Below are 225,199 nucleotides of genomic sequence, written 5' to 3'. Positions count from 1 at the left end.
TTCCTGGCCTCAGGAGTCACAGAATGTCATTTCTGCCATCCATATTCTATTAGTTGATGCAGTCAAAAAGTTCTTCTCACGTGAGGGGATATAAAGTCCACCCCATAATAGGGAAGTGGCAAATTATGTGGAAAGACTGAGTGTCTGGAAATATTGTTGTAGCCATTAAAAAAAAAATGAGATTTGCTACACTGACCATTTGATGAAAATCTACCCTCCACCTTTTAAAAATGTGTTATATTACAATAAATGTTCCATTATTTGAGATGACCTGAGTGAGTATTCTTTGCAAACATAACACATGAGATCATCAGAGGAAACTCTCTACCTGCAGTTGGGCTACAGTCATGGGATCATTGAGCAGGTCCGACCAGGAGGAAGGTTATGTGTGCTCCCTAAGGCAGTGGTCCCCAACATTTTTGGCACCAGGGACCATTTTCATGGAAGACATTTTTTCCATGGACTGAGGGGAGAGAGGATGGTTTGGGGATGATTCAAGCACAATTACATTTATTGTGCACTTTATTTCTATTATTATTACATTGTAATATATAATGAAATAATTATACAACTCACCATAGGTTGGGGACCCCTGCCCTAAGGAACTTACAGTGACAATAAGTGAGGAAAGAGGTTCTTCCCCAGTATTTGTTCTCTCTGTCTTCCATAGTAATAGAACCCTTTAGCAGAGCATAGGGTTTTCCATAGCAAAGATTATTTTACCCTATTCTCCTTTACAGCCTGGTGTGGAAGCAAATGGCAGCTTCTAGGGATCTTTCTTTGGAATCAGCAGACTAGTTAATTTAGCCCATTGCTTTCTTCCTTCCTTCATGCTACTGCCTGGAAGGCAAATGTAATAACTAGAGCTTCAGTAGCCATCTTGGATCCACACTCTTACTATCTAGGGATAATGGAAGTTGGAAGGAGCCAGGATCATTGAGGACTTGGTAGAGTATACTCACTATTTCACCCATGGACTTTTTAAAAATTTCTATGTGATAGATATATTAAATCCTTTCTTGTTTAAGCCCCTATTTTCTCAAGTCTCTGTTCCTTGCTGTTCTAGCTATATCCTAATTAATAAAAACAAATATAGTGGCCTTTGGCTATAGTCTTTGTGGACTATCTTGCCCTATTTTGAGCTTATTGCAGATCATTACTCCCCACTCTTTTTTTTTTTTTTGAAGTAAAATAAAACATTTTATTTTGAGAATTTATACATTTGGAGTAGGCAGCCCTGATACAAAGTGAAAAAGGATTTTTATTCTATTTTATTATTTATTTTTTAAATTTCAGAATATTACGGGGGTACAAATGTTTTGATTACATGGATTGCTTTTGTACTGCTTGAGTCAAAGTTGTAAGTGTGCCCATCACCCAGATAGTGCACATTGTACCCGTTAGGTATGATTCCACCCATCCCCGTGTCCCCTCTCCTACCTGCACGATTTCCATTGAGTTTCATTTCTCCTTTTTCTTAAAGAAACTCTTTATATTACATTGTGGTCAGAGTGCTTGCAATCTGAAATTGCTGGCATAGGATGCCCTGTACTGTAACATTCCCAGATTTCTGGACGTGGACATGATTCAAGAGAAGTGAGATGAACCCCCTTAAAAGGCAATTGGGACCCTTTGTTCTACAAGCACTGCTGGCGTTAGAGTTACAAACTATTTTCAGCATTTCTGGGTTCACATTATCACCCTCCTCTAAGAGTTTATGAGGGAGCAGTTGCCAAGAGCAAGCCAGAATCATGCACAGGGGAACATGAAAAAGTGTTGAGTGAGAGTCTATGCCCAGCCTTAAGTGTGGGTTCTACATTACCCAAATTTTGCCAAAATGTGGGATGAAAACTCTGTGCTGTGTGACAGTGCCAAAGCAAATAGACTAACAAATTATATTGTGTTAGGGGACGTTGTGAGAAATGCCTGCCTTGGGGTTATGAGCTGTTTTCATGAATTTTTTAAAATTAAAATTGAGTCATTATTCATCACTACCCATGCTTTTTGTCTTGAGTAGTGCTATGGTTTGGTTTGTCCTCACCAAAACTCATGCTGAAATTTGATCCCCAATGTAGTAGTGTTGATTTTTTTAACCTCTTTTTACTAAAATCTGAAATTAATTAGCAGTGTCTTTTCTCTTGGACCAGTAAGAAATAATGTACCCTCTCGTACTTCAGAAAGTTCGTTTGATGAACAAGGCAGGGAATGATCAATAAAGTGCACTAAATTTTCAAAAATATTTTGAAAAAATTATTTAACTAAACTAAGAATTAGGGAAAACATTTTAGCTAGAAGTAGAACAACTCTAAAAGATGGAACAGTTTTACTCTGATAGCAGCTCATTATTTAACTAAACAAAAATTCTGAAAATATTCGATTCACATATGTTCCTCCATTTGGATCTACTATCTAGACTTGTAGTTCTATGACAAATTTAGGGTTCTTCTGGAGAGTCTAAGCAGTATCCTTCAGCTTCCCTATCCATTTTCTTAGGCATGTTGTACATAACAGAAGCCAACTCAAACTAGCTTAAGCAAAAATTAAAAGACATGAGGGTGGATATTTGTTATAAGGATCCCATGGGGTCTCACAGCACAGAAACTAAAGACAAGGAAACAGTCAGTGCCCAGGAAGGGACTGGGAGGGGAAACTAGAATATTCTCAGAAACTCTCCTTTACTCATTTGTGTTTTCCTCTGTTGATCTTGTTTCACTCATATTACTACCAGCAGGCCTCTCTCCTTAGCACACTGGGCAAGTGGAATAAGATGACCACATCAGAGTTTTCATATTTTAAGTTATAGGTCCATTTTTTACATTATTAAAAAAAGAGTTTTTGCCATATATTTAAGATTCAGGAATAAATTTTGAATTTTCCACCTTGATGTCATTAAGATGAAAACATATCGTGTAAATAAATTTACATGATTATATACAATGCAACATCAAGAACAGCTTAGTAAATTTACTTGTGAATATTATATCCCAACTAATACAATTTTTGAAACGATTTTCACACTATTACTTTAGGACTTAGGTAATAATCTGGAAGATGTTCCAAGCATTTGAAACAACTAAATGACAAAGGATCCTTAATGTCTGTAAAGAGAGAAGTAAAATGTTAAATCCATTGACAATAGAAGAATTTTTTTTCCTCCAAGTGAACAGTGACTTTCCTGTTAACAATCTATGAATATGTATTCACTTGGAAAATCTTTTTAACCTTTGTCTTAATGGCAAGCAATAAAATTCTTAAAAACAAATGTTCAGGATAAAGGAGGAACTCTTACATCGGATCTTATTTTTCCCTAGCTCACAGGGACTTGGACATCCCTCTTCAACAATGTACGCAATATTTGCTTGTGTGTGGTAGAAGGTCTGGAAGTTTGCATGAGACACTGCTAACAGGATTGCCTCTGGGGTCAGAGGAGAGGGGAGACTTACTTTTTCCTAGATACCGGCTTATATGGCTTTGTTTTTACTGTGCATCACTTACTTTCAAAATTCTTTAAATAGCCCAACTCTAATAAAAAGACATGTAATGAATGATTGTGAACTGGGCCCTTTTACTATAAAGGGCAGTACTGGGACTATGGTGGAACTTAAATGGAGCCTGAAGATTAACTGGTAGGATATATCAGAATTAATTTGTGGCTTTCCCATTTTTGTAGTACTCCAAAATGTTCCACTGTCATGGTTAGTTCTTATGCATACAGGGTAGAGGATATAATAAAACATCATCTGTGATCATTGGATGGGATTTTCATTCACCAGGGAATCAGTGTAATCAGAGGTACTTGGGAAAGCAGAGACAATGTGAAAAAAATACCAAATTCAAGAACTATTGTGTGGCAATTGAGGCGGGTCAATGCTGGAGTGCCAGGGCCTGCAGTAGCCCACACTCTAAGCCCAGCCCCATTATCAGGAGTGATTACTGAATGCGTAAGTCAGACATGCAGGGATAGAAGATTGCAAGTTGAAACCCCAAGAGCTTCAGATTTGTAAAACAATGGAAAGAGATGAGATAAGCAGAGACGAACATACGATTTCTATTATTCTTGACTTCTCAGATTAAATGTACTGTTTCCAATTAATTGTGACAGTTGACTTTTGTCTCCTTTTTATATATTTGGGGCTTCTAAAAATAACCTCATTAAGCAACATTGCCACATATTTAAATAACCAGGGTGGCCAAAGAACAAAACAAGGGACTATAGTGGTGTTTCTTTGGGATGTGTCTTGCAAGTATTTACCAAATAATTGGTAGGCTGGGTGCAGTGGCTCACACCTGTAATCCCAGTGCTTTGGGGAGGCTAAGGTGGGAGGATCACTTGAGGCCAGGAGTACTAGACCAGCCTGGGAAACATAGTGAGACCTCATCTCTACAAAAAAAATTTTAAAAATTATCTGGGTATGGTGGCGTGTGCCAGTAGTCTCAGCTACTCAGTGAGGCCAGGTGGAGGGATCGCTTGAACCCAGGAGTTCAAGGTTGCAGTGAGCTGTGATCGTGCCACTGCATTCCAGCTGGGCAACACTGAGACCCTGTCTCTAATAACAAAAACAATTAGTATCATTCTTCACTCAAGTGACATCCACACTGCATATAAATGGCATGTAATATTCCTTAGTCACTATGTGAAACTGTTATGAATACCACACTAGATAAGAAGTACTTCCGGAGCATGAATTAGAACACAAAAAGAAGCAAGAAAATGGATACCAAGCACTACTAGAAAACAGTACTGCATTATGCCAAAACCTACTGCATTCCTGATGTGAAGAAAGATTTAACAAGTGTCTTTTCTCCCAGGTAAGGGCTCTACCATCAAATTCCCACAAGTTCTAAACATGTCTACACAGATGGTAGCTCTCTCCCCCAAGTGACAGAGGTATCCGTGTATCCTTTAATACGTTTATTTTTTGCATGTGTCTATTATATAGGATGCTAAGTATCAGGCCCAGGGAGCCCCTATCGCCTGGGCATAGGGGCCATACTACCAGTGGCTCCCATTGGCAAAACCCAACAAGAAGCAGTTACGAGGAGCTCTGGTCAGCAAAGATCAGCCTCACAGGCACAAGGCAGGGAAGGGAAGGTGGATAATGGATGAAAGTGGAAGGTGGGGGAATAGGGGAATGTGGACAAACAGAGAATGACCTATTTACCCTTAGAGCTGGTCCATGGGCCTGTGCAAATTGTCATATATGTCATCTCTGGAACTGTGCTAAAGGTCACTGACCTCATCCTATTTCATGTTTCCATAGCAACCCACCTCTCATTATAAGACAGTTCAGCATTTAGGTTATAGGTTGTGGGTTCTGTGCACTTCCATTCACTCTCAAAGATTTAGACTTTTATTTCTAAAGAGTTAACACAAGGGGGCAACCAAAGCCCTCACCTTGAGGTTGAGGGTTGAATGGTTTTTATTATTCTTCTTTTACCATATAATAAAATCATAAATTGCAACCTTTGGGATATGAAAATGAAAACCTTTTCGTGGGCACAGGAGTATGTTGATTTAAGAAACAGTGGTGACCCAGTTCAATCTTGCAGATTTGCCAAATTGGTTTGAGAATTTCTCAAGTCTTCTGGAAGTGTGCCTCACCCAACTGGAAGTATTTTCTCTATCTTATATAGGTGGAGGGCAGAGAAAACAATATTGCTTCACTAGCCTACTGTCAAACAAAGATTCTTTTCTACTCAAGTGGTGTTCATTCTCTGAAGGGGAAAAAAATTAATATTTATTGAGTGTCTAGCAAGTGATTTGGGGGAATTTATTTTTATTGAGTGTCTACCAAGTAAATTAATATTTATTGAGCGTCTACAAAGTATCTCCTGGGAGAGAGCAATAAAGTCATTTAGCTAAGCTGGAGGGTCACAAAGACTCAGTCATCATTTGGGGTTGATTGGCGACCTGCTGGCTAATGAGCAATTGGACAATCCAACATCAAAGAGAAATGAGGGATGTAACAGACCAAGCAGAAAGATGCGGAGATGAGCCATCATGCAACTCCAGAGACAGACAGACAGTGGCTGTTAGGTTGTATTTCCTGCAATCAAGCTCTGTGAGGTTCCCTGGTATCCTTACACAAATTCACCTTTTCTTGAATTAGCTTAGGGAAATTTCTTCTGTTCCTTCCTGCTCAGTGTTTTCTGAGACAGTCAAATGGTGTCAGTTTTTAACAACTCTGGTGATAATTTTACCCATGATATGGGATGTGGGTTTATTAAAAACACTATATTTGCACAAGAAAATTGTGTAAGTCTTTTAGGAACAGATAAAGCTTTTCATTTAACTGAATTTTCAGTTAACCTCTGTGGGTTCTGTACAACTAATCTAATGTCCTATAGTTTTCAGATGCTAATATAATAGTGAATAAAGCTGAAGAGTTAAATACCTACCTCTTTCCACTTTGGGGCAATTACAAATAGTATTGCTATAAAAATTCTTGATGTACCTATGGTGGGCATAAACAACCATTTCTGCTAGCTACATACCAAGAGAAGATGTGCTGGGTCACTAGAGATCATATATCAGCTACCTCCCTTGAGATCATGGGGAATGAGGGAAGCAATCCCTTTTGAGTACAAAGGACAAGCTGTGAGCTTCACAAGTCTTGTTGGATTCTTGAGAGACGCACGTGGTTACCCAAAGACAGAATTTAGACTGATTTCTTTTTTAATTTTTTTTTTTTTTTTTTTTTTTTTTTGAGACAGAGTCTCGCTTTGTTGCCTGGGCTAGAGTGCCGTGGTATCAGCCTAGCTCACAGCAACCTCCACCTCCTGGGCTCAAGCGATCCTCCTCCCTCAGCCTCCTGAGTAGCTGGGACTACAGGTGCACGCCACCACACCCAGCTAATTTTTCTATTTTTAGTACAGATGGGGTCTCACTCTTGCTCGGGCTGGTCTTGAACTCCTGACCTCAAGCGATCCTCTCGCTTCAGCCTCCCAGAGTGCTGGGATTACAGGCATGAGTCACGATGCCCAGCCCCCTTTTTAATTTTTAATTTGTAAAGCAAATTGACCAGGAAAAGAGGTTCTGTAATCCCAGAACTGAGCTCTGTATAGAACAAGCTAAGCCACATTCTATTAATTTCACTGTATATCACAACATCCGGATTCACTATAGGCAGGTCTCACTAAATTTACTTTGTCTGCTTGGAAAGTTTAGATCTGGGTGGCTGGCTCCCAACGTTTCTTTCATTGTTAGTATTAGGCATTGCTCTGGAAACCAGAAACTATTTTTCATAATTTGTACCTCTCCTGAGATTTTGGGTCAAAGATCATAAACTGGGAGTTGGCAACACATAGTGGTAATACTATCTCCATTAGGATTACCATGGGATTAGGAAGAAACTATGCTTCTTGTTGGGTTGTTTTTTTGTGCTTAATTCTATTTTAACAACCAAGTGTGCATTAGGCAGGATAAACTGTTCACTAAATATCTCTGGAGGCACTGACATTTTTTTCTATCTGAATATTTTCCTTCTGTATATCTTTCAGTCTGCCCGAAAGACATCAAAGCAGCTGTGTAAGAGAACATAGGCCACCAATTTTAATAACTCTGAAAAACAAGTAGGGTAAGCATTTTTCTTCCCATTTCACCAGTGGGGAAACTTGAGGTTGGAGAAATTATGCAATTTTCCCCAGATCATACAAATAGTTCAAGCGTAAGTGGTATTAAAAGTTACACCACCTTTCTCTGTCCACTAAACCACTGTGAAATGCTCCAAAACAGCATTCCAGCATACTGGGTCCAGATGATCTCACCAAGCTTGGCCATTTGGTCCAAATCAACCATACTCACTTTACGATATTTATTAAGTTTTAACCATGTGCAAAGACCCATTTTAATAATCAGTCAATATGAGTAAAACCATCAAACTTGTCATGTTCATGGACACAGTGATATTCCATTTCTTGCACTGATCTTGGCTTCAGTGGGTGATAGTTATCTTTCTAGGTATAGTGAAGTCCAATCTTATAAATCAGCAGCACTTTCTTCAAAAATCTTTTAGAAAAAAATATTCCTCAAAAGTCCTTTAAAAAAGTTATCTTTAGATAACTCCAGAAACATGCCGCATTGGAGAATGACGCACCCAGTAAGTGCTGCTTGGCCAGTTCTTCCTTCAGCAATTTCTGTTCCTTTTTTGTTTTTGTTTTTGTTTGAGTACTAGTTAAAGAAGTGGCTGGTTTCAGACTATCTTTTATGAAATGTATACTAGATTCATATTATAGTTGGCAAGATGCTCACATCATGGGAAGGAAGACAGAGCCAAGACTGGCAAAGGGAAGAACCACTCACACCTGCCATCCCTGATGGAGAGCAGAATGGTGGGCAGAGCCCCCCAAGCAATTTACACTGTTACTGTCCTCTTGCTCAGTGCCCATGTGCTGCAGCCCTGCTGTGTTCAACCTCTCCCCAAAACTTAGGCCACTGCTGTTTTTCCTATTTACACATTCTAGTGAGATGTCTTAGTCAACACTCTTTGCCTGTAAGTACCAGAAGCCAACTCAAGGCAGTGTAGATAAGAAGAAGGAATTATAAAGACATGAAGGCATCTGGCCAAACTGGAAGATAAACATGAACATTCATTCATTCTCTTCCCAGCATACACTTCCCTTACCAATAACTCCAGGTTTTTCTGTGGGAATCTGTGTGGATCTGGGGGTATTGACTCCAGCTCTAGCTCTAGAGATGAAACATGTGACCTAGACTCATCTAGTCAACACAATCCACCCCATTCTACCTGCCCCCCCACCTCCCACCACAGTGGTTGATGCAGAGACAGGCATGTGATTTATGTCAGTCCAATCAGGATGACTCATGGGACTTTAGTGGGAATTCTGGATCTCTTTCCTTCTGGATGATAGAAAAGTCAGCATATAGCTCTGAGGGCTTGTGGCAGTCATGTTGACCTTGGCACAGTAGACAGATGCAAAATGTCAGGTCCTTCGAGAGGTATCTTTGATCCACTTGATCAAGCCTCGCTTGAAATGACATTCCTCTGTCTTTTTAGTCATGCAAGCCAAGAAACACAAGCACTTTCTCTTCTCCTTCTTTCTCTCTCTCTCTCCCTTCATCTCCTCCCTCCTCCCTTCTCTTTCGCTTCCTCCCTCTCCCTCTCTTCTTTGTCCTCTCCTTTCCTTTTACTCTTAAGAACAGGTTCACTGAACATGTAGCCAAACATGGTTCCCAAAAATGATTGATAGTTCATAAAACCACCTCACTTTAAGTGAACAGCCCATGTTGAATTAGAAATGTCTATGATCACATTTCTAGAAGCAGGAGTTTCACTGGTCCCACCCACACTAGCCCAGAGGGAAGACTGGAGAGATTGGAGAGGCAGAAGGGGACACAAGCTCCACTGCTGATCTACCACGTCAGTTACACAGAGGGAAGCTGGATAGATCCCAGGTCAAATTTGTATCCTGATTAACCGGGTGAGTCAAGGACCTCAAGAACAAAATAAACTGAAGGTGATGAAATCTTTTTAGGTTGTCAGCAGATAAATTCTCTCATTACTTGGCTTTTCTTTAACAGAAATGAAAAGAAACAATGTCCTTTTGGAGAGGTGTATGCGGTGCAAGATTTCACCAAATAAACCAAAGGCAATTCCTAGAAGCCTTTTGAAAAGAAAATACTAAAATTCCTACGACCACAAGAGATGAAAGATGGATGGCAGGAAGCAGATGGTGAAAAGAAGAAGCAAAGAGTAGCATTTGTGCTTGGAGACTTCTGTTCAGATGGGTTGCTAAAAATAATTACCTGTTGATTTAGGAAAACTCTGGTTTTTAAAATTACAATTCTTTCACAATTAAACTGCTGTGAATTTCTTTAAGTCTGGTACACATAAAAAAGCTTCTGGTTCAAGACTCAGTATTATGATTGTTCTGTTGTGGTGGCAGACACGGTTCAGGAATGTTCTGTGCTTAGCTGAGCTCATTCTTCTAGTTCAGAAATGTTTCATATTCTTCTTCATTTCAGGTCTCCTTGGGGACAAGAGAGCTTTGAACTTTAGAAGATTTTACTTGGTCTTGTTTCAAGAAGGAATTCTTAATGAGCAGATTTTTTTCCATAGAACCAAAAGACTGCATTTGGAAAGATATTTTAAAATTTTGGAGTAGTCAGGATTCTTTCAAATTGACAGAAACCCAATCAAAACTAGCTTTAGCACAAAAGGGAATTTACTCACATATCTGAGAAGTCTAAGTGTGGGTATGCTTCAGGCATGAATCTATATTTTAAGTTATCACTACACATTAGCAAACATCAAAATTTCATGTGTTCTAAACACATACACCCACGTTTATAGTAGCACTATGCATAATAGCCAAAAGGTGGAAACAGCTGTAGATACATCAACAGACAAATGGATGAACCAATTGTGGTATATCCATAAAATGGAATATTATTTGGCCATAAGAAGAAATGAAGTACTGATACATGCCACAACATGGATGAACCTCAAAAACATGCTAAGTGAAATAAGCCAGATACAAAAAGACAAATACTGAATGATTCTATTTATATAAAATATCCAGAATAGGTGAAGTCATAGAAACAGAACACAGATTTCTAGGCTGTGGGGAATAACTGGTTAATAGGTATGGGATTTCCTTTTGAGGTAATGAAGATGTTTTGGAATTAGAAATGGTGGTTGCACAGCATTGTGAAAGGACTAAATGATACTAAATTATTCACTTTATAATGGTTAATTTTATGTTATGCGAATCCCTCCTCAATGAATATGAAAAGGAAAGGAAAAGAAAATCTTTTAAAAAAGATTTTAGGTGTTCTTCCCTTAAAAACAAATACATTTTTGGCCAGGTGCAATGGCTCATACCTGTAATACTATCACTCTGGGAGGCCAAGGAGGGAGGATCACTTGAGGTCAGGATTTCGAGACCGGCCTGAGCAAAATAGCAAGACCCTGTCTCTATAAAAAATAGAAAAATTAGCCAGGCGTACTGGCACAAGCCTGTAGTCCCGGCTACTCAGGAGTCTGAGGCAGGAGGATTACTGGAGCCCAGGAATTTGAGGTTGCAGTGAACTATGATCATGCCACTGCCCATTATGTAAAAAAAGAACAGATTTTAAAACTTAAAAAAAACTATACTACAAACTGTGGTCATAATTATACATAATTATGGTAGTGTTCTTATGATTAGTTCACCTTTTTTTTAAATTTTGAAATAAAATTACTCTCAGTAAGGTTGCAAGAATATAAAAAACTTCCATATGGCCTTCACCCATATTCCCCAATTGTTAAAATTTTATCACATTCACTTGATTGCTCTTTCTTTCGTTCTTTCCTTTCTTTTTCTGTCACTTTCTCTCTCTTTCCCTATGTGTATGTGTATACATATATATACACATATCTACTATGTGTAAATGTTTATATATATTCATATTATTCTTTAATTTTTAAGGAGGTCTGCAACTCCGATATTCTATAATTCTTTGAATAATTGTGGAAACTGAGGCAGAGGAGCAAGCAAAATATAAATTATGCTATGGTTTGAATATGTCCCCTCCAAAATTCAGATGTTGCCAATGTGCTAGTATTAAAGTCGGGGCCTTTAAGAGGTGAGAAGGTTGTGGCAAGGGAGGAAGTTCTCGAACAATTTTGTAAGTGATGGTTGCTGCCCAGATGAGTGCAGGAAACAGAGGACATAATGGCCCTAGTCCAGCTCCTTAAGTCTGAGGGCTGCTCGTCAACGCACCAACCCCATCTGCCCACTTTCTGGTTCTTCTTTGTACTGTGTTTGCTGTCTTCTGCTTTTGAAGATGACACTACCAGTAATGCGCCCCAGCTGGGAGTACAGGTGCCACTGATAAGACCACTGGGGCCCAGACTTCTTCCCACACTGGGAACATATGGTGTTTCCTCTTTGTTTGGGGGCTGCGGTTGCCACTCAAAGTCTAGTGTTTGGTGCATTTGGTTTTTACACTTGGGGGATGGCTCATTAACAGTCATCTCATTTCTCATCCTCCCATGTGCAAGAGCCTCTCTAAGACACAGTAAATAATTTTCCACCACAATATGTTCTGCGGGACTCTCAATTGTGTGGAAATATATTCCAGCTTCATTCACACTAATGCTGTTTATGCAATTTATTCCATAAATGTGCACATATTTTCAGCTATTTTTAAGGCAAGACAGTGAGTCTAGAGGTGTTTTATCTTTTTATCTGCAGAATACATTGAAAAGGTCATTTTCAAAGAGTTATTTTAAAAATAAACGCAACTGTATATGGAATAAAATGAAGAGCTTGATAATGTCACTTCATCATGAGATTAGTTATTACAACTTTTATGCATGTAAATGTGTATCGATGACTTGAGTTTAAACCATCTCAGCCAATCAAAACTCAGCAATGTCTCAAACACAGGCAAATCACACAGAAAGGTTTGTGTTTACCAGGCATTGAAAAGGTGTAACTTTCTTAATTTTAGCTCCCCTAGAAGCAGACTCTGAAACAGGAATCTGAGTGCCAGTAGCCTATTTGCAATGAGATCCCAGGAGACACATATAGATCTGTATACATACAACTGCCAACTTGACATCTTTTTACAATGTCAAAAGGGATGAAGAGATTAGTAGGAACAGAGAGAGCAAGATGATCATGGTGGCTGTAAAAAGGTCATAGAAGTCAGAGGCTGGGATACCAAAGCTTGTGTCACCCCTCTTGCAATTTTACCAAGGGAAGACCCTTATCCTGGAAATGGCTCCATGAAAAATGGACCCCAGATCTTTAAATGTTCCTGTGACTGCCTCTGTTCCACTCAACCAGCCCCCCTTCATCTAATGTACTCCTCACATTTCATGCAATTGTGTGGATATTTTTTCCTTTTGACTTGAGAGTTGATTTTCCTCTTCTTTTATTACATAGCTCAGTGTTTATGAAAAGGCTTTTGGGAATTAATGCAAGACCAACGTAATTTAAAGATCTCAGAGCCAAAAGACTTTGGAAGAAAGAGTTTCAGGCCTTCAAAGGATAGATGGCAGCCAATGGCTTGAACTATTGAGATTTTCTTGGGCAGGAAAACTTTAGAATACTGGAATAAGACTTTTTTCCTCTCTCTCTCCCTCCCTGCCTACAAACTGTTACATAGGTCAAATATTGAAATGGAGGAGATTTTAAATTTGATCTCCAAATCTACAATTGATATCCAAAACTTTAGAGGAAGGAAAAACAAAAACATTTGAAAAGTGAAATTGTACATTTGTGGTGTTGGAAAGAGCATGGGATTGGAAGCCAAGAAACTTGGGCTTCTGGTCCCAACTCTGCCACTAAAAGTAGCTGTATGACCTTGAACAAAAAAACTGACGGTTTCTTGGCCTCTTCTATAAAAGGAAGAGGTCTGGGCATGGTAGTCTTTAAGTCTCCCTACCTTACCCGCCCCCAGAAAACACACTCCACCACTACCTTCTTCTTTTTTTAAAGTTGTAAAGCAGTTATGTTCCAGTTCTCCATCATCCCTTTAAGTTTACGCAGTGGAGTTGGTTTGTTTCCTATCCCTGAGTGAAAACTTGGGCAGCTGGAACGATTTTTCTGATAGCTTGAATGATTTCAGCTTCGGAGTCTAACTTTCCTCTTAATGCTAAGATTCTATTATTCACATAATTGCCAGTAACGATAGCTCACACATTTGCAGAATTATGTTGAAGTCAGCAGTGTGCTTCCATATATAGTAACTCATTTGAGCCCCGCCAATGTTAACAGGCCCAGTGAGATAGGGAAGTCAGATAGTAATAGTTTTACCATTTTGTTTCTTGGAAAAGAAGTTTAAAGACATTTAGTTACACAGTATATCTGGGTTCTTCCAGTTGCAAGTTCTTCCTGGAAACACAACTCAAAACTTGCACAATAAAAAATGAGAGCTTATTAGCTTATGCAATCGTAAAGCCTAGAATAGTTCTTCAGGTTCAAGTGGATCAAGGAGCTGGGTGAAGGATGTAAGAATGAACATCTTGGTACTATTTTTGTGATGTTTTTGAAAGCCAGAAATTATTTCAAAATGAAAAGCTAAAAACATTTTTTCAAATTGAATAAAGTACAGGTTTAGAGTGGCCTTTTGTTAAGGCATGAATTAGAATTTCCACTGTCATGATATTTTATCAATACAGAGAGCACATGGGTCTCCAAAGCTTCCTTGGCAACCCATTCATTAGCAAAACTCAGAATTTACAGTTCTGCCCTGGAAGATGCCAGGCTAAAGGCAAATCTATTTCTTTTATGATGTCTTATTAAGGATGTCTGACTTGGTCTTGGAAGAATGCAAAAAATGTTTTGGTTTGGGAGTAAGACAGATGTCAATCCAGAAAATTTTAAAAGCAGGCAATTGTTCAACTAAGACTTTCAATCTCCAATTGTGGAGCAAAAGGATTTGACAGAGAAATGCCGAGGAGACTCATCTGAGGGGGTTGTTCTGGCACTCACGGGTGAGTTGCAAGCCAGCATTTGGAATGGGTGAGTCTGGAAAGTAGATTTGGTGGGAAAAGAGGATGATTCACTCACCAATAATAACAGTGATAAATACTGCTGACAAGGAACTTTTAATTAGCAAATGGAAAATAAGCTCAAAACACACATGCTGAGTCCCTTGGAAGTGAAGTCAGAACAAATTCTTTTCAAAAATGGGAACATTTGTAGTAGCTCCTGGCCCTGGAATCCATTGATCTTAGGGGTTTTTTTTTTTTTTTTTTCAATGTGGAAGATTGTTCTCTTTCAGAGAAAAATCTAATTTTTAATACTTTCCAGCGAGTTAACATGAAGATTATTCTGAAATGTATCAGAGAAGCACTGCAAAGTACATTTATTTCTTTCTCCTAGTACAAAGAAGTATCTTAAGTTTTATTTTTCAGAATCATTAACTATAATTTTGATTCATATTCTACAATTGGAAAAAGAGACCAGGACCAAATTCTGGGAAGTGGGCTCAATCAAAAGCCTTAATTTGGAAACTTATTTGGAGGTTTCCTGTTCCTGAATGAGGCATTGCCTGGGATGGAGGGGATGTCATTCTTGGGGCATTCAGGGAGGAAAGTGTTAAAGTTCTGTGCGTGAAGCCTTGGATTGCTACATCACAAGTGAGGCGTCCTTTGTTAAACAGGATCGTTTCTGATTACTTTTTTCTACCTTCTGACAGCAAATTCCCTAAAATCTCCTCTTCTATTTCTTTTGTTCTTTCCTTTCTTTCTTTCTTTCTTTTTCTTTTTTTTTTTTTTTTCTTTTTTTGGCTGCTTCTTTTGACCCTTTACTTCTCAGGTCCATAATTGGAGGCTTCTTTCCCCTCACCTGCAGAGTTTCATTTTGCATGATTCTGGGGAATAAGATGTTGGGAAAAGGAAAAAACCATGACAGGCAACAAGCATTAAAAATCTTCCTCCCCTTGAGGCTTTCTGGGTCTTCCGACTCCAACTTCAGGTCCCATTCAGAGTTTGGTGGAGACATAAAAAATCATTATCATTTGATCGCTCCATTGTGGGGGGTTAATGCTATTTCCATCCTGGTCCCACCTTCTGATTAAGTTGAAGCCCCACCTACCAACTTCCTCGATCCTTCTTTTATACCCCAGAGGGTCTGGGGTTGGTTGGATTATTGTTCCCGATCCTTCAGTGCCTATAACAGGATTTATATATTGATGCTCTTTGCCAAGTGGCTTTCTGTTACCTCTCAGCAAAATAGACAGGAACTTCTGGTTTCTGGTCTGGCACATAAGGAGCTTGGCAGTCACCACTCTGTCCTAACAAAAAGTAAAAAACTGAAAAAACTGAAAATCAACAACTTTTCTTAGATCTGTCAGAAAAGTAAGGTCACAGGGCAAACTGCTGCCCCCAAAACCAGAGTGATAGGTGAATACAGAGAATCACAACTTTCTGGAACAGAAACCTTCACTGGCACCAGCAGTAGGGTTGGAAAACCTGAACTGTAATTGATGAACTGCTGAAGTCTCCATGTAGACAACTCTGAAAACTAAACTTCAGGGGGACCCTGTCATGGGAAGGGAACCCACGCTTTTGGTGAGTTTAATCTCCCGGAGCTCTACCAGGTCCTCACAGTGAATAATGGAGAAAAATCCCCTTGCACTTCCAGCAGGGGGAGGGGAAAAGAAACTATTTTTAAATATACCAGAGCATTCTGTTCTTCCTAAAAACGCCTGGTCTCAAGAGATATTATTTTACCAGATCCTAACTTTGGGTTTTATCGAGCCTAACCTACCTGAGAGAAGAGAAATACCCAGGTCCAGCTAGCTCTAGCCATCCTTTCCCACCTAAGGTGGGTACTGAGAAGATCACCACCCAGGGGCACAGGCTCACGAGGCTGAGACCCAATCACAGGACTACAGTCTGAGTCCCTCCCCCAGCAAATCACCACCCCACTCCCACATACAAATAAAGGTCTATTTGTCATAGTTCCTCATAACCAGTGCATCATATTCACATTTCAACAAAAAATTACAAGGCATACTAAAAACAAACAAACAAACAAACAAACAAACGAGTTTGAAGAGACTGACCAACATCAGAACCACAGTCTGATATAGCAGGAATGTTGGAATTATCGGACTAGGTTTTGTTTGTTAGTTTTTTTGATTGGTTGGGTTTTTTTGAGACAGGTTCTTGCTCTGTTGCCCTGGATAGAGTGCAGTGGCATCATCATAGGTCACTGCAACCTCAAACTCCCAGGCTCAAGTGATCCTCCTGCCTCAGCAAGAGATGAGATCTTGCCCTTTCTCAGACTGGTCTCCAACTCCTGGCCTCAAGTGATCCTCTTATCTTAGCCTCCCAAAGTGCTAGAATTACAGGTGTGAGCCACTGTATCTGGCCCAGACTGGGAGATTTTATTTCATTTATTTTTATTTTTATTTTATTTATTTATTTATTTATTTAGAGACAGTCTCACTCTGTTGCCCAGGCTGAAGTGCTGTGGCATCAGCCTAGATCACAGCAACCTCAAACTCCTGGGCTCAAGCAATCCTCCTGCCTCAGCCCCTGGAGTAGCTGGGACTACAGCCATGCGCCACCATGCTTGGCTAATTTTTTCTATATACATTTTTAGTTGTCCATATAATTTCTTTCTATTTTTAGTAGAGACGGGGTCTTGCTCTTGCTCAGGCTGGTCTCGAACTCCTGAGCTCAAACAATCCACCCGCCTTGGCCTCCCAAAGTGCTAGGATTATAGGCGTGAGCCACCATGCCTGGCCAGTAATTTTTTAAAAAAATAAAATAAGTTCTCAAAAATAGTGTTATTTAAACCATAGGTGCTCATTCCTTCAGTGAGAGTTTTTCCATTTTGTTTAATTAATATTATTTTAGTGAATCATCATCTGGATAGATAACAATGTTAGGGAGGGAGAAATAAACAGGGGCAGCACAAAGGATTTTTAGGTCAATGAAAATACTATCTATAATACTGTAATGATGGAAGCATATTATACATTTGTCAAAACCCCTAGAATTATAAAATAAAGAGTGAATGCTAAAGTAAACTATGGATTTTAGTTTATGATAATGTATCAATGTTGGTTCATCGATTGTACCACGCAAATACAAATAAAAATATTATAATAGGGAAGACTACGTGCAGAGGGAAATGGGGTATATGGGAGTGCTCCTACTTTCCGATCAATTTATAATTTCCAATTTTCTGTAAACTTAAAATTTTTCTAAAAAGTAAAGTCTACTTAAAAAAATAGGCCTGGCATGTTGGCTCACACCAGTAATCTTAGCACTTTGGGTGGCTGAAGCAGGAGGATCTCTTGAGCCCAGGAGTTTGAGGTTGCAGTGAGCGATGATGATGCCACTGCACTCTAGCCTGGGCAACAGAGCAAGACACTGTCTAAATAAATAAATAGGTATAAAACCCATCTCTACCTATTCACTTCTTAAACATATGGCATATAGGAAACCAGTTCAATCAATCAAGAAATCATTATTAATCAGGTTGCAGAGACAACGGGCAAAAGCTAACGAAGATAAGGTACACAAAATATTCCAAGGAGGGGCAGTGGGTCGATTCATGCCACTGGCCGTTATTGTTTCTTCCATATGCCAAGGCAGAGGGGCTTGGAAGAACTCTTCTGATCAGCATATGACAGAGTGAATTTGGAATTTTGAAAGGACTTGGAAATCAGAATCCAACGTCCTGGAGTCCTGATTCCACCAGGTGAGGGATCATAAGTCAAGGAGCTTACCCTCTCTGAGTGTCTGTTTCCTCATGTAAAAAGTAGACATAATAAATTGGATGTGAAAAGGTTTTAAACCCTGAACACAGAGAGAAGTTGTTATTACATTCTGAATATACATGGCTGTACCTATCTCCTCAGTGAGGAAAAAAATAGGAAAACTTTATGGAAAGATTGATTGCTAGTGGCTGTTTCTGGCAAGAGATGAACATTGCAATAAGAACCAAAAAAAAAAAAAAAAATACAAGGCTTGGGCTTCTTGGGGTTTTTGGCTCAGCCCTCAGCTAATCACAACTCCAAATGTTGTCCAGTAAAACAACACAATCACATTTAGTTAGGCTCTTTTGCGATGTTATGGAACATGCATCAGAAAGAGCGGTCCTGGGGTGTGATGCACCTGGGACTCCCAAGAATGCAGCGAGGCTCAGCCAGGAGAGGTCGCTGAGGCGCTCTAGTCATGTAAAGGGAGTAGTTATGTGAACCAAGTGTTTCTGCTTGGCTGGACATCAGAAAAACAGCCCAGCTAGTAGGAGGTGAAGGTAGTGTGCCTGCAAACTTCGACTTATCCTGAGTGCCTTCTCATCGGAAGCACTGCCAGGCTCTTCTAAGACAGAGACTGGCTGTGTTCACTGGTTTTGTCTTCTCGACTGCATCTTTCCAAAACAAATCCTCTTATGTAATTACTTCAATGAATGAGTCTGTCATTACAGATGGACAGACAGACTCCTATTTAAAGCCAGCAATCCCCTTCCCTATACGCCAGTGGTCCCAAAGTGTGGTCCTCAAACCAGCAGCATCAGCATTACCTGGGAACGTATTAGAAATGCAGACTCTCAGGTTCCATTCCAGACCCACTGAATCAGAAACTCTGGGGGTGGGGGCCGAGAAATCTATGTTTTTACAGGCCTTCTAGGGGATTCTGAGTCACACCAGAGCTCAGGAACCACTGCCCTATACCATCTGCTTTGGCCTATTCAAGAGCATTGCTCCAGCAATTCTTCCCTTTGCTCCAGCATCATCAGTCTCCCCTTCTCCATTTGATCATTCCCATCAGCACATTTATTCATGCTGTTATTTTTCCCATTGTAAAACAAACACTCTCTTGTCTTCATTTCTATTGCCATAGCTTCATTCTTTGCTTTTCTTTAATATGGATAAACAAAACTCCTCAAAAGATCTATGTTTTCCTCCCAGTCTCCTTTAAACTTACTCAAATTAGGCTTTGCCACTTTAACTCCAATAAACTGCTCCAGTCAAGGTTAACCAATGACCTTCACGCTGCCAAATCTAATGGGCAATTCTCAGTCTTTATCTAACTTGATCACTTTCTCTTCCTGGGAAAACTTCCTCACTTGGGTTTCAGGGCTCTGCACTCTACTGGTTTTCCTCCTACTCCACTAACTTCTCTTTCTCAATCTTCCCTGTGAGTTGTTCTCATATCCTTGGCCTCTTAGTGCTGAATGCCACAGAACTGAGTTTTGACCACTTCTCTTTTATATCTGCACCCTCTCCCCTAGGTGATCTCATTTTTATTCTCATGACTTTAAATATGAACTAATTGTTTCTGACTCTCATATATTTCCAACCCAGAAATGTCTCCTGAACTCTAGACTCGTATATCCCATGCTTAGTTGTTATTCCACTTGGATGTCTATTAAATGTATCAAAGTTAACATGTCCCAACTTGACCTTCTGATCTTTGTCCGCCCCACAAAGAAACTTCTATCCATAGTCTTCTACAATTCAATGACTGAAATGCCATCCTTGCAGTTGCTAAGGCTGAAAAGCTTGGAGTCATCTTTTATCCTTTGCTTTCTAACATAATACATGTCCAGTCTAACAGGAAATCCTGTTGGTTCTACCTTCAAAACTTAACAAGAATCTGATCATTTCTTACCATTGCCACCACCCTGGCTCCAGCTGCCATCATCTCTCACCTAGATGACTAAACTGCCTCATGCATGGTGCTCTGCACTCTCTATTGATCCTCTACAGTCGATTCTCAGCAAGTAGGACAATCCATTTAAACATAATAGGGTTATGTCACATGTAATGTCTCCCTATTTCATTCAGAGTCAAAGTCAAATTCCTCCCCCTCAATTGCTTCTCTGTTTCATTTCCTAACCCTCTGCCCCTTGCTCCTGTTTCAGCTACACTGACCTTGCTACTTCCAGAAACCTCCAGGCTTACTTTTGACTCATGCCATTGAACTGGTTGCTTCCTCTGTCTGAAATGACTGGGTCTGTCAACTTCTTCAAATCTTTTCTCAAATGTCTCTTCTTAAAATGAGGCTTACCTTGTCCATCTGATGTAAGTTGCAGCACCCCTACTTCATCTTGCATATCCTGTTCTTTCTTTCTCTTTGCACTTACCATCTTCAACCTACTATATTGTTTACCTGTCTAGTTTATTGCCTAACTCCCTGAGCCAATAAGTTTCACAAGGGTGGAGATCTTTGTTACGGATGAATCTCCAGCAACTAGAGCAGTTCCTGGCACATGGTCGGCGGCACTCAATAAATATTGGTTAATGTTCAATTGAATGAATAAATGAATAAATTAGGGTGTGAGTAAATGCATATGGAATTATTTGGGGCCTTGGTGATACTGATGTCATCAGTCTATGTCTTTGATCTTAATACATCTTGTCTAGAGGAGTTGGTAAATTTCCTCTAGTTGTCATAAACCCATCTGTGTTTCATTTTTTATTGCTATCATCACTGAACATAATATCTCCAAAGTCTCAAACTAAACAGAATATAAAAATGGAAGGGGAAACAGAAAAAGAAGCTGGACACCCTGAAGTGTAAACTGCAAGGGGAACTAACACTTCTAAGCTTGAAAATATTCACTAGTGTTGGTGTCAGTTTTGTACTGAGGCCAGAAGAAAGCAATGGCACTTGAAACATGATTACAGTGGCACTCAAATGTAGACGACACTGGTGATGGCCAAAAAGAGGGGCAGGACATTTCAAATACAGGTAGCGGTGTCAAAACTGAGGGCTTAACAAATGAATTATGTCCGTGACACGTGAAAAGTTCTTGTAGTTTTGTCAGATGCAGCAGCAATGAGCCTGGAAAGCAGATGGCATATCAGTTTCCTGTTGTTGCTGGAAAAAATTACCACAAATTTAGTGGCTTAAAACAATACAAATTTATTATTTTACAAATCTGTAGTATAAAATGGGTCTCACTGGGCTAAAATCAAGGTGTTGGTGGGGCTGTGTCCCATTCTGAAGGCTCTAGGGGAGAATCTGTTTTCTTGCCTTTTCTAGCTTCTAGAGGCTGCCTTCACTCCGGGGCTCATAGCCCCTTCCATCTTCAAAGTTAGCAGTGGCCATTCAAGCCTTTCTCACATCCCATTACCTCTGATTCTCTCTTCCACATTTAAGGATGCTTTGGATTACATGTGCCCATTTGGGTGATCTAGGATAATCTATTTTAAGATCATCAGATTAGCAACCTTAATTCCATCTGCAACTTTAAAATGTAAAATAACATAGTCACAGGTTCCATGGATTAGAACACAGGTATCTTTGGGGGACTACTATTCTGATATTATAATTCAGATACAATTATAATATCTGAATCATAACAGGTTTCTTTTTTTTTTTTTTTTTTTAGAATAGGTTATAGAAAAAAGAGGACCAGCCTGGATAGCCTCCCTTTATCTGTTTCTCACTGACAATTCAAAGTGCTGAGCACCCAGGGGCTGTGCAAAAAATATAACCTAACTGATTGGAACTGGGCAGTGTCCATTACTGACAATCGGTATTTATTGATTAAACAATCAAAAAGTAGAGTGGGAATAGCGGTGCTTTTACTGGAAGCTTCCCATATGAATGTTTAGAATCTGCTTGGGGCAAATCAAACTACTTCCTACCAACAATTTCCTATTTGTCATTATGTTTTATATTTGTAAGCCTTAGACACAAGTAATAGAAATCAGAAGAAAATGATATTAGTAATCAAATAATGGTGTTTAATAGTTTCTCAAAGAATGTTATTGACTTAGGTAAATCTACGGATATTTTTCTACAGGCCTATTTTCGGTTGGTATAGATGATTTACATAACTTTCAAATCAATCTTTATTAGGTTTTCCTCTTTCCTGGCTTCCTTGACTGTTGGTTAATAATGTCTGAATAAACACCAAAATGCATGAGAGAATTCATGCATTTGTAATGGATAAATACCGTCTCCTTGACTCTTGAACTGGCTCTGACACAAGACAACATGGGTCCTGGGTCAGAAGACTCTTGTCATTTCCACTTTTCTAGAGATCAGCATTTCCCCATACCTAAACCATGCCCAGCACAAAGTAGGCTTTCAACAAATACTGTTGACTGATAGATTGGGTTAAACATCTATAAGATGAATGTATTGGAGCAGAGAAACTTCGTCTCAGGTCTTATGTGGGGTTCTTCGGAAGCAGGCCCTGAGATGAATATTTGTGTGCAAGTAATATGTTAAGGAAGGACTTTTGGGAGAAACACAAGGGAGAAACAGGAAAGAGGAAGAAGCCAACCAAGCAAGAGAGCAATTTCAGGTAGAACCCCAGCCTCCGCTTGATCCTATAGGGATGCTCTAGATCTAAATTATACCTCAGAGTTTGTACCTTCTTAAGCGGAGGGAGCTGGCTTAAGTACTATATTTCAGTACTAGTCACTTGCTGGCCAATGGCCATCCTAGGGGGATATGAATTCCCAGGGAATTCCAGCTCTCAGCAAAGTGGGCAAAGTGGCTTCACCAGCCCAAGAGATGGCCTCCAAAGGGAGTCCCAGGTGCACAGGTGCTGGCTGTAAAAACACAGAAGCCAAAGGAGAGGCACAGAAATGTCCAAGGGAGCCAAGGGTATCTAGGTGGATCCCCAACAGTGTTCACCATAGTTTCTTCCAGCTCTATAATTATAGAAATATTGCTGTAAAGTAACAATGTATCAGTATTTGCATAAGCAAAAATTCACATTTTGACAATTCTGAAAGAGACACCCCATGTACTTGAGATAAATTTTTCTTTAATGAATATGGCTTTACTCCCAGGAAATAAATTTTTCCAGTGGTAAGTATGGCTCTGAATGACCAAGTCACATATAATTTATGCTTTTTAAAAATTCTATTTGGTTATTTCTAGGAATATTTTGAACTCTTCTAGTCCAATTCTATAAATATAATAGAATACAATTTTTTATTTGTAGAATTGAACTAGAAAAATGCAGTTGGCCACACAGTAGATCCAAATGTCCTCCTGATCAGTTATGGTATTAATTTGGTTTAATATTGATGTTTTGGACATTATTCATGTCATAGTTAAAAAAAACCATAAAAATAAAACTTGAAACATATGTCCTCTGGTTGATTTCTGAACAAATATCTCAACAATTAAAGAAAAAGTTATGGAAGATAAAATAAACTGAAGAGGCCCATCTCTTCATGATTTTGGAATCACTGAGGGCAGAATGAATGGTCCCTTGGAAAATTAAGACATTTCACATATAAAGCTTTAAATTTATCTGGTTTCCACTAAAGGCAGGTCAAAAAGGCACTTAAAAGCAATGCAAAGTGTTGGTTTTAGATCATTTTAATGCTGAAACACACATTTAAGCCATTTACACAAGATAAACTAACAATTACTTGGCCAACAGCCTTCCCATTATGATGTTAAAAGAGCAGCCAGGGAAACCATGAGTTGTGTGGGATGTAATTTGAGCCTGTTCTTTGGACTAGCAAAATTTGTGAATGACCAACATGTTCCTGTTTAGGACCAGCTTGTTTCTGTAGGCTTATTGGGTTTCTGTGTGTCAAAACTACTGTTAGAGCTCTTAGTCTTTGTCTAACAGCTCAATGTCTCATTGAGATATAATGCAAATGTTATCTTTTCTACAAGGCCTTCCTTGGTCTTATTTAATAATGTTTCCCTAACACACAGATATGGTCTGTGACATTACTCTGCATTATTTTCCTTATAACATTCATCACTAACAAAAAGTATCTTGCCCACTTATGCTTTTACTTATTTACTGTGGGTCTCCTCTAGGGTCACCACCATTATTTAGGGAGGCCCTTGACTCACAGTCCAACCCATTTCCTTCCCCATCCCTGACTGCATCCTCCACCATGAAGGGTCCTCATACATGCCTGGGGACAACCAGCTTGCCCACCAAATCTGCACCCAGCACACCATCATACCTAAGAAGGCTGAGGCATGGCACAGGAGAAAGAGAGCTGGTTGCAATTTGCTTTGAAATTCATTTTTGAAAACAGATACGTTTATGGCTGAATAGAGAAATGACAAAGTGGGTAGATGTGTGATAAAGCAAGTACAGTTAAATGTAAATGGTAGAATCTAGGTGGTAGGTATATAGGTGCCTTTTTTTCCTCAAGTTTTCTGTATGTTTGAAAATTTTCATCATATAAAGTCAAAAGAAACACAAAAATAATGGAACTGCTTTGGAAGTCAGCATCTATGATTGGATCTCAACTCTGCTACTCACCAACCATGTAACCTTGGGCAGATCCCAAATGCTGTGAGAATGTTTCCTTATACTAAAAATAGTTTGACTATGTATTAGCCAGGATAGAAACCCGTCTCAAACTAGGTGAGAGAGAGAGACAGAGAGAGAGAGAGAAGTATTGATTAGCACACATAGCTGGGAGGGAGGGGGCTTCAAACCAGGCCATTTGAAATTTCTCCCCATCTCTTGGCTCTACTTCTCTTCGTGTGTTGGCCTTGGTTTTTTCCAACTTCAGATGGACTTTCTTCATGCAACAGGCAAAGAGAATAGCCATAGATATTACCTCTTTACAATTTAGTGGCCCCACATATAGAAATAAAAATCCTCTTTCCATAAATCCTTGTATAATATTTCAGGGAATAATTTGGATTGGCCTGGCATGAGTCATGAGCCCACACTTACAGCCCAGGTATAGTATGTGATTAGCTAGGCCTGGATGGTATGCTCACACCTGGGCTGCCTGGGCACTATAACTAGATGACCCAGCAAAGCCACATAATATGGGGGTGGGGGTCTGTCCCCAAGGTCCAAGAGACTATTGCTACCAGGAAAAAAAAGGAAGAGATGTTAGAGAGAGACGAGCAAACAGATGCCTATCACAGCCTGGGCTCTCTAAGGAATCTTTTAGTGCTAGTATTTTATAAGTGCTGATCAGACTGCCATGTACATAACAGATGCTCAGAAAATATTTGTTGAATGAAATAATATGTATATAAGCCATAAAATGATAAATTAAATGTTAGTAATAAGAAAGTTCTTTTGAAATCAGCTAACTCCTCTATTTTATATAAAAAAAAAATGGAAAATGAAGCCCAAGGAGGTTAAATGATATTCCCAAGAACATTATGGTCACTTCTACAACTCAGTCATCCTGATCTCCCACACTGCCTCTCCATCTCTCTGTAAAACATTCTTATTTCAAATAGATTTCTTTTGTCCCTAACTCTCAATAGATTAACCATCAGCTAATACTACCCCAAGTATGGTGACAGAAGAAAATAGAAGCTAAAAATTACAAAGAAAAAGAAAAGAAGGAAAAAAATCTACCTTTGTTTAATTGTTATTCTAATGAGTTAAACCCTGGATTCAGCACAGTCAGGCTCTCCTACTAGAAAAGAAGGCAGATCTATTGGCTGCCCCCACCGTCAGACTTGCTGATAAAAGTGTGTTTATACAGCTGGATCTGTCCAGAAGGAGCCAGGGTTGAAAACATTCGGTGAGCAGACTGAAGGCAGGCGACAGCTGGGAGCATCTGTTTCCCATTAGAGACACTAGGCTATGATACTGCTGTCTTCAGCACTGGGTGCAGATTCCCCGGGGGAGATGCAGTGTGTTCCCAGGTCTCAAGGTGCTGACAGGCAGTTCACCTGCTAACACATCCATGGGTTAGGTGGCTCCAGTAGGAGATTAGACGTCAAGCTCAGAATTCAGATTGGGTGGGTGAAGTTATTTATGTTCAGCTCCTAAAGCATGCTTTAATTCTGTAGTAAAAACTATCAGAAAGAAAAGCTCATTCATTTCCCTCTACTCAGCACAGAGGACTGCTGGAAGCCAAGATGGAAGCCGGGTGTTCTTCAGGCCCAGTGGATGCCTTACCAGTATCTAATCAGGGTGTTTTGGAAGAGGCTGTGGTAAATAGATGGCTCCCCACTGCCATGGCTTGGCATTGGAAAATCCAATCTACAATGAAGATTTTGAAGATGATAATCTCTATGGCCAGTCTATAGAGGATGATTATTCTATCTGGCCATTAACAGCCACTCAGTTTATTTACTCATGATATAACAAACCTTCTGTAGCTGACTCTGTAGAAGATTATGATTATGAAGATCTGAAAGAATCTTCCAATTCTCTTTGGAACCATCAGCTAAGTGGAATTGATCAAGCTCATCTTTATTCATGCCTCAATCATATGAGAGAGGGGCTTGGAGATGCTGTGCCCAATGAAATATTGATTGAAACAGTTCTGAAGAACAAATTTGATGTGCAGAAGGCTTTGTCAGTGGTTTTTGGGACAAGATAACATGCAGAATTTGAAGGACAAGAGTAAGGGTACCATATTTATAGGAAAGATAGAAAAAGGAAAATAGTAGGTTTCCAGTCATCTTGAAGTGAATCTGAAATTGTGCCAAAAGTTGTATCTGGAAAGAAGCAAGCTATGGGATTTGAAGTGCCCTGAGTAACTTCTGAAGAAAATGGTTGTGGTTTCCACACACCTCAAAAACGGCCACCTAGTGAAGAAGCATTGCTTCTTCTGACATTCTCAAGACCATTTCTAAATCAGCACTTCCACTCCACACCATTCAAACAGAAGAGCAGAGTTTAGCACTAATACCAGCAAAACATCCTGGCAAGCTGAAGCAGCAAAGAGATGTGAAAGCAGAACTGGAGAAGCTACAAGGAGGGAAGCAGCTACTTAACTTAGTGATCATTGGCAATGCCCTTTGTTTCTCTGGATTGACATTCACCTCTGATTTAGCCTGCCAAATGTCTGATGGAAGGATAGGGAGTAGCTTGTATAATTGAAAGAAAAACTAAAGAAGCAGGCTCTGGAAAAAGGCAAGCACTGAAACAGCAATAGGGAAACTGGTAGCCTTGGCTGGATGAATACCAGCTGCTTTTACCTTTTGCATTATTCTTGTCAAGGTTCAAATTCCAGGCATGGAGCACCTTTGGCTTAGCATGGGTCACCTGCCCACCTCTTGACCAGGCAAAAGTGGAGCACCCGGACTGACAGTTCCACTAACACTCTATGCAAGGGGTGACGGGCAGTTGCCAGAGTGAAGTGGGGTACTATTACCAGAATAAGAAGAAATTCATGCTGGACAGGCAAAACAACAGCTGTCTACAATGGGTTTGCTTGAAGGGTTGTTGCAGTCCATCTATCACTGAAATTTTCTTTTGTCCAAGTGGTAGGAAAAATTCTGAGATGGTCCTCAGGATTTCTACCCCTGGTGTACCTACCTTGCATAATCCTTGGAAACTGAACATGATAGTTATCATCCCTGAAACTTAGCTAATAATCAATGACTTTGTGTTCATCAAAGGGGAGATTATCCTGGGGTGCCTGACTTAATCAGGCGAGTCCTTTAGACCAGCAGTCCCCAACCTTTTGGGCACCAAGGACCGGTTTCAAGGAAGACAATTTTTCCATGGTGAGGGCGGTGGGGAGGGGTAAGGGAGGTGGAGCTCAGGTGGTGTTGAGGTGGGGAGAGGCTATAAATACAGAGGAAGCTCTTTTACCTGCTGCTCACCTCCCGCTGTGTGTTCCAGTTCCTAAATTCCACGGAAGACAATTTTTCTAAGAATGGTGGATGGGGGAAGCAGAGACTGAGGGGGGGGGGGCAGAGCTCTGGGGCTCACTTCCTAACAGCCCATGGACCAGTACAGGCTGTGGCCTGGAGGTTGGGGACCACAGTTGTAGAAGATAGAAAAGTCAGAGAGGACTGCTCATACTGACCTTGAAGAATATGAAAGCTGCCAGGAGTTCTATAGCTTCAAGTACCTGAATTCTGCCAACCAAGCTCTAAATGAGCTTGAACAATGACTCTGAGCATCTGATGAGATGGCAAGCCTGGCTGACACCTTGATTGCAGTTTTCTGAGACCTGAGCAGAAACCAGGACAGAAACCCACAGAAACTGAGATATTAAATTTGTGTTATTTTAAGTAGGTAAGTTTGTTATAACTTATTACACAACAAATGAAAACTATTAATAATATACTTTGCTATCATTATGCAACATTTCTGACAAATGTATTAAAGTAATAGCATTTTCCAGGAATAGCAAACAGAGGGAGGCTCCCAGGGAACCACAACAGAGGGGGCTTAGGGCACAAGAATCACCAAGCAGCAGCCATTATTATTTGAGATAAGGGAAGCAGTTCCTCAGCTGTTTGCTGTTTGGGATTTGGGAGAGGTGGGAATAGGAAGAGAAAGGCAACCAGATTTTTTCTGAAGGAGATTTATTAGTAGAAACCTTTCATAGTTAACATGTTGAGTGAATTGATTAGATAGAAAACTGTTCATTCTTAAGATTTCAAAAGACCTTAGAGCTATTGCACCCCATGCAGCTTAGAAATTTGAAAAATGGGGTCTGAAGGCAGGTTAGATAGAACTTTGTTACTTTTACTTCAACGGCATTAAGCCACTAGAGGATGGCAAGTGTGTCTGGGTAGGGTATCCAAGATAAAGGTTTGCAGAGTAGCACTGGAAGGTGATTATCATAATGTGGCTACATTTTGGGAACATAGTAGTTAACATTGTCCAAGAAATGGAGGGGAGCATGTCTGTGTATTTTGGAAACCTTAACATCTTTTCTTTTATTCTTGCCTGTTTCAGTCAATGTTGCTGTGTAAAGAACCACTCCAAATTTAATGGCATAAAAGAACAACCATTTTATTATGCTCATGGATTCTGCGGGTGAGGAACTGAGAAAGGGAACAGTGGGGATGGTTTGTGTCTGTTCCCCAATGCCTGAGTCAAATTTTCTGGCACCACATAACAGGGCTCCCCTTTTCTCCTGCTTCCAATAACATCTTCCTTAGCTCTCTTTAAGCCCACATTGGCAGCATCCTCAAAGCTGTTTAGGCTTCTTCACCTAGTCCTAAAAGCCAATGCCATGTGTTTTACTTTTATTATGTTATGTTTTGTTATAACATTCATCCCACTTCCAGGTAACAAAATCTGTTCCAGATACTATTGTTATGTGATAAATTGTTACTGTTACTATGTAATAACCTTCCCCTCCTCAATCCTCCTTCAGAAGTGTCAGTGGTAGAAAAATAACAACAACAAAAAAAGCCCCAAGTTACCTAATAAAACCACACAGGCTACATTTATAATAACTGTATCAGTAGTTTTCTACCTTTTTGGTCTCAGGACACTGTTATAATCCTAAAACTTCTAGAGAGCCCTCCGAAGCTTTTGTTTATGTGGTTATATCTATTAATATTTACTACATTAAAATTTAAACTTGAAAAAATAGCGATAATAAATCACTGCATACTAATATAAATAACACATTTTAATGAAGAATAAATAACATTTTTCAAAAGCAAAAGCAAAAATATGTGGTAAGAAGAGTGTTATCTTTTGCTTACTGAGCGCGGGATGATGAGAGATAGGAACGGCGCCTGCGCAGCTCAGAAGGAAGCCTCAGGTGGAGTCCGCGCGGCACCTCAGAGGCCAAACGAACTGCTTGGGAGCAGAGGGCGGAGTCAGAGCACTGCGTGGGCGTCTGCTTCCGGACACGTGGTACGTGGGCAACCAATGGGAAGACTAAAGTCAATCTCGCTTCCTCACCCTGGCAACGGGCGGGTGACTACTTCCGGTGCAGTGAGGGCTCGGGGCTGACGCGGGTGAGTGTCCCTCTTTCTCACGCTGTCGGCGCCGCCGCCGCCGCTGCCGCGCCGCTGCCTCTCTGTGGGCCGCGTACGCTCCCTGGGACGTCTTCTCCGGGGCCGAGAGGGGGCGACACGCAGGACGCCCCCTGCCCACGGCGGGGCTAAAGGAGGGGGCCTGTGATGTTCCTCATATGCTGGTCTTGGTCGCGCGTGGGGGCCGCGCCAGCCCCTTTACCAGCCTGATCTCCGGCTTTGCGGCCTCATGGCTTCTCCGGGGACAGGGTTGAGGACTGTCCGTGTATGGGGTGTTCTCGCAGTCCTTCACCCACCTTGCAGTCGCGCGCTGGAGTGTCTCGGAGTTCCGCGCAGACCCGAGAGTGTGCGTCCTGGTGCTGGGTGGCGGGTTAGGGTCATGGTCAGGGTAGCCCCGTAGTGTGATAGAGGCCTGGTTAGGGTCCCGTGGGACGTTAGTATTCACTACTCAGGCGGCGGCGCCAGAGGAGGAAGGGACAGTGAAGATGGAACAGCTGGAGAGGAGGGTGGAAAGCAGGAGCTGGAGGTGCCCTGGAAATAGAGGGCATCGTGTTTCCGGAAGGAGGGAGTTCAACTTGATGTGTTTCTGTAGGGGAGGGGAAGGGAAGGTATTTTGGGGACTATGTGACAGATGGTTGAATAATAAGCTTAGGAATTTTTATTAATATACTTGGGAGTTTAATCTATCTTTTCGTTTGTTATGAATAAAGCCTTTTCCCACCACTTGCAAAAAGCAGTGCTTATTAAAGAATATCTGAAAAATGTAGAAATATTTAAAAAGAGATCACCTATACTTCCTCCAACCCAGCATTTTGATCTTTCGAGTCTTTATGCATTTTAACCTATTTATAGTCATAGTGTGTATGTAAAATATGGTTATAACTAAAAAGCACAGTTTGTGTACATTTCATCCATTACATGGACAGATTGTTGTTTTTTTCTTATTGAGATTCACAAACCATAACATCTTTTTACATTGTAAATCTCTGGTTTTTCATATATTTACAAAGTTGTGCACCTATCACCACTATCTAATTCCAGAACATTTTCATCACCCCTTGCTTACCACCCCCGCCCCCAAGAAATCCTGTACCCATTACAGTCACTCTTCATTAGATTATCCCTTCTTGCCCATACAGGCCTTGCTGTTACTCATCTACTTCCTGTGCCTACGGATTTTCTTGTTCTGGACATTTCACGTAAAGGGGGTTGGTCATATAATATATGGCCTTTTGTGTCTGGCCTCTTTTAGTTAGCATGATGTTTTCGAAGTCTGTGTATCAGTATTTCTTTTTCATGGATGAGTAATGTTCCATCGTGTGAATATACAACATTTTGTTTATCATCAGTTGGTGTACATTTGCATTTACACTTTTTGACTATTTTGAATAATTCTATAAACATCTGTGCAAGTTTTTGTGCGGACGTATGTTTTTAGTTCTTTTGGGTATATACCTAGAAGTGTAATTGCTGGATCATACAGTAACTTTTTGAAGAAGTGCCAGATGTTTTCCAAATTGGCTGTACCATTTTACATTCCCACCAGCAGGTTATGAGGGTTCTGATTTCTCCATATCCTTGTAACACTTATCTGTCTTTTCGATTAAAGCCATCTTAGTGCTTACAAAGTGGTAGCTCAGAGTAGTTTTGATTTGCATTTCCCTGATGGCTAACAATGTTGAGCATCTTTTCATGTGCTTATCGGACGTTTGTATATCTTTGGAGAAATATCTCTTGAATTCCTTTGCCTATTTTTAAATTGAGTTGTCTTATATAAAGTGTGAGTTTTTATATTCTAGATATGAATGTCTCTTATTAGATATATGATTTGTAAAATTCCATTTTCTCTCATTTTATTGGTTGTCTTTTTACCTTCTTGAATGGTGTCCTTTGAGTAATAAAAATTTAAAACTCTGATGAAGTCCAATTTATCTGTTTTTTTCTATGCTTGTGCTTTGGTGACATATCTAAGAAACCATTACCAAAGCCAAGGTTACAAAATCCTATGTTTCCTTCTAAGAGTTTTATAGTTTTAGTTCTTACATTTAAGTCTTTGATCTACTTAGTTTTTGTGTATGGTGTGAGGTAGCAGTCCAACATCATTCTTTTGCATGTGGATATCCAGTTTTTCCAGCACTATTTGTTGAAAAGACTGTCCTTTTCCCACTGAATGGTATTGGCATCCTTGTTGAAAATCAGTTGTCCTCATAGATGTATAGGTCATTGTTTTCTTAACCATTTCTCTGTGTTGAACATTTCAGTCACTTGCAGATTTTTGTTATTCTGAATTATCCTGTGTTAAACACGGCATAAAACTTCTTCTCTGTGTGATGTTATTTTTGTAGACAGTGTTCTCAGAAGTGGAATTACTGGGTCAAAGATGAATTTAAGTATGTTTTGGAGCTCATTTAATGAGGCATTAAACCTTCACTGTCCTGATTTTAAAAGAAACAGCAGAGTTCTTTGTTCATGAGTTGCAGTAGCTTAAGGGCTAGATTTCTGTCAACGCCTTTTGCTGTAACATGAATGACTCCCATGACTTCCTCCTTCCACTGCTTCTGAAAGACTGAGCAAACCTAGAGTGAAAACATCAACACCACACCAACAGGAAATGTAGTTTTCTAAATGGTTTAAAGAAAAAAAAAATAGTGTCATCACATACAGTAGGAAAATAAAGCAGTCTGTGAGAGATGATGTCAAAATTTAGACCTTAAATTAGTGCCCTGAAAGTCCCTGCAGTAAAAACAATATTCTGAGCCTCTCTCCTGGCCTTGATTATCAAATTAATTTACATTCATTTTGGTCTAAAAATGATGAATTTAAATCATTTCTTTTTAGTAGATAGTGCCAAGTAAAAAAAATCAAATACAAAAGGTCATTAGAAAATCCAGTTTCCCTTTCATCTTTGCCCCCATCTTCCTGTTATCCTTAGAGGAATCCATGGTACTGTTAACTTGTGTCTATATAGACTAGTTCATGCATAGAGTATCTCTGGAAAGATAGTATGTATATAGAAAATTACACACTTTAAGGCTCTTGATACTGACAAATTCCTTTTCAAAATGGTTACATCAGTTTATAGTGCTAGTACAGTGCTAGCTAGAAAAATTTCACGTTTGTATTTCTCTGAATATTCTTTCCTTAATATTGGACATCTAGTTTATATTTCCTTTTTTATATGTATTGCCTGCTCATGTCTTTTGGCATGGTGTTTGTTTTGGTTGGAGTTGCCCTTTATGAGCTTTATTTTGGCAGCCTTTTTTAGATGGTTGTTTTATGATAGCTTGGAATTGGTGAGAAAAGTTAAAATACTTTTTGTAGCATGCTAAGAGAGAGATTATGGGCAGAGCAAGGGTTGAGGAAAAGGAAGTTAAATGCTTGAGGGAGAAATCTATGGGATTTGGAAACTTGGGGGCTGTTCAAAATGACTCCAAGGTGAGTTAGAAAAGGGTAGCACTATTAAGAAAAAGGAGTAATGAGGAAAGAACTAGATTTTGGGGGAAAGGTGAGCTTGTTTTAGGTAGACTAAGAGTAAGGAGGATCCAGATTGAGCTGTCCAAAAACCTTGTGGCTAGAGCTCAAGACAGAAGATAAAGAGTTAGGAATCATCTAATTTGCTGAGAGAATAGTTTTGAGAAGTTAGCAGTAGATGAAGTTGCCAAAGAAGACATCTGAGAATGGAGTTAAGGGGCCATGAAGGGATTGGAGAGTAAATTGGCATGTTTGCCAAGGAGAGGAGGTGATTGAGCTGCGGTCCCCAATGCTCAGGCTGCAGACTGGTACTGGTCCTTGGCCTGTTAGGAACTGGCGGCACAGCAGGAGGTGAGCAGTGGCATTATCTGTTATTTACAGCCCCTCTACATTGCTTACATCACCAAATAAGCTCCGCCTCCTGTCACATCAGCGGGGCATTAGGTTCTCATAGGAGCATGAACCCTACTGTAAACTGCACATGCACATCTGAGGGATCTAGGTTGAGCGCCCCTTATGAGAATCGAATGCCTGATGATCTGAGGTGGAGCTGAGGCAGTGATGCTAGCCCTGGGGAACAGCTGCAAATACAGATTATCATTAGCAAAGAGGTTTGACTGTACAATAAATGTAATGCCCTCCAGTCATCCCGAAACCGTCCCCTCCGCATCCCCCATCTGTGGAAAGATTGTTTTCCATGAAACTGGTCTCTGGGGCCAAAAAGGTAAGTTGGGGACTGTTGATCTAGAGAATCAAAAAGTTGCAAGCAGATTAAGAAAAGACCATTGGGTTTAGTAACTTGGAAAAGATACAAGTTATGGGAAGCAAGAAGTTTTTTCAAAAACAGCTTTATTAAAATATAATTCATGTATCAGACAATTTACCCATTTTAAGTGTTCAAGTCAGTGGTATTTATTATGTTCAGAGTTTAGCAACCATCACCACAATCAATTTTACAACATTTTTAGTACCACAAAAAATACTCTGCCCCTGTTAGCAGTCATTCCCCATTCTTCTCCCACTTCCTCAACCCCTGTCTCTCCAGCCCTAAGCAACAACTAATCTACTGTCTGTCTCTGTAGACTTGCCTCGTCTGGACATTTTGTATAAATGGAATCATAAAATACGTGGCCTTTTGTGTCTGGCTTTTTTCATTGTTTCCAGTGTTCTTTCATGCCCTAGTATGTAATAGTACTTCATTTCTTTTTATGGCTGAATGATGTTCCACTGTACAAATATACCCCATTTTGTTTATCTATTATCAGTTGATGAACATTTGGGTTGTTTTTGGCTATTATGAATAACGTTGCCATGAACATCTGTGTGCACGTTTTTGTGTGTACATACCTGGGAGTGGAATTGCTAGGTCATATGATAACTGTATTTAACTTTTTGAACAATTATTTCAGAGGATGGACAACTTGCCAGGGTCCATCCTAATAATTTCAATATCCTTCCTAGTACGAAATTACAAAATGTCTATAATTCAAATGTCTTATTCAGAAATAAGACATCATATAAATCATCTATAGAATTGTTTTTTGTTGTGTAAAGCTATTACATGCCTATGCATCTCCTTTCATTGGAAACCTTTTGTATTGAGTGTTACCTCAAAGCTTAGCTGAAGTATTAGACATTTTTCTTGTGGATCAGTGTATTGGTGTAAGTATACTTCATTAATTTCAAATACTGATTTGTAATAATTACAACTGTGATAAAAAACACCACAGAGATATTTAATGCTAGTCTGTGGTCATGACTTATTTTTCTCCCTAGTCTTAACTTTAAAGATCAAATACTGTGATTTCTCCCCCCCGCCCCCACCCTCCAAAAAAAATATTTTGTGCATCCCAGAAGTTCAAGATCCAGAAAAACAAAAAAAGACCCATTGAGTCAATATTGTTGATTTCTGTGTATTTCTTCCTTAGGGAGAGTGAATGTTTAGAAGCTTCAGAGTATGGCATTTTCTTTCCTCTTACTGCAGTTTTTATGTGGGATCTCATAGGCTGGCCCTATTTTGGATCTTGGGCTTAGCTCATTACCTAGTGTTCCCATAAATAAATAAATGTACACAAAAAAATTTTTGAGAGTAGTTCATTCAGATGGTTCAAATGCAAAAGGTACAAAACAGTGAACAGTGACATTTCCATCCCACGTTTGTTGTTAGTCATCCAGATCTCCTCTGGTAACCACTATTATACTATTTTTTGGTTCGTCCTTCCAGACTTATAGTTTGCACATATATATATATATATGAAAAAAAAAACTCTATTCCTCCCCCTCCCCTAAATATAATACTGCATATACTTCTGTCCCATGCCTTTTTAAAGAAAATTAATTTTAATTATTTCCATGCCTTTTTTATTTACCAGATATCTTTGAGACTATTCCATATTTGTATATCAGATTTCCTCATTCTTTCCAATGGCTACTTTTATTTTTATCCACTTCTGTTAAGACTATTCTTGGTCTGTATTTTAATTTTGATTGATTTTGCCAAATCGTCCTTGTTGAGTGGCTGCCACTAGGAATTTATGAGGGCTCCTGTTTCTCTTACTCTTTTTTTTTTTCTTTTTTCTTTTTTGAGACAGAGTCTTACTTTGTTGCCCGGGCTAGAGTGCGGTGGCATCACCCTAGCTCACAGCAACCTCAAACTCCTGGGCTCAAGCGATTCTTCTGCCTCAGCCTCCTGAGTAGCTGGGATTACAGGCATGCGCCACCATGGCTGGCTAATTTTTTCTATATATTTTTAGTTGTCCAGCTACTTTCTTTTCATTTTTAGTAGAGATGGGGTCTCGCTCTTGCTCAGGCTGGTCTTGAACTCTCGAGCTCAAACAATCCGCTTCCTTGGCCTCCCAGAGTGCTAGGATTACAGGCATGAGCCACCACGCCCAGCCCTCTCTTACTCTTAAAACATGTTATCTTTTTGATGTTTGCTAATCTAAGTTAAAAAAATGGTATTTGAGTGTAGTTTTATTTCTATTTTTTTTTTTAGTGAGGTTTAGCATTTTTTATATGTTTAAACCATTATATAATTTTTCTCTAAACTGAGATTTGTCCATTTGCCCTTTTTTGTTTTGTCTTTGTCATTTGTTGGAATTCTTTATTTTTTAGGCAGGTCATGAGTTTAATGAGTACTGAGTTAAACAAAAACTGATGTTGGAGTAGAAGTTGCTGCTTTTCTAATTAAATTACAATCATTTCAGTAACCATTGGGAGTTGGAGACCAGAGTTGTATATTGGATAGTCAGTCCATCTACTTCAGTCCAACAGAACTTTGGGGCCAGCATTTTTGGAAGGGTTTGTTGAGATTATATGGTTTGCTAAATAAGTATATTTCAGACAGTCTCTGAGTGAAGATTGCTCAAGAAATAGAATATTAATTCATCTTCTACATTTTCTTTCTTTTTAAACAACTTTGAGAAGAAATGTTTTCAAATCTCTCATATTAAAAGACTTACTATTATCAAATCTTATAAAATATTGTTTATAATTTATTTTCTTAATCATTATAAAATATGAATGTTATATATTTATGATAAAAGACATCAGATGATAGTGAATCAAGAGTACCTTGAAGTTTAATAATCTATACTGCTTAGATGTGTTTTCGTATTAACACAGGTCTTCATTTTTCCAGAACCTGAGTTTTTACTCAGTCTGTATTTGTGCTCTTAGACTAGTGGGCCCAAGCTCATTTCATGGCTGGGACAGAATATGATGGCATGATACAGACATAATGGCATGTAAAGGCTGGCAGATGCATCACTAAATGCCACTTTGTCCACTGACATATGACTAAATCATACCCTAAGAGAGATAGTGTGAGAAATAACCAAAATAAAATTAAGGTAATTGAAGCCGATTCTTGTGAAGTCATTGGAAGAAAAACATGGTTTTTTCAATACCACAAAACAAAAACAAAGCTAGTCATTTAAATTTACTGTTGTTTAATAAACATCAGCTCTTTTGTAATAAAAATTTTCCCCCATATTCATGAATCTATGTAAATATTTTAACACAACTGTATGTATAGATACATATATGTTATTGATTTTAAAGTATTTGTCTTATAAATGAAGTGTGTACTATAATAAAAATTAAATGAACTATTTTTATCCAAGCATTAAGGGAAGTTAAAAATACCATATATCAGTGCTTCTTAGGAATAGCCCTGGTGTAAAGGACTATTAAAAATTTTCAATCCATTGCCAACCAATATTAGTGAAAATATGCATATAAAACAACTAATATATTAATAAAATAATAATCTCTTGGGGACTGGTAGTAAACACTGGAATATAGACCATGCTTTAAGTAGCACTGCTTTTTTGGATTTAGCAGATAGATCACTTCATTTTTCTATTTATGTTAAATATTGGAACAGGAAGACTTGCTCCCCTTCCTCTCCCTTTCTCAATTTAGTACAAGGTGCAGATTTTTGCCTAACGATGTGGATCTGGGCATTTAAGTAGTTTTAACCACTTCACTGTTGGATTTTCTTTAAATCTCTGTGCTGATTTTTAAATGATCCATTTTTCCCTTATCTGAAATATGTTCTGCTGTCGTTATTGTGATCAAGCCAAGATTGCTAGAAGCTTGTGAATTGGTAATAAATAGTGAGAAAATTTGTTGACATTTGTGTTTTACAGTTGGGCTGTGGAGCATTAAACTGATTATTAGTATTTGGTTTGGAGGGAGTAGAAGGTGTTATTTAAGTTGTATTGTGGATTACTTTAACGTAGATAGAAGAAAGATAAAATATCTTTGTACTCAATATGAGATCTTTCTACAACAGTTCTTTTGTTTATATGACTTCAAGCAAGTACTATCAGTGGACAGAGATTTAAATTCTAATTTTTTTGTATTACCCAGTTAAATAACTTTAAAACTTTAATTACTTTAACAATAACTTTAAAACCTTCTTTGTATTACACAATTAAATAACTTTTAAGAATAGGAATTTTGAAAGTTATCTTTGCATGAATTTGTTACATAATGTGTGTGTTGATGGAAAGAAATATATATCATTTTTGCCTGTTTTCCTCTAGGGTAATTCCTCTCCTACAGTTACTTTTGGATGGAAGTATGCCCTTTTCCCAATAGAAGATGGTAATCTTGGAGAATGACCATGGAGAAGGGGATGAGTTCTGGAGAAGGGCTGCCTTCCAGATCATCTCAGGTTTCGGCTGTTAAAATAACAGTCAAAGATTTGGAAACAAAGCAGTCTCATAAAGAGAAACGAGGGGGCTTTGTGCTGGTGCATGCAGGTAAGCCCTTCCTGGGTGAGTTGGAAGATGACAATAATGTTGATTTTTTTTTTTCCTGCCTTGAAGTACACTGAGAATTGCATTTCATATCTGGAGGAGGCAAACTGCTGGAAAGGAGTCAGAACCAAAGAGATTGTTTGACTTTAATAGAGTGAGGACCTTCTTTACTCCCCAGTTGGAAGATCTCATAATGATAGTTCTTCCTGTGTCTTCTTCACTCCTCTACCCTATTACTTACATTTACCCCATGTAATAGATACATTTAGGTTAGGTAGTGTGAAAAATGAAATAAAGTAGTTTTAAACACATTAACTGCCCTGTGAGTTGTATTTAACTCATGATAGTTTTGAGCCCGGGGCCTTATGAAACATATGTAACTGCAGTTGGTTTATGAAAATCTTACTTGTTGTCATTCTTAATGGTACAATTAATATTGACAATTTAATTGCATATAAATCACACACAGAAATCAACAAAAAATAACAAATTTTTCATTAAATTAGAAAGGATCATTTTGTTTTCAAAATTTTTATTCTATTTTTGTAATAAAACACTGTGGCCCCAAGGAAAAATTTTTTTTTTCCTAGTGTGGCAGTCAATGTATTAAAGTCTGGGTTTTGTAAATAATGCTGCCAACAAATTTTATTGACCCCCATAATAGACTGTGAGCATCTTAGAGCATAATTATACAATCTCAGGACTGGTTTGCCTTCTTAATGTTATAAATGAGGAACCTTAAGACCAGAGAGATTAAATGACTTAAGTGACTTCAGCCACATTGCTAGTTGGTGCTAAAATCCATAAGTCATATCACCCGTGTTTCCCAACATTACTAACAAAGTTATGAAGAAGCCTGTGATATTGTTAGGTTATTTTCACTGGAAACTTTTCTGAGTAATATCCAAGTTGGTTAAATTCCTTTCTTTCCTGGATTTTGTGAGATTCACAAATACAAAAGTTAATGGTGACTGGATACTTAAATTTCCTTGGTATTTTCAAATAGTCACAATATTTTCAGGAATAATCTTTGAAAGATTGGGGCCTCTGAGATCTAAGACAACAGACCTGGGATCATCTATTCTTCAGAAACCTTGAAGAGAAATATTGGCACAGGCTTTATGTACATTCGGAGTTCTCTTGAGAAACAGAATTAGGATTTGGGTATATTATAGATTCTGGTTTCGTAGACATCTCTGCTACCCTGGGTCCTTGTACCATAGTTTTGTGAACCAGTCCTTGAGGAAAGGTGGATTAGGTTTGTGTCAGAGTCTGCAGACCCTCAGGAGGAGTCCTGAGGCCTCAAAATGTAATTCTTAACCTTCCTTACATTGGACTCCTGTGGTGCTTTTTGAGGATTGGAATAGGTGGTTCCGTACTCTGTTAAAGATCTTTGATGAGAGGCCTAATTATCAAGAGAGTTTAAAGGTTCTTGTCTGTGTTTCCTTCTTGTTTAGATTATTCTCAAGTCCCTAACTAAGCAAGTACGAATCCTCTTAGGGAAACAAATTTATTCAGAGCCATTTTCTTGAGGAAGTTCCTGGGTATTTGATTAAAAGACAGGGATCACCAAGAATTCTCATAGACAGTCATGAATGTGCTATCACTGAGGTTTCAGAGACATGCTGAGCTACATTCCAAGGGGTCAGAAGTTGTGACGTGTGTGGGTGGGAGTCTTGGGCTGTAAGACCCCTCAACTTGAAGTGTTATTCAGAAGCTACGGAGCTTTCTGAAATTATTTTTAAGAATTCTGAATTTTGACCAGCAATTTCCCAAATGGCTGGAGCTTTCGAAAGGTCAACAGAGAGGAACTTGAAGGGACCCTGTCCCTGATACTTCCTGGGTTATCAACGCCAGACCAAAGAACTGACTTTGGAGAGAGGTTTTTAAAAGGAGGAAGAGAAGTGACCATGGTGAAGCCTCTTTGGGGACATGACCTATTTGTAGGGCCTTTGGCAGGAAAAGAGCTTTTTGAAAAGGAGATAAGGCGTAGTATTAGAAAGGCTTCTGGTGGAGAAAGAAGCTATTAGATTTTTAAAACTCACGCAGTTAGGGCAATAGTTTTATTTTCATTAGGACAGCATCAGTTTATGTGGATTATTTATGTAATATAGGTAAGTTCTCTGATATTTTACTAACAATTGGTTTTTATGTTTGTACTATAGGTGCAGGTTATCATTCTGAATCCAAAGCCAAGGAATATAAACATGTATGCAAACGAGCTTGTCAGAAGGTATGAACAGAATGTGTATGATCTAAGCATTTCAGTTTTGAATATAAGGCAACTTTACCTTGAAATTCAAAATTTTAAGGTTTCCTTTATAGACAGTCTTCGGTTTGGATCACAAAATTATTTTGCTCATTTTTCTACGGTCTTGTTTTGTGTTTTTAATTCTCCAAATGATGCTTTGCTCTTTCCCCTCCTTCCCTAGATGAAAGTCTGTATTTTTGGAATTGTGGGCACATAATGATATCTCTTTTAATCTTTGCAAAGGCATTGAACTCTACAGAAGGGGTAGAGAAAACAGCTTAAAGGCATCTAGTGTGTCTTTCCATGAAGGGAAGAAAAAAAATAAAAAATTAAAATGGATGCTATTCTTAGATTATCCTGTACTTTTTCTTCTGTTTTTCATCACGTACTTTGTATTGTAGCAAATTCGTTGTCATTCCTGAGTTTAGCTTTGCCCTTATACTCAGTTGTGTTTTTTTCCCCATTGGTTTTTGAGGTTTTGCTAAATTGCTGAATATTTAATGTGGGGGCAGGAATGGACTCAGAAGAAATATTGTTTGTTTTTATTTTGATCCTGACTATATATGCTTGTAGGCAAACCTTCCATTACTTTTAATAGAAATAGAATGTTAATCGGATATTATGTATCAAGTAAATATGGGTCTCTCTCGGCTCTTTTTATATTTACATATCATTTAAAAGAAAGATTATACTTTATCAGAGATCCAAGCTTTTTCTTGAGAATGAAATCCCATAAATAAATGTGAATATTTTGTTATAGAGATTTTGTTGTTTTTTTGAAATTCATAATAATAAAACTTAAAGTTTCCTAAACTATTTTTCAGTTTTTCTTATTTTTCAAAGTTTGAAATTTTTTCATTGTCTGAAAAGAAGTTTTACTCTTATATAGTTGTATAACAAATCTAATACATTTGGACTGTATAATTAGCCTCCTTAATTTATACAATGAATGAGCTTCTTTAAAGTTTAATGAGAAATATAGTTCTTAATTTTTGAGCTTTCGCTTTGCTGACTAAATTAGAACTTTAATAGTTCATCCCACTAGAAACCAGTTTCCCTTTCTTTCTTTCGTCTCTTAATTTATTCCCAACAAGGCAAGATGAACTTTTACTCTCTGTAGTTAATGTTGCAAAAGAATATACTTTGTCTCCATATCAAATACATTATAGTCTCAAAAATGCTTTTGTCAAATATATGCTTCCATCTGAGGATTCTGACTGACGTACCTCTGTGACTGAGAGCCACTGTTGTTTTTTAGGTATGGATATAGAGTGTAGTGTGGGAGGAGAAATTATTAGCTTAGTTTGAGATTCAATTATCTTTTAAAATATGAATTGTTAGGCTATTTGAATCAAGCTGTATTCATATAATTTCTTTTTTTTTTTTTTTTTTTTTTGAGACTGAGTCTCACTCTGTTGCCCGGGCTAGAGTGAGTGCCGTGGCGTCAGCCTAGCTCACAGCAACCTCAAACTCCTGGGCTTAAGCGATCCTACTGCCTCAGCCTCCCGAGTAGCTGGGACTACAGGCATGAGCCACCATGCCCGGCTAATTTTTTTGTATATATATATTTTAGTTGTCCATATAATTTCTTTCTATTTTTTAGTAGAGACGGTATCTCACTCTTGCTCAGGCTGGTCTCGAACTCCTGACCTCGAGCGATCCACCCGCCTCGGCCTCCCAGAGTGCTAGGATTACAGGCGTGAGCCACCGCGCCCGGCCTCATATAATTTCTGTGACTATTTTGAATTGCCCCATGATGAATAAAGCTTAGTCAATTTCCTGCACTTTGTATTTAATGGCTAGATTTTATCCATTGTCTTAATTTGAATAATATTAAGTGAGCTATATAAAAAATAGCCTGAGTATAAACATTTGTTTTAAATCTAAGTAGTTTGTGTCTTGAATTATGGAATGGAACTGGTGATCAATTTTTATTAACCTGAATGTCTCCTACCCTTCTTTAAAGCTTTGGAAAATGAGTATGTTTGAGAAGTTGTGGCTTTACAATGAATAATCTGTCCCCTTGGTTTCATAGGCAATTGAAAAGCTACAGGCTGGTTCTCTTGCGACAGATGCAGTGACTGCAGCACTGGTGGAACTTGAGGTATTTCTTTGCTCTATGTTTTATTTAAAATATTTGTGAGTTTATACTTAATTCTTTTAAATGACATGGAACTTTTTATTTAGTCATCCATAAATCATATCACCCGTGTTTTTCAACACTACTAACAAAGTTATGAAGAAGCCTGTGATATTGTTAGGTTGTTTTCATTGGAAATTTTTCTGAGTAATATCCAAGTTGGTTAAATTTCTTTCTTTCCTGGATTTTGTGAGATTCACAAATACAAAAGTTAATGGTGACTGGATACTTAAATTTCGTCAGTATTTTCAAATAGTCACAATATTTTCAGGAATATTCTTTATTTGTTTTTGTAAATACCAACTTGAACCAGAATTTTCAGGAAAATTCTTAAAGTTAACTCCAAAAAGTGATTATATATACTGTTTAAGAAACAAAAAAAATCCAACTTTCTAGAAGTGTCTAAAGTGGAAGGGGAAGTTTCCTCACGAACTTAACAGTTAGATGCGTACCACATAGGTATGTACTGTGGCATGTGCCTTGTTCCAATGTGATGTTAGGTTTTCCCTAGTTTACTGTGGTCATTGAAGAATGTAGTGGGGAAGCTCTCAAGTTTGCTATAATTTTTTGTACTTCAGAGTGAAGGTCTCTCAGTTCTCTTAATCTGAATCCTTGAGGAGTTTGTACAGGAGATATTGAGGCCTTCAGAAGACTTACTTGCTGGTCAAACTTTGAGAAGATAGATTTGTGTCAGCCAGTTGAGTGGATTACTGTGAACAAATATTTCTCTGGTTGAGAAGACTACTAAAGGAATCAAGTAAGACATGAAGCTAAAACAGTGATGAGTTTGAGGAAGAAGATGATAGTTAGAGTTGACGTTTGCAAGTTGACTTGATTGTGTCCCTTGTGTTTAGGCTCTCATTCCAGGGCACCTACCCTGTCATGCTTTTCCCTGTGAAAATTGCCCAGGAGTTTACCAAAAGTCCTAGCCATGTTTTCTGTATAGTCTCTTGCTTAATTGTGGAGCTGAGCTTTTAATCATGCTTTGTAGATTTTAATCTCTTCTGATAATGCCTTTAGCGTGGTCCTCATGTAGTCAAGGAAGGTGAACATATATGTTGAGTACCCATATCTATTGTAGTTTGGTCCCCTGAGGCACCTGACATGGGGCTGTGTAATGTTCTCCCATTATGACTGATACATTTTATACCAGCTCTACCAGTCAGTCATGTGTCCCTGGGTATGTCATAGCCTGACTCAGTTCCCCATTTATAATATGAGGATAATAAGTCCTATTTCATAGAGTTGTGAATATTAACTGAGTAAATAATAATATATGACAATCACTTAGAGCAGTATGTGGCACATAGTAAGAACCCCACAACTGTTAGCAATTATTACTGTTATAAGGTGCCTTGGAAATAATATGTATGAGATGAATATTTATGGTAACTATTAATGACAAGTGTTACAGTGTCAAAGACAAGTTAATTATATGTTATGGATAAAGGGAGAAAAATGACACAAGAAAGAAGACTGACGTAGTTACCACCAAATCTTAGCTTTACTCACAACACACACAAAGAGGGCCTTATTTTACTTAATTCAGTAGTTGGCTGAAAATTACTGTCCTTTATGCAGAAGATGATATCCCGAGATTATTGGTGCATGGAGTCAGTGTGGGTCTGGGGACAGAAGGATAATGAGTAGCTGGGGAGTATACTAAAATGGCAACTGTGAATACAAACTTGAGTAAAATTTTTTCTTTTCATCTTAGAATAACTTGAATTTTGTTAAGTCACATTTATATTGTGTTGACTATTTCATTCCACTTTTTTCCAGTGTTGAATCTTACTTTTAAATGATATACTTATTTATATTTAAAAATGACTAAAAATACATTTTGAAATAATGAGTTACTCATGAATAAGTGAGGTTTATAGTTTTGAATGATAGTCTGTGTTTTTTGAGAGTGTGGATATAAATTAAAAAATACTTTCTCTATTTTATTTTTTATTTTATTTATTTTTTTAGAAACAGGATTTTGCTCTGTCTTGCAGGCTGGCATGCAGTGGTGTTATTATAGCTCACTGCAGCCTCGAACTCCAGGGCTCAAGTGATCATCCTGCCTCAGCCTCTTGAGTAGCTGGGACTACAGGCGTGCACCATTGTGCTAGGCTAATTTTTTATATTTTTTGTAGAGATGAGGATCTTGCTATGTTGCCTGGGTTGGTCTTGAACTTATGGCTTCAAGTGATCCTCCTGCCTTGGCCTCCCGGCATTATGGGCCTGAACCACCATGCCTGGCCTATTATGTTTGATTGGACTAAGTCATATGGATAATGGTAGCATAGGATATTGCCCCAAGCAACTTTAGTGCACCTCATACTCTCCAACCTTTAATTATTAAATTTGGGGAAGGATTTCAATTACTTATCTTTAAAAATTCATTTTTATATCCAGTCTTTGATTGAAATATATGTCAGCAGGCTACATTATTTAAAGGCTAAGGCTACACTAACTGGAAGAATTTTTCTGAATCTTAAGAATTTTGTTGGAAATTATGCTTATACTGCCCCCTGCAGTTTCTGTCACTTGCATAATTATGATTCATCACCTTAAGACAGAACAGATTTTCAGATGAAGAGTTCAGTTGAAGCAGTATTTTATTAATGATAGTTTGGGTCCATGGAAAGATAGGAGAAAATTGGATTCTAGTATTTTCTATACTTAATAAAATATAAATAACAATATTGAGTCTTTTCAGTCTACAGAAAGTGCTGAGAAAAATTACTGAGAGCCTGATTTATACTGTGTTATGTTTGAGAGTAGCCACTTACCTTTAATTTTGGTCAATCTGTTCAATTGAGTTAAATCGTGTCCTAATTATTGAATAAGTATGGACAGTCATCATATCTTTCCCTTTTGACTTTGGGGTATACTTTTTAAGAAAGCTGTTTTTCAAAGTTGCCTGTTATGTTATTACTTAGGCAGATGCTAAAATTAGTGTGAATTCCTTGAATACTAACTGTGAATTGAAATGACTGAAATGGTTTAAGTCTTTATTGGCTCTAAGCGGTATCTGGTTTTGTATTTAAAAAAAAATGTGATAATTTGTACTTTGCAAAATAGTGAAAAGTACATTGATCTCAACTCAATGCAGTGGAGTGGGAAGAGGCAAGGTGAAGGAAAGGAAGTTTTCATATGTCTATCTGTCACACACACACTAAAGGACGTATGCAGGCCACCTAGACATATCATTTTTGAGTTTTTCTTAGAAACCGATGATCTTGTGTGGTTTCATTTTTCCTGTCCAACACTACAGACATGTGGAGTTGTCCTAAGACTACCATTTCTGGACACCAGAGGGGGTGTTTTTGTCATTTGAATAAAGGGGGTCGGGTGCAAAAGTTCCTTCCTATTAAACTGACCAGCTTCTCCCTTTAGGGTTTTGGGAGGGAAGGTGGCTGCTCCTGTATGAGAGGTGTTCTGCAATGTGGAAATGAAAACGATATGACTCCAAGGAGCATTTTGTTTATCTTCAAAATGTGGGGAAAGAAATGGAAAGGTCAGTTTATAGATCATATTTTAATGATTTATCGTCAAATTACTTTGGCCCCATTGTTTCATACAACTTTTTTGAAATTATCCTTATAACTGATGAGAAAGTGAATTATATTCATCCGGTAGTACAAGTGTGGTTTTACTCACAGCAGAGTAGATTAATATTATGAAACAATTTGGTTTTTATATCTGGGACTATACATTTGGAAGACAGTTGCTTTCCTGGCTGGTTTTGAAATAGTTTTGGTTCAGGTAGTGAGTGGATTCAAAATTCTAGATCGTAATTTTGTACATTTCACATGGTATAGCTTCTGACGTGAATTTATTTTTTGAGGAAATTGGGTATAAATCTGGGTGAGTCATCATGCCGCCATTTTCTTAGGATTGGTCTTAAAGTAGAAAGTATTTCATGGATCCTGGTGAGAAATGAACTATTCATAAAATACTTACTGAAGCTCTCTTTGCACATTGGTATTTTTCTAAGAAAGTACTAAGACTTGGTTTAAAAAGGCCTAATGAGGAATAATAGATGAAATATGAATGAAAGACTTTTGGGAGATTATTTGTAGTTTTCTGTGAGAAAACTAATGAATGTAGTAGAGAGTTTGAAGATCTTGTTGTAACCTTTGAGAAATTTTGGTCAATTCATTTCTAAAACTGGTCATTTTGGTAGGTAGAGTACTGTGTGTATGAATAGTGATAGGAATAGCTTTTAAATTTCATATAGTGAAAGGCAAATTACACAGACTTCTTTGTTAAAAATGTTTTGCTGAACTTACGTTATCCTATGTGGACTATGTGGTTCTTTTGTTCACTTGATTCATCTTTTCAGGTTTGCTGTGGTCAGGGGAGATGCTAATTTTTGGTTTTCAACTCATTTATTGTCCAAATGCTTTAGTGTTTATAGAACAGATTATATTGGGGACAAATTTTTATATCATTCTGTCAAAAACAATCCATTGTTTTTTGAATCTCTATATAATCCAAATATTGCTTGCTTATAAACTCTAGGTCCTTTAAGGAGTAACTTCTTATCCAGATGGCTGATATTTTGGGGTATAAGAGAAAGAAAGTAGGTATTTGCATTATTATATATAATATTGTTATACATTTGTCTGTATTTCTACATCCTCTTATACCCAGAGGCAGCTCTGCATGTATTTCTTTAAAGCAGGGATCTCCAGAATTTTGATTACTGTTGAATAGTATGTTGTAGGTGGACCCTAGCCCAGGCTTCTGGACTGCAGGATTAGGCGATATTCCCTTCCCTGGGCTTTATATTTCTAGCTAGAATTGTCTGTGTGCCTCAGGGGGATAGAGAAAACACCTAAGGCCTGCCAGTCTTTGAAATGCTTAGTGGTCATGGAGATGGTGTGGCTTGCTACTGGCATATTGGGAAGGGCTGATATATTTCCCCTTTGTCTCACCAAACTTATAGCAAGTTTGCTTGTGGGATTTCTCTGTGATCAAATGCTTAACCACACCCTGTTCTCTACCCTATTTCAGTCATTTGGTTTTTATTGGAAAAAAGGAAGGGGCATCTGCTTTAAGGTCATTTGTGTTTATTTGGGAGGTTAAAATTATTTAAATAAATGAGCATCTCCATTCTCCTGCAAACTTTTTGTTTTGCAGAAATTTTTTCATAAACAAAGTGGTCCCTTGTTCCTTCCTCCCCTCGCCTCCCCTCCCCCCCCATAGGGCTGACCACATTGGAAAGACAGCTTGATGCATTTAGCTCATGCATACTTAAGTGCTCATTAACTATAATGTGGCTGGTGAGTCTAATTTTAGACCTGCCACCCTTGAAAGTCTCATTTTTCTCTTCCATTGATAATATATTTTATTTGCTATAGTGGAAGGGTATGTTTTTATGTATGTGAAATAGCAGATTTACCTTTTTTCCTTTGTACTAGTACTTACATGTTTTCATTGCATGAAATTTGAGTTTTGAATTTAGACGCTCTTTTTCTTTTTTTTAACTTGGTATCATTGATTATTTCAAAGCCTCTATTTTGCCTGTGTGTTTAGCAGTGTTTCCAGTGGTGCTTCAGTATTTCTGTGTATTCCAGCTGTTTATGGAGTCTTTATGTTTCTCTGCATTTTTTGTTTTATTTTTTGAGGTGTACACACACAGTTACACTTCATGGAGTTGCATCCAGCCAAGTATCCATGTTCTTCTTGTGAAGAGGCAGAGAAAATCACCTCTCCCAAGAATTTCTACCTTCTGAACAAGGGAAATGTGTCCTGAAGAGCTGTACACAGATGGGAGGCAACTTGTTTGCTTGTTCTGCTGCTAGAGCATTGATTTAATTAGAAGACAGGCTGTGGGTGGCCATGTGCAGACAAAGAAGCACCAGACAGAACCCAGTTAGCCTGGGACAGTAAAAGTAAGTTACGCTCTTTTTAAAACACTTTTTTGAGTACTGATGCTGATTCTTGCCTTTCGTACTAAGGGGCAACCTGTAACTTACTGTTTGTGTTCACACATTAGGTACATCTAAGACCCTAGAAATAAAATATACTCTCTAGCACAAGGTAGTTGCTTACTGGAAAAGCAGTGATTCTTTTTTTTTTTTCTTTTCTTTTTTTCTTTTTTTTAGAATAAAAAGAAAATGGAATCAATTATTACATTCTAGACTACATTATATCAGAATCCTGTATTAGCTTTGACCAAGTTAAAACACTTACATATAGAGCTTGTCATGTTTTATTTTGTACTGATGGGAGCATGAAGAATTATTTCACCTTTTCTGGCCATTTCTTTCTTTCTTTTTTTTTTTTTTTTTGTGGTTCTCAATTTTTCTTTTTCTTTTTTTCTGGCCATTTCTTGATGAGCTATGTGGACCTTATCAGATATATTCATCTTGGCTGAATCTGGTAGGAGATATGGTGCAAGGTCAGACTTCCTAAGGAGAGGATAGCTTTATGTGTGAGCCCTTATTTTTCTCTGGGAGTTGTTACTCCCAAGAATATACTACATTTTGGAATTAAGTTTTGAGCTACTTAAAGCTACATATGGCAATATGGTAGAGTTGGTGGTAATTCTGTGTTTTGACTATGTGGAAGCAATTTAGACTTTTGGACTTTTGAGTGTAACATGTCTTATAGTCCTATGTTAATAGGGTTATTAAAAGGTATTTAATTAGATTCATTGGTCTTAGGGTTTATAGTGTTGTGATTTTTTAAATCATTCTCCGTGTGTATATATTTATATGTGTTTGGATCTGTATCATTTGGGGCATCAGTTTTATAATCCAACATCTCTTTTTGTTTTTGCTAATGAAGGAGCTAGGCCAAGAAGAGTTTTTCTGTTTTTAGCAGAATCACAGCTGATATGATAATGTTCAATTTAAAAGACTGTCTTTTTTGTTTTTAGTAGCCATTTATCTATAAATATTTATTAAATACAATTTTTTAACTTCATGCTTTAAGAAATATCAAAACTTGTGAACATCCAACCAGGCTAAAATGAAAAAGATTGGTAACAGTGTTAAGGATGGTAAACAACTGCAATGCTCATACCTTGCTGGCAGGAGTATAAACTGGCAGTATTTACTAAAGCTAAACATACCCTGTGACCCAGCAACTGCACTCCTGGGTATATACCCAACAGAAATGAGTAGAATGTTCTTTCTTAGCAGCATTATTCTTAATAGCCCCAATTTGGAAATAATTCAAATGTCCATGAATAATAGAATGGATGAAAAAATTCTGGTATATTTATGCAAATACTACAGAGCAATGAAAATGAATTTCTGCTACACAGAGCAACAAAGATACTACTTTAGTTCAAAAACAGGCTAAACTAATCTGTGGTGATAGATAGAGGTGAGAATAGTGGCAGCCTTTGGGGGTATTAAGGGTGGTGGGTACTGACTGGGAATAAGCACCTATAAAAGGCCTTCTGCGGCAATGGAAATGTTCTCTAACTTGATCTGGGCAGTTCACAGGTGAACACTATGTAAAAGTTTGTCCAGCTGTATACTTAAAAATCTGTGTACCTATATTGCAACAAAGAAAAAAAACTTGTGAACAACTAAGGTCTTGGGACTATGGCCAACATATTGGAAGTACAGCCATGAGACCAAAAGTAACCTGATAAAAGTACCTTTGCCTCTTCCCTGTAACATGGAAGAGAACACTTTAAAAAAGAAATAACACTTTTTTAAATGCAAGAAGGGTATTTCTTCTATTATAATAGTTTCAACTATGGCTTAAGGTTCATAATACTGTTTCTAGATAATTTTCCACTGTTATATAACTAGGCAACTTTGTTATAGATACCAATTACTTTGTTATAGATACCAGTTACTTAGCACTGAGTTTTCACCACTCATTTTGCTAAATTTTGAGAAAACAGCTAAACTCAATATAAAATCTGGCCTGTGGAATTACAGTGGCTATTTGTTGCTAGTAATATTCCAAAAGAAATGTACTTATTTTACTATATTCCTTATCTAACCTAAAATCTGTTGTCACTGTTTAGTAAAGGTAGAACAGAGAAATAAAATTCTTTAAAATACAGAAAATGTATTTTCTGTTAAGGTTTTGCAAAAAAACAAAAACAAAAATCCAGAAAAACAAAAAGTTAGGGTACCTTAAAACAACTCATATACTTTATACTGTAGTGTTTTTGGCCAGTATGTCTGACATTATGAAGAGTCAGTTCAGGGAATGAGTTTTAATATCATTAATAAATAAAGAAATGTTCAATTTAACTAAATACCTAACAGGATTCCTCATGAATATTTTTAGGAAAGTATACAAATAAAAAGATTAACAGATTTAAAAATCTTAAAGAGCAAGAAAGAACAAAAGTACCTAAAAATTATGCATATATACAGGCAGAACAAACTCTGGGCTGAAATTTAGGTAAGGCAAGAGTGAATGTAGCACCTTAAGACATAAAATACTGTTAATTACAATCTTATATATGTATATATAAAATAAAACGTTTTGTATTGGTTGTGTGAACTAGATTATAACATAGAGATCTTAGCATTAACCCAAAACTTCCTGAATGGCTGACATAGCCCATTAGTGAGGTAACACAGGTAGCATGTGAGACTCACTCATTTTTAAAAGCTGTTTTCAGCTTTTGACTTTGATGCTATCACTTTCAAGGCACGAGTCCCAAGTGCTCATTAATTTGAGATTCCAAAACTTCATTGTGACAAACTGGGTGATTAACCATTTTGCTTTGACTGCATGAACTACTGGAATTCTGAGTTGTGGTTATAGGCCATGAACTACACTTTGGATCATTACCATAACTTTGTATTTGCTCTTTCTTGATAAAAAATTGTCAAAAACAGTCTTGTCTTCTAGCCTGGGTCATTTATTTGGGAATTTATCTTCAGACCCACTCGTCTCCTGGGATGCAGTCACAGTGTTGATTCCATTGCTTTTAAAGAATTTCTTAGGGATATCTTAGAAGATGTGACCCTTCTTTGAGAACTGGAAAAAACTGAATTTTTAGTGATGTCACAAACTGTTAATCTTGTCGTTGGAGAAGATCCATTCACACTTCTGAAAGCCTTTTGGTTGGCAGCTGATACTCTAGGAAAATAGTTGCTTAAAACATTTTGGTGACTGGTATTAAGAACAGGGGAAATTAGATGAGAGGTTTTTTTTTTTTACTTGAACCATTCTGTTCAAATTTCACCTCAGTTTTAGAATTAGGTCTTAAAGCATTTGCTGAATGCTCTTGACTTAAAAGATCTTGGGTTTTATTAATGGCCTGTGAGCTGATCAATTTCCCAGAAGATGGTAAATTGCTTGTTTCTCCTAGAATGTATCCTTTCCCACTAAAAGGGATTAACATCTGTGCCTCACCTCTATTGGGTTTATCTTTATTCTCTACTGCTGACACTGGGGGCTTTCCTGGTTTTGTCTTTCCTTTGCCTTTTTTCGAGTAGTTCTCTGGTTCCTTGATTTTTATATAAGTGCCTCCAAGGGTTTTCTGGTGCTCAGCCTACCAGTGGTCATTAGCAGAGGGTTCCCTGTTAGCAGCACGTTTGACGTAGCCATAATGCGGTTGTTTGTACTGACACGGCCCATTGCAGCGCCACCAGTGTCGCTGACACTCATCTACCTCGTCCTGAAAAGTATGGTATACCGTAATATTGGCTCCAGTCAGGCGGTTGATGCAATGCATATGTTTACAAAACTCTGGACCATGCCCTTCCCGGTCTTTATCATTATTAGTGACAAATAATTAGACATGTATCATTTCATGCAAGAGGGTCTCTACAAGATCCTTTCTTGGTCTCAACTTTAAAAAGGATTCACTGAGACGGATAGAACACATTCCACCTCTCCCTTCATAGCTGAATATCCCAGCACACAGGGTCATTCGCATGCTCCACTTCACCTCGGTGGCCTCCAGCTGGCCCCAGAAGAACCGGTCGTTAAACTGCACAAACAGGGCCTGCAAATCCGGGGTGGGGTCCACCAACTCCTAGGACACGTCCACCAGCGACAGGGGCTCCTGGGCTGGATCGCGCTCGTTGTGCTGCAAGTTCCACTCCTGATGCCGCAGTGCCAAAACCAGGTCCTCATCCATCGCTGCCAGGATCCCAGGCAGGGTCTGCCGGTGTTTGGTTGGCTCCCGGTCAGGCCGTGACCCCACGCAGCGAAGGCGCAGAGGGCCAGTCGAACTCTTAGGAGATACCGGCTTCCGGGCTGCTCTTGCATTGGACCGCCGATCTCGCCAGAGCTCAGGGAAGACTGATTTGAGAATGACGATGAGAACTGAGGTTACGCTAAACGCCGAAGCCAAGATTCTGGGACTTAAGAAAAGCCAGTACTGATGACACCTCCTGGCAGGCGGAGAACCAGGGTTCCCGAGATCTGCAGAGGAAGTTTCTGGTAAGCTAGTTAGGGCCTTCACCCCTTGCCGGTAACTTCAAACCAGGGCTACACTCTCAGCCCATGCGCAGTACCTTAAAAGACTGTCTTTAAGTTTTTTTGCATCTCTCAAACCCAGACCTTTATTCAGAATCTGGAAAAAAATGAGGAAGAAGCTTAAATTACGTGATTTTTAAGAATCGCATTAAAATTGTATTCTAAATCTTGCTCTACGCCGGGCGTGGTGGCTCACTCCTGTAATCATGGGACTCTGGTAGGCAGACCAGAAAATCTTGCTCCAAAGTAGAACAAAACTTTGTTTAAAATTTTCCCCATTGTGTGTGTCTGTCTTTTTTTGCTTTTCCTCCCTCCGTCCCTTATGTGTGTAGCAGACTTTAAGTGTTAGATTAATGAAGGATTGTATCTCACCCTAGAAAACAGCTTAAAATTGAATCCTAGACATCCCATTTGACAGAAGTTCCTTGGCTTTTCCCATTGCCAGGGGGTATTTACTAGCAGTCATTTTCACATAGGTCCAGCCTCCTGCATGGTATACACATTTCATGACAGTTCTTGACATGCATGTACTGTAACACAGGGCATCAGCACTATAACACATTCAGAGTGGGGGACTTATTTATGTTTCCGTCTCCCGAAGTATGTGCTCATGTTAACATTTTCTAGTGGGTTGGAAATCTTTTTAATAAAAAGAATCATAGTTAGTAGAGGACTTAAAAGTTAGTAATACCTCTCCACACCCTCCTCCAATTCTGACCATGTTGTTTGATAGAAGGATGGTTTAAGTTATTAAAATTCCATGGTCTGTTAGGTTCTTTTTGAGTAATATTTCCATATTATTGTCAACATGGTTAAAAGGTATAATTATTTAGGTTGAAGGGAAGTATAAGTGGCCGCCAAATCTGGCAGTACTGGAGAAATAGCTACGTTTGTCTTTTCTATTGTAGATCATGTGGAAAGGACAATTTTAGGTACTGTGTGTGCTAACCTCTTCCTGGACATCATAAAGAATCCAACTAAAACAAAGTTTAAAACTATTTCAGATGTGCAAGTCTATTGAAGCCAATATTTTATTTTAGAGATTTGTGTTATGTTTGACAAGTAATTCTTTGTACTGCAATTCTGTGGCTTTCAATAAAAAAACATGAAAATAAACTGTTGTGATGTCATTTTTCTGCTTAATTATATGTTTATTTATAAATTAGGCAGATTAATAATACAAAGGAGGAGAGTGTAGATGTGTAGTACTTTTTTATTAAAATATTTAAAATAATAAATTAAAGAAAAATGATTCCATTTTTGACAGAATATTTTTATGCCAGATCAACAAATGCTCTAATGAACAAATATCAACATTTGTTCCAATTTTTCTGACATTTCCAGAAAAGCTTAGGCACTTTAAGAAGAGTATGAAAAAGCTTAGTTCTTAGTACATATGCTGTTATTTGAGGTTTTTATTTTTAAATAAAATATGTTATCTTTTGTGTTGAACAGTTAAAAAAATGAACTGTCACAGATACTAAAACTTGGTATTCAACATACTATATTTGACTCAAGTGTTCACAGAGTGTGATGCAAACAAATGTTCTCTCAACTTACATCCAGGATAGCTAAAATATTACTTTAACACATGTTAAAAGTAGAGCACTGCAACTATTTGGCTAGATATAATTCCAGGCTGTCTAAGTTGAGTAATTTCCACAGGCATTCCAACTTTGATCAACCACAGCAAGAACTTTTAGCATGTCTGTAAAGCAGCCAGTGCATCTGTAAATATGTCCGGAGGTAGAGAGAAAAGAGAGAATGCCAAAAATAGTACTTTGTCATTAAGCAGCAGTTACAGAATGAAAATGGAAAGTTTTTTGTTTCCTTAGGAACGCTTTTTAGATAATTGAGCCTCTGATTTCTGAGTATGCCCTGTGGTTCTGTATTAATGAATGAAAGGCCTAATAATGTTTTCTGGCTAACTGTGCTGAAACTTATTGGTTAAAGTCCATTAATTCTTCAACTTTCTACTCCCTATAAAAAATATTAATTGGCTAAAACCACATTATTAATAGTATATGCTTCAGTAAAGCATGGATTGTTTGTAATTGGCCAATATTTGGGTGAAAATTTTCTTACATGACTGTTTTTGAGAATAACTCAGAGCATAAATAATCTCATATGCTTTTTTTTTCAACACATGGATGAAAATAGATTTTCTGTTTTTTATTTTCAGTGACCTGAAAATGAATTTGTGAATATCTACTAGTTTGATATATAAGCATTAATTTAAGAATATTTATAATGGTAAATCTCCCTCTGCTGTATGGGAACTGCATGCTTTGTGTATTTTTGGACATAACAAGTTCATATCACATGAATATAACTTCCTTGGAAATATTTTAAGGTTTAATTAGCAACTACTTGCAAACTGGTTATTAAATTGGATGATCCATCTAGCTTCTTTCTGACCTTGCTTTCTGTAGCCCCGTGATAACAGATACTATGATCTCCAATTTAGTTGTGAAAATTCTTTTTAGTTCAGTCTTGTATCAAAACTGTGGGAGAATCCATAATTCTCTTATGACTTCCATGTTGTAGATCTCTTATTGTTCATATTCTCCAATTATTTAGTAATGGAAAGGAAGGTTAACACAGTTCAATAAAATTTCTCACTAATAAAAGTTTTGCTCCTACAGATACTTGGTGAAAAAGAGAAGAAGAAGAAAAAAAGTTTTGCCATAGTTTCACCTTCTTTTCATTAAAGACTTTTTCAGTACTGAACAAAGGCAGTATAGTTGATAGATTTACATCCTTCAAGCCCATCCCCTATATCCTAAAAGAAGTACAGAGAAATGGTGAATGGGCAAGTTGGGAGAGAAGATGGAAGGGCAAGTTTGCCTCCACTAATTGTGATGTTCATGGGCAGACTCCTTGAGCAGATATTTGAGTTGGTGACCTTGTTACTGTTTCTGTTTGCCAGAGAATTTTTCTTCCTGTAAATCTTATTCATCTGAATGCCATAATTTCTTCAAAATTTCATACTTATTTTATTTCATGTGCCTACTGCTTTGATCTTGAAGTCAATAAAGTTCACACTGAGAACATAAGAGCCAACTTTTGCCTATGTGGGGGCTGGTTATCCAAATTATAGATTCCCATTATGCTATAATTATTTTACCTGATTATTGTTTTGCCGTTTTTTGCATGTTACATGAACATTGATGTCTCCTCCTCCTGTGTATGTTTTGTGTTTTTGTTTTTTTGCTACAAAGTACTAGTTCCAATAGGAATATCATGTTTTCTCTTATCATCTTGATGAAGGTAGTTCACTATTGGATAAAGTTATAAATAAAGTCATCTATACTAATAGTATTTGAGAAAAATACCATGATATTTCATCAGTCTCCTATGGATTCTGGGTAGAAAGCTCATCTGACTTATTTTGGAGAAGCAAAATAGTATTACAAGTTTTGTTTGTTATAATCAGAAGATATGTGGCTTTTTTGACCACTAACCTGGCTCTTCTTAGTAAAGGTGGGTTGACATGTTGTAGATAGACAGCATAGGTTAAATGGCTTACTTCGGTACTTATTATCTTATTTCTTCTTTAAGAAGTATGAGATAAGAATATTCAGTATTTTAAATATGTAAGTAAGCATGATAGTTAAATTGATTTGTTGTTAGGACTGGCATTGGTGTCAAAGAGCTACTTTGCCTGAAATCTGTATGGAAAACTCAAGCCTTATCAAAGCTCAGACTTTGCATCTGGAGAAGCTTGGGACCTTCTTAACCTTTACAAAGTGATGGAGACTGGCAATTGCAGAAGAGACATTTCACAGATCCGTGTCTGTTGGCCCATGGACTAATTTTTAAACATTGGCATTCTCTCAGGGCTGCAGTTTTCCAGGGCTGAGTGACAGCTGCCCCTTTTGAGTATAGGAGCTATTGTGTGACTAACACTCTATTTCATTTTAAGGTACAACTGAAAATAAGTCTTGGACAGAGATGCTAACTTTTGTCTTGTTGCAAGGGCCAAGGAACTGAATTGATGGTTTAATTGACATTAGTTTCATACTCTGTTACAAATTATTGTAACAGAGATTTCTACCAAAAGTAGGAGTAAAACTGGAATGAGCTTTGATCTAACTTTTTAAAGTTGGAATTGGACTTAGGTATTAACTTATTATTTTGAAAATGAACTTCAAATCAAACTAAAGACTTCTCAAAAAAATTACTCATTGAAGCAATTTCAGCTATTACCAAAGTATATCACTCCAAAGAGTTTAGAGCTGAAGCTAAAGCAGATCAAATACTCTGTGACCCAAATAAGCTTGAATCAAAGTGTTCCTAAAGGATATTTAGCTTCCAACATCATTTATCTTATCTTGATTCCATTACTTTTTAATGGAAAACATACTAAGAAAAACCATTGGTTTGCACACCGTATTTGTGGCTGTATCTGTGATGATTGCCCAGAAAGTTTTCTATGTCCATTTACCAGGGACTGTCTCTCATTTCATTAATTTTTTTCCAGCCCCATCTAGTTTTTCTCCAAAGTTGAATCCTGGCATCCAGAGTGGTTAGTTTTTATAGCCTCTCATGACTCATTTGTACCTTTTTCACTCCCCATCTCTCCTTTGCTGTTGCTGATAGATGTCTTTACAAGCCCCCTCAAGATGTGGCTTGTGGAGAAAGTGAAGTTAAGCAGCTTATGAGGTTCATTTAAATTGGAGTTTCTCAAGGTGAGGGCCATGGTCCAGCTGGATCAGAATTATTTGAGGTAGCTTATTAAAATAAATGAAGATTTCCTAGTTTCAACTTACATTGCTCTAAATCAGAATCTTTTGGAATGGGAGTCTGGAAATTTTCATTTTTTGATTCTTTTTAAGAAACTTTAAAATTTGAGTTAAATACAGATATACGCAGTCTTAAGAAATAATGGAGATCCTTGGGACACTTTAATTCACAATTGTAGTAGTTTTAAAAAATTTACTGTTTTTTAATTTTAGGATTTTATATTATAGTTTTAAAACTTTAAGTATAGTATATACATAAAAAACTATATACATTTATTCTGAGGGGACAGTTCCATGAATTTTTCAGAGTGAAAACAGCCCTGTGTCACCAACACCCAGATCAGGAAATGGAACATTTCCAGCCTTCCCTAGAAGGCCCCTTGGGCCCCCTTCCAGTCACCCTAGGGTAATACCTGTTCTGACCTCCATTGCCATATATTAGTCTTTCCTGTTGTGGAACTTAACATAAATGGAATCATACAATATGTATTCTTTTGTGTCTGCCTTTTTTGTTTGTTAATTGAGATGAAATTCATATAACATAAAATTAACCATTTTAAAATGAAGAATTCATTGACATTAAAATGTTTATACAGTGTTGTGTAACCACTACTTGTGTCTTGTTCCAAACATTTTTATCTCCCCAAAGGAAAAGGAAACCCTGTACCCATTAAGCAGATGCTCTCTAGTACTCATGCCTCTCCCCACTGGCAACCACTAATCTGCTTTCTGTCCCTATGGATTTACCTATTCCAGATATTTCATATAAATGGAATCATGCCTTTCATGTGACTTTTTGTGTCTAGCTTTTTCCACTTAGTGTGTTTTTGAGGTTCATACGTTGTACTTATTCCTTTTCTTCAGAGGAGTATTCAACATTATTCATGTATATATCACAATTTATTTATCCATTCATCCATTAGTAGACATTTGGGTTATTTCTACCTTTTGGCTATTGTGAATAGGATTGCTGTGAATGTTCCTGTTCAAGTATTTGAGTACCTGCTTTCCATTGTTTTGTGTAAATACTTGGAAATGGAATTGCTGGGTCTTCTGGTAATTCTATGTTTAATTTTTTGTGGGTCTATCAAACTGTTTTCCACAGCAACTGGTGAAGTGTTTTACATTTCCAGCAGCAGTATATGAGGGTTATAATTTTTCTCCGTTCTTGCCAGCACTTGTCATCATAGCCATCCTTGTGGTGTGAAGTGGTACCTCATTGTGTTTTTGATTTTCATTTCCCTAATGACAATGATGCTGAACATATTTTCATGTGCCTGTTGGCCATTTATATATCTTCTTTGGAGAAATGTCTATTTCAAATCCCTTGGCCATTCTTTAATTGGATTTTTCTTTGGTTGTTGAAAGTTGGAGTTCTTTATATATTCTGGATACTTTTCAAAAGAAACACTTAGAAGGATATTCTTGTGGTCTTCTTATCTCCCTTTTATAGTCTTTTGACCATGCCCAGTACTCCCTATATCCTGTCCTATTTTATTTTTTACTATCATATTTACTGCTATTTAATATGCCATCTAATGTATTTAATTTTTTACTGTCTTTCTCCCTTAGCTAGAATGGAGGCCCCATGTGGGAAAGGATGTTTTTCTATTTTTTCACTGTTTTATCCCCATGGTTTAGATCAAGGATTGGCCAACTGTGGCTGGAAAGCCAAATCTGGCCTACTGCTTGGTTTTTGAATAGCTCACAAACTAAGAATGTTTTCACTTTTTTAAAATAGTTGAAACAAAATCAAAAGAGGAATAATCTTTCATGATACCAGAAAATTATATGAAATTCAAATTTAAGTGTCCATAAATGAAGTTTTATTGGAATACAGCCATGCTTATTTGTTTATTTTCTCTGGCTGCTTTTGGGCTACAGTGGCAAAGTTGAGTAGTTGTAGTGTTGTCTGTGTGGCTCACAAAGCCTGAACTGTTTAATAGATACGGCCCTTTATAGAAAAGATTTGCCTGGCACATTGGTGCCCAGTAAGTTTTTGTAGAATGAATGTTTCTTAACCTGTACCACCACAAAGGAATCTAAATTGGAAATCCTTCAGCCACCCAGTTCTTGAAAATTTGAGCTTGTCAAAAATTTTTTTGTTCCGGCTGCTAAACAAAAAAATCTCCAAATGATTTTTTTCAGTCAGAAATACAGTTTCAATGGCCTCTATTCATCCTGTCAATAATGAGTATTGGTGATGAGATAGTAGGGAATTAGTAATTCTTAGGATGGTGTTAGGTAATATAGGCATATTATACAAATTTTACTAGTGTTAGTGTGGAAAAGACCATGACAACATGGAGAACACATCCTGTTTTTATTACTCTATTTTAAAAAATTGAAGAAAGGTTGTTTCAAAGTCTGTATTTCCCCCTTTTCTCATAGCTTTAGGTCAGTAAAGCTACCTGCTTATCAATAAAGACAATAATTAAAATAATTTTGATAGTGTGCTTAGTTTTGAATAAGAAATTATATTATCACATGTTCTTTATTTTATTCATCTAATGATGTGTTTGTTGATATTGTACTTGAATGACAGAGTATGAATACTAACATATTGGTAATTTCCTGTTAATGTCTGACTTCTCCTTAAAGGAAGATTGGAAATTGGACAAATATAAATCATTTTACATAAAAATGATTTTATAATGTGCTAGTATAGTTTTTGTACAACATTTGAAAACTAAATTGTTTACATCTGTAAGAGCTATTAATAGAGGTCTCATAATAGATCCCCAGAGGTACGGTATGCCCTGTAGCCTTGCAAACAGTTCTTATTTTATGCTTTCAGCAAAGGGCATTATATGGGTAATACAGATTGTGGTCCCTAGTAAAAGAGTGACACTTTGGGGGTCTTTGTCTTGGCTTGCTGTTCCCAAATTTCATTAACAGGAAAGGGTCTGCATGTTGTGGTGGGAAAGTAATTCCTGACTCACCTCTTGGTCTTCCTGCCCTCTCTTTGCTGGGTTAGTCAGTCAAAGGGATCTTACTTTTAAAGACTGTCTTCTTTAAAAATTATAAGTAGGCTTAAAATATATTTTGCTTTTAAAATTCCATCTTATAGGAGGGGGACAGGATGGCTCTGGGTGGGAAAAAAATTCCATCTTTTAGAAACTGAAAATACTATTGCCTGAGTTTATTTCATTTTTCTTATTTTAATCATGAAAAGATTTGATTCTTAACACTCTATTACATTTCAGTGGCATTTCTGTATAGGAGTAACCTGTAAAAATTAGTAAGTATCAGTTTGCTTAAGGTGTTACAGTTCCCAATGATTATTCTGTTTATATCTAGGTGTAATTAACTGCTGTTCATTCATTCTACAAATATTTATTGACTACCATGTGTTAAGCATTGCTTTAGACATTGGGATACAATACCTAAAAAGGCAAATTCTTGTACTTATGGGTCTTACATTCCATGGGAAGAGCTAGATGAACATTATATATAATGTCAGGTAGTGGAAAGTACCTTAAAAAGAGTAAGAGAGAAGAGAATGATTGGGAATGGCTGGGGAAATGCTATTCTAGATAAGTCAATGAGGGGAGGCCTCTCTGATGTCATTTGAGCAGAGACATAAATGAAACGGGGGAGGGCTCTTGAAGATGTTGGGGAAGGGAATTCTTGGTCAGAGGGGAAAGTTAATTGATTGATTTTCAAATGTTGGACCAGTCTTGCATTCCTGGTATGTACCTTATTTGGTTGTAATGTATTGTCCTTTTTATATATTATTGGATTAAATTTGTTAATATTTTGTTGAGGATTTTTACATGTATATTCAAAAGGGATAATATTCTTTGTTTTGAAGAAATTTATAGTATTCATTGATTATTAGAAAAGAAGGAAGATCTCAAACCAGTGGTTTAATCTAACACTCTAAGAAACTAGAAAAAGAGAATCATATTATATCCAAAGTAAGCAAAAAGAAAAAAATTCATAAACAGTAGAAATCAATGAAATAGAAAACAGAAAGCCAGCAAAACCAATAGTTAGTTCTTTGAAAAGATCAATAAAATTTATAAACATCAAGCCAGATGGATTAGGACTACAAAAGAGGAGCCACACATTACCAGTATTAGCAATGACAAAAGGGACGCTTTCACATCTCTTTTGTGATATATTCTAATATGCTTTTACTTTTATCTCTCTGGGCTTTTATATTTAAGGAGGGTTTCTTATAGTCAAGTTTTATGACTTGATACTGCCTTCTACTAGAAGTGTTTAGACAATTTGAATTTAATATAATCATTCATATGGTTATGTTTAAAGCTGTCATCTTACTATTTGCTTTCTATTGTTTTCATCTCTACTTGGTTCTCATTTCTTTTTCTATTTTTGAGGATTTAATAAATGATTCCTTTTTATGTCCACTGTTCTACACTTCTTCATTATATTTTTTAGTTGCCATACTGTTTGCAAAACCTATCTTTGGATCATCACAGTCTACTGCAAATCATATTATAGGCCTTCCTGTATAATGTAAGAGTCTTATAACAATACACTCCCATTTATCCCTCCTAATCTTTGTTTTACCTTTGCCTTACAGTTTGTACCTGTATTTGTCATAAACCCCACAATACACTGTTATTTTTTACTTTAAATAATTATCTTTTAAAGCGTCTAGAAAATGAAAGAAAAATTCTTTATATCTTCACATTTATTTAGACTTTTTCTTTTTCTCTTTTTAATGGGTTTGTTTGTTTTTCTCTTGCTGATTTGCTTGAGTTCAAAAATATGGCATGCTTGATGAATTTGCTTGTCATTCTTGCGCAGGGGCCATGCTGATCTTCTTTGTATTGCTCCAATTTTAGTATATGTGCTGCCAAAGTGAGCATAATGTTACTGTAAATGGGATTATTTTCTTAATTTTATATTCAGATCATTCCTTGCTAATCTATAGAAATCCTACTGATTTTTGCATATTGATCTTGTATCCTGCAACCTTGTCAAACTTATTTATTAGTTCTGATAGTTTTTTAGTGGAGTCCTCAGTATTTTCTATATATAAGATCATGTTATCTTGAAATAGAATTTTACTTCTTCCTTTACAATCTAGATGCTCTTTCTTTATTTCGTTTTTTCCCCTTAATTGTCTGGTTAGTTGTACAGTATATTGTTGAATAGAATTAATGAGAATGGATATCTCTGTTTTGTTCCTGATTTTAGGGGAAAGCATCCAGTCTTTCATTATTCATTACGATGCTAGATCGGGACTTTTCATAGATCCCCTTTATCATTAATGTTAAGGAAATTTTTTTCTATTAATATATCTAGTTTATTGAATGTTTTTCTTATGAAAGGGTGTTAGATTTTGTCAGATGCTGTTTTTTGTGTTTATTGATAAGATCTTGTTTTTTATCCTTTATTTTATTAATATAGGGTATTACGTTGATTGATTTTTAGACAGTAAACCAGCCTTGCTTTCCTCTTGTTTGTAATGTATAATCCTTTTACTATTTTGCTGAATTTCATTTGCTGGTATTTCTTTGATGATTTTTTTGTCAATATTTACAAGATATATTGATCTGTAGTTTGCTTTTCTCATGATGTCATTGTTGTGTTTTGGTATCAAGGTAGTACTGGCATCATACAATAAGTTGGGAAGTGTTCTTTTACCTAGCTTTTGGAAGAGTTTATGAAGGATTGGCATTAATTCTTTAAAACTAATGGTATTTTAATTTTTGTTTTTGTCTTTTAGGATTCTCCTTTTACAAATGCTGGAATGGGATCTAATCTAAATCTCTTAGGTGAAATTGAGTGTGATGCCAGCATAATGGATGGAAAATCCTTAAATTTTGGAGCAGTTGGAGCATTGAGTGGTATGTGGGCATTATGACATACTATCTCTATTCTTTGAAAAACTGTGCATATTACCATTTCATGCCTTCTAAAGACTTAGTCCAGTCTTTTACACCATTCTTGCTTGGTGTTGAAAACAAATATTTTTCTTCTTTTACTAAATTTAAAACATGAACTCTTAGCTATGAATAGTTTTAAGGAAAACAACAAAGCAGCCTGTCTCTTAGTTTTGGGTTAGAATTTGATCATTCTCCTTCATCCCTTCAAGAAATTACAGACATTTAAAACTTGACTTAGAATATTATATTTTATAATTTATTTAAACTAATTAAAATATATTTTCATTGTAAGAAATTTCAGATGAAATAAATAAAATTTACCTTTGATCCTCTAAATCTTTCCTTCTTGTCATCTTCTCCTCCTGTGGTTTAACTAGCGAAAATCCAGTGCCTTTATCTTTATTTTTGTGTAATAGAGACATAGTTTTATTTTGTGTATATAGTTGTTTCTTAAAAAATAAATGTATTTATTATGAAACTTTTTTCTTTAGATAGGATGTCTTAGAGGTTTTTTCCAAATTAAAATATAAATGTTAATGTTAATATAAAATATTAATGTTGTCTTTTGATGAATAGAAGTTTTAAATATTTATTTATTTATTTAAGTATCATTTACAGTATCTTAAGATAAATTCCCTTTGAATGGGAGTTTCCTTTCCGTTACTTTGAGGTCTGTAAGTTGTATCTAGAAAATTTTACTACTGTGGAAAATGAAGACTCCTTAAATTGAATGAGGGTAAGGGGAAGGGCCTGTGGTTTTTCTTTTTGATTAATTGCTATAACACTGTCCTTCAGGTGGCTGAGGAAGTTTCATATTTTCTTTAGACATCATTAGGCGCCAAGGCTCTTGCAGGACAACTTTGATGCTATATGAATTCTGCCATTTTGCTAGCACTAATATGCCTCTTAGATCCACTACTCTATTAGAACTATTAACTCCATTCATATTAATTTTTGTTACAAATCTTACAAAAGGGGGTGCTTCTGGGATTTAGGTCCATATTCTATTTTAAGGCTGTATATTTGGTTTTCACAAATTGTCCAAGCCCATGGTGGCTGCCATTTTGTGTTGCTGTTGCTTAAGTTTTTAATTTTAGTGATATTTAAGTTATCAGCCTTTTCTTTTATGGTTAATTCATTTTGTGTTTTAAGAAGTTTTTGCCTATCCAAAGTTACGAAGGTAGTCTCCATTGTCTTCTTTTAGTAATTTTATTGTTTTTACCCTTCACCTTTAGCTTTCTTATCAAGCTCATACTACTTTTTGTGTATATGAGAATGGGGGTCAACATTTATTTTTTTTTCTCATATGAGTATCCAAATGGTTCATTGCCCATTATTGAAAAGGTGGTCCTTTCCTCACAGAATTGTGTTGGTAAATTAAGTGACTGCATGTGTAATGGTTTGCATCTGTACCCTGTTATGACTGGCTTCATAAAATGAGTTGGGGATTGTTTTTTTCTCTGTTCTTTGAAAGAGTTTGTGTATGATTGGAATGATTTCATGTTAATTGTTTAGAAGAATTCATCAATTATTCCAAATTAATGGAGTTTTCTTTGTGGGAAGTTTTAAAAAATAGGATTCAATCTTTAACATTTATAAGATTATCTATATTTTCTTTTATTCATATGTGTTTTTCAGGGAATTTGTCTATTTCATAGGAGTCAAATTTATTTGCCTAAAGACATTTTAAGTTAGCTTTCATCATTGATTTCTAGTTTAATTCTGCTGTGATCAGAGAACATACTATGTGTGATTCCAGTCCCTTCAAACTTTTTGAGACTTGCTTTATGGTGTGAGACCCAGCTTATATTCTGTTTCAGTTACAATCCATGTGGACTTCAAAAGTGTATGTATTCTGCAGTTTTGGGGTACAGTGCTGTATAGATGTCAATTAGGTCAATTTGATTTTTCATTTTTCTGGTCTTTTATATTTTTTCTGATTTTTGTGATATGTAAGAAAGCGTATTTCAATTAGTTTTAACTTTCATTTCTTTTATTATGAAGTTTTATTGGTATTTTAAAAAAAAATTCATGTGTTTAAAGGTCATTAGCATTTCTCTGTGAACTGCCTATTCATACCTCTTTTATGGCTTGCCTTTTAATTCTGTTTATAATATTCTTTATCATACTGGGATTTAAAGTTTTTATTTGTTAAACTTATTACTTTCCCTTTTGTGGCGTTGTATGTTTTTCTCTCATAATTTATAAACATAGTTGCCTATGTTTTCTTCTAATGTTTGTTATTTATTTTCATTTACCTCTTGAATACATTGTTTTTTCTGAAATGACTAAACATTTCTCCCTACATAATTTATTGACTAATAATAATAATAACTGCCATTTATTGACTGAATATAACATACTAGGCATTGTTCTGTAGTGGTTTACATATATTAAATCATTTAGTTCTCACAATACACTTGAGATGTATGCTTTTATCACCATTTTACAGATGAGGAAACAAGACACAGGAAGAGATTTAGTAATTTGTCCAAGTTTGTTCTATCAGTCTGAGTCAAACTAGGAGGCAGAAACCACATAATAGTTGAAACAAAAGCTTAATATAAAGAGTTATTAAGCAGTAATAGGAGAGTAACTATTAAAGAGAAGAGAAAACAAGATGTATCCTAGGGCAGAAGGAGAATACCCAAGGAAGGATAGACTTGCAGTTGGGTTCAGACTTCGTTGCAAAAGGTATGTTGCAGCCCACTGTATGGCAGAAAAGTTGCTGGGTTACCCAGGCCAGAGCTGGTCCACAGCCACTGTGAGCAGGACCAGTCCTGTGGGGCAAAGATGAACTCAGGCTGGTAGGTGGCACACAGAAGTCAAGAGTCCATGGGTTGGAATGTACCCTGAATCCAGGAAAAAAGAAAAACAGTCTGTGGGAATTGAACCTCCACTGAGCAGGATAAAGATTTGGCTTTTCTGTACTGCACAGCCACCCCCATGGAACACGTGCTATGTATGTGTGCCTATGGGTCTGAGGAGTGGGTGTGGGGATTAGTGACCTTGACCAGGGTACAGTCTCATTTTTTCTGGGGCTCTCAGCTATGCCGCAGTGGCCCAAATCAGGAGCTGGAGAAAACGTGGTGGCCAAATGCTGGGGAAAGCTACTCCCTGTGGGCACTCAGCAGTGGAGAATACCGCCTGGGCCAAATCATGAAGCCTGGTGAGCAAGCTACAGTGTTTTTCAGTGCCCTCCACTGACAGAGCTTACCATTGTGCTGTCTGGTAAAGGAAACACGTTTAAAGGGCCCATATCCATTTTTACGGATCAGGCAACAAAGGGTGAATTTGTAGCTGAGAAGCAATGAACTGATAACGGGGACAGTTATAAAATAGTTTGACTCCTGTGCATTTCACTTTGTTTTTTCCTACCTCTTGTATATAGTTTATCCTTTTCCCATTGATTTGAAATACTGTGTGTATTATATATTAAATACCCAAATTCACATGTGTCTGTTTCTGAACTTTAGCTTTATTCCTTTCCATTGATACCTGTGCCAGTTTTTTATTCAAACCACACTCTTTTAACTAGAATATCTTTGAATAAGAAACGGTATCTTGCAGGGTGAATACCTCTTCATTTTTCTTTTTCAAATTTTTCTTTTCTTAAGAGTCAGCTCCTCATACATCATACAAATCCTTTCCAAGTTTTGATGGAGAATTTATATATTTGAATTTAGAAGTTATTTGGAAATTATTTATAATATTGAATCATCATATTCAGAAATACATCATGTGTTAAGAACTAGTATATGGGCCGGGCGCGGTGGCTCACGCCTGTAATCCTAGCACTCTGGGAGGCCGAGGCGGGTGGATTGCTCAAGGTCAGGAGTTCGAGACCAGCCTGAGCGAGACCCCGTCTCTACTAAAAACAGAAAGACATTATATGGACAACTAAAAATCTATATAGAAAAAATTAGCCGGGCATTGTGGTGCATGCCTGTAGTCCCAGCTACTTGGGAGGCTGAGGCAGTAGGATCGCTTAAGCCCAGGAGTCTGAGGTTGCTGTGAGCTAAGCTGACGCCACGGCACTCACTCTAGCCTGGGCAACAAAGTGAGACTCTGTCTCAACAAAAAAAAAAAAAAAAAAAAAAAAGAAAAGAACTAGTATATGGATCTGATCTGGGCTTTTCTTTTATTTGATATTTCATACTTCTTGTGGCAGAGGTTTTTGGCAAATTAGCTAGATTTCTACAATTAGTTTTGCTCTGAGTCACTCTGGTGGCCTTAATTTAAGTTTTTATAGTCTCTGTTTCCTACTGCTGAATTTTTTTTTTTTTTTTGTATTAATAGTGTCCTGAGAGACAGCCATTGATTAGTGGTTAAGGACATTGTCTCTGGCATTAGCTGCCTCTGTGTTAAAATCTCAGCTCTGTGATCTTGGACAGGCAACTTAACCCTCTATGTAAAATTTCCTCATTAATCATATAGAATTCATAAGTGGCACCATGTGATAAGAGTTGAGGGATCAATTAAATCATCTGATACATTTAAGACTTTGGCCCTGGGCCTGGTACATAGTAGGTACTAATTACTTTCATTGTCTGCTACAACCATCATCATCATCATATTTGCCATTGCCATTGTCATCCTGACAATCACACTAACACTGTCCTGTCATTCCTCCCAGAGAAGCACTGCCATCTAATTTTTACATACTACTTAGCCTCCTGGAAATGGTCTGAACCACATTTTAGGTTATAATCTTGTATATACTTGGCTTCTTCTCCCTCCTTAGTCAATTTGAAGGACTTTTTCTCTATTTTGTCTCTCTTTTAGGTGGCATTTAAAATTTTTGGCTTATCTTTCCCCATTAATTATTCTCTCCAAGGTCAATTTGAAGTGGTTTATAATCCTGTTTATTCTTCAAAGGAAATTCATGGTTTTGTGGTCAATAAATGTCTGGAGCATGTGTTTAGTTTTGAGAGTAGCAGAGTACCGTATTTTCAGTTCCTTTTTTCTACTCTATTTTGAAATTTATTAAAAAGAAACCTAATTTAAATGTGCAGTGTTTCAAATTCAGTCTTTGCTGCTGTAGCACATGGTAAAACATGAGAATATACATTTTTTTTATTTGTTCTTGTCTTGCATTTACTAGGTATTCATACATTTTTTGATTTGACTCTTATTCACGATTATAGTTAGTATTATTTGATACCTTAAAAAAGAAGAATTTCCAACATATATTAAAGTTGTTTTATGGAAACAACCACAAAACCGAATGGGAAACTTGAAGATATTTCTGACTTCTTTTTCTGCCAATTTTATTTTATAGGAATCAAGAACCCAGTTTCAGTTGCAAACAGACTCTTGTGTGAAGGGCAGAAGGGCAAGCTCTCAGCTGGCAGAATTCCTCCCTGGTAACCACTTTGTTCTTCCTGACTTTCCTTGGGCCTTTGGTCTTTAGTGCATGCAGTGTTTGAAGGCTGTTTTTTTATCCACAGAAGGCTGATTCTATTGGTTACAGTCCAGCAGTAGCATGCCTTTCAGGGGAAGACACACTTTGTTCTGTGATCTTGGAACATTCTGTACCCTTGATAAAGCTCCAGACAGAATAGAATATCATGGATTAAAGCAGAAAGGGGATCAGAGTTAATTTTTGGTTTTGTAGTTGATTACAGAGATGTTTTTGCTGTTGCTAAGTGTTCAATTGGGGTCATTTTATTATGAAACTATAAATGTACACATTGGAGTCCAGAGTTTAAAGTAATTTTTAATTTTGAGAAGTTCTTAGAATAAAAGTACATAGAACATTGTAAATAGCCCATATGAACTTGTCATTCAGCTCCAATAACTAATGATTTGCTTTTCATCTATCTCATGCATCTTGATTTTTTCCTACAGTATTTTGAAGCAAATCCTCAACATATTTTACCCTTAAATTGTTTTGTAAATATTTCTATGTTTGCAAAACATAGCTACTTTACTGTTAGCATGCCTGACAGTATTAAGACATAGGCTTTAATATCATCTCATACTCTGTGCTCTTACTCTGACTGTGAAGGTTACTTTAACATTTTTTGTTCAAAATTGTGATGACAACACTATAAGAATCATTTTGTTTGACTCTATTCATATATGTATAAAATTATATATATAAAAACTTTATATATATATTAAAAACTTTATATATATGTGTGTGTGTGTGTGTATACATATATATATATATATATATATATTTTTTTTTTTTTTTTTTTTTAAAGACAGGGTCTTGCTCTGTTGCCCAGGCTGGAGTGCAATGGTGCAATCATAGCTCACTACAGCCTGAAACTCCTGGGCTCAAGAGATCCTCTTTCCTCAGCCTCCCCAGTAGCTGGGACTACAGGTGCATGCACCACACCCAGCTCATTTTTAAATTTTTTGTAGAGATGCAGTCTCTCTATGTTGCTCAGACTGGTCTTGAACTCCTGGCCTCGAGCAATCCTCCTGCCTCGGCCTCCCAAAGTGCTGGGATTATACACGTGAACCACCACACCTAGATGACTCTATTATATTTTGAAGTCATAGAAAATAAATTAATATAGTTAAAAAAAAATCTTAAAACCTCTACCCAGATATATTCAAGGTTTCCTTTTAATCTTTTTTTTTTTTTTTTTTTTTTGAGACAGAATCTTACTCTGTTGCCCGGGCTAGAGTGCCGTGGCGACCTCATCTAACCCTGATTACCTCCCAAGGAGCTAGGGCTTCAACATTTGAATTTTTGGGTCGACAGAATTCAGTGTGTAGCAATAGATCTCTGCATTGTAGAGTAAAAAAATCCAGTTGCTAATGATATGTTCAATTTAACTTGTGTTTTCTTAAAAAATTACAAAATAATATGATGCATACCTGTTTCCAACCACCCCAGTTAGGAAATAAAACATCACCAAAAGATTTGAAGCTGCCTAGACTGAACCCTTTCTGATGGAATCCTTGTTCTTATGTTGTCCCACATCCTCCTGCTGACCACATCTCTGCCCTACCCCTAGGTGACAGTTGTCCTGAGTTTAAACTTTCTCATTCCCATATATTCCTTCATACTATTACAACATAGACAATACTCTAGTTTTCATAGGTGTACAAAAAAGATTTGTAAAGAAGATTACCAAACTCACTGTGATTATCTCAGGGGAGGAGGAAGGAGGGACCAATTGTCAAAGGGGAAATATACAATATTTTAATGTTGTGTTAGGAGAAAACATGGGAAAAAGTGATGGCTACCTCTTCATTAAAATGACATATAGTAATGTAACACCTGTCTGGAACTAGCTGATTTTCTCACATACATAGTTCTTCAACTTTCTTCTTTCTTTTCAAATTGTCTTGATATTTTTATTGATTGATTGATTGACAGAGTCTCATTGTGTCACCCAAGCTGGAGTGAAGTGACTCAGTCATAGCTCACTGTTACCTTGAACTCCTGGGTTCAAGTGATTCTCCTACCTCAGCATCTCAAGTAGTTGGAACTACAAGCACACACCACCATGTCTGGCCAATTTTTAAATTATTTGCAGAGATATGGTCTCACTGTGTTGTCCAAGCTGGTCATGAACTGTTGGCCTCAAGTCATCCTCCTGGCTTGGCCTCCCAAAGTGCTGGGATTATAAGCATGAGCTACTGCGCCCAGTCATATAAATTTTAGAATTAGCTTGTCTATTTCCATAAGTAGCCTGCTGGAGTTTTGATTAGAATTCTAATATGCCCATTTATTAAGGTTCTTTAACTTCTCTGAAGAGTGTTTTATAGTTTCCAGTGTATAGATTTTGCACGGTTTGGGGGATCATATTTATACCTAGGTATAATATTTCATTCTTTTTGATGTTATGGTAAATGGTATTTAAAAATGTTAATTTCTAATTTTTCATTGCCAGTATATATAAATATGATTGATTTTATTGTATTGATATTCTATCCTGGGAATTTGGTAAAATTGTTTGCTTTAGTATAAATATTTAAAAATTTTTATTATATTCTTTAGAGACAGGTCTCAATCATCATCCAGGCTGGGGTGCAATGGCATGATCATAGCTCACTATAACCTGAACTCCTGGGCTTAAGTGATCCTCCTGCCTCAATCTCCTGAGTAGTTAGGACTACAGACACATGCCGCCATGCCTAATAGTTTTGTTTTGTGTAGAAATGGGGTCTCCTTGTGTTGCCCAGGCTAGCTCGAACTCCTGGCTTCAAGTGATCCTCCTGCCTTGGCATCCCAAAATGCTGGGATTACAGGTGTGACTCATCATGCCTGGTTTTTTCTAGTATAATTTTTATATATTTGTAAGATTTTCTACATAAATGCCCTGTCTCCTGGGAATAAGGATAGTTTTACTTCTTACTTTCTAATCTGGATTCCTTTAATTAGTTTCTTTTTCTTACTTTATTGCACTGGCTAGAACCTCCAATGCAATGTAGACTAGAAATGTGAGAGTGAACATCCTTGCTTTGTTTGTGATCTTAGGGAGGAAGCATTTGGTTTTTCACCATTGACTATGATGGTTGCTGTAGGTTTATCACAGATGTTCTTTATTTTTTGAGAAAGTTTCCTTCTCTTCCTGGTGTGCTGATATTTTTTAAGAGGAATAGATGTTATACTTTTTTTTTTTTTTTTTTTTGAGACAGAGTCTCACTCTGTTGCCCAGGCTAGAGTGAGTGCCGTGGCGTCAGCCTAGCTCACAGCAACCTCAAACTCCTGAGCTCAAGCGATCCTCCTGTCTCAGCCTCCCGAGTAGCTGGGACTACAGGCATGCGCCACCATGCCCGGCTAATTTTTTTTCTATATATATTTTTAGCTGTCCATATAATTTCTTTATATTTTTAGTAGAGGTGGGGTCTCGCTCTTGCTCAGGCTGGTCTCGAACTCCTGAGCTCAAACGATCCGCCCACCTCGGCCTCCCAGAGTGCTAGGATTACAGGCGTGAGCCACCGCGCCCGGCCCGATGTTATACTTTGACAAGTGCTTTTCTGCATCTGTTGAGATGATCTTAGAATTATTCTTATTTAGGCAGTTAATATAGTGATTGGTTGATTTTTGACCGTTACCATATTTGCCCAGATTGCTCATTTCAGGGTGTTTTTCTCTGCAAGCACTTGAAGCCGCATTTGTAGCTTAGCTTATTAAAACTTTTAGTTACCCCATCTCAGTGCAAGTCTCAGTAGAGTGTTGTTTCTTTTTGTTTTGGGCTCTATTGCTGGGGCTAGAGTACAGTGGTGTCCTCGTAGCTCACTGTAACCTCAAACTCCTCAATCCAGCGATCCTCCTGCCACAGCCTCCCAAGTAGCTGTGTCTACAGGTGTGCCACCATGCCCCGCTAATTTTTCTATTTTTTTGTAGAGACAGGGTCTTGCTCAGGCTGATGCTTTTTGTTTTATAACCCTTTAGACATGCTTTACTGTAAATTAAGGTGGGTATAATACAATGAAAATGCTGTCCTTTAATATAGGGACATTTGACACTATTATTTTGTTTAATATTTTGCCAATGTTTATCTAATGCTTAGTGTGTTTCAGGCACTGTTTTAAATGTTTGAGATACATTGATGAAAAAACAAATGTCCCCATCCTTATGAAGCTCACAGTTTATAAGGGGAAGACAGAAATAAAACAAAAGATACAATATGTAAGTTATAAATTATATAGTATTTTGGAAGGTAGAAAATAGATGAAAAAGATAAAAAGAGCAGGGTGGGTGGGATTGGGAATACTGGGTAGGGGAGTGCAATGTGTTGGGATGCATTTTTAAATAGGAGGTATATTTGAGCAGATGAAGGAATTGCCATTTGGAAAATAGAGGAAGATCCAGACAGAGAACAGTCAGGGTAAAGTCCCCGAGGCAGGAACCTCCCTGGCATCTTAGTGGTTTTACAAGAAGCTCGAGTAAAGCACAGAAGGGGCAAACGATGTAAGAGGTTAGGAGGATCAGATCATGTGGAACCTAGTGGATTCTTTTAAAGACTCCAGTTTTTACACTAGTCCTCGCAAGAGAAGAGGAATGCCATTATCTGACTTGCGTTTTACAAGGATTTTATTGGCTGGTATGTTGAGAACTGACTGAAATAAGGGGGCAAGGCGCAGGGAAAGGCAAGCATAGAAGTAGTGAGGCCATTGCAACAATCTGGGTATCAGATGATGGTGACTCAGACCAAGGTGGTAGCAGTGGAGGTGGTGAGAAGTGGTCAAATTCCAGATATATTATCAAAGTAGTGTCAGTGGGACTTTCAAATGGATTCGGGTGAACGTTTTCTAAAACCTTTTTGATTGGAGAGTCAGAAGAATGCTTGAGAGAAATTTGAATTGGTACTGCATTTAATGTTTTGGAAAGTGATTTTTTAGTCATGTCAGTATAGTCTTTAGCAAAAACTTGTGCTAAAATAATTTCAAAAGCAGTTATATGATGTTTTGTGTGACCTACTAGACAGTAATTTTTGATATTAAGGAAAGGGCAGATATCTAGTATGCTTATCTATACAATGACATCCAAATACTCATCTTCCTATGAATATTTTAAAATGCCTGAAGTATTTCAAAACTTGCATAGCCAACAACAGCAAATTGATTTTATTTAGAATCAAAGATATGAATGTTTAAAAAATGAAAAATAAAACTAAGAATATTTTGTAAAATGCCACTGATTCCAGATGCTGTAATTGAACCCAAAATGACCAATGGAAGTGCTAAGAATACTAGATTCACCTCCAAACTTCTGTCTTGATCATTTAGTTACCTACTTCAACTTCTTTTTTATGTTTTCACATGAAGAGGTTATTTCTTTTATCAAATTCTTTTTCTAGAAGAAGGAAATGCCAAAAATGCCACCAGGACAGCTCAAATCCGCATCCAACTTCCTATTTCAGTTATTCTAGCATTTGAACTTTGTGTGACAGCTTTTCTTTGTCACAGCTTTCATTTGGTACAAGAATAGGAAAAACTATTTTCCATTCTTAGAATCCTTTAGAATTTTTTAAAAATAGAGTTTTAAAGAGGTAAAGTTGTTTATTCTTGTTGGCCTCTTCTCCTCTCTTTTTTCAGTGCTCCTTCCATTCCCGCCTTTGTGTGTATTGGAAAACAGTTTAGTTTAACCATTTAATTTCCCACTGAAACCATTTGGATGTGTTTCCAATGATATACTTGGATTTTATTTTGTAGTCTGTCACTGGTCTTATTAACAATAAAATCTTAAGACTTCAATATGTATTACTTTGAGTTTTTAGTATTAGAATGATTAGAAGAACAGAAATAAAAAGTAGGGAATGGGAAACTAACAAGTAGGCACCAGTTCAAGGAATCCATTACTAGCTGGCTGAGATCTTTAAAAAGTTGGCTATAGAAGAAGATGAAGTGATTGATTATTGTGGTAACTGCTTGCCATTACTGTTTGCTTAGTCAAATTACTTAGGGCACAGGTAGTTAATTATCCTACATGTTATTTGAAATCTTTGAAAATACATCTTTTATAGTTAGCTAGCAGTATCCTTTTATTAACATTGTTATGTTAAAACCTGCTGTGTAGAGTTTAAAAAATTTATTTTGGGACATAGCACAGTACTTTACTTACCATAGTGAAAATGATTCTGAGGGTATGTATCTATTTCTGTTATATCAAGGCTTAGATACATGTAAGCATACATGTTTGGGCATCTCTAGATGTACCCATTAATTTTAGGCAGATCCCAATATTCTGTTAGGCAAGAATACCAAATCTGAAGACATTCACTTAATCTTAAACTCTCTTAATCTGATTAAATAGATCTTGTGACATAAACTGAGAACCATGTTAATCCAAGACAAATCTTAATATTTTCCACAGGAAGTCAACTATTTTTACTTCTTATTGAGTTTTGCCTATTTTACTTGTTAGTTATTGCAAATGATATCATAAAATTTCCAATTGTCAAATTTCTGATTTGTTGAAAAATTTAAAAGAATTTTGGAGCATATAGCCATCTTATTATTTTGAGGTAAATCTGGAATTATGTCTATATGCAAACCTTTTTTTTCAATTTCCTTACCATATCACTTATATTAACTTTATTGAATAAATAGGAGATGACATTGTGAATTTTTAAAATAATAATTTTTCTATTGTTAGCTTTTTAGTTGGAGAAGGAGCCTACAGATGGGCAGTAGATCATGGAATACCCTCTTGTCCTCCTAACATCATGACCACAAGTGAGTAAAATCTTTTCAAAAATTAAGCTATATGAGTACATATACCTAAAAGCATAACATTTCTTCTCTTATGACCCACGTAGTACAGATATTTAAGGAAGAAAGCTTATATATTGAAATAGTTAAAAGATACGTAGAAAGTTATTTGATTTTAAGTGACCTTTATATTCCTAAGGTCTTTTTGTTGCTTTCTCTTGCTTTTATAGAAGTACTGCTAAAAGATTACCTTTAGATTACTTAAAATAATTACTCCTAATAAAATCATAATATCACCCTCCAAAGAAAGAGAGAGAGAGAGAGAAAGAGAGAAGAAAACACAGGCCAACATTTAACTGTTCTTGAGCTGAGGGGAGGAAACTTTACAGGTACAAGTGCAAGGGAAGGAAAAACAAACATGTGACTTCATGGGAGTTAAAACTGAAAAACACCTGTCACAGATATGACAAGGGGATATATATCTTTAATTTATGAAGAAGTTTACTTTAATTCAACTTAATTAAAAACACAAATACAAATAATAGCCCAATAGAAAAATGGTGAAAAATATTAAGTAAATAGTATAACTAATAGGGAAATTCAAATTAAAATGAGTGCATGTTAAATTTGTTCCCTATTAATTTTTGAGAGAGTTAAAAAATATTACTCCTGGTAAGTGTTTGGTGAAGTGAACATAATACATTGTAGGTGAAAATGTAAATTGGCAGAGATTTTGGAGGATAGCTAAGTAGTATAGATAAAAAGCTTTAAACTTATTCTACTTCTAGGATCTGGTCATTGGAGATACAGACAAAGATTTATGTAGAAGGGTGCTCAGTGCTATATATGATAAACTTATAGCCAATATCATTCTGAAGGGAAAAATTGAAACCATTCCCACTTAGATCTGGAACCAAACAAGGATGCCCACTATCCCCACTTCTGTTCAACATAGTGGAAGGAAGCCCTTGCTAGAGCAATAGGATAAGAGAGGGGAATTAAGGGTGTCCAAATGGGGCCAGATGAGATCAAACTCTCACCCTTTGCTGATGATATGCTGTTATATCTAGAATACCCCAAGGATTCAGTCAAGGGACTCCTGGAATTGATAAATGGATTCAGTAAAGTCTCAGGACACAAAATTAATACATACAAATCAGAGGCATTCTTATACGCCAATAACAGTCAAGCCGAAACTCAAATCAAAAACGCAGTACCTTTTACAATAGCCTCAAAGAAAATTAAATATCTAGGAAATATTTAACGAAAGATGTGAGAGACATATAAAAGGAGAACTACGAAACACTAAGAAAAGAAATCGTAGAAGATATAAACAGATGGAAAAATCTACCTTGCTCATGGATTGGTAGAATCAACATTGTTAAAATGTCCATACTACCTAAAGTGATCTACAGAATTAATGCAGTCCCCTTCAAAGTGCTAGCATCATTCTTTCCAGATTTAGAAAAAATAATTCTACACTTTGTATGGAACCAGAGAAGACCTCGTATAGCCAAAGCAATCTTAAGCCAAAAGAACAAACTGGGAGGTATCAGTCTACCAAACTTCAAGCTGTACTACAAGGCTATAGTAATGAAAACAGCATGGTACTGGCACAAGAATAGAGAGACATAGACCTTTGGAACAGGACGGAGAATCCAGAGGTGAAACCATCTGCATATTGTCATCTAATCTTTGACAAAGCAGACAAAAATATACACTGGGGAAAAGAATCTCTTTTCAATAAATGGTGCTGGGAAAACTGGATACATGCAGAAGATTGAAACTGGATCCCTACCTCTCACCTCTTACAAAAATCAATTCTAGATGGATAACAGACTTAAACTTAAGGCATGAAACCTTAAGAATCCTAGAAAAAAATGTAGGGAAGACTCTTTCAGACATTGGCCTAGGCAAAGAATTTATGAAGATGACCCCCAAAGCAATCACATTAGTTACAAAAATAAATAAATGGGACTTCACCAAATTAAAAAGCTTTTCTACAGCCAAGGAAACTATCATTAGTGCCAATAGACAACCTACAGAATGGGAGAAAATATTTGCTCTCTATACATCTGATAAAGGGCTGATAACAAGAATCTATCTAGAACTCAAAAAAATCAACAAGAAAAAACCAAACGAACAGGAACACTCATACACTGCTGGTGGGACCGGAAACTAGTGCAACCTCTGTGGAAAGCAATATGGAGATACCTTAAACAGATACAAGTAGACCCACCATTTGATCCAGCAATCCCATTATTGGGCATCTTCCCAAAAGAACAAAAGACATTCTATAAAAAAGACATCTGCACTCAAATGTTTATAGCAGCACAATTCACAATTGCAAAGATGTGGAAACAACCCAAGTGCCTATCAATCCATGAGTGGATTAATAAAATGTGGTATATGTATACCATGGAGTACTACTCAGCTATAAGAAACAATGATGATGTAGTACCTCTTATATGCTCCTGGACGGAGCTTGAGCCATCCTCTGAAGTGAGGTATCACAAGAATGGAAGAATAGGTACCACATGTACTCACCATCAAATTGGCACTGACTGATCAACACTAAGGTGCTCACACAGTAGTAATATTCTTTGGATGTAGGGGGTAGGAGGTTAGGGGTGGGTAAACTCACAACTAATGGAAGCAGTGAGCATTGTAGGGGGGGAAGGGCACGTCTCAAATCATGGTTGGGATGTGGCAAAGTAATAACATGTAACCAAAATGTTTGTACCCCCATGATTTCCTGAAATAAAAAAAATTAAAATAAATAAATAAATAGACCTCTGTAAAAAAAATAAAAAATACATAAATTTCAAAAAAAAAGTTGCCTTTTGCTTTCCGATTAAAAAAAAAAGAATATAAAAAATTTTGAAAAAGTCTTATGCCCAACACAGAGGAATGTGAGTAAATAAATGATCATATTTTCTTATAACGAAACCTTATGAATTAACTAGAAATTGTTGTGAAGACTCACGTCTAATAATGATTAAATGTAATGACTGAAAAAAAGTGAAAAATGAAGTTATAAATATGTATATATGTGTGTGTATTATATGTCTGTTTTTAAAAAGAAATTGTAGCTACATATTTGCATAAAATGAGAAAGAAATATTAAAAACACACTAATTAAGTTAAATGTTTATTTTTACCGGTATAATTTGTGAATATAATTTAAATATTCAAATTAAAAACTGAAGACTCATTAATTAAGGAAACCAAGTTGTATAAAAAGAACATGATTATATTTTATATAGAGTATATAAAGCTCAGCTCTTAATAATATTATATTCTAAATGAATATTCATGTAGCTGAAAGTTGTAATATAGGGAGGCTGGAAGGAAGAGAAATGTGTGTGTGGCAGTGAATCAGGAGTATGAGAGTTCTAAATTTTCTTCATCTCCATAATTCTGCCTTACAGTCTTTCCAATGGAACTTGTTTTAGAGTTATGATCAGGCAAATAGATCAGTTCATCTGCCAGTTCCATTTTTTTCTCTTGGAGACATGCCACCTGGCACTTTCCAATTTAGTCTTACTAGATCTGCTGCATAGCTGTCATCCTGGACTTGACTTCACTTCACCTTGGGATTTTCTTTGCCTCTTTCCGGTATCAGATTCTTTGTTTCCTGGATCTCATGTGTTTTTCTTTCTTGTTTTACTCCCTGTTCGGTACGTGTGAGACTGGAAATCATTTTCCCCTGGGTTTTTTGAAGACATTATTCTCTTTTCATCTGATTTCCAATCTTACTATTATGCAAGACTCCCAGTTCTTGTGGTGTATTTTTTATTTTGGAAGAAAGCTCTTAATTCTCATGTTTGGATTGTCTTTAAATGAAGCATTTTGGGGCAGGTTTTTTTTTTCACTCTATGTTGAGTACTTATTTTGTACTTTCACAGTCTGCAAGTTCAAGTGCTTCAGTTTTGTGGAAATTAAAAAAAAAATTTGTGGAGTAATTTATTCTCTCATATTTTCTCTATTTTATTTTTCTAATTTCTATTACTTAAATGCTGGATATTGTGCTCCAATCTCCTGTATCTTTTTCATAAAATTGTTTTTTCTTCTTTTTAAAAATCTCTATCTTTTGTCCTTCTAGGGAATTTCTTTAATTTTACCATCTAAACCTTCTACCTCTGATGAATTTATACTTTTGGTTTTGATATTTTTAATTTCAAGGGATCCATCTCTGATTAATGCCTTTTTAAAAAAATAGTGTCCTGTTCTTCTTTCAAGAATGTAGTATTTTTGCTTGTCTTTCTTAGCATATTATGGTTTGTGATTTGTTCTTATCTGCCGTTTCTGCTTCTTGTGTCTTACTTTTGTTTGCTTGTTTGGTTTGGACCCTGATACATCTTGACAAATTTTCTCAACCATCTATTGTGACCTTCTGCTATTTTCATATTCATGCATGAGGCACTTAAAAGCCAAAAGCCATTTTCTTTTCTTTTTTTTTTTTAATTCGATAGATTCAAGGGGTATAAGTGTTTTTTTGTTACAGGAAATGAAGTCATTTTTAAAGGCCATTTTCAAAGTTTGTGTGTGAGGGCATATCTTGATCTCAAGGTGGTTTGCATGATCAGGCTTGCTTTTTTGAGACAGGGTCTTGCTCTGTCTCCTGGCTGTAGTGCGGTAGCATCATCATAGCTCACTGCAACTTCAAATTCCTGGGCTCAAGCGATCCTCCTGCCTCAGCCTTCTGAGTAGGTGGGACTACAGGTATGTGCCAACCATGCCTGGCTGAATTTTCTATTTTTTGTAGATATGGGGGTTGGTGAGGAGGTGGGAGGGAGTCTTGCTCTTGCTCAGGCTGGTATTGAACTCCTGGCCTCAAGTGATCCTCCTACCTCGGCCTCCCAAAATGCTAGGATTACAGGCATGAGCCACCTCGTCTGGCCTGATCAGGCGTTTCTGTTGGGACATCTCCTAGGTGTTGCTCCAACAAAACCTAGTCTGTGTGTTTTTCTTTTGGATCCTCCAGAGAGAAATCTTCCCAGTTGTGTCAGGGCAATAGCCAATATTCTTATTACAGAACAAGGAACGGGGCTGGAGGTCTCGCCTTTTCTATTTCAGACTTCTATATAAATCTCTGTTTTCAGTAGAGAGCGTGGTACTTGCCCCCAGCTGTGCCTGATGTCCACTAATTTGGGACCTATCTAGTTCAGTCTCTCCAAAGAGTAAACCTCGTATTTTCTGCAAGCATGAGGAGGGAATTGGTGTATTTAGATGTTTCTTATTGACACTTTCTTCTAAGTTCTCTTGGTTTTAGTCTCAACGTGGCTTTCAGAGATACCAAATGTCTTCTATTCCAAGCTCTTCTGATGTTTCTTTGGCAGGAATTAGTTTACTTTTGCAAAGACTCGTTTGCTTTGTGATGTCTTTTCTACCAGACTTTAGGGTTTATCGTCCTCTGCTTAATTAGTCTACTTAATTTGTCTACTTGCTTTCAATTTTCTGGAAATGGATTGATATTGCCCTTTCCATTGTCATCCCTACTTTGCATTCCCTGTATTTAAACCTTTTTTCCCCCTCAAATTTCTTTTTGGTAGAGTTTCAGTAGGGTGTGAAGGTAAACTTATATGTTTAGTTTGCCAGTTTCACTTCAGATCATTTACATTAAAGGGTGTTATAAAATGGCTATTACTAGATTTTGCAAGATGACAAAAATATTTTTGACTATACACTAGTATTTTGTGTTCAGAACAAGAAAAATATCATATACCATAGGTTTCTTATGACTTATATAATCAACTAGGAGGAAATGTTCTCTGAATAAATAAGGTATTTGAAAGTACAGTGATGTATGAATCTAATTTTTACAAAAAAGAATGGTATTGACCTATGGTGAATTTAAAAGGAGAAATCACAACTGCTGTATAGATTAAAAAAAAACCCAGATACCATCCTATATCAGGCTACTTTTCTAATCTTCAATAAAAATTAGTTTGTGTATTAGTGTTAGTAAATGATATGCTTTATTTCAGATTACCCTTTTGGGGGACATAATCTGTAGGTTTTTAACCCCCTTCATATATATGAATTTTTTTCTGCTTCTGAGTAGGATACTTTGTTTTTTTCCTGAGACAGAGTCTCACTCTGTTGCCTGGGCTAGAGTGCCATGGCATCAGCCTAGCTCACAGCAACCTCAGACTCCTGGGCTCAAGCGATCCTTCTGCCTCAGCCTCCCGAGTAGCTGGGACTACAGGCATGCGCCACCATGCCCAGCTAATTTTTTTCTATATATTTTTAGTTGTCCAGCTAATTTCTTTCTATTTTTAGTAGAGACGGGAGTCTCACACTTGCTCAGGCTGGTCTCGAACTCCTGACCTTGAGCGATCCTCCCGCCTCAGTCTCCCAAAGTGCTAGAATTACAGGCAGGAGCCACCACGTCTGGCCCTGAGTAGGATACTTTGAAAGGCAACAAGATTGTTATAAAATACATTTGTTCTAATTGTAGAGTTTTATTACAGTCTGTATGTGGTATATCAGGTCTTATTATCACATTGTCATATGTCCAGCTATGCTGTTTTAAGTATTTTATTTTGAGAAAATTATAAATTTACATATAGTTGTAGTAAATAATAAAAAGAGAAATCCCATGTACCCTTTGCCCAGTTTCCCCCAGTGGTAACAACATTATAGTACAGTATCACAACTGGGATGTTGATAATGATACAGTCAAGATACAGAATGCTTCCATCCCTGCAAAGGTCTCTCATGCTGCCCTTTTGTGACCACACCCACTTCCCTCACACTTTAACTCCTGATATCCTCTAATGTATTCTCCATTTATATAATTTTGTCATTTCAAGAATGTTGTATAAAGGTACACACATACAGTGTGTAACCTTTTGGGATAAGTTCTTTATTTTACTCAGTATAATTCTCTGGAGATTCATCCAGATTATGTTTATTGGTATCTTGTTTCATTCTATTCCTGAGTGTTCTATAGTATGATTGTACCACCGTTTGTTTAGCCATATACCCATTGAAAGGCATCTAGATTGTTCCTAGTTTTTGGCTATTGTGAATGAAGCTGCTATAAACATTCCTGTACACTTTTTGTAGTTTTTTAAAAATTATGGTAAAATACACATAACATAAAATTCGCCGTCTTAAACGTTTCTAATGGTATGGTTTAGTGGCTTTAAGTATATTCACGTTATTGTAGAACCATCACTACCGTCATCACCAGAACCCTTTTCATCTTGTACCCATTTAAATAGTAACTTTACCCATTTAAATAGTAACTCCCCATGTCTCCTCCAACTAGCCCCTGGGCTAGTCCATTTCTGTCTCTATGAATTCTGCTTCCTGTCCCTATGAATTTGACTACTCTAGGCACTTCGTATAAATGGAATTGTTTAGTACTTGTCCTTTTGTAACTGGCTATGTCACTTAGCATAATGTCTGCAAGTTGAGATCATGTTATCTCATGCTCATCCATGTTGTAGCATGTGTCAGAATTTCTGTTTAAGGCTGAGTAATATTCCATTGTATGTATATACCACAGTTTGTTTATCCAGTTATCCACTGATTAAGTACCTTGGTTGCTTCCACCTTTTGGCTATTGTGCATAATGCTGCTGTGAACATGGGTGTACAAATATATGGTTGAGTCCCTGCTTTCAATTTTTTTCAGTACCCAGAAGTGGAATTGCTGGATCATATTGTAATCCTGTTTTTAATGTTTTGCGGAATAACCATACTATTTTCCATAGTAGTTGCATCATTTTACATTCCCATCAGCAGTGCACCAGGGTTCTAATTTCTCTATATCCTCATCAATGATTATTCTTTTTTTTTCTTTTCTTTTTTTATAGTAGCCACCCTATTGGGTGTGAGATGGTATCTTATTTTCATAATGATTGTGAGAATTTTTTTAATGTGCTTATTTGCCATTTTTATATCTTTCTTAGAGAAATGTCTATTCAAGTCCTTTGCTTATTTTTTAATCAAGTTGTATGTTTTTGTCGTTGAGTAGTAGGAGTTCTTCATATGTTCTGGGTATTAACACTTATCATAGTTTATTTTGCAAATGGTTTATTTTGTTCTATGGGTTGCCTTTTTACTCTGTTAATTGTGTCCTTTGAGGTACAGAAGTTTTGAGTTTTGATATAGTATGATTTATGTATTTTTTCTCTTGTTGTCTGTGTTTTGGTGTAACATCCAACCATTTTCCCTGTTTTCTTCTGAGAGTTTTATAATTTGAGCTCTTACATTTAGGTCTTTGATCCGTTTTGAGTTTATTTTTGTGTAGAGCATAAGGTAAAGGTCTAACTACATTCTTTTCCACGTGGCTATCTAGTTTTCAAAACACAATTTATTGAAAAGACTGGCCTTTCTCCATTTGAGTGGTATGGTGCCCTATTGAAAATCATTTGACTATATATGTGAAGGCTTGTTTCTGAACTCTCTAATCTATTCCATTTATCTGTATGACTGTCCTCATGCCAGTACCATACTGTTTTGATTCCTATAGCTTTGTAGTAAGTTTTGAAATCAGAAAATGTGAGACCTATAACTTTGTTTTTTTTTTTTCCTTCCAAGATTATTTTGACTATTTAGAATCCTTTAAGATTTCATATGAATTTTAGGGTTGATTTTTCTATTTCTTTAAAAAAACACTATTGGGATTTTGTTAGGGGTTATGTTTAATCTGTAGATGGCTTTGAGTACTGTTGATATCTTAACAATATTAAATCTTTCAATCAATGAACATGGGATATCTTTTCATTTATTGGTATCATCTTTAATTTCTTTCAGCAATATTTTGTACTTTTCTGTGTGTAAGTCTTTTGCCTTCTTGATTTTAGTTCATTCATAAGCATTTTATATGTTTTGATGCTATTGTAAATGGGAATGCTTACGTAATTTCCTTTTTGGATTGTTTATTGTTAGTTTATAGAAATGCAACTGATTGTTGAGTGTTGATTTTGTATCCTACAACTTTGCTGAATTTGTGTGTGTATGTGTATGTGTATTCTAAATTCTTTAGAATTTTCCAAGTATTAGATCGAGTCATCTGTGAACAGAGATACTTTTACTTCTTCCTTTCTAATTTGAATACCTTTTATTTCTTTTTCTTGCATAATTGCTCTGGCTAAGACTTCCAGTACTATGTTGGCTAGAAGTGATGAGTGTCATGTTCTGATATTAGAGAAAAGTTTCAATCTTTTACCATTGAGTATGATGTTAGCCATGGGCTTTTCACATATGGGCTTTTTATGTTGAAGTATTAATAGTTGCTGTCTATTCCAAGTTTTGTTCAGTGCTTCTATCATGAAAGGGTTTTGAGTTTTGTAAAATGATTTTTCTGTATTAATTGATGATCATCTGTTTTTTCTTCCTTCTTCTGTTAATGATAGTGCATTACATTGATTTTCATATGTCGAACCATCCTTGCTTTCCAGAAATACAATGTCGTCATAGTATATGCTCCTTTTAACATGCTTCTCAATTCAGTTTGCTAATATTTTGTTGAGGAATTTTGCATCAATCTTCATAAAGGATATTGGTTGATAGCTTTCTATTCTTATGGTGTTTGTGTGGTTTTGGTATCAGGGTAATACTGGCCTCATAAAATGACTTAGGAAGTATTTCCTCCTCTTTAATTTTTGGTGTTAGTTCTTTAAATCTTTGGTAGAATTCTTCAGTGAAGCTATAAAGCCCAGGGATTTTTTTTTTTTTTTTTTTTTTGGTCAGGAGATTTTTGATTACTGATTCAATCTCCTCAGAAAATCCATTTAGATTTTCTGTTTCTTCATGATGCAGTCTTCATAGGTTTTGTGTTTTTAAGATGTTGTTAATTTTATTCAGGTTATCCAATTTCTTGGTGTACAGAAATTTGATACTCTCTTATAATACATTTTTTTATTTCTGAAGAATCAGTATTATTGTTCCCACTCTAATTTCTGATTATAGTAATTTGTCTTCTTTTTTTCTTGGTCAAACTAACTAAAGCCTTTAAGTTTTGTTAATCTTTTTGAAGAACTAATTTGGTTTCATTGATTTTTCTCTTTTGTTTTTGTATTTCCTATTTACCTGATTTTGATCTTTATTTCCTTTGCTATGCTAGCTTTGGGTTTAGTTTGTTTTCTTTTTCTAAATCCTTAGGTTATAAAGTTTGGCTGTTGATTTGAGATCTTTTTTCTCCTCTTTTCAAATTTTTTTTTTTTGTAGAGATGGAGTCTCGCTGTGTTGCCCAGGCTGGTCTTGAACTCCTGGCCTCAAGCGATCCTCCTGCCATGGCTTCCCAAAGTGCTGGGATTACAGGCTTGAGCCACTGCACCCAGCCTCTTCTTTTTTAATGTAAGTCTTTATAGCTATAAAATTTCCCCTTCCCTTGCTTTTGCTGCACTTCATAAGTTTTGATATGTTGTATATTCGTTCTTACTCGCGTCTAAATATTTTCTAATTTCCTTTGTTATTTCTTTCTGTGTTTTGTTTAATTTTCACAAATTTGTGAATTTGCCAGTTTTCCTTCTGTGACTGATTTCGGACTCTATCCTTTTGTGGTTGGAGAAGGTACTTTGTATGGTATCTGTCTTTTAAAATCTATTGAGATTTAATTTGTACTCACACTTGGGACATTTTCCACTACTTTGGAATGTGGATTTTATTGTTTGAGTAGAGTGTTCTATATATGTTTGTTATGTCTCCTTGGCTTATTGTGTTATTTAGGTCCTCTATTTCCCTACTTATCTTCTATCAGGTTGTTTTATCCATTATTGACAGTGAAGCATTGGAGTCTCCAAATATTATTGTAGAATTTTCTATTTTTCCCTTCAATTCTGTCAATTTTTGCTTCATATATTTTTGAATCTGCTATTAGGTATATAAATGCTTATAAGTGTTAAATTTTGTATTAGATCTTTTATTACTACTAATATAAAAAACTTGTCACTTGTTTCTTGTAAAGTTTTTTGACTGAAAGTGTAGTTGTCTGATATTCATATAGCTTTCCCATTCTCTTTTTATAACTTTTGTAACTCTTTTTGTAACTTAATATTTGCATGGAATATCTTTTCCCATCCTTTCTTTCAACCTGTTTATGTCTTTTGATATAAAGTAAGTCTCTTCTAGGCACAATATGTTGGCTCATGCTTTTTAATAGATTTTTCCAATCTCTGTCTTTTGACTGGAGAATTTATCTCATTTATATTTTAAGTAATTATTGATAAGGAGGAACTTCTGTTGTTTTCAATTTATTTTCTATATGTCTTATAACTTTCTGTTTCTTATTTTTTGTATTTCTGTGTTCTTTGGTATTTAGTATTTTTGTGAGGGGGGAGGTAGTGAAATGTTTTCTTTTCATTTTCTTTTGCATATATTGTCTTGCTATTTTTTTGTGGTTAGCATGGGGATTACATTTAACATTCTAAAATTATAACACTCTAATTGAATTTATACCAGCTGAACTTCAGTTACATGCAAAAATAAGTTCTTATATAGCTCTTTCTCCATTTCCTTTTAGTTATTGATGTTACAAAATTACATCTTTACCCATTGTCCGTCCAAAAACAGACTAATAATTTTTTAATGCTTTGGTCTCTAAAATCATGTAGAAAACAAAAAGCAGAGTTAGAAACCAAAATTACAGTAATACTAGCTTTTATATTTGTCCATGAATTTACGTTTATCAGAGATCTTTATTTATACAGCTTTGATTTCTGTCTAGTGACCTTTCCTTTTAATCTGAAGGATGTCCTTTAGCATTTCTTACATGGTAGGTTTAGTAGAACTAAACTTAGTTTTTGTTTACCTGTAAGTATGTTAATTTGCCCATTTTTGAAGGGGAGTTTGGCCAGATCTAGGATTCTAGGTTGGCAGTTTTTTTCTTTCAAAGCTTTGATTATATCTAACCCATTGCCACTGGCCTCTTCAGTTTCTGATAAGAAATCTGCTTATAATCTTATTGGGGATCTTTAGTGTGTAATGATCTGCTTTCAAGATACTCTTTTTGTCGTTGGCCTCTGACAGTTTGATTACAATGTACATTGGTATAGGTCTTTGAGGTTTCCAACTTGGAGTATGTTGAACTTGTTGAATGTTTATATTTCATGTCTTTCATCAGATTTGAGAAGTTTTCAGCCATTATTTCTTCAAATTAGCTCTCTTCCACTTCTCTCTTTATTTTCCTTCTAGGACTCTACAGTGTATGTGTATGCAAATCTTTGCAAGGCACCAGTGAGACCAAAAACTTCTCAGAGAGATATTTTTTTCTCTTTCCAATCGTTTCTTCTTCCTCTTCCTCCTAATCCTCTCTTACTCTGCAGTGATCTACGGCAACATTGCCTGCATGTACTTGTTATTGATATAGAAGGAGGAATGGACTTAGTTCTGAATCAGCCTGACTGTCAGGGTGTTAGCCCTTTAAATTCTCAGCTTGTTGTGGGGAGCATCTACTATAAAACTCTCCACCTTTAATGGGTTCTGGGCTTTACTTATGTCTCTCCTTGATGCCATTAAACCAAACACATGTATGCTAGTGTTGGCAAATGCTCCTAGTGTAACAATACCTTTAGTCCTCAGTTTACCCCAGAATTTAGCTTGGTACTCCTTGTAAGATTTTTGTGCTTTTAAGGTGGTATTTTTAATGTTCGATCCAACATTTTTAGTTATATTCAGTGGGAGAACTACTCTGAATAAGTTAGTCTGCCATTATCAGAATACTTCAGGAAGTTCTTCAGTATTGTATTCCAGGTCAAATTTCTCTTGTCAGCTAAGTTTGGCTATTAAAAACTGTATATCAAGTTTAAAATTTTTGATTATTTATTGATTAATTGGAGCTCTATTTGTTTTTCAGGTCTGTCTAGTCATTTTATCATCCTTTGCTCCTTAGTCATATTTTTATAACTTTCTTTTGTTGCTTTGAGCATGAACATGTCTTATATTCTGTATCTGATTATTCTAGTATTGAGGTCTTTTTGCAGGTCAGATTATGTTTTCTGATATTTGGTTGAATTCTATTCTTTTATATATTCTTGGTAATATTTTGTGAATTTTTTTTAAACTATGGGCACATGTTAATTGAAACATGGAAATTCTGTGAGGTCTGGGTAAGTTAAGGCGTGCGTGTTTTTCTAGGAGTATTTGCATGTAAGTTTGGAGGCCTTTGGAGGCACTGCCACAGTGTAATCACTTTTTTCCCCTAGATCTCACAGGTAATACAAATTCTCCTCTCAGCCTGTCCAAATACCTTCCTTAATCATGAATTTACTAGGGAGACTTTTCCTCTTTTATATCTGGAGCTAAGGCTGAGACTTGCAAGTTTGTTTTTCTTTGTGAATGGCGGCTTTTTCTTTTTTCCTTTCACTGGGTATATCAACCTTTGAGGTTCCCTCCTTTTTTTGTGTATAATCTCCAATATGTTTTCTCATGCTGAATTGTCCCCACATTTCATCTCTTGTCTCTTGTGCACAGAGACTTTCAAAATCACATTTGGAGGTGGCATGCATCAACAGATGTCCTTAGGTAGTGTCCACCTTCAGGACTCATTTGTTTCTCTGAGTTTGATCTTTTTCTTAATTTTTATACCTTAGGTTATTGCTCTTATTCTCCTACTACCTCAGTGCACATTGAAAAGACTTTTTAAACCCTTAATTTAACATTCTTAAAGATTTTGTTCTGGGAAGGCTCTTCAGGATATCTCATTTGCTATGTTATCGTAATATTTCTCAAATGTTATTTTAAATATTTCTTTTATAGGATTCAGTTTAGCTGCATTTAAAAGAAACAAGAGGAAACTAGAACTGGCAGAAAGGGTGGAAACAGATTTCATTCAACTAAAGAAAAGAAGACAATCAAGTGAAAAGGTCAGGAGATGTTTGAAATATTAAATAATTAATGTATCATAATGATATCTCTAACCTGCATTTTTATATATAAGCTTTAGAACAGTATGATCCAACAGAAATCTAATGCATGCCACATATCTACTTTAAAGTTTTTCAGTTGCTATATTTAAAAAAAAGTAAGAAGAAACAAGTTAAATTAATTTTTTTTAAATTATTATTTTAAAATATTAATGGGGTAAAAATGTTTTTATTACATGGATGCACTGTAAAATGCTAAAGTCAGGGCTTTCAGTGTGTCTACCACGGGGATAGTGTTCATTGTACCTAGTAGGGTACAATTCCCGATTCCCCTCTTTTCCTCCCCACTTCTTAGTTTCCAATGTCCTTCTTTCTGTGCCCGTTTGTAGCCATTGTTTAGCTCCCACTTACTAGTGAGTTTAGCTCCCACATGTGTTGTTTGTTTTTCCATTCTGGAGATACTTCACTTAGGATAATGGTCTCCAGTTCCATCCAGGTTGCTGCAAAGGACATTATTTCATTCCTTTTTAGGGATGAGTAGTACTTCATGGTATATATACACCACATTTTCTTTATCCACTCAAGAATTGATGGGCACTTAGGTTGATTCCACATCTTTGCAATTGTGAATTGTGCTGCGGTAAACATTTTTATACAGGTGTCTTTTTGATAAAATGATTTCTTTTCCATTGGATAGATATGCAGTAGTGGGATTGCCAGATTGAATGGTAGATCTACTTTTAGCTCTTTGAGGAATTTCAGTACTATTTTCCATAGAGGTTATACTAGTTTGCAGTCCCACTAACAGTGTATAAGCTTTCCTTTCTTTCTGCATCCATGCCAGCATCTATTGTTTTTTGACTTTTTAATACTGGTGATTCTGAAATTCCCTAAATGACTCTTTCATTTCTTTAAGTTCTCTTACACCCTTTCTTATGTCATCTGTCTCTTTAGCAATTTTTTCATTTTTTTCATTGATGTTCTCAAATTTTTTTTGGCTTCTCTGTGTTGGTTTTCAACTTTCTCTTCAATCGTATTCATCTTATTTGCCATCGATACTCTGAGTTCTCTTTCTGATGTTTGGACAATTTCCTTTTGGTTGGGGTTTGCTGCTATAGGTCTATTGTGATCATTTGGGGGTGTCAAAGTCGCTTGTTTTTTCATGTTGCCAGAGTTCTTTTGCGGGTTTCTTCTCATCTGAAACCTTTTCCCTCAGTTCAGGGCAGGTAGGGTTGTGGCACACCTGTTCTCTTTCGCTGGAAAGAAGAAGTGGTCCCTAGATGGTACATTTGTGTCTGATTCCAGAATATTTATCTGGCAGGAGATGGGCAGATGCATTGAAATCCTGTATTGTAGGTGTTCTGTGTTGTCCCGTTCCCTTGTGGTTGTCACAGTCCAAGCCAGTGCTGGGGGATCTTTGTGTGGAGTGGTGGGTTAGTCCCCAGGCCACTGTTGGAAGCTTGGGCAAAGGAGCTGGGTGAGTCTCACTCCACAGAGGCAGGCACTGTGGGAGATTGCTCTGCCTGGGTCTCTTTGTGGTGGTGGCATTGGCTGCTGGGAGAGGCAGTGGGTGTCAGGGTTGCAGGTGTTTGCTCCATCCAGGTCTAGGTATCATTGTGGCATGCAGTGGGGGACAGCCTGTGGCTAGTGGGTCCATGACGGAGTGTGGGATCATAGGTATGGTGTTGCCTGGCATGGCACATGAGTCTGCAGGGTCGTGGCCTGCCATGCACCTGCAGGGCTCCCATGGCTGGACTGCCAGATGGCTGGGTCTCCACATGCACATCCTGCTGAGACTGTTACCCTGGGACCTCTTAAGTGGTTTCCATGCCCTCTCCGTTCAAATTCCCCAGATGCAGGGACATTTGGCTCACAGTTACGAGGCATGAGAGAGCATGTGTTCCCCTGTTCCCTCTCTGGCCCAGCATGAGCAATGTGGAGGTGGTTGCAGTGAAGCAGAGCTCAGGATGGCGTTAGGTGCAGTGACCTGGGAACAGAAGCCAGAGCGTTTCTGCTGAGCCTGCTCTCCAGTGCAACATTACTGCACAGTCTCCAAACAGTTCCCTGATCAGTACGGAGGCCTGCAGTGGTTGTAGGGGCCCCTCACAGCTCAGGCCACAGTGTCCACAGTAGAAGCATGGAGCGCTGGGGTTCTCTCCTTTGTCCTTCCCTATGTGTGCGGTCTCCCCCAGGTACCTTCCAATTTCCCCAACCCCTTCTGATCTCCCTGTCCCCTTCTCCTTCACTCTGAGTATTTTCTGTTGCTTCTCTGATGATGTACAATGCTTTTTCCAAGAGGGTCCATCACTAGATGGGGCATCTGCTTGCAACTTTTGATCCTCTCCTTGAGAGTGGTTTGTGTAGGCTGCTTCTAGTCCATGATCTTGTCCTGAAATTAATTTTAATAGTATGTTTTATTTAAATCAGTGAATCCAAAATATAACTTTGAAATGTAAGCAGCGAAAAAGTTATTAGTGACTTATTTTACATTCTTTTTGTGGGTTTAAGCCTTTGAAACCGTCTGTAATTTACACGTCTCAATTATGACACTAAATTTTTATTGGAAATATTTGATCTGTATTTATAGTTTATAAAAATTACTATTGAAAAATAGATTTACTTAGCACTTGCTAATAGATGAATATGTTTTAAAATTAAAATTAATTAAAATTTAATAAAGTTAAAAATTCAGGGGGCTGGGCACGGTGGCTCATGCCTATAATTCCAGCGCTTTGGAAGGCTGAGGCAGGAGGTTTCCTTGAGGCCAGGAGTTTGAGACCAGCCCAAGCAACATAGTGAAATCCCGTTTCTAGAAAAAAAACAATTTAAAAAATTAGCTGTGTGTGGTGGGGCACTCCTGTAGTCTTAGCTACAAGGGAGGCTGAGATGGGAAGATTACTTGAGCCTAGAAGTTTGAGCTTAAAGTGAACTATGATCGTGTCATCTGAACTCCGACCTGGGTGAGAGTGTGAGGCCCTGTCTCTTAAAAAAAATTCAACTACTCATTTGCCCGTGCCTTGTTTTAATTTCTTAATAGTTACATATGGCTTATGTCTGCTGTTTTGGTCCTTGCAGATCTAGATAGTGATTCTTAACTTGGCTTCTTAACATGGTTGTTTAGACAGTATAGTGTAAGTATAAGGAAACATATATGCTGGATGCATATAGGTTTTTAAATGTACTCTAATTACATGTCTCTGTTCCTTGTTCTGATACATTTTTTGTTTGCATTTCATGTATTAGTGTGCCATCATGAGTCCATGTGTGGCTTTCCTTAAGCGTTTCCTGGGGTTAGAAAGAAAAGAACCGTAGCATTCTTGCTCACCCTATAGTTTGGGGTTCATTAGCACACAGATCATGATGGTCATATGGTCATTTGATGTTATCTTAGCATCTCATCAATATTTTTTATTGATTAGTTCTTCTATAATGGCTTACATGCTGGTTTATGCTTTCTGTCATAGTTTTATATGGTTTACCTGTATGTAAGTGCATAATAAATCATCTTTCATAGTGATAGATATTTTCTCAGTATATTGCCACCTGGAACCATTAATCAAACAATTTGGTCCCAACCTTTTTATTTTTCTGCCATAGAAGAGTATGAATTTAGGAGGCAAATGAACAAATTAACAAGTAGATCTTGATGAAGGTGAATACTAACATGGTTCTGTTACTTGGGTTTCTGCATCCCGTGTGATGTCTGGGTGAACAAATTTAGGAGTTTTTGTTCTTTCAAAAAATTGCAACAAATTTGAATACAGTAAATGATTGAATCAGTTTTTACAAACCTATACACACATGTAATATGTATATCTATCAAAGTATAGAACATTTCCAGTTCTTTTGTGCTTCCTGTCAATCCCAATGTCTATAGGCAACCACTGTACTGCTTTTTTAGTGCTTTGTCTTGTTCTGAAATTTATATATATGGAATCATACAAAATGTACTCTTTTCTGTTTGGCTTTTTTCACAAAAAGTTTGTTGAGACATTGGTATCATTGGTTCATTCTTTTTTATTGCTAATCCTCTCTAACATGAATATACTGTAATTTATTTATCCATTCCCCTTTTGATGGACATTTGGTTTATTTCCAGTTTTTTATTATGAGTAAAGCTGCTATGAAATTATTATACATGTCTTTTTTGTGGACATCAGTTTAGGATTTTTACATATAGAAATATCACTATGTCTCATAGCGAATGTGTTCAGCTGATCTTATTCAAGTGCTTTATTTTTTCATTCAAAAAATAGTACTGAGCTCTTTCCATTTATATTTACATTTGATTAGTTTAAAATAAGAATGGATAATCCCTGGAATGCCTTTTGCCTCATGGATGTGATATGGATTCTGCGATTTTAGATGTTACATTTGCATTCAAGGTGAGAGTAAGGTGGGATGGTGGAGGGTGAGACTAGTGCCAGATGTATCTGTTCTTTTTTTAATCTGGGCTACAAAATTTTTCTGACTGTCACTTAACAAAGTTCTCCTCAGTTATTTTTCCAGAGTAGTTGAGATGTGGTACAATTTGGTCACATGACTATTCCTGGCTGCAAAGGAGCCTACCTAGGAAACTGTGTGAATTGTCATAATTACTATTTCATAGCTCATGACTTGAGGCTGGACACATTGTCTTCCCAATAAAATAGTGGTTTTATTCTCAGAGGAGCTGTGGAGAGTGGTTATTAGGTAGTAATTTATAGTCTGTTGCATTAATGGAGATAGGTTTTTATCGTCTCCCTCCCTACAATTAACATATCCTTTGTTACTACTACAAAATAATATTGAGTTAAATAGCTAGTCTATACATAAAGTGAATAAAGACACATTTTTGTCTCTACTTTCAGGATGTATAGATTTTAAGATATAGTATTAACAGTGAGGAATATAAATTTTTCGTAATTTTCCACTCTTGGTAATTGGCATCTCTGTTTCATCCTTGCTCGTTTTTTGTGACATAGATGAAAGATATGTTGGAGAAGGAAAAGATTAATATTTAGCTGTAATATTGTAACATAAAAATAGTAGTTCTTAACTTTTGTCCTACTCCACTCTTTGGGTAGACCCAACACTTAGGGATTTTTCTTTTATCTCTTTCTTTACCTCATGGTGTACAGGCAGTCCATACTTTGCATGGTAGTGTTGGACTGTAAAATGACCATGTGAGCTGAAACCATGCCGAGTAGTCTTAATAGCAAAAATTTTCCTTGTTCTATGACCTTTAAACATTTTTGTCAAAACATTAAAAACTCTTTTACTATTGGTTATAAATATATAGTGAAACAGAGAAAAAAGTAAGTAAAACTAATTATTTATTTAGTACACTAATTTAAAGCGTTAGAAACCTAAAGTATTTTATTTTTTTGTCAAATACTTTAGGAAGTTTGAACAGTGCTTGCCTTCTTCTCTACATATAACATAATATGGAGTGAGCATCTTTTCTATGTCATGGTTAATTTTCATACTCCTTTCTAATTTTGGATCAGCTGTCAATATTTTATCCCTTTGCTCTTTCAGTGTTGTCAAATAGCTCCTAGTGTTTATTTAGCATGAAATTTTTGCCAGTGTCACTTCCTCTGGGGCATCTTCATCCTGTTTGTCACAACTCCATTATTTCATAAGGTCATCTTCACTAAGTTCTTTTGTTTTTATATCTAGAGTCTTGAATGATGGTAGTGTCAGGCATTCCCCATGGTCACCTATTTTTTCTGTAACTTCATTTATCTTTCATTTGAATTTTACTTCCAGCATTATCACTTTTCATTTGCTTCACTTTGATCTTTGTTTGGCCAGTTCCTTCTTTTGGTGATCAATTTTTATAAAATGTCATGTAGATTCATCACTTGTAGACAAAGAGGCAACATAGCCACATACTTTGCTGTTTGTGCACAGTGACACATCCCTGAGAGACTTTGAAAGAAATAACATGATTTGTCACTGATCATTATGTGCACCTGATGTTTATAGTAGTTTTTGAACTGAAGAGCTAGCAGTGAAATTTGTACTTTATGCAGTTACAGTTAATAGACCATAGTAACTGAAATATGAACCATGTTTTTGGGGGAACTGATATTATTTAAGTAAATTGTGCTAACTGAAATTTGTGTTTATCAGGCAAAGTGAGAACTGTGTTTCTGTCAAAGAACCTAGACTGTTTATCCTGTGGTTTCCTTCATTCTTAATTTAGATGATCATATATTCATGGTGCAGTTCAGCACGTTCCTCTGTCTTCTGTAATTTCTGCAAATTGGCATCTGGATCTCCCCTGACAAAACTGCCATGGCCTCTCATCAGAATACTCATCAATAAGTTCTTGTGGTATATGTGATGAAGTGATTAGCTATATTAAATTTATTTTTTGCTTGGTGTTGATATAAAAAGAAAAAAGGCAATTGTGTTGGTACTAATCTTTATCATATTTGGAAGAGGAAACCTTTCTTTTGCAATGAAGTGGTTAATTCATTGGCCAATTGCTGTATTTGGCTTATGCCACAGGACTGACTCAGTTGCTACATGACTGAGAGTTGCTTGCTAAAAGAGGGGACCCTCACATTGGGAAAACAAACAGACTCAATGCACACCATAATCTAGTTTTCGTAAATATCAGTTTCAAACAGCCAGCACTGGATATGACTGGAAGGGACTCTTAGGGTATTAAAAGAGTTTGGGGGTATTGTTTGATCTCAACATTTTTGATGTTTCAAGCCTTTTTTTCCCTCTTCATTTTTCACAAGCATATTGTTGAAATAGTTTCCATCTCTTTTTCTTTAATAACAGATTTTACAGTTGAATGTACACAGTAATTCTTTACCTCCTCCTACCACTTTTACTGAGTTATTTAAGTTTTTAATTAATTTCATTGGTTTTTAGGTAAAGTAGTACTTGTATAGGATAGTGAAATGAAAGTTAATCAGACATTTTCTATTGTGTGAATATCTTTCATTCTTCAATTTCCAATAAACAAGTTTAGAAAATTTTGCAATGCTTTTGGTGCTCTTATTTAATGTTGTGTGTTCAAAACCACTCTAAAGAGATGCTACAACTTTTAATTTTGTGTTCTTTAGCCACCACATAGGGACATCAAATTGGCCACATGTTTCAGAAAGGAAATGTTGGGCCTTGCTTTGTGTGCTACATATAAATATATTCTATTCTTTTGAAGTATATTGTGGGTAACATTTTTCCCTTTTATCCACCATCTTGAAATTATTATGTAAACGCTTAACTGTATCATACTAAATCACTGTATTTTTTGGGTGAGAGGTGGGCTAAGATCAAAGAAAATAAATGCACAAAAAACAACATGTTTTCCTCAGATTGTTCCATTTGTATTTGTGTACATGTCTGTGCATTATGTGTATAGGGAAAGAAATAATTAGTCTTCTCTAGAAATTCACTTTGCTTGGTCTGGAATTTTGTTGTATTTCTCAAGAAGATGGTTAGTACGTGAATATTTGAGTAAACAGAAGTTTGACTTCTGTCTTATATAACTTTAACTTCTCTTTAATATAAAGAAGTATACTTTACATATTTAAGTTTTTTCATAAAACTAAAAATTCACCCTCTAAAGTGATTATCTTCTGTTTGAAATTATTTCTTTGAATTGTAGCTATTAATTATATATTAAAAATTACATTTGCCACATCTAAGACTGTCTTGATTACTGGGTGAGCCTGTAGATTGTATATGTAAATCAGTAGATAGGTTAATAATGTAATTAAATGTATCATTAGATCACCACCAGCTCATGCATTTGTGTAGGTTATGGAGTCTGATGATCAGCATTTCTTTTCAGTATAACTTGATGGGGATTCTTTAAATGTCTGTGGTTTGCAGTACTTTTTATCAGTTCGTTATCTGAATCTAGAACTTTGAACTATTGATGGCTGGACAGTTGCAGCATTTTTTTTTCCTGTTTCAGGAAAAGCTTCTAAGTTCTCATATTAAAAATTTCAGTACCTAGTAGTTGAATTTCTTCCCAAGTCTTCCTTAAGTTCATACCGTGCTATACCTTAAATCTACACGGAGTCTTAAAGTTATAAGTAAGATAAAATTGAGGATAACAAATCTTAACTGCTGTTTTTGTAATGGAAGTAGTCTGTGGTTGTCTAAGATATTTTTTCTAAGTTGACATTAGATATTATCAGTCTTATAAATCCTCCCTCAGTTTTGATTATTTAACAGCTATATAGAATCTCTTTTAATTTTTAGTACTTAACAGAATCAATGGAAGTAAAAAAAAAAAAACTAACATTCCTTCATTATCATTAGAATAGTCCCAGCTGATCTTGTATATAATGTAGAAATCACCATATTGTAGCTTTCTTACCAGGAAATAACTCCAGTGAATGGAATCTCACTAGGACTGCAGATAGAAGTCTTTCTATCTGGGAATTGGCCCAGACTGTAGTATTAAGAACACCATATTCTAAGTCAGAACTGTTAAATATGTCTTCATATGTATCATATGATACCACTATGCACTAATGATCAGAGTTGACCTATCACAGACATGGTGATGGTGATACATGTGTAGTTAATAAGGCCAGCAATATAAACCAATACATAAAAAGACAGATCTGTGTGTACACACACACACACACACACACACACTCGTCAATTACAAGGATATTTTAATATCAGAAGGACCTAGTGCTTAATTAGGTTGAAGGAAAACTATCTGTAAGTTTGTAAAGGCTTGATTGGGCCACCTGTTCTCTAATCAGCCTAGAAGGATTTTGTTAAATAGTCCAATGACAGGAGCTAGTTGAAATTCAAGACCCGAGGCTGAGATTACTTGAGTGGAGACAATAGGGTAGGGTGAGAAATGGTGTATGGTGGACCAAGAATTCTATCTAGATCTGCCATTAACTAGCCTGGAGACTTTCGGCAAACATGGAACCTCTTTGGGCTTTAGTTTACTCGGCAGTAAAGTCAGCAGTAACGTCAGTGTGATGAACCATATAATTACAGTGGTCCTCTTCAGCTTGATGATTCTCACATACATTTTCATTGGCAATGTATTTGTCTAAACTCTCTGGGTTCTCTCATTAGGGCAGTGGTCCCCAACTTTTTTGGCACCAGGAATCGGTTTCATGGAAGACAATTTTTCCACCGACTGGGGGTGGGGGGGATGGTCTCAGGATGACTCAGTTGCATTACATTTATTGTGCAGTTAAACCTCTTTGCTAATGATAATCTGTATTTAGAGCCACTCCCCAGCATTAGCATCACTGCCTCAGCACCACCTCAGATCATCAGGCACTAGATTCTCATAAGGAGCGCTCAACCTAGATCTCTCACATGCCCAGTTTACAGTAGGGTTCGCACTCTTATGAGAATCTAATGCCACTGCTGATCTGACAGGAGGTGGAGCTTATGAGGTGATGTGAGTGATGGGGAGCGGCTGTAAATACAGATGCAGCTTCATTTGCTCGACTGCTGCTTACCTCCTGCTGTGTGGCCTGGTTCCTAACAGGCCAATGACTGATACCAGTCTGTGGCCCAGGAGTTGGGGACCACAGCATTAAGGGATTCTTTATTCTAATGGCTGACCATTAGGTTCATCTGGGGACTTTGTAAACTACAGATTCTTAGGCTTTGCTCTAAACATACCAAAGCAAAATCTGCGGGGATGGGTCAGCTATTGGGCCAGCATTTGAGATTATTGCTTTTTTCTTCCTGATATGTAACAATGACATATTAGACAACCACCCACTTAGTAACCATTGAAGAATCAGGAATTATATGATTGAATTTAATTAATAACTTTATGTCCAATATCACTTATTCAGCTCTCCTCTGAGTAGAGTAGGACTCCATTCTTGGAGTTGCAGCTCTTTCTCCTTGCTCCAGGATTTGTCTCTAGGTCATTTTCATTATTCACAGGTCAAGTCTTCACCAGGCAGCCAATCTTCTCAAGTCAGGCCACTTGCTCTTTGTGCTCCCCCTGCCTAGCAGAACACCTGACACATTAGCAACCATTCGATGAAACTTTGTTTGAATGGATGAATCTAAATTTATATTGCCACTCTCTTTTTTATGTCTCAACTTGTTCCAGTTGCCTATATTCCCCTGCTTATTACACACTTTTTCACTTGTTTGACCCATCATCCCCTAAATCAGCAAGTCTAAAATCACAGTCCAAAACTGTCTCCTGGATGACTGCAATAGCATTCTAAGCCATCTGCCCACAACCACTTCTGCTCCTTCCAGACAGTTCTCCACCCAGCATTCATGGGGTCATTTAAAAGTACAGTTTGATTTTGTCACGGTTCAGCTTAAACTCTTTGATCACTTCCAATTGCACGTAAGAGTAAAGTATCGGTTCCTTAATGGGGCCCATAGGACCTATAGGAGCAGTTTTGCCTGTCTTTCTTCCTAATCTTGTGCCCTCTCATTCTCACTGTGGGTCAGATTATTTGTCAGGATCATCCTATGTCAAGACTTTTGTGCCTGTGATTCCAGATCCAAGGAATGTTGCCTCTCTCCCTCCTTCCTGTCTCACATTCGGCTATTGTGCTGCTCCAATTGTCTCTATGTCAGTATTAGTGTGGTCATTTGATGTCTTTCTCTTCCAGTAGAATACAGGTTCTGGGAGGATAGGGATTATATTTGTCTTATTCACCAAAGTTTCTCAGCTTGGCATATAATAAGTGCTCAATAAATATTTGTTAACTGAATAATGTGCACTGCTCATTTTTCTCTTCTGTTTGGGAGATTTACTACCATTGTGTCCTTATCGTTTTGCCCTTGATGGGTGTACTATTGCAGTATCTTCACAGTTGGCTTCTCTGCTTTTAGTCTTGCTCTATTCCTCTTTAATTCTGTGTACTATGTCAAGGTACATTTCCCTAAAAATACCTAGATTAGTTTTGTCATTCTTCTGGGAGAAATTTTAATAGAATCTTTTTTTTTTTTTTTTTTTTATGAGACAGAGTCTCACTCTGTTGCCCAGGCTAGAGTGAGTGCCGTAGCGTTAGCCTAGCTCACAGCAACCTCAAACTCCTGAGCTCAAGCGATCCTCCTGTCTCAGCCTCCCGAGTAGCTGGGACTACAGGCATGCACCACCATGCCCGGCTAATTTTTTCTATATATATTTTTAGCTGTCCATATAATTTCTTTCTATTTTTAGTAGAGATGGGGTCTCGCTCTTGCTCAGGCTGGTCTCGAACTCCTGAGCTCAAACGATCCGCCCACCTCGGCCTCCCAGAGTGCTAGGATTACAGGCGTGAGCCACCGCGCCCGGCCTAGAATCTTTACTATCTGTAGAATAAAACCCAAACATTTTAGCCTGACTTTAAAAACAGTCTTGAAACCTGGCCCCAAGCTACTTTTCCATTATTTTCCTTCTGGAATAATATTTTTTTCGTCACCAAATATACTTGTGTATTCAGTTTTTCATGAATTTGCTGAAAGTTCTAAATTCTACGTTTTTGCTCATGTCTCTGTCCCTTCATGGAATAAATAATAATAGAATATCAGCTACTGATATTCTATTATTAATTATTTCTGCCTCCTGAAATTCTAATCTAAGTCTTCCTTTAAGGGCCAGCTCAACTGCCACCCAGATCAGAACAGATTTCTTTATTCTACTTAGCACATATGATAGTTAATTAATAAGTGCTTATTGAATTACCTACTTTGCACATTTTCCATTTTGAAATTGGTGTTTGTGGTTATTTTATCATATTTATGTGGGCTCATGGAAGCATAAGTATTTTGTTATATTAGCATTATCACGGTCCCTAGAAATAGTACTTTAAATCAGTTAACATTACTAATTTAAACATCTATAATTGATGATTCTAATATTGATTTTGAAGTAGAAAAACATGTTATTTTCTTTACTGGCATGTCCTGTGGTCTTTCAAGATAAGTTTGAAATCTATTATTTAAGTTCTTCAAACATACATTTGTCCAAAAATTATACTTAAGTTTTAATAATAAGCTTGTATCTGAGGAAATAGTGAAAGAATAAGGACAGGTTATCTGAAATATTACTAAATAATATTATTGTGCTTCGTCAATATTGTAAAGATTTAAGATAATATATAAGTAAGTGAGGGAAATTAATGTTGGGAAATTATCTTATAAACAGCCCAGAATCTTGACCAACCTTTCCAAAGAGGTGAGTCAGGAAGTGCCCACAAGGGGGAGTGCTCATCTAGAGAAAAAAAGTGCCTTTCCTGTTAAGGCAGGTAAAAATGCATTTTAGAAATGCACTTCTAGACCATGTCTGTTTTTCTAGAAAAAAGAATGGACCCTCACCACAACAAGAATTCCTACCCATTTTCTGTGCATATTTATTTTAGATGTGTGATTTTTCCAAGGAGGGATAAGGATCTTACAAAATGGAAATATGAATTGCCTTGCAAGCACAGACCAGTTTATGAAGCTTGTGATCTTGCCTTTTTTTGGTGTGTTGAAATCATTTGCATTTTGCAAGCATTGTTATCTTTTCTGTGAAGAAGTATTAAAGTTTGAAAGATATCCTTTATTGGATTATTAGCCCAAGAGATAGTAAGTACTCTTTTTTCATTGCTGCATTAATCCATGTAGACTGAGGTTTTGAGCGACTCACCAGCAAGTCACCTTGAGAAGTGCACAGGCTTTGAATGGAGAAGTCATGGCCTTATGCAATCTTTAGTTTTTCTTATCCAGTACCTTTTTTACCTTTTGCCTCAACATTATCACTAGCAAACATTTGTTGAATGCTCTTTATGTGTAGGCTTTTAAATAGATCTTAAGGAGTAAATAGAACATATGGCGTGTAGGACCTGCCGTTTATGTATTTGGTCCAGGCAGTGAAAAGAAACCGTATCATTTGGTATGACCTAGAAGAATGAAATCATCAAGGAGAGCTATAGGAATTAACTGGGTGGAGAAATCATGCTAAGCCCTGCTAAGTTTCTCATGGCAGGCTTAAATGGAGGAATTTAAGCTGGGGCTTGGATAAAGGGTAGGCTTGATATAGAGAAAGATAAAAGTCCTAGGTTCAGAGGCCTGCAAATAGTTGTTTGATTGCACCTCAGGGTTTCTGCAAGACAGTGGTTTCAAACTCAAATATTTCTGGGGGCTGGGCAGACAGTCAGCCTAAATGTGTGAGACAAATCTAAAGAGGTGGACACGTAGAAGAGAAAAGGGCTGATTGGCCATATGTGTTCCATTTTAAGGTATTCAAAAAATGAAATGTGTGACACCAGACTAAACTTTGCTGGTCAAACCAAACTCTGGTTTTGGCAGTGTGTAATCCCCGATGGGGAAATGTCAGTTGATAAAGGTAAACTGGCCACAGGATTTAGCATTGTAAATTAGGCCATAGAGATATTAAGTCCAGAGCCAGAGTCCCCTCTCAACGATTTGTTACTTTTATTTGTACTACCTATAATTCGGACCAAGTGAGAATATTTTGAAATATATATATATACACATATATACATATATATATATGTGTATATATATGCAGGGGACCCATTCTGGTGGCTGTTTGCTTTAAACATAGGCTTTGAGTGTTGAGAGTCTCCTTGGGAACATCATCGAAGTTAGTTTGAATGGCATTAGATTTTCTAGGATATAGTATTATCATAATCTATTGAGAAACAAAGGAAGAAAGAGTACATGGGCATCTTTTGCTTCCTTTTTGCTTTTAAATATACTTATTTATGTATTTATGATTTTGAATAACCATTTCTATTTTTGTGGTATATGGCCAAATAGATACGCTGTACTTGAAAAATCTCATATCAGATAAAGTAACTTATTATTATGTTATTAAGTCAAAGTCAAATATTATTCTTCAGTCTGGAGAGAGTAGAATTTAAATCCAGGTTAAGTGACCCATCCCAACTATCATGGTGTTTCACTGGCAGAAATAGAATCCAGATTGTCGATGTTACCTCCTAGTTTTGTTTTGTTTTTTATCTGTTATTCCCCACTGCTTTAAGACTTAGTTTAAAGGCCAGTGGAGCTCTGGTATTTAAAAGAAAAAGTGTAATTTTATCCAGAGAAGGTAAATGTATGCCCTAAAATGAAAGAAAGACCAGAGGTCCAGACCATTGCCAGGTGTTCCTGGAAAGAACCAAATTGGACAACTAAATTGAAAAAGGTTACCCACTCTTATAAACAGATTTTCTTGCTATTTAATTGGCAAGTTTTATTTTTGTGTTTTTTAATCTACCCAGGTAATGAATTCATACCTTATAGTGAATATGTTGGTAGTATGTTGTGCTCTCTCATTGAAGTGCTATGATACACATGCCTCTGTGAAGTGAAATTGTCAAACGATCTTGATTCTCTCCTTCTCTCTTGAATATATTTCCATTAGGACTGACTATAGTGAAGGATTACCAGCTCTCTAGTTGGGGGAAGAAAAAAAGTTAAAGCCAAAGCATAGTTTGAGTGTTAGTTATTAGAGCTTCTAAGAAATCGTGAAAATTTGGAGTTAAAGAAAACTGAATTAGTCAAAACTGAGAAAGATGTGATCCAGTGCCAAATGACCAGTAAAGAATTGTTACCAAAAGAAAACATTGAGTGTAGGAATATGTGGCCAGTATTAAGACATATAATTTCTTTATAGATAAAGTGAGAGGCTTATCGTTTGTTAGTTACAGCCTTAGATGTTTGTTTTGAACAGTAACCAAAGGGCATACAAAACTTCCTGAAATAAGGATTTATTCTTGTATTACCAGAAATGAGCCTGCAACTTCAGTTTGGTTATTATGGGGACAGCCAAAGATTTTACAGCAGTTGTTTAAGGATGTGCTTTTGGGAAAGATCTCATTTAGGAGTGATGTACAAAAAGTATTACATCTAAATATGAAATAATAAGAATAAAAATACAAAATAATCAGGAATGTTTGAGATAACAGGAAAACTGCTTTAGATATTCTGAGTTTGGATCATCCACATTGAGCAAGATGCAGTTCCAGAGGGGATGAAGTTTGAGTTATTGATGAGGTTCAATTAAAGAATATTACTTTTATAAATACTTTGTTATTTGTTGCTTACAGTATATGAGGGACAAGATACACTGTCAAAGATCCTAGAATAAGCCAGCTTATATTCTTCAACTAGTGGGAAGAAACACATGTTTTAGGAGTTTAAAGGCACAACAATCTGCTATATGGTTGGGAAGAAATTCAGTAAACCTTTTCTGGAGTTATTTGAAGTTGCAGGACTTGAAGATGTGCAGTATTATAATGTGTGTGTGTGGTGGGGGAGGGGAAGGGGTGCAGTTTGAGGTTGACAATCAGATTGTATTCATTGAGCACATTTATTCAACAGGTAGTTTTTTCATAGAACCAACTTTGCCTTTTTTGATCTTTTTATTTAATATTTGTTTCTCCTGCTGTGATTTTTCATTTTATCTCTGTTTTCTCCTTTCTCTTTGTGTTTATCTTGTTCTCTGTCTTCTTTAGTTGGGCATTTAGATTATTACTTTTTTGTTCTTTTTTAATATCAATATTTTTGGTATAAATTTCTAAGTACTACTTTTATTGTATCCCATGAGTTTTGAAATGTTATTAATATATTTTTATTATTCATTATTAAGTATTTTCATTTCCATTTTGAATTATTTGATCTATAAGTTATTTAGAAGTGTTTTTCTTTTTTTATTTTCAAATTCTTTTTACATTTATTGATTCCTAAGTTAATTGTATTATATTCAGAGAGTGTGTTCTGTTTGATATTGTTTCTTGAAATTTGTTGTGATTTAGTTTATGGTTTAATGTATGATAAGTTATTGAAAATATTCATGTGTGTTTGAAAAGAATGTTTCCCCTCTAATTCTTGGATACAAGGTTCTATGAAGGCTATCAAGTCAAGCTTTTTAATGTGGTGTTCATATCTATTTCTTACTGATTTTTTTTGCTTGCTTGACCTAGACATTATTGAGAGAAATATGTGGAAATATTTCATTGTAGAGTATGGTTTGTTGATTTCTCTATTTTTGCTTTACATAAATTTGAGGCTTTTTAAAATAAGTACACACAAATTTAGAATTTTGATGTCTCTTTGGTGAATCTACGTGCTCAGCATTTATCATGTAGAGATCCTGTATCTCTATTAATGCTTTTTGTCTTAAAATTTAATTTGCTTGATAGTAATATAAAGTAGCTACATTATTCAGATTGATATCTGCTAGATACATCTTTTTCTTCTCCCTGTCCTTTTGCATTTAGTGTTCACATATCCTTATGCTTTAGGTGTATCTCTCATAAATAACATATAGCCAGATTTTTAAACTGAATCTGATATTCTAATAAGACATTATTATATTTAAAGACAATATTAGTTTTGATTTATATTCAGGTTTACTATTTTATTTGCTTACTCATTCCTTTTTGCATGCCCTTGAGTTATTTTCCTTCTTCTTGAAGTATTTTATTTATTTATTCATTCACCCATTCAGCAAGTATTTATTGAGTGCCTAAGAGATGTCAAGTGCTTTTCTGGGTGCTTGAGATATGTTAGTGAATAAAACATTCCACCTTCATGAGGTTCATAATCTTGTCAGGGAGATAGGCAATTTAATATGCAAATTAATTGTATATTTTAGATGAGGATGAGATATTATGGAGAGAAGATAAAGTAGACCAAAGAAAGGGAGATTAATGTGCTTGTGAGTAGATGGTAGAGAGGATGCAGAAGGAGGTCAGGTTGCAGTGTTAAATAGAGTGGCCCTTCAGGACTTCATTAAATGGCAGTCTCTTGGTGGTGGTAAACTCATTTTATTTATTTACCTATTTATAAATGTCTTTATTTTATTTTATTTTACTTTTGTTCCTTAGAGGAAATTTTGCTGGGTACCCATTTCTAGGTTTATAGTTATTTTTATTTGAAGATGTTATGCCAGCCAACCACACTGTCTTCTTTCTGGTCCACTGGGTTTCCAGGAATTTGGCTGTCATTGCTGACCTCTCTTTTCTGTCTGGCCTCTTTCCTTTCTCTCTGGCTTCCTGAAGGTCAGGACTCTTGTTTTCAGTCAGTTCTGGAAAATTTGAGCTATTTTCTCTTTAAATATTTGCTCTTCTTTATTCTGTCTATTCTCTTTAGTTAGATATATATCAGACTTTCTATCATCCATATCTTGTTCCACTTCATTCATATTTTTCATCACCTCATTCCGCTTTTGCTTACAATTACAATTAAATGTGTGTTAAATACGTCTTATACCAATAGGAAAAAGTTGGAAAATATGTTCATGATCTGATGTTTTGAATTTTTCGTTGTATTCTTTAAGATAATGCATTAGATATTGATTTTTTTTAAAGGTAAAATTTACATACAACGAAATGCATGCATCTTAAGTGTACAATTTGATGAATTTTGACATGTGTATATAACAATGTAACCCATACACCTATCAAAATATAGAATATTTCCATTACTCCAGAAAGTTTCCTCATGCCCCTTTGTAGTTAATGCGTTCCCACACCAAGACAGCACTTTTCTGATTCTTTTTCACTGGAGTAGTTTTAGCTGTTGGTATAAATACAATCCTATATTATGTACTATTTTGTGTCCAGCTTGTTTTACTTAGCATATGTCTGAAAGATTATCTATACTGTTGTACACATCACTAGTTCCTTTTATTGATGATGGGCAGTCCTCCACTATTGACAATATTATATTTTTTTTTACCCATTCCGCTGTTAATAGGCATTTGGGTAGTTTCCAGGTTTTGGCTGTTGCAAATAAAGGTGCCGTAAGCATCCTTTACAAGTATTTTTGTTAGATATATTTTGGTTTCTCTTAGATAAATATCTAGGAATTTAGTTGCTGGGTCATAGCTAGGTTTATATATTTTTTTGTTTGTGTTTGGTTTTTGAGATAGGGTCTCGCTCTGTCGCCTGGGCTAGAGTGCAGTGGTGTCATCATAGCTCACTATAACTCAAACTCCTGGGCTCAGGCAATCCTCTTGCCTCAGTCTCCAGAGCAGCTGGGACTACAGGTGCATACTGCCATGTCCAGCAATAATTTCTAAATTTTTTTGTAGAGATAGGGTCTCGCTCTTGCTCAGGCTAGGTTTATAGTTAATGTAGAATTTTAAAATTTTGATTTAGAATTTACCTTAACTTTGTTTTAAGGGATATATTTCAGTGTTTTCTATAACACATGCAATCTCTATTCTGACTTTATATACATGTGTTTATTCTGAAAGGAACCATAGTTTGTATAGTTGCCTTTTAGTTATAATTTTATCAAAAAAGTAATACAAATAGGGTGTTTTAGTCAGGGACAATAGGTACGTGTACATCTGTGTGGGGCATGTATTTTTAAGTATTTATGGAGTGTAAGAGTGTAATAGTAGCTCTATATAGTAACAGTCATTGTGTGTTTTTAACCTTTCTAAGATTTCATTCCTGTACAAACGAGCTCTGTGAAATTATTATGGCCAAAATACCAATGTTTGTCTTTCACCCAATTTATCTGCACTTCATAAAAATGCTCAAATATTACTTCATCATCCTTAAATTTGCTTTGCAGTATGTGAAGTCTGTGAACTAATTCTTGAATATTTATGAAGTAATTGTGAGTTTTGCAGGTGTTATAGGCCCATAGGAATATTTAGCTTAATTTGGAACAGGATTCTCTATTTTTTGCATGATTTTTCATTTTTGAAAACCAAGTTACAGTAAATCTATCTATGTATAATCCAGTTATACTGACATCAGTTTTTGTATCTTTCTACAGTTTGGTTAGGCATAAAAGTTCTCATAGTTCACAATATTCTGATTGAAATGCTAGGAAAATTGCTTTACAGATAATAAATATCATTGTGTATATTTTATATATCTCCTCTAAAATTCTATTTTATAGGATGTTTGGGTAGGATCAACAGTTGCCAGTGTTAATTAAAAAAAAACTAATAAAATACCTTTAAGATAGTAGATTTTAAGGGATTTAAGTAGATATCTCCCCACACAAAAAATAAAGAAAAGAAAATAAAAAAATTAAAAAGAAAAAGTATGTGAGGTAGCTTGATTTCCCCATGTACAACGTATACCTATATAAAAATATCATGTCGTATACCATAAATATATGCAATTTTTATTAAAAAATCCAAAAAAAAGGAAATGACCTTCCTCTAAAGGTCAGAGGGTGAAATGGGATGAAAGCCGTAATTCAATTATTCACCAGAAGCAATAATTCTTATTTGGTAGGACAAATGAAGACAGTTACTTTACTTTCTACCTTACCTGGGCTAGGGAAAAAAGTATGTAACAATTTCTAGAATTTTATAATAAAGAAAAAGGGCACAAAGTGTTGGCATATATCTCTCAATAAAAACATAATATTTCCAAAAGTAACCTTAACAGAAAAAGAACACCTGTTCTTTACTTTTTTGTTGTAAAGTTAACTTTTTTGTTGTAAAGTTAACTGTTGCTTAGGAAAGTTATTTTACATTTTCTGTTTATTTGTATGAGAGTTGTATATTTCTTAAAACAAAAAAACCAGTTTAAGATCAATACTTGAAAATACTTTGTAATACATCCCGGTGGTATGACAGCAGCGATCCGCTGTCAGTGATAGTTGAACAAGATAGAAATTAAATCTTTTATACTGGAATAATGTTAGTCTTAGGTGGTTTAAATTTCTCCTTCAGAAGATTTGTGCCTGTAGTATAATTTGTCTCAGACTAAATGGAACAGGCATTTGGTTGATAATGATCCTGTGGGGTGGGATGCTGTCAAACCTTGTTTCTCCAAGTAGGATCTGTGGACCAGCATCAGCATTATGTGGAAGGCTGTTAGATCTCCAGTTCTGAACAGTTCCCAGATCACTCCATCAGGATCTGCATTTAAACAAATTCTCCTGATGATTTTTATGCACATTAAAATTTGAGAAGTCCTCCTACAGAAGACATAAGACTTGACATCTGGACAAGAAACAATACTTCTGTACTTGAGATTGCAAGGATATAAAGATTTGGAAATTATTTATTAGAATAATGAAACAGATAGTCACCTTAAAAGTACATTTCTCTTTAGGATTATCCATCTTTTTTGGAATAAAATGTTTTTAATGCATTTCTGTACTTTGGTTCTTAATCTTATCTACCACAGAAGATAAACTTTGCTTTGTCTAACCTCAGTGAACAAACCTGGTTACTGTTAAGTCTTCCCTAAGATAGTGGCAGCCTCTGGGTTTGTATGAAATCAGATCTTGAGAAATGGAGGTGGAAGACTGGCTCTAACATTGGAATGGAATTGCATGTATAATCACCTATTGTGCTTGTTTTTAAATACCAGGAATGCAGACATCCTGCATTCTAATTAAAGAATAGCTATGTCCTGAATGTCTGCTGCATGCAAAGTGATATAGAGTGGACCAGACCTTTCCTTGGGGAGTTTATGGTCAGGCTAGGAACTATCCTTGAAAGTTAGGCAAATGTCACAAGAACTGTGGTATTTTACGATATGGCCATGTGGATCCATTGGCTAGGCTTAGCTGTGGTTAAAAGAGGGATTAGCACTCATTTCAGCTAGGTAAATGTTTTCCAAGTAAGTACTATCATAGTGTATTAGTATATTTAGGGAAATTAGAATTTAGAGCAAGAAATGTAAATGTCTATCTATAAGTACCTTTCACTAGCAGACTTAATGTAAAATTTGTTGTGGCACACTCTGCCTCTGAATCTCCAATTGGCTTTAAGGAAAATCTTCTGTTTGTATTCTGCTTCTGATATTTGAAGACTCCCTTCAGTGTTGCTAAAGTTCTGAGATGGCCCCAGGAGCTCATTGACTTTTCTAGCAGTTGCCTTAGTGTGTCATTTTACTTCTTAGCCAAGGATCCTTCAGTAGCAATGAAGTCTTGCTTGCTACTGTGAGCAGTAAACCACATAGGAGAGGAAGCTGCTCTTGTTGAACATGGGATTGTTCCTGGCTCTTTTATGCATACGGGGGCTAGGATAAGGGTGGGGTCTGGGCTTCTGGGGCAAGACTTGAAAACCAATGCCCTAGCCTAAGAACATTACCATGACTGCTGTTATCCTAAAGATCTACACTAACCGCCCTTTCTTTTTAATATATAAGAAAGAGATTTTTTTTCATAAAACACTTTTCTTACCTCCCTTAATTATAATTTTTATCCAATAGTATAATATTTATCTGTTGTGCACAGGTGACCCAGAAACTCTGCAAGTAGGAGACAGCTACTTGTAGTCACTAAATGTCACACAGTGCCTTAAACATGTGGGACCTGGGACAAGACACTGAAACACAAAAATGCCTTCAGGAACACCATTTTCTGCCATACAGTTGGCATGCATATTATTGCTATAGGAGAGAAGGGAGCTTCCTATAAAGTTTCTCACAAGAAAGGGATTATAAGAGGAAATGGTAGTGTAATGTACCTCAAGATTGTAAATGCCAATAGCTGAATGTATTACTTTTAGATGTTTGTATTATATGTAATAGTTTAAATAACAACAAGGACATTTATTGGTTTACTTATACCTCAGATCTTTTCCTCTAGAAATTTTCAATCATGAACTTAATTGTTGAGAATAAGGAGGCATTGCTGTATACTATAATTTATATTAAATTGTTTTTTTCTCCATTAAAAAGGCGTGATAGTTTTATTATTAGAGAAAAGCAATGAGAACCTTTTTTTTCAGTTTTTTTCAGTGGAAAGTACATTTTGACTTAAACTGAATCTAAATGGCAACTTGATAATAGATAATTTTAGGAGATTGCTCAATGTTCCACTTAAGGATTAGTTTAGATTTTCAGTCATGATTGTACTGAGAAGTGCTATGTAGTCATATCAGAGTGTCCCATACCATGCCTAGTGAATAATCATGCCACTTTTGCTCTACAGGAAAATGACTCAGGCACTTTGGACACGGTGGGCGCTGTGGTTGTGGACCACGAGGGGAATGTTGCTGCTGCTGTCTCCAGTGGAGGCTTGGCCTTGAAACACCCAGGGAGAGTTGGGCAGGTAAGTAATTATGGGTTTTTAAAACCAGCTTTTCAAAGTAAAACATGGAATTTTTTAGCTCACAATTTTTAAAGCAGTAGGAACATTTTTTTCTTTAGCAAAAATAAATATCATTGTTCCTTCATATTTGTGTGGTATAAATAATCAACCAAATACCTTTTCGGGATTCTTTCTTGGAAAACCTATCTCATAGTAATAATGTTTCTTTCTGATCTTTACAGTCGTTAATCCTAGTTTCACTACTTTCAACAGGCTAGGCACTGGTCAAGGTATTTAGTAGACATTTAATAAAGTGTGCTGATTTCCATTTTTCTCTCTTTTTAAATGTTACTCTCTTTAGGAACAAGCTCTAAATAAGATTACATTGCTGCTTGCATTTTCGTTGGGAAAATGATTGTAAAGTTACATTTTTTAGTTCTTCTACTTAAGGAACAGTAACATTTTGACCCTCTATATCCCTCCTCTGATTAAGCATTTCAGTGATTTTACAGAATAACCAGTATTTCAGGTCACCAACACATGATACCACTCAAGAAATCTAGAAACAAGGAGGGTCTAATATATGTGAAATTTGCATATCCCCCGTTCACTTGCACATATTCTTCACCCCATCCCCCTATCTCAAATCTTTAGTTTTATACTGAGAATGAAGTTTAACAATTCATTTGATCTAGTAAGTTTTCTGAGTATAAATGAATTTGGCACACTATTTATGAGCTTAATAAATATTTGTTGAGTGAACAAATGAGTTGGACACTCTCATGGAAGTCTGTTAAAGTAGTTGCAAGAGGTGCATTTAAATTTTGGTATTTGGATCTTATCTCACATATGGAGCATGGCTTGGTAGGCTTTGTGTGCTTTCTCTCTTACATTTGAGGAAGGGTTGATGTCACGGTTACTTTGGTCATGATGGTTGGTGAATGCTTGGAGCACAGTGATTGAATTCATGGAGGATATCTTGCAAAGCCCCAAGTGATGTTCCTAGATAAGACACTTACGGCCCTATACTAGGGAAAAGGGGAAAGGAAGAATAATTAATTTTGTGCTATTCTGCCTATTTTACAAGGGAATTTATGGGAAATTATTAGTCAACATGTGTACAGTGCTTTGAACTTATTATGGAAGCCTTTGTCTGGTCATGGTATTTGTCCATATTATAAAACTCTGTGTATTTGTCGTGTTTGGAATAAGAAAAATCAAGCTTGGCATGTCAGATTGGGATGCCCTGGTGAAGAAGGAAAGAGAAAAGCCAGCAGAGTTGCCTTCATTGCGTTATAGTTCCCATGACTTTCTCACTGTTTCCTGTTTGTTTAGGTTAGCAAAATAGCAACAACAGAACTAAAGATAGTTCTGGACTATGTTAGCAGGATACTACATCTAATAGTCTTTTTTTAAATTTTATTCTTTATTATTTATTTATTTTTAGAGACCTGGTCTCACTCTGTTGCCCAGGCTGGAATGCAGTTGGCACCATCACAATTCACTGCAACCTTCAACTCCTAGGCTAAAGCCATCCTCCTACCTCAGCCTCCCTGGTATCTAGGACTATAGGCACATGCCACCACATCCGGCTAATTTTTCAAAATTTTTTGTAGAGATAGGGTTTCAATATGTTGCCCAGGCTGGTCTCAAACTCCTGCCCTTGAGCAGTCCTCCTGCCTCGGCCTCCCAAATTGCTGAGATTAATAGGCATGAGCCATTGCACCCAGCCACATCTAACAGTCTTGAGGCCATTCTGCCACTGCACATGGGACTATCCTGGAAAAATACTTCTGTAAAATTTACGTATTGATTTGTCCCACTTGGTTGGTTTATGAATACTTATTTTGAGGGAGCTGAAAAATCAGGAAAGGGTGTGAAGGAAAGGATTGGTGCTCACAGGGAAATGCAGTTGCTTAATTGGGTTATATTGCTTGGATAGAGAAGATGTAATAAGACTGGAACTATGAAAGCATCAGATGGGAGTTAAAGAACAGTTGTTTTTGACACACAAGACTGAATGAAACAAAATACAAAAGCAAGTTGTATCAAAGGACAATTTTTTTTTAAAATGTGCTGAAACTAGATATTTTCAAATGTATTTTAAATGAAAAAATGAACTATTTAAAAATTTTAGCATATTACACTCCTTTAGATATGTGTAGCAGTGTAGATGGTAAAGTAGAAATTTGAATTAGAACTTATTTGCTTCTTTATCTTACTATAATAATTAGAATTTACAACTTGGACGTGAGAAAGGAATTCTTATATAATATTTTACTCCCCCCAACCCTCACCCCACCCACATCCAAATTAGGAGTTGAGTTTAGTGGTTACAAGTGTGGACTTTGGATTCAGGTAAACCTTTATTTTAATCCCATCTCCCCACTTACCATTCTCCTTACTTTGAATATATTACTTTCAACATCTTTAAGCTCTATTTTCCAACATCTATAAAATGAGTATAACTAGCTACCATACAAAGTACTAGAAGATTAAATGATATAATGCATTTAAATTATATATCATAATCCCTAGTAATAACAGCTATAGCTACTGTTTATTGAGCATTTGCTGTGTGCAAGAAGTGTGTTAATTCACATGATTGTGCATCAACATTGTAAGGTGGGTATTTTTATTATCATTTTATAGAAGAGGAAACTATGGCCCAGAGAAGATTAATAATAATAATGATGTCATCATTTGTATGACATGCTTTTACTACATAATATCTTCAATAAATTTTACTACGAAAAAGAAGGAAGCTTTTTAATATTTGTTTTTAAAGGCCAGCTTAAGGTTGCTGTATTTTACCCAAAGAAGTGGATAAGAAAGGGACAATTTCTGATTCTTTCTTTTCTTAGAGGTGGTGTCTCACTATGTCTCCCAGGCTGGAGTGCGGTGGCCATTCATAGGCCTGATCATAGCACACTACAGCCTCAAACTTCTGGGCTCAAGTGATCCTACTGCCTTAGCCTCCTGAGTAGCTGGGACTACGGGTGTGCACAACCATGCTTTATTTTACCTATCACTGTCTCAGCCCAATCAATTTCAGAAGGATAAAAAAGAAGATGACTTTAGCTCATGAAATTAAGGAAGGGTATCATAAAGGGAATTTGCTTGGAGGGAAGAAACAAAGGGTAAACATAAATGTTCTTACTTTTCCAGAAATATGACCTCCACTGGCTTTCTAAGAGGTGTCCCTTGGGCCTTATTTATTATTTCTTGAGTGCAGGCTCCTGGTCAAGGTAATTGTGGGGAAATGGAAAGGATGGTGGGCAAATGTCCAGTGTTTTAAATGAAGAAAGAATGGGCCCTTCCACTGAGTTATCCCACAAGTCTGCCGGTTTTATTCTGAAATCTATGTGCCAGATCACTTTTGAAGGAGGTCAATGGCCATACTGATCCAGCAGTGTTAGGAAATTAAGGCATTTATTTTATAAGCATGGTATTTTCAAAAGCAGTAACAGATTTCCCAATTTTTGCTATTTTGGGAATGTCCTGTTCAGTTCTTAGTTTTACTTTTAAGAGGGTTATTCCCACTGGCAACTGGATATAGGGCAACTGTTGCCTACATGGACATGGGAGACTTTATCTGTCATTATCCTGGACTCTGGCTTATTTCTCAAAGAGGGTGATTAGCGGATAGATGTGGGTGTGTGCATCTGAAAGTCTTGGGGAACAGTTCACAAATCTGGGATTCTTTGAGTGATAAAAGAGGACTAGAACAGCTGTTTTAAAAAAATTTGGAGGACTGTATGGGGAGGTTAAAGTACTTGCTGAGAGCAATACCAGGACCAGTGGGTGGAAGTTATGGTAAAGCAGATATTTGTTGAATCTAAGGAGAACTTTCTTCCAATAGGAAGTGTCCAAAATGTAAAGTATTCCCATATGAGATAGTGAGGTTCTTAGTATCAAAGTGCTTGGTATGTTTCTTGGAGCTTCATGTTCTGGGTAGAATATTAAAGCAAATGATTTTTAAAGTCCTCAGAAGAAATAATAGAATATCGTAGAAAGCTGAAGTCTAGTCACCATTCCCAGTCTTAGCCTATTCCCCAGTGCTCAGAAGTGAGCTCCTAGAAAATAACAGTGCTATTTTATGGCAATTATCTTTTTCCTCCATCAGTGATAGTGAATACTGAATGTATTATTGTAAATTGCTTTTTTAAAAAAGCAATACGTTTTGGAGATCTTTTCTGTATTTGTTCCTAAGGCTTTTTTTTTTATATATATTAAGTCTTATTTTTAACCTTCTCAATGATTTCCATGTATTGCTATGCCAAAGTTTATTTGCCATTTCTCTACTGATTGACATTTAGGTTGCTTCCACTTTCCCGTTCTTATCAACCACATGGTAATGAACTCTTGAGCATACCTCCATATGTTTCTCTATAATAGCTAGCTAAGAGTTTTTGTTTGTTTGTTTTTAACTTGTATCCAACTAAGGAGTAGAAAAGCTGTGATTCCCCTCCCAAAGTCAGAAAAGTCATTGTGGATATCAGGGAGATGAATCAAGACATTTTGAGTAGCATTATTGGAAACAAAATAGGAATGATTGTCATAATCTTTTATAAAACTGTGGTGGCTTATAATGCTTCTGGTGGTTTTAGACATATAATAAGTCTGGTTTACCACCTAATCAAGTGATTAGCTTGAACCGGCCTTTTGCCTCCTTTCTTTTCATCTGCCTGAGTATAGCACAGTGGTGAGCATATATTGGGCCCTTTGGTACAGAGCTGTTTGCAGTTCCTATTGTGCCACCTCAAGGAAGGAATGGAAGATGCCCTCTAGAAGCAGGGTTTCTTTGATCAGGAAATCAGCCAGGGGGACCAGCTGCATCCCAGTACACCAAGGCCTTAGTTAATAAGTGCTGATTCTTGGATCTCCACCAGACACTGAATCAGAATCTGTAGGAACCAAGGTTCTTATCGGCAAGCTTCCCCATATAATTCAACACACAGTAGTTTGGAAACTACTATTTTAAGGCAACTACATTGGTTTTAAGACGTTAGAAGAACAACTAGCTGACAAACTACAAAAGGGAGAAGGTTTCAAAGGGAAGGAAAAATTACTGCTGATGAGACTAAGAAACTTTCTTTTGCTATTTTCTGAAAATTTTTAGATTAGTAGAATAGTGGAAAATACAGTTTTGATAGTATTAAAACCATTGTTTGTGTATGTCTTATATAACTTCTGGTATTATCACCCAGTTGTTTTGTATCATTAAGCCAGGTTTTATTAGATGGGTATGGTTTCTATTGAAAGCTGATAATTACATGTAATATTTCTGAAATATTATATCTGTCTATTTCATTTTTATCCCCAGGCTGCTCTTTATGGATGTGGCTGCTGGGCTGAAAATACTGGAGCTCATAATCCCTATTCCACAGCTGTGAGTACCTCAGGTATTTGCTGCTTTCATGACCATTTTTCATAACTTCAACTTTGTCAGCCATTTAATGATTAAAAGCAATATTTTTAGGTAAACATAAAGCATGTGCTAAGGTACTGTATAGGCAAGAGCATTGATGCGGGAAAGATATTTAGCATTTGGGAGGTTTTAATGATTGTTTAGTATCACAATGTAAATGCTTTGCTAACATTTAAAAAAAATAAAAAAATTAAAAAAAAAATTTTCAATACAACTCTGGAGTTAACTGTAGGCTAATTATATATATATGTATGTGTGTGTGTATTTTTTTTTTTCTAATGACCCATGATGGTACCAAATTTAGATCACAAAAGATATAAAAGTAGAAGGGCATTTCAAAATTTGATGGATAATCTCTTGAGTAAAATGTTGACATAAAACTTACACATTTCAGAATGTATAGTTTATGGTATCCACTCCTTGAACTATGTTTTTAATAAAATATAGGTCTTCTTTTTGTATCTATATTAGAAAAGTCACTATCATTTAATAATATGTGTGTGTGTGTGTGTGTGTAGGGCATGGGGAGTTTTAATGGGGAGAGTGGTGGTTGTCTGTTTCCAGATTTTCATAATGCTGTGCCAGATATACTTGAAGCCTTTTCTCTTTATGTAGTGATACCACTGGTTGACAAAGTAATATTGGTTCATTCCTTTGCCATGTTATCCCTTAAGTTACAGTCCTGTCCCTTTCTCCCCAGTGTCATCAGGCTTTATGAGGAGGGTACACAGATTTGGCTGTCTTCCCTTTCTTTCTCTCTTCAATTTCTTACCACATTGGTTTCTGTCCCACCGTTCTAACAAACTGTCCAGTCCAATAGCACTCTTCACCTGCTTACTGCCTACTCTATCATCTCTGATGTAGGTGACTCTTCTTTTTTACCTGTAGCGTAGATACTAGATTCTTTGTTTGTTCTGCCTCTGTGACCTGCTCCATCTTGGCCTTCTTCATAGACCCCTATTACTCTGTCCTCCCACTGCTAACAACCCCAGGTTTGGGCCTCTGCTGCCTTCTCTTCATCTTCCCAATATACATTCCGTTGGTGATTTGCCATTATTATTGTTGTTCTCATGACTTCAGCTGTACTCTCTCTGGGTATTGGCTTCCACATCTGTATCTACTGAGGATTTTTCTCTTGAGGTTTCTGACTTCGTGTTGGACATGTCCCTGTGGATGTCGTGTATGTACATCAGACTCAGCAGATTCATCTCCACCCTGTGCCACCTTTCTCCTGTGTTCTCTGTCTTTTTTATTGCCTTCACCATCCCATCCTTTTCTCAGACTCGAAATCTTGGCACCATTCTCCTGTTTGTTGCTTCCTTCCATTTCTACTGACCTGACCTTATTATTTCAGACTCATATTCCCCTGCCTGCCTATTGTAGCAGCTTCCTGGCCCAGCTCCATTTCTTATTTTAAGGGAAGAATATGATTGTGAGCCACTGGCCTATCAGGTGAAGTCTGAATATGAATACGTGTTGAATCTAAACCATGTTAATATAATTGACAAAAAATTATTTTTCAGTCATTCATTTTTGAAGAGAGGAACATAATGTCATAATATGAGTTACTTTTTAATTTAATATTGACAGCACCTATAAATCTTGACACATTCACAAATTAGCCTGTGCACATAATTAAGTGTGGCCCTCTGTCTATGGAAAATTGTGGTATTTGAACAAACTGAAGTCTAAAATAGATAATTCATTGTTTCGTTTTTATTTTGCCAAAGAAATCTCAGTTGGAATCACATGTTGTGTCAATTTTCTTTTTGGTCAATATGTTATTTGGTGAGTGAGTTTGTTGTTTAGATGTTACTCATATCTAGATGTTAGGAGAACTGGATTCTATTTTAAACTGAAATCCCGAGAGCCTGCCTGAATGTGTCATTTTTGGAAAAGAGATTCCCAATCCCAAGGGGATTGTCCACCATTACCTCCCCCTACCCCCACTTTTTAAAATTGGGCATATGGAAGTTGGATGAGAATATATTTCATGGATTTGAGTCTATTAAATAGAATGCAGTGAAGGAGTGGCTAAAGCTAAAATTGTAAAATTGAGGTCTTTCCCCTTCCAAAGGGGGAAAGGATATTTCCTCCTTTGCCCATCCTGCGTCAGTTGAAGTTAGTTTTATATGACTAAAGATCCCTTTAGGTTTCCAGTTCATGACATTCAGTGTAGCCTTTTAACTTGGATACCCAGCTGGTCATGGTACTTTCTTCCCAGGTTAAAAAGACTAACCACCGTCAGCCCACAGAACCTGAGGATGACAGAGTAGGCCTCCTGTCCCTCCTATCTGTGGAACTTTGTGTGATTGCTTCACTCTTGTTTCTCCTGGGGCTGTGGCTATTAAATTGACAATGGAAACACATGGCAGAGTTGGGTGACCAAGTCAGAAGAAAGGTGGAGCACGAAATTTTGTAATTGTTTGGCCAAAATAAAAAAGACTTATGCCTTAGGCTGTTGCAGAAAATCCAGAGACTTGCCCTGCATTTTAGGTTTATATATCTTGGAAGGTGATAATTGAAAGGCAGAGTGAAGATAGTTAGTTATGGTCAGGATAGGGCTTTCCCAAGGCCAGACAGGCAATTTGGTCATTAGCCTGAGGGATAAACTCCAGCATCTTGTTCTCATCACTGGGTGGGGAGGAATGAGTAGGGGCTGGGGGAGGGGTGGGGTGGAGTGGCAAGAGCTGACCTTACAAACTCTGACTAATGTTCTGGTACCATGGGAATTTGCCTAGCTATGGATGGAGCGGAGCAGACACCTGGGTTCCTGTCCAGACTCTTTCAGACTCATTAGCTGTGGAACCTGGGCAAGGGGTTATGTGTATAATAAAATAGGAATAATATCTATTATACCATTGCTGTGAGGATTCAATGAGTTGACATATCGAAGGCACTTAGTGCACTCCTGGGCCCAGAGTAGGGGGGCTCGATACTTACCGTATTTTATTGAATCTAAGTCACCATCTTTTATAAGATGCACCATTATTTTTATACCATTAAGGGAACAAAAATACTGCCAATTAAAGTATGACACACTGCTTTCTCATCACTTAATGCATGATTGTTGCTTTATAGGAAAATACAGAATTGGGGATTTTCCTCCAATGAGAAGTACTTGCTTCACTGATGACAGTCATCCCCATTGCTGTTTCTATACTTTTCTGTGTGTGTATGTGGTCATTTAAAATTTGAATTCTGTATGATACTGTACTCCTTTTGAACACATTTTAAATGGTAGTTAAAGTCAACACATGTAGTTCCAACGTGGCACGTAACTGGAGGGTCAAGAAATGGGAGAGAACAGCTTTCATCTAGAGGCAGTGGCTGCTCTGTCACCACTGCAGCCTGGAGGACAGCATGGGAAGATGCCTCCTGATTCCAGAAATTTTAAAATGTGAAAATAAAGTATCTTTTAGAATTGATAAACTGTAGTAAAAGCTTTTCTTATTCTCAGATTTTTCATGAAAACAAATAATTTGTTTTATGCTCTCTTGAAGCCGTAAGATAAACTCTTGCGGAAATGAGGGCTGTGGGTATATTTGTATCTCCTGAGTGCCTGGCACAGAACCTTGCACATAGTAAGTGCCCAGTATACAAATCAAAATTAAGAAATGCATCTGTGGTTCCTATGTTTTCTAGAAGGATGCTTACTTTTTCAAAAAGATTATTCACCATGGAATTTCTTTTAAACAGCATTTAAAAATATGATTCATTTTGCCAAATGTGAATTCACACATAATTTTTCAGTAACACGTCAGATGTATAATGTAAGATACATCTGTAGTCTGTCTCTGGCTGTGGAAAGGAAGAGCAGATTGAAGATTAGAAGATCAGAAGGAGAAAAAAAAGCGAGAGATTAAGTTTATGCTCTGGTTGACCTTAACATTGGTCTTCTGTTACTTGTCTATACAGTTCTGTTTTTTTCCTGAAGAGAAACAGTGAGTCCAGTGTACTGATGGCAACTGACTGGAGATCAGAAGATGTAGGCTTCAATCCCTCTTCCTTAGAATGTTCTGGCATGAAGAAAAATCTGCTACCTTTTTCTGGTACGGGGTCCAATGATTTCTGATTTTTCTTAGTTTTTGCTTTTCCAGGTCTTGGCTCTGAGCAGTCCTAGAAACTGGAGGGCTGTGCAGGCTGCTGCTGTGACTTGCCAGGAATAACATAAAAGGTGGATGGGTTTAAAAAAATACAAAAATTGAAATAGCCTTATGCCTTAATACTTACAAGCTAGTGATTGGAGTCTCTTCCTCAAGGGCTGGGAGACCATACCACTCCTTCGTGGTTTCTCACCCTAATGAGCAGCCAGAGGTCTTTCTCTGTCCTTTTGTGGGGGATTGTCTGATGGGACTGTGCTCAAAAACTCCTGCCCAGGGACTTTTGTCAGGAGGGCACTTCCCTGTGAGCAGGGAGTTACAGGACAGCAAGAGCCAGTAGGAGGCCATTGATGTGACGTTTACAAATGCCAGGTGGTCATTGGTGTTTAGGGGTTGGGGAGAAGGCATGCAGGAACTGATGCTTTAACTTCTATTTAGCAGTAGTCATTCTTTCTCTTTTGTACTCTCTGTGTCACAAGCACTGTTGGTCAATAAAAGCCCTGTTCTACTTAGGACTCTAAGTAGTGTGCAAATCACCTAGGGGTTCAGTCTTTCTTCTAGGCCTCTCCTTATTTCTTAGCAACCCTTCAAGATGAAACCTTAAGGCATTGTCTGTACTTGAGGTTTATTATTTTTTTTAGTTCTCTCCTCTCATTTACTCTTGAATCTACTTTAGGCCTTCTCCTCTACCACTCCATCAATCTGCTCTCTCGTCAAGATTAACAGTAACCTCCAAAGTCCAGTGATTATCTTTTAGTTCTATTAGCAGCATTTGAAACAGTTGCTCAGATGACTTGCTCCTGCTGGAAGCAAGTCTATGTCCTTGATTGACTTCCAGAGGACCACATTCTTTTGGTCTTCCTGCTGCCTCACTGGCTGCTCCTGCTCTGTCTCCTTTGTTAATGTTTCTCATCTCCTTGACCTCTCAATATTGGAGTGCCCAAAGGTTTAGCCCTTGAACCTGTTTCTCCCTTTGTATACCTGCTCCCTTCGTGTCTCATCCAATCTAATGGCTAAGCACCATCTGTATGCTGATGACTCCCATATTTTTTTTTTATATCTCCAACCTAGGCCTCTCCCCAAAACTCAGCTATAATTCAACTACTTGTTAAAAGTCTTCACACATATGTCTCATAGACTTTTTTGTTTTTTTGGAGACAGGGTTTGCTCTGTTGCCCAGGCTGATGTGCAGTGGCATCATCGTTGCTCACTGTAACCTTGAACTCCTGGGCTTAAGTGATCCTCCTACAGTATTAGGGTTACGGGTGTGAGTCATCATGCCTGGCCCAAATATGAGCTTTTGATATTGCCAATCCCTCAAACCTGTTCTCTTGAAATCTTTCCCGCACAGCCAGTGGCAATTCTGTTTTCCTAGCGGCCCAATCTCAGGTCAAAATCTTGGAGTCATCGTTGACCCTCTTTTCTAACTCTCCCACATATAATCCAACAACAAATCCTATCTACTCTCTAAGTACACTTAAAATGTGACCACTTCTCAGCACCTGGATTGCTACCAACAGATTCAAGGTGCCATCATCTCTAATCTGGATTATTGTGTCAGCATCCTAGCTGGTCTTTTGCTTTTTGCCCTTTTCCCCCTTTATTTTGTTTTTAATATTGGAGTTGGTGTTCAGACCTAACTCAGATCATGCCCCACCTCTATTTGGAACTGTCCAATTGCTTCCCATCTTACTAAAAGGAAAAGCCAAAGTCCACATGAAGGGCCCATAAGGCCTTATAGGAGGCATTTCCCAGTTTCCCCTCAGACTTCAGCTCTTGTTTTTCTTGCCTTGCTCACTCAGTTTTAGCCATACTGGCCCACTTTGCTGTACTTCAAATATGCCATGCACATTTCTACCTTAGGACCTTTGCTTGACTTGCATCTTCTCCTTTAGCCCTCTACCCTCAGTATCTCAAACCCTCAGGCCCCACCTCAGGTCTTTATTCAAATGATTCACCTCACTGAGATCTCCACCTGTCCTATTTAAACATGTAACTCTTCCCTCAGCCAATATTTCTTATCCCCCTTACATGCTTTATTTTTTTCCCGCAGCATGTGTCATCATCTAAAACTTTTAACTATTTTATCTTTATTTTCTACCTCTCTCTAAACTCCTTGAGGGTTAGCATTTTCATCAGCTTTGTTCACTGGTGTGTGAATGGTGCTCATCACATAGAACTGTTGCTGTTTGTTGAATGTATGCATATGAAAGACAAATACATTGGAGTGAGCCAGGTCAAGCTCAGATGAGTCAGGACTGAGAGGAAGGTAAGTGAGGGGCTGAGAGTGGTTAATTCTGACAAGAGCAGAGGATGCCTGAAGAAGATGGGTGAGTCTGAGGTGTTTGGAGCTTAATATGGGGTCTCGGGTGGTCTCTAGATGGCTTTGAATAAGTAAGTTTTCTTTTGTATGACGTGGAGATGAGTAGAGGGATGCTCCTACTTTTGGAAGATACATGAAGATAGATCTTTCATCTCTGAGGCTGCTCTGGAATGAGAAGTAATGTTTCAGACAATGACAGGCAAAACTAGTCAAGGAGTTATGTGCATTTTTGTTAGTCCTACTGGTGGCATCTATATTCTTTAGCTCACTCTGGTTCCTTAATCAGTCTTATTAGGCAAGCTGACACATTGACTTCTCAGAAGCTTCTTATTCTAATGAAATAAACTTTCATAATCTTATCACACTTAACAAGGTTCTTAGAGTGCTAAGGGTAAGGAACAGCCACTTAAGCCGAAATAATTTGAAACATAGTATGTAAAATTGGGAACAATTCCATGAGAGATCTTTTTGTGAAGTATGACTTTTAGATTTGAACCTAGATAAAACCCTAACATTTGTAAACATCATCATCTTAAAAGCACTTGACTCTTTGGATTGTTGGTTGTTAGGGGTGGGGAAAAATACTATTCATTGCAGATAAAAGAATATATAAACTACTAGCACATTTCAAAGCGCTTTTTACATAAGTAGAGTCACTGATGGCTCAAACTAAAATGGAATTCTGAATTATGCCAGAGCATTTCTAAGAAACCAGTTCAATGTGACAGCTTTTGTCATTGTATATCTTAGAGGTTTTAAATGAGTAGATTTTTTTCCTGATAGTGAAATAATACATGCTCATTGAAGAGAATTTGGAAAATGATGATTTTGCTATCCTGTGATAGTCACTGTTAATATTTTTGGTGGATCTTTGCCATGAAACAAAAGTGAGAACACTGTTTAGCTTGTATTATGCTTTGTTCAGTTAATATTTTATAATAAACATTTTTATGTATCATTAAGTAGTCCTCTAAACAAATTTTTAAAGGATATGAAAGATGTCTTTTCATGAATCATGAGTTTAGGTATTTTGCTGCTCAGCAAGATGACTTGTAATTGCCCTCATGTAATAAAGCAACAGCTGTTTTAGAGGCTCTTATATTGTGCTCTAGTCTGGGTAAGATAAAAGAGAAGTAAAGACATGGTCCTTGTCCTCAAAGGAAATGAAAGCTGTGGCCTCGGTAATATAGGAAAGTTTCTTGCCAATATAGAAATACGTCAAAATATTGGCTATATCAAAAGGCTTGCTAGCCCTTAACAGAGCTGTGCTGTATCCATTTATCTAGGGAATGTGCACTACGGTGCCTCCCAAAGGGTCACTTGCAGGCACCTTGGTGCACCTGGTGGCTTGACTGTTGTTGGAGCCGTTAGTACATCTCCCTTCCTGCTACCTTCCTACTCCCAAATCCCACTCACACCGGTTGTCTTAAAGCTTAGAACCACCCATCACACCCTATACTCACCAAAATGTCTCCAGCACCCTGACCTCCAGGAGAGCTTGGGACATCCTGAAACGAAAGTAAGTCCTTCTCTGAAGGAGATTGTAGACCTGTGTTGTAGTGGATCAAGTGATCCCCAAGATATTCTTTTGATGTTTGTAATTTATCAGAATTTTTTTTTTGCTAGATACTTACTTTGCATTGCTTTGTTGTTATTTTGTGAAGAGAGTAGACTTCTAATTTTAAAACGCGAGGTGAAGAAATAGTAAAAACAGAGGCATAAGATCAAGTGATGGGTTAAAATGCTAATCCTGTGATCCTTAATGTAGTTCTCGCTTTGATTGTTCTCACTTGAAAGAATGGCTTTTCCTTCCTATTGTGGAGTACTACCTGCTGTCAGTTGGACAGAGAGTAAGTCGGGCAACTTGTCAAAGACTTTCTAAGCTCCCTTCATATGGTTCGCAGAAACAGGGCTGGATTTTCATTTCTTCTTTCATTCAACAGGAGTCTCTTTCATGTCTGAAAATTGAAAACGCGTGTTTTTCAGTGTGGAGCGAGGATGTGTGTGCCCTCTGGCACACCTGTTTCTAATTTCCTGACTTGAAAGCATAACGCATCAAAAGGAGCAGAAAAACAATTTCTTTCTGACACGCTGCTTCGTGTCCCTTACTGGACTGAAGGCCTTCGTGGCTTTGCCGTCTTGGTTCCCTCTGTAGAAGGTTCTTGTTAGAGGCAGAATTCACTCAGTACAACCAGTGCCTTTTATAGCACCAGGCTGTTTTTGGTATTATTTTGTTGTGGTGGTGTTGGTTCTTTTCAGCTCAGGAAATTTACTTGAAATAAGATTTATTTTAAAAAAGTACACAAAAAGGTCTTTAAAATTTTTAAATATTAAATTTAGCTAGGCAGAATATTTTGGAAGGGCATATGTAAGCTGATCAGTGAGCTGATTGGCCAGGAATAGGGTTTGGTTGAGCATACGAATGTTTAAATTCCGTAGTGCTGTTTAACATAAATCAAATATTTCCAATGTGTTACTTCAGTTTTGTATGTTCTTTAAAGTCTTGCCAGCTTAAATGACTGTGAGGCACAATATGTTGACTTTGAGTTTTGTAAATTGATAATTTGTTGCTATGAAGGTTGTACATGGTATAACTCATCACTTTCTGAAGGTACGTAGTATGTCTGATGTTGGCAAGCTGTTATGTAAAAAATGGATGCCCGGGGAATTTGGGACTTTAGCTTTCAGATACTTGCACTGTGGATCTTACAGTTCCTCTTAAGGTTTCCCTGGACATTTTTGGCATAAGATACATGATTCTTTAAATATAAACTTTGATTTTGGGCTTCCTGTTTCTAAAAGTTGCTTTGGAATAATCTTAATGGTGTGTCCTCAGAAACAGTTTCTCAGGTTATTTATTTATAACAATAACTCTCCTCAAACTTTAGTGTATATGTATCACCTGGGGATCTTGTTAAAATGCAGACTGTGATCCAGTGGGTCTGGAATGAGTGCTGGGATTCTGCATTTTCACGAGCTCCTGGGTGATGCCAGTGCTGCTGCTTCACAGATAGTACTTCAAGGAGCAAGCAATGTTTTGATGGGCAATGTGGTGCTGCCCGACAGCTGTGCCTCACCTGCAACACTGTCACATACAATTTACCAGTTGCTTTTCTCAGTGTGTTTTCGTGTATTTAATGCTAAGATCTGGTGTATATTCTTGACTCTAGGGTATCCCTGCAAGCATTAGTGAATAGTTTAACAAGTAACCATTTAGACCAGCATGGATAGGGACCACTGAGACAGGATTATTGTGCTGGAAGATGTGATGTTTATGTTTCCAGACTCTGATGAGATACACCTAGTCCTGTACATTATCCAAGGTTCTTGTTGGAAAGAGAAGTGGATAAAATGAAATGCTAACCCTAAAAGGTGCTGATAAAGGGCTTAGAAAGGCATAATGCTGAATCAAAAGTATTTTATTTTAACCAGCTCTGTTCATGATGGCTGTTTAATTTGGGTAAAAAGATTTATTTGTGAATCATGGAGAAAAAGTGGGCACATGTAAAATGTAGAAATAGGCAGTTTGCATTTTTATTATCTTTTTACTAAATAAATGTCATAGTTCTCAGCAGTGAATTGCAGCATGATCCAGCCCACAGTATAACATGCCATGACCAAACAATACCTCACATTTTTATTTTCAGAATGTTTGTCATATCCTAAAGAAGTACATTTATTTTTACATTGTATTTTTCTTTTGGCTTTAATGAAAAATAATTGAAACAAGTAATTTTTTAAAAAATCTGAGTTGGCTATTGAAGAAATAGAGACTTCAACTACATTTCCACAGTGGTATGTTAGATCTACATGTACCCACATTGAATGGAAGAGCAGGTACACTTAGGAGGCACACTGGGGTGAGGGATAGTGATGGGCTTTGGAATCACATTTAGGTTTGAATCCTAATGGAGGGAGCAGATTGGAAGGATTGTGTCCACTTGTCCCAGGATTGGGACATCTTTCCTTATGGAGGAGAGAATACAGGTATACTAATTATCACTGATGTTCTCACTTTGCATCATTGCAATTCCTGTTAGTTGGGACTCAGTGTATGGCTATGATTGATAATACTGAGAAGTTTTCTCCATTTCTCTCTCTGTTCTAGCCCTAAGAATGTTTTACTGGTTCTTCATAATTTCCTGATAAATTATGTACATTATAATCTATCATAATCATCACTGTTTACTAATATTGATAATAAAGCAATACACTTCTGATTGGATTTTGCTTTTATAATATAGTGTTGTGTTCTCAGAAATATAAAAGAATATTTGCCCCATACAGTTAAGATAGCTAGTAAAATTTATATCAGAGGATAATAAGGGTTTGAAGATTTACTGAGCAATTGTTTTATCTGAGTTCTTTCTTGCCCTTAAATTTTCGATTTGCCTCTGCTTTGCCTGTTATGCTTTCTTTCTCATGCAAAAGTGGGATATAGAAATATAATATAAATTTATTTGGGATATAGAAATATAATATTCTCAAGTTAAAGATTTTTCATGTATTTGTTTTATATATCTTCCTTTGTCTGATTTGTCTTATTTGCTTTGATTTCATTCTGAGTAACAGATCCTTCTTTGTAGCTTTTCATATCGGATTTATAATATGGATCTGGAGTAAGTATAGGCAATGCAGTCCTGGGATTTCCTCAAAACAACCTTTGCAGGCTAAACCTTGCTCATGCTGTCAAGTTCATAGACAGTTTTCAGCAACTCACTATGTGAATTGTACAAGTAACTTTTATTTTAATCTATAAGTCTGGACAACTCTTATTAGAAAGTCCTAAATCTTTCACTTTATTTCTTTATTGCAGTCATTGAAAAATAAACAACTTAGCACAATTTGTTGAGGAGGAATGCATGTTTCTCTTTCTGCTCTTATATAGAATCCCTTACTTCCTTATCCCTCTGATGAAGCCTGGTTTATCCTTCAAGAGTGAGTTCAAATGTCTTCTCTTTTCTGTAGTCTTTATCCTTCCCTCTCTCCCTTTTTCTTTGTCTCTTTCCTCATCTGTGTCCTCCTTCCCTCCCTTCTTTCTTCCTGTGCCCAGCTTCAAAGATTTACTCCTTCTGAAGTCAGTGGTGCCATGATGTGGCACTTATACCACTTGTATGTTTGTTCTCCACAAAGCCTGGGAGCATCTTGAGGAAGAGGCTGGTGGTTTAAAGATATAATAGGCATTCAATAAATATCTGTTGAATTGAATTCAGGAACCCTTTAACTGTTTTGAAGCACTGTCAAACTGATTCTGATTGGCAAAGGGACTTACTTGTTCCATGTTGGCAAACCAGAGCGGTTTGTTTAAGAGCTTCAGATATTCATGCTAGAGGCTTTGTTTGATTGAAGACAAGGGTGGTTTAAGTTTAGTTTGGATTAGTTTTGATAAAACCTACTATGCTTCTCATACTTTTCCATTACTGTAGTAATTAGAGTACGTTGAATTGGAGGTAACAGAAATCACAACTCAAATTCAATAATAAAGAATTACATGATTTCATGTAAGAGAAAGTTCAGAGGTAGATAGTTAGGCTCCAGGATTGATTGGTTGGTTGGTTGGTTGGTTGGTTGGTTGGTTCAGGGGCTCCACTGATGATATCAAGGACACAGTTTTCCACTTCCTTTGCTTGCTCTATTGTTATTGTTGCTCTCTTTCTTGAGCTGATAGCTAAATAGCTACTGCATTGCTAGAAAACTCATCACACACATAAAAAAAAAATCTCTTTTTGTAGCTCTTTTCTAGGACTGAGGAACATTTTCCTCAGTTTTCCAGCAGACTTCTCACATTTTGTTGATTGGCTAATGTTACATGCCTATTCCTGAATCAATCGCTGCCAAAGAGAAAGGGGATTACTTGTGAACCAGTGATGAACATAGAACATACCATTATGTATATGACTGTGGCAGGATGGGGGGAAATAGAAAGCAGAACAAAATCAGGATTCTGTTAGGAAAGGAAAAGGGAATAGATGTTGGTTACCACCAGTATCTTACTAAACCTGACATTTAGTATCATTTTGTGACAATAAGAAGTATGATAACAACTGCTAACATTTTTTGAGCATTTGCTGTAGTCAGGCACTGTGCTGAATACTTTTTACATAATGATTCTCAATTTCAAATGAGAACTCTGAAGTTCAGAAAGGTCAAACAATGCCTGAGGAATATAAAGAATCTTCACTTGACCATGGTGGAGAAATGTGAGAAAGAGGAAGAAGAAAAGCTAAATTTAAATATAATCAATTATTTTTTTTTAACTAGAAATTTTGTAGGTTAGGTTTTTAGAGAGTTAAAAAACATACAGTTGTCATTTAAATTTGTCCTACCAAAGCCATGCCTCTTGCCATTATTTTTGGCTAACAGAGAGCTGGCCATAGAAAATGGATGTTTTTGTTTTGAAAAATCAAATACAGTAGATTTAAAAAATGCCACCACAAAGTTTGTTTATATCTTCATTTCACTTAAATTGAATAGATGAAATGGGATCTGGCCTTTTTCACATTGTTTATGTTCTGCTTTGCTTCTTGGTTTTGGGGCAGATTTCTAGGTCTGTTTGAATTTGTTTTCCTCTTAAGTATCATTTGCAAGATTAGTGTGGAAACTAATAAAGAGAAAGTATTTCTATTTAGTAAGCATTGTCCTAATGTGACATACTATAATGCAGTTTCATTAGCATTATAAAATACCTTTCAAACATGTGCTCTGTTAGCTTCAGTCTACTTTGGGTAATTTTTTAGTCTATAGGGAAAGAAGGCACTTTGCATAAGTAACCACTGCAATATTTAAAATGAAGGTTCATTTGAGGGTCTTACTTCTTTTCATCTCTTTTAATACAGGGCAAAGTTATATGCTTGATCTATGTTTCATTTCTGTGTAGTAAAAGGGCCTATTTAAATTAACTACAAAAATCAAAGTGACTAAAGTTTTTGCTGAATGAAACTATTATATAAATGGCATCATTTTATGTGTGTTCACATGCATACATGCATGGACAGGGATTATGCAGGGGACTGAGGAGTGATGTTATATGCCCTGAATGGATAGCTTCTGATTATTATTTCAGCCATTTTTTTGTAAGATATATTTTGTTACACGTTATATTACAAAAGGCCTTATTGCATTATATTGCAAAATTAAGGTTTTTAATAGGTGAAGTTACTCAGTCTGAAAGAGCAGTCTGTAACTGGTTACCTATTACCACCTTCAAATTTTGTGGCTTAATACAACTATTATTTCTCATTATTGTATGTGTTAACTGGTCTCATGTGTACAGTTCTTTTCTGGTTATGCTTGGGAATTCTCAGGTGACTACAGTGAGATGGTAGCTTGACTACATGTCCATGATGGCTTCACCCCTATGGGGCTGGGGACTTTGTTGGGACAACTAGAAGGTTGAGCTCAGCTGGTATGCTGGATGTTTTGTCCTTACTCTCCTCCCATGCAGTTTTGGGGGTTCTCCCTGTCTAATGTGGCCTCTCTAGCAAGGTGGCTGGATTTCTTACAGTTTAAGACTCTCAAAAATGCAAAAGTGAAAGCTGTCTGGTTTCCTTAGAATGTAAGCCTGGGATAAACATTGTATTTGTTAGAGTTACTCACAGGACTAATCCAGATTCAGTGTAGGAGGGTGTGAATACTGGCAGCATTGTTCATTGGGGGCCATCTTTGGAGACTAGCTGCCATGGTAATTATTTTTTTGGAATATCCATGATCTCTTTGAGAATCTAACATCTGTGGATTCTCTCCCTAGAAACATGCATGTGAATGTAATTACTTGCAAAAATGCACACATGATTCTAAGATTTCATGGGATTCTTAGTCCTGGATTGTCAGCTTAAGTACCGCTGGTCAAACTCATAAAATTTAAAACTTTATTAACTCTTAAGTTAGTGATCTAAATAATAACTTTATTGTTTTAAAACAGCTACATAAAATTCTGTTGTATGGTTGTTGTTTCTCCTTAGAATGACCATTGGACTGTTTTCTGGTTTTTGTTTTTCAGTTTTTATTTTATTGCTGTTCTAATAGCAGTGATTTTCTTGTATATAGCTTTTGTATATGTGTCTATTTCCTTACCATAAATTCCTGGAAATGTACTTCCTGTCTCAAAGGAATGGACATTTTTAAGGATTTTGGTAGATATTGACTGTATGTTTTCTTCTAGGAGTTTTACAATTATAGGTCCTATGTTTAAATCTTTAGTCAATTTTGAGTTGATTTTTGTGTATGGTATAAGATAAAGATCCAATTTTTTGTCTTTGGGGTAGGTACTGTTCTTTTCTTATTAAGAACTAAATATTTTTAAATTGTATTGGATAATTATAAAAAATCTATATTACATATGTAAGTTATGAAACATGAAAATATAATCAAACCCCTTGAACTTACCTCCAACTTAACATGAACATTTGTAATATTATTGTTTCCAGCTATAGTAAAGTATAATTGACAAATAAAAATTGTATATATTTTAGGTATATTATGTGTTATGATATACATATACATTGTTAGATGATTACCACAATCAAGCTATTAATTAACATATATTTAATTCACATTATCACCTTTTTTTTTCTGTGATGAGAATAAAGATTTACTACTGTCTTAGCAAAATTTCAAGTCTACTATACATTATTGTTACCTGTATTCACCATGTTGTATGTTAGGTCTCCAGAATTTATTCATCTTATCACTACAAGTTTGTACCCTTTGACCAATATTTCCCCATCCCACCCTCTTCGTTGGTAACCACCCTTCTGATGTCTCTGTAAACTTGACTTTTTTAGATTCCACATATAAGTGAGATCATGCAGTATTTGCCTTTTTGTGTCTGGCTTATTTCACTTAGCATAATATCCTACAGGTTCATCCATATTGTTGCAAATAACAAGATTTACTTGTTTTTAAAAGCTGAATAATATATATACCACATTTTCTTTAGCCATTCATCCATTGATAGACACTTAGGTTGTTTCCATATCTTGGCTGTTGTGAATAATGCTGTAATAAACATGGGAGTGAAGAAATCTCTTTGAGATAGTGATTTTATTTCCTTTGGATATATACTCAAAACTAGGATTGCTGGATCATATGGTAGTTTTATTTTTAATTAGTTGAGGAACCTCCACACTGTTTTCTATAATGGTTGTACCAATTTACAATCCTATCAACAGTACATAAGGGTCACCTTTTCTCCACATCCTTGCCAACACTTGTTTCTTTTGACTTTTTGATAGTACCTGTCCTTAACAGGTGTGAGGTGATACCTCATTGTGGTTTTGATTTGCATTTTCCTGACAATTAGTGATATTGAACACCTTTTCATATACCTACCTATTGGCGAATTGTGTATTTTTTTGGGAGCGGGAAGAAAGTCCTATTCATATCCTTTGCCCATTTTGATTAGGTTATTTGGTTTTTTGCTATTGAGTTATGTGAGTTTTTCTATATTTTGGATAACCCCTTATTAGATACAATAATAGCAAAATATTTATAGAGGAGGAAAAAAGAATACTAATGAAAATAGTTAAGCCCAAGGAACAAATAGAAAACAAAAAGCAAGATGCTGTATTTGGGCTAATCATAGCAATACTTAAGTTAAATATAAATGAACCAAACACTCCATGTAAAAGGCACGGGGTTATCAATCTGGATTAGTTTTTTTAAATGAGGGGCCCAATTGTTATCTGTTTATGAGAATCATAGTTTAAGGGAGCACCTAAATACTGGGGAAAAATAATAATTGATGTGATGGATTAAAACATATCGAATATGTAAAAATCTATAAATTGACAATTTTACAAATTACCAAATAAATAAACAGTAAATTTTTTAAAATACATAAAATAAAAACTATAATGGGCATCTTTGGAGATTATGTATCATCTCATTATTTTGAAAATTAATATATAAATAAAAAGATTTGAACATCTTTCCTGCCTCTCCTGTATGAACTGTGCCTCTGGGTGGCCAAATGGTGATAAGTAAAAGGTCTTGTTTTTAGAAGAATTACAGCTAATAAATGCAGAAGAATGGATAGAACTCACACAGTACATTGTGTCTTTGGTTGCTCTGGGGATTGTAATATATGTCATTAATTAACCATGGCCTACTTTAGGATAATATTACTTCATGAACAATGCAAGAATCTTTTAGCAGTATAAATCCATTATTTCCTTCCCACTATTTCAGAATATATTCAATGTCCATATTATGTTATAAACTTTACAATATATTATTATTGTTTTGGCAGCCAGTTGTCTTTTAAAGAAATTTATTCTTGCACACTCACACATGTACACATACACACACACACTCTGTCTCTGTCTCTAATTTAAAAAGAAAAAAAATTTACCCCAAAAGTTCCTCTTTCTGGTGCTTTCTTCCTAATGAAAGAGCTCAGGCTTCTCTCTGGTATTGTTTCTTTTAGCCTAATGAATGCCTTTTAATATTTTTGTAGTTCAGGTCTCCTGCTGATGAGTCTTCTCAGCTTAATCTGTCTGAAATATCTTTATTTCCCTTTTCCTTTAGAAGGATACTTTCTCTGCATAGAGAATTCTATGTTGAGTTTTTTTCTTTCAGGTATTTAAAAATATTATCCTGTTGTGTTTTTGCATACTTCATTTCTGTTAAGTAGTTTTTATAGTTGCCCCTTTGTGTGTAATGGGTCTTTTTTTTTTTTTCTGTTTTTAGTATTTTATCTTTGTTTTTCAGAAGTTTGACTATGATGTCCTAAGAATGATAGTCTTTGTATTTATCCTTTTGGGTTTGCTGAGCTTCTTAGGTTATTGGGTTATCAAATGTGGGAAATTCTCAGCCATTATATTATCAGATATTTCTTCTGCCTTCTCTCTTTTACTTCTGGGACTGCTGTTATATTCATTTGATATTGTTCAACAGATATGAGGTACTCTGTTACTCTGTTCCTATTTGTTAATTATTTTCCTCTTTGTGCTTTAATTTGGATAATTTCTCATGGCTATATCAACTTCACTGATCTTTTCATTTGTTTTTGAGCCCATTGAATACGTTTTTATTTTTGGTGCTTTTTTATTTTGAGTATTTCCATTTGGTTTATTTTTATAGATTTTTTTATGCTGAAATTTCGAATATTTTCCACTGGGTAATTATATAAACTGTTACATTTATTTTAAAAGTCTTATTTGATAATTTCAACATCTAGAGTATTAATAGTCTATCTCTGTTGCTTGTTCCTTCTCTTTTTTCCTGGTCACATTATTTCTTACCTTTTCATATGTCTTATAATTATTGATTGTATGCTAAACATTGTATTTGAAAAACAGAAGAGACTGAAGAATATATTTGCTACTGGAAAAGGATACACTCCTTATTACGTGTATCTAGTATGACAAATTGGGTCAATCTCATCTGTATTTGAGTTGAGATTAGGTGTTCTTGCAACAGTAGATACATTTCACTTCCAACTTCAGATATTTTGGTGGTAGTGTCAAGACTTATATTCAACAGAGCTTGGGATCTGAGCACCAGCAAAACTCCAGAGATGTTTTTTATCTATTTATAGCTCACCTATTAGCTTTTCGAAGCATGGGGGGAACTTTTCTCTCCCTCTCTGTCCTTTACAGCCTGGCTTTCAGCATATTGATCACTAGGGAGATTTTAGCTTTCGCCAACCTGTGATATCTTCCTATGTCTGGCCACTCTGTCCTCACACTTTGGAGGACTGTTGCAGTATACTTAAGGAAGATCCAGTCAGCATTCTTTTCCTTTTCCCATTGTTTAGTGGCTGTTGCCTTGCAGTAGGTGATGGTTCTATGTATCCAGGTTGGCTGGGGAGGCTCTCTTTCAGCTCTCCTGTTTTATTCCCAGCTTTCAACATGCCACTACTTTTCACTTGGGGAAGGACCTGTGTGTCTGAGGATGTGGATGTCTTTCAGCTCTTCTGCTCTTGCCCCAAGTTTTTTGAGCTCTTTGAAGACTTGTAGGAGAAAGAGTTGGTGAATGGATTCAGACTTGCTTAGTGAATGGGGCATTTCTTGATTCTAATTCATCATGTAAGTTCACATGTGGTCATTTAAAATTTATTAAAATTCAACTAGTTTCTTCTTATTTTCATCTAAGGCATTTATTCTCTTTCCACTGATTCCTTAGCAATAAAAGGGGCCATGGATTTTTTCTGTCATAGAAAGTCCTCTGTCTTTTGGAATTATATTCATTGAGATATTTTTGCATCTTCAGCTCTCAGAGTTTTGTGTTTTTTTTTTTTTAACGTGGTTTTGTAGTTTATTTGGCTTGCTGTCATTGTTAGAGTGGGAATGATGGACTCTTGCAAGTTTCTTCATCCTAACTAGAAGTAGAAATCTGGCTGGGCATGATGGCTCATGCCTGTAATTCTAGCACTCTGGGAGGCCAAGGCAGGAGGATCACTTGAGGTCTGGAGTTTGAGACCAGCCTGAGAAAGATCAAGACCCCATCTCTACTAAAAATAGAAAAAAATTAGCCGGGTATGGTAGTATATGCCTGTAGCCCCAGCTACTGAGGAGGCTTGAGCCCAGGAGTTTGAGATTGCGGTGGGCTAAGATGATGCTACTTCACTCTAGCAGGGGCTACAGAGCAAGACTCTGTCTCAAAAAAAAAAAAAAAAAAAAAGTGAAATCCCAGGGATCAGTTTTGGAGGCTTGCAAGACATATTAAAGGGTTTGGAACCATTATTCTTTTGGCTGGTAAAATTGTTCCGTCTTTTGGCAATGAAGCTCCTTTTTATTGGCTTCTGTGATCTTTGACATGATGGTCTTTGGTAGTTTCCTCGTTTTTAGGAAGTACAAGAAGTCTCAGACTCCTCTTGGATACTTCTTTAGCCAGACCCAGAACCAGTTATTTCTCCAAGGATCCCGCTCCTCCACTCTTCTCTCTCTGCCTTCCACCGTTTTCCTTCTCCCTCTCCTCTCCTTCTTCCTCTCCTTCTCCCCCTTCTCTTCCTCCTCCTTTTTAAAATAGGAAATGGTATAATTCTAACATAATAATCTAATTTCTGAATTTTCACTGCAATTTTTATGTTAGCTTCTACATGATGATAGTGTCACTGTTGCCTTTGTCACATGGAATTCATAGTCCTAGCAGCAGTATTTTTATTGAAGTCAAAATGGAAGCTTAGCCTACTGGTTTAAAACCATATGCTTGTCGATTTTTAAATAAAATTAAAGCTGTGTGAGTTCTTAATTTGGGGGTTGTGGACCCTATGGAATCTGTACATGAGTTTTTATGTAGCATTCTGTGAGTTTCCTAAGGTTGTTTGTAAAATTTTAGCAAAGATATAGTTTTTGTCATGACCTGAGAGATTAGGAAGCACAATCTTAGGTAATTTTGAATACAACTGTAAATAAATTTCTTGACTAAAATAAATGTTAAAAGTAATACAAGTAAGAGTATTTCCTTCTTTTGCTAGTATTATTTCTTAGAATTAGTATCAAATGAAAATTTTGAGGAGTGCTAAATTTTATATTATCTATTTGCCTTTCCTACTTAACTCATTTGAGATGGCCTGTTTTTTGCCTTTTTGTTCTCTTATCTGCTTATGTGATAATTCTGCCGGTTGGTGGTAAGACAGCTTTTGGACAATTTCTATATTGTTATCCTTAAATTCTATTCTGATCTAGAGAATAGAATGTGATTACCATTTCCCCCTTGCTCTTTCAGAACATTTATGTCTTTCCCCACCCTCAAAACTACCCTTGATACTTGTTGAATAGAGAAAGGGATAAGTAGTGACTGGTGAGCAGATTTAAGACTTGTTTGCATCGTATTTTACGTGGCCTCTAAATACTGAATGTTGTTTTTAAATTTTGAGTCAGCTTTAAAACTGATGAAATGATTTATATTGCCTCTCCTTTGTATAGAGGAATTTATTGGGAAATAACATCAGCTTTAGCTTCCTTTTTCAGTTTTTAAAGAGGACTTGGCCACTCAAATCACCTCTATAAATCACTTATACATTTTAAGTCATTAAGAAAATTAATTGTTTAATATATATGGCTGGTTTGGTAGTTACAGGTGAAATTTATGGTATAGAATAACTATCTTGCTTATGTTCTTTCTGTTTGTGGGCTTTATACCACATATATAATCAATATGTGTAGTGAAATATTTATTTTACATCACATGTACATATTTGTATATTGGCCTTTTTTTAGCTCATGAGATGTATACCATGCACATCATGTCTATGATACAAAATGAAATCTCCAATTTTAACATTATTTCTTTGGGACGTGCCTGATAACTTACTATTTCTAGGACAATTTCTTAAAATTGGGGGCTATATACAGTTTTAAGTGTTAGTAACAGAACCTGTTATGCTACATATATGCAAATAATTATTATTTCCATCTTGTCCATGAACTCAGATTTTTGAAGCTTTGGGTTTTCTTTGCTTGAATCTCCTTCATTCATATGACATTAGCCTGATTTCTACAGCGACTGACCATTATGGAACAAGCATGTTACTTAGAGTCACAAGACTTGGGTCTTAGAATCTTAGTTCTTTCAATTCACTTTTCTTATTTGTCAAATGGAGATGATAGTACCTTCCTTACAAGTTACTTGCAAAGCTTTAAAGAAATATTTGTGGAAGCCCCAGATATACAGTAGTTGATCAATTAGTAGAGGATCAGCGAGTTAATGACCTTTTCTCCTTCCCTTAAAAAATTAAGTTCTCTATTAATTAACAGCTTTTAAAAGGGGTTTTCTCATAAATGGTCCACCCATTGCAAGCCTCTTAACTAAATTTTAGCCAGAAAGTTATTGAGGTTCTGAAAATACTTCCAGGTATAAATATTTTATTTTGTGAGGAATTTAAAACTATTAAAATTAAACCATATAGTTTTTTAAATTGAAAACTAAGGCATGGAAATCTTAAGTGACTCATTTTAGGTTCTACAGCTAGAACCTATTTTCCTTATCTGTGGTTCTTCTCTCTAATGGAACGGGAATCCAGATAGAAGATTGACAGGAGTATCAGTTGAACATTATTAATACAAATAGTGTTGCGTCTTTTATGGCTACTACCCTAATGAAGATCTCAGATGTGGATGATTCTAATGCTTATACATACAGTACATTTCCCAGGTAAATGTAATCTAGTAATAGAATTTTAGAGGTACTGTCATAGACAAGAACACCACTTCTACCGGAGGTGTTGCCTGTGATTTTTTTTTCCCCTGCCTGGGTCCATTTGTCCCTGATGCTCTAGTTAGGGTGTTGCAATTTAGATAACTAAATTTAGATAATTTAGAGCAGAAAGCAAAGTCCTGTTTCATCGTCTGAATTCACATTCAAAATGAATATTGGATAAATTTTCACATTGACATGTGGCTTTGACAAAGAGAAACAAGGGAAAGCAGGAGTGACTCAATCTTTGGGAAACGGAGCACCTCTGTCCTGTGAACCAGAGACTCCCTCTGACTTGACAGATTAAATGAATGGTTTTCACTATTCATATTTATTGAAGGCTTTTTTTTGTTGTTTATTTGTATGTTGTAGTTTTTTTTTCCAAATAGGCTCTAATCTGTGAAAGTATTTGTATTCACAAAACTGGAACTTTTCCCCTTTATGTAACTACTTATTTAGACAGTTGAATCTTTTGTGATTTGCTTATATCCTCTTAATAAAATTGACAATGGTGATAAAAACTAATAAATATCAAGCACTTAGTGTGTGTACTGTATGCCTAGCACTGTACTCTAGATGAGAAATTGCTGTATGTTTAATTATAACTGTTCTAACATTTTTCTGCATTATAAATTATGAAATGCTAAAGCATATATCAACAACATCCTACTTTGTAAGAGATAATATCTCTAAGAGATAATTATAAAATTAGTTTTTCTTTTGGTTATCATTTATCAAAGAAAACATGAAAAAGCCTGAGTTATTTTTGATAGATTACTATAAATGTCCAAAGTGTGAGGTAGGTTATGGATTGGAGAGAACTGAATATTTGGCAAGCACTAAATGTGTGTTGGTGAGCTACAATGTTTAGACTTGAGTGGATTAGACATCTTCACCACTTGTTCCATCTCTTTATGTTTTCCTCTTATATATAATAGATTCCAGGTTTGATAACCATGGGGCCACTGTGAAGACTGAAATCATGTGTATCCTATCACTTTTAAGGCAGCACTCTCTTTAATTTCGCAAGACAGGCTTGAAAACCAGAAGTAACTCAACTCCAAAATTGGCAGTAAATCTTCTGACAGGGAAAAGGTGACGTACTGTGTAATAAATTCTTTTGTTGAAAAAGAGATGTTGCAATACTGGAAACTGAAGTACCAAATGTTTCCTTTTAAATTTGGAAAGGCCTTTCCTCATTACTTATCTGTCCCTGTGGACTTCTAACAGGAGATGTGTTGAAAGATTTTTCAGATGCCCACTAGCCACAGTGAGAGTGAATGGCAGCATTTATAAGATGACATAAATACTTCAAAATCATCAGTAATCCTTAGAGATGTGTGATGTGCCAGTGGTACTGAGTGTGAGCTTTTCTTGCTTCTGGTCCTGTGCTCTGTATATAGGCTTCCTAGGAATGTGGGTTATATCTTTCCTGTGATTATAACATCACTTTTTCCCTTCTGGGGGCTCTTTATGTTAAAATTGAGGTGGGAGTGGTTTAGGAGAAATAGTCTGCCAATGGGAAGAAAGATCTGTGAGATTATGAGTTATACTTTAAAATCCTAATCTCATTTTGAGGTCCTGTGGAGCAAGTATACCATAGTCCTCAACCATTTGACTACTACATTAAAAACTGGACAACATAAGGGCCTTTTAATTTTCATTTTGTAACAATGTGACTCATACCACCACTGCTGCTACCACTACATGAGATAAAGATTAAAAAAGATTGAAAATGATCTGGAAATGCAATGAAGATATATCTTAAATGTCAGCCAAGAGTTGGTATTAATACATTTTCATGTTTCTCTATTCTTATTGAAAAAGCCTTTCAGTTTGTTACTTTTACCTTTTGGAACTAAAACATGATTTGTCAATATGATTTGGTTGGACTCTTACATTACTTATATTTTATTATCTTTATTTGAAGGATGCATCTGTCACTACAGCTAAAGTAAAAAAAAAAAAAAAAAACAAAAACCTAAAAATGATGAAGAGCAGAGGAAATAAAACACCTGTGATATCTATTCACATTCACTGTCACTAACTTGTGCACTCAAGACAGAGGGAAGTGAAGGGAATGGGACTAAATCCCATTATGGGAGATCTTGCCTTTAGAGAAAGTATTGTGAATATAGGAGTGTAATATTGAATTCAGGCAATAAACCTGTTGTAGAAAAAACATGTTTTTGTTATAGGAATTGGGGAAAATAAAAGGAATAAAAAACAAGCAAAAATCACATATAATCCATACTCTATAGATAACCACAGTTAAAATGTTTCCTGCCAGACTAAGAGAAATCTTTATCATATTATTTATTTTGTTTTGATAATGGGAGGTTTACCCAGGTGGTCATTTTCACCCCCTGTGAAGGCTTAGCTGTATTTGAACCAATAGCCTTCAGAATTACAGATCAAAGGATAAATTCCCTTTTAATTCTATTCTAGGTCCTCAGGGGTGGTTGTCAGGCTAGCTGGGAATCACCTTGTCCTAAAAGATGGAAAATATAGGGAGTAAGATGAGGAGAGACAGGAAAATAACAGAAAATGATTTTCCTTAGGACGGTCTTTATCTTTATTGTAGTATTTATTAAGTGCTTACTATATGCTCAACCCTATGTTAAATGCTTTATGTTCATTGTCTTTTTTTTGTCTTTTAAAATGTCTAGCTTTATTTTCTCTCATTTGGTTAAAATAATTGTTTGTCATTGACATACATTTACCTAGTCCTGTGATGACAAGGGTATATATTATATATTATTTTTTTGTATTTACAACAATCCTGTGAGGTAGTCGGTAACCCATTCCCCATTTCACAGCTGAGGAAACTGAGTGTAAATAAAGAGTCCCAAAGTTACCCAGCTGTATTCAAATATGAGCCTGACTGCAGAATAGATAACATTAACCCCTACTATCCTATAGGCCTTAAGGATGTGTGTGAGAAACAGAGAGAGAAGGGAGGGGGAAGGAGGTGGGGTGCTGGGGGGGGCGGGGCAGGAGGGGGGAAAGAATATGAGTGAATGGATGGATGGAGTAAAAATGCACAAGTTGTCTTTTTCTAAACAAGACCCTGCTGCTTAACCCCTAGAAATCTCAGATTTCTCCTTCAGCAAAGGTATAGAAGCTTTTTGTAATGCAAACCAGCATATTCACTAGAGAAATAATAGCAAGGTACTCTTCTAGTTTCCTTGGGGTTTTGCCAACTTTTTCTGAATTCCATACAAACCTACAAATAGGTGTTCCAAAGATGGCCTCACTGAAGTGGTATCACGTGGCCGAGGGAAGTGGTCATTCTTTAAATGGGTAACAGGCACTCTTAAATATGTAAGACTCCATTTTTCAGGTAACATAAAGTATTTATTTTAACCAAATTACTTTTGTTTATTCAAACAAATTAAAAAGAAATTCAGTTGTTAGAAGCAATTAAATATATCCTGTGTTTCTTCCTCAAAAAACTCAGCTAAAATAAATGATTTTGTTTTCATGCATTGTTGCTAATGGTGTCTGATAAATATATTTACATGAACTTGTCAGCAGTTATATTAGACTCCACACAAAGTTACATGTTTGAGTTGGAAGAAGTAGCTAGAAGTCATCTTCTCTCAGTGTAAAGTTTTCTGAGCCATTTTCCATCACCAGCAAGGAACCATCTATATAGATTAAGAATCATTTGGCCCCCAAATATTCATTTTGACAAGGCTAAAGAACATGTGGCATAAAAGGAAGGAAATTCAAACACATGCTACAACGGAGATGAGACTTGAAGACATTGTTATGTGAGATAAGCCAGTCACAGAAGGACAAATACCGTGTGATTCTTCTTATATGAGGTATCCAGAGTAGTCAAATTCTTAGAGACAGAAAGTAGAATGGTGGTTGCTAGGGTTGCAGGGAGGGAGAAATGAGGAATTAAAGTTCTGGAGATTGATGGTGGGGATGGTTGCACGACAGTGGAATGTACTTAATGCCACTGAGCTATACATTTTTTAAAAAATTGGTTAAATGGCCTTTTTATATTATGTATAATAAGAATGTGTATGGCCTTTAAAAAGAGAAACAATTGCAGTGTGGCTAAACAGGTAGGCTTTTAAAATTTAAATTTAAAATTAAAAAAAAAAAAAATCTCATGTAACAAAAAACGCCTGAGAGGAGACTAGGACTAGTCAGGCTACTCAGCAATACTGTCTGGTACACAGGTCTGTCCTTTTTCTCCTCCCTTTCTCAGGAAGTGGGCCTTTGTGCTCATACATGTCACCTCTCAGTCACAGGATGTCTGCTGTGCCTCAAGGTTAGCTGTGCAAGTAAGTGCAGGTATGGAAAGTTAGATTTAGTTTGGTATGGCAGAGACGTTCCATTTAATGTTCCCTGAATACCCATTTACTCTCCCATATTTCACATCCTTCTTTCAGTTTCCTGAGAACATGCAGCTCTTTCAAGGGATTGGAGTGGAAATGTTATATTTCACTTCCAGGCTAAGGTGGTAAAATAGCCCTTTTGAATAGCAGGGTGGCCCTTTTGTTCTCTTGGAGGGGAACTATATGATCCAGGCAGTGCATTTACAGGTGATGGAGCCTCCGTCTGCCTAGGTTTGTTCCTGAGTGAGTGTGTGGAGCAGATCCCCAGGTAACCCAGGTATGACCTATAACATTAATGAGAATTATATTTTTGTTACATCACTGCGATTTGGGGATTGTTTCTTTTTGTAATGCAGTCTAGCTATTCTGATTGATAATCCAGGCTGGGCTTTTGCCAGACAAATTTGATGAAGTGAGGGAAACATGGAGGCTTTTAGGAGTAAGGGAATGTATATAAGTTGACAAAGCATGGAATTTTAGCCGGATAAGGACAGAGGTGAGGACCTGAATGGGGCAAGGGATAGGTAAAAAGGAGCAGAATTAATGGATGGCAGTTTCTGATGAGGTGGAAGGAAGGTTGGAGTCGAGGTGCTGAAGTGGGTGAGCTGGAAAGATAGGAATGTGATGAGTACATTTGAGATTACTGACAAGTTAATGTTAACTTGTGACATAGCCAAGGGAGTGAGTTTATGAGGTAGTGTGGGAAACTGGAGAGGATATCAGAGAACCTAGAAGCCAAGATATTGGGAGAATTATCTAGATAAATATTAAAATCGGCAAGAACTATGGCAAGGAGTAGTAGTGTTGATCACAGTACAAATGAGCTGAGAGCTAAAATCTCTAAGAAATGACCTTGTCATTTTTTTGTCTGAAACTGTCTATATTCACCCTTACTCAAGAATGGTTGTTTAACTGTTTCTAGGCTGGCAGGTTTTTTCTTTGTTTGGTTTTTGCCATCAGATCTTTAAAATGGCAAAAATCGAACAGATTAGTCTTTTGGCCTCTTTTGTTGTTTGGAGATTTTTGGCTATCAGTTTAATTTTTAAATTTTTGAATTTTTTATGGATGATTTTCCCTTTCTTTATGGTTAGTTTTTAATATTGTCTTTGGTCCAGAGCTTCACTGTGATACACCTAAATATAGATTTTTTTTTTTGTTCTTCTTCTTTGGAACTCTGTATGGGTCTTCAGATTCAGGACTTATAACTTAAATTCTGGAAAATTCTTATTCATAATTCAAATATTAGTGCTCCCTTCCCCATTCTTTCTTTTCTATTTTTCAAAATACTTATTAGTGTATTGGACATTTTCATTTTACACTCTGCACCTCTTAACTTTATTTTCCTTCTGTTTATCGTTCTGGGGTGCTTTTTTTTTTTTTATAAACACAGATATAGGTTCTAGTTCTCTTTCTTTTTTTTTTTTGTCTTTATATATGTATTTTATTTTTTCTTCAGTGACATTATGTTACATGGGTAATAAAAATGTAATGAAAATTTAAAATAAAAATTGCGATGCCGTTTGCTTTTCTTGCACTGCATACTCAGTGCTTATAGGAAATGATGGTGGCAAGAAGGAAGCATAACAATGCACCTTCCTACCCCTACAGCAGTGTAAACTATTTAAGTAGAGTACAGATAATATAAGGATGACATAGTCATTGTTCTCAAGATAAGCAATTTTCATTCCATTACCGCAGCTGCATAAAGGACAGGGAAAAAGGAAGATTCTTGAGTAGCATTTAATCTGTTGCTTAACACATACATTGAGTTTTAAAGAATATTTTTTGTTTGAAATGTTTTATCTGGTTCCTTGAAAAATCTGCACATACCCCCTTCCCTTCCTTTTTCCCTGCCCCCAGATTGTGCTGCTTTTTAAAATTATGAGCTTCCTTCCTCTTTATCTTTGTACTACAGATTGTTCTATTATGGGAATAGGCAAGCTGTGACCTGTGAGCCAAATCTGGTCCATGGCTTGTTTCTGTATGGCCCATGAGTTAAGAATGAACTGCTGAGCTCAAGCAATCCTCCTTCCTCGGCCTCCCAGAGTGCTGGGATTACAGGCATGAGCCATCGCACCTGGCCTGCTCATTCTTTCTTATGATTGGATGTGTGTGTTAGGGGTGTAGAGTTTGTAATTTTTTACTGGGAGTTCTTTTTCATGCAGGTTGTAGAAGGTTAAGCATCCCCAAAGAGAGGACATGAGTGTGGGACATACTGAAGTCTCAGCAATAAGAAACACACTGGGAAAGAGTGAGCAGAGGCTAGGATAAGGGTTGGGATTAAGAGGAGATGAGCTGACCACAGAGACTGGCACTCAGAGGGATGTGATAATATCCAGGGCTCCTGCTGTGTCCGTCGTTTTTATCTGAATCCCTGAGGTTGGTCTGTAGAATACACAATCAGGGCACTGGCATCTGGACTAGACAAAATGACACTTGGGTGAATTCTCAGGAGCCAAACAGGGGTTTGACACTTTTGAGGAGGTCTGACAATATGTAGTAGCACCTCTGCCACTACAATGTAGCACAGAGTAGGAACTCAATAACAGACTAGGAAGTGAATGAATGAGGAAAGAAATCAAAGTCAGGTCCACGTTTTGGGGACTAGTAAGTACCCAGCAAGTATCTGCTGCTAATCTAGTAGTCCTCAACTGCTAACCAGATAGGAAGATGAGATACTCCCAGTAGTTGGTTTGTAGCTTCCTGGGGATTTTTTACATAAACAGTTACATCATTGGCAAATAGGGACAGTTTTACTTCTTCCTTTCTGTCTTTTTGTCTTTTATTTCTTTTTCTTGCTTCATTGCAATGGGTTGACTCTCTAGTATATTGTAGAAGCAAAGTGATGAAAGCAGACATCATTGCCTTGTTCATGATCTTAGGGAGAAGCAATTCAGTATTTCATCATTAAGTGTGATGTTACCTGTAGGTTTTTTGCACATGCTGTTTATTTCTGGAAATTAATAATTGAATTTAGAGGCTTGGTCAGATTCAAGTATAGTATTTTTGGTGGTGGGCAAGACTGTATATGTATAATTTTATCAAGAAACATAATATCTTGTTGTATCTTTTTGTGATATTAGCAGCCTCATTGGTTGTTACCTTTGTAAATTATTATATTATAAATGATTATATAATTCTCCTAATTTTTATTTATTACCTGAAATACTTCTACAGAGAAAATTTTCCTTCATAAACTGTTTGGTTACCTTGCTATACAGTTCCTATAGGAAGGACAGAAAAATGCTTGATTGTTTTCTTTCGTTTATCGATTTTCAGAATGGTGAATTGGTTTCCTAGCATCCTCCAAAGATGACCAGTACTTTTAGAAACATAAGTTATGCATTTACTGTCTATTTCAGTCCATTCATTTGTCATACTTAATGATGTTAATTAAGTGTATACTTTTCTAAGTTCTTTTAGAACTTGGTATTTATCACTTTTTCTCTAGGTTTTTTTTTTTTTTTTTTTTTTTTTTTAGGGGGGTCAGATTTTCATTTTATGTACAATCCATGTTTTCTGCTAAGGTCTTAGAACATAAACTTACTCTTATTTGCATAAGTAAGGGAAAAAAGAGGATGTAATGAAAGGCTTATTTCTAATATCTGTGAATAAAGAATGGAACTGTTTGCCTTTTAATCACAGTTCAGCTATATGGCAAATTATTCTTAAAAACCTTGGAATTTTGTGGGTAAAGCCACAGAAGCCAAACTTCCTTTGGTTGGAACCTGCAAGAGAGTTAATTTTTGGTATCATGGTTCTTATGTTAAAGGTGATAAATGTCAGAGAATATAAGTCATAATTTTAAAAGTTTCTTGATAAAAATCAGTTATTGGAAAACCATGTATATTCTTGTATAACACCAGTGGAAAAAGTCTCCCTGACACACATTGTGTATTTTTGATGTAATGTTAACTTCATATGGTTTAGCTGTTTGACTTGAGACATGTTTATATAACCTTCTGTACATTCATTTAGCTTATGATATGTCAATTTCCTAACAATTATAATTGTCCTAAGGTATAACATTTCACTGTTCAACATAAAATATGTACAAAAAGGGAATTAAAATTTGTAGAGTTTCATGAGTTTAGCACAGTGTCTCCATATAGTAAATGTCAAACATGTTTTCTATTAGCTTTATTGTCATTTTGGGGGATTATATTAATAATAGGGATTGCCATAATCCTGTCCACAAAGTTATGTATCTAGATCTTCTAAGTGTAGATATTCATTCACAAAGAGATATTTAGATCTTGAAGAATGTTTACATTTACACTTTACCAAAAGATACAGTGAAGTTATTTCTGGAAAATATCAGGCGATTTTTAAGAAACTTTCACACTTTTATGAACTGTTTGTATTTTTGGCAATGAGTGTATATTGTATGTGTATACATAATATGCATGTGTGTGTCTGTGTGCATGTATATATAGGGAGAGAGGGAAAGAGAAGAGAGAGATGTACATATAAAGAGAAAATTTCTGAAATGTAAGGCATGAATGTAGTTTAACAATTAGAGACAATATATCTTAGGCAGATTTTCTGTTAGTGCTTAAGGCGTGTCAATGCATACTAGCTAAATAGGAAACTATGTATCATATCAGTTTGTATTAGTTTCGGTTTTATGAATTTAAGAATTTGTAGCCATTATCTAAAAGAGTTTGTTTCGTTTAACAATCTTAGTCAACATTTCTTTTCCATTGCTAAGAACCTCCCTTCCTCATTTACATTTGTGGGGGGGGGCGGGGCATGTGCATGCAGATTAATGACTTGGGAAAATGTTACTTTGTCCCTAGTCCTGTTGGGGAATCTGAGCAGATCCTGGAGATGCTCTTTCTTTTGCTGTCATCTTTTTGACATACTTCTCTTTTAGTCTCTTTGGATACTTAGATCATTTGGTACCCTTTACCTATTATGTGAATTAATAGAAGACTTGATTTTCTAATAAACTAAGAACATTTTTGGCAGTAATTTTTTTAATGGAAAAATGTTTTAAATGAAAGAAACCTTGTAAAGATCTTGTGCATCTACTGTTCTTGTTTAAGGGGAAACTGACATTTTAATTAGTGAAATTTATTTTATATATAAGAAGCCCTTCAAGTGGCATTTAGGTTTTTTTTGTTGTTTATTTGTTTGTTTTTTTGAGACAGAGTCTCACTCTGTTGCCCGGGCTAGAGGGCCATGGCGTCAGCCTTGCTCACAGCAACCTCAAACTCCTGGGCTCAAGCAATCCTCCTGCCTCAGCCTCCTGAGTAGCTGGGACTACAGGCATGCACCACCATGCCCAGCTAATTTTTTCTGTATATATTTTTAGTTGTCCAGCTACTTTCTTTCCATTTTTAGTAGAGATGGGGTCTCGCTCTTGCTCAGGCTGATCTCGAACTCCTGAGCTCAAACGATCCTCCCACATTGGCCTCCCAGAGTGTTAGGGTTACTGGCGTGAGCCACCATGCCTGGCCAGTATTTTTTTTGTTTCAAAGTCTTGCTCCTACAATGTTTATCAAAGTAGCTTTTCTAAATTTTTTATTTAAAGGCAGGCTCTTTTTTTTTTTAGAAATCTTTTATTAGAACTCAGCCTACACATTACATTTCCTTTGTCTCATCTTTTACAGGTAATTTTTACTTTTAACAGGTAGAAACTGTAATGGAATTCTAGGCAACATTCCATCATCCCCACCCTGCGACCATGCCTACTCTTACTTAGTGTGTCTGAATGTCTCAAGTTCACTTCAGTGTTTAAATGTACTTTTTCTTCAGAGCTACAGAGAATATTTTTCCCTGAAAGCTATGTACATTACTTGTAGGAAGGCAAGAAAGGTGCTATTTTATTAAGTCTATTCTACAGCTGTTGATGTGTGATGGCTTTGCAATGAAAAGTCCAGTGAGGGGTAATTCAGGCTGCCCCTGGCTGCCTAGATCCCTATCCTATACCCAGGTGTGTTGGTGTCAGAGGGAAAATGGCTGTTGGCCGCAGGTAGTCATTTACTTACTGAGAGACTGAGCCCAAGTGAATGGGAACAAATAAAATTATAAAGCAGGATCTCTTGTAGTCACCCACCAGTGAGAATGAGACAGAATCCAGGAAACTCAGGAATCTGAATTCCTATATTATATAAATTATTTCTTTGAAAAAGTTTTCCTTTTATTTTTCATTTCCTTTTGAAATCAGACACTCATGTGTTTCTTTAGTTTCTGCTGAATCTCATTACTAAAATTACCAGATTGCTCATAGAAGTCATTTCATCCCTCACTGAATTATTCTCCAACTTACCTACTTCTTAAGTGATGCATAAGGGTGTTTTAATGCTACTGAGATATGTAGGATGTTCAGTACTGCTTTTCCTCAATCATCCTTGTTTCCTTGGATTTCCAGGATGTGGAGAACATCTTGTGCGCACCATACTGGCTAGAGAATGTTCACATGCTTTACAAGCTGAGGATGCTCACCAAGCTCTTTTGGAGACTATGCAAAACAAGTTTATCAGTAAGTATAACATTAAGAAAATTACATTCTTCTACATATGGATTGTTTCATTGAGCTGTAAGCACCATGATTTGAGTACCCCATTTGTATCTCTAGACCTAGCTCTGGGGCCTAGCATAAAGTTAAGACCTTCAGTTAATATTGGTTGTGAAAAGAAATTCTACCACAATAGCTAGTACAGCATGAAATCTTGTCTTATTACTAATATAATGCCCAAGCTGTGAGACAGTATCTAGGATCAGAGTGATATATATTATATAGTATATTATTAATATACTGTGTATATATTAATAAGAACTGCCTGATGGCAAAATGTAAGCCAAGGAATGAGTTATGAACAGGACTCTGAGGTCTACCTCTGGTGATTTTTCAGAAAAAGATTGATTACATTCATGTTACTATGTCTTCAGATATATCAGAATTGGACTTAGGTTTTATTCTTCTTTTGTTATAACAATTAGCATTGTTGAATGCTGTTTTTAAGGAAAACCAAATTCTCTGTCTTAGTAGCATATGTATTTTGTATAATTTATTATTAGTTGTACATATATACTAGATTCATTCTTAGGACATTAATGAGAAGGGCTAACAGGAATTGAAAACTAGACACTCATGAAAAGTTAACTTCCCAGAAACCCAGTGATGGGTATATAATTATGGCATATGATAACTTTATGTTTATTGAGAATGATCCAAAATGCTTTACTGAGTTTAAAACCACAGATGCACTAATTAGTTGTACTTCTCCAGGTTTGGATCCATGCTATGGAGTTTCTGAACTCTACTCTTTTGTCTTCTGTTGTTTTGATATACTCTCCTTTTGTGTAGCTCTTTAAAATTTCTCATAGAGTTGGACTCCAGTATTTCATTTTGCCACTGGGATTTACTATGTCATGCATATTGAACCCCATCTTAAAAATTCCAGACTTACTGAAAGGAGCAAAAATGCCAGAGCTCACCTAATTGATCCTGCTCATTTAATAGTTGAAGAAACTTAGTTTTCAAGAGTTTAGTGACTTAGCCAAAGTCATCTTGTTAGCCAGTAGTTATTTGTTCTGTAAGAATACACTGCTTTTTACTTAAGAAAAAAAAAAAAAAAAAAGTAAAATGAGTGTGAAATACAGAAGGACAATGTCCTGGGAGTCAAGACAGCTGAGTTTCACTCTCAACTTTGTGTCTGCCTCATTGGATGTAGCATTTACTTATGTAGTTTTATTAAGGAAAAAATAAGTGAGAACATTAGATAAGAGACAGTTTCTAAATTGCTTCACTGTGTTAATTTCTGTGAATTCTCTACTGGATTCAGCCCATACATGTGAAATTCTTTTTAATCAGATGATTTGGAAATGGAATTAGAAAATGAAAATTTTCAGGAACTACTTGGGAAGCACAGATTATATTTACAAAGTAGTTGGAATGAAATAAATTGGATTGACCAGAGGACTGGACTGGAATGAGGAGATTGGGTTCTTTCATCTTTTAATGCACTGATAGTGTAATTAGTTATCTGTTATAGGACAAGTTTCTTTTTTCTCAGTTTCCTCATGTGTAAAATGAGGCCAGATCTGGACAGTCCCTAAAATTCCTTTCAGCTCCAAAATCCTATTTGATCCTTGGTTTAGTTTACAAACCCATCTAAACTGCTGTATAAAGTACAGTTTTAAATCAAATTACTCATTAATTGAAATTGTAAATTAAAACTGTTAATGATAGGTTTCAAATACCTATTTGAAGTGATTTGGTTGAAATTCTTTCAGGCAATGATTGAAGTAAGCTAGCAACCACTTTCTTCGTTTTGTGGAAACCATGATATTCTTCTCTTTTTGCTTCCTTTGTTTTTTCTTTTAAAAAAGATTTGTAGAAATAATATTTGCGGAGAGTCTCATTACAATGTATACACAGAAAGAGTTTATATAATAATCAAGTCAAATAACACCTTTCCATTCATTCTGAGTCTCATTTCTCTTGCCAGAAAGAACCAGAACTAACAGTTTGGTTTGTGTATCTTCCCCCCTCCTCTCCCCCTCCGCTCCTCTCCTTTCCCCTTTTCCCCTCCCCTTCCCTTCTCTTCTTTAATATATTATTTTGCAACATACTTTTCACTTAACATACCTTGATGCTCTTGATTTGTCAATATATATAGATTTATAGCTGAGTATATTTCATGGTTCCATAATTTATTCATTTCCCTACTGACAAAGATTACAGTTGTCTGTAATTTTGGTCTGTATCATTTTACCATGTATTTACCAGTGCTGTTGTACTTTTGATAGTGGTTGCTCTAGAGTTTGGAATGTACATTTACAACTAATCTAAGTCCACTTTTAAATAACACTGTACCACTCTACAAATAGTGCAAGTAGCTTATAGTAAAAAAAATATTCCAAATTTCTCCCTCCCATTCTTTAAATCATTGCTGGCATTCATTTTACTTACACATAAGTGTATGTGTCTGTGTGTATAAAGCTGAATACATTGTTATTATTTTCAATAACTATTTTTAATTAAGAGTAAGAAAAATAAAAGTTTTTATTTATCTTCAATTATTCCTTCTCTAGTTCTCTTCCTTTTTTTATGTAGATTTGAGTTTCTGGCCTGTATAAATTTCCTATATAAACTTCTCTGAAGAACTTTTAACCTCTCTTGCAAGGCAGGTCTACTGGTAATAAATTCCCTCAATTTTTGTTTGTCTGAGAAAGTCTTTATTTCTCCATTACTTTTGAAGGATAACTTTGAGGGAATAGAATTCTAAGTTGATTTTTTTTTTTCTCAACACTTTAAATACTTCACTCTACTTTTTCTTGCTTGCATGGTTTCTAAGGAGAAGTCAGATGTAATTCTTTTCTTTGCTCCTCTATAGATAAGGTATTTTTTTCCCTCTGACTTCTTTCAAGACTCCATCTTTGATTTTCTGCAGTTTGAGTATAATTTGCCTAGATGTAGTTTTTAGAATTTATCCTACCTGGTGTTCTTTGAGCTTCCTAGATCTATGGTTTGTTGTCTGACATTAATTTGGGGAAATTCTCAACCATTATTACTTTAAATATTTCTTCTGTTTCTTTGTCTCTTTTTTTCTCTTTCTGGAATTCCCATTATGCGTATGTTCACCTTTTGTAATTGAAACAGTTCTTCTATGTTCAGTTCCATTTTTTAAAGTTGTTTTTCTTTTTGCTTTTCAGTTTTGGACGTTCCTTTACTTTTTTTTTTTTTTTTTTTTTGGCATTTAAAAATAGTTTATTTTTATCATGCAACAGAAGTCTAGAAGGCTCTAAGTTGGCTTTTCTGCAATTTCTTGGCTTTCATCCTCCTTGTCACAAAATGGCCTCCTAGGCTTTTGGCATCATGTTAAAAACAGAAAGGCTGGAGATGGGGGGCAGGGGTGAGGTGGGGAGAAACTTTTCTTTCTTTTTTTTCCTCCAATTTATTTATTTATTTCCTTTATTTTAAATTTCAGAATATTATGGGGGTACAAACATTTTGGTTACATATAATGCCTTTGCATCACCCAAGTCAGGGCTACAAAGCGTGCCCATCCCTCATACAGTGCACTCTGCACTCATTGTGACTTTACCCATATTGAAATACTCTTAAGGGCGGAGATTCTTAAGCTATATCCAGTCTACTGACTAGCCAATCAAAGAAAGGCATTCTTGATTTCTTTTTCTTTCTTTCTTTCTTTCTTTTTTTTTTTTGAGAAAGAGTCCCGCTTTGTTGCCCAGGCTAGAGTGAGTGCCATGGCGTCAGCCTAGCTCACAGCAACCTCAAACTCCTGGGCTCTAGTGATCCTCCTGCCTCAGCCTCCCAAGTAGCTGGGACTACAGACGTGTGCCACCATGCCCAGCTAATATTTTCTATATATTTTTAGTTGTCCAGCTAATTTCTTTTTATTTTTAGTAGAGACGGTCTTGCTCAGGCTGGTCTCGAACTCCCGACCTCGAGCGATCCTCCCGCCTTGGCCTCCCAGAGTGCTAGGATTACAGGCGTGAGCCATCACGCCTGGCCTTGATTTCTGCTATAGTGTTTTTGATCTTTAGCATTTCTTTTTGATTATTTCTTAGAATTTCCAATTTCTATCTTTTTGCTTACATTATCCATCTATTCTTGTATATTGTCTACTTTTTCCATTAGTGCCCTTAGCATATTAATCATAGTTTGTTTTAAAATTTATGATCTAATCATTCTAACATCCCTATCATCTCTGATTCTGGTTCTAATGCTTACTGTATCTCTTCAAACTGTGTGTTTTGCTTTTTAATATGCCTTGTAAATTTTTTGTGGGATGCCAGACATGATACACTACATGAAAGGAACTTCTGTAAATAGGCCTTTAGTGGTATGGTGGTAAGGTGTGAGAGGTGTGGTGAATTGTTCTACAGCCCCTGAGATTAGGTCTTAATCTTTTAGTGAGCCTGCCCTCCTCAGTTGTGAACTTTAAAAATGCCTCTCAGTTTTCATCCCCTCCTCCTCACCCTCATAGGGGAAACAAGATGGCTGGAGGGGTTAGGAATTGGGTATTTCTCTTCCCCTAGGTTGGTTAGGCTCTAATAAAACCTCAGCAGATTAGACTCTGATAAAATACTTTCTCTTAAGGGCAGGCAATGCTTATGGAAAACAGTATGGAGATTCCTCAAAGAACTAAAAGTAGACCTACCATTTGATCTAGCAATCCCACTATTGGGTATCTACCCAAAGGAAAAGAAGACTTTTCATCAAAAAGACACCTGCACTCGAATATTTATTGCAGACCAATTCACAGTTGCAAAGATGTGGAAACAATCCAAGTGCCCATCAATTCATGAGTGGATTAATAAAATGTGGTATATGTATACCATGGAGTACTACTCAGCCATAAAAGAAGATAAATTAATACCTTTTGCAACAATCTGGGTGGAACTGGAGATCATTATCCTAAGTAAGGTATCTCAAGAATGGAGAAACAAACACCACGTGTACTCACTATTAAATTGGAACTAACCAATGAGCACATATGTGTACAGAGGAATGTAAAACTTAGTGAAAATCAACCAGGGGTGAGAGGAGAGGAGGGAGGAGAATAGGGGCAAAAAACCTACCTCATAGGTGCAATGAACACTGTTTGGGTGATGGGCACACCTATAGCCTGGGCTCAAGCATTACAAAAGTAATCCACGTAACCTAAAACATTTGTACCCCCTTAATATTTTGAAACAAACGAAAAAGAGAAAAGAACATCATGCTCTAGTATTTCGAAATGGTTTCTTTTCCCCTCCCCCTGCAGAAAACAGGAGGGAATTTTTCTCCAGTCTTCATCACGAGAACCTGGTCCAACTCCTGTAGGTAAAACTCATAAAAGTGTGTGTGTGGGGGGGGGTCTTCCTATGACTGGTTTTTCCCGGAGTTTTTAAACTCTCAGACTTGTCCACACTGAGCCTCCAGCAATTTGTCAATTACAGTTCAGATTTTCCTATATGGGTACTGGTTCCCAAGAAGTTTCTGCTCCTGGGTTTCTGCCCTCATGCATTTTGATTCTTTGTAGTTTTTCAGGCATCAGTTTTGTGATCTCATTTCTCTGGCAGATCTAAGAAGAACTGTTGATTTTTTAGTTTGTTCAGGTTTTTACTTGTTTTCAGGACAGAATGGTGACTTCTAAGTTCCTTACATGCCAGAGTGGAAATTGAAAGTCCTCTCTATACTCTTTCCCAATAGTTATTATCAATTTTTTTCAAATTTTAAAAAATTACTCAAACTCAGATGAAAAAAGTAGTTTCTAGTTTTAATTTGCCTTTTCCTGGCTATAAGTGAATTTTAGAAACTTTCACATGTATACCTGTAAATTGTCTGCTTACAGTTTTTGTCCATTTTTATGTTGTACTGTTTGCTTTCTTTTCATTAGCGTTTAGCTTTTATTAAAGATAAATTTACCTTAAATGAAAGATTCTGAAAAAACCTAGCAATAACCATCTGTGTGGAATTGAAAAATTACCCTAAATGTTTTTATTAGAGTGGTGGTGTGTTTGGTATCTTTGATACTCCCACAATAATAAGGGATTTTTTTTAAAAAACTAATTTTATATTTATGGTTCAAATAATTTGTTTTTGTGGATTTTTCCCAAAGTAGTCAGTGACTTAGTAAAATAAAGATCTTTTTTTTCTGTCTTTTTGCAATTTGAAACAAACTCTGAAATCATCTTAAATGTAGGGTTTGTTAAAACCTAGTTTGATAAACAAGACTTTAATGTGATAGAGTTAATACAGTGAAATTGAAAGACATTTCAGAGATTGAAATGTTTTTGTTTCCACTTGTGTTACCATTATGCCAAGATCAGAGCTTTGGTTTGACTTAATATAGGAAGCATTAAAGAGAATAACCAATCCATGCATTTTTTAAAAAACCACTCTTCATGTAACATACAAAACTCATAAAAATGGGTACTGTAAAAATAGTGCTTTAATAATACTTCATTCTAACCAGCTGATTATAGACTGAATGCTTAGTTAAGTAAGGAAAGAAATAAATAGATTTCCTTTTTAGTTCTTTTTAAATGATTACACACACAAACATATATAAAAGCTCTTCTAGTGATTCAAATGTGACTTTTCCTATTCATGGTTATTTTTGAACAAACTCGGTTTCACGAATTATTCTTTTTTATGCAAACTGTGGCTACACATGTGGTATGTGAACTTCAGGGTGGCATTATAGCTTCCTGCTCAGTACTCAGCAACTAATACCATAGTACATCTTTTGGTTGGTTTCTACTTACTACAAAATACAATGGTTGATAAAATGTTATCTTTGAAAATCAGATTTCCCCCCTCTTTTCCCTTGAATATCTGAACTAAGTTGTTATTAATAGTATTATCAACTTACTGTCTTTGTGACTATTGTTGAAAAATTCCATATGATGTATATAGTACTGTGATTTTAAAAAGTAAGTGATTTTTGCTCTATATTTCACTTTGTTCTTTTTGGGAGATATTCTTACACTGTCATTGACATCAAAGGTTAACTGTTAAATGCAGGATGCTATCAATAATTGAGATGAAAGGAGTCTCCTCTTGTGATTTTTGCTAAATAGAGAAGTTATATTTAATAAATATTTTCTTTTAATGACCAGATTCTTAGCTAAAACCCCAATAATTTCTGAGCATTTGCTCTCAGTAGAGAGAACAAAAGTACATTGTCATTACGTATTTTAGCTTCTTATCTGAGATCAAAAATGTTTCTTGAATTTCTTTCTAATTTAGGCAACTTAAAAAATATATTCTCTTCTCCAGTATATTTTGGGGTTTTTATGACACTTCCCCCCATATACCATACGCACGTTTTTCTTTTTCAAACACTAAAATCTTTTTCCTTTGCAGCTATCTGGAGCTTGAGGGACTCCTAAGAGAACTTATTCTTGTTTATTAGAAAATCAAAGATATTTTTCCTTTATTATTATAAACATTGTGATATTTAACCTGTTGTATGCACATGTCCAGGAATTTGTCCCTAATTCTTGGGACCTAGGTTTTATATTTTCAGAATTTTATTTGTTTATTTATTTAACAAATATTCATTGAAAGCCATGAATGTATAGGGTGCTTTGCTGGCTATTGGCAGAGATTCACAAATAAATGAAACAAAACAGTCTTACTTTCAAGGAACTTGCATTGCAGGAGAAGAGAAAAGGCAAATGCACAGTAAATAGGGTACAAGGTATGATAAGTACTGTACTGAAGTTTAGGGAATACAGGACTTCCACTCCTGGAAATTTTGTGAAATAAAAATCCTGGAATCTTCTGCCTATAAATAGTCTAAAAATGCTAGACCAAATATTATAGGCAAAAATCATACTTGCAAATGAATGAATAAAAATTTTCATTTGAAATAGTCCTAGATGTATGAAGCTCCTGGGGAACTGGCAGAAGTAAATGAAAATCCTTTCTGAAGGAATGCACTTTCAACTCAGATCTCAAAGAAGTCCTCTTATATGAATCCAAAAAAATAAATAAATAAAAATAAAATTAAAACACATATAAAGGAGAGTTACCATGAGAGAGAACATGTATGTCAACAGAAACTTTAGATAGTAGACTTTAAATATTAGAGTTACCAGATAGAAAAGATAAAATAACTATGTTTTTGACATTGATATTTTTAAATAGGTACAATCATTTTGGAAAAATATTTGTCATTATCATGAAGAGTGGAACATGTGCCTATCTCACAACCCAGAAATTCTAGTTTCCTAGATATGTATGTATATACCAGACATGCACATGAACATTTACAGCACAGTTTTTCTTAACTGCAAATGACGGAAACAACTATAATTTTCATGAACAGGAGAATGCTATCTAGCAGTGAAAATGAATGCATTATAGCTTACACATTATTGGCATGAATGAACCTTAAAATCATAACACTAATGCAGTTTGTGAAAGACTGACATCAGTTATGTCACCATTAAAATAACTTTGAAAATCAAACATTATTGGAAATGTTAGAAAGCTAACCAAGCTTACATTATTAGAAAGCTCACCACAGAATTGAATGGCTTTTGCTTGCCACTTACTAGAGAGTTGCTGTGGAGAGCTCTGAAATATCTCTTCAAGTGTCCCTTTCCCCTTTTTAAAGTAGAGGCTTAAGGAATATCTTATTTAAAACAAGATGCAGAAGGCTCATGTGGGAGCATCAGGAGGTTGAAGAATAGGAAGAGTGATTAGGTAGATAATACTAATCTATCTATCAGTGGAATTGTTGAAAGTAGTAAAAAATTGAGACTTCTTTTTTCCCTTTGACTAGAATAGATGATTAGAAAATCACATTTATTGATCTGAGCAACTGCTATTTGAAAATAAATAGTTCATCTTCTTGTTTAATTCAGTAAAACCTAAATTTGATTTTTCAGTGCATGTTGAGTATAAGAAACAGAATCGTCACAATTTCCAAGGAACCTAGAAGTTACCAATTTTGACATGGCTGATACATTTTTGTCTTGGAATAAAACTGGCTCAGCCTTTCTGGGCAGTTTGATCATTTTTATCTTATTCTTCTCCTTTTATAAGTAATAAAGAAAAATCTGTGTTTTATTGTATTTAATTTCTAGTAGAATTGATCAGCGGCAGACTAACAAGATGGACATATTGGAATCAGTAGAAATGGGTAGACAACAACAGGAGAATAACTCACAGGATTGTGTGCTCTCAAAACAAAGTTTGGTTTTCTCCCTGTGGCTGAGGTTTCCTGTTTACATGGGAGCTCTAGCCTTTCAGAGCCTGGAAACCCATATATTTTGAACACTTGGAGCTTTTTAAGTAGTAGGGGATGATTGTATCAACAGCAGATGTATTCTCTCTCATTTAGGCCTTTGGAAAACCAAACCAAAAAGCCATTTTAAAAAGCTACTAAATTTTGAAAACTGGAAATAATTTGGTAATATTATTTAGTTGGAAAGCAAATAATAAGCACAGTACTAAGAAAGGCAAAATAAAAAACGAAACTCTCAAACTCTGCAAATAGTCTCATGTTACTTTACAAAGAACCATAGTTTTGTTGCTGGTCTGTTTGATTTTAAAAAGTGGCCAGTTTTGGAGACCGTGGACTTAATTATAAAGGTGGTGCCATCACACAATTGGGAACTGCTGAACTCCTCACAATAGGTACTTTATTATGAGTTTTATGTTAAAAGATGTTTATGAAGTATTAGGATATAATTAAAACCACACAAAGAATTTGTTTCATCCCATGCAGGGGAAAAAAAAAAATCTTTGTTTCCATATTAGCAAATTTTTTTTTCTCCTAAGGGTACTGATTAGGTGATCAAAAAGGTTTTTTGTCTGTTCCTTTAGTTTGTGAGCATGTGGAGAAAACCACTAATATTAGTTACACTAAACTCAAAGCATATAATTATAATGTTGCAAAACGCAAAGGAAAATTAAATCATATGAAACTCAAGGCTGAGTTGTACAGTATATTGACTGATTAGTTTGAATAAGGCCTAAGCTGCACTTGGAAGATTGAGTGAATAAATAAATCCATAATTTATAATCTAATAATAGAATTTAGAATTATTTTTATGGTTGTGAAGTTGCATCCCTTTATAATAATCTAATTTTTTAAAGCCATCAGATATTTGAGAATAACTGTGATTGTTGAGCCTGAGAAAACCACACATTCATGAGGGACGAAGAGATACATATATACAACACTATGCTTAACCTTTTTTGAATGTGGTAAAACGCAGTCCATTCATTAGCATTAATAGTGGGCAACTTAGGTTGAGTGCTTCTTACTCATAGTCCATCTGAGGCTTAATGTTATTGATGATTTTCTGGTATTTTACCTTACTGCTAGGTTGCTTGTCAGTTTCAAATTGGGTAAACTCAAGAGTATCTTTAGTTGTTTTAAGTAGCAAGATTTTTATTTACTTAAAGCATTTAAAACAAGTACCAGCGTTCATTATTTGATTTTGTGGTTAGGAATTCTGTGATTGTATTTTTTGGGAAGATTTTGAATGTGTTTGCTGTAAGTTTGTGTGTGTGTGTGTGTTTAGGGTACCTTTTTTTAAGGTCAAAAATAATCCTGCCTGTTTTCCTTCCCTTCTTTTCCTTTCTTCCTATAAAATATTTAAATGTTTAAAAGAGCTTCTTGTTGTATTCTGTAATGTTCAAATACAAAGATGTAAAACAAGTGACTACTATTATATGAATATAGAAACCTGTATTTAAAAAATCCAACCCAAATACCAATTGACCAACAACCGATAAGAATGGTATAGGAAAAAATTAGCTGCCTTTGGTCAAATGATTGTGAAACAGTAGCACTCAACAAAGTCATTTGGGAGCAATTAGCTTTTGATTCTTTAAAAAAAAAGACATTTTAAAGATACCCGATGACATTATAATAGATGACAATTTGAATTACTATTAATAGTCTTTGGCATGATAATATTATTGTGGTTTAGGTAGGAAAATGCTCTTGTTCTTAGGGGATGTCTTCTTGATCATTTAGGCTGAAGTGTTTTAATGTTTAAAAATTAATTTCAAGTGACTTATTTGTGAATGTGTATGCATGTGTGTGAATTTCTATCTCCATATCTATGAGAAAATACAAATGTAGCAAAATGCTAATTTGAGAATCTCGGAGAAAAGTTTGTAAATCTTCACTGTATTACTATCTCAGCTTTTCTGATAATTTGAAAGTTTAAAAAGTCAAGGGAAAACTGCCTTGAAAAAGTACTATTAATGATTCTTGAACACTTTTTAGTTTTTTTTTTTTCTTTTCAGTCATTCATGTGACTTAAAAGAGCATAGATGAGTCTGCTTTGCTTACCTCATGGTTACTGTTGATAAAATGAGATTAGGTGTATAAAAGTTGAGAAAATTTTATAAACATGCGAACTATCAATATTATTCTTCATGAGATAGTCATGTCCCCATTATAGTAGTATAATGTCTTAATTTCAGTTTTTGATGATGAATAGGGATGATGAATAGCTTTTTTTTTTTTTTTTTTAAAGAAAACTAACATAACCTGATTTCTGTAGAATGATCAAAAATGGAGTTTATTGATTCTTTGCATTTTCGGTGTCATCAATGCCAAAATGTTTTCTTGTTTTATAACTGCTCACAATAAGATTTCAAAAGTTTTTATGAGTTTTTAATGTATATTTTTATTAGCTTTTTTATTCATCCCTTTCTTATATTAACCTAAAGAATATTCAGTGCATATTTCTAATGTTTTTTCTATTTTTTTTTTATTATAGCACCAACTTTTTTTTTCATTTCAGCATATTATGGGGCTACAAAAGTTTAGGTTACATATATTGCCCTTGCCCCTCCCATCAGAGCTTCAAGCGTGTCCATCCCCTAGATGGTGCGCATTGCACTCATTATGTATGTATACATCCATCCCCTTCCCCCCCACATCTGCCCGACACCCTATTAATGTTATTCCTAAATGTGCTCTTAGCTGATGATCAGTCAAACCAATTTGATGGTGAGTACATGTGGTGCTTATTTTTCCATTCTTGAGATACTTCACTTAGTAGAATGGGTTCCAGCTCTATTCAGGAAAATACACCATTGTTTCTTAGAGCTGAGTAGTACTCCATGGTATACATATACCACGTGATAAAAGTAGCAAATCTTTGGGACTTCAGTCTAAGTTATAACAAAACTGTTTACTATCTAACAAAACTGAGGGAACAGAACTGTTTTGTAGACCCTGAAAAATTAATTAAGATTATAACATAGGTCATTAACAAATGAATACTTATAATTAAGGGCCAGTGTACAGAAAATAAACGTATAACTTTCAGATAGGCATTTTTTTGGTAGGAGAATTATATATGGCTTGTGCATTTGTTTTTATTTTTGAATTTATGAAAAGCTCTCAGCTCAGGCCTCCAATCTAAAATTCATCACATTATCAAATTTGAAAATATTCTTAAAACACACAACAAAAATATAAACTGTCAGGGATCATACTTCATCACTTCTAAATGCCATTCTGTGCATCCTAAAAGAGTGTTTGTGGTAACCACTGCGGGCTGGCTTATTTAGTAGTCACTCTCAACTTCTCACTTGCCATTGCATACCTCTATTTCATAGACTGTAAGAACTAAATATTCATGTTTTAAGCCTCTCTTATAGCTAGGAATGGCCGTACAGTATGAGTCAGGCCAATAAGACGTAAGTGGGGAGTCTGCTTGAGGATCTTCTTGTGTTGTCAGTGTTAGAATTGACTTAGGGCCTGTCAGCAGTGTGAGTCCAACCATGTCTGAAGCTAGATGAAATCCTCAGAATTCCTAGTTATGTGAGCCTGGGAAATGATCTTTTTTTGAATAGGAACAATGCCTGTCTTAATTCACATGCTATCTGCTTTGCATGGACTAGCATGTTGTGTCTTTTACTGAACCCTGAATTGAATCTTTCTATTCATTTCTGACTGTTCAAATAATATATGTAAATGTAACAAAGTTTAATTAAAGCCAGTGACTGTTATTTATTAGGAGATTAAGTTCTGTCTTTGACAGGGGAGTGGCATGAGAGAAAAACTACTCCAGTGGAAGAAGTCACAGGATCAGTTTAAGTCTCCATTCTCCCACTTGCTGGCTTTTTTAAAAAAGCTACCTGTAGTGACTTAACCAAAGATTAATTTTCTCTCTTTAAAAACCTCTCTTTAAAAGTCACTTATCATGGCTTAATCAGAGATTTATTTTTCTCTCATAATAAGACCCTAGAGGTCTTGTGTACCAGTTCTAGAATGTCTTTGATAGTCCTGCATCCTTCCCCTGTCCTCCTCCTCTGCTAGCCTTAGGATGTGCTCTGACCACTCCCTGGGCCTCTCATATGCATTTCAGAAAGAAAGAGGGGAAAGGGGAAAGGGCAAAATGGTAAGTATCCTGTTTCAACCCCCTTTAAAGAACCTTTCCTAAACACCCCTCCGAGTGATTTCTCCTTGTGTCTTATTGGCTGGAGCTATCTCCCACGGTCACCTCAAGCTACAGAGTGACTGAGAAATAATTACTTAGCAGGGCATATCACTGTTCCCTCAACAAAATTAGGCTTCTTTTAGTTAGAAGGAGAGAACAGATACTGAATACTATCTGCGACAGGGGTTAGACTAGATGGTCCTTGGTTTAGATGGCTCTTTCTAGCTCTGGAAGTTATGAACTCTGTTTAATAAACTCTGGGAGAATTGGTAATTAAGGCTTTAATGTTCAGTGCAGTGGAATAACCTACATCAGGGGTTGACAAACTATGGCCTATAGGTCAAATCCTATCTGCCAACTGATTTTATAAACAAAATTTTATTAAAACACAGCCACACTCATTTGTTTACATACTGTCCATAACTGATTTCATATAACAGTGGCAGAGTTGAGTAGTTGTGACACAGACCATATGGCCTATGAAGCTGGAAATTTTACCATCTGGCTCTTTATAGAAAAAGCTTGCCAATTATTCTCTGGCCTAGGTGATCCTAGAGAGGCCTTCCATCATGGTGGCTCCAAAACGTACATTTATTCATTGATTTAGTAAGGATTTGGGCACACACTATATTTCAGGCATCTGATCAGGCAGTGGGAATACAACAGTGAATAAGAACACAAAGTCCATGTTCTCATGGAACTTACATAAAGTCAGGCAAACAATTAGCTGATGATTTCTGCAGGGGATTCATTATTATGATGGAACATGGGCTTTAGCCCACTTAAGGACCAAAGTAAGGACTTGAGGGGAGTGAGGGACATGTTGAAGAATTGTTGGAGGCCGGGTACTAAAAGGTGTGCACTGGAAAGTTAGGGGTGGTTAGTGAGATGCTTGCAAGTGAGATTATGGAAGAGGTGAAGTTATTGGTAAATCACAAAGACTAGAGTATAAGGGGAGTGAGTGGCTAACAAGTAGAGGGCAAGATTCTTGGGACAGAAGAAATCAAGGAATTGAGAGGCCAGGGAGTTAGATGGATAATCTCCAAGCACCACGAAATCACCAGGAATTATGGCAGGATGGATATCAGAGGGACAATGAGCAAGGGGCATAAATCTTTGAGGAGTGACAGGGAGTGCCCTCTGGGGGTCAGTAGATGCACTGTCACACAGATATGTCTCATGACGTGAAATTCCAATCTGGTGCTTTGAGCAGCCCTGAGGAGAAGGAAGACACTACTCCTCTTCAGGTGCAACATGAATAGCGTATTGTTTCCATAAAACTTATTTACATTTGCATAAATTTCAAAACTTGAAGTGTAGAATTGCCAACTATTTGTCACAATTAAAATATGAAAGAAAAATGTTGAGTGCTCTGAACACACAAGTACTCACGTTGTATGTTGACAAGTTGACCTACAGGTCCCCAACTCTGTTTTTTCTGAGCTTTGGCATTAACTGACATGAACATGAAACACCCACAGGGCTCAGGAGTCCTGGGACAGAGCCCAGCTGGATGGGTAAAGAAAGTGAGTGATTATTCTTTTCTTTATCCCAGAAATTGATGCATCAACTTAACTATGGAAATAAAAAATTTGAATTACTGGCACTCCTCTTCTTCCTTTATAGTGTTCACCTTCAAAACAACACCGTTCATTCAAATGTGTGTGTAGATCTTGCTCTTGTTAAAAATGGCTGTAAAATATGTGTGCTGTTTTGAAATGTTTTGAATTGACCATTATTTCTAATGTTAAACTGTTTTTTCATTCATCGTTTATCATGATATTTCTTTGAAATTTTGTCTCTTTCATTTCTTCTAGTCTGCCTTTCTGAAACTTCCGTTATTCAGATATTGGACTTTCTGGCCTAGTCTTATGATTTTTAATTTTTTTCATTTATTTTCTTATTTTCTGTTTTTACTTTTTTTTTTTTTTTTAACTTCTGTTCAATGCCTTTGCCTAAGTTTTTCCTGTATTACTTTTTTGTTTATTTTGGTTTCTGACCTTCCTAAAATAGAGGACTGATTGAAACAACTAGTGATCTTAGCTTGTCTGTACTCTTTAGCAGTTAAATACCCAGAAGCTCAACTGAAAACCTTTTGTGTATAAGCCACACTTGTTATCTGGAAGCCCTTACCATAAGGCAAGGACAGGTTATTTTTTAGGATCCCTTAAGTAGGTCTTTACTCTTGAGTGCGTTGGGTTGCTGGGAAGGAATTATCTAGTCTCTTGCTTGGAGGATATCAGCCTGATTTCTTGCATTCTGGGAACTCATTATTTCACTGTTTAGCATGAAGACTTTCACCTCAGCTCCTTGTTTCCAGTGTGTAGCTTCTTCCTGGGCTGCGACTGATGCCCCCAAGTCTCGATTCTTTCTGGTTCAGATTCTCTAGAGAATAAATATCTTGGCTTCTTCAAGGTTAGGGAGGGGTAAGTTTCTCTCTAGGCAGAAATGGCAGGAATCTGGGCCTCTAGATCAAGGGTTGGTAAAGTTTTTCTTTAAAATGGCCAGAGAATAAAGGGGCTTTGCAGGCTACATTATGGTCGCTTTGGTATAGTCTCCTCTTCCTCCTCCTCCTCTCCCTCTTTTTTATGACCCTTTAAAATGTAAATTAAAAAAATTAAAAACAAACAAACAAACAAACAAATAAAAGGGCCCAAAATTCTTAACAGGTCATAGTTTGACAGAACGTGGTCTAGAGGATTCTTTTGGACTCTCTCAACCAACTGTCATTATTTCATTCCTCCCCTGTACCTCTTCTTCAGAGGAACTCGAAGCCTCTAATTTCTGATCTTTTTGGGGTTTTATGGCAAAACTGGGTTGGTTTCTTGTAGGTGCCCCCAACTCTAAGGTCCTCCCACCCCATGCAAACTTAGATTTCAGCTTTCATGAGTCTGCTAGCTGAGCAACTACTTGTACATCTTCTTACCATTTTCCAAAAGGTCAGTTTTTTTTCTAGTCTGCCTTCTTATCTGCCCTTATTGGGTCATGGCTTTTTTCTTCCTTTCCCATCAGTTTACTGGGATTTGGGGAGACAGTGGAGATAAGTGCATGTATTTAATCTACTAAATTTAACCAGAAGCTCCCTCCCCCCCAATCCAATTTAGTTGATTTTTATTTTTACTGCTTTCTTTGATAGTTCTTGGGTTAATTTTGCATTTGTTCTCCACGTGCTCACTTGCTATGCCAGATGTTCGAAGAAGATATCCTTGGGGAAGAAAAATGAGGGGTTTTAAATTGTAGTGTTCTTGAAATGATCACAATGGCTCAGTGTGTGAGATCTCAAGGAGGCCCAATTCTTTCTAACTATGAGACTCATAATAGAAATACAGTTTCACCCTTATTTGTGTAAACCATCAGGAGCATTTTTAAATGTTTGTAATAAAGTTTGTGGCTTATTGTTTAAAATTGAATTTAAGGTAGTAAATCAAGCTTTTGGTGGCGTGCCCCTGACAGCAGGGAGAGCCTGGTAAGTGATCCCTAAGAGCTGATCAAAGGGAGTCGTTGAGCATTTTTTCCTGTATTTGTGTTTTGGTCCTTTAATCTGGTAGTGTTTCCAATTCCATTGTGAATACAGCAAGGCACACTCCATGCCCCACTCATGTCTTCTTGGCAGCTTCTGTCACTGTCTTTGCCAAATGGCCTCTGTTCAGACATAAGCCTGCCTTTGCCGTGAAGTCTATATGAGGTATGAACCATGGTGACTGTCAGAAAATGGGTATCTTTGAAGATCTTATTCATACCACATTTTTGTTCTAGTAATCAAATGAAAATTGAAAAATAAAAAAGTAGAATTCACTGAATTCTAGTCTTTTCTGCCTAGGTTCACCTTTCCTCGCCAGTGAAGATGGTGTGCTTGGTGGAGTGATTGTTCTCCGATCATGCAGATGTTCTGCGGAGCCTGACTCCTCCCAAAATAAGCAGACGCTTCTAGGTAAGTTGAACATATACATTATGTCTTTCTCTTAATTTTTTTCAGGAAAAAGTGAAAACATTTATATCTGGTAGTCCATAACCTTAAGCTGAGGGAGGGCCATGGTGCTGTATTGATATCTGAACATCTCTATTCTACTGATCTTTTTCCATAGGTAAACATGTAAAAGATGAATGTTCATTTTGAAGTACATGCTTAGAGAATGTTTTTCAACTGAGCTTAGAACCTAGGACCTTTATTTAAGTTCAACGTTAAGAACATTGGACTGTGTGTTCATCCCCTGTCTTATTCCACAAAGCATTTGACGTGACGTGTATATACTGTACACAATACATACGGTAACACAGAAAGAAGCTTCTTCCTATTTCCCTTCCCAAAAAGGAATCAGAACCATGTGAAAAGCTACTGGTCTAGAAGTCAGTCTTGGCTCCATGGCTTATTAGCTGTGACGCCTTCGTGCATCGCTCTTACTGTTCCGTGCCACTTCCTCATCTGTAAAAGAGGGACGTCATCCCTGCTCTCCTCATAAAGCTGTGGTGAGGGAGGGTCAAATGAGTGTTTTTGCAGATTTGCAGATGTCCATCCAGATGTGTGGTTTTGTTTCTAGCCAAGCAGTGGGGATGAAACCCAGCCCACCCTTCATTTGTAAAGACCTGCTCATGGGGTTACCTTTTCATCCATCCAGAGGGGACACTTTTTTAAAATCTGCATAAAGGTGACACATATGTTAGCAGGGACCCTATATGTTATTTTTTTAAATCAACTTTTTAACTGAAGTGTATGTACACTCAGAAAAGTACACACATCGTAACTGCAATTGCTTGATGAATTATCACAAAGTGAACCCACTCCATATAGACCCAGATAAAAAAAGTAGAACTTTTAACCACAACCTCCAGAACCCCTTGTGACCCCTCCCAGTCTCTACCTGCTCCAGAGTTAACCAGTATGCTGACTTCTAACACCATGGTTAATTTTGCCTGGTTTTACTTATTATATAAATAGAATCATAGAATATGTACTATTTTTGTCAGGTCTTCAGCCAACATTAAGCCTGTTAGATTCATCCATGTTACATGTGGCAGGAGTTTGTGTGTTTTCATTGCTGTATTGTATTCTATTGTATGGGTACAGTACAGTGTATTAATCCATTCTTCTATATATTTTTTTTATACAAGCACTATAGGTCATCCACAGAGAGTGTAATAGTTCAACCCTTCCTATAAACTCCTTTCAGAAAGTGTGGGTCGTGCCTGATCTGTATTGTATGATTGTTGTCAATTGCTGTGATATAAGTCCCTTCATACCCTGAGGTTGTTTCTATGAGTCTATAAAATAGAGGACTGAGTGTTTCTTGTACGTATAAAAATTGCTTTTTTTAATATAAGCCCAAAACATTTTCATAAAATCTCTTTGTTTATTCCTCAAAGAGAAAAAAAGCACCTTTATATAAAAGGCCTTTTCAACACCTGGACTCTAAATATCAACCTGTTGTTTTTCTTGCCGTAGTCTCTCTTTTTCTACCCACTGTTCCTGGTACCTGTGTTGCTCCAAGGAGATTTTTTTTTTTTTTTTTTTCAATAGCCATCTTTGGTTAAACCAAGGCAAGTAGTAGTTTGCTTCTTTGGTATCTTTTTCATTGCTGAATCCTTTGAATATTCTTCCACAGTTAGATAGCAGGGAGTTGGTTTTAAACATATGCAAAGGCTGTACCTGGCCTTCCATAAAAACTCAGAGGAATAATCCTTAGTATTTGGGTGGGGGTGGAGGGAGTTATTAAAACTGCTTCATGGAGTGTCACAGTATTTTACTGAGCCTTGACTCTTGCCCATTTGAGTTGATCATGAAAATTGTAAGGTGTTTTTGGTTGTCCTTTCATTTTTGGCAGTAGAAAAATGCATATTTAAGAATAAACCATAGAATTTTAGCTCATGTTAAATAGTTTTTATTACCAAAGTAGTGATTTTAAACTGATTGCTACTCTTTATCTCAAGAAGAAGCATTAAGTGTAAAGTGCCAATTTATGAAATTAGTGAAATCTTGCTATTTGTTAATTTGAGGGATTGATGTTCTTGAAATTCATCTACTAAAACCTGGTAAACATAAGCTAATATCAGCTTACAGATTCTACTAACTACATGGATTTTTTTATTTCTTGCTTTTGAAAAGTTATGGATGTTAAATATACAGTAAGATGACAAATTCAAATGTTACAGAAGGATAGGAAACAAGACGTGAAAGTTACCTCTTATATTCCATTCCCAGAGCCACTGGTCTCTGGTTCTGATTATTCTCGGGAAACACCCTCACTCTGTAGAATGTGCTCATGCATCTGTTTCTTGATTAGTCAGTAACTTGTGACTCCTTGCTGTGAAAAAATAAAAAAAAGTAGCTCACACCACATCCCAGTCTTCTTCCCTCCTGATTTTTGCTAGAGTTCTACTCTAACTTGAAATAATATTTTTAATTTTACTGCAATTTTAACACACTGTTTCTTGATTCTTCAACTTTATATTATCTCTATCAATCATCCCTCACCCATTTAACTGTGTAAGTTGAGGAAATATCATGAACTGTCTTAGTCTATTTTAAGTTGCTTATAACAGGATACCTGTAACTGGGTAATTTATAAAGAAAAGGAACTTATTTCTCACAGTGGTGGAGGCTGAGAAGTCCAAGGTTGAGGAGCCACATTTGGGGAGGGCCTTTTTGCTGGTGGGGACTCTCTGCAAAGTCCCAAGGGGGTACACAGAGCATTACATGGTGAGGGGGCTGAGTGTGCTAGCTCAGGCCTCTCTTCCTCTTCTTATAGAACCATAGCTCCACTACCATGATCACCCACTAATACATTAACATTAATCCATGCATGTATCAGTTAACCCAGTCACTTCTTAAGGCCCCACCTTGCAATACTGCCACATTGAAGATTAAGTTTCAGCATGAGTTTTGGAAGGGACAAACATTCAAGCCCCATAGCATTCACTTTTCTTCTTTCCTCTTCCTTCCTTATTCCCATACCTCACCTCAACCCCTATCAACCATACCATTATTGTTATTATGGCTATTAGCATTTGCATTCTGTCCTATAGCTGTGCTTGTCTCTATGCTTTGATTAGAGGTTAGTTCCAAATAGTGACAACAACCAGCATTGACAGTATCAAGATGGTAATATAAATATTACTAACTACATATCCAGTAGTGGAAGATCCCACTCATAAAAAGGAGAAGTGTTTGTCATAAACCTCCGCCTATAGAAGGAGACTGTTTCAAACATCGACATCAAGTGGATTCTCCTGTGCTGTACTCTACCAATTGCTCCAAATCAGGCCACAACTTAATTTGCTTCATGTTTGGACCATAACTTCCCATTTATTATTTTTTTATATATCATGAAAGTATAACTTTATAAACTCATGGCCCTTTAATGCTCAGTAATATCTAGTAACCGGGAAAGCTCAGAAATCTTCCTTTCCTGCACATCCAAATAAAACAGAACAAGTTCCAAAATTAAAAAGAAACTGCTGTATATTGTTCAATCACTTTTTTGTTCCAAGAATAGTATAATCAAGATAGGTTCCTACTGTAGCTTTTTCTGTGTCTACTTTCTTTTCTCAAAATTATAAATAATGTTTCCATTACACCACAAAAGCAGTTTCAGTTAAATCCCATTGCCACTTGATGGCGTTTCCAGGAAGCCATTACTGAGCCTCTCCTCTTGACAAATATATCAATTACCAGAGCCCCAGTGGGCTGCTTCCAGGATAATATGAGTCAAGTACAGAACACTTTTGAGGTTTGTCCTTTGTTTACTGATTCATGACTAGAGTTGGAGAATCTCAGGTATGAAGGAACTTCCTGAGTCCCCTCATGTGACCTTGTTATAGGTGCTTTGTTCATAAATTGTTTGATAATCCTCCGTTTGAGAAGGGAGCTTAATTCTCCTTCTCTTGACTGTGGGTAAAACATTAGAGACTTGCTTCCAAGGATAGGAATTTGACAGATGTGACAGTATATGACTTCTGAGACTAGGTAAAAAAAGGCATTGTGGCTTCCTCCTTACTCTCTGTGTTGATCACTCACTCTGGGCAAGACCAACTGCCATGCTGTGAGGACACTCAAGCAGCACTACACAGGCCCACTACGGAGAGGCAAAAAACTGCTCCGTCTTTTCAATAGCCAGCTCCTGAGGAACTGGGGATTCCTACCACCAGCCTCAGAGAGCTGAGTGAACCTTCAGTTGACAGTGCTTCTAAGCAGCATCTTGACTGAAATCTCATGAGAGATACTTTGAAAGAACCAGCCAGCAAAGCCACTCATGAATTCCTGACCCACAGAAGCTGCAAGATAGTAAATGTTTGTTGTATTAAACCACCACATTTTGGGATAGTTTATTATGTAGCAATAGATAACTAATAAACCTTTAAAATTTTTCACTGCCAAATGGCTATCTAGTTTGTCTAAAGAATTGCAATGACAAATCAAGGTGCTCTGTTGCATCTTTAGGCAGCTCTGTCAGATTTCAGTTTTCATCAGTGGATCCTAGTTCTCTTTGTGGGACCTTTTAGGACAGATCTGATCAATGTCTTCCTACATTGTAGTCCTTGATCACTCTTTTTTAGAATTTCTCCTTAGCCTCACACCTCCAGGCTCTCCTCCTCTATTTGTACCCCTGCTCTCACCTCATACTGCCACTAATGTGTGTTGTCTCTATGTAACACATCTGCAGCTGGCCCAGAGAACATAACCATGGGCCCCAAACCAGGCAGTCAGGAAAGAAGACTGCTGTGAAGCAGAAGGGCAAGAATGAGAACCTGACTTACAGAACCACACTAATCCCAGGATCAGTGGTCAATAAAAGAGTGACATAAGTATATGTAATTAGTTTACTATATGTCTAAGCTAAATGTGGAATAACTTTCTATGTATGCTAAAATAAAAACAAAACATTTATCTCTTACTGTTACTCTAATGCTCTCTACTTTTAATTTTTCAATGAGGACACACACACGCTCCCTGACCTCTGTTGGTGAATTTTCTACAGAATAGATGGGACCTACCTAACTTGATGGGTAAACACCCTTTGCTGATCTGACCTTTCAATGTTGTTTCCAACTAGTCCCTTTTTTTTAATAGTTTTATTTTATTTTTTTAATTGACAAATAATAATAGTACATATTCATGGAGCCTGACTAATCCTTCCTTTCCTTCTTTCAATACCAACATCCCAAGTCCTAGCCACTCCAAATTGCATGGTCTTCCAGAGACATGTTTTTTTCCCCAATAGCTTGTACATGCTGTTGCCTATGCTGGGAATGCCCTGGGCCAATAACAGTCTTTCTTTAACACATTAACTGCCATGTGAGTTGTATTTAACTCATGCTAGTGTTGAGCCTGCGGCCTTGGGAAGCATATATAACCACACATCTCTTCACCTTGGGAGCCATGAGAACTATTTTTCAAGTTGCATATAACTCAGCACAGAAAACAATAAAAAATAAGTTTTTCATTAAATTAGAAAGAATCATTTTGTTTTTGAAGCTTTTATTCTATTTTCATAATAAAACACTGGGGCCCCAAGGAAAAAAATTTTTTCTAGTTTGGCAGTCAGTATGTTAAAACCTGAATCAAATGTGAATCTTCTTAGAATCCTCTGGAAGCCCGTTCCCCCAGGTGATTTGTCCCTTCCTTGTGCTCTGTTAGCACCATGCAGTTGGCATTCCTTGCCATGATACATCCTACTCAGGTGATAAAGTGTCTACCCCTTCTCCTAGGCCAGCACTTCTTAATGTTTTTTCTGAACCCAGTTATTTGAGAGGACTAAATCATAGGTCTTTGACCCCTAGTGACACACACGGTAGGTCCAGGGGTTTAAAATACCTTTCCAGGCATTAGAAAATTCCACTGCTTCTAAGAACATACCACCAGATTGTGAGCTATTTGAGGGCAAGGACTGTGTTATATCTGCTTTCACCTTCATAGGTGCCCAATAATTGGATGAATGAACTAAGTGCCAGATAGAGTTTCCTTATTGATTATCTAGCAGAAATTTTAAAAGAAGTTGACCACTCTTCTGGAAAAATGAAATGTCACATAAAATACCCTCATATGCTCTTAAAAAACAAATAATATGGGTTGGAAATGTTGGATAATGATGAGTGTCCAGGAACAAGAATATCTGGAGACAGTTTAAATGGATCGCAGAAGACAGCCTCTGCAAAGAGCCTTGTAAAAGGACAATTTGGATGTGAACATGTTTGCAACACCCATCCTGCCACCTCCCATCCCCAGATCATGAGATGCTGACAAAGCCCGGCCTACAAATCCCTGAAATAATGCAAAGCAAATGCTTGTCCCTGGAATGAAACAGCTGAAAAGAATTAATTTTCTCTCTGCTTTTAGAGGGAAAAAAAGCCAATATATTTTTACCTGCTAAAGTACAATTACATGTGCTTTCCAGGCTTCTACATAAGTGCTTTATTGAGGCTGCTGTGTGTAGTATATTTAATAAATGTGTAAACAAAGGCACATCAAGTCTTCCAATGGAAGAAAAAGAGTTCTTTACCATATTAAGCTTCTGATTAGATATAGGTAATTAGAATATATGCAAATATATTGCATAAACAGCCAATCTTAATATATGGATGCATTTCTTTTTTTGTACCTTGCACCCCACATGCTGATGAGAGTCTGGTAGATACTGTGAAGTTCAGAGTTCCTGCCTTGAAGTGGTCAGTAGGAAGCAGTGAGTATGGGGATCAATGAGAAACAGACTCCATATATTTAAGGAAAATTTTAAGCAATCCAGGATAGGAGGCACATGGGCTCTCAGGGGTAAAAAAGCTGTGTGTTTGGCCAGTTGCGTTTGTGCCAAGCTTGTGTTGGAGTCCTTCATCCTAAACGTACTTTCCAGTTCATCCCTTCCCTGATTATCTGATGGGCAAACATGGTAATTGTTACCTTGCCATTAAGTTAACCCCACCTTACTCAGAGTATAACTTCAGATTCTTTCCTATTCAGGAATGTGCTCATGGTGCTGATAATTAACTTGTGTACATGATACTTGCTTCCATTTGTCCAGCTATCCCTTTATCCATGTTTTTTTTTTTCATCTTTTACTGTGAAATGTTTCATATATTTTTAAAAGAAGGACGTAATAAATTTGTAAGTTATAAAGGATAACAATAAAATGAACACCTGTGGACCTGCCACCCAGCCTAAGAAATTGCCCATTACTCATATCTTTGAAGCCCCCCATGTGGGCCTCTCTGATCTTACTACTTTGCTTTCTCCTCATCTTTTACTTTGTGTTTACCACTTGGTCTTCATTAAAGCTTTTGCACATTTTTATGTATCCCTAAATGATATATTGTTTAGTTTTACTTGATTTTGAACTTTATATAAGTTGTATATCATATGATTTATTCTATGGGGATTTTTGCATTTTCTTACATAATTACCTAAAAGGATAATGAACTCCTTTATCATTTTAGCTAGATCAAATCAAACCATTCTACAGTTGCCAATTAGGACTTAAATGTGGTGTTTTCCCCTCTCTTTTCAGAACAGGCAAAGTTCTTTATCAAATACTTTTTTTGTCACTGTCACCAAAACATGCTGTGGTTTAAAAACAAAAAAATGTTAGATTGAATTGATGCTTCCTGGAACATTAAAAAGATAAAAGGTCATTTTACTGTAAGTTAAAATTCCAAACTGCCTTTGGGTTTTACTGGCATTAAAAATTTGGCGAGCACATATAAACACATGCACTTCAAAGGAGCTTCATCCTTAGGGCACCAGCAGTATCACTTATTTCCATTACATGGCACACGCAACTGTGAGCACTTATGACTAAGCATTTCTGCTGGGTTCACATGATCACAAAAATAACCGTCAAAGGGAAAGCAAATTAGCTTTAAGGCTGGTAGTGGGAAAAGAGGTACTTATGGATATTTGTTTGATGTTAATAACTTTATCTTAAAAATGAAATTAAAACTTTTTTCTACACAATGGTCCATTGTCATGGTTAGAAGCTCATTTCTTTAGTGCCTAAGCAATGATTTGGTATTATTGCATCCTCACTGTAGTCTCATGAGATAGGCTCAAGGCATTTTAGTTCTTATTTAAGGATCAAATGGAAAGAAGAAAATTAGGTACCTTAGATGCAAAGTAAATAAGGCAGACATGATATTTAAACTTTTCTATGACTGAGAGTAGCATTCATCTGTTGAAGTAGTGCTCTGGGATTAATATTTTCAGAATTAGTTTTCATTTTTACAACACAAGAATGTTGATTATAATCTTTTTTTTAACAGAACTTTTATTCCTTTAAATATCAATAATATACTCTTTAAAAATTGGAAATAGATTTTTATTTGTAATTTTCTTCTCCATCATAAGTATATATAACTAAGAAGAATTATTTTTTTGGCCACAAGTTTTCCATCTGAAATATAGAATACAAAGATTTATGAATAGAATTCTAATGATTATGTAATTCTTATTACTGTAGTTCTTCTAACACTCAGGAAAACACTTTGACAAATTTTATAGTCAATTTTCATCTGGTCAAAGGGTAGTAGAGATCACTCTAGCATGAAATAAATCATAAAAAAAATTGTTGAATGAATAAAATCATGTTTCAATAAAACTTGTTTTACTGAATGGTTTTCTGTTCACCAGAGAACTTCTAAGTCCCAGCCAGTAGCCCCCTATTTCTGGCAGTTTCTGATACAATAAAAGAATAAAACAGGAAGAGAATTGAAATGTCCTTCAGGACTTGTATTACTATTTGACCCACATCCTTCTCTTTGCAGTCAGCATCCTTCTTTAGTCTTGAACAAATCTGAGTGAGTCTTGGAAAGAAGGAATGATTATGTTCTTGGCTTAGCATAACTGGGATTCTATAGAACTCTATCCACATTGCTCCCAAGACAGTTCAGTGCTGAAAGTTTTTCAGGGAAGCACGCCAACTCGAAGTTATTTCATGGCCATAATGGGACAAGCATTATATGAATCTTAAGGATTCCATGTCAGGACAGTAAAGCATCTGTGTGTGTGTGTGTGTGTGTGTGTGTGTACACACATATATACTGTGGGGTTTTTTTGTAAAAATGAACCCCCTACTGAGTTATAAAGAGCTTAACAACCTGGGAGGGGGCACCTAGAGAGATAAAAGGAGGCTATTCTATTTACAGTTCCTCATTCTTCCCATTTTTAAATTGAATTTCTCCTTATTCAATAAGGAGTAACTTAAACACTGTGCAAAATGTCCTCGGGTATGCCATTTAACTTAAGGCTAAGGAGTGGCAGCTAACTTGGCAACTGCCCAGTCCAAGACGGTTCTGATTTTAGAGTTCTGTTTTCTTTGCGAGAAAGTCTGGGATATGAAGCCAAGCAGAGAGGTTTTAAATGAGTGCGGGAGCCAGTGCAGCTGGGGGTTGTTAACAACAATTGGAGGACAATATATTTTTTTAAGGGGGTGGGGGGTAGCCGAGGGCTTCTTTCTGGTCAGAAAAAAATAATCCATTTGGATAAAAAAAAACTTACTTGCAACCTGGTAAGGAAACTTTGTTTTGACTGAATTTAAACAGATGACATGTGGATGATTTTTGAGAGAGAAAAAAGTGTCCTAGGAGAAGCATCATGTAAGGGGTAGCTTGTATCTCTAATATTAACTGGTGAAGGTGGTGATTTAAATGCCAGTAGGGGGCAAAGTCTCACACTGGGGCTAAGGGCTGCCTCCTATAGCGGAGTGCTATGGATAGTGAAGCAGAACCGCTCTTGGGCATTATACCCAGGGGTGAATTCACTTGTTCCAAAGCATTAAATACAACTTTCTGGAAAGGCTGGCCTCTAAGATTATGTACAAGTGCATCCTGAGTGTCTCTGTAATGCCATTAACCCATCATTATTGAGGAGCACGTATGTAGCTCCTCTTCACCTAACCTATTCTCTGGCTCTGGAACAGAATCAGTAGTGTGGACCTTTCATCACATGATTCTTGTATGACGTGATGTGTTGAGAAGTCACTAGGTGGAAAAGAATCCTGCCAAATCCCTGTGTCCATTTTTCACATGTTAAACCTACTCAGGAGCTTATTTTAGTGGGTTCTTAATGTTTTCTGATGGGGATCTTTTCATGGTCTAAGAATTTCTAGTAGTCTCACAGAACCCCTGGGCTTTGGCCTTCTAAAAAACATAAGCCTTTTTGAATCAATAGTTGAAGCTGTGAACAGATACTGGCTGCTACCAAAGGAAAACGATCATTACTGAAAGATTAGGAGCTTCTCTAAGTGGAAATAAGTTTGTGCTCGACCACACCAAAGACTGTTATAGCCAGCACTCAGATGTGTCACTCCAGGCCATTCATTTACCTTGCGTGTTGCCTGTGTTCATGGTCCCCTACGTGTAAAAATTACACATGGAAAAATCTCAGTACTAATGAAGTAGCATTTCCCAGGTTTGCTGTATTATTAGAATCATTTTTTAATAGTGTTACTATAAATTTAAATTTTTAGTATATGGAACAATTTCAGAGTAAGTCCTCAAAATCAGGAAACACATTATAGAATTGTAGATATCACTGATGGTAAGAATTGCTACTCTTTTACTGAAATACTAATTTTTCTCCATGTAACTGTATTTGAGTAAACTTTGTACTACTCTTAGCTAGGTTTTAATTATAAATCAGGACTTAAACTAATAGCTAAACAGTTTTGAAAGTTATTTGTGAGATAAACCTTACCCTAGAGACAAATAAATGTTTGCTACTCATTTTTAAAAATTTATAATGACTTTGGCATTTTTTATTTCTAATGGAAAAACAGTTTGGGGAAGTTGTCAAGTATAGTGTTTTGTTTTGTTTGCTTTGACTGCTTGTTGAACACAGCAGATTTTGCCTTAAATATATATGCCCAGTGTAAATTTAAGTAGGGGCTTATTCATGTCTCTTCCTAAGATATGGTTATGTTTTAGGTAGTCATGAGATAAGAAACAATTTGAAAGCATTAGATTGATTTCACATCAGGATAAAGCATTCTCATGAAGGATAATTAAAAATATATGATGACATCAGATTTCAGTAGTTTAGAATGTTTTAATTTAAACAAAAATTAATTTAAATAAATAATATAGATTATAGAAAATCATAGATTGGTAATTGAGATTCCTAGGAGAATTTTTTAAAAATGGGAACTATTTACTATATGAAAACAGCATAAAATTCAGAAGTTTCAGAAGGGGTATGTGGTAAAAAATAGGTTGCTCTCTACTCAAATCCGTTAGTCAAACAGTTCCCTCTATAGTAGCAACCACTGTTGCCAGTTCCTAAAATAGTCTTCTGGAGAGAGCCCATGTATTTACAAACATGTTCATTTATTTTCTTTTATTCTTAATTTATTCTTTTATTTTCTTTCACAGAAACGGCAATACCATCTCTGTATGTCATTCTCCACCTTACCTTTTTCTAGCTAAACTATTTATCTGGTAGATTAGTATTTTTCAAACTGCAGCATGTCAAACTGATGAGTTCTAAAGTCAATTTAGTGAGTCACAAGCAGAATCTTTTTTTTTTTTTTTTTTTGAGACAGAGTCTCACTCTGTTGCCCAGGCTAGAGTGAGTGCCGTGGCGTCAGCCTAGCTCACAGCAACCTCAAACTCCTGAGCTCAAGCGATCCTCCTGCCTCAGCCTCCCGAGTAGCTGGGACTACAGGCATGCACCACCATGCCCGGCTAATTTTTTCTATATATATTTTTAGCTGTCCATATAATTTCTATTTTTAGTAGAGATGGGGTCTCGCTCTTGCTCAGGCTGGTCTCGAACTCCTGAGCTCAAACGATCCGCCCACCTCGGCCTCCCAGAGTGCTAGGATTATAGGCGTGAGCCACCGCGCCCGGCCACAAGCGGAATCTTTTACATGCAATGAGTAGACTATAAAGAACCCAATAGAATAGACTGAGAGATAGCAAGTAAAGGGCAAATATTATTTTGTGAAATTGTAGTTATAAATAAATGTGCATACTAAGTAACAATGTGTGGGTTTTGGGGGATTTTTTGGTTTGTGTTTTTGTTTTGGTTTGGTTTTGGATTTTACTGTGGTTCATGGACAACAAGTTTAAAAAAACTCTTAGTGTTAATGGTTCCATATCACCCATGGAGAGTTCCTCATTTGTTTTTAATTATTGCATGGTATTCCATTATATAGAGTACCATAGTTATTCATACATATGCCCACCAATAGGCAATTAATCTGTTTCCAGTGCTAATTAAAACTGCTTCAGTGTAGATCATTGTAAATATGTTATTTTATGCATATAAGGGCATATCTGTAGAATAAATGCCTAGATACAGAATTGCTAGGTCAAACGGTATATAACAATCCTCATTGTTCCTGGATTCTCTATTTGTTAATTTGCCTACTAGCTAAAATTTATTTGTAATCCCCAAACCAGTATTTTTGGTACTTTCATAGTCATTTGTAAATATGAGTCCTGATGTGCACATTCCCAGCTGAGATAAACAAGGTGATGCTCTGCTTTCTTGTTTTAGCTCTTGTATTATAAATGTGTCCTTTTCACAGTCTATTTAGTGCCATGTTTTCCATCTTTTTGTGCTTTTCACCGATGATTTCTCTATTTAAAATCACCCCCAAGCATAGTGCTAAAGTGCTGTTTAGTGTTCCAAAGTGCAAGAAAATGGTGGTGTCTTACAGAGAAAATGTGCGTGTTGGCTAAGCTTCATTTAAGCATGAATTGTAGTGCTGTTGGCTATGAATTCATTGTTAATCAACAATATGGAACATACAGAAAAAGGAAGAGGAAACTCACTGATCTGTATATGAGGCTGACCTAAACCATGCTACTTCCCTTCTCTGAGCTTTAGGTTCCCTGCCTAGTCTTTGCTGAGTTCCACTACAAAAGACAACAGCTGGCACATGATAGATTCTCCGTGTTAGTTCCTTCTCCTAATGCTTCCCTGAAGTCCTCTACCAAGACATAATTTGTTAAATTAACTTGCATTATGTATGCACTAAAAGTAATAAAATAGTTTCTTTTCAAAACCATTCTATAATTTAAATCATAGATAGTTTCTTCTTTCTCAAGCTAGCCTGAACTAATAACTGATCATTATATACTGATTTTAATTTTTGGTGTTAAAAAATAATGTGTCAGTACAATGCATTACCTTTTCGGGAGGATGGAATGAATATTTTTAAAACCAGTAAAGAATGATTTTCTAGACATTGAGTTACTTTCTTTAAGAACTCCTAAATTCTCTACTTAGAAACCTTATTGAAATGCTTCAGTATAAAAATAATTATGTAATGAAGTCAAATTTGTCTTCTTTTATAAGCCTTATTTTTTATGTATATTACATTTTCTCAAAGGCTACATTTATAGGGAGAATAATGCATTTAAGGCTCAATAAGGCTCAATAACTCATTAAAATGGTCTTTTAAAAAATAAGTTGTTTTTATCCTTCACTCTCATGATTATAGTGCTTCTATTTCCGTGTATTTTTCTTGGCTCATTCCTTAGCAATTGTCCCTTAATATTTGGGGCATGAGGAAAAGGTACAACTTTAGAAATGCCTTGCTTTTGTATTTGAATACAATTCACTGTCGCTACTCTAAGAATTTCAGTAAGACTTGAGTGCCTTTGCTCTGTTAGGCAATTTAGACTATACCAGCCCTTGCTCTGGACTTTAAGATTTTTGAAGTTCAAAGCAGATGTGTGTGGAAGAAAAAACATCTGGTGAAGAGAACTTGCTTCATTGCGTGACGCTGTTTTCCTGCACTCTTCAGTGGAGCGTCTGTTGAGCAGGTTGGCAGGTTTGATAATTAATTAATCATGAGGGAATGAGCCCTGTATCTGAGGAACTCCATTTTGCCCCTTACTCTTCTTTCTTCCCCACATGTCTGGCAGAGCCTTCAGAGTGTAGATCACTGATCCCACAGTTGTATCTCAACTCAAACACTTGTCTTTAGGCTTAATTAGCTCAGTGATATAAACAGAAGGATGGCCTGGGAGAGAGAGTTTAGCATTGAGCAGTATAGTTTTATTATCAGAAAATTTTGAAATTTTTGTTGAAGTACATCAAAATTTTTTAAATGCCTTAAAAAATTCGGAATTTTGAAGGTATGTACTTGAATGTGTCAGAGTTTTGTGTATCTCCCTAAATGTTTGAATGTTTCTTTTTGTAAATTTTTATAGATATAATTTCACGCTTACAGAAAAAGTTGTAAGAATAGTACAAGGGATACTGTGATTCCTTTTCCCGGATTCACCTGTTTTCATTTTCTTCCATTTGTTTTTACATCTTCCCTCTCCCGCCACATACACACTTAAACATGTGCATTTTTCCCCCTGAACTATTTGAGAGCAAGGTGGAGACATCATGCTCCTTTACTCCTAATGCTTCGGTGTATATTTCTTTAGGACAAGGCCATTCTTCTAAATAATCACCATACAGTTATCAAAATCATAACATTTAATATTGATACAATACTACTGTCTGGCCCATAGTCCCTTTTCAGACATTATCAATTGTCTCAGTAATGCCCCTTGTAATATTTTCCCTCACCTCCGAGGTCTAGGATATAATCCAAGGTAACACATTGTATTTCGTTGTCATTTCTCCTTTAAACAGGAAGTTTTAAAGGAGTTTTTTGTGTTTTTTGACTTTGACAGTTTTGCAGAGTTCAAAAGGGTTATATATTTAGTAGAGTGTTGCTATATCAGGTTTGTGTGGCATTTCCTCGTTCAATTCTGGTTATGCATTTTTGTCAGGAACACCACAGAAGGGTTGTGTCCTAAGGCATTTTATCAACACGCACATGGTATTGATTTGTGCCTTATTCGGTGATGTTAGCTTTGCTTATTTGGTTAAGTTGGAGTCCATCAAGTGTTTCCACAGTGAACTTACAGTTTCTCCCTTTATATTTAATAAGAATTTTTTTGAGAGATACTTTGAAACTATGTAAATAGCCTGTCCCTCTTCAAATTCTCACCTACTAGTTTTGGCAACCATGATGATTTTCTAACTCTTGTTACTTCTATAATTATTGGTTGGCATTCTGCTGCAAGGAAGAGCCAAGAGCTTTGTATTCTCTTCCATTTATTCATTTATATGTTTAGATAAGTATGGGCTCATTGGTTCTTATTTTGTTCAGTAGTTACAATTTATTACTCATTATTAATTTTGATAGACACTGCTTTTGCCACTGAGAGCCCTTCAAACTGACTCTTGGGTCCTTTTGATAATTCCCCTTCATTCTTACTTTCTGACACAACAAGATGTGTTCCAGGTACATTTTATATTTTCTCTGTCTCAGCTCTGGAATTGACATTTCTCCAAAGAATCCTAGTTCCTTTTCGCAGAGAATGATATTTAGTAATTAAGACATTAAGACCTGGTGTGTGTGCGTGCGCATGCGTATGTGCACATGTGTGTTTCAGTAAAGCTATACTTTGGAATATCACATTTACTAAATCATTGTGTACGGTATATATGAGTGTGTGTGTTTAATGTTACAAGTTTCAAACAGAAGAGCATTTATTTTGCATGTAATAATCATAAGTTTGACAAGAAAGAAATACATTTTTCATTTCACAGTAAATGGCATTACACAGTTTTGAGTAGTAAATCATCTTGACATTTATGAAGGAGCAAATGGAAAGTGGGGAACTGAGTGTGTTAAATATAAAGCTATCTTTAACTGTTCTATTAAAAAGCAAAGATTTATTTTCCATCTGTGATCTGAATGTGCCTATTTGTGTTCTCTTTCACGGTAGTGGAATTTCTGTGGAGCCACACGACGGAGAGCATGTGTGTTGGATATATGTCAGCCCAGGATGGGAAAGCCAAGGTAAGCTGGGGAAAACTGGGTCGTAACCTGAAAACCTTGTAGCCATTGCATAAACCTCTAACCAGCTAAGTTGATATGGATGAAGTTTTTCAGCCTCTCTTGGGCAGTAGCTCTGTAATCTTTATAAAAATCTGATTAAGAATAGTTAACAATCCCAAAGAAAGACAGCATATCTCTTTTGCTTTTGGTGACAGAGCAAGGGGGCTTAAAACTTTTTTTTCCCATCTTGCTCCTCTTTGTCCATTGTGAATAAATGGAAAAGAGGAAACTGGGGTTTGGGAAGAGAAAATGGGAGTAAAGGTGATGAGTTGACATAGATCGGTGATTCTGCAAGGAATATTGGAATAGATAAAAGGTAACTGGGGCAGGGTGAGTTGAGTCCCTGGAAAGCATCCTTGCATGTTTGGTGGAAGAGGTGACTGACATGCTTGCAAGTGTGACCTGGATCACATTCCAGTGTTCTGGCATGTCCCAGCATGTTATCTTCATTGTCAGAGTCTAAGATCTTTGCCTCTGCATGTCACGTGCCTGTGGCACATATTGTTCAATGAGTTACAATAGTCACATAGGCATCTATACACTATCTCTTAAGCTGCTTGGCTTCCCTGGACTCTTGATGGTTGAGTAGGGGAGTAAGAAATATAATTTGTAGATTTTATTTTATGTTGGCCTCATGTTCTTATTCATAAAATTTTTAGAAACAGCTGTAGTAGATGATGTTTACTTGGCATTAAAGTACCTCAATTGCAAAGCTGTGAAATTGGGCAGCCTCTTTTTTAAAGAAAATGAGTTATTTTGCACATTTGGAAATAGAAAGTAAGGAAACTTCTGATATAAATTGTCTGATACAGATTGAGTCATAAATACAGGGTAAGTACAATAAAGAATACTTTATTACTCATTTGTCATGTAATACTCATACAGACCGACCTACTCCTGCATATTATATGGCAAACCAATAGCTTCACAGGGCTTCTGTGAGAACAGTGTATAAGAGCATTTCATCAGACAAGGATTGGTATATATTTGTGAAAACATTGCTGAGATCCCTTTTATCTTACCCTCACCTAGTACAATATTTATATTGTATTAGTAGACCTATTTCATAAGAGCACGCATCAAGATTGCTTTGTTTTATAATCTGTAGAGAAGAGGATTATAATTGCCCTTATTAAAGGTGATTTAAGGGTTAAGCACTGTCTAATAGAATTTTCTCTGATGATATAAACATTTTATATTTGTGTTGTCCAACATGGAAGCCACTGGCCACATGTGGTTATTGAGTACTTAAATGTGGCTCGTTTGATTGAGGAACTGAATTTTAAATATTACTTAATTTAAATTTAAATAGCCACGTGTAGCTAGTGGCTACCATATTGAACAGCGTAAGTTTAAAGAATGAATGGGAAAATGGTTATTCGGATAAGTATTTTCAGAACGTTCTTTTCTTCTCAATGACAAAACAGTTCCTATATATAAACCAAGCCTGAGAAGCTCCAAGAATCCTTGCATAAGAATGGCTTGCAACCTTCTAAGTTTCTCTCACCCCTTACATGTTGATTCTGAACTAACATTCTGTTTAACAAAAGACCACGTCTGAGGTGGACTTCAGCACTGAAGCCAGAATGGCAGGGTACAGTCATTGTTATTAGGTTCCTTGTATAGAGTTGTTCTTGTTATCCCTGCTGGTGGCCCGTGGAAGACACCTTACTATTTAACATGAAATATGAGTAGTAAAGAGAATGGAGAGTCCTACATTGAGCCCAAAGATGTTTGGCCTCCAATTGTATTGCTTGACATCTGGTAGACATGGTTTTCATATTGTTGTTAAATTCTCCAGCCGGTAGTCTTGATTGAGCCAGCAGATACAGCTGCTCCTGTTGCCTCACATGTAAATTATATTTTTGACCTTCCTTGCAGAAAGTTAATCCCTCTTCCTTTCTTTCTTCTTTGAGCCTGTGACTACAAATGCTTTCCAGAAAAATACACAAACAAACACAAAAAATACCAAAAATAAAAACACTAATGCTTTGGCTACTGAATTCTATTGATCACAAAAATCCTCTCTTTGGTTATAGAATCTGGAATTTTATTGTGTTGCAAGTAGGACAAGTTATAGATGGGAAGCTGGGCTCAAAAGAGAAAGGCAGCTATAGCAAAGGTTGTATTCTTTTTAAGCCTTGGGCCTGCCCCACCTGGTGTCCTACCTTCTATGAAATAATGGTTCAATTAGTGGCATACCTGTTCAGCATGATGACTGGTTTGTGAAGCATGCTCTCCCATAACGTTGAAAGCCACGGTTACAAAATGAGTAAGGAGGCATCTTTAAAAACTTAAATTTTTTACATTTAAAATCTATTTTTAAAAGGTAAAAAAAAAATTTTACCCTGCTTTTCAAAAATTGCCTTCTTTCTGCTTGTTACCCAACTCAGAAACCAAAGCCACCTGGCCCTCTGAACATTTTATATAAGCTAGCTGTGTTTAATCCAAGTTAAAGACTTGAATTAAAATTCACCTCAAAATTATAGTGCTTAGAAAAGGCTGGATAATAATAAATATCATTTTAACAAGAATCCATATATAATTTGAATAAGTTGAACTAGGTTCTTTTACAGTTGTCTTTCTTTTCTTTTTTAAAAGAATGTTCTTGTAATTATACAATTTAATTTAATTCCTAAACTCCTTTTGTACTATAAGATAAAGAGATTTCTTTTTATGGAACCAAAATTAGGGCATTGATACTAGTTGGATTTTAAAACCAGATTGGCCATATCCTACCCAGATAGCAGACAGTCAATGAATAGTTTTTCATAAATACTAGTGCATGGACTACTGTAATAGGGACAGATGTTAAAAAAATGGCAGAACTTATTCAAGTATAATAAGTGAAATAGGTTTCTTTTACTATATAGAGGTCACTTTTTATAACAATAGTGGAAATATTGTTATAAAAATTCATCCTTGAAAAGGAACAGGCTGTTTTATAGTCTTAAAATGTCTCTCCATAGGTTTCTTATTAGTTGCAAGGAAAAATGATAACTGTATAATGGAGAAACCAGGCAACACCTCGACCTGGTGATCAACATGAACTCACCAATGAGTGGCAGATGGACAGTATGTGCCTCTGGACACAACATCACTCGTGTCGTATTCCATCTGGAAGTGTATAACCTAAACCTAATCTTGGGAAAACATCAGACAGATTTAAAATGAGAAACATTTAGGAAGAAAGAAAAAAGGGACTATGTTCTTCAAAAATGTCAATGTTATAAAAGACAAAGGTTGTGGAAATATTCCAAATTAAAAACTACTAAAGGGATTTGACAACTAAATGCAATAACTAGTCGTAGACTGGACATTATATGGGAAAAATGCTATAAATGCATTATTAGGTCAATTTACAAAATTAGAATATGGATAGCAAAAAGTGTTGTATCATTGTTAAATTTACTGAAGTTGATAACTGTATTGTGTGTAGGGAAACATCTTTATTTTTAAAAATTACACACTGACGTATGTAGGGGTAAAGAGCCATAATATATACAATATCTTCTCAGTGGTTCAGAAAAAAATATGTGAATGGATGAATGGATTGATGGATAGATAGCAAATTACAAAGCAAATGGAGCAAATTGTTAACAATGGTGAACCTTAGTAAAGGATGTATAGATGTTCTTTGAACTATTCTGTAATTTTTAAATTATTGTCAAATAAAAAATTTTAAAAAATATAGCTCTCGGATATTATGGCACATTTGATTAGTTCTTTGGGCCTTGCACTTAAAATGCAGTTCAAAAAATACCCACCCTTGGTTTATAACTAGGTGTGCATTGCATGAATGATAACATTCCCCAAAACTACTGACATGTTCTCATTTTGAGTTCCTGACTGGATTGACCAAAAAATATTCGGATAATAATACATCTCTTAAAAATATTTTATAAAATCTTTCTATGGTGATAAGTCTGTTGTTTTCTAGCTGGATCTAAGAAAGGTTAAACTTTTTTATTATCAAGGTGCTGTCACATTAGGATGTCTTGTAGAATATTGCCCAGCTTTTAGTTTTTATTTTTTCATTCACTCAACAAATATTTATTTGTGATGTTGCTTTGCCCTGTATATCAAGCACTGTGCCTCACTCTGACACAGGGTAGTGAAACAGGACAGATATTGCCCATGCCATTATTTCCCTAATCTAGGGAAATCATAGGGCACTTGATGGTACCTCAGTGATGTTTACATTTTGTTTTGAACATTTTCTTTTTTTATGCAGTAAAGTCTTCTGAATAGGAAATTTCTTGAGGTCCTGGCAAGATTTCTATCCTTGGCATATCTGATTAGTTCTTTGGGACTTGCAGTTGAAATAAATAAGTATTGGTATGGTTGCAGCACCAGGAGTTTGGAGCTTGAGTTATCCCCCACTTCTTGCACACTGTGAGACATGCTGTGTTCACTCTGCTTCTCTGGATCCCAGAGGGCTCATCTGTAACACGAGAATAGGAAATCCTTCCTTTGCCATTTAGGATTTGGTTTCATGGGTATACAAATTGTTAAAAGTCATCAAACCCTTTACTTAACATCACTGTACTTTCTTGTATGTAAATCATACCCCTGCTTTTTGAAATTCTAAAAGAAAAAAAAAAGGTATTAGCAAGACTCTTTTTAAGCAGGCAGTGTCATGTGGTGATGGACTGAATGGATTTTGGAGCTAGTCAGACTTGGATTTCCATCCTGAAGCCCTGCTTTATAAGCTGGGCATGTTGCAACTTGGACAGTTGGTTTCTTCATCTTTAAAATGGGAGTGCTACTGATGCTTTGATAGCATTCTGAAAATTAATTGAATACTACGTGAAGTGCATATAATAGATGCTGCATTAGTTGTGATAGGTGATGGTAGTGACAGTAGTAGTGGTAGAGGAGGAGGTGATGGTGGAAGTTGTAGAGAATCTCTCAGGGCCATCACACTACCCAGCTCCGTAGGACCCATATACACAGCAGTTATGCTCCCAAAGGTGCCATTTACATTAACTATTTCCAAGAGTGATACCACCTAAATTTTCACCCTGCTTCCCTGGTGGATATGGTAGTGCTTATTACATTTTGACAAGATATAACTCTAACTTGTAAATATAAACCAATTGACAAGTGAATTTAGAGATTCCAGAACAGGGAAAAGAAGTTGAAACTACAAAAATAGATGCTCCTCCCCCAACCCTGCAATTCAAGCCGATATGGTGGTAATCAGGGAGCTCTTTCACAAAGCTGTCTGACTGGAGGGGATAAAGTGGGGATGGCTAATGGGTACAAAAATATAGTTAGAATGAATAAGATCTAGTATTTGATAGCGCAGCAGAGTGACTATAGTCAACGATTTATAATATGTAATATTTTAAAATATCTAAAAGAATGGAATTGGAATGTTGCTAGCACAATGAAATGATAAATGTTTGAGGTGATGGATACTGCAATTATCCTGATTTGATCATTACGCACTGTATGCTTGTATCAAAACATTATATGTTCCCCATAAATATATATACCTATTATGCACTCATAATAATTAGCAATAAAAAATTTCTCTTGTGTAAGCTTTGAACATAGGCAGTCTTCTTGTATTCTACTAAGCACTGGACATGGAGTGCCTATGGGTGTGTTGACCATGAATTCCTTAAAAAAGACTTCAGTGCTGTGATAGTGGCCAGTGACATTTTGTCACTGAATGGATGTATTGAACCACATGGATTTATTGAACCATAGTATAGATTTATCAAGAGCCTCCTAGACTAGATGCAAGACAACCTTAGTCTAAACCAAATTTTAACTGCTCTTGATAATCTAGTTCTCATTATTATCCAACGACTGAAGGTGTCTGATCTCTGGCAGGAAGCCAAACACCTCAGGATGGTAGTTTAGGTGCCACTAATAAGCTATGTACTAAGAAAATATCCCAGGCAGCTAAATTTGGCAAGCACACTTATGAACCACAGGAAAAGTGGCTAATCAGTGATTTTACTTGTACCTTTTAAGTTTGCCCAGAATTTCAAATGTAGAAAATTGTGTTTCTTTTCCATGCTCTTAGGGCTGCCAGGATGATCCCATTGGGTCTATTTAGAAAGTTCTTTAGACAAACAGAAGGTTGAAGAAGATGGAATATGTGAAAAACAAACTTTAAGACAGAAGTTTCCTCAACCTCAAGTTAATTTTGAAGAGTAGTTGGTATTTTTATTTTTGCCTAATTAGTCTTACGCCATCAATTTCTTACAAATGATTCATTCGACATTGCTCCAAAGCAATAAATAGAATAACCACAAAGAGGGAATTTACTGTGTTGACAAGAGCATAAATCTTCTCAGAGGTATGAGCCATATTTATTCAAATAATTCTTATTTTAATCACAGTCTAGTGTTAGATCCTTGCAAAGATAAATGTCTATTACATGGACTTGTAGACTCTGTGTTAGTTGAAATGAAGTGAATAAACTTTTTTTCTTTTTTGGTTATGGCAATTTGAAAAGTAATAAAAACAATAATTTCTCTATGTCTACATTGTTGCATAGTTATCAGTCACAGATGTGAACTTTAAAGTGTTACTTTGTTACTTTCTAGTACCCAGCATTTTAGTACAATATGTGTCTTGTCAGGCAGACTCCTGCCTGCTGTTTAACAGGACATATAACTTTGACATGTAAATGAGAGAAATGTACTTAAAAATGATTGACCTTATTACCGCAGTGAGTGAGTAATGATTACATATAGTATTTTCTTTCTTTTGGTTGTAAAGTAATAGACAAATGAAGAAAGGAATCTTCTCTTGTTTTTTTTGATCTCAAGACAAAAAAAGGCTATGATCTTGGTCATGTCATTCTTAGTTTTTGCTAACTTCCTAACTTTAAACAAGGTATTGGTTTCTATGATTGTAAATATTGATGATCCCCTGTTGATTTTATGTTATAACAACTTTTATTACATTATTTTATTAAATAGGTGAGTGACAGGAATGGAGTCTACTAGGCATATATTATATGTGGAGATACTAATGGCAACACAGGGCTGAGTGAATAGTAGGCATTTCATAGATGCCTCTTTAATGAATGAGTGCATGTTGAGGTTTAGGGTAGAACTTTGAGTCAAGATGATTGTTTGGACACGACATTTTGTTCCCACTAGCCTTCCTTCCCAGTAACCAGTTTGAGATCGAAAGCTGGATTCATCAAATCATCTTTAAAAAAAATAAAATTTACATAAAATACAAAGTTTACATAAAAATTTTACACAAGATTTAAACATTTTAAATTTTATATAAAAATACGATTTTTTTTATCCTGATTTCTTTTCTCCTATAAGAGCAGATTTGACAACACTGGGTCCCACTTTCTATATGGCAGTGATGGTTGGAATCAAATGGTAGGCATCCTGTTTGGTGAGGCATGGGCACTCCACTTTGACAGCCCTATACCTGGCCTGTTTCATAGGCATTTGAGACTGACCCGCATTGTAGGTTTTAAACCCTAAGCCAAGTCTATCTGCTAGAATACATTTTCATTTCAGTACCATTCATTCAAATAACATAGTTTCTGTCTTTTTAAAAGTCTTCTTCCTAGAGTGTTCATTCTGTTTAATCCTAAGGATTAAAATTCTTTTATGATAGTTACAATTTATAACTTTTATGTTCTGTAAGTAAGGCAATACTGTTAATTGGCAAAAACTTAACATTTTAGTGTTAACTAATTGAGGCATTTGGCTATGGCTGAGCTACTCTCTCTATTTACATTCCTTTCAAATACTTCTGGATGCAATAAGTGGTAGGTACTGACAATTTACTTTTATGCTCTTGAGCTGTCATCACTGTGCTGTACATGCTTGGGCTGTACCGTGTGCTGCAGTGATGAGAGGATAAAAAGAAACTTAATTTAGGATGATGGTTGTATTAACACTGTGCTATTAGGAGATGTTCAGAGTACTTGGAAATAACTTTTTCTTCACTGGAAAATAGAAAATTAATGTTATTTTAAAAGTAACAAATGAGAAGCCCAATAATTCCCTAATTTCTTCCATTGATGGCTCTTGTGGATATTGTAGTAAAATTTTGAACAGCTAGAACCTACTAACTGCACTGCTCCATTAATAATGTTTATGATATGTATTTTTAGGACAAAAATGAAAGCTCTTAGCAAAACAACTTCTTTATAGGCAGTTAGTTATAAGACCCACTAGCCTCTGAATAACAAATCCCAAATTCCTACAAACTTCCAAGCTCCATGGTCAGACAGAAAGGCCTGGTCTTTAAAATTATGAACTCTGAGTTATGACAAGTTCCTAAATCTAGCAATTTATGTTTTTTTTTCAGCAGGCCATATTTGGGGAAAAATATAGTATTTTCACCATCAAAGATGACAAAAAATGCATTTTTTCTTAACGTCAGTTAACCAGTATTAGAGTTGATCAAGAATATATTACAGTGACTAGTAATGACTGACTAGGAAGGAAGCCTTAATTACTCAGCTTTTGGATTTTAGCTATTAAAAATTTCAGTTTACTTAGGAGAAGTTTGATAAAACACAATATCTCATTTTTACACAAATTCTTTACTAAACAAATACTGGTGGATCCTTCTATATTCAGGTACTTTTCTGAGGACATAATAGTGAACAAAACAGACAAGAATCCCTGTACTTGTGGGCTTACATAGTAGCCGGGGAAATAAACAGGATAAGCAAGGAATATACTATGTTTGTGATAAGTGCTGAAAAGAGACTTGAACCTAGAGAGGGGGTTGGGAAGTATAGTGGCTCCAATGTTAGGTAGGCCTCACTGAGAAAGAGTTATTCCAGTAAAGTCTTAGAAGTTCATGGGAGCAAGGCAAGAACATTCCAGGCATAGGGTACAGCAAGTTTAAGGGCTCTCAAGTAGGAGTGTGCCTGGTGTGTTGGAGGAACAGTGAGAAAACCAGTCCTAGTGGGTCAGAGTAAGTGATGGAGGGCCAGATAGATCATGGATCATTTACTTTCTTATAGGCCATTGTCAGCATTTTGGCTTTTCCTCTGAAATGGGAGCCTGTAGAGGGTAATGAGCAGAGGAGTGACGTGATCTGACTTACATGTTAAGAAGTGACTCTAGCAGATGAAAGGGAGGCAGGGTGGAAGGTTGTTGCCACAGAGGTGAGTTACTATAATGACTTGGATTAGAGCATTAGCCACATAGGTGGTAAGAAGCTGTTGGCATCTATGTGTGTTTTAAGATAGAACCAGCAGGATTTGCTGATGGATTGGATAGAGATATGAGGGAAATAGAAAAGGCAGTGGTGAGTCCCAAGATTCTGGCCTAAGCAGAAGAGTGGAGTTGACAATTTACTGGGGTGAGGAAAAAGGTGAAAGAGGAGGAAGAAGACTTGAGAAGAAGTAGCAGGAGCTCAGTTTTGAACATATTAATTCTGAGATACCTGTTAGATATCGAATGGGGATGTCCAGTAGGTAGTTGCATATATGTGTCTAGAGTTCAGGAAAGAGAACTAAACTGGAGATATATATTTGGTAATCTCAGCATATAAATGCTTTTTTAAAGCTGTAAGATGGGATATGGTCATGAAGGGAGTGAACACATACAGGAGAAAAGATCCACGAGGAACTCCCACAGTTATAAGCTGGGGAACCAGCCAAGGAGACAGAGAAATTATGATCATAGAGGTCAGAGGAGAACCAAGTGAGTGTGCAGTGTCCTAAAAACCAAGGGGAAATGGAATGTATCAAGGAGAAGCGTGTGATCTACTTCATGAGATGCTGTTGCTGGGCCTCTCAAAATTAGGTCTGAGGACAGGCCATTGGATATAGCATTGGTAGTCACTGCTTATCTTGACAAGAGGGGTTTTGGTGGAGTGGTCAAGACAAAAACCTAATTGTAGAGGGTTTCAAGAGAAAATGGAAGTAAAGAAATGGAGTGGTACCTGGAGGAGGAGGTGGGTCTAGAGAGTTACTATTCTAACCTCGATTCCCAGTGCAACCAGATGCTTCATTTTAAGTCTAAAACATTTCACAGGCATTTTTCTTCAAAACGAGTAGAAGAAAAGTGGTCTATCTCTTGAGTCCTGGGATACTTTAACATTTAGTGATTGGGAAGGTTGGGAAGAACCAGCAAAGGTTTGGAGTAGAGTAAAAAGAAATTTTCAGCACATTCTTCGTAGTAGTTTTGGGAGCAACTGGTATTGAAGGAAGGCATTCCTTGACATTTGGGATGAACTGGCATAAACAGAGTAACCCAGGTTTCCTGATTGCAGGATATCTGAACCTTTCTGTGCTCACATGCCTGCCTAGCTCTAAGAAGTGTGGAGTAAGGTGGAACAGTAAGTTTGCTGGGTTTTCCTGGCATTTGCCCATGCTCTTTTTTTTTTTTTCCTTTAAAAAAAAAAAAAAAAAAAAGAGCACCACCCAGGACGTTGCAGAAGTCAGTTGGGCAATGCTGCTATCTAGGTCTCAGTGCCTTAACAGTTTTTTGGCGTTGCATAGGTCCAATCTATAAGAAGTCAGGAAGCATATGATTTTGACAAGGAGAACTTTCTTCAAAGAGTTTCTTGGTGGTTTTTATTTTTACCCCTCCTAAATTCCTCACTGACAGATCAACTGAGATTCTCAGGAAATAGTCCATTACACAAATGCAGTAGTTTCACTTTTTATGATAGTTGAAACATTAGCCTTTCATTTCTGTTCAAATACAAGATGCTCTTTTCAGGTTACAGTAAAGTTCATGTTATCTGGCAGCTTACCAACTAGAGGACTATAACTGACATTTTGGATTTTCGTCCAGTACAAATCATTGGGATATTGAAACCTCCCTACCAAGTTCTCTATGAAGAGGAAACCGGGCTGTCTTTACCAAGAAATGGTGGCCCAGAGCCTTCCCTTACAGACCCAAATGTCAACTCTCAGCAGTAAAATCCTCAGGAGTAAAACTGTCAGAATCAGAAAGAGCCCTGAATATAATTGAGTTGAACTTTTCATTTTTACCTACATGGATGCTGAAACCGAGAAAGCTAGTGACTTCCTCTTCCTGGTCCTGTGAATATCTAATCCATCAACAGCAGATCTGAGGCTCAAACCCAGATCTCTGAGCCACAGAATCATCCTGAAATTTGTTGCTAAGATTTGTGTCAGTAGCTTTTCTGAGCAAGCCCTATTTCACCTGAAAAACTGCTTCATCAATAAACCTCCTGCTGTGAAAGGTATGTCTCTTAAAAGAGCTAGATTTAGAATCCTCCTTCATGGTAAGGCTTTGTGGGAGTAAAGAGAGCCCTAAATTTGGAGTCCAGAGGCTCTTGTTCACGTCTCAGTTTTTCCACTTCCTCTCTGACCATAAGCAAGCCACATAACCGTTCTAAGTCTTGCTTTTTTTTTCACCCCCTGAAAATAGGTGTAGCATACATCTTATACACAACAGGGTACTTTGCGGAGATCTCATCAATGCAAAAGCACTATGGAAAGTAAAGCATTATGCAAATATAGGAACTTATTAAGATTTCACAAGGAGCCTAGTAGTTTCTGCATCCTACAAAGACATAATTGCATTCAGAGCAAGATCCATGTGTGTTTCATTCTTCTGTCTCCCCATAATAAGTGCAGAATAAATATTTGTTAAATCGTGGAGAATTTTTATCACCTGTAGCAAAAGGGAATATTATTCATGACAATTCTCATGGGAGAACTGGGATAATAGGTACTGTGGGGCTTGCAGTTTTATGTGGGAGTTTTCATGGGGCTTTTAAGATAAAAATAGGAGGGAACTCTCATCTGATGTTGCCTCTGACTGAAGTGTGGTGTCAGTAGGCATGGTAAAAGAAGGAACCAAAGTGGCCATGAGACTGGAACAACATGCTGTTCTCATCAGACAGCATTTTAATATTATTTTAAGGCTCTTTGGACATGATATTTATATGTGAGAACAATAGAACTTTTTGCCCTTTATATAGACCTGTTTCAGTGCTAACAACGAATTGTATCCTAATGCCGTCTTTATGTTTTGTCCATGTTTGCCAATGGACCTTTTATGGCATCCTTGTTTTAAATGTGGAGAATGGGATGGGGGCAACATATAGTAGAATGACTACCACGTGGCATTCCATGTGTTAATTCCTCATTCCACTGATATTTCTGATTTGTTAGGTTGACCTTGGGAATTATATCTTCAAATTGCTGTGGTCTATTTATTACTTTTAATTTAAGACAGTGAAAGAATAGAAGCAAATACTTGTTTTTGGATTCATTAGCAGTGTATACACAAACTAAATGAAGTCAGTGTCAGAGAATGTTAAAGCTCTGAGAGGATGCTCTGAAGATCGTCTAATCCGGAGTCCTCATTTTGCATTGCCCAGTATCACACAGGCTTAGGAAGTGAGCACACAGGCTTAGGAAGTGAGCACCCAAAGCTTTTGACCTGTCGTAATGGCTTTCTATTCTATAAAATATATACATTATTCCGGACGATATTAAGAAGGTTCATGTGAAACTGTCAGCTAGTTGACATCTGCTTTCAGGATGATGTCTGAACACCAAACTCTATTTTTACAGCAGTTAACTACATTCCAAGGTTTAATACCACACACAAAGAATTCTTAGAATATACTTATTCACAAGTTGTGTCTCCTTAAAAGACAGCTCTTAAAGGCTATGGGCAGGGAACTTCTGGGAAAAGGATGGGGGATGGCAGTGTCTCCTGATTCAACTCATTAAGAGAGAGAGGTTAAAAAAAAAAAAAAAAAAAAAAAAAAGGCCCACAATAGAAACAAGGCAATAAAAACCAACCAGACACACTTCCCCAGCCTTTCTTTCTGGAATTGGTCATTTAAGGTCTATCATGTTTGTGCCAGTAAAAGAAAGCAGAGAGTGACTATTATCACGTCAGGTAAGAATTGAATTCACAGTGCAGGAATGTAAGATGTGCTCAGCTCATAGTATGATCTCACAGTGCCAAATTTACATTGCTCGGGTAGCATAGTGGTAAATACAGAAGAGAAGCTTAACCTGTAGTTAAATGGATTTTTATTCTATAAAATATGTATATTATTCCAGATTATATTAAGAAAGTTCATGTGATACTGTCAGTACAGGAAAAAAAACAGAAGTTTTCTAGGACTCAATAATTTAGAAAATAAGGAAGCATTAACAAAAGAAGGCAAAAGGATAGCAAAAAAGGATATCTGTCTCTTCAAAAGCACATTATAATGTAAAACTGAGCTTAATACACTCATGTCTCGGTAGGCTGGACTCCTGCTTTGCAGAAGGGGAAATGCCCATGCTGACAAGTTGGCCCTAGTGTTTTCCATGTTCTTCCTAGTGTTGAATTCATCAGAATTTTGTCAATGTAGAATAATAGATATACAGGGCACCCAGCCCTGACTTGACCACTGTTTAGGTTGCTGACCCCTCTGATCTCTTTCTGGAAGAGGGATGCATATGATCAATGAACAGATAATGTCAGATCATACTGTTTCTACATTTTGTATCAGTCTTGGGAAATATGTAGGCTTTTTTTTTTAGAGAGAGATTTAAGGTTCACAACTTCATTATCTTATTTAATTTACTCAAACCTCTTCAAAATTTATAGCAAACCTACAGACTATAGTCAAAAGCTATAAAATATTTAATACACAAATTAAGAATTATAAAGTATCTAATTTGCAATTTTCTCTTTCAGTCCTTCCACCCTGGTTTTTAAAATTCTTCATTCACTTAACAAATACACCAAGCTCCTACCACATGTAGGCTATCTTTAGGAGCTGAGGAGAAAGCGATGAATAAGCAGACAAACTCCCTGCCTTCATTGGGTTTATGTCCCAGTGGGAGAGATAAACAATGAATAAGATAAATAAGCAAAGTAGATCGATGGTTAGATGGTGGGAAGGATATATGAAATGTTGAAGCAGAGCAGATGGTGGTAGTGCAATTCAGGTGGGTGGCCATTGTATACCTTCCTGAGATGGTAGCTTTTGAGTAAAGATCTGGCAGAAGTGAGCCACACCAACGTTGGAAGGAAGATCTTTCTGTAGCAAGAACAGCACATGAATGGCCTTGAGGCAGGAGTGTGCTGTGTGGTTGAGGAGTGGCAAGGAGGCAGGTGGAGCAGGAGAGAGGAGAATAGGAGATCTTTTAGCTCAGCACTAATGGAAACCAGAGCTTATGGGGAATTGTCTTTGTCTTTATATCACTTTCAGATCTCTGTCTGTTATGGACTGAATTGTGTCCTCCAAAACTTGTATTTGTGCTTTTGTTAATGGTTTTCTAATCATTTCATATGGCTGTATTTGTCTTCCCAGCAACATTACATGTTATTAGAAGGCAGTTTGCCAGCATTCTACCACTTTGGTTTTCTCTGTAGCACCCAAGCATGTTGAGCTGATTGTTTTTGAGCCTTTGAAGATTAGTGATATAGCAAACTGGTGTATACAAAGCCCTTAGCAATTATAAATACTTAGCAATTGTTATTTTATCAGTAGCAGCAGAGCAGCAGCATCAAACATACTGGCCTAAAAATGATCATTTTCTTCAAACTTACCTTTTGGCATACAGCTGATTTTCATTAAAATATTTTATTCTATTTTTGCAGACCATTAAATTTTCAAATACAATTTCCAAATTATGGGATATCCAATAATCTGTAAAAAAGATTGTGCTACACAATATTTTGTGATGTGGCTGTATGTCTGAACAATAATATCTAACATTTATTGAGGCATGCTATCTTTACATGTAATATCTCATCTAGTCCTTATTAACCTTGTGATAAATGCTACTGTTATACCCGCTTTAGAGATGGAGGCCAACTAAACAGCAGAGGTCATGCAGCTAGTAAGTACAGAGGCCTAAATTGAATTAGTTATGATAACAGCAGCTACTGTAACAAGCAAATCCCCAAATGTATAGTTGCTCAAACACAACAGAATTGTGTTGCTCTTTCACATAATATCTGAAATTGGGGTTTCTGATTGGCAAAAGAGTCTCCTCCAAGTGGTGATACAGGGTCCCAGGCTCCTTCCTTCTCACAGGCCTCTAGAACATCAGAGAAAAAGTATGGAGAATGGGGCACAGGAAGATCTTCTGCCAGGCCTGTGATCCATATCACCTTAGCCCACTGGCCTGGTTTCAGTCACCTAGCCACACCTAACTTCAAAGAGACTGGGAAATGTGGTCTAGCCATGTGTCTAGGAGGAAAAGGAGATGGCCCAGAACCCCAGACATTCTGATTCTACAACCCAGGCTCATAGCCATTATGACGTCTCTGTGGATTAACTTTAGAATTGGATATAATATATTGTATGCTTCATGCACTTGTTCAGCCACTGGTTGATGAGAACACCTCCACTCTGTTTTAAAATGCTATTTCTTAAGTCTCTCCATTTCCAAGTGGTTTTCCACTGTCATTTGTTCTATTTGTAAATGCCTGCATTGCTTTGACTGTAGTGTCTTGCTTCAAGCTCTATTTTTTAAAAAAGAAAACCAAACCCTCAGAATTATGAAACCAGTGAACCAAATATGTCCAAGAGCTTTTTTTGGATTGTGTCAGTCTAGATTTTGTTTTCCTGATGCTACCAAAGAAGGAGTATGACTTGCTTAAGACAGTCTTTCCTTGACTCTCATGGAAGATCTTCATCAAATCTCATAAAAGTGGAAAGGTGGTTATTTGTTGAGTAGAGAGGCAGAAGATTAAAATATAATCATGAAATTAAGGCTTTGTGACTTTTAAAATTGTATGTTTTCCTAGAAACCACACAAGAGCAGTTGCTAAGGCGGTCATCAAAGATTTTTAAAATGTGAATAGGAATAACGGGAAATCTCAACAACTACTTAGATTGTGATTAGGCTATCAAATAATGATATACTTTCTATACTTTTTCTCATTTTGAAATCCTTGAACTATTAATAAACGTTAATGCAATGTATTTGGTTTTGTAAAGAGATATAGCCCAAAGAGTATTGACTTTGAATAGTCAGTTTAATTTACAAGTTGCTAGTTCTTCAAGGAATGTTAACCTCAAGAATATAAGCTCCAGCCTCAAACTGACTTTCAATTACAGAGACCTAAAAACTCAAACCAAACCAAGACAGATATATCACCAGATGAGAAATGCTCAGATGGGTGCTATAGAAGCTAGGAGAGCTTCTAGGTTAAGTTGGGGACCTGGTCAAGGAAGTATTTCCTTGAGAAAGAGCCAGAAAAGGATATTAGAGACATGGAATCACAGAGCGGTGCGTGAGCAGGGCGTGTGGCAAGGAGTGGATGACCCACAATGTATGTTGGCTGCTTTTTCATATATGATTTTCATGTGTTATTTCTCATGAGCTCCAAATTCCAGTAACAGTGGCCTGTAAAGGTACCTTGTTAAGTTCTTCTGCTTGTAGTATACCCTAGAGACTACACAGTCCTTAGATACTCAATATAAAATACTTTATTGCATTTTAAATGCAGACATTCAAGTTCATTGTAGAAAGTGGTCTATTTTTAGCCTCAAGAGAAATCAAACCCACTTCTCTAAATAATTTTGGAGATAAATACTCATATAAGACATTTTCTTAAGCAATCCCTGCCCTTCAAATGATCTGATGCCCCATTGAAATCTCCAAAGAAAGCTTCAAATATATCTTGGCTCAAACTTTTTCAAACCAAAGTCACTTATTTTCTGATGAGATCATGTTGATGGTCGAAACTGGTGAAGTATTGACATTTGGATGGTTAACCAGTTAATTCTCCTCAACGCCAACATCATTCCAGTGATCCTCTTACCCCAACTGTTAGTGAATTACTGAAAGAATAAAAGTGGCTCCATCAACACTGAGCCCTGGGCATTGTAGGATTTAAGCTTTTCGTGCCTGATGTAACAAGGGCTGCTGGGTAGCAGAAACAAGCACATACTTCCTCTTCTGACTCTTCCTGGCAGGTTAATGAGGCATCACAAGAAACAAAGATCCATGAGTTTGTCTTTCTGTGGACTTCTTAGGTATAATATATCCATATGGTAAGGCCCAATTTGGCCACCAGATGCAATAATGAGGCCGGATTCTGGGGCATGGTTCCCAAAGGCATAAGTCTGGTGGGTGAACTCTGGATCCCAGGAGATACCACAGAGACCTACACTGCTCATCTTTATACTCCAAAGTCAACTGACCTCACCCCTGTACATTACAAGTTCCTTCCTGACTTGCAGCAGAAAAACTAAGTACCCAGAGAACATTTCCTATTCTCTAGAACGTTCCACATTGTTGACTTATGCCAGCAACTCTAATTGGACTTGTGCAGTTAAAGAATTATGCCCACCCGCAAAGTACATATAGCCTACCTGTTATTCCATCTGAAACACATGCTTGCTTCATTTTTGCTTACATAAAAGGATATCAGTCCTACTCTAGGTTTGGCCGACCCACCAGCTGCATCTAACAGCCTCACTCTGGGGACTGGAACTCACTGTGGTTCAGTACGTAGGAAAAGCTTAATTAGAGAAATGGAATTAGAGAGGATTGCCTAAGTTTATGCTGCCCCTCTGTTCTTCTTAGAAACTCCTGACATTTATGTCTCTGGATTAGGCCAGATCACTGAAAAAAGGAATTCCTGGCTGCCGTCATCCTAACCCCTTGTGGAATTGAGTGAAGTGCTTACTCTCTTCCAGTCAAGCCTCCAGCCCCAGCTTCCTTTGAGCAAAGTAACATTTAGACTTACAAAACTCCATGTTGTATAACTGATGTCTTCACTGATCCACTATACACAGTGGATAAAAACCCACAGGAGAAATGGCTCCCTGGCCTCCCTGCTAGGAATAGTTGTTCTCATCTGAGCAATGGGTTTGCTGTGGTCCTGTATACCACACGAACCACCTACCTGATTTTGGCTGCTAGGAGACTGAGAGGCAGGCAGCAATCTGTCTCCAGCATCAGTATCAAACTCCTTAGCCTAGATTTTCTGGGTTAACCTCACTCCTGTCTTTACCTTATTTTCGAAGCTCTTATTTTTCTTTTTTCCCCTCATGTTATCACTTTCTTTAGGTTATTGAATTATCAGAATTTTTATAAGCTACTTAAATTTTTTAAGAAATAAATTTGAGGTATATAAATGAATTAAGTATTCTCAGTTGCTCTGAGTGTTTTGAGGACAAGACGTATATAAATTATTAGTTTTCAGATAACTGGAATAGGCTCAATATAGTTGGCATTAAAGTCATTACTGTTGTGTCTGTGACTAAACTATGTGTCTACACTGTCAGGGTCTTGGCTATCTCGGTCGTCTCTATGTGTAGTTGCTAGTGCTCAGTAAATATGCCCTGAGTGATGTGAACAAACAGGATCTTTTGGTACCAAAAGTTGCCATTGTTACATCAGAAGCAAAGTGCAGACTTGGCACTGTGGGTGTTTCCTCCACCCTTATCAGACCTGGGGACAGCACTGGCACCTCTGACGTTCTCCTGTCTCCCTCTCTGCAGACTCACATTTCAAGACTCCCTCCTGGTGCGGTGGCAGGACAGTCCGTCGCAATCGAAGGTGGGGTTTGCCGCCTGGAGAGCCCAGTGAACTGACCCTTCAGGCTGAGCGTGAGGCCTCTGAGATGCATTTCAGAACCTGAGCTTTTTGGGGTTTTTAACTGAAGTTGGATGTTTTATCTTCCTTGTTTTATAATTCCTATTGCAACCTCGTGCACCGCTTGAGACACAAGTGCTGCTGTAGTTAGCGCTTAGTGACAAGCGGGCCTTTGGCGGGTGAGTGGGATTGTGTGTGCATGCGTGTGCGCGTGCGTGTGTGCGTGTGTGCTTGCTTCTCCCTTCATGAAATAGAAATTCCTCATTGTGTAACCTAAGACCAGGAATGATTAAATCGTCTTTACAAAATGTGTGCTTTAACTGTTTACAAGTAAAACCTAAAGTTGCAGGAAACATTTTTAATTTCCTAAAGAGGTACCAACTGTCGGTGATGTAATGTGTCAGAACTGAAGAGTAAATCTACTTGTTTAAATGATTTGACAGTGGTAGTGCTCCATTTAATAATAGTAATAAATAATACAGTGTTTTTATTTGTTAACCAGTTTAAGTGGATCCTGTGGTAACTTAAACTGTTGTTCTCATCCCTCATATGGGGCATTTTTCTTTAACAAAGAATGGTTTCAGTGAAACAATCTAGCAGAAAATTAAGGTCAGAACCTTTTTAAATAATAGTCTGATAAAGTTTGTACTTCTTTCCACAAGCTTTTCTAAGTCTAAATATTGCATAGCTTCGAGCTGTATGTACTATATAATGAATGAATATGTAAAGAGAACATACAGTAATGCACAGTCCTTAATTTGTGTATAATGAAATGTTATTTACAATATAACTGTAAATAAGAAAGCAAACTTTATGGGAAAATTCAATATTATCTTTGTTTCTTGTTTAAATATATTTTTAAGATAAAGGCACAAAAATAAAAGAAGCGTATTACTGGGTATAGTGTGTGGCTCCTCTTCACAGACTAATAGATTTTCTTTTGAATCGTAGATTGGAGACCTATTTTTTATTTTGTTCATAAAAAGTTACCTCTTCCAGAAATCATACCATTATCCATCTTGCTGTTGATTGTTGAAAATCCAGTCCAGGGCAGTTACGGCAGACACTAGCAAGATGAAAGCTGAACTTAGTACATGATCGAATGGTCAATATGGAAATCCCTAAAATTTCCAGTGTAATTTGATAAAAATAACAAAGGCAAGGAATAAGAACAACTTTGCTTTGAAAAATTGTAGTGGCAGCTAAAAGCTCAATGGTTTCAGTTGATAAATTGCTTCTAAATGTTATATTTAGGGATTCTGGAGCCACATAAGAAAACCAAGACTTATCCTTTTGATTTTTTATGTAAGAAGTAGTTATCAAGAAGATACTAAAGATAGACTCGTTTAGGGGGAGGAAGTTCCCTGCACCATATAATCATGGCTCTGGGCGGTAACTGATAAAGCCCCAGATGAAATTATACACTTGACATCGATGTATGGCCAAATTATAAAGGAAAGACAACCAAAATGGAGTGGGTGTAAATATGAATAATTTGAGAGTTGCTGATTTATATTCCTCGTACAGGCAATTACATTTGTCTTGCTGTGTTCTCGTAGACAGGTTGGTGCCGTAGTATCTGTTTCTCATTCTTAATGAGGCTGAGAACTTAGTAAGAGATGGGCTGGCTGGTGGGGGCCTTTGGCTTCAAAAGCTTTCAAAGACCCGTTACCTGTTGGCAGGGTTTTTTCGGGAACTGGATTGGATCACATAAAACTATCAGGACACTTCTGAGTCTGAAAATCATCTGACCTGTTTCACCAGGAATGCCATTTCTTTCATCTCCTTTTGAGTTTATTCCATTCATATTTAAAAGTTTGAGCTTGTTAATGACCCCTTTTATGAAGAGTTTAAAAACTGGTCAGTATAAAAGAGCACAGCCCCTCCAAGAGCAGTTTGTCGAGACTTTATTCTCCGATTTTCTAATTTTTTTTTTTTTAATTTAAGGAATATTGTGAAGCCATGAGGGAAAAAAGTCACATTCAAAATCATAGAGGCAAACATATGACGGGTAGTATAAGTTCCTTCATTGTGAGATCAGATGTTAAAGATCAGCTGCTGGAACCAGAGGATAGTGACAGATACAAAATCAACTTTATTTCACATGAAAGTAGAAAAGGTAGAACAGATAGGTATTTTCCTATTTTAGTTATGAAGTTATTTTACTTTATTCTCTAGTCTGACTTGTGTCACCAAGATCCTGAAGTTGTATTTTAGGATGGCCATTTTTAATGTGGATGATTTTAACTGTGTGCCCATATTTGATTTCTTTATAAGTTATGAACATTAGATGTTTGGTTCTCTTGAGTATGATTAAGCCTGGTCTGGATTCCTCAAGGCCATCACTGTGACCTTGTTCTGGTCTTGGAAATAGCGTCTTCAGGGCTTTGTGGGGGTTGGGGGTTAGGCTCACTTAAAAGCACCCAGAGTGAGCACATCGTCTACTTGAGTCTTTGTTCTCCTCTCCTCAGCTCTGCCACCTCTGTCTGCAGGCCCTTTCTCCTCTTTAAATTGTGAACTTGAACTTGAACTTAAATATCACCTCTGTTAGAACTTTGTACAAAAGTATGTATAAACAAGTCCTAAATGCGGGTCTGAGGAAATTGTCTATGAGCAAAGTGAATGAATTTTGGTTTATGGATATGAAGATATCTCTTGAGGCTACTTGAAAGTCTTTTTTGTATAATTCCTAGTTTTCCCCCATGTTTGGGAGTGGTAATGTTGCATATCACTGACCTGCACGTAAGCAAGGTTACTGTTTTGACACTGGATGGAGGCAGGGGAGGAGGAAGAAAGGGAATGAAGAAGGGACGATTTAGAAAAGCGTTAAATTGTTCTTGAATTTTGAGAGTGTATTTGATAATTGTGGAATCTTTTTTTTTTTTTTTTTCTTGACCTGGTCATTTTTATTACAAAAGAAGTCTGAAGTATACTTATTATGAAAAATCAGAAAATAGATAAGAAAAATCAAGAAAAAAATTAACTCATGGCCCTACTTCCCTAGAGACACCAGTTAATAACACCTTATAGACACTTTTTATGCATAAATTGTGTTTTTGACACAAAAATGGGGCTCTATCAAACCACAAAGTGGAGTTATATAATCTGCAGTTTTCATTTAATAATGTCACAAAAAGATGGCCAGACCTATAGGTTTATACAATATCTGACTTCCTTTCCATACAATGCTGGTTCAGCCAAATGCTACTCCATACATATACTTTTATCCTAAAATTTTTGTGGAAATCTGCTTCTCCCTCCCAGGAACACTGGCCCAAGAAAAGGCTGAGTGCAGAAGAAATGAACACCTGTATGCATGATTAATTTGTTTTACTTTAGTTTTATTCTAAACTCTCCCCAGAAGCTGATTAACCGGGGAAAGGAGGATGGGGTGGGTGAATGTAGTGGGCTATAGGTGGGAGTGAATGGGAGGCTGGCAACATAAAGTTAGTCCTTTTACATTAATATTTGTTCTGAGACATTAAGAATTCTGAAGGAATGTACCTCTTTTCCTTAACACTTAATTTGGGCGCAAGGTATTAGGTATTGGCCTAGATGTCTAGATTCAGAGACCCACAGGCTGACCAAATTGACCAGACAGGGTTTTTTTTCCCCTTCACATGCTGCTGTCTCTAAAACATATGGCCACAGGAAGGATTAAATCTAAAACTGGCAAGGGCTTCCTTCCCAGACAGCACACTCAGCTTCCAGAAGACCATCAGCCAAGCCCAAGGTGGTTCGTCATGACCAGTTGTGGAAAGCCGGCAGGAAAAGTGAGCTCGGTGGTTTCTCCTGTACGTGGTGCAGTCACTGAGGCCCTGAAACCGCAGTGGGCAGAGCCAGAAAAACTTTGTGGGTGAGGGTTTCTCTGCCTCGAACTGCCATGGGGATTTCTCTGATTGTCAACAGAGATTCAGAAGCTTGAAAGAGTAAAATCAAAATTATTCCTTTAACATCTGCTGTCACTATTGTGTTGGAGATCTAGAGAGTTACTCCTAAAATGGTGTTTCCTGGCTTCGGAAAATCTAGCAATGCTTAAGAGTTAGAGGACTTCTAATATATTAAAAAAAAAACATGTGCTCTTTTCCATACAGAAGTAGTCAAATTTTAATCTTTCCACCCAAGTTCTTTCCCCAAACCTAACTAGCAGTCTTCCCCATCTGGTTAGTGGTAACTCCATCCTTCTGCATGCTCAGGCCAAAACTCTTGGGATCTATCTGTTTCATGTATCTATGGCTGAATAACAAGTTACTCCAAACTTGAGTGACTTAAAACAACAAATATTTTATTTGCCCACAATTCTGTAAACTGGGCTTGGCTTCATTCAGTGTTTTTTTCTGCTGCTCTTGCTCGTAGTAACTGGTGTCCTCCTTTTAGCTGGAGAGTGAGCTGGGACTGGGCTCAGCTGGCACACGGGGATGGCTGAGCTCCCTTCTTTCTACATGTAGGCTTAGGGCCTCTCTGTACAGTCTTTGCACGCCACCTCCTGAATGACATGTCAGCTCAAGCTTCCCAGGAGCACAAAAGCAGAAATTGCCAGGCCTTGTTAGGGTTTAGTCAGGAATGGCTCAGCATCACTTTTGCCACACTTATCGCTTAAATTAAGTCACCTGGTTCAGCCCAGATTCAAGAACAGAGAACAGCCTAGGGGTATTAATCCCAGCGGCTGGGCTCACTGGGGGCCATCAGCCTGACATGCTTGAATCTTCACTTTCCTATTCCACAAGCAATCCATCAACAAATCCCATTGGCTCTCTTCTAAACTGTAGCCTGAATCCAACCACCGCTCACCACCTCCACTGCTAAGATCCAGATTGTCTTTTGTCTGAGTTGTTACAATAGGCTCCGGACTGGTCTACCTGCTTCCATTCTTGCCCCAACAGTCACTGTCCACTGCCAGCCAGAAGGAGTAAGATAATGGCACTCCTCTGCTCAAAACCTTCTAGCACATCTCGCCCCAGAGTCCTTACAGAACCCTGGGATTGTTCTCTGACACTTCCTGCAATTCCACTGGCCTCCTTGCATTTCCTCAAGCAGCCCAGACACCCACTCATCTCAGAACCATTGCCTGTGCTTGTACCCTCTTGGAAAGCACTTTCCACATGGCTCCATGTGGTTTGCTCTTTCCCCATCTCTTTCAACTCTTTGCTGGAATGTTACCTTCTTAGTGAGTCATCCCTGAGCACGTGACTCACCACACTCCCCTCAGTACTCTTCATCCGCTTTCTGCTTTATTTTTTCTCTGACACTTGTCACCTCCTAATCTACCATATAACTGACATATTTCTTTGGTTTATGTGCCTCCATTTGAGAGTATGTTCCCTAAAAACAAGGATTTTTGTACCATTCATGCTGTATCTCCAGCATCTAGGTGTCCTATGTGCCTGGCACATAGTAGGTCCTCAATACATGTTTGTTGAATGCATAAATGAAGGTTCCTCATGGTGACATGGAAGAGACTGTATGGAGATGTGTATTAGTTTCCTGTTGCTGCCATAGCAAATTACCACAAACTTACCAGCTCAGAACGATACTAATCTATTATCTCATAATTCTGTAAGTCTGAAGTCCAGTAGGCTTGGCTGGTTTCTCTGCTTCAGTTCCCACAAGGCCAAAATCAAGGTGTCAACAGGGCTATATTCCTTCAGGAGGTACTAGGGGAGAATTGGTTTCACTCACGCACATTGTTGGCGGAATCCAGTTCCATGAAGTTGTAGTACTGAGATTCCCATTTCCTTGATGGCTGTTGGCTGGGTGTTGTTTTCAGTTTTCGTGTAGATTCCCTGCTTCTGGCCCCCTCCTGCCATCATCAAAACCAGCAACAACTGAGCAGAGTCCTTCTCATGCTTCAATCTAACTTGTGTCCTTTGGCCTCGTTTTTCCCAGCATCTCTTCTGACTACAACTGGGAAAGGTTCTCCACTTTAAAGGGCTCATGTGATCATATTGGTCCACCTGGACAAGCCAAGCTACTCTCCCCTGTCTTAAAGTTCATAACCCAAATCACACCTGCAAAGTCCTTTTTGCACATGAGCAACGTATTCACAGGTTCTATGGATTAGGGTGTGGATGTCTTTGAGGGCTGTTGTTTTACCGACCAGTAGCAGTGGTAGTTCAGGGAACTGAGGAAAGGACATGAGGCTGGCCATCGTTCTGCCACTGAGCTCCCATGTGTCCTTAAACAAGTCCCTGACACATGTGCCAATTAAGGGTATTGGATTAGAGCAGAGATTCCTAGAGCCTAGGCTTCCTTAGAAAATACCAGATCTGGTAATGGTGGGCCCACAAGGACCAAGAGTTTCAGTTTGCCAGAGTAAATGCCCAATTCCATTGGCCTTCTTCATACTTTTATGTGACCTACTCTAAGATACCATGTTTTTCTTGTTGTTAAGCAAGTGTCTAAAATTTTATACTATATTAAATAGGCACTCTCAAGTATTGCTGGTGAAAGTAGATAATATAGAACCTATGGGGACAATTTGACAATATCTATCAAAATTGCATGTACATTTACCCACTAACTTGACAACATACTTCTTAGGAGTTTATCTTATGGATATACCTACACATACAAAAATGATGTATGTATAAGGATATTTGTTGCAGCATGTTTATCATAGTAGATTATTGAGAATTACCCATACTTATTATAGGAGATGTTAGATGAACTGTGGTTTATCCACACTATGAATAGTATGCAGCTGTCAAAAACGGTTTGAGTTTCTCTTCATGCTGGAATGGAAAGATCTTCAGGATATATTAAGTGAAAAAAGAAAAGTAACGATTAGTGTATATAATATACTTTCTTTAGGTTAAGAGTTAGGACAAAAATTGGCCAGGTGTGGTGGGTTGTGCTATAATCCCAGCTACTCAGGAAGCTCAGGTGGGAGGATCAGCAGTTTAAGACCAGTCTCGGCAATGTAGTGAGATCTCCATCTCTAAAAAATACTTTTAAAAGGCAAGGTGCAATGGTGTGTGCCTGTAGTCCCAGCTACTTGGGAGGCGGAGGTGGGAGTTTGAGGCTTGAGCTCAGGAGTTTGAGGCTGCACTGAATTATGATCATGCCACTGCACCCCAGCCTGGGTGACAAAGCAAGACTCTATCTCAAGGGAGAAAAAGAAAAAAGAATTAGGACACGGATTATGCATTTGTAATTTCTTATATTGCATAAGGTAATTCTGGAAGAAGACATTTTAAACAGTTGATATCTATAGAGGTAACAATTCTCAAAGATGACAAATGAAGTGGAAAAGAGGTGGGATGGCCTCAAACTGATCAACATAACTAATCACCTACTGCTGTAGTCTTAGGAAGGCGTCTTATTCTTGGATCTACTCTTCCAGCCTTAAAGTTGGCCAGTGTCAGGCATTTGAATGAGAATTAAAATTTGTGATCAGACCTTATCCTGTTCCCCTGCCCAGGATTGCCCCTGAACAGGCCCACAGCAGATGCCCAGGGCAAACCAGAATCCTTACAGGGGCAAAGAGTGGATTCAGAGTTACTGGCCAAGATCTCTTCCACTGCCTTAATGCCTGGGTCATATTTTTCATGTTTTACATTAACATTCCATTGGATTCATGTTTATAATTAAGGAGCTAGAGGCAGATGGTTGACTCCATAGATAAACCCCTAAATCTCAAAGTCTTAGTATGATAAAACTTTCTCACACACAAAAAGTCCAAATGGTAGCTGTCCTCTGAACAGTGATTTAGGAATTCAGGCTCTTTCCATCTTTCACACATGGCTTACAAGATCTCTGCAGCAAAAGAAAGAGAGAGGCTCTTATGTAGTACAGGGGACATGAGAAGGAAGGGTAAGGACTGCACATGAAGCAGCATGAGATGTGAATATGAGTGAGCATATGTCTTCACTGGAGCTCATGGACCATGTGTCTTCAATCTCTTCTGCCCTTTTATACCCTTTTTATAAGGCTGTTGATGTATGGATTTGTGCAGTCTTAAAACTGCACACCTAGAGGACAACAAAAATCATTTAATCAATGCCAACATTTTATATTTAAAAAAAATTTTCAAAGAGAGGATGTGATGTGCCCAAAATCACACACCATCTCTAGCACTTGATGATGATACAAACTTTCTATCAGGTATTTCTCATATAAAAGTTCATGTGATGCTTCCCCTCTCCGCCCATAAAATAAAGGAATTAGATAGGTTCATAGACCTCATCATAGTAAGTTTTCCCAATTCAGCCATGCAGTTAATGCATCAATCCCAACTGCAAGGTTACTGGAAAATGGTCATCCAGTTTCTGCTTGATCAATTCTGAAGGTAGGCAATCCTCTGCATTATAAGGCAGCCCATTCTACTTTTAAAAATAATTCAGGGTAACAAATTCTTGCTGATATTTATTTAAAAATTACCTGCCTGTAACTTCCATTCATTGGTTTTCCACTTTGGAGCTACATAGACTGCCTTCTTCCAGAATGGCAAGCACTTGTACCATCACCCCTTCTCTTGAGTATAGGACTGACTTTAAGAATCAGACATGGAGGTATCCTACAGAGTCAGGAGTGGTTTCATGATATTCAATCCAATACTTTAGACAGCCAATACAAATCAATATGGGCACCAAAGAGAAAATCTATTTACCATTTCTACTCTCGACCATCTTATACCTGACAATCAGTTAATTTACAAAGCATCAAAAATCATCAGATACTTAGGAATAAATCTAACAAAAGATTTTGAAGAGCTCTACAAAGAAAGTTACAAAGAATAATTGAGAGAAATTGAAGAAGATCTAAACAAAGAAAGGATATACTATGTTCATAGAAGAGAAAACTCAAAGTTATAAAGATGCTACTTCTCAAATTAAGGCCAGCAGTTACCACTCTGCCCAGCACCCAGTGTAGTGGCTTGGAGAGTTTGCCTGGGGACAGACAGTCTATAAGAAAAGAGAGCACTGATGTTCTCTCCAAAGGAAGAAAGCCCAGTAATAGATGGCTACACTGGTGAATTCTACCAAACATTTTTTTCAGAACCCATCACTTTAGAATCTGCCAAACATTTAAAGAAGAATTAATACCAAATCTTCACAACTCTTCCAGAAAATAGAAGAGGAGGGAATACTTTCCAACTTATTCCATGAGGTGCAGCAACTTTGGAAAACAGACAGTTCCTCCAAGCAGTTAAACATCAAATTTTTTCCTCCTAGGTATATACCCAGGAGAAATGAAAACGTGTTTACACAAAAACTTGTACATGAATGTTTATAGCAGTATTATTCATGACAGCCAAAACATGGAAATAACCATAATGTCCATCAACTGATGAAAAGATAAGCACAATGTGGTATATCCATATAATGGAATATTATTTGGCAATAAAAAGTAATAAAATACTGATAGATGTTAAAGCATGGATGAACCTTGAAAACAGTATGCTAGTGAAAGAAGTCAGTCTCAAAGAACCACATCTTACATGATTCCATTGATTTGAAATAGCCAATCTATGCAAGTCTATAGAGACAGAATGTAGATTAGTGGTTGCTTACGGCTGGGAAGGATGGGTGTGTTTGGGGGGAGTAGGAGGGTGATGACTGAGGGGTGGGGGGTTTCTTTTTGGGGTAATGAAATGTACTAAAATTGATTGTGATGCTGGATGCACAACTTGTGAATATAGTAAAGGCCACTGAATTGTACATTTTAAATGGGTGAATTATATCTGTGAATAAAGTTGTCAATAAAGTTGTTAAAGTTGTTAAAAATAGACAATAATTTAGGAATAAACATTGGAAGAGAATATTATGTCACATGAAGTTCTTCACTTGTCCTGGTTGATCATTTCCAGTTTTTTCAAACATTCTTCACATACATTGCTAAAAATTAAGGTGTCTCTTTTTTAACCTGACTACAATAACCTCGCCACATTACATCTAAAATTTTTAAAAGTTAATTCTTTCATATCACTAAAAGTCCAGTCATGTTCAAATTTCCAGTTGCATTACATATTGAATCTGTTAAGGATTCTAATGAGTTCTTTATAAATAGACAATTGTAGATGAAACCATATTTAGCAAGATGAACAAAGAAATAATATCCATTGCAGTTAGCTGTTAGATTAGATACTAACTCGTTAATCAATTTTTACATTTTGACTCCAAGCACCGTGCTTTGTCTACTTCATACCTAGGTTTCTGTTTCCAACCTTGTCTCAGATCATGGTTTGTTCAACAAAGTATCACTGACTGGGTGGCTTAAACAACAGACATTTATTTTCTCACAATTCTGGAGGTTAGGAGTCTAAGATAAGGTGTTGACAGGGTTGATTTCTTGTGAGGTCTTTATCCTTGGCTTGTATCTGGCAATGTTCTCCCTCTATCTTCATAAAGTCTTTCCTTTGTGTATGTCTGTGTCCTGATCTCTTGTTATAAGGACACCAGTCATATTGGATAAGGCCCACTCTTCCTTATAACCTCATTTTACCTTAATTACTTTTTTAAAATCCCTATCTCCAAATACAGTCACATTCTGAGGCACTGGGGGGGTTAGGATATCAGCATATGAATTTGGGGGGGAGGGACAATTTAAGTCATAATACATTATAAATGTAATTTTAAAAATGTTTGAATGAAGACTACTTGTAGAGGAAAAAATTTTCAGTTTCCTTAGTGTTAATATAAGTTATTTTAAAAGAGTATCACTTAAAAATGTGCAAACATAAAAAGGTTAAGCTTTTTGTGTATATAGTCTCATACAATCATGAGTCCAAGTAGATTTCCAAGTGAATACAACAAAACCCCAAACCAATAAAGTTCATGTTAAGAATAATGTAACAAGTTATGTTACATTACTTTTTGTTGTTATTGTTTTACCTTAAATTATTATTGCTTTAATTTGGGTTATTGTGTTTTTCAGTTATAAAATTTATATGTGGTTTTTCTTTGTATCTTATATTTCTTTGCTGAGATGTTATATTTTTTATTGGTATACATAACATTCATACTTGCTTGTTGAAGAACTTTTATGATGGCTGCTTTAAAATCCTCATCACATAATTCTAACATTTTGGTGTTGGCATCTGTTGATTATGTTTTGCTATTCAAAGTGCAATCTTAGTTCTCAGTATGAGTGCGATTTGATGGGCCACGAGACAAAATGAAAACTCAGGGAACTCACCACCGTGTTGTTCCTCGGGTCCCAAGATCCGTAACTGGTCTGCCTTCTTTTCTCCACCTTTCCAACTCTTCCTGTGTTTTTAATGCCCAGTGTCTTTGGCTATACTTGGTGGAGAGAATGGAGAAAAAATACCTGTACTTCTTTCCAGAAGGAGAAATCCTGATTTTATTATGGAAGCATTTATTTTGGAACTGGATATTTCAAGAGTAGACTTGATCCTTTTGATTTTGAACTTGATAGCCATTGTCTAAGTTATCAACATTATGATTGGCATTACACTTCCTTTGGTTGATAAATTTGTTTTTAACTGCCTATTCATTATTCTTTTTTCAGCCGATCCACTTAATAGATACCCAGGGAAATTGTGATACCCACACACCACCTCTGCTCAGACTCTTACTTAACATACAGATAAATCCACATGGACTATTTTTTTTTAAGTTCAACATACCTAATTACTGATCATGATTCCATTTTTCCACTTTCTCTTTTTCAGTTACCTGAAATCTTCATTTGTCATCACTGTTACTGCAACCTCAAATACAAATGCAGAAAATGAAATTGCCTAGCATGAGTTAGTGACAAAGTGACCCTGATTATATTTGTATTAATTTATTTTATTTCGTCATCATAATGAAAATATTTTAAATTGTCAAATTGTCATAGAATTTATGGGTTCAGGAGGCTACATCTGTAGACCCACGGGAGCCCACAAACTCGGTTTTGAGAAGCTCAGGGCTAGACTATTTCCAGATGCAGCTGATTAATGGGAAGAGTTACTAATGTGCTGCGAGCTAGCCCGCAGGAAGCTGGTCAATATCCGGGCACACGGGCTAGGGAAGGGGACAGGCGGGCACCATCTGTGGCAGGCCAGAGTGACATTCCCTGGAGCAGCCCTCAACTCATGATTCCCAGGAGTTAGTGTATAAATACCCCAAAGGCTCTTTATAAAGTGCTTTTACTTTGAATATCTCACTGGACCCGTACAACAATTCTGGAAGGAAGGAAGGAAGTTATATCAAACAAGACCTACAATGGAATGTAATCCCTATATTCTGTTTTGTTCTCTCATGTATCCCAAGAATACCACCTGGCACATTATAGATGCTCAATAAATGACTGATAAATAGAAGAGGAAACTGATGCTCCTGTAAGTCATCTGATTAAACTGCCAGTGATAGAGCCAGGACTTGAATGCTGGCCTTTTGACCTCCTCGCACAGTGCTCCCTCTACTGTACACCTAGGTTTCTGTGGTCTCAGATCATGGTTTGTTCAGAAACTTAGAGAGATTATTTAAATATGCCAATATCATTAGCCAGCTCTAAACTGCAGCAATGTCAATGGTTTTAGAGTCTATGGAATCAACATACTTGTGAAAATGTTAAAGATATTTATGGCACAAATTGCCAAGTCTGCTTGTTTATGTCACACAGACATTTGGGGTCACTTCATTCCCACAGTGGCCATTTGGAGATGCAGGACCCCATAAAATAGAGGCAACTAGTTTTTCTTAGCTCCAGGGTAGTTGGAACACATCCTAGCCCTTGTTTTTATGTTTTTCTTCTCGTCATCAGTGATGTGAACATCTAAAAGTCACATTTAAGTCTTTTGCTTAAAGAAATCTTCCTTTAACATTCTAACCTGGGCTTCAAAGAAGTCAATTCTTACCTCCTTAAAGGATTCTAATGAGTTCTTTAATAAATAGGCACTTGTAGATAAAACCGTATTTAGCAAGATGAATAAAGAAATAATATCCATTGCAGTTAGCTGTTAGATATGATACTAACACATTAATCAATTTTTACATGAGTCATGCATCTTCCCCCAAGTGGATGGTTCTTCTGCGAAGCCATTTTGATGCTGGGGCACTGCTTTCCCTAAACTCCTTAAAGTCATCAGGCACATTAAAGGATATCCAGTTTCATTGGTCTAAGCTGAGTGATCGCAATTCATCAAGGCATGAAAAGTCTGTCCAGTCTTGTGGAATATCATTAAATGGTTCAAGGACGTTTCTAATCTTAATGATGGCCAAGGGGGAGCAACTATTATGATGATGAATGGGAATGAATATCTGGAAAAAGTTCAAGGCATGTTATACTTACAAAGACTAATACATGTTGTTTATCCAAATCATCCAACTGATTAAAGAAACACACAAAGCCCAAGACAGTTAAAAGCAGAGAACCAAATAGGGTTTGACCTACCCTGGTATATTTATCGCTGACCATGTCATGTGTATAAAATGTATAGCTCTACCAAGATGCTGTGTATATAAATCGGGAGGGTCTTTTGAGACTGATGTTGAGTAATATAGGCTGTCCAGTTTATTGCCTGGCTAAATATTTATATAAAATGAGTTCATTGATGATGGGGAAGCCTCCATAAAAGGAGTCTTTCAATGTTACTAACCGATTAGCTACGACCCCCAAGGCTTAGCAAGAGCTGGGTGGTGGTAACATTTGGGACTTCTGCTTCTAAAACCAATTCCTAAGCTGCTCAAAATTTTTAATTCCTGACCTGAGTTAGGTTTGTGTGTGTGTGTCCAAGTAAGGGAATCCTCTCCTGGTACCAAGAGCAATGCAGAGTCTGAAAGGAAAGGAAAAATGGTTTTGCTGTACACCTAGAAGAAGGCTCTTTGGAGCCTATCTTTTGTCTGGGAGAGCAGGTCTCTTGAATGCATGCTGTTTTTAGTACAGGGAAGTCAATGCTAGGTTCAATGGGGAAGACCCATTTCACATTGTAAAGGCCAGAGAATAAATCCCTTATGCAGGGGACTTGGTTTTGGTTGACTTTTCTTGGAGCAGGAGGGAAAATCAACCACATAGGTGGCTGGGAGGATGCTGGGCTATGGTCCAAAGACTTAATCATATTAAATATCTTTTCAGTAGGTCTGAGAGTGGTATTTGTCAGGCTGAAATAGTGCAGACACTGCTTAAAGGATTATTTACAGATAAGGAGTAGAAGTTAGAAGTAAGTAGGAAGCAATGGAAGACTTAGAATTATAGACTTTCTTTACTTGGATTCTTACACACCTCATGCTTCTGGTTTTCCTTGTACCTCCCTGGTTTCTCCTTCTCAGTATCCTTTGATGGTTTCTCTTCTCTTCCTGACCTCTGCACATTGGTGGTCTCAGAGCTTGGTTCTCAGCCCTTTTATCTCCATAGATAATCTGATGGCTTTAAGTATCATGCCTCTCCAAACTCCCAGCCTAAACTGCATCCAAGCTCCAGATTATCTACTTGACGTCTCTCCTGTGACACTGAATAGAGCATTTTCAATTCACATGTCCAAACAGAACCCTTAGTTTCTGTCTCCCTATCCTCTAACTACAGCCTGCTCTTCCCCTCTCCCCTGCCCTCCACAATTCACCATTTCAATTGATGATTATTGTTGTTCTTATTTACCCAGTTGCTCAGGTAAGAAATCTAGAAGTTGTCTTTGAGTCCTGTTTTTTCCTCACCTCTGCAAATGTCTCCTGAACCCCAGTATTTGTCACCATCTTCTCCACTGCCATTCTAGCTCAAGCACCATCCTGTGTTGCCTAGACTGCTGCCCCCTGCCCAGCCTCCCTGTCCTCCTTTCCCTGCTCACCACAGCCAGAAAGAGCTCTGTAAGACCCATAAATCATCACATCTCTCCCCTAATTAACACTTTCAAATGGATTCCCATTCAGTCAAAATAAAATCAAAACTTCGTACCATGACCTACAAGGTCTCCCGTGGCCTGGCGCCCCACACCTCTTCAGACTCATTTATTCCCACTCTCTCTCTTTGACTCTGCCCTGGCCACAGCAGCCTTTCCTGTTCTCTTTCTGCACACGGAGCCTGTTCCTGCCTCGGGGTTTTTGCACTTGTCAGTCCCTCTGCCTAGACTGATGCTTTTTTTTTTTTTTTGCATATGAATAGTTATTACTACTGTGTTTTCACCATCAAAATTTATGATCTTGGTCTTTCCTTCTTGCTTTTGTATAGGGCCAAAAGAGAGACATTGGCTACTTTGACACCTTAAAGCATACTCCTTTCAATCAGCCAGGCTTATGCTCAACTATGACCGCCTCACAGAAGCCTTTGATAACACACCAAGCTAAAATATAGTACACACACATTCCAATTACTCTGTATTTCATTGCCCTGTTTTATTTTTTAATATAGCACTTACAACTCTCTGAAATCATTTCTTTATTTATTTTTGTACAGACAAGGTCTCAAAATCTGGGCCTCAAACAATCATCCTGCCTCGGGCTTCCAAAGTGTTGGGAGTACAGGCATGAGCCACCATGCCCAGCCCAGAAATTGTTATTTTTATTTGTCTGCTCGTATTATGTCTCTTACATTAGAGTATAAGCTTCATGAAGTTAAAGGCCAAATCCGTCTCATTCAGGAGCCCACCAAGAGTCACCTCATTAGAACAAAAGATGCTCTTATCACCCAGGAAATTCCAAGGGATTTAGGAGCTCTGCGTGAGATGCCCCCATAACTCAGGCAATTATAACGTTCTCAGTAGCTCTATGTCAGGAACTGAAGTCAAAAGACCAAATATTAGAACAAAAGATTCTCGTACAGCACCCCTGTTTATGAAGGTATTAGGAGCTCTGTGCCAGGAACCAGGGGCAGAGACCGATATTTCTTATTATTTTACACCCTGTGCAATCAGTCCTCCTCGACTTCTGGCTCTAGGCAACCATTGATCATTTTTTTCTGTCACTATAGATCAATTTTGCATTTTCTAGAATTCCATATAAGCAGAATCATGCAGTACATATTTATTTGTGTCTGATTTTTTAAATTGTGTTTGTGAGATGCATCCATGTTGTTGCATGTAACGATAGATCACCAATTTTCTCTGATGTATAGTATTCCATTGAGTGAATATACCACAATTTATTTATCTATTCTACTGTTGATGAGCTCTAGGTTGTTTTTAGTTTGAGGCTATTAAGAAGAGCGGACCCGTGGATATTCATGTATGTCTTTGGGTATATGTTTTCATTTCTCTTGGGTAAACACCTAGGAATGAAAAATTCTGGACTATATGGTATTTTACATTTATATAAGAATGTAAGAAACTGCCAGACTTTTCCTGAGTGGTTGATCTTCCATTTCTATCATAACTACATCTTACCAGGGGTTTAAAGAACCTCAGGAAAAAGGGTGTTTTACAATGAGAAACATGGATTTGTTGTCATTTCTCTTTGGTTCTCCTCTTATTTGAAATACACTTATCTTTCTTTTTCATTTTGGTGAAAGACAAATAGCCAAAAGAAACAAAATAGTTATCTGATCCTGAAGATAAAGGAACTGAAAAACATGCTAATGAATTCATAGCCCAACAGAGTGAATTGTTCCTTCACTTTGGAATAGGTCTTCCTTTCTCCTTATCAGACACTTCCCTGGAGATTACTCATTCTTCTTATCTCAGCCTCAATGGCCTAATCCTTTGCAGATTTTTGTTTTGCAGATTTCTCACTGTATGCCTATTAAATGTGGCTTTTTTTAAAACCACTAGAACCCTTCCTTTATAACACTTAGCACAGTTTATGGTCACTTATCTTTGTGTGTTTAATTAATTAGTGTCTTTTTCCCTTACTCCTTGGAATGAGGAATCAAGCCTCTTTTATATCCCCTAGCTCACAGTAGAGCTCAAAAAACATTTGAATGAATGAGTAAATAAATAAAGAACTGGAAAAGGGGTTAATAGAACAAGACTGCTAAGCCAACAGTGTGACTCTACAAATAAGAATGAAAATCTGCATATGTTTGTCAACTGCCAGCTTCCCAAGATCACAGCAGTCCTCTGTTGATCAATCTAAGCTGAGCGTGTTGCTTATTGCCATAAGGGAGATCAACACCTGGAGAGACTCTTATGGTATCTTAGAAGGAAGAGGTCAAGGGCAGACATGTATAGGGTTTCAGGTATGGTTTTGAGTGGTTTAAGGCAGACCTTTCAATGTTGGGATTCTAGCTGGGCAGAGTTCATGATTTAATAGCTTGGGACTGAAGGACACAGAAAGGTAAGAGTTTTAGAGCAAGTCTTGCTTTGATAAGCACGAAGGTTTGCTTCATGGAGCAACCTGTTGACCTGAGAAAAGGTGCTGTTTGAATAGTTCTTTGTTTGAAAAAAATAGATTTTCAGGAAGATTCTGGAGCAAACATTAAAGCTATTTACTGGGCAAGAATGTTATGGAACAAACAATAAATTCATGTTAATGTAGGCTTAGTTCTGATACTTAAGTTATGAGGCCGTAGGCAGCTCCTGAGTCTCAACACCCAGTTCCCTATAACTGAATATAGGAAAGCAGATTACTTCTCTGACCCTTACGTGCTGAATGAAGAGAAGACTGTGCATTACAACCATTGCTCCTATTGTTGCTTGTTAAATCTGGGACAACTGGAGGCATGACTGGAATACCAACTGCTGCGTTCCCAGCTCTTGATTTTAAGTCATAGACCTCTTTTTATATAAGATATTAACATCCCAACAGCACATCCTGGAACCAACGTATGGAATTACGATGCTTCTTTCTTTTTGTCCTTTCTCTGACTTTATTTTTTATTAGGATTGCTTTACTAGACAAACCCTTAGCTCTCCTGTCAAAAATCCAGTGGGAATGAAGAGTGGGAGGAAATCCCAGCAGCATGTTAGTTTAGTAGCAGATGACTCTAATGAGCGCTGAGCATGTGGAGAATAGTAGTGATTGAGTTACAAGCAAGTTTTCACATGGTATCAACATGGCTATTTTTCTGCCAATGTGAGAATGTGAGGAGTCCTAAGAGATCTCCATGGGACTCTTTGGGGATGGGGGTATCTCCTTGACCAAAATAAATGGGACTGGGGGCTTGGAAGAGCAGAGAGAGTTAAACACAGAGGCAATTAAGTGCAGCTAAATTAAGTTGCCATTTTCCCACCAATCAGATCTCTAGCTGTGTGGTGAACCATTCACCTGGCTGAAATGGAAGACAAAGCCAGTCCATAAAGCACTCCAAAGCCACTATCGCGATCACCTTACACATAATTTGCAGCCAAGGCTTGATGCCCCAGTGTTGAGGGAAGCATGCCTAGGCTTGTGGAATTCCTCAGCCATGTGTATGGTGGGTAGGGATGTAGGAAACTTTCTAGCCATGGAAAATAAACATCTCACCTCCAAAAGGGTACAGTCTTGAAACATCATGGAACAAAGACTCAGTATTGTGAGCTTAGCCAAGAATTTCCCAAAAGGGAGGGTGGAGCTTGGGCATGGCTTTCCTCCTCTTCCCTTGCGTAATATCGTCATATCATCTGGGGGTAGTGTGTGTAGAAGGGAGCCTTCAGAAAGATGGTTGTGCCACAATTTATGGCTCCCCTCAGCAACTAAATCTTTGTTCTCTGATCTATAGCCCAGCAACCATAATTTCTCTCTTCCATTTTAAAAGGTTTTTTTTTTTTTGGTAAAATATATGGACATAATTCTTCTTACTCTCAAGTCCTACTGCTCAAGACCCACTTTCATCTCTTAACTTTTTCTTCTGTATTTATAATTGTTTGCTTATACTCTTTCTGGATTTATCCATTTTAGACCCTGTGTGCTGCCTTCCTGCTGTGTTAAATTAGAACATACCACTATACACCCTCTCCCCTTTTCCTTTTCCCTATTCTTCTAAAATAATTATACCACAATTTTCAGCTAAATTAATTTTCATTGTTCATATTATTATGATTGTTAAACATGGTTTACCCCAAAACCAAGCAGTGATCTGTGATCTTTCCTGTACAGTGTTTTATTTTGTTGTTTTTCACTTGCAGAGTTTTCTGGGTCTTACATTAACTTTTTCCATCAGATCTGCCAATGCCCACTGATAGCTTTTTGAAAAGCTCAAACATATCAGATAATTTATTTGTCTATTTTTTTTCTCTGAAGACCTCCCTGCTGGACCCCTCCATCTTCCCTTTAGATGCAGTCTTTAGGGCTGCTGTGCAGTTGTCGTCCCGAAATAGTTCTTCACCATCACCCCGTGACCTCCCTTTCTGGATTCCCATGTCTTCCACTTTCTTGGCTTCCTCCCTCCTTTTGTAGGATTCTGTTCTCTAGTGGATTCCTAAGAAAGAGCACATGGAAAGCAATTATTTTTTAGTTTAGGAATGTGTCTGAAAATGTCTTTTTTCTTCCCTTCACAATTATTTATAATTTGCCCACATGTAGATTTCAGGTTAAAACCCACACTGCCTTCTAGCACACATGTTGCTGTGACCGTCCTGTACAAATCTCATTTCCAATCCTCTGTGACGTTTCTCTCTCTCTTTGGGATTGTTTTTAGGGTCTTTTCTTTATTTCAGTAAACCTCAGAGTGCTGGTCACTCCATGGACCCTTTTGATCTCAAGGCATTTTCTTCAATTATGGAATTTTTCTTTTATTATTTCTTTGATAATTTCCTTTCCTATCTTTTCTCTAAGTCTCTGGAAAAACTATTCTTTGGATTTTGAATCATTTAGATTATTTCTCTAAGACTCTCACCTTATCACCCTTTTAAAAAAATCATTGTCTATTTGTTCTACTTTCTGAGAGGTTCCATCTACTTTATTTTCCAAGCCTCCTATTGATTTTTTTTTAATTTAGTCATCTTTTTTAAAATATATAAGAGTTCTTTTTCTTATATGATTCATTATTTTCACAGTACTCTGTTCTTGTCTCATGGATGCAACATCTTCTCATTTAAATCTAAGAATATTAATTTAATTGGGATTTTTGGAGATTTCTTTAAAAGACCTCCACATTATCTCTGTGTTCTTCATGTTACTTTTCTTTTTATTTCTTTATTTTGGTCTCTATCTTTTATGTAGAAGGCACTCCTCAAATATCTGGTGATCTTCGGCTTGGCTGTCTGTTCCTATTTATGGTAAAGCACTTAAAATAGGATGGAAAGCTTTGTGTGCAGGGGAGGCTTCCCAGTAGAACCAGGCAGCGGGCCAGCTTCTCTGTGGGAGGCCTTCCAGACGTCAGAACTTGGTGGTCAGTTTCCCCAAAGAAGAGTCTTCCAATCCCCCTCACAGGGACTTATGCTTAACTGCTGGAGCAATAGGGGGTGCATCACCCACTTTCTGGAGTTGTAGATACTTGAGCTGATTATAAAAGTCATGTTACCCAAGCTGCTGAATATGTGCCACAGAGGTACCTAAGTTGATTTTAGAGTACGAATGGCTGAACATCTTTCCTTGTACATACATTGATTTACTTTAGTATATGTTAGCAAAAATGTAACTATCGCATTAAACCCTTGATGTCATGGATAGTATTGCTTGAGATAAACTAAGTAAATGAGGGTGAGCCAAATTAAAAGTATTAAGGTATGAGTACAGGAGGGATATAGACAAGGCAAAAAATCATGAAGAAGATACCCAAATGACTGATATTTAGGAAACATCGTAACAAAGAAAGGGAAGACATCTTTTATTACAATAAGAGAGAGTAGAAAAGGGACTCCATGTGGAATTGCTATTCAAAACAAAGTGACAGAGATGCATGGTGGGGACATTGCAGTTCCTCTGTAGATACGGAGAGTGGTGAGAGGTGGTCAGGGATGGATTATAAAGAGTCCTGTATCTCCTTGAAAATTATTTTTGAAAACTGGTTCAATGGTTCTATAACATCTGTGAGAGAGTATGGTTGCTTGTTGTGACTGACCCAATCCAAGGCCAACATGCCATGATTTACCTTTGAATTATTTACGAGTATTAACAAAAGAATAAGAATAAGAGAGGTACCTGTCCAAATCTTTTGCCCATTTTAAAATTAGGTTTTTTGTTTTCTTACGGTTGAATTTTTGAGTTCTTTATATACTCTGATTATAGGTTTTGTGAGATATGTGATTTACAAATATTTCTCCGTCTGTAGCTTGCTTTTCATTCTTTTTCACAGAGCAAAATTTTAAATTTTGATGGTTCTGATTGCTGTTGCTCTATCATAAGTCTTAAAATGATATAATGTGATTTCTACAACTTTATTCTTTTTCAAAATTGTTTTGGTTCTTTTAGTTTCTTCACTTTTCCACATAAATTTTAGAGCCAGTGTTACTATATCTACAAAAGAAAATTTACTGGGATTGAGATTGGATGTTAGTTAAATCCTTAAATCATTTTGTGGGAAAATTGACACCTTAATATTGTTGAGTCTTCCAGTTGGTTGATGCAGCATGTCTCCCCATTTATTTAGATCTTCCTTGATTTGTTTCAGTGGTGTTTTGTAATTTTTATTATACAGATTCTGCATATACTTTTTAGATTTATACATAATTATGTCACTTTTTAATTGTTTTTTAAATTTTGATTTCTAAGCGTTGATTGCTAGTGTATAGAAACACGTTTAGGTTTTTTTGTGTTTACCTTGTATCCCATGACCTTGATAAACTCATTTATTAGTTATAGGAGTTTTTTGTAGATTTCTTGTGAATTTCTTCATAGGCTATCATGTTGTATGTGAATGGGCAGAACCTTCTTTCTATAATAATATCAGGATTTTGGTAACAATATACTGAGAGATCAGATAAACATTTCAAGTCATGTAAAACAAAGCTGGATAATCTGGTACCCTTGTTTTTTCATTTCTCTCTTCCTGATTTGAACTCCTTTTACATTATCTGTATGCCTTCCCTCTCATGCCCCCAATCATAAGGACTTTTTGTGTAAATATCCTCCCAGTGAAATGGACTTATAGCAAGAGTGGTTTTGGTGACTTAGTTCTTGTGAAATAATAACTATTCTAAAATTGAAATCAACTTTGCTAGATATTCTCAAGGGTTTATAACTTTATGTCCAGCAACCCCCTTGAATAAGTTATTCCATATAGTTACTTGGGGGTAAATGTTGCACATTTAGCACTAGTAATAATAAAATGAAACCGGAGAGCTGGGTGCGGTGGCTTGCTCCTGTAGTCCCAGCTACTCCAGAGGCTGAGGCTGGAGGATTGCTTGAGCCCGAGAGTTCAAGACTGGCCTGGGCAACATAGCAAGACCCCATCTCAAAAAACAAAAAAAGAATAAAACTGGAACCAGACATCTTTGTGGTCTAGAGGCTCCTCTGGGCCTTGTGATAATGGAGTAGAGAACATCAGTCCCAGCAATGAGACAGCCTCTGGAGCCAAGGGGGAAAGGGGCTGATATTCCTGCTACCTCACAAGGCCCCAGGAACAAAACCACAGCTAGTGTCTTCCAGACATTGAGGTTCCATCATTTGTTTATAGGAAAATGGTCCTCCCACCACTGGATAATCCCTCAAGGGTTTTTCAAACAGCCTAGCCCACACAAATGACAGGCTGAAGTTAACCGTACTGCTCTAATTAGGGACTGTCAAAAATACCAACATGCGGGAGGTGGCGGGACATGGGTGTTTTGCACGTCAGAGTTGCTGGCTCTTGTATGATGCACTTGATCTGCTGTGGGTCCAGAATTGTCCCAGCAAATAAGAATAAAGGGGAGGGAAATATTCCTTTAGGCCTTCCATAGCTCATACGCTGTGTGTCACTAATCCGGCAACAAAACAGGAAGAAACATAGATGCTCAGAGCCAAAAATAAAGCCCAGGTGCCATGTCCGGAAGTCCTGAAGACAAGACGAAGGGAGTCTTTTAATTAGGACTGACCAGCCATAATAAACCTATGGAGCCAGAACTCCATGCTCCCTGGCATGCACTACACCACCCATACAGTGGTGTCGGGAACTAAAAATTCACACCATTTGAGTGAACAGAAAAAAAATATCAGCCACTGTGAAATCCACCAGGCTAGGTCCCTAGGGACTGGCTGCCTTGCTAAGTTTCTTTATTGGTAATGCATATCTGTGAGTGGTTTCTATCAAACCCCATCTCCCTGCCTCTCAGTCACTATTTTTATTCGGGGGGTGGGGGCGGGAGGGTGGTTCTAAAGGGTTCCAGGAGTTGTTGATAGGAACCAGGTTTATTATTTTCTTCATCAATAAATATTCACCAACATTCAGCCACATCTGAACTTTTGACATGGTACAGTCACTTTATCTTAAAATGCAAAGTGACTTTTATTGTTTTTCTTATTAATAAGACAGCATACAAATACTGCAGAAAAATCAGAAATACAGAAAATAGAAGACAAATTGCTATGCACACATTGGTATAGATCTTTAAGACTAGGATTTGTCCACATCAGCATTACTCCAACATTTTGGGCTGGAGGATGCGTCATAGGGTGTTTAGCAGCATCTCTGGCCACTACACACTAGATGCCCATAATGACTCTTTCCTCATCCCCCCCTCCTGTTGGTACAATCAAGAGTGACTCTAGATATTGCCAGATGTCTCGGGGGGCAAATAGATCTCAGAAGCACTGCCTTGTGCCATTTTGGTTTCAGGTAGGGTTTGTTGACCTAATTCT

At 36.8% G+C, this 225,199-nt stretch overlaps 1 protein-coding gene, 1 non-coding gene and 3 pseudogenes across 3 annotated transcripts; 2 read left to right on the top strand and 3 right to left on the bottom strand.

The window, feature by feature from the left end:
• Positions 1 to 26,617: 26,617 nt before the first annotated feature.
• LOC138400725 (HBS1-like protein pseudogene) lies at positions 26,618 to 27,231 on the top strand (annotated as a pseudogene).
• A 2,795-nt stretch (positions 27,232 to 30,026) lies between these two features.
• On the top strand, positions 30,027 to 202,639 carry TASP1 (taspase 1). 2 transcript variants are annotated; one of them, XM_069495683.1, is made up of 14 exons: positions 30,027 to 30,065; positions 38,606 to 38,824; positions 40,987 to 41,054; positions 43,108 to 43,176; positions 64,072 to 64,192; positions 69,513 to 69,597; positions 76,302 to 76,381; positions 90,073 to 90,179; positions 112,011 to 112,130; positions 117,436 to 117,514; positions 149,839 to 149,949; positions 167,173 to 167,283; positions 183,075 to 183,148; positions 201,599 to 202,639. In XM_069495683.1, the coding sequence occupies exons 2-14, from the start codon at positions 38,680 to 38,682 to the stop codon at positions 201,689 to 201,691; spliced, it is 1,263 nt and encodes a 420-aa protein (XP_069351784.1). In that variant the 5' UTR covers positions 30,027 to 30,065; positions 38,606 to 38,679; the 3' UTR covers positions 201,692 to 202,639. The 2 variants fall into 2 exon arrangements, with proteins under 2 accessions (XP_069351784.1, XP_069351785.1); XM_069495684.1 differs by lacking the exons at positions 64,072 to 64,192; positions 69,513 to 69,597; positions 76,302 to 76,381; positions 90,073 to 90,179.
• LOC138401097 (DNA-dependent metalloprotease SPRTN pseudogene) lies at positions 51,808 to 53,281 on the bottom strand (annotated as a pseudogene).
• Positions 63,102 to 63,208, bottom strand: LOC138401275 (U6 spliceosomal RNA). Its single transcript, XR_011236439.1, has one exon. It is a non-coding gene; the product is annotated as a U6 spliceosomal RNA (small nuclear RNA).
• LOC138401114 (ubiquitin-conjugating enzyme E2 variant 1 pseudogene) lies at positions 65,001 to 65,422 on the bottom strand (annotated as a pseudogene).
• Positions 202,640 to 225,199: the final 22,560 nt, after the last annotated feature.

Source organism: Eulemur rufifrons, chromosome 20 (assembly GCF_041146395.1).
Source record: "Eulemur rufifrons isolate Redbay chromosome 20, OSU_ERuf_1, whole genome shotgun sequence".
Taxonomy (NCBI): Eukaryota; Metazoa; Chordata; class Mammalia; order Primates; family Lemuridae; genus Eulemur; species Eulemur rufifrons.
This window is presented reverse-complemented; position numbering and strand designations above follow the sequence as displayed.

Coding starts and splice junctions, on each gene's coding strand:
- TASP1 (XM_069495683.1), top strand. CDS start 38,680: ATGACCATGGAGAAGGGGATGAGTTCTGGAGAAGGGCTGCCTTCCAGA. Junction 38,825..40,986: donor CTTTGTGCTGGTGCATGCAG/GTAAGCCCTTCC, acceptor TTTGTACTATAG/GTGCAGGTTATCATTCTGAA. Junction 64,193..69,512: donor AGCAGTTGGAGCATTGAGTG/GTATGTGGGCAT, acceptor TTTATTTTATAG/GAATCAAGAACCCAGTTTCA.